The 288,358-nt window shown below is 40.9% G+C and overlaps 1 protein-coding gene across 2 annotated transcripts; it reads right to left on the bottom strand.

Moving 5' to 3' along the window:
* Positions 1-4,698: 4,698 nt before the first annotated feature.
* On the bottom strand, positions 4,699-162,177 carry LRFN2 (leucine rich repeat and fibronectin type III domain containing 2). 2 transcript variants are annotated; one of them, XM_075749029.1, is made up of 4 exons: positions 161,935-162,177; positions 161,239-161,445; positions 43,727-45,119; positions 4,699-7,485 (listed from the first exon to the last, which is right to left on the bottom strand). In XM_075749029.1, the coding sequence occupies exons 3-4, from the start codon at positions 45,097-45,099 to the stop codon at positions 6,567-6,569; spliced, it is 2,292 nt and encodes a 763-aa protein (XP_075605144.1). In that variant the 5' UTR covers positions 45,100-45,119; positions 161,239-161,445; positions 161,935-162,177; the 3' UTR covers positions 4,699-6,566. The 2 variants fall into 2 exon arrangements, with proteins under 2 accessions (XP_075605144.1, XP_075605145.1); XM_075749030.1 differs by lacking the exons at positions 4,699-7,485; positions 161,935-162,177 and adding an exon at positions 35,411-35,872 and having other exon boundaries at positions 161,239-161,693.
* Between the last annotated feature and the right edge of the window lie 126,181 nt (positions 162,178-288,358).

Here is a 288,358-nt window from a genome sequence, read left to right on the forward strand (position 1 = left end):
AGGTACTTTCTCTGAAGTAACTAGTGTTGAACACTATCACAGGATACTAGGATAGGAACGATCTATTGGACCAGCCAGGTCTAACACGTTGCATGCCATGCAACAATACATTGCCATGCCTCCTGTCCATGCTGGGACTTGTGCAGCGATCCCATCCTGGGGATCCTGCTTCGCTGGGCCCAGCCTTTGTGTGTGACACCAGTTCCACCAGTGACCAGCACACAACTCTCTGCTGCAGTAACACTTGGATCACATCAGTCCGACGAGTGACATTTTTCTGTCTATGCTACACCAAATTTATGAGCCTAATTATTTGAAGTTTCACATCTCCGAGTCATGTTCACAAGAAGGAAGATTAACACATCCCCTCTCTGGATTTCTATTTAAGCCTCATTACCACAGGGTAAAAAGTAGATATTTCACTGCATGCAGCCCTGCCTATGCCTTCTCGGATCCTACATTTCATACCAATGTAGAATAACATTGGCAAAGAGGATCAACTTCCCTGAAATTACAGAGGCTCTTTTCTCCTGTGCAGACACCCGTCTTGTGATTTGACTCATAAATAGTACAGGTGGTAATTAACTGCTCAGTATTAAAATATTCCTGCATTGTTCATTGCAAGGAAGAGGATAGGAGTATTAATACTTTTAAAATAAACTAGTCCCACAGAAGGAACTTGAAAAGTGTCACAAAAGACATCCGTTCAATTTCTCATTGCATGAAAAATATTATGAGCAACCATTGCTGAGCAACTTTAACAATAGGTTGATGTCCACCTCTGTAACTGTACAGGTAACTAATGGAGCATTCTCCTCTCCTATTTCCAAACTAAGACTTACGGATTTTAGAGTCAGGATTTACTTTCTCCTAGTACAGGCCATTGATTTTCAATGTTTCTGTTTCCCACCAGTTTCTCTAGCCCTATGGTCAGGCTCCTCATATGGCTGAGGATAACATGTGATGTCCCTCTCTCCCAAAAACCAAACTGACAAGAAACTAAAACACAATACTGTGAGCACATTTAAGAGCACAAACAGGGGCAATGAATGCAGAACAGTAGCTTCCTATGGCTACTTGCCTCCCTGCAAAACATGAGTCCTGAGTGACAGGAGACCTATCTGCAGCATGTGATGGGAGAGTCAGGTGAATAAATGCCCTAATGTAGGAGTTGAGCCTTCGCTGTGGTCATATGAAACGAATGAATCCTCTCACCTCCAGTTAAGTTCATTTGAAACATTGAACTCTCCCAGATGGAATGAGATGCAGATTATCACGTAATCTGCTTCCTAGAAAGAGGAGGTCTCTGTTCTCTCTCTCTTTCTCCTATTAATATTTCATTAATATTTCATTAAAAATGTTCCTTTATTACCAAACTAGGAAATCTGTACATCACAAACCATACAGTTAAAGAGCACAACATGTACATGTGTGCATGTGTTCACTTGAACATGTATGCATGAATAAAAATGCATGCACTTGCTGATATATCTATATCTGGATATATATTTATACCTCTGGCATTTGCCATCTGTTGGGAGTGTAATACCGGGAATAAGCATCTGGCACTGTTTCGTATAGTAGGGCCTTTTGACAGCTGATGCTAGGGAATGCTGTACCTTTGGGGATTAAGGCGTAATTAATTAGGACAAGGAAAACATACTGCAGAACATAAAATTCCTATATTAAAAGCAAGAGTTACAAGGTACTCTTTGATTTAGTTTTCATCTGGCCTGCAGCCTAAAACAAAACCTAATTTAATGTTTTTGGAGGGATCCCCTCATCATGTTTAGGGGAATTTAAAGGTGAAGCATGTAAGATGTTAATAATGTCACTTGTTAATTCCACATCCAGAATAGTATTACATATCCAGAATTGCCCAAGCATTGAATTACAAATACTGAACGCAGAGGGGAGAGTCACTGGGAAAAGGTTCCAGAGAAATAGGCTGCAAGGGGTGGAAGGAGGTGCGGCATGCACCATATGGTGTGCTGTGGATTACCCACGGGTTAATGGGTACAAAGCATTGCAAACAGATGTGACATTCAGGCTATTCAGAGACTAAAACGTTTTCTTGGTTATCAGGTGGAATTATTCATTGGCCTCCAGGTTACAAAGTGCTTAAATCATTGCTGCATTTATTGCACTCGCTCAGACACCTCTAAGGACTCTCTTTGGTCATCCATCTTTGCAATCCTTTTCTGGGTGAACAGTGAGAATGAAACAAGCAGAGTCTTTTGGAATGTTATCTTCCTCTGTTTCCAGAGCAAATCCATCCCATGGTGTGGGATATAAACAGGCTTAGCAAAGGAAAAGCTACCACCTTTTCAGTCTTGCATCGTGCAGGGCAGAGGTACCTTTCATTGCTTTATTCTTATGCATTGCTTTGCAAGTGAATTAATACAAATTGTAACCAGCTACTGGGTGTAGTTTGGAGACGTACAAAAGTTATCTTCCTCTAAGGATGAGGGGAAAGCAAATTGTTTGCTGTCCATTAGAGCTGGCAAACTCAGAAAAGACATTTGAAACCAGAAATACATTCCGAATCATGACATCTGTGAGGAGGATATAAATTGTAAGAAAATAGTCTGGTCTGCTTTGCTACGCAGACATACACATGCACACACTTTTTTTTTTTTTTTTCATTTCGTACAACCATTTGGTTCCTAGCAGACATCAAATGAGATCCACATCATCACTAATTTCAGCATTTTGATTTCACCGTCTTGTTTAATCATCTCCAGGATGATATTTTGGGGACTTGGATTGGTTTTTTTAGAAGGACTAACTGTGTGCAGCATTTCACAGTGGAATCATATCCTGATTTTTCAAGTAAATGGCATATATTTCTACACAAAAAGCTTACTCGACTACTATAAAACATGTAAAAAAATTAACTTACAAGGGTTACATATGCTTTTGCAGTTGTCTTTAATTATTTCCACAAGCTTCACTTTAAATTCTGTAGCACCTTCAATTTCCCAGGCTTCTATTTCAGAAGGCTCTTGTTGATCTCTGTTTTCTTCCTTACTATCTGCTCTACCTGACACTTGCATCTAGAGCACAGTTGGTGCAGCTGCACGTCACACTACCACACGTTAATTTATGAGACAGTACTGTTACTTGAGGCCTGTAAAAATTTATCAACAAAGGGTTGTGAGACCAGGGGACTAGGCCATTGGAGCTAGCTGAACTCCTCAATGATGTATGAAAATATTTATTATACCCAGGTAAGTAGATATCTATATATTATTTCACCAGCCACTGACGTGTAGAAGTAGAGCAAGAAACAATCCCTACCGTGCAGCGGCACTACAGAAAAATAATCAAATCTGGAGATGCTGAGTGAGGTGCACACATGAAAATCGAGGCAAAACAAAGGCAAGGTAGAGGTTGGTCAGGTTTCGTGTGGAGGACCCTGGGGTCACACTTCTGCATTAGCAATTAGGGCACGGATTCAGGATGTAACCTGAAAGACAAGAGCTGTCTTCAGCAGCTCTCAAAGTGGTAAAGGGGAAGCCACAGGGTAATTGCAGAGGTCTGCTTGGCCGGCTGTGTGAGCAGGGCAGTGGCTGGTGGCACCTGAAGGATGATCACAACCCAAGAGGTGCCCAGGCATAGGGCTGGCTCCATCCCTCTCTCGGGGCTGGCCACTTGCTGGCTTGCCGTGGGGCTCCCTGCCTCACCTACGAGTCCCTGAGTCCTCCCAAATGCTGTGAGCACCACAGGGAACTGCTGGGTGCTTGTCTCATTTTGCTCAGTATTTGCAAATTGGCTAATGAGGATTGAGCGTCATTCACTAAAGCTAAATGAATTAAAATCATGCTTAACAGTAATAAATGCAGCTGTTAGATTGTGGACTTTATTACTTGGGTTCTTTGGCAACTATCCTTTATTTTAAAATAGCATCTGTTAGCTTACTTCCTCTAATCTTGCATGAGAAAATGAAAGAGATGTTTTCCTTTTTCAAAGAAAATAGTATAGGATATTGCTTTTGAAAATTCATGGGTGCATATGCTACTAATATTGATGATGAACTCAACAGCTAAATTAAAAACAACCCAGATGTCATGTTCAAAGCAAAGCAGCAACATAATAAAGAAGTCCAACCGCACCACCCTGTAACAAGGAAAAGAAATAATTACATGAACATCTTTAAGAGTCTTCAGTGCAACATAAATGTAAATGTCATTAATGGTTAATATGAAGGTGCCATCTGGACAGTTGGATGATGTAGATTCTGGCACTAGAGGTGTCATTTCTCTTGGAAAGCATGAGAAAACCAGAGACTTTGAAAGAAGTTGCAAACAAAGTTTGACTGGATTTCTTTTGAACATATTAATATCAGTGGTGAGCAATAATCTCTGAGCAAAAATCTACAAAGTCAGGTCCCAAGCCTAAAAAGTCTTCCTCTTATTTCTGCAGATTTGGATCAGAGTTTAAAATACATTAGTGATATAGATCTGTATAAATGTAACCACAGAAAAAGAAGTGAAATGCCTTTTTACAGGATCTTTTCTCATGCATTACAAAAAGGTCTGTATTTCTTGATTCCTACTTTATACCTAAAATCCTGATAGCTTGAGGGAACGGGAAAGCGAACATCTAAATTTTCAAGATAATTTACAAAGTAATTACTGCTCCTTACTTAAGTTTCAAAGCAGACCACAGAACAGCAAATAAATGAAAGGCAGGTACTTTTCTTTTCCCCAGGAATGTTTTTTACTGTACATTTTGTAGCAAAAAAAAAAAAAAGAAAATAAAGGAAAAAAATATTCTGATCACAGGGATGTCATTTTCTAAAACTCCAAGTAGGAAACGTGACAAATACAAGATCAAGTACACAGCCATGTCACAATATATCTCTGCACCTTTAAAAAAAATATACATAGAGTTTTTTCATGTGTTATTTTCACTGTGCCTTGCACCCTTTCTCCACATGTGTTTTACAAAATCATAGTAACAATGTGCAATTTCAGAATGGTTCCCAGCAGCTGATCATTGGGAGCCAACAAATCAATAAACAAATAAAAGGACAGTTGCACTAGCCACCAGAATGCTGGAAATCACAGTAAAGTCGTCAAGGACAATGAAGTCAGCAGTGTGAGCCATGTGCATTTCCACAACCACAGCAATGCCCCCCAAAAACAAATCTGAGAATCAGTTTACAAGCTCTGAAGAGCTCCTGTTCTTAGTTAGCAAGTACCTTAGTGAGGGTGAGAGACTGGCGGGGGGGCAGGAGTACGCCGGGGACTGGGGAAGGGCAATCTGTAATGCAGGGGACACATGGGAGACCCCCTGCTCTGAGACACCCAAATTTAACTTGGTTTCTGTGGCTAATCGGGAACATACCCAATCCCCTGAAATACACAAAAACTTACATGCTACTGATACAGTCAAGCCCTATCATGGCGACTGTACAGACAAAGAGCTTTTGTCACAATAGGGTGAAAGTCTGTATTTTCTTTGACAGTTGAACAGAGTGACAGTGTGACCTTTGCCAGAAGCAATTGGTATTCATAATGTGGAGAGTTCACGGGCGCCACTTTTGTTTTCCCTTTATTTATCCTTTAATAGGAAATCTTGATTACTATTTTTCCCATCTTTGATAGCAACACCCCTACAGATATCAATGGCTGCTGCAATCTGCCTTGAGCATTGACAAGCAGAGACTATGAAGAAGATGGAAGAAAGAGGATGATTTTTAAAAAATTTATTAGCCCCTCGATTTAATTTTTCCTAGGACATAAAGGGGTGGCATTGGAGGTGGGTTATACAGTACATCAAAAATTTGACCTTTGTACATATCCTCCTTTCATCTGGGGGATTTGATGAGACTGAAAACAAAACCAAAAAGTGCATGGAAACATACTTTTTGCTGTGGGGAAAAAAAAACAACTCAAAATCAGTAACAAGGCAAAACAGAACAGAAATCATTAAATCCCAACCAAAAGCCCACTCAACAACAAGTGTTGTTTTCCCAGTTGTCACAGTTAACACCATGAGATTATGCTGAACAATTTGCTCTGATCTGTCCCTGTGGATGCCCTGCCTGTACTTTTGAGAAAGTCACTTGCAATGACAACCAGATATATCCTAGCACCAGTCTTAGATCCACAGAAGTGTATTTCTGTGGTTAAAAGAAAAGAAAGAGGTGCCCTTTAAAGAAAAAAGAAAAAAGAAAAAAACAGTAAAAAAAAAGAAACCCTGTAAAATTAAATTTGTGCTGTTAAACCTCTTTTCATCCTCCTTGTTTAATCTTGTGTGATGGTTCACCAAGAGTCTGAGTAACTTTTGGAAAGCAATGCTAAATACAACTAGTAAATTCCTTGAAACATTCACGCATGGTTTAGTTGGGGCCAGACAAGAATGGTGCCATACGTGCCTATTCACATTTCATGACCTTCTTTCTCTTTTAGTATCCCTGTTACTTATCTATTTACCTATCTTTTTGGCCAGTACAACTGAAAATATTTCCTCCCCTCTCTTTCCAAATGCATGGCTCTGCAGCAAACCACGCTTTATAACACATGAGGGGAGAAGAGGAGGGGGGGAGACACTGATATTTACACTGTGCTTTCCATCACCCACTCTGAGCTCCCGAAAGTCCCTTTTGCCCCTGTTAGGTCATTGTCATCATACTGCAAAAGCATGCCGTTCACCGAGAGGCTCCTCTTTGTCCAAATGTTTGTTATCTTTTTTGGGTAGGTGCAACACTGAGATGTGGCGAAGTCCCCCATGTCAAAAGAATGGCTACGTTTAGTTTTGCCCTCCAGAGGCAACATGAGGAGGCTGCGAAATTTGGACTCCGGCTGGCCCAGCAGTGGCTCTTTGTCCGAGTGGCGGGCCACTGTGGAAGTTCTGGAGTCTGTCATCTCCTCCTTTTTCTGACATTTCAGTTCCAGGGAGGCAAAAGCTCCCATTAGCCGGTCAATATTGTGTTTTGACCTGGAAGGGGGCCTCCACTTACTGGACAATGTGCCCTGTTCACTTTGGAGGCTGTAGTCATCACAGTCACGGCTATTCGCAGAGCTGGAGGAAGAGGAGATGCTGCTCCGTGCAGATTGACAGTTAAACTCCATAAGTTCATTTCTCACCACCACTTTGGGGTTGACCTGGGGCAAGACTCCATTTTGAACTGGTTGTGCTCCATTTGTCTGTGAGTAGACGTTGCTGACGTTAGACATCTTCCCCTGGGAATTGTTGCAGACCTTATAGCGGACCATGAGTATTACAATGAATACCAACAGAGTTGCCACAATGATGCCTCCAATGATCAGAATCATGGTCCCACCCAGGAACTGGCTGTGCATCGACTGACACTGAGGGTAGTCTTCTTTGGTGAAGAACTGGGCGCATCCCACAATATTGGTGGCAGTAAGGGTCGTAGCCGTGTCATCCCACATTGCCAGGACACAGAGGTCATAGCCTGTTCCAGAAACAAGGTTGTTTACAACAAAGGCTTTGTTTGTAGCTGGAATCATCCTTTAAAAAAAAAAAAGAAGAAGAAAAAGAGAGAGAAAAAAATTGGTTACTCTTGACACTAATGGAAAAGAGAGAACAGACATAAGAACAGTGTGATGTTTACTGTGCTGGTACTGGCAGAGAGTAGTCAGAGCCATAAAATTCAAACAAGCGTTCAGGCTTCCCAGCTCCTGTGAGTCCAACATCCCGGCATTCAGTAATGCACAAGTTTTGAGGGCCATCTCTCAGATGTGCAATAAAGGGAATAAGAAAAATCAGACCAAACTAGTCCAGGGTTTTTTTCTCCTCACTTGCTTCTGTCCTAGTCTTAAATATATTCAAACCTGAACAAATAACTCAGAATAAAAATAGGTGCCTACAGAGAGCAGTTCTTTCTGAGTGTGCAAATGACCCTTGCACTTTCTAAGTCTGAACCTGGCAGTTGTCACATTGCTTCATGAGTGCCTGACCATTTACTGTGTAACGTCAGAAGCTTGCTTACCTTGTGAAGACAAGGGGCTACATTTAGTTTTCTCATTCCCTGAGAATGCAAGGCAGGCTGCCACTTCTCTCTCTTTCTTCACTCACCCACCTACTTTCCCCATCCTCCTACTCCCTACTGTGGAAAATATCTCCTAGAAATCTAGCTATCATCTTCTTTGCCAGAAATTTCTCCCTGCAACCACCTTCCTCTGTGTGAGTGAAAAAGAAATACTGGCATTAGAAGTATGGGCTGTGGAAGTGTGAGGAGAGGCTGGAAAATGCAGGGATGCAAACAGGAAGGTTTATTTAAAATATAAAAATTCTACTCAATACAAATCCATTTTCGAAAACTAAATAGCTAAGCCCAAGCTTTGCTCCAAGTTTTGTCATTTATAGATATTACTCTTTGCTGCCACAAAACTTCAGCAGTCATTTGAACTCATGCAATATTAGAGCATTGCTAGTATTCAAAATTAGCAGATGGGAATGAACATGGTCTACCCCCACTTCAAACTGGTGAAAATTGCAGCACATTAGTGGAATACAGTGCTATACTCCACTTCCACCATCACTCCCAGTCACGTGCTTAAAAAATTCTGCAGTGCATAAGTCCTTCAGAAATTATTTCACTGTGAAATCTCATTAGAAGCAAGTAGCACTGTTAGCAGAAAGAATAGTCAGCCCTATAAATTAGGTCTTGGACTTGGGTCATAACTCTTGAAAAACAGAGGTGTAGCACCATGTTTTAGAATGTTTCCTTTTGCTTTGCACTCTCTGAAACACAGAGACACCTCTGTATTCTCTCCAAGCCAACAGCAAACACCTAGGTTTACATATTATATAGCTTTGCACATATCTTACACACATAGAAGTACAGTCTTTCAGCACAACACACTATGCCAATTTATCTAGAGTGAACACTGAAAACTTCAATCATTTACAACTTGTTTTCTTCAAATACGATTACACAAAAGCTTCCAAGGAAATGTAACTGCCTGGAATATTTCAAGGACTGACAGGTAGTGATTGTGGCATGAAATGTAAAGCCAGTCCATTTTTAAATGTACAGCAGTGAGGCCACCACCAGTCCTAAAGCTTGGCCAGATTAACTCTATTGAAACTTGCCATACAAGCTCATCTTAGCCTTTAAAAGAAACTGAGTCATTTCTAAACTCAATCAGTCCTGGAAGCTACAGCTGTGATAATATTGGGACTAATAATAGCTTTATAAAAGATCACAGTTGCAATCCCAATTATGGAAAAAGCAATCAACTCTCCATATACATCTAAAATGAAGAATTTTGGATGTTTCCATAAATAAACTTTGAATGTTCTTGTAAAATATTCAAATTAATATTATTGTAAAGAACAGCTGAGCATAGGAATAAGCACCAAGTTCAAGAGTTCTGCGAGTCAAGTAATTAATCTCAGACTCAGTTTTCTAGCTCACAGGGAAGACGATCTTGTTTTCATGAAGTTGCCAAATTGTGAGATTATTTTGGCATTCTTCCATGCTTTAGCCCACCCTCCCCACACATGCTGCCAGTCAGCTATGATAGATGACATCTCTTAACGTTCTGCACACCCAAAATCGATGCAGACACATTTTCACTCTGGGATATTGATGACTCTTTGATTGTCCCCAACACAGGTAGCTGCAAGATGCCACTTCAATCTTTGCTTTGCTGCCTAACAGGGGGAGTCTTTTCATGGCTGCTCTGTACATCTAGCACCATTAATCACGGACCACCGTGCCTTGCCATTGGGACTCAATAGCTAGGAGCTGCTGCAGAACTAAAAGGGGTCATTAAAACCATGTCTAGGCAGAGGTTTCAAAGCTGCAAGGCTTTGTTCAGTCAGCTCATCAGCTAAACACAGAAAGTTGGTTTCAGGTAGCAAGAATCTATAGCCTGGTTCATTGGTGATCAAAAACAGCTTTTAAAAGTTAGCTTTTGAAACAGAAGATCCTCATGCTCACTTGTTAGCCCTCAGACAGCAAACATACTTAATTGCAGCAGTATCTTGACGCAAGGAGCCTGATATTGTCCACTTGCTCTTCAGGGCAGTGCAATCTTGCAGAGATGCTTCTTATCACAGAAGAGGAACAGAGATCTAAATTTAATACTCACCGTTTTTTAGGGAAAAAAGAGAATAACAGTTGACTAACTGCAAGAGGAGATCAACTAGCAAAACACTTGCTTATTTTTGAACTAATGATAGATTATGATAGGTTTTGATGTGTACAGTTTAAGAAGCCCAGGAACGGTGAGGAATGGGAAAGCAAACGAATACTCAAATACGTTAACAGTGTAAGTGTAAATGTAGTCCTAGCTAAGACAAGAAGAAATTTTAAAATCTCCTTATGGAAATTTCACTGTCCAGACACATAAGACACAGTAATTTCTATCTTTCTCCTCTGGTTTATTTTCCCTGGGGTAGGAGAAGCAGGCAAATCTCCTCTACATTGGTACCAGGATTTTGTTACCTGATTCTTATGCTAGTTTCTGACTCCTATCTGAAGATCAAAATACCTCAAGGAAAACTATTCATATAAGAACATGGTTCTGACCTCTCTGAAAATCTTGCCTCTAAGGAATGAAATGAGCATAGGGGGTCTTACAACTGACTTTCTTAATTTACAAAAAAGCTCTCTTCTCTCACCTTTTGGCACAATAGCATCACTTATTGGAAGAGGAGTAGTCCTATGGCCAGGACTAGGGCATGGCATAAGTGTCTGAAATAGAACGGCAGTAGACAGATGCTTCTGTGAGAGTTTATGTGTGATGAAGAGCCATGAACCTGAGATGAAAGTCTGCAGGACTTTCGCAAACAATACATTCCCTTCAATCCACACAGATTTATGTCATATTTTGTGAAAGCATCAAAATGACACCATGAGGCCCATTTTAGAAAAAGGAAGGATAGTGCCAGCACCCTTCTTTGAAGTCAATCTTAGTTTCTACCACCACCACTAAAAAGTCCTTGTTATGTCCTTGTAGACACAACATTTGGAAAGCAAGCAATTTTGTAATTACTCACTTCAGTGTGTGGTGATATTAAGAAAATTAGAAAATAAATCACTTAGAAATGCAGGAGAAAAAGATTTGCTGTGGACTTTGCTCATAATCCCAGATGCAAGTGAGCACTGAAGCTTGCAAGGAGTGAACTGTGCTGAGAATTTAGGAGACCTGAGTTTTATTCTCTACTTCATCAGCTACACTCATATCAGGCTCTACTTTATCAGTAACTCTCAGTTCCTGAGAAATCATTTTGCTGTACTGTAAGTCTCCTCATTTATAAAATGGGGATAATGCCAGCAATCTCCTTTCAAAAGAGGCCTGTAGTGTATGGGAGGAAATTAGTAGATGTTATGATTACACTGTAATATACAAATGGGTTCTTTTCTTCTTTGTAGCACTGGGGATTAGCAAGAGTGAACTGCTGGTTAATACTGTGGTTATGCAAAACAGACAAATTAGAGAAAAGACAGATTAGGCTAATTGGCTAGGCAATTCTGTTCCTTTTCTCCATCAAAAGAGGGGTATGATACCATCTAGTTTTAGCCTGAAACTGCTTTAATCACAGAATTTGCAGGGAGCCCTCAAGGCAATTCCTTTGGGAAGGCACTTGCAACTCCCAAGACTCAGTTTTATACTGTCCTGCTAGACTATGTTGCTTTTCTTGTGGTCTTTTTTAGTATTATCCAGGGCTATATACTATCTATATTGCAATACAATTTCTTCTTTTGAAGTGAGCGCTAGGAGTTTAAAATTGAAAGTCATGCTAATTTATTAAATGCTTGTATCTGGGGATAAAAAAAAAAAAAAAAAAAGGCCTAATTGCTTTGTTGTGCCTAAGCTGCTCACCCCAAACTCTTCCTGTAAGATTCTGTCTACATGCTGTGTCCCACTACAAACACCTCACAACAAACAGTCCGTGTCTTTGCCGGTAAATTCTCTTGTCTTCCAGAGTGACTTCGGAAAACTGTATATCAAAAATAGCCCTTGGAATATTAACTCCTGAACCGTGCTGGAAAAAGTATGCAAAGAACTGTACCAAGACATTAACAGTACAGATGATAGGGTTCTGGTGCATAGGGATGTTTCTGGGCCCTCATTAATTTACCAGCGCAGCTGTAGCCTATACATTAATTATGAAGTAACTGTTAATCAGTAGTGCTAAATTTTGTCACTATGCACTATAGCTTGTAATGAAGAGGGGAAAAGGAAGAGGAGTGCCAGGGTGAAATAGACAGTGTTCTGTAAAATCGTCTTCCAGTTTGTTAGCACGCTAACTTTCCTGTAGAGTAATGCCTTAGTGTAAAAATATCAATTTCACTGTACATTCTTATTCTTAAACTTCCATCTTACACAAAGTTGAATCCACATAAGTGCAAAATATTACCCTGATTGCTCTCAGAACTAGAAATCGATCCAGAAAAGGTTAACACTGGAATCTGACCAATTTTCATTTTTCAGTGAAAATCTCAAGCCAAAAATATTCATTTATTTCATCAATAAGTTTTCCCCTATTTTAAAATCTTTGGGGTTTTTCCTTTGTTCCAGTTTCACAGGTAATTCTGAAAAAACGATGATTCTAGCTAATCTTCCTTTAAAGTATTATAGAAGGGTCTGATAGAGTCCTACTTTTCAGGTGGAGCGTTCACCTTCAGTCCCAGTGAGATTAAAGTAGGATGGTAAAGGGAAGAGGGAAAGTATCAGTGGTGGCATACTGGAGAAAATTTGGCTAAAGAGCGTGTAACAAGAGTGAGTAATCAGAGGATGAGTTCATTGCCTGAAGAAGGCGCACATAAAGTAAGTTATTTCACTGAGGACAGGTAAGGAAAGAAGAAGGAAGAGAAGGTTGAAGTGAGAGAGAATGCAAGAAGAAAAGAGGATAATGAACACTGGTCGCTCTGGCAGTGTCAGAGCAGCAGAAAATGATAGAAAGATAAACAGGTTGAAAGCAGCCATTGGCAGGGCACTATCAGGCACGTGGCGATCATCAAAATGATGGAAGAAGTTTAGGTGGCCACTGAATGGGGACCAAGATCACAAAAACAGCTCAATATATGGTTGAGTGCAATCAAACATAGGCGAAGAACTTTCAGCAAAAACCAAGACAATTAGAAAGATAGTGAAGTGAATCAAGGCAGTGGAAAGAGTTCGGATGGTGGGCAGATATTATGAAGGCTGGAGAAAAGGGCAAAAAAAAGATCAGAGGAAGACTAGAAGGATCTAAATTGCAGTGAAAATGCCACACGTGATGTATTGCCTGGGAGCAAGAACAAGTAATTGACAAATTTGGACTGCACCATTGGCATTCTTCTCTGCTGCCAACTTTTGTAATTTCCTTGAAAGTTTTATGGTGTATACTCTTGTTACTTTTTGCTGTGTTTTTGTCCCAGAAAACCCCAGTTTCTGCAGTCGTGGAATGAAAGTAGAATCTAAAATGTTATTAAAAATTAAGTAAGCTAACAATAGAGATTAATTTCTGACCCTTCAATTTTCAAAAAAACCCTTGAATATATATCTTCAGATCAGCCTAAAGCCTCAGGAATCAAAAACACAAATACAAAGTACCAAGTATATTACTGTGTGAAATCTCAGAGTTTTTTGGTACCTGATTCAAGATTTTTTAATCTAAGAATCTGAGAAAGACAGAGACCTACTGTGACCTGCATCTTGAAAAAATGACAGTTGTATTTCTGGTGTTCTGGGAAAAAAGAGAGTTGTTAGTATTAGCAACAAGGCGTAATTCCTCTGTCAGTCATGTCAACATAAGGAAATGTCAGATAATACCAGGAGGTAGCCAGACTTGATCAGTAAACACTAACTCAACTCAGCATGAATAATTTCCTGCATTTTTTATTTTATTAGTTTTTGGGGGGTTTATGACATACAATCATAATTTTGCCTTCAGATGTAACATTTATTATTAAACACAAATCCCTTCCTGCTTTTCTGAATCTTGTCTCCTCATCACTCATGCATCCAGCTGCCCTTCAGAGAATCTGTCTTGTCAAATGAAACACGTAGTACATATCACTTCACTATTATTTCCTCATTTGCTTATGCTCTTTTCTGCTCATTTGGAAAAGTGGGGTGGGAGGTGGGGAAGAGATGACAGAGCCAAAAGCAATTGATATGTCTGTCACAAGATGGTGAACCAGGGAGATACTGGTAATGAATATATCCTCTGTGCTACAGGGGAAAGGGGGGGGGGGGGGGAACAACAGAAAAAATAAACCAGAAAAAACAAACAAACAAACAAACAAAAAACCCCCACCAAATATTAAGCTACTAGCTCAGAGAATATGAATCTCTGGTGATATCTGATAGGTTGCTGAACAGAGTCCCCTGGGGATGCACTGAAGTTATTTAGCAGATGAAGAACAAAGCATAGGCTTCTAGGGGACATATTGCTGCACAAGGCTGAGAAAGGGGAACCGTGGTACAAGGTATTCTGCTCCCCTCCATTAGCCATTGCTCTAAGAGGAAATGCTCCTCTCTCTATTAGTGCCAACCAGATTCTTGCAAACGACCGGGAGCCACAGGCAGGTAGAACTGGTGAGGCACATCTGAATGAATGAAGACCACCAGAACCATCCCGTAATGCCCTGAGTTAATAAAGGTGCTCAGTGCAGCTGGCCAGGTGCAAGCTACTGCACTGGAACAACCTCATTTTGGTTAATGTTGGTATGACAACACAAAATTAGACTTTCGAGCTCCCTGATCTATGCTATCATTTCTTTCATGTGGACCTGACAGCAGCAGGCATTCAGTGCCCTGATCATTAAATGTTATCTTTAAAGGGAATGCAGACATACCCTAGAAACATTTGACAGCACAAAAGATAAATCCAGTCATACCCAAGCTATTCAGCTGCACACAGAACACCTTTCACCTCAATATATCTGAGATACTAACTGCATCAGGAAAAAAAATCTTAACACTAATTCAAATCCAACTAAAACATATTTAAGCTTATTAGCAGAGTAATTGAAAGTCCACATAATATTTCTGTTAGTAAATGTGAAGCTGCAGTATTTATGGAAACAATGCATAACCATACCAATAAAGTCACTCTGTATCTTGTTAATGTAGAGTTAGAAAGCTATCATAATTCACAGCAATGTTTCAAAAAGCCAGTCAGTAAATTTGAGATTAATAAAAAAATATCTAAAATCAGTTAAGTTATTCTACTGGTAGTCGCAACAACACAATACAACTACCTGATTTCTAAAGATAGGAAGAGATAAAAGTTATCCATGAAAGTTGTGCTGAAGTTGTCAAGCAGAGTGTGGGACCTGGGACACTCTTTTCCCAGTTTTTAATAGACAAATGGTCCATCCACTTGGCTAAAGTGTCATGCTTATTCTCTCTGACTCAAATAATTTTGAACTCTTTTATGCAGAGTTGGACAGGTACACCAGAAAAGGTCATCCTACCATATCAACAGAGGTTCCCAGAAGAGAAGCAACTTTAGAAGTAATGAGCATATTTAGGAGCTCAGAGGAAATTAATTTGCAAAAGGGATTCTGCTATTTTCCTGGCAGAGCACAGCTGTGAGACTCAGCTATACTTGCTTGAGAGGTACAAGTGGGGCTTCCCACTTCTTTCCAGGCAGTGAAATCTGTGCAAATTGTAATGACAAGATCAAAGGCAGCTGATTGGGATCCTACAGTGGCTGACAGTTGCCCATCCCCTTTTTCTGTAAGAGCTCATGTGAGCTGAGGTGAAGAGGAGGATCTTCAGTGACTTACTGGCAATTTCATTCATGCTTACTATGCAGAGCACTTATGCTAGGTTGCAACTCCTATCTCTTGCAGAAACTCTGCTCCCTACCACACAGGCTAACGTTATCTCCAGAAGGTTGTGCTGAAACGACAGAATGCGCTGGCACTGTTTGAAGTTATGTTCACCCATGTTTTGTAATTGATTGGCCAAAGCAAACTCCAGTGCGCTGTTTCAGGCTTTTCTGTCACAAAAATCTTTGTCCCCAGGTGGAAGAAGTGTGTTGCCAGCTAACAGCCGACAGGACTGTTTTAACTAGTCCAACCAAAAGAAAGAGTCTTATGACTCTTTACCAAGTGAATTGGTTGTCTCACTACACATAGAAACTCTTTATACACTGATATATCAGTCTGTATAAAAAAAAAATATGTTTCAACATCAGTTTAAGACAGAATTTATGCATTATTAAAAAGTTTTATCACATATCTTGTAAGTGTTCTCCCACCTCAGTGATTGAATTTGTCATGGATAGTCTCAAGAGATCAGGAATCGTTAGCTACCAGAATCTAGAGCATCTCTTTCATTATGAAGTTGAAAAAATGACTTTAATTACCAGTGGAGAGGAAGGGAGAACTGCATTTGCCAATTCTCCAAAAATGAGCTAAAGAAATATCAAGTCACTAAAGGTACAGCTAGAGTATACCTATATTCAGAGAAGAACATAGCCAATATTTAGAAACATGAAAAAGTGTTTATTTGAGGACCCAACCCTCTAGCCTCTCAGAAAACATTGGAAATACCTTTTACTATGTAAAATTGATACGGTAGAATTGCTTCCTTCTTGTAAATTAATAAAACTCATTGAAAAACAATAAGGGAAAGTTTGTATAACAAACTTTTAGTATTAACCATCAAGCTTTTAATTTCTGACTCAGAAGAGGGAGAATATCTTTTGCAACAAAAATCTCTGTGAAACATGCACGACAATGCATAAGGTAAAGAGGATGATTCAGGGTGGCTTTGCAATAACATTGGGGGAAAAAATGGGGTTTTTTCAATCGCAGAATGAGAACACGGGGTGTAAAAAATCACTAATAGTCAAAACCATTGTCTCCTGGGGGGGGAAAAAGCAGAAGAAAAAAAAAAAAAAGGCAAGCAGCACAGGTATGTAAGCATAAAGGCATTTCCTAAAGCAGAGGTTTGACATTTTGCCACTTTCTGGGTATTGCATATAAAGGAAAAGGAAGGCTAGAAGGACTAGATAGGCTAGAAAGACAAGGAGATGTTGAATTTCAGAAAGCTCTACAAAAGGCCAGAACACAGTTACATTCTTTCAGTTTGTGATACCAAAATTAGATAAAAGCATTTCTCAGCAACCAGAGACGCCCTGCTTCTTTCAAAGCTGAGCCTGGACCTAAACCATACTGTGTGAAGAGTGACAAATACATTACTGAAAAGGAAAGTAAAATGCATCCAGTAAGAAAACAAGTTTTAATTTACAATGACCTCATGAGGAAGAAAAGCAGAAGTCAATGATAGATTCCAATATTAGCGTGATGTTATCACCTAGAAATATGTTTCTCTGCTAAAGAACCTTAGGCAAGTGCCATAGAGTTCTAGTACATGAACAAAGTGTACTAAAAAGTAGTCTACTAGTACCTTACATGTTACGAATGAGACCCAGAAAACTGAAGGAAGCTGACATGGGTTATCTGATAGGCTAATGGCATGACGCAAAAACTGAATGTAAGCAGTCCAGAATACCAGGCTGTGCATCCCAATAGTGAACCCATTGCAAAGAGGAAAGCATGAGCCACGTTTATTGGATTTTTTTCTACCAAGTACTAGCCAAATACTTTGCAAATATGTATTTGGCCCTCCTCATGTTATTTCTTGCTCATGGAAAGTACACAGCAGGTTTGGAAGTACTTGGAAAGGAATTAAATCCTACTTCTGAGCAAGGTTACCTATTAAATAAGTTTACAAATGTAAGAATGCTCAAATTGGTTTTCTCCCTTTTATTTCAGAGAACCACAACTGATCTGTTTAGGATTGATGGTGTGACATTAAGAAGAGACTAGAATTTCTTCTCATGTTTCAACTTCTCCAATTGATTAAAATTTTACCTGGCTTCTGAGATTTACCCACTTACGGCTTAAGTTACACAGTTTTTCTGAATATGGTTTTAGGATCAAATAGACTCAGAAAATGAGCAGCTGATCAGCAAGTTAATAAACTTTCACATGAAAACCAACCACAACAAATGCTAGGTATGCTATCAGTCTCTTGATATAGCTACATCCAGATCTGCTAGGTTTGTTACTCCTTTAGCACGTTTATTACTCATCATACCTGAAGTTTTTTCACTCATGGATATTTCATGGTCCACTGGTAGAACGAAAGCTTCTAAATGTTTCAGAAATCCATATAAGGTCATTACTGATAACGGAAAACAGCTTGTGAATTATTTCATTGAAAAATTCTATAAATACTGTGGAATCATATATGTAAGAGCGCCCTGTACTGTTGAAAGTGAGATGAAAGAATGGATTTTTCTTTATCTTCACTTTAAAAACTTTCAAAGCAGTGAGTAATGAAGGAAGAAACTGGCAGATTGCTCTGCTCTGCAGAGGTTCAAGTGTAAAGCCTGCAAGACTCTCTCTTCACTCTGTAAAATCTTCTCTGAGCTTTCCTGCTGCAACTCCAGATAGCATAAGTAAGTAGGACATGCAAAAATGACCCTGAGGGCTAAAAAAGGAGAGTATGGAATAAAATGCAAATCAAATACACAATGATACTAAACCCATGAGTTTTGCCTGCTTGAAGAATACAGAATCATTTGTCACTTCTACTATCAGACAAGGGAATGCCGTCCTCATCCTGTCAAAATGAGCAGTACCAGAAATTTACCAAATGTTCATTGATGTTTAGGAACAAAAAAGATGAGCTGAACATGGATTCATAACATCAAGCAGCATCAAAACCTCCCAAAAAGACTAAGGAGTAAAAAGCCAGACTCTATCATTCCTAGAAAGGAGGGTAAACTAAACACTCTAAAAAATTCATTACATAGAAATATAAGGTTCCAGGCTTCTTGGAGAACACAGACAGCACTACATTCTAGCATATGTTAGTTCCATGACTCTGTTTTCCCAGACGTGTTTGTCATGAGTGTTATCAATAAAGGCATTCGACTCAACACTTCTAATAGCCAATGTAAACCTTAGAGGTACCTTAAGCATGTCCCTCCTTAACCACTGTATGGGCTAGGGGAGTTCCTTACACCTGCAGTCCAGAAAGAACAAAATCTGTTGCCATCAGTCAAGCATTTTCCCTTTTTCTCTCAATAAATGATCACCCCAGAATTATTGGAGTGCAGTTCAGAGTGTATGAGCAAGGGAATAAAGTAGACAAGAACTTTACTCCCTCATGAAGTCCTGCCAAGCTGTGCTCCACTAGCAGAACTGCACATTTTGGCTTCTCTGCAGTGGGATGGGTTGGGAGGAGCCTGAAACTTGCTTCTGCACCACTTGAAACACAGCTGCTGAGCTCCGAGGTCTCTAAATGATGATGGAGTTCCCTTTCTAGGTCACACCAAGACAGTGCTGTCTACCTGACGTGGAAATTGGGTAGGCACTACCATCAGTCTGTGGCAGGACTTCAGTAAGGCACAGCGTCTGTCTTTCTGCTTGAGGAGTGAATGAGGGCTAGACTTGAGCATCTTGACTGATGAGATGACCTTTCCTGCTTTCTTGCTGGGGAAGTCACCCAGCTTTGGAGAGAAGGGATTTTTAATTTATTTTTTTTTAACTTCCTTCCTTATTTCTCTGTCACACCAAAATGACAGAAGGAAGGAAAGTCACCAGCAGAAGAAATGAAGCTGCAAACCTGCTGAACAGCAACTCTGAATAAACAAGAGGGGAGGATATGGCCTGTACCCAGGTGTCTGTAAGAGGAATGCCCACATTTCACCCAAAAGAGGTAGCAAAAGAAGCAAAACAGGAATGGTTTAACAAGACTTGTCTTTTGTCCTTAAAGTCTGCTTGGGAGCTGCCTTGCCCCAGTCCCTGGAGACATCTCAAGCAGAACACAGCCCTGTTTCATTCCTTATGCCTTTCCCTGCAGATGATAAAGGTAAGAAAAATCCCGTGTCCAAGCACCTCAAGGGCTTTTTATCCACTTTAAGATTCAGGATTGCTTTCAGAAGAGACATTAGGGTGTAGTCCTTTCCTGGCCCTGTGCACACTGTCTTTGCAGGTGTGTATTTGTACCATCCCCCCCCCCCCCCCCCCTTCAGATCTTTTTCCTAGACCTGACTTGGGAAATACTGGCTCTACTATGATGGTGCCACATATCATTATTTGGTGGTTGCAAAGTGATACATTCAGGGATTAAGTGGAGATAGCTGCGGCACTGCAGAAAACTTCTATGAGCTGCTGCCTTTTACATAACTTGGAGAAGTTACTATCTAATGTGCCTTGTAGGCAGATTAAAATTAACTTATCCCAGCCAACAGAAACTACAGACAGAGCCAAATGATTCCCCACAACGCATGTGTTCCTCTCTTTCACATTAGCCTGACAAGTCAAAGATGAGTCTGGTCCTAAATTCATGTGGCTATGCACCTAATGAAGGCATAACTCTTGACTCATGGTGATTAAATTTCAGTGAAATATTGAAGAATGCTTAATTGGTTTTAACACCTCAGCAGTAGAAAAGAATTCATTCTGTCATGACTAAACTTCATAACTATGTTTCAGAAAATTAGTTGATTTTTAATGACCATGCTGGCAACTTTTTGCAGTGCCATAGAAAAGGTGAATGGACAGAAATGTTTTTGTAACCACCAGTGCAGTTTCTCGCTCCATAATGTAAATACATGGTGGCCTCCCACAGCTTTAACCTAGATCTTTTTTCTCATGCGCAGTGTGGGTTTGTCTGCAGATACTGGCCTCTCTATTCTCTGAAGTGTCCCAGAACTTTCACAGACATATTTCTGAATCCACTGTTCTGTGGATTTTTTTATTTATTTTTACCTTGCTATGGAATGAATCACCCCACCCTCCCTCCAGCACGAAGACAAATGTGATTGCTGCTCCTGAACATATGGTACAGCCTAAAAAAAGGGTTATCTTGTAGGAGTGTATCTGTATGGATCACTTATCACACATTCCTCAGCGGAGAATTTAGGAGATAGTATCTCTTTTTTTCTTTCTCAAACTGCTCATGTTCAGCATTTTTCTGTCTACTGCTTTCCAACATGTTCATGATTCCTCGAGAGAGAAAAGCCCACTCCCATTACAGCTGGCCTTTTACCTATCACTCAGCAAACTTGGATCCACTCTACTGCCAGACTGGTTGCATAAGATGCAAAAGCAAATATACAAAAGTTATCCTTCTTTCTGTGTTTATCATCCCAGATTTGTCTAGACTCACTCCCCATAAGAATGAAATTCAGATTCTGGAGTATTTGGTGACATTATACCACAATTTTTTGCCTCTGAAGAGAGCAACATGTAATCATGTGAAAAAACCCAGATTTTCAAAGTTACAAATTTCTATGCTGCTCTCAGTTTGAGAGGATGTTAGCATGATATTTTATCCCAAAGCAATCTTCTCAGATTACAAGGTTCATGTCCCTTAAGTGCCTGTAACCTAAGATCCACACGATGAAAGCAAAGGGTCATTATTTCACAGGAATTCACTACAGTTTTAGGCAAATACTTCAAGGACTTCAGAATGCTTTAACAAATATCCAAAAGTATCTAACTAGAATAGTCTTTAAAGAAACCCTTTATAAAATACAAGACAGCTACCCTGAGTTAAAGGGACACCTGGCTCTGTTCTTGGCTGTAAGACAATCCTATACAGGTAGAGTTGGCTCCTCTGATGTTTCTGTGCTTTGGTTAAAATAGATTTCAGGCTTGGTAGAGCAATGGCTGCTGCAGTTGCCCACACAAAAGTTTACTAAGTCATGACAAAGGTGGACCTAGCTTGGAAACCTGACTGAAACACCAACCCCTTACCTAAGCAGAAATTGCAAGTTTGATGATGGCTGGTGTCAGGAGTGCACGCTTTCGAGGGTGGAAGGAAGAAAAGTTTACCATGGATGCGGGACGACTGGGAGAAAGGTGAATTGGAAGTATATGGGACAGTATGGCCATAAAATATGATACAGAAAAAATGCCAATACATCAGCTGTTTTCATCTTGGTTTAAATCAGAGTAGAGTCATAGGGATGAGCACAGTGGCCCCAGGGAGCCTTTTGGTACTGAGACTGTTCACCCAGTCACCAGCACACTATGCCTTAACTCTTCCTTCGGTGAGCATCAGCAGTAGTGTTTTAGGGCTGTGCTTGTGCTCACTAATCCTGTCCAAACCTGTGCCACTGGACTGAGTCTGTGATTATTTCTTAAGAGAAACCTGACACTGCAATCTCTCAGCTGCAGCCCTGCTGGCACTGCAGTTCTTGAGACATTGACACAGGCATATCAATAACACCAGCAGAGGCAGCAAAGAGGAAGACACTGACGAATTACTCTGGTGATTACTAACCATCCCAGACAACAATACACCTAAAAAGACAGATCTAGACCAAACCTCTTCCACAATGACTAACAGCACAGAAGGCAGGCTGAAAGGCAGAGAGATGTGTCTGCAGTGCTCAAAAGAACCTTGGACACAACCGTGCAAGGTACTGGCTAGCAAAGAGCATCCCTACAGTCAAGCAAGAAAAAAGTATACATTTTAATATTTTTTCCTTCTCAGTAGCAGCCCATTGCAAAGTATCATAATACCCTCTTCTCAGTTTACTCACAAATACAAATGTTTTTTGCAAGCTACATCTTGCTGAGATAAGATCCATTGAAAAGGTTCTGGAGGAACAGGACAGGAGAGACTTAATGGATTGTACCTTAATAGCTTACCCAGGGAACAAGCAATGATAGAGACTTTGATCCTGCCATGTTTTTTCTGCACTTGTGGACATTGCTTAAGGTTTGATAGGATCTTTCCTACCAGAGTTCTAGACAAGGAGTTTCTGAAATAATCAGTACTGTTTCCATCAGCCTTACTTTCAGGACTGTAAGGGGAGGCTGGTACTTGGAGACAAGCACTGACTGAAAGCTTGGCAGCCTTCTGCCGTGTCAGTTAAAAAGGCTCTTAGTTCTCAAGGAAGGTGAGGCCATGTAATACCTATATTTGATATAGCCTAAGAAGATCCATTCGGCACACAACTGCTGTGACGTGACTGCCAGTTAAAGTAATAAGTATTCACACTCACAGAAGTTAAGGCAATTGAAATCGTAATGCATACAATTGTACCATTCGTGTACACAGAGATGTTCGGTTTTATTGAATCTGCTGACTTTACCAGAAGACTTTGATTGCCAGTTTGACTGCATTTACATTCTTGCCAGTGTACGTGGCTGGTTCCTAAATGTTAAGAGCAGTACAGATAGTCATGATCATCTAGTCTGACCTTCTGAACAGCCAAGTCCAGCATAGACTGAGGAGTTTATCCAGGGATTCTTCCACTGAACCCCAGCACAGCGGTTTACTGGACAGACAATCTTAAGGATTTCTCAGGGGATGACGAACTGGTGACTCCACCTCCTCCTACTGCTTCATACCACAAGGTTAAAATGTCACAGCTCATTTCCAATTTCAATGTATAGGTCATCACTTCAGCCTGAGAAATATAAAGAATGGTTTACACATCTGCATATACAGCCAAACAAATAAGCAAACAACAGATTTTGAGGCAGGATGGAGACAAAGTCAGCCTATCTAAAGCTATTGTGAATTATTAAAGTTGTGAATTTTGCTTTTAGAAGAGTCATAGGATGGTATGAGCTTCTATACTTGGGGGAGGAGGGCAGGGGTTGCGGAGATTTGGAATAAAAAGAATAATGCCATGGATGACGGACAGTCTGTTACTGGCCAAGATGACTGGGGAATTAGTTAATGCCTCCTCATAAAATGGCTGAGATACAGGCTTGAGAAAGCCCAGCTGGCCACAGACAATGTGCCCAAGGCCATGATAACCATGAAGACAAGTATCGAGAGTTTATTTATAGGAAAATTCCTAGGACAACTGGGTGAAATTGAAGGGGATGCAAAGACACCATGGAAAAAGGAAGACTGTAAAAAGAAAAAGAAGGTAGCCCCAGTGTCCAGAGATAGGTCATCTGTTTTGTATCCAGCCACTTCCACTTGAAACATGCCTGTGACTGTGAGGTACTTCTGTGTGTAATTATCACTATTAAAAGAGACATAGAAAAAAATCCCAAACATTTAGAAGCTTTTTCTGAAGGTCACAGGACCGCACAAACACAGAAGAATGTAAAACCAATGTCTTTTCAGCCTAGCATGTTAGTTACAGTTTCTGTAGTACTACTCAGTTCTAAGCCTCTACTATTACTTTGATAATCAGAAAGTTCTGTGGCGGAAGCCAGTATCATTCAGCCCAAGTGTTTTGTGCAGTAGATCTTTAATGCTTTCATGGCAAGCCATTTTCAAAACTTTTGTTGGGTAGATGAAATAAAGATGACCTTTATCCTTTACTTTTCTTCATTCAAGGTCAACAGCAGTTCTGTGATCTACTGACAATGGCCCATGATGCCCATGGAGGATATCCCATTGCTGCCAATGATTAATAGTTGCATTTCACTCTCCTCAGGGCTATAACTCACTCAAAGCTTCAGCATTTGAGAATGATGGAACATCCCTGGAAGAGATAAATCCATAAATTTTTCCAAGCCAACAAAAAATTGCCAGCTCTCTAGGAGTTTCTTCACAAGTCGGGCTATAGTTTTCAGATTAGTACGTGCATGTAACACAAGAGGGGGAAAACCAGATCACCAATAGGAGAAATCAGATAAGTAATTTAAGGCTGGTTATTTTCACTTTCTATGCGCTCTTCACTGTTGTTCACTTTGCAGAAGGCAGACATCACTTATTGTCCACAGTACCTGCATCTGTGGCAGTCATTTCATTTTCAGTTGTGCAGGGAAGCACATTCTGAAGCACACGACTTATCCCAAAAAGCAGCTGTATAATAACATCATGAACCAGCCTTCAAAAGGACTGCCTGTGGGGGTAGTGCATCAGTCACATCATTCGGAGATACACCTGCAGATTTTAGCCATCAAAAATTTTTATTTCCGATAGCTCTGTGGAACAAATTCATGTATCAGAGAGAGCTGGACTATCTTTAGGCTAGTGCATTGTCTACAAATGGCTCAGTCACTAAATGCTCCACCATCCTGCATGGCCAGAGCTCAAAATCTACCACTTTGGAGAGACAGACTCTGTCCCTATCCTGGCAACACGGGGTGCCAGCCCTGCTGTCCAGGGCTGCAGTGAGTCCAGCTCACGGGTCTGTCTGCGACATGAGGCCCAGGGAAAGGGAGAGCGGCTGTCACGACGCTCTGACTGGGCGCCGGAGCTGGCGAGAGGAGGAAGGACAGCCCTCCTTGAGCTGCCTCCACAATCACTGTCTAAACTAGGTACTGGAGCTTGGTGGTACAGAAACCTCTCCTGGGGAGCCGGGCAGTCTATTTGTGTAGGTTGTCAACTGTACTCAACTTTTTCATAAACAAAGCAGAAGGCACACGAGATTGCCAAAATGCTAACTGCAGGAACTCTCAGCTACACACCGTAAAGTGCTGCTCTGAAGTTTAACAGAGCTTTTCTGCACTTGTAACAGAAAAGTCTCCTGTAGTTCTCAGAAGCTGCCGTTTATTTAAACAAAAGTAAAAATATTAAAATGAAGTAGTTTTATTTGCATCTTTATTTTTAATAAGAGTGTTCACAAGTTCAGGAAAAAAAATATCCTTTTCACTTAGCATTTTTAAAAGCAGAACTTAGGAAGCTCTTTTTTACTGCTTGTTTTCCAATGAAAACTTTTAAAATGTTAATAGAATAGAATATAATTTCCTACATATTTTTCTTGTATAATTTCACTTTTCATTCTGGCGGAAAAAGATTTAAAATTTTCTGAGCTGTTCTACCTATAGATATTTAGAATTAACAATGGCCTAATTAAGAAAAGCTTGCATATTTATTTGAATAGTCAGTCTCTGCAAAGTTTTGGTGCTTATCCAAACCTGACTGAACAGCAGTGAAATTTCCATAACTTCTGAGGATGAAAAATAGGACTGGAACCCACAGAAAAGGCTGTTCTGCTTCCATTCTTGGCCTCCTCTACAGCAAAAGAAAGCACCTCATGTTATCCCTGTGCTGGAGTAGAGAAAATAGTGAATATTTAGAGAACTCTATGTGTTAACCCATCTTTGGAAATAACACTGCATTTCTTATCTCTGAGTCCTCATGGTAAGTTGCTTCCACCTCTGATTATGTCAAGCGTAGCTGCCATTATGTATATGAGAGATACATGTACCAGGAACATCCCTTGTTGACTGACAAAACCACATCCTAAGTATAAATTAATCTACCTATGCTCAGTAAAATAATGGTTATCATAAAAGGCATCTCAAAACAGTGGGATGAGAAGAGAGAGCACAAAGATAAGCAGTCAGTCAGATCATAAAACAGAGTCCCAAATGATTTATCTAACAGAAACATTAAAAAAAAAAAAAAATCTCTGCACGGAAAGGTCAAAAGCCATAGCTCTCATAATTACACCAATTAGCAAAAAGTCTCACAAAACCGCCAGCTTGATAATTCTGAGTAGAAAATAAAGCTGAAGAAATCTCAGTCTGGTCATGGGTTAAATTACAAGTGGAAAAAGAGGATCCAGTATCCAGTCCCAACAAGTAGTCTGTTGTGACTTACTATATTAGCTCTACTCAGCTCTTGATTTGTAACAAAGTCCATAGCGGAACAAAATTAAAAGAAACAGGGATTGTGTTAAGTGAAGTTACATTTAATTCATATTTGTGAAGGGAGAGGGGAGGGAAAATAAATAATTTTTTCCCAAAATTGATCCCTCTGCCTTCATGCACCTTTTTATGTGTTCACATATGTCATCCTTTTCATACTGTATCTTCCATCTTCATTCCTCTGCCTTTAGCTAAACGTTGTGTAGCTCTCTGGCTTTTTGAACTGTCATTAAAACAACATGTAAGAGACAGCACTGCAGATAAACAGCAAAGCATGTCACCTGGTAAGTTATGCTGTCACTGCGAAGGAAAAAGACAAAACATCATGCGCTGAAAATTGAGCAAAACATCTGAAAATGTGAGAGGGGCTTACTGTTTCATTGAAGTGCAAACCTTAGCGGGGAGGGTGCAGCTGGGATGGGAGAAATGTGGTTATCTACTGCTAGTGTCGGAGAACAACTGACAAACGTGATGGCTCCCAGGACACAAACCACAGCCGGAGGTTTTCAGCTCCTGCAGCTGCGGCTGCACGAGGCAGAGCTGTTCGGATTCTGTCTGGCAGAGGGATTCATTACTCAGGCCAAACCATCCCCTCCCCGAGGGACTCTGTGTAAAGTGCACAAGAATTTTGCATTAGTTGGATGTGTCTTGGACCACGTGGTCAAAGCTCTTACAGGCCCTAACACTAGATGCATCTAGCAAAACCTTGGTGGTGTGACAGCAGAGCTGGCCGGATACCTCGTGTGAAACACACTGGTAGTGTTAAAATAGGGAGTTCTGCTAGATCCATTTTTATTTTTTTTTTTTGTCTCTCATCAGGAAAATTGAAATGAAAGCTAAAGCTGTGGAGAGCCACACTGCTCTTCCTCTCCCTGGCATCTGTGAGGAGTGCTCTGCTTCCAGCCCTCGCTCTGCTCCCCCACCACATCTTCTGCTCCTTTCCTACAGACAGCCGCCCCTTCTCCTTGTACACACTGACCATGCCTTCGCCCCAGCAGGAGCTGGAAGCAGGGACAGCATCTGGGGAAGGAAGACCTCTGTGGTGATGGGAGAGAGAGCAAAGAGAATGTGATGAATTTAGGGAGCTTTGCTTCCAGGTGAAAAATAACTCACCAAGGGGCATGATGTATGGTGGGGATGGGGCCGTCACTCCCATAGACATAACATCCACAAAGAGAATAATAGCAACATTTCCACATTTCCAGATGAAATACTTTTAAAGTTTTCTTTCCATAAGCAAACAAAGCAACTGTTATGGAGAATTTTCAGCCTGATTCTTGACAGAAACAGATGTTGCAATATTGGAACTTCCCATGAGACAGATATTCCAGGGTTTGTTCCATTTTAAACAGGGCTAGAAAATAAAACTGAGTTGATATATGGTTTGCTTCTTCATAGCCATTGCAGAGGCAGGTGGTTAGAGGGTGCGCTAGACAGATGTTGCACGCTGCTGCAATGACTGTGAGACCAACTAGTGTGGATTATTTTGTTTTAATTAGTTTTTAAATCTGCTCCTTGTTCAATGTAAGGAGCAATCAATTACTTTGTGGTTCTGTCTCATTATATGGCAGATTAAGGTTTGCTTTCGGTAAATCGAGGCACTAGCTTCAAAATTTCCCCAAGATAACATCTCTTGTTTGGGAACTGACCTGATTTGAAAAGCAACCTGCAGCTCTTTTGAGTATATGCCCCCCTGTCATCAACAAGCTTAACCAGGGTTAAGCAGAAGAGAGGAAAATGGCAGAAGCCAGGAAAACACTTACGGATCATGTCCTCGGGGACTTTCTCTAAGTAGGAAGAACATCTCTGCTTCTATGGCTTTTTCTGGACTCCCTTTGCTACCCTAAAACATGGAAAGCTTCTGGACTGAAATCACGTAAAGAGGGGTAGAAAACAGGTTTTAACCTTGTGCAGACATACACAGTTTCACTAACTGATGGACATGAATCTCGGTAAGCATGATAATTCCAATCTTAACTGGGGAGATCTGGGGACCAGCAAACTGCCAGGAGGTGGGTTCCCAGGACTAGCAAAGCTGGAAACTTCTCAGCACCATGCAGCTGTAAGGTCACAACTTGGTCACCCTGAGGTAGAGCATGATCCTGACTAAGTTCATAGTAAATGCGGGTTCCCAAATGTTTCATCAAAACTAGCCTCACCCAAGGGGTGTCAAGAAAGAAGAAAATTATCTACAGCACGATCCCACATATGCACAGTGAAAGCAGTGAGACAGCAAAAAGTCTTACTGAGACTTTGCTCAATACTGCCTTCGATAGTTGAACATCTAATGACAGTAAATGGACGGCTATGGAATAGTAAGGAGTGGAGAAGTGTGATCAGCCATCGCCACTACAAGGTTATATGGATTTGGACAGGAAGTTGTAGGACTTTGCCAGAATTAGGCACCACTGGAAAAAACACACGTTACTATTCCACATTGCAGCAAAATAAATCTTACCACTATGTGTGCTAATCAGGCCAAAGAGCAGCTCTCCTTGCCTGCTTCTCTTTGGGTTTTTCAAGAAAAACTAGATATCTAAACATGGCTTTGGTTGCATTCACCTGTAACCTTTAGTTCAGCACCTTAGTGAGGACCTAAATCTTTGCCTACGGTACCGCCAGCGACAGGAACAAGATTTATATACTAACAAACTAACCTTGCTAAGGAAAAGGGAATACTTTGTTTGGAGATGCAAAGGCGAAATTCAAAAAGCCTTATACTTGCTAGATAAAATGTGTCCTTCAAAGATGTCAATATGAAGGTTAAAATAACTTTTTTTTTTTAAGTAAAGCTGTATTATTGTTGTTATTTTCTATACAAAAGGCAAAATATCAACTAAATTTTGCAGGAAGTTTTCTGTCAGTGTGCTACTCCCAGAAGCATGCCACCTCTGCCCTCCAGAGTGCTATTCCTTTCACTTCACTTGGACAACCAACATATTCATAAACCTCAAGGAAACCAGTTGTAAACACCTGTGCTGCCACAGAATGAAATACAAAGAAAATTGTAGGAGAAAACCCAAATGGAAGCTGCTTAAGAACAAATAAATAAAAGGATTTACTCTGAAAAATACTCCAGCTCTGGCATAATTAGCTAATTAAACCACAGCCAATATAATTATCTACTCTGAGAGAGCCTGGATAGGGAAAACAAAGAGAAAAGGTGAAACAAACAACAATATTATGTTTTAGTGGGGAGAAAAAATCCCAAACAGCTAAAACCTTGAATGCTTTTAATAGGCAGAGTTTGTACAGAACAAGGTCTCACCACCTGTGCTACCAATGGAGATCCCATCCCAACCTGGTGTTGTACAAAGGTGCAGTACTGAGCCCTGAAATGGGGCTGTTACTGTCCCTCAGGCTTTTGTTAACACTCTTCATGGGCGAGAATCCTGCTCCCAGCGTTTATTTCATCCTTCCCCTTGCAAACAGTCCTTCACCTCATAAGACGTTAGTGCTCCCAGAGAAAGAAAATAGAATTTAAACTACTAGCCATACATGTAGCCTTCTGTCCTCAATGTGGCTCATCTCCCTAAGCAAATCATACAAGTGCCAAGCGTCTGTCAGAGGAACTTCTGCACTGTTTTTCCAGCAGAGAGATTGCAGCTTCACTAGTGCCACTGAGGGTGCAGGAGGTTTGTCTGACACTACCCAGAGAAGATGGGGCTGTCACTGCCCTCTGCTCAGCCAGCAGCCTGTGGCTGCAGTCACCCTGGGTGGTACAAGGCCCTGGACAGGAGGAGCCAGGATCTGAAGGTGACTCCTTTCATGGTGGCCATTCCTCCTTCTGCCTGCTCAGCGAGCAAGGCGCTGCCACATTGTCGCCTCAAACAGCAACCAGGGGAGGCTTCAAGGATTAAGGGGCGGAGGAGAGAAGCAGGGGTCCTCTTGGCTCTATTGCCGGCTCAGCTTACGTGAACATCTGGGTCCCTTTTAGGGATGAAAGGGAAGAGGCAAAGGGAGACAGGACAGTTTCAAGCCAATTATCTTCATTCCTCCTCCCCTTTCTCATTGCTAAACGTTGACAGCGCTGTCAAATTCCTCCCCATGGCACCCCCAGGCCATGAACCTCTGCACGCAGCAGAGAGAAAAGAGGGCACCATGCTAGTGGCCCCAGAGTAACCAAGCTGAAATACTGCCTCTACATACTCAAATTAGCAAGACTCAAGTTCATTTAGATGCCGCCATCCCAGCTCTGCAGTATGACATGCGGGGATGCTCAGCGATCACTGCCATGTATCTTTCTCATTCTGCAGCAGCTTTCTGGAGAAGAGGCACAGGCGTCCCCCACCCTCCCAGCGCTGGCAGAAGGACTGATTCATCAAGCCTGACTCTGAGGCAATCTGCCAGACGACAGAGCTGCTGGTGGGGTGCCTTGATGCTGTCAGCTGCCCATATGTCTATCGGGCAGCTACTGCCTGTGCAATCCCCACTCTGAGAAGAATTCAGAGCATGCTTTGGATTATCTACATAAGAATCAATTCCACAATCCAAGTTGATTAAATAAACAAACAGGTAATTTTTAAAAATTAAAAAAAAAAAAAAGTTTTGGGTTGAGCAAGCAGCTCTTTTATTTGGTTTTGTTTGTTTTGTTTTTTGTTTTTTTCAAAATGAAGTAAATGATAAGGTAATAAATATATTACAAAATTTAAACCTAGGCAAATTCAAAATGAGGCAAGGGGAAAGGGAGGGAGGACAGATGGGCAAATTCAGCACAAATTCACACCTAGTGCTGGCTGTCTCAAGTTGTTCATCTCTGCAAATAAACGAATCTGTAAACCAGGAGCAGCTGAACAGAAGGGGGTTACGGCATAGCCTTACCTTGCTGTCTACAGGGGTCTTTCAGCCACCCGAAAGCATGGCTGTAGGCTCTAGTGGATGAGCCCTTTTCCATCTGAGCACGCCAGGCTGGGGATCTCTCTCTCTTGCCCAGCACCGGTGCAGCCCTCTCTGGTGCCGGGGCACACAGGTGATTTTGCTTCCGCTCTACCGTGCCCTCTGCCGAAGGCCGATTCCCTTCTCCTCTCTAGGCAGCGCCACTTTGTGGGATTCTTGTCAGATGCGCTGGGACCCAGTATGATCCCCTGTGACTATGAGACATGGGGAGGGCTGTGGCAATAGGGCAGATCAGCCTGATGGCTGGGCTGCTTTTTCTCTGCTATATGAAAATCAGAACATTTTGGTTTAGACATAGAAATTTCTCAATTGCATTGTATTTTCAAGGTTTCGTTAGTTTGCAGTACTGGTTTGTTATCCTCAGCTATGACTGGATTACCTTTGTGCTTGTTGGAGATTATTATGGATTACAGGGTACATGTCTGTACTGCCCTCATATTAGACTGTAAAACAAGACGTGTGTAGGGGAAAAGGGTAATATGACAATGAAATAACCCATATCATGTTTTCAAAGACTTCCATTACCTTGCATTTTCTTTTTTTTTACCATTGAAACTTTGAGCTACATTTCTCCTAAGCCCTTTTAAAAACAAACAAAAAAAAAGGATAAATTACTTTCTTGTTGTACAAGCCTTCATTGAAAACCTACAAGTACAACACTCAAAAAATTGCATGGAATATGAATCTGATTTCTGCCTCAAGTTTTAAGTTCCTCAGCCTGTCCGAAATCCTCCTCTTTCATCTTTCCCTAACCAGAGCATTAACATAAAGACTACTCACAATCAACATCTCGATTAAAGTCTCAAAATAGGTTTATATGAGAAACAAATGTTGCATTCACCTTGAACTGGATCACCTGAAAAGAATTATTTTTCCTCACTCTGAGTGCATATATTTTCCTCAGAAAAATCTGTCTATTATAGGCAAATCCAAAAATAACCAGGCTTGTAAGACCTAATGCTAATGAAGGCTTACTATATAATTTATTTAATCTTGTATATTGTTGGGTTTTGTTTTATTGTCCAGTGCTGTGTCTTTTTTTGTTCTATATTTTTCAAATGATGAGTCTTAAGTCATTTCTCTAAGGAAACAAGCTGTATCATGGCTATCATATGTTAGGGTTAACCAGTGCAATCATTGTACAAAAAAATGCAGTTTTTCTGAAAACAACCTGAGCATACAAGTAAAAAGCCTGGTGTGAAAGAGAGAGGGTATAATAGGAAATGCAGAACAATCAATTAAATTGGTGAGTCTGCAGCTAAGGCAGTGAAATAAGGCACTAGATTTTGACTGTGTTTGTAACTTTATTTTGCTCCTGCCATCCTCCTTGTCTTGTCTCATGCATTTGATAGATAAAATAGTCCTACATAAAAAATGAAACATAATTTCTTGCATGAACCCCAAAATAATCCCTGCTCCCAGAATTCAGCTGGTCAGCACTGGAGATACAAGGAGTATCAGGAACCTGCTGCAGTAGGAGCAGGTGCCTTCCTCCAAGTCCTTCCTACCAAAAATCCAAAACAAAGACAGCTTTGACATGAGTAAAAAGGCTTTCTGTGACTTCAGAGGGTGTCAGATGGCTGGGGAGGCAGGAGCTGTCAAGGCACCCTGTCTCACCTACCCACAGCCTGGAGCCTGCGCGTGAGCAAGTGGGAGCTAAGTTAAGCAGAATGATCTCAGACTGGCAAGGCAAATTTTAGGAACTCAGTATGTTTTAGGAATACAATATGCTTTTAAGTTTTTCTTTTGTATGTATAAGTCTCTTGCAAAACACCTGTGGATAAAGATAAATCATCCTCTCCTTCAAGCAGGTATTTTTGAGCCACTACTTTTACTATGGGGTTGCCACTCTTAAAGATTTCTTAGTAGTCTGGAGATTACCTGGATTGCTGGTGTCCCAGTTAAAGTGAAGGGTGAAGGGAAGGAGGAAGTCCTCAGATACAGATTTAGAAAGACTAGGAGTAGTTGTCACGCTCTGTGGTCACTGATAATTTTTCCACATCTCCTAAAAGGACCCAGATGTCAGTAGCTGTTACCCAAAATGAGGAAGGGATTACTGTGGATCTCTTGACACCACAACAGATCAGCACTGGAGAGACAAGGAATGTTGGGAACCTGCTGCAGGTACCACCTGAAGAAGTGAAAATTCAGACGTAGAGTGGAGCATTTGGGTGCTTAAATGTGCATTACATATACAAACTACGGAGGAAATCAAGCCTCACTGTTTTCACTATTACTTTAAGGAGACGACACACCTCTGTTGTATAGGTACATGCTTACAGTGAAGTCCTGATCTGAGTTTGATACTATTGAAGATGCCTTTCCCAAGTCAAACAGATTTATAACCTTTATTTAACAACAGTAACAACACCAAGAATGCTATGTTTTCTCCCCAAATCATTCTAAAATTATCAGAAATATGTATTTCTAGCTTTCCTCAGAGAGAAAATTTCAAATGATCGAACTTGAAATGTGAGGAAGGACTTTATTAGGAAGACATTGAGAGCTAAATGCGGACTAGTCCCAGCTGTGATTCTGCAGGCATGTTGTTTCTTCCACTGGCTTTCTGAATTACCTTGAGCAAACCATTTAACCTCCTTCCTCCATCTGCCTCTCTAGAAAATAGTGGTAATCCCTAAACCACAATATTTTCAGGCTGAGTGAAAGCCCATCAGAGTCAATGGTGGCTACTCATTTCTGAGGGCTTTGTGTCAAGCCCTCAGTCAAGCATTTGACCAGTTAACATTTGTAAATCAGACCTAACTATTACTACTTTGCATGACTATGAATGACATGGGAGGTTGTTACTGTTGAGCAGTCAGCAAATGGCAACAATTTTTTTTGCACCGAGCAGCACATGAACTGCTGTAAGTCTGCCCTAGATTTGAAATGTGAGAGATAGTGGTAACTGTGCAGCTGTGCGCCAGCTTCTTAATATTCAGGAATGATATGAAACTGAATATGTTAAAACTTTTCATTTAGACATCAGATTGTTGACTCACCTGAAGCTTAATCAAAATCTTATTTCAATAGTTCACTTTGGCATCAGATGTGTAGCTCATTATTCCAGTGACGGGTTGGGACAGCTCCCGGCATTTGTGTTCGGAGCAGCTAAGAGAGGGGCTGTGGCAGATGTTATGGGCAAGCATTAGCTCATCCTGAATTCCCTGCAAGTAAAAATGCTGTCTTTGATGAGCTAAATAAATAATTAGCAGCAGAGATAAAACGGGAGTACTGCTGTCTTATGCTGAAAACCGATTCTGATTTCCTTTCCACCCTATGCAACACCCCTGGCTTTGGTGGGGTTACTTCCCAGCAGCACAACAGGGGCTGAGATGAGAATCAGGCTCTTTGCCTTTGTATTCAGCTCCTGAGGCAGAGCTTGGAGGTAGAGCTGTAGCATGCAACCTCTCCACATACCTCACTAAATGTTGTTTGACAGTTGTTAAACTTTGAAGGAAATAGGAATGCCTCCAAGATAGCGAAAGGTGCTGGTTATCAAGCAAGGAAATATTGGTCTGGGTAGTGTTTGCATGGTCTGCCTCTGCTCATGAGGAGCTAGACTGGCTCTGACCAATGGATTTCTCCTCAGTTTCTGTACAAGCATCAGGTGGATCACAGTTTGCCACAACAATCTAGGACAACTTTAGTGACAATACTAAGATATACGTCTACTTTTCTTTAATTCTTGCTTATTTTTATACTATTATTTTTTTATTTCCTAATTTATATTACTATTGTCCACTTCATTATCTGGCAATATATGTAATTTTTGTCATTTTCACTGCATTTTCTTTTTATTTTTTTCAAAGATTTTTCATATTGCAAAGGAAAAAAAAAAAAGTAAAAATCCCCCAAAACAAAAAACAACCCTAAAATATCCTTTGTCCCTGTACTTCTCGCATTAAGAAAGACAAAATAAAAAGACTAGATGAAATTTTTTTCAGCAGAAGCAAATAAAACCCTATAGTCCCAGAATACGTGCTCTGTGAAGCATCTTCGTCATTAAGTCTGATGCCTTTCAGCAAGGCTGCACTTGCCGAGGGTCCTCGAGAAGTCAATGCACACTGCTGCTGCAAACCACTCTCCGACGACCTGAAGTACCAAATGTTCATGTCAGACTTTCTCCTGCTCTGCTTATATAAATTTTGCTTCTCTTTGGGACTGTGACTTCAGGTTTTTATTTTTATACATTTGCTGTCTCGACCTGTCAAATAAAAATGATGAATACATGATGATTAATGTCTTCATGTGATATCCTTCCTCCCAGTGGTTGTTTTATTCAGTGTTTAAATATATAAATGCTTTGACCAAATCAAGGTTTTTATCCTGGATAGAATCCAACTGGAATAGCTCAGCTCACGTGTTGAGGGTGAGGAGGGATTTTTGCACCAGCTGTGAGCCATGGAGGAAGGTCAGTGCCTAGCCAGGTTGGAGACAAGGGTGGAACTGAAAAAAGGGTAGAAGAGCGGCAGTCATTTACCCATAAGTCTTCATCTGTATGAACCCACTGTCCAAATCACGAGTAAGGATAGATGTTCGGGCCTTTCAGAATAAATTAATCCTCTGCCTTTTCTAAAATTACCAGAAATATATATTTCTAACTTTCCACAGAAAGAAAGTAATGTAGCCACACTTTACTACAGCATCAGGATATTGAGATTTTTTGCCCTAACAGCAACAGGGCAGGGCTTCCCCTGGTTTCAGTCTTTAGCTAGTACACCTCTGCACAACAGGCTTTCGCTGCAACAAGCGTTAGCAATCTAGATAGTGGCATCCTCCCTGATGCACGACGTCGTGTTCAGTGTGGCACTGCTGTTTGGGAGAATATCCTTACGTAACTCAGCTATTTCTGAAGTTTTCACCACCTTAATCATAAAGCATTTTCTTACTGACATGCAATTAACTAGAAGAGTGCATGGGTATATTTATCCCGCTATGCTGTGGGAAATTCAAACTCAGTTAATTACTTCCTATCTAGGTTAAAGTATCCAGAAGTGCAAATGCTAAAGGTATTTTTTGCTCATAAAATGGAGCTGCTCTTTCACCTGACTACCAAACTGCAGCTAATATTTAACAGAGAGGTGACAGGATAGCAGTGGTTGGTGGAGTGATCTCTGTTCAGACAGTCTGTAAAGCGCTTGCTGTAAAAGGAGCTGTGTAAATATAAATCATTATTATATTGTTGAAGTAATCAAATCCATAGTACCATTGTTTAAATAGACTGGAGATGTGGAGCTTTTTATTCACATTTCAATGCTTAGACCGCCTGCTACATAAAATATATATCGAAAAAATAAGCTTTCAGAGATATATAAAATACTTTTTTTTTCCAGTGCTGAATTTATAAGCTAGGGAGATTATAGTGCTACAGTAATTCTTAATTTGTACGGTTGTTTTTATCACTTTTAGTATGAAATACCACAAAATAAAACAGATCTAAATCTCTCATAAATCTAATGGCAGCGTCGCACTTCAGATGCACATTTTTAAGTGGCTGCATCATTGCTTTAATTCAAAACACAGCCAGCAGGCTCAGTATGACCTGGGAAGTTCTAAAAAACACTTGCAGATTTATTCATCTTTGGAAAGACTGGTGAATTTATATATTACACCAATGCCCGATGGCCAAAACTGAGATTTGGTCCCACATCATGTAGGGTGCTCTACACATAAAAAAGACACAATCTCTGTCCCCAGATGCCTAACTTGAATTCAAGTGTTGCAGTTATGTAATGCTCCATCTTAATCATTCATGACGATCCCTGTTGCTGCAGATCACACAATGACTTCAAAGCAACAGTCTCTCTATTCATATATGTGTGCTCCTGGTTCCACAATATTTTCTAATGTGTTTATCCCTATGAGGCAAGGCGGCGCTGTCACCCCAGGTTACAGATGGGAAACTGAGGCCCAAAGATACTATTTTCCAGATTTTTGTATTTCAGTTCAATCCCTTATTCAAAATGAATAAAGTATGCCAGTGCCTAATCATAAGCCTGATGCTCTTAAATGTCTAAAACACTTTTGAAAGGAGAGTCTAGACTGAGAAAAATGTACTCAACTTTTCCAGGAACAGGAAGGATTTCTACGATAGAGCAGGTCTCCTAGTGTTTGCTCCTTTAACCCTGAGTCTAAAGACAGACATTGCTTTGCAAACCTCTGGTCTTCTTCCATCCCTTTCTCTGTGGGACATTGGTTACTCTTCCTGCATGTTTTTCCTTCAAATAAGAAGTGATTTTCAGTTGTGCGTTTTGTAACAAACTTCTGGTCTTGGCTAAAAGTAATGGGTACAATACATATTTTCTGTCATTGATGTGTATTTAAGGGTGATTTATATTACAGAAAAGGATGAAAGAATGGAAAAGCTGTTGCATTAAAACCCCCATAACTATCTAAACATACCCAAATTCACTTGGCTCTCACCTTTGCAAATTGTATTATACTTTTCTAGAGGAACAGTTACAAATATCTTTTCTTCAGTGCTTAGCTTACAGTGTCAAAGGAAGTGCCCACCTGAGCGGCATTCAGGATTATAGAATCACAGAATGGTTGAGGTTATAAGGAACCTCTGGAGGTCATCTTGTCCAACCCCCCTGCTCAAGCAGGGCCATCTAGACCCAGTTGCTCAGGACCATGTCCAGATGGCTTTTGAATATCTCCAAGAATGGAGACTCCACCACCTCTCTGGGCCACCTGTGCCACTGCTCAGTCACCATCACAGTAAAAAAGTGTTTCCTGATGTTCAGATGGAACCTCCTGTGCACCTTCAGATGGTGCCTCTTGTCCTGGCACTGGGGACCACTGAGAAAAGCCTGACTGTGTCTTCTTACACAGACCTCCCTTCAGATATTTGTACACACTGATGAGTTCCCCCTTGAGCTTTCTCTTCTCCAGGCTTAACAGTCACAGGTGTCTCAGCCTTTCCTTATATGTGAGGTGCTCCAGTTCCTTAATCATCTTAGCGGCTCTTTGCTGGACTCTATTCAGCATGCCCACGTCTCTCTTGTACTGAGGAGCCAGAGCTGGACACAATACTTCAGGTGTGGCCTCACCAGTGCTGAGCAGAGGGGAAGGATCAGCTCCCCCAACCTACTGGCTATACTCCTAACGCAGCACATTAGCCTTGTCTATGGCAAGGGCACATTGCTGGCTCATGTTCAATCACATGTCCACCAGAAGCCCCAGGTCCTTTTCTGCAAAGCTGCTTTCTAGCCAGGTGGGCCCACCACATCTGGTGCATGAGGTTATTCCTCCTCAGGGACAGGACTTAGGATTTCCTCTTGTTGAATATCAAGGGGTTTCTCTCAGCCCATTTCTCCAGCCTGTTGAGGTCTCTCTGGATAACAGCATGACACTGGTCTATCAGCCACTCCTCACAGTTTTGTGTCATCAGTAAAATTGCTGAGGGTACACTCTGCACCATCATACAGGTCATTAATGAAGATATTAAATAGGAACAGATGTTAAATAGGTTGTAGACCAGTAGTGATTCTTCAGGTATACCACTAGTTACTGGTCTCCAACTGGACTTCATGCCACTGATCACAACCCTCCTGGCTCAGCCATTTGGCTAGTTTTAAATCCATCTCACTGTTCATCCAGCCCATACTTCATCAGCTTCTCTACAAGAATCTTATAAGACAGTGTTGAAAGACTTGGTGAAGTCAAAGTAAACATCTACTGCTCTCACCTCATCTATCAACCTAGTTATTTCATCATAAAAGGTTATCAGGTTTGTCACGCATGACTTTATGAATCCATGCTGATGACTCCCAATAGTCTCTTGTCCATCACATTGCTGGAAATGGTTCCCAGGATTAGTTGCTCCATCACCTTCCCAGGGATTGATGTGAGGCTGACTGGCCTGCAGTTCCCAGGGTCCTCCTTCTTGCCTGTTTTGAAGATAGGAGTGATATTTGCTTTCCTCTAGTCCTCGTGTATCTTTCCCAACTGCCATGACTGTTCAAAGTTAATGGCCTCGCCCTGACATCAAGCCAGATCCCTCATCACTTGTGGGTGCATCCCATCAGTGCCCATGTATATTCAGTTTGCTGGATTGGAGCAGCATGAACCATGGCTACATATGCCAGCCAAGGACCTTATTATGTGACAGCAGTTTAAAAAAATTACTTGCAGTTCTCACTGAAATTTTAATTTCCACTTTAAAAGGGCCTGCTCTCATAACCTGTGTATATGAACAGAAGACATAGATAGCAATCTATTATCTTCTCTCTGTGGCACCTGCTGGCCATGATGTGGCTTTCTAACGTTACCAACAATTTCCATTTTCTCCGTCCAAGGTAGCATGGGTTTGAATGGCGCAAAGGTGAATAGGACAGTTAAGGACAGTGAAGAGGAAAGAAAAGTTAGAATGAATAAGCAACATAAATCAGAAAAAGGGAAAAAATACAAAACAAGAGAAAAACCCAAGAAAAGCAAGTAAAAAAAAAAAAAAAACCAACCAAAAAGCAAAACAAACTTTCCTCTCTCTCTGCTTAGAAAGACAGGAATCCTGGTTCTGTTCCAGGTGAAACAATGTCATTATCTTGACAGCAGGATTACTAAAAACAGTGCAAGAACAAGCCAGAGAGAGAAAGAGCTAACTGGGAGCACACATAGATCAGTAAAGCAATGGTGTTCACCTGTGTGTGACACACAACTCCAGCACAGGCCCCTGTTGCAGGATCTTTTTTCAATATGAGCACAGGTCAAGGCACAAAAAGGAAGCTCTGAGATACCACTAAGAGTTAAGCACATGCCCCACTAAAGAGAGAACGTTCCCTTTTGCCAATGATGTGGAAGAGATAATACAGCAAGTCACCTCTAAGCAGCCTCAGGTTATTGATTTGGTGCCAATGTTAGGGGCAGTCCTTGTCTTTGCAAGTTGACATTGACCAAACTACTTCTTTGAGACATCTACACAAGCTATCACTCCCTTCTCTTCAGCTTCTCCTTCTCACTCTGGGAAGCCGTGTAGAACAGAGTGCTGATCCAGGACCATGCTCATTAGATCAGTATCAGAAATATGCATCCTGAATCCACTGAAAGAGATAAAAACCTGCTGGTAGCTTCAGCAATGGCCTTGAGACAGCAATACAAGGGAAAGTCAGATAGGGGAAGCAGACAAACAGTGCTCGTCCCGCTAATCCTCATCATGATGACACTGGTGTATCCAGAGCCAAACTTCAGACTCTGATACCATTTCAGCTCAGTGAAATCAAGAGGCCCAACAACAACACTTGCCACTCTCTCTCGCACCTTTGAATTTTCATGGGGCCATTGCACCCCATCAGGGTCCCCTTTGCACCATCTGCAGCTCCTGCAAGTGGAAGATCACAGCTGGGATGGAAGCAGGAATGGGAATGGTGTCCTAGGTAATGATCAGGAGAGATGTTACTGGCAATGGGGAAGGAAGAATTTCTACTTTCACTCTTTTGCTATGAATACAACCTTCATGAAAAATTCTTAGCAGAGAATGCAGCAAACTTTTGCCTTTTGTGCATACATTTCTTAGTAGTGAGGCAGGATCCCTTCAAGTTGAGCACAGCCAGCGTGCCTCAGTCCTGACGTACTGACGTATCTTAATGTATATTAAGTGCCCATCATTTCAGCAGCTAAGCAGTATCACATCCCATTTAGCACATACACAGCATTTTATAGAGCAGAGCACTGTAGAAATCCTTTTCCCTTAGGTTTTTCTACACGCTCATTGCAGTGACATGCATCTGACCAATTAAAGCAAAACAGCTTTAGTTAATTAACTCAAAGGGACTGAGTGGTTCCCTGGCTGAAAGTCATAAAAGCTGGTTTTGATATTATGAGTGCCACTGATTAACTCTCAGATGCTGGACAATTCACTTCATCTTTCTATGCTTCATTTTTCCCCAGTGCAAAATGTAGAAAAATAAAATTTGTTTTCTTCGGTGAAGTGTTTTTGAGAGCTGTGAATGAAAAAAGCTATGCATCATCAATGAATACTCACAAAGGCCTGATGGGAGATTTATGGAAATAGCATGGTCCTCACTGTGCTTCTGGAAAACTGAGCCACAACCAAGTAAAGCAACAAAGGGCCAGAACCTCATTGAAAGGCAGTGAAAGAATTTAGGGTTGCCTGACATCTTGACAGCCACTTATTCCTCCAGACCAGGCTGGCAAGATGGCAGCTTTCTCTTATTTCTGCCCACAGCACCCGATTCTCACACCTCCAGCTACTAGATTGCATGTCTTCGCTTCTACATTGTTTTAGTTACCCTGGCCATCCTCCTCTCTGGCAAATCAAAAGATCCAATCACTTCCAACACCTGACAACCTCCGCTAACATCTCTTTCTGGTTGCAGGGATATTCCTGTTCACTGGGCCAAATTCAATATACAGTGTCATATGACTACACGCATCCTTCCGAGTGTTTTTTCAGCCTTCCGCTGGGGTCAAGATCTTAAATACTGTTGAGTTTTTGCCAAAAGCTTTGCCTCAGGAAAAACTGACACTAGCATGTTTTCTTTCATTCTATTCCTATTACTCTATCATTACTTAGTTTTATCTTATCCTTTCATTCTACTTAACTCTGAATAGTTGCAAGTCCCAAAGCTAACGCACCAGTTCCACAGTACATTAGCCAGAGAAAGGCAAATAATTTGATCCTGCTAATTGATTTGATTATTTCAAAGTATTTTAATAATTGTGGAATGGAAGTGAGCAGAACTGAATTTCCTCAGATTTTTTCAGTATTTGAATAAATACCCTTTTATAACAATGTTCTTTGGACTTGCTGGTCAATATTCCAACTTTTGGAAAAGAGTGACTAAGTTTGGAGTAGCTAAATAAATCACTTTATTATTTCTGTTCTACAACTGATTGAGAGAAAAATATTTCTGACACAAAATTTTGTCCATGTCGACTAAATATTCAGTTCTGAAAAAAACCCAAAACTTTAAAATTAGATTTCATTGTAGGAGAATAATGAGTGAAAAAAGTCACATGAGTATTTGCTACCACTCATTTTGACTTTCTCAGGTTAATGAAAATTACACTATGATAAGGAAGAAAACAGCAAGGTCTGCTCTGGGATCTGTGGGCTGAGTACCATGACCTGACTGGTGCCTCAGCTCTTGCTGCAGGACACAGTAGTCTGCAGACCAGTGGATAACAACCCCAAGCCCACCGAGGAAATCAATGGCTTTGACTATGTTTTGGCCAGAGTTTGTTCTCAAATTAGATTCAAAATGCAAATCCCATTATTCCTCTACCAGATCCATTTTTTCTCCACTGGCTTCAGGATACTTGTAAAGCTATAGGAGTTTATGTGTTTGGTTCTACTTTGCCCCGAGATTCTGACTTCTGCTCGTAGCTCACATGTATCCAAAGACAAGACTTCAGCTCAATGCATCTGATACTACTGCCTCTGCAATAAAAAGGCAGGAAAGGAGGGGTTTCTAGGGATTCATCATTAGCATGAACATACTACATCAATCATTCTTCCAAGACAGAAACAAAAAGCAGTAACACTGTTTTCCTGTACTGTTAAGAAGTTCCCTACCCATTTTTTAATCCCTAACATTTATTGCTTCTTTCTTTTTCACAGTTAGGTTCACTGCAAGAGAGGGTCTTTCTTCACATCATTAAAAATCAGAGGTGTTGTAGAACTGGAGGAGCATAACGAACATTCAGGGCTTGCTTTTGAAATTATCTCTATCTGTTCTTGCATTCAATGTGATATAAAACATTAAATACTCCAAAGTTTTCAGCCATTACAGTTGTGTAAAACAGATGTTATTGAAGTAAGAAACAAGCTTTTTTCATGTAGGTGAAAAATCTCTTGCTAACAACCCCGAATCTTGAATCGCAGAATAATTAGAGCCTGTGTTATGGGTAGACAGCACAAACTTCCTCCCACATCTCTTCCTCTCTCAGTAGTATGTTTCAATCCCACCTACAGGAGGTGGAAAGGGAAACTTCTGACTTCTAGCCTGTCAAGTTTTTCTTTCTTTGTTAAGCCTAGTAAGGAAGCTACCAACTGCGGTACTATTTTTTCCTAAATTGCAAATTTTACTGAAAAAAACTGTTGTTGGAGAATGAATACTATAGAGATTGTAATGTATGACTTCTTAGAAAAGTGATGAACAGACCAACAGATAAATTGACAGGCACAACACAAATTTATCAGGCACTGCTAATGCTACCAGTGGCAGCGGCAGTGCTACCTCTGTTCAAAGTCAAATCAATGACCTAAGAGTAAAAGACTTCATATTCTGATTTCCTCCCCCTGCCATCATCAGAAGACAAAACAGCAATTGCATTTACCTGTAGATCAGGACTTCATCATCCGAGCAATTATACTGCAGCTGATACATTTTTACCCGAGGGGCCGACTTGCTCACCGTCCACTTGACCAAAGCTGAGGTAGTGGTCACATCTGACACCAGGACAGCCCTTTCTGGTGGGCCTTTTGTTTCTCCACGATTAGACTTGCTGGAGCTGGTGATGTCCGAGAGCCTGGATTTTGGTGGGGCTGCTCGGCCTGTGCCGTTGCTGAGATGGGGGAGCTGAACAATTGAGAGCTCAATCGTCGCAGTGGACTCTCCAGCAGCATTGGCTGCTATGCATGTGAATGTCCCGTAATCCTTGGAGGTGGTGATGAGGATATCTAAGGTGCCATTGTCATAGACAGCTGTCCTCGAAGAGTTCCCAATGAGACGGTCATCGGGGGCCACCCAATGAATGATGGGGGTGGGATCCCCAATGGCTTTGCATTTCAGTGTGGCAGTTTGCCCTTCTAAAACCAGCAACTTGTGAGTATGTTGTGTAATAAGAGGAGGCTCACAAACAAATTCTTCCTCCCGTACATACCAGAAGTACCTTCCCTTTAGACCTGGAGGAGAAGCACAAGTTTCCATATCATCATCTCTGTCAAGTCGCCTTAACCACAGTAGCTCACAGTTGCAATGCAGTGGGTTGCCCCCAAAGCTGAGAGACAAAGGTGGAGAAAACGGGGTAACAGCTAATGGAATTACTTGAGATCTGGCAAATATAGGGTCAGGGGGAAGCTTCTGAAGTCTGTTGGATGTTAAATCCAATCTGGCCAATTTCTGAAGATCTGCAAACGTCCCCTCTGTAATATAATCTATCAGGTTATGATCCAAACTGAGCTGATGCAAGTTTATCATCTTTCTTATAGATTCCCAGGGAATACTTCGGAGGTTGTTGTAGGAAAGGTCTAAGTCTTCCAATGTCAGCAAAAAATCCTCAAAGGCTTCATCGGAGATGCTGCTTAGCTGGTTGTTGTTTAAAATCAAATGCTGAAGGTTAATTAAGCCTCTCAAAATATCCTCTCCAATGTCAGGCAGCCTGTTGCTGTCCAGATGTAAAGACCGAAGGCTCTCCAAGTCAGTGAAAGAGTAGGGCTGTATGTAACTGATGGTGTTTCTCGACAAAGTAAGGTCAACAAGTCCAGACATATTGGCAAAATCCTGTCGGCTGATATTAATAATAAAGTTGCCTCCAAGTCGGAGTTCAACAGTCCTTCGATCTATGTCTAGTGGTACAAATAGGAGACCCTTGGAAGGACACAAAGTCCCCAGAGACTCAGACAGGTTCTGGCAGACACAATATTTGGGACAAGCATTGACCATGACAGCCATTCCAAACACCAGGATGCTGCAGAGCAATTTTTCCATGGTAAATCACGCGACAGTATCTGCAAGAAATGAAAAGAGTTACAAGGAACATCAGCAGTTATGGTATAGCTACTTTTCCTCTTATATTTTACCTAATATCTACCTCCAGAGGGACTTTGTAGTGCCTTTTCTCACTAGTCAAACCTAAAGTGATCGGCACTCTGAGATGGTAAGGTTAAGTGTTATAGCAACATGTTTCTCCACATAAAACATTTCTTTCTTAAAAAAAAAAAAAAGAAATTGGTTTTGGTTCCGTATCTGAATGGCATATGAAATGTTAGTGCTTATGCCTGGTAATAGGGTCTTTTGTGACTACCTATTTTCTAGTTACAGTTCTATAATTTTTATTGGGTAGTTGGTAGAGGACAAATCCTGCCATCAGGTTGCATGGTTTACTTAAAACCCTGAAAGATTTCATTTGGAATAGTGCCTGCTTCTTTGAGGGTAGAAGCTGTCTTATAGTAATTACATATTGCTGCATAATAATGTGGAATTAGTCTTAGGGTTGAAAGAGCTGATTTTATAGATAAAAATAACTCCATATTTACCCTTCAGTAATGTGGTTAGTAATGACCATGTAATTATCTGTCCAGTCCTGGGGCGAGTCAGTTCCCTTGCCCACCCATAATAAAATTCATGATAGGCAGCATAAGAAGCAGAAATCATTTGCATAATTGTCACCTGGATTCATCCTGCACTCAGCCAACCTATGGGAAGGATGACATCGACTAGCTCCAAAGAAAAGAGATGCAGGGGAAACCTGTGCTGTCTTAGGCTCCTAGCAAGCTGTCTGACACCCTCATGCTGCAATCCTTTCTGTTGTAGTGACAGCGGGGTTCTCGTCTGTGTCCACAGCCCTCTCTTGCATCCTGCCCATTTGTCTTTGCCAGAGGGCCAGTTGTGGCTGGGAGAAGTCACAGCCCTGCTTCAGGTTTGGGAATATCTTCTCACACAGGTTCGCTGACCTGCCTCTCCCTTGCCCGGACCCCGCTATCAAGGAGGGCTAAGGAATGGGCAGATCATTAATTTTTAACTCTCATTCTCCCACTGAGGGAATAGTTGACAAAGAGTTATATTTTTGTAAGGGATCTCTCAGGCTTTTTTGCCAAGAAGGTGTGCTCTAGTCTCCAAGCCCCTCACTTGTGGCAGTAGCTACAGCCACAATTCAGGCTCAATTTAACCTACATTACTCCACCATGTAACTTTGCATCAGTGTCTTCACTGCTTGGTATACGCCATATCTCTTCTCAATCACTTAGGTGCTCACACGCTTAGCAGTTTTCGGCACTCGTGTTTCAAGAGAAGTCATGGCACAATAAGAGATGAGACACCTTCATGCTTCATCAATTGCCCCTCCGGTGCCGAAGTAGTGGATGGCAGGCAGTCACTTGTGCCTAAGCTGGTTCTCTTACTGCTGTACACATGATGGGATAATGCCTAGGGTCTCATCATGACTCCAATAATTAGTGCTATGAGGCCACTCAAACTTCGGCAAACACGTGATGCAAGAAACACATTTCACAAAAAAAGCCACATCGCAACTATTTACACTCCATCACGCAGCTGAAATGACAGTTATGCAGATGTCTTATAATAATTAAAAGAAATTACAAAGGTTAGTTATTAATCCCACAGTAACACACACCAAACACAAAACAAAATCCATCACTTCAGTAATTTTTCTTAACTCTTTAAATAGGTCTTGCTCCACCTCCCTGTGAAAGGAACGAAAACTAGTGGCCTATGGTTGGGGCTGTACCCAAAGGTGGCCGATTCCTCTCCTGGGTAAGGCAGTTTGGTTTCTCCTCTATAGAATATGTGAGATGACTCAGAAAGAAGGAGCTGTAGAAATGCAAGATGTTGTGAGTACTGAACTATGTATAGTATGTTCTTTATAGCAAGGTTTTCTGTATGGTGTGATGTTGGTAATTATATACCATTATTACTATTTCATAGGAGAGGAAAGGACTGAAGCATCTGTGTTTGCTGAACTCTGGAAACAAGATGAAAGCAAAATACTTTTAGAAAGGATGGCTTGAGAGTAATCTTACCTTCAATAGTAAATAAAAGGCTACTGAATGTTTGGAGATTAGCAAGTATGTTATTGATGCAAATCTGTGGCATACTTAGCAAAGAGCTATAAATATCCCTTAGGTTATTATCAATTGGTAGTTTACTAACAGGCAATTGGCTTTTTGAATCTTAATTATAATTGTGTTCTGCAGCTTTAATTTAGTGTATTACCCTACCAGCTGAAATGATAAACAAAAAGCAGTTTAAAAGGGGGAAAAATAGATACAGTTAATTAGTAATAAGCCCTTTCATAGCTTCTCCCTCATCTACATTCCCACCCTCTGAATATCTATTCAAAAATGTGAATGCACACTTACGAGAGCAGTGTCTCCTTTAAGTGTCCCAATTCTCTAACCACATTTTTTCCGGATGCTGTTAAATATCACAGTGCTTTGGGGAGATGGTTGACTCTAAGCATCAGAGTGAAAAGCGTTTGTAAAAGAAATAGGGGGAGGAACAGAAGTTAATTACAGAAAATAGGGACTGCAACACAGAGAGGAGGCTGTGAAACAGGAGATCTAAATGGCAAAGTAAACCCTGATGGGGAAACCATCTGTGGATGCCTTGAAAGCTGATCATCTGCCTGTGTGTGCTTGCATGTGTGCATGGAAAAGACACAGAGAGCGCAATATGTGCTTTTACCAGCAGGAGGACAAATCAGTAACGACTCTAATAGGATGGAAATACCATGGCTGCTGTCATTCCAGTTATGGAATGCATTTGAAAGTGTTAATGTAAATATTGGTTGTCTGCAGCGGAAATTTCTAGCCTTTGTGATCTGTTGCCAGCATTGGCATTTCAAGCTTCTGAGCCTTGGGTTGCTCTACAAGGTACTCCTGAAGTGACCAGTTCACGACACAACAAATATGGCACAAACCCAAAGGTTGGAGAGAACAGAGATGGGTAGGTCTCCTTAAAGAGAACATCTGGGGTTTTCATAGGGCAGCTGGTTTTCCTTTTTCTCTCCAGACAGACAAAGTACCTGGGTCACAGATCAGGTAAGAATTCATGAGTCTGCACAACTATAATAGTATATTCTAAAATCTAGACTCTCACACAAAGTCATGGTAATTGCTAGCTACCAATGCTATGGATGTATAATAAAAATTATTTTTATTTTAGTTCTGGTAACTTTCATTTAAGACAGGAAATAAAGTGTCAAGTTTAGGGTCTGGTTTTGCTGACCAGTTTGCTCACCTTGTTCCCAAAATCTCTTGTGACCTGCAACACCAAGCATTTTATGGTCTACTAATGGTAGCCTTGTGATAAACTCACCATTCTGATTTACATTTTAAAGGTATCTATCAGCCAGATAAAGTAGATTTCTCACAGCAAGTCAGTAAATCTGGCAGAGTTCCTGTCTCAGCCCAAGATAAAAAATAGCCCCTTTAGTCCTCTTATAACATGGATTGGTATGAATTAATACGTGCAACAGTCATAAACCTTGGTGTTTTGTATTCAAATTTTCCTCATAAAGATACAACTTCTGAGATTTGGCATCTCATTTCAGGAATGTCTCTAAGGCATTTTTTAATTCTATATTCATTGAGCTTTGCATATAAATTCCAATAACCTTTGCATACCACAGCACCAAGTACAAGGTAACTGTCAGGCAAATAAGCTATAGCTGCAGCACACAGGGAAAAAAAGAAAGAAAAAAAAAAAAAAGAGGAGAGGTGGATGGATAGCAGTTCTGATTCCTCTGCCTCCAAGCGCCCTGGGACCAAACTTCCCGGGACTGTATGGGTGAGTTCATATACTTTTCTTCAGCTTTGTAGGTGCTGTGGAGGAATTGGATTATTTTTTTTACTGGATTTTTTTTTCTGGGAGCTGCCCTTTTCCTTTTTCTTAACCTTCTCTTACCTCTGTTTTCAGTGAACCTCTGTGACTGGGAAATCTATCCCCCAGCTACAAAGCTTAAAGGGCTGCAGCAATGGGTGAAGTTTCATGCATATTCTCTGAAGCAGTTTAACCTACAATGTGTAACATGGGGTGGGACTGTGTCAGGACAAAAATTACTCCTTAATCCCTTGCGTTGCCAAAAACCGTGTGGGAAAGGTAGGTCTCATGTAGTCCCTGATCCACGCAGGTAGTTTATGCCTACGTCACCAAGGGACGACCGTGGCAGTAAGGAATGTAAATGTCTCTGCATCCGAATCCATCCTTAGTACTACATACATTGAAATATGGGTTGAGTGTTAAGCCACTGCTAGCTTTGTGAGCATTTGTGAGACCATTCAGGTGTTTAGAGTCAGTTATGTACCTATGTGCTTACAGGCTCAAACTCAGGATAACTAACGCTACTTTTGTTTAGCTTTTGTCTTTTGTGTTTGCCTGGGTTGCTGCATGCCTTGGGGTAAAGTGGCTTATCATCAGGCGTGCATGTGTACAGTGCAACTTAGATTTTGGCTAGGCCTTTTTAGGAGCTAGTTTTATTGAAAAGAATAAATAGCTCTAACATGTGAAGTGCTTGTTTTCTCTAGCCACCTTATATTTTATAAATCACAGAGGGGAACAGTTACAATTGCTTCCACAGTAACAGAAAAAAAGAACTTTGGGTGAATTGTAAGAAATGTATTGCCTTTTATACAATTTTTCTTGAACACTGCAGCCATAGCAAGGTTGCAACCAAAAATATTTTACTACCCCAGTATCACCATGAGGTTCATTTATGTGGTTTGTTTCATTTAAGTGTTGTTCTCTTGTTTACACCTTTCCAAGCAGTTGGGGTTCCGTCCTACCTGCTCTGCGCTCCCAGCCCTGGAAGCAGTCCTAGTCTAGTAGCATTTAGGAAGAGCTATGCCAAAGAGGTGCATGCCTCCAAATGGAATTGACTCATAGGATGGTCTTAAATGTAGGAACATTTCTGTTATGGTTGAAGTCTTTAAAGAACTGGTTGTAACTGGATCCAGGACAGAGGTAAGGATAATCCATAAAAGATAATTGTCAAGAGGGCTCACTCTGTGAAGGCTGATTTAATCCATCCAACAGATCCTCAAGGAAATAACCCAATATTTCCCTAGGCAGGGGTATCTCACACAGGAAGATATCTGTCTCTTTCAGTCTTTCATTGGCAAAACTTATGTTTATTCGTGTGCATTTTTGGGAAGCTTTTCTTTCTTTTTCATAATTCTTTCCTGATCTTTCCATGACACTAGTCATGTTATTTCTTTTTTTAAGTACTAAACTCAATTCCTTTACCATTCCCAAGACTGAAGCACTGCATTTCTCAAAAGCCCAAATTATCAATGTAGCTAGTCAGGTACAGAGCTAGATCAGATATAATTCACTTACAACCTGAGCATCCTTGCACCACCAGGCTATGAATTGGTGGAACACACCTTACTTTACACACTGCAAACCTCTATTCACTGTGGGATTTTGGTAGGGGAAGCTCTGACCTCACAGCAGTTTTTCTGCTGAAGTACAGGGCTATAGCACTGATGATATATGGCACAGGAACCTCACAGCTTAAATGCAGATAAAAGTTTTCATCCTTTCATGTCTCCTAGTTTACTAAGGCATCTCATTTCTTCCATTAAAAGCAATACTTTCCATACACCCTAAAAGAACAAATCGATATGCTAATGTTCCAGCACAGTTAACCCCTGCAATTATTCAGCTCTTCACATATCATTTTACTTTGGCCAAAAAAAGAACCTTGGACTCCTCTATGAAGGTTTAACATCTGTAATGCTTTAAAGACAATAGTAACCCTAAATCTTACCAGAGAAATTTCAGTCAATCAAAAATATCAGCACCTTGTTTCTGTTTGACATAGTTAAACTACTAGCAGTGCTGCTTAGGTGAGCTCTTGAAATACGTGGTACAAATTCCCTTCCTAGAGTCACTTTCTTGATAGACATCACCTGGAAAGGGCATTTTGAGTTTTAATGGAAAAGTGTATGTCCTCACATATGTGTGTACATGAGGATTTTCATTTTTCACATTAGTTTTGATCGGGAGACATATAATATATTTGTAGCTTCTCTGCCAAAGATACGGACCCCTGGCTGCTGGGCAGTGTGTGTGTCTAATAGCCTTAGTGACCTTAGAGCACTTACATCCTAGGATGTGCTAACATCCTAGTTCCTATGAAATGCAGCAAGAGATCTTAAGTCAAGACGAAACCAGGTGTAAGTCTGTTAGATTCTACCTCGCTTTTACTAGCAGTTTGCTGAAATGAAGACATCATTATAAGCCATTGGGTTTTAAGAAATGTGCAAAATTAGTCAAGCTTTTGAGATTCATTTTGTGAGAAAATAAAACTTAGTGAACACATTCTGTGTACTTCTGAGCATCTGCTTGTCTGGCACTTCCCCACAATACATTTGGGACATTTTCATCACTTCAGATAAAATCTGAAGTGCAAATTACTCAGAAATATTTACTACTTACGCATTTCAAGAATATAGAGTAAGTTTCATGAAAGCAGGGGAGAGACACTTCATTAGCTTTATTAGACTTCTGCAAAGGAAACAATGCATCATGAGTCCATCTCTTGTTGGGCATCAGAGCATCCACACAGAAGAGAGATATTATTAATATCCTGTCTGCTGAAAAGGCTTTAACCTGAGTTCAGCCTTTTTAGACAAGAGGCGGTCCACTCTACTGTTAAGGCCGTCTGAGCTGTACAGGTTCTCTGGTGTCTAATAAGCAGTAAGTTCACTCTGCAGACCTAATGTAATTCAGGAGTAGGTCAGTCAGGGACACACATCCTTTGGAAGCCAGACTTTCTACTAGTTTCCACAGAAAAGTGTGTTCCAGACAGCTCAGGGATGTAAATGCCGATGAGGATGCAGACCTCGAAAACTATTCAGGGAACCTGGATGCCCCATTCCAGTTCACTTCAACAGGCCTTGAAGGTCCATGTTTCTGAGATGTTTTTTAAAGAACTGTCATAGTAACACCATTCTGTGAAAATAGCTACACTGCTGTTATAGCGGGGGCTGCTGTTTCTGCAAACACACCGTGCAAATCTGAGTATTATTTAGTGACCTAGTTAACAAAACAGGAGAGTTTCCACCCAAAGGGTACGGATGCCACTACTTCATTATAACTAATCTCTAGACCTTGTCCTATCTGGTATCATGCCACTTGAAGCTTGGACTGAAAAGCCTTCGTGCACACACAGAGAACAGAGCAAAAGAAACATGGGCTTAAAATTCCACTTAGCAATTAGCCGAAATCTCTTGTGCTGCAGAAGATGGAAATTTTTATGCTAGAATTATGTTTACCTTCAATGTCAAGGTCAGTTTCATTTGTATCTGTCTCAAACCTTATGGTTCAATTTTTAATTCCTGAATGCTGATTGTAGTAACTAAATTAATTCAGTCCTGTAGTGTGAATCCAATAGGCATGTTTGATTTACTCATTCATTAAAAATCATGCTACTTTAGGCAAATACCTACACAAAACACATCATTTCAAAATGAAAACATTACATCTCAGAAACAGTAGAAACAAATATTTTGAATGCTTCATTTAATACCTTCCCTAAAGTGGTGTCGTGAAACCTGAACAATCTTACAAATAGCTTTTGTCAACATGGACTGATATATATCAGTGGGTAAAACTTCTGGCCAAATAGAAAAAATTATCTAGCTCTAGCCACAACTTGTGAGTGTCACATCATAACCTTAACAATCATAACCAGATTTTGTCGACAAGTGTGATTTTATCTGTGAAAATAGCTGCACTTTCATTATTCTACCTTCATTGACTGGAAAGCACAGGCTTTAACTGCCTGATTTGTTGGGACAAAACACTGCTTAGCTACCTGTGTCTTTTTTGAATATGCACAAAAATTAAACATGCAGACAGTTACTTGTAAGCATATAAAAGCAAACTGAAGAGAAAGAGACCATTTAGAAAATGCAAGTGTAGACATTTGGTAAACAGACAAACTTAGGTAACGCCACTTGATATGTGCATGTGCATCTATCTATTTACTTCAGCTGCATGCAATGTCACTTCAGGGGCAAGATGTTGTCCCTGAATTGCCTGAGCCAACAGATGAGAAGCTGCAGGTGGGGGCTAAGAGAAACCCCAAAGCAACTGAGCAGTTACCTGGTGGCTCCTGCCCAGAGGTAGAAATACTCTGTTCCCAGGCATGGGGATGCGTTGCATTAACAACAGGTCTATTTGACCTGTTTCTTAGAGGTTTTCAGTGCAGCCACATCTGTGGAGGATGCTGATTTCCCAATGAGAGGGACACAGGAAATGCAGAATAGCATTTTCAACAACACTAGTTAGAAATGGCTTGGGTTGGTTTGGGTTTTTTTCCCCTAGACCACTTGCCGGTCCATTCATTTTTGTTTGTTGATTTAATGCCCCCCAACATTTACCTTTGCCTCCTATTTTAATGCTGTGTACCAGTCTTGATCAGATTTCATTTACAAACTCATGAGTCGGCTAAGCTGAGCCCCTTTGCTATTTTTAGCCATCCAGTTCATTTATTTATCTCGTTCTTTACAGCAATCCTGCATTTTGCTTTATCAGCACAATAGAGAAGTTACCAGTTACTCCATCCCTTACTCATTTTGAACACATGGAAAGCTGGACAGGTAATAAGGAGCAGTTCTCTCTGAGATATTGCCTATGGTGTGAAACATAAATGTCCATCAACAGACCCTGTTGCTTTCTGCAGATATAACTGAAGGCCTGTTTTCATCATCTGCATCCAAATTTCCTTTGGCTCTGAGCCATAACAGCAGCTCCTCAGGTAGCTCTTTATCCCTAGCTTACCCTAATTCTTATAAAAGCCTTTATATGTACTTATTTCCTTCCACATCAAAGGAATAGGAGGTTAATTAAAATTGGGATTCTCTTCTTTATCTAGGCTTGTATCTTTTTTTTTTTTTTTTTTTTTTTAATTGACCCTTCATTTAGCCCTAGAGACAAACTCTGTCTAATATCCCTTAGGAAGTATTCTTTATTTGCAATACAGACTGGTTTTCCTTTCTTGTACAACCTACACTCAAAGAGGCACTAGTAGGAAAAACAAGACATACATACAAAAAGTTCTTTCTTCTGATGTTTCTCATAAATTTAATTTGGCGCAGAAAGTCACATGCAAAGACTTGGAGTTGCTATGAAACATTGGCATGACAAACTAAAGACCGCACTAACAAAAACGCTGTTGTGGACAGCGTTTGTGTAATTACATTGAAAAGAGAGACTGTGAGCCTGCATCTCTGCGGAAGAAACCTGGCCTTAACACTAACTCCTGGATTACTTTACCACTGTCTTGATACATAGCCTTGGATAAGTTTCACTTAACTTTTTCTTTCTCCCCTGTAAGAAGACAAAAACTTATTTTTCCTGAATGTCCCAGATTAAGATTCCTAAGCGTATTAGCATGAGCATCCTGCAGCAGAGGTGCCCTGTTACAGGGAATACAGCGCCAGCGGTTTGTTGTTGTGGCTGGCTTATGGTCAGCAGAGGTCTGAGAAGGAAACGTGTGACCTCTGCTATGTTGTTGCATGACACAACACATGGTCTCCACAGCCTCCGGGCTCTTTCTTCAGCCTGGTAAACTTTTTACTGTTATTTCTTGGTTTTCAGTTAGTTTGGACAGAAATAGATTTGTCAATTAAATCTGCTCTTTCTAGTCACTCTCAATTTCCGATTCCCATGCAGGAGAATAATTCACTGTTTCTCTGGAGGACTTAACACTCCCATTATTTCTATTGTGTGAATATTGGGTTTTTAAAGTTGTAGACCATGTCACATCTGGTTATACAGTTATATATTTCCAAACTGCTGTGCCACTGGGCAGAAAAGAGAAAGGAGGCATGGACTTTTGGTAGTAATACCTGTTCTTTCATATCAGGTTCTTAATGCACCTTACAGAAGAGACTACTACTACTACTACTACTACCACCTCATCTTTACAGGTGAGTAAGAAGTGGCACAATCTGGCTCAAATATCTTGCCCAAGGTTACTCACCAAGTTCCTCCTGGAAAACCCAGCTCCCTCGACTCTCATACCTTCTCTTTGTGATGTTTCCACACATAAGATGTGTCACTGTACAATTTGTTAATACAAATGTAGTGTTGTGGACAGCGTTTGTGTAATTACATTGAAAAGAGAGACTGTGAGCCTGCATCTCTGCGGAAGAAACCTGGCCTTAACACTAACTCCTGGATTACTTTACCATTGTCTTGATACATAGCCTTGGATAAGTTTCACTTAACTTTTTCTTTCTTCCCTGTAAGATATATATACCTATTGACTTCTACTAATCAGTTGTTTGCAAGGTACCTGGAGACCGTGCGTGTGTGTAAAGACAGTTTACGGAGATGTCTGTTGTCATGGCACAGAAAGGGAGATTGCAGATAAGAGACAGCTTTGACAGCCCTTTCTCTAGCTCAGTCACTGGTTCACTATCATCCCAAGGCTGGCAGTCAACACAAGTCAGAGGCGGTGGATGTCTGTGCGCTGCTGAAATGACTCTAGTCCCAGGTGCCCTGTCTGCTGCCCCAAGTACCTGCAGCACAGAAGTCCCTGAAAGAAGCTTTGTCGTCTTTCCTGACATCGCACATTCTTCTACTTCAATGACTTAACCATAGCTCAGAGTCTCAACTTTCCCCAGTAGTAAGTTCGTACGTAGTGGAGTACGTTTCTAGCTCTCCTGGCTGTGGACAAAACTTGACTAGTACAAATGAGTACACAGGGAAACATCACCATGAAAGCAAATCAAAGGTAAACAAAAAGCACCCCAAGTCTATTACTTTGTAAATAACAATAGTACGAGTGTATCATGACGTTTCAGTCATGCTGAAGAGGCTGAAGGTTTTGAATGTGAAACCATACAAAGTACTGCTATTTTCATGTCAAACGCTGACTGGTCTGCAGAGACCTTGTCCCAGGAAAGATTGAAAGTGTTCCAGGTGAGGCTAGAGGGAGGTGAGTGAAAGGCAAGATGAGGATAGCTGCTTTTCTGCTACATTGCTATGTTTATTTATGAGGAAACAAAAGCCTTCAATCCCCAAGGCTCTCCATATAGCACCTTTCACTGGCACTAAGTCAGCAAAAAAGAACAAGTCTCTTAAAATTAAAATGAAGGGAAAACATGTGATAAAATAAAACATATAAGCCCCAAATATTTCAAATATATATTCTGCTTCACTTCGCAGTTTCTGCTTACCAACTACTCACAGAATGACAGTCTAATCAGATAAGAGTGGCTAGTTGCTATACGCTGCATTTAAATTTATATTGCAAACAACAGGCTCCATTACCCAAGGATTTTCTCGTTGCATTCCTAATATTGTCTTTCTGCATGCTTTATTGTTCCTCATTTCCTTACATGCTCTTTGCTTTCTAGTGTGTGCCAACACATCCTGGTATTTGTTTCAAACATATTTGGTGTTTTTTTTGTTTTTGGGTTTTTCTTACTTAATCTGCCTTTGACTAAATTTCCTTTTTTTCATGCCTCTAAACACTCTCCGCTTCTCAAACGCTATCTCTAAAGCTGCTGTCTCATACACTCTTTGCTGTTCCTTTTTCCCTTTCCGCTGCCCCCCCCTCTTCCTTCATCCCCTAATCATTTGATCACTGCATTTCTTTGATGTGTGAGTCTTCCAGTTCAGGCCCAATTTAATTATGTTTTTCAGAAGACTGACCTCTGCGGTCCCAATTTGTTCAAGACATTTCCTTCATTGATCCAGGGCCAGATCCCTGTACTCCCTGTTCTAAACTGGATTCCTGATATTAGAAACAGCCGTGTATTAGCTCTCAAGGTCAGTTTGCATATATCAGCAGTTAATTGCACTGATTTATTTGCAGTGGATACAATACATTCTTCCCTGCCCTTAGGTCTAGATGCATTAACACAAATCCAAGGGGAAACAATTAGAGATATTCTCATACTACAACAGACGCGCTTGCTTCACTATTCACAAGCATCCTCAAAGAACAGATTGCATTTTTCAGTAAATTGCAACACATTCCAAAGGTCTATATATTTAATTTCTGTTGGACTATTATGAAAACAACATCCAACGCTATCGGACTTTCCCTTCTTAAATTCTTGTCCTGTCATCCACCATTTAGGAAATAACCAGAATGATGTTTTAAGCTTTGAGGTGGAAAGGCAAATGTGTGGTTTCAAGAAAAAGCAAGAGTCCTGTAGAACATTTACAAAGTAAAACACGCTGTTTTGATGGGACCCAGAGTGGGTAGAAGCTAGCTCCTTTTATAAAATACCTGTCTGATATACATGAAAACTCCCCTGTATGAGCAAACAAACAGCTGCATTCTTCAGTAGAGCAGTACAAGCTTCTTATCTGCAGCAGAAAAAGCTATGGAAAACTGAAATACAATTTTTTTATCCCAGGGAGGGAAAACTGCAATATTCCAGTCAAAAAAAAGGGGAAAAAAAGTCCCTGGCAATTGCTGCTATTCGTTGCTTCCATAGCATCTTCTGTTAGTGGAGATCCAGAAGGGCGCAGAGCTCAGTGACAGCTGCACAGTAACGGCACCGTGCCGCTGAGCTGTGCGTGCTCAGTGAGCATGAGGTGTGGCAAAGGTCTCTCTGAATTAGATTGAGCTAATTAAATACAGCTCTGTGCTTGACAGGATCTACAGATGCCTCAATCCACTTTGTCCAGTTCTACCCAAGGATGATGTCAAATCTAAGTAGACCATCACGAACACGCTATCCTTGCCAAAAGCTAACAGCCTGAATAAGATCAGCACAACCGTTACGCTTGACCCTGGCTGAAAAGTGTTACGGAAACTGAGCCTCTGGATAAAACTGGAGCTGCTTCAGGACCACAGCACGCATCCCCCAAAGCAGAAGGCTAAAACTGGGATAGCATATCTGCTACAGTAAGAGAAGAGGTGCTGGCCTCCTGGATTTAATGTGAGAGGTGCTGAAATCCAGAGAGACCTTGACAGTCTCTCCTTCCTCATCATGACTATCACAAGATGTTGCCTTTCATGTTGATCGAATATTTTTTGCTTGGGTTGAGTTTTTCCTTTATGCTATCTGTATACTTATAACCACATGGTGTAAGAAGTCACAGAAATTCTTCCGAGGAGATGGATGTTCATATAAAAGAGATTAAAACAATCAGATAATCAAAATTCAGAAATAAATAAAAAATAACTCTTAGATTGTCTGTCCTACAATCTCACAGATCCCACTGATTTCCCCACGTTAAATGACCCACGAAGCACATCTCTTACCTCAACCAAGCAACTTGCAGCATAACGCCTTTCGGTCTCAGAAATATTTTATAACACCCCAGCCCAGCCTGGCTTCCTGATCAAACTTATCTGCCCAACACACACTCAAGTCATTCTCCCAATCTGAGTTCACTCACAATAAGCTCTGCACACACGTGTACATCCTTGTAACAGCTACTTGAAACGGGAAGGGGCAGAGAAGTGTCTGTCCTGCAGCGATCGGTTCCTGCTTGATATTTTCCCACTCATGCTGCCTCGTGCCTGTTGGCTCATGGAGGATGTTCTGTCTATCTGAATTATGGAAATTGAATTGTCCCCTCTTTTTTCTGGACTAAGTTCTGGAGTCTCCATTCTCAAAATTTGTGGGAGGTTTGCCCAAGTAAAATGTGAGTAAGAATTTCAAGACATGGACTTCTGATCCACAGACTCCTTGAAAAAAGCACCAAAAATGGCACACACACACACACACCCCCGTCCAATGTACATCATCATGTTAACTGGGAGCTGTGTCACAAGGATGTCCCAGTTCTCCCAGTACACAGGGACTGAGTGGTGCCTGCTGACATTAATAATAGGGATGGTTAATACAGCATCTGTGGTAGGCCCTCTGCAGGGTGTCATTGCCAGGACATCAGTGAGTATTTGACACTTATTTGCCCAAAGAATCATCACAGATCTCTGAGTTGACTGGAGACCCCTAAATGATCACAACAGTGAAACCTCCTCTGAAGGTATTTTTTATTTCATTCAGATAATCTTATTTACTTTCTCTCCTTTCAATAGCTTTCTTTTCCTTGGATCTCTGACATGCACTAGAGTATACTCATGCTCCCTTTCCTATTCATCAATAGTAAGGATGCACTGTGGGTGTGCTAGATGCCAAGGAGTCTGTCATTTCCTTGGTAACAGCAAACAGTTACTAAACTGGAGCAAATAAAAGGGAAACGTAGTGCATATACTGGGCTAAGGGTTAGGACGCTTGATCCCCTTTGCTGATAATTTAGTTTGTAACTTCTTTTTGGCTGCTATCTCTCTCTATGCTTTGTTTTCCCCAGCAACCAAAGAGGCAAATTACATTGCCCAGTATACAGTACTGCAACTCAAAAAGTAATGTTCAATGTAAGGGATTAATAACACATTGGTGATGACATATAGGGACCTAGAACAAAGACAGCACAATAGGAAGTGTTAAATACATGTCAGCGTCCACATGATTAATTCAACTGCAAGCCACGTTTTTGCTGGTGTGCGCAGTGCAGTGAACAGGAGCAGGCAGCAGACACAGCAGTTAGTGCACAGAGCGAGACCAGAAACTCTGCTGAGGGCTCTGCAATAGTGGTGACACATGGCAGGGCAGAGTCCCCAGAATCCACTGGAGCAACTGTTCTTAGTACGTCTGAGACCTCACCTCAGGCCAGGCTCCTGAGGGAGGATGCAGCTCTGCACATCTGGGACTGCAGAGGTGCCTGGGACCTCATGGAGGGACTGGGGATAAAAGGGCTCTTTGCCCACTAGTGTACACTGGTGAAGGGTCTGCATCACCAAGTAATGGAGCTGTGGCAGAAGGTCAGCAGACTGCACAGCATCAGAAGTTATGAGAAAGAGATAAACTGGATCTTCTCCAAGACTCTGAGGAACAACAATCTGAACCCCCAGCTGTGCTAATGGAGGGCCAACCATCTGGAAAGCAGCTTTGCAGAAAAGGACCTGGGAGTCCTGGTGTAAACCAAGTTGAACATGAGTCTGAAATGTGCTTTTGTGGCAAAGAACACCAACCACCTCCTGGGCTGCATTAGGCAGAGTGTTGCCAGCAGGTCAAGGGTGGCATTCCTTCCCCTCAGCACTTGTAAGACACTGCTGGAGTGCTGAGTCCAATCCTGGGCTCCCCAGAGCAGAAGACACATGGACTTACTGGAGAGTTCAGAGAAGGCACATGAAGATGATTAAGGCACCGGAGCATCGCTCCTATGAGGAAAGGGTGAGAGAACTGGGGCTGTTCAGCCTGGAGAAGTGAAGGCTCAGGAGGGGGATCTTATCAATGTGTACAAATACCTGATAAGGGGGAATAAAGAAGATGGAGCCAGAGTCTTCTCAATGGTATCCAGTGACGGGATGAGAGGAAACAAGCACAAATCAAAACACAGTAAATTTTACTTAAACATAAGAAAAAAATGGCGGTTGAACACCAGAATGGGTTTCCCAGAGAAATTGAGAAGTCTCCACCCTAGGTTATGTTCAAAACCTGCCTGGACACAGTCCTAGCCAACCTGTTCTATTTGACCCTGCTTTGAACAGGCAGGTGGACTAAATGACCTCCAAAGGTGCCTTCCAAGCTCAACTATTCTGTGGTGTAAACTGGTTGCATGTTTTTATGCTACTTATCTAAATTGCGTTCCTGATCTCAGTGCAGAGCCAGAACAGCTTCTGCCCTTGTGCTGCCTGCAACATTACCTCTCTCACACACAACTTTGAATATAATGGAGACAAGTAACTGGACCAGTGAATTCTACAATAACAAACTCTATTCATAAGGAAATTAATTTCTACTGAGGATGATTCTGTCAAACTGGCTCTTATTAGAGCAAATACCTCTCTCCAGAACACAAGCTAACAATGTCCCCCATCCATCACACTTTGTAGTCCTGGCTCAAGTACCAGGCAGAGCTGAAAAGAGTCAGCTTTCATGGATCAATATTCCAGACACAAAGGGGGGTCAGATTGCAGTGGTTGATATTTTATGGTAAAGCCATTGCTAGAAATCAATCCTTTGTTAAAATGACTGAGAATGATTGCAACAAATGATGGTCAGGCAAGCAAGGATCCTAGACTCCCTCTTTTGAGATTATTGCCCACTTTGGAAATCAACTTAAATTACACAATTTTTTTATTTTTTTTTTTTCAGTTTAGGTAAATTGTGGCAGCAAAAAAAAGTCATCATCTCAGTTTTTCCTAAACCTGCCCTAGGAGTGGGAGTGCAAGGGGGGCTGGACAGGAAGAGGAGGAAAGGACACTTGTGCTCATCACTCTAAGGAGAGAAAGTGAGAACAGTGATAAAATAGGCTTTGTTACGGCACAGAGATGAATGAAGGATAGGCAGTTCAGTCTCTCTGGCTTGTCCCGACTTCCCATCTTTCCTGGCTTGATGGTTCAGTGCATGTGGTTCATTGTAGCAATGTGCCTTGCCTGAACATGCAAATTTTCTCTAGCAAAAGGTGAAGAGTAAATATAATCTGCAACAGTGCATATTAATGTCTTTCCAGAAAAGTGCTGAATATAAAATGCCTGTGAATACAATCTAAGGAATTCCAACATTCAAAGAAAAGCTCCATCTCCAGAGATACAAATGCATGTCTGGCACAATGTAAAGAGCCACAGAATACAGGGATGGAGGGATGACACAAACATGTTCAAAAAAACAGGCTGAACCTAACCAGGTATATGGAAATATTTCCCTCAAGTATCATATCTTCCATTTGACCACAGCTCACGCTGAAGAACATGGTCAGACACTGCAATGAAAAATGGTAGAGGAGACCTGCAGAGGAAACCTGCAAACAAAAAGGCACACCCTAAATCAGCGGCGGAGCTCATAGGAATACCTGTGATTTGCTTTACTGCTCTCCAATATATCAGGCCCTGAGAACAAACAAGTTTTGTTGCCTCCTCTGGAACCGGGTACATCATCGCTGCAGTGACATACAAGCCCGAAGTATTTACAGCATGTTTCATCTCAAATACAGAAAGCTTACATCTCGGTGTCAAAGCCATCTTACAGTCAAAATAATTCCTCTGTCAAACTGTTTGTAACCTGACAACCACAGCTGTTTTATTGAAGCATGAAAGAAATCTACCTTCTCTTAGTAAAGTGTCAATTGCTTAGGAGCCTTCGGTTTCTAGGAATTTACCATCCTTAAAATCCAGTAAAAGCGTGAGTTACTTTTTTACCAGTATGAGTCAGGAAGCATCTGGAAACCGCTTCCCATATGATGCAATATGCTGAAATAATACAAGCATATCAAGGTTCAGATACACTCACACAGTGCAGCTGCTTATCAAAATGCAAGCAAACGATTAATCAAAGCACAAAGAGCTGGGAGAAAATGCAAGAGGTCCCCTCTCATTTCAGGCGCCTATTTCACTGTTTTCCAGCATTTCCAGACCACTGCCTTTGTACTGGTTCCTTGTAAGAAGTTGTCATTTCTGCAAGAGACTGCTGGCATAGGGCTGCCATAGGGAGAATATTCTTTAATGACAGCGCATTTACCAAGCTGCCCTCCACACTCTTTGTACAGAAATAAGCTGAATGAGAGGTTTGACAGAGCAAACACGGAGAAAAAAAATGGGGACTCCTTGACTTTAGTTATACCTCTATTGCAGGTGTGCTGTAACTGGAATCAGTCAGTCTTCAGCATTTAACCCCTTGTTCATCATTCTACATTTAAAATAATCAGTAAAAAAAATAAAAAAAAAATGTACTGGTTCCACCAGTTTAACAAAGTTTGGTCTTCAGAATTAAGGTCAGATGAGATTCTCTGTCTGAGTCTCCCAATCATGTGTAAAGTTTTAAACAGTTTTTCCTTCCTGTAGTGCAAAAGGAAGGTGCCCCTCTACTCTGCTCTGGTGAGACCCCACCTGGAGTACTGCGTCCAGCTCTGGGGGCCCCAGTACAGGAGAGACATGGAGCTGTTGGAGCCAGTCCAGAGGAGGGCCACAAAGCTGATCAGAGGGCTGGAGCACCTCTCCTGTGAGGACAGGCTGAGAGAGTTGGGATTGTTCAGCCTGGAGAAGAGAAGGCTTCAGGGAGATCTAATTGCAGCTTACCAGTACCTGAAGGGGCCTACAGGAAAGATGGTGAGGGACTGTTTATCAGGGAGTGTAGTGACAGGACAAGGGGTAATGGGTTTAAGCTGAAGGAGGGTAGATTTAGATTAGATGTTAGAAAGAAATTCTTTACTGTGAGTGTGGTGAGGCACTGGAACAGGTTGCCCAGAGAAGCTGTGGATGCCCCCTCCCTGGAAGTGTTCAAGGTCAGGCTGGATGGGGCTTTGGGCAACATGGTCTAGTGGAGGGTGTCCCTGCCCACAGCAGGGGGGTTGGAACTAGATGATCTTTAAGGTCCCTTCCAACCCAAACCATTCTATGATTCTATGATGAAGTTAACTATGGGGCTTTAAGAGGGTGGTTTAAAGTGGTCACAAATTGATAGAACACAGAAGAATTATACCAGACTCATTATTTTTCCTGTGAGGTTTTTTTCACCTTCTCATCTTAGTAATTGTTTACAATTATATTGCTCCAAGAATTGATTTATTTCAGGAGATTCCTCATACCTGATACTAGGAATACTGGAGTGATGAGGTATGTATTTCACCTTTCATAGCCTTGCTTTTGTGAGATTTTCATGGAAATTTCCATGGCTGGAAATTGGAAGAAAGGCAGGTGACTGAGGACTGCTGCCAGTGGCACGGCTGCGTGCCTGAAGCTTCACCTTGCCATCACGTCCCACCCTGGCTGCTGAAAAATGCAGTCAGAGCACATTTCACTAACGAGGCAGCACATCATTGGTACGTATTCTTTAAACGCTTTACAGGGTATAATTTCACAGATGGATCCAGGAATGTTTTAACAGAACTATTTTTTTTTTTTTAGGAGGACAGATTGGAATAAAAAACAAAGCAAAAATGAAATATATATAGCAATGACTAACTGTCCACAAATAGTTGAAACATCTGACTGTTAAAGATGGAAAAGAATTGTTTCACACATTGCAGAGGTATATAAATCACCAGAATTTAGTGTGTATGAAACAGCTGAAGAGGGAAGATGATCTTGTCATGCACAGGGATTTAATTTCACTGCTTTGTCACAGACAACTGGTATTTGTCCTTTGGAAAGTCTCTTAATATTCTTCCATGTGAGTTCTCTGTCCTTACAGTGAAAGTAAAGACTTTCACCCCTCATTGTTTTTCTGTCCTGTCAACACACTTGAAAGCAGCTTGGGCTGAAATTGCTTCTGTGCATTCACATAGTATGTGCAAATTATAAACCCAATTGCTTTGGGTGCCTCTCAGCACTGCCCCAATTAAATGATTATACTAGTACAAAAAGTGCCTTTAAATGTTAAATGTCATATTCTACCTATTCTAATTATATTATGTACCTAGTGTTATAATGTATAATAAATTACTGTTTAAAAAGGATAATTTGATCTGAATATCAGCAGCCTCATTAAAGGCAAAAGCTACACTTTCAAAGAATCTTAGTGGTTTAGGAACTGCAGACGTATTTCCAAAAGTGACTAAGGCACCTACGGGCTCTCCCTATCATTGAGAACCTTTGGTTATCTCATTTTTGGGGAACTAAGTAATTTCTGAAATTTGTATTTGGGTATGAAAGACAATTAAGGACTTCTGAAATTTTGATCCCAGAAGTCTTGACCATGAAATAGTCTCCCAGGAAAGCAATGGGAGTCGCATAGCTGAAAAGCGTATTTAAATAGTCTGGAAAAGCACTCAAAATTTGTCGCAAGAAAAATCTTAGAATAATGAGCAGAGATTCCATGCTAGAAGAAGGATAGACCACTATGAGCTAACAGGTCTTCTTTTGATCTCTCTTCAGTAAGTCTTTTGTAGAGCATTATTTTTTTCCTAATATCAAAACTAATAGAAGAAACCTTTCTTCAGTACAGCCTTACACTCACTCTGTTAATTCACTGGAGAATAAAGCTCCTTTATTAATATACTCTACACTCTCACACACATATCAAATAATGTGTCAAAAGATAAGAAAGGAAAGCAAAGAACTTGGGTGACATTTGTTGACATTTCCAACACAGAGGAAACAAACAAGTTAGGCTGTTGCTGAATGTTAAAAAGGCCGTGGAGAGTGAGTTTCCCCTCATCAATATGGCCCTCGGGGCATTTTTACCTCAGTCTGATACTATGTTCCCTAGCAGGAGGTATTCCTGCAACACTAGGAGACAGGGATGGCTCCTCTCAGCTCTTTGGAGACCTCAATAAAAAGGTCACCAGATCTTTTATTTTAATTTACATTTTAAAAGATCAAGGTGACTCTTAAAGAGAGCATAATCAAGATGCTCAGCCCGCACCTTTACAAAACATCAGCTCCAAACAGAAATCAGAATCAAAATACAAGTGGTTTCATTTGTGTTTAAAATTTAAAAAGAGATTGAAGGTTCTTTATTTTTCTTCTTTCCTTTTCTGAAATCATGTTAAGATCCCTTTAGAGGCTGCAACCAAGAAACATCAAAAACTTTAATGTGGCCTGAGGGTGGCTCACTACAAAGCCGTGTGCTAATAATACCTTACATTTATAGCTCTTTTCATCCAGAAGAACTGGATCCCCAGGCAGTGCAGATACTGTGTATGCAGGAATAATAACTTTGAGCCCCCTGACTGACATGTGGCTGTTCCTGTGGGGGCTCAACACCCAAAATGCCCCATATCTATAGAGCTGGGGGAGCACCCTGTGTTAAGGAAACTACACAGAGCATTTCAGTAGAGCAAAAAGCAAACCGATGAGCTGTAATTCGCTAGAAAATGGAAGCTGTGAGCCATACGCTTTCAGAAGGTGTCTTGGGCTTGCCAAAGAGCCACAGTGCTGCAGGAGGTGCCCTGGAGCCTTTCGGGGGCTCTGGCTCAGCCCTGGTGCATATGGGGGGTCCCACCTGCCACCCTGGCTGCGCCCCTCCTGGCGCGGCATCCCTCTCCCTGCAAGGCTTCCCACATGAGGAGGAGCAACTCTCTGACCAGATCTGATCAATGATCTCAAAGCCACAGCACAAAACAGATCATTCACATGGAAAATTAAAAAAAAAAAAAAAATTTAAAAAAAATTTAAAAAAGCTTTTTCATGTAACAAAGATGAATCTCGCGCTTCCATTATCTTAGCTTTACAGAGCACTAGCTCATCAGGCAGGAAAAGCTGATATGATGAAATCTAATAATAAAACACCAGGATTACTCTGAATTCATCTTTACCACCTGCTAATTTTTGAACTTATATTAACTTAATGCTTGGTATTTTACAGGTAAATATCTGTTTCATTGTACACATTTTAGAAATGGTGAGGGGAAAATGTGATATACTAACATAACTTAGGAAAAAGATAAACACGTTTTCTCTCTGCGTAGGAAGCTACCCTTATATCTTTGTCCAAATACTGAACTACTTCTTGATGATGCACATTGGCATGACCAAATTAAAAGTCAACAGAGCAGTGCTGATTTACATCTGATGTGTCTATTTCTAGAGCTTTACTACAACAGTAATAAAATAATGATTAATAAAGATCACAGCTCACATTATTTAGTGGCACTAATCGTGGAATATCTCAAAGCATTTGTAAGCTATTTGCACAGGGAATTGCACCCACAGTTATGTACACATTGAGAAGAATCACATCAGTTATTTAGACTTTCTATTGTATATCTCATAGGTCCAGGATCAAATACTGATTTAATCCTGCAGCTCTACCACCAATACTTCGATGCTGTGACTTTGCAAGTGTTTATCTATCACAACAATCCCTATATTTAAGATCATAGAAGCAATGTCCTTTTTCAGCCTTTCTGAAAATAATACTACCACCACTGGTACTACTTTTATTTCAATTCTTCCTCATTTATTATTGTACTATGGCTCATGCAAATGCTGGAATTACTCATTTTTAGGTTTAAGAAATGCTTTCTACAGCCTATAGCTTTATATTTTGGATATTGAAAAAAGGAGAATTTAAACTGCAGATAAAAAATTGTCAATCATACTTTCCTGTCATCTTCCCAAGTAAGCTGGAATGCTGGCACTCATTCTATAGCTCTAGTGTCATCTACATTTTTAATAAAAGAAGCTTATTTACTGAAGTATACCATTCCCCTCACGGTTGCTCTATGGATTATGTCTAGTTGTACGAATCCCACATGTGCCAGATTTCACAGATGCTCATTCCTTTTCTTTCTGTTCTTTTCTGTGTATGTACATAACCCAAAATTTCCAGTCCATTTGCCTCAACAGGTATAGATCCCTGCCCCCTGACTATGCACTGCATAATTCAGTCCAAAATTCAGCCTTATGCAAAGTCCAAGGAAACTTTCATTTAATGAAGGCAACCGACTCACAGTCGGGCGATGTGGAAAAAATAAGGCATGCCTGTCACTCACCATTAATGCTATTTACCACCGTCTCTATCGCTGCGCAGCAGAATACCTAGCAAAGCCTCTCTCTTAGGTGGGGTCAGCTAAGTCTGTAACTCTCTGTGAGCACCTGATGACAAAATGCACCCAAGAGACAAGGTGCTGCCAGGTTTGGTTTCTCCAGTTGCTTTGATCAGTTCTATTTGATATAGGCTTTCACGTCCATAAGCCACATAGCATGAAAGTACATCATCTCGGATGTGATTTAATAGCTTTTAAAAGAAAGGAAGACATGGTAAATACAGCGGTGTGAGCTGTAACAGTCCTCTTGAGCCTGCAGTCACTGCGACAGCATTGCTGGCTTATTTCAGAGTCTGGCAGCAGACTCTGACGTGGACAGTGCCACGTTCTAGCTGCCATTGTGAGGGCAAGGGACAGGAAAACACCCTGTCCTCTCCCCACAGATTGGACATTGTCACTGCTTATCGGTACACTAGGACCAGCATTGCTCCACGTTGTCGTTGGGTCTGACAGAAGGGGCAGACACCAGTCCCATGGCAGTGTCTCACAGTAGCTGCCATCTCTCCATAGTCTTAATCTCCAGCACATCATATACCTGCCCACAACACATCGTCTCCTCAGTTTCCCACTTTTGCAAACCATCTCTTCGTTCCTCCTGTGACAGACCTGCAGCTACATTTCCTTTTGTCCTCATGTGCTATCAGCATTGATTCTAACTCACCGATGTATTGTGACTTCTCAAAAATTAATATTTGTGTTGTGGTTTCAGATTACGGAACACCAGGCCTTTGTTATTATTATTAGTTCTTTATGAGGCCTTACCTTTGTTAAAGATTGGTCAGCTGTGTTCCGGCGGCTTCAAATAGAAAATAACTATCTGAGAGGAAGTATCGTGATACTTTTAATAAAAATAATGGTTTATCAGTGTTCAGTAGTTCAGAGAAAGTTCACAATGGTTTTCCATTACATTATATTCTGAATCCAACTGTCTCTGTGTTTTTGTTTAAATGTTTGGTTTCTCTTTTTCTCCCCACCCATCCTATTTTTCAAGTGCAGATAATGGGGAGCATTCTCTCTAATGCAGAGAGAAGCCTGGAATTCATGTTCAGAACTAAAACACTCATCTTTTTCTCAGCTCATTTACCTCAAAGTAATTGCATATCTAGAAAAAAAACAATTTGTTTTATACCTATCACCATGTGAAACTTTATTTGGCTTTAATCTATATATCTCCATCTAACTCCTGGGTCTTTTTGATGAAGTCAGGTTGAGCATACAGTAAGTGTAAGGTCACTCTCAGTGGTATGAGATGGGCTTTTCACCATACCTCACAACTGAATTATCGTCTGGAGGTGTTTTATCTCCATCCTTTGACAACGAATGTGGGCTCAAGTGACTACTATGCTCTCAGCTGCCAGAAGTTGGACAGGATGAATCCAGACCTGATTGTTTTGTCCTAGTAAAGGGAAGTAAAAGGTAAACAGGCATTTCCCCAGGATTTTTTTTTTTTAATTATTATTATAGCAGCAACACTAATATTGGCCTTCTAACTGCCTCACCTTCCATCTTAAAAAGTTGCAGGTCCATATGGCAGTTTTACTTGCATAAGTTGAAATTAATTTTAATGTGATGGGTTTCTACTATCGCCCACAACTTTACCAGGAGTGGCTTTCTGTTTCAGGGAGCTTAGTGAACAGAGAGAGCAGCTGCAGGACAGTCTTCTAATAAAAAAATGGGCTTTGTAGAGCTTTCTTGTGTAGGTCCCAGGCAGGAGGTGTGTATATTTGACTTGCGTATTAACAGATAGGAACTGGCCAGTGAATCCTTCGAGTCCGCTGAAAAGCAACAGAAATTCAACATAGAAGGAAAGCTCTGACCTTTACATTTAAATCTCTTGAAGTTACTAGGGAAAAGAACCGTGGCTCCTCTATAATGTTAGTCAACAGTACTGTCCACTTAAGATGCAAAGGGATCCTCTATCCCCTACTGGGAGATAAAACAAGTAGAAAAAGGCCAAATCTTTCATAAATGACTCTACTCTCCCTGAGAGGATAAGCAAATGTCATCCAGCTGCCCTGAAGTACAATCTTAATCCAATAAAATAAATGTTAGTACATTATCACTTAGGTCAGTATGGGATGAGGCACAGAACTTACTCCAGCAGTGAGGTTTTAATCTATGGGCTAGATTCATTCAAGTAGCTCTGGAGGTCCCAAATTACCTGTTCCACAGATCTGCAGGAAGTAATACGCCTATGAAGGGATTTAGTTCCAGGGACATTACCGACAGGAAGCACATCAAGTTTTCTGTAGTGAATATTTTGCTAGTGAAAGCTTGACAATCTGAACAGTACTTCATAAAAAAAAATTGTGAATTGTTGAATGAATACATTTCCTGATCATTTTGGGTATTATTCACTTCTAGTCACATCGCACAATTCTGAGGTTGCACATACAGGAGTAGAGATTGCAGGTAAAGTCTCTGACTCCTTCGGTTGAAATCTAGACATACAAAGGATTAACTATATTCATTCATAGTTACTTACATGGCAAAAGAGGCCAGAAGACCTGTAATGACAACACTCAACAGAGAGTGAAAGAAATTTCATTTTCTGTTTCTTCTCTCCTGACTCTACATTTCACAAGATGACTGTGCTCCTCTCCCAGCAGCATTGTAGAATCACAGTTATATATGCACCACACTGAAATAATTACATGTGAAAGGTTCATTCCCGCCGTAACCTTAAACCAAAGCTTTTTAAAACTCATGCAGAATTTTAGACAGAACCAGAATCAGTGCTTTATGTTAGCCAAAAAGCCCTCAAAAACCAAACCACCCACCTATTCTTTGCTTTGCATTCAGATCTGTCACTCTGCATGATAACAAACAACAGATTGTCTCCTGTACAAGCATTGCCACCCAGAGCTCAATTTGAGCATTAAGACCCGGTAGCTCAACATGTTGTAGGACCTTTTTAGGGACAGTCCTAAAAATTAAGTAAGTCAGGTGAACAGAACCATCATTTGCTACTTAAATTCACAGCAGTGCTATCAACAATTTCTTGAAATGATGGCTGAACAGGTGGATTTATTTTGGAGTGGCTGACAGCCAGTGCTCTTTCTATGAGACCTTTATATTAGAACTTGGCATTAAATCCTGCTTTAAAGTGCTTAAGAAAAAAGCAGAGGGGAAAATATATATGTTCACTTTTCCACCATTCTTCACTTTGTTTCCTGCCATCATAGTGGAGCTGCACCTGCAACAATCAGGTGGAAAAAGAGGGCCGTTCATCAAGCTGTGTATTAGTATGTTATTTTTCTCTGAAGTTAAGTCCTACTGTTCTTTCTAAGTGTGAGGGAAAAGAGTGAGTGCTGCAGTGTTTGCATGATAAAATTTCCCCAATGAATTTGGTGCATTGGCATGTGATGAGCTAGTTGCCTGGTAGAAACCCAAAACAACCAATCAAAAATCTGGTTAAAACAAGCTTGCTGTGTTACAGCTTTTTCTAGTTGTCTCAGCCAATATGTCACCACTTAAAGTTGCAGTACTCACTTGAGACTGAAGTACCCTCCGCCTTTCTGCAAACATATCATATATAATGTGCAGCATTACTGGTACCGTAATGCTGGCTCCTCTCCTTCACTCTCCCCTCCTGCTGCCCCAGAGAAAGCTGTGTTACTGCTGTAACCCACTGTACCCACCCGTGTTTGGGGCCTCTGCATTTAGACACAGCTCTGTGCATTGCGTTTGCCACGTGACCTCCTACCCTGGATTCCCTCCACATACTTTTCATTGGGCAGCATCAAAATTTAATATAATTTGGAGTCTGAGGAAATGTACTGTAGGTATTAGGAAGTGAAGGAAACTCATGCTACCCTTCCCACACATCCATATTTCACGTTATTATCTATAAGCCAAAATAAGTCTCAGAATCATAGAATGGTTTGGGTTGGAAGGGACCATTAAATGTCATCTAGTCCATTCCCCCCTGCAATGAGCAGGGACATCTTCAACTAGATCAGGTTGCTCAGAGCCTCATCCAGCCTGACCTTTAATGTTTCCAGGGATGGGGCATCTACCACCTCTCTGGGTAACCTGTTCCCATATGAATTTTCTAGAGTTAGCCCATAGGCACCTTACAAGTGATCCTATTAAGTAAAACAACAAAAAAAAAGACTTAACGTCTTTTGTAAATTCATTGATGCAAAAAGGAATATAACAGCTGTCTACATGGACTTGAAGAGTAAGGGTAAGAGAACCTGTAATAAGAGGTCCAACAAAGAAGTTAAGAGAATAAAATGAATAAGAAATTTCATTAAAATTCTAAAATGGAATTATGAATTATGGAAATCTCAGGAAAAGGAAAGAGATCTGTCATAAGTAACAAGGCAAAATAGGTTTTCCCTGACTAGTCAAAAATGGTTCTGCTTTAACAAAAAGTGGAGAAGATGACTTGGCGGTAACAATTTTTTCAGCTTCTGCTTCTGTGGTTCCACTGCCCAGCTACTGGATTAGATTTTGAACACAAGGGATCCCACAAAGCATGTGTTATGCTCATACTCATCTGGAGCCAAGTGGATTAAAGACTAAAACCTCTCTATAAATCAGTGTAGTAAGATTTTTGCTGATTTTTTTAAAAGTTATTTCTGTTATTAAGACTAAGCTGATGGGAGAAACAGATGAGTTTTGACCTTTAACACTGAAAGGCTTTTTCAGAAGTGCATAAACTTTGATTCTTTATTTTTGCTCTTTCATTTTATGCTCAGCCTTCCTTTGCTTTTTAGCTCATAATTCTGACCAATGGTTTCAGAACTTTTTTTATTTTAGGAAACGTCCATTCTTGGAATCCCTGGAAATCCTTTAAACTTTGATTTCTCTGAATACCTAAGCATTCACTCTCAGCAGGGTATAGAAGATCTAAGCTCCCTAACTCAAATAGAAAGGACCAATCTAAACCAAAGGAATATTAGCTGCACGGTTCCGATGCACCAAAACAACTCTTTAAATTTTAATACCAACTTTGAAGTTTGCTCTTTGTATAAAGTTAAAAGTTATTTTTAAAGTAAAAAATCCACCAAACTAACCAAAGACAAGAAGACAACCTTTTTCATGGCAGGTGAAAAGAAACAGCCAAGAAACAAATGTATTGCAATGAGTTACATGATCCCTTATCAATCAACTCATGCAGTTTAGGATTTCTAAGCAATTTTGTTCTGTTCCCTGACTAAGATGCGAGATTTACCCCCTGTGAAACAGAAGTCTCCTTCTGTCACTTGAGCAGGAATAGCTCAGACAAAGCAAACTTTTTGTACAACCTACATCAGCTTTGGCCAAGGAATGTGTCCTTATTACAAATGTTAGTGATTATATTGCACACTGGGGGTAAGAATAATGTCACCTAATTTTAATTGCCTAAAAGTAAAGCTTCTGTTTTAGAGCTGATTGTCTAAGCTATTTTTATAGGCAAAGAGCAAACAGGCATTTCCAATAGATAATTCAACTCAAGTTAGAGTAAAAAAGACAGAATGTCTGAGGCTTTGTGGTGCCTGGCTTACAGTATGGAAGAAACTGCAACAATCAGCTTACAGCAGACATTTAACATGTTGATATCTAGGCACAATAAAGTGGTTTTTTCTCTGCGACACTGCCTTCATTCGCCTAAGTATCGCTTCCAGGTCAAAAGGAGCCAATGAAGTAATAAATGCCAAAGATCTAGGTTAAGAAAAACATCAAAAATAAATAGCAAATAATTATTTAGTCTGGAAAGGAAGAATGCAAGTTATTTTGAATACATGTCTCACCTTTCTATGTGAACTACTCGGTTAAAAAAAAAATATTAAAAAGATCAGTGTCTAGTAAAGTCATACTATGGCTTCTATAAATTTGTGATTTCACTTGAAAAAGAGGGTATGTCTGGGCTTGATGGCTACACCATTATCCCCTAGGTGTCTCACATATATACAGGGAAATCACTGAAAGCAAAGAACATGCTCAGGGCACTTGGAAGCTATTAGCTACTCCCTGAAATTCCAGAAAGATCAACACTCTCAGGAATGAGCTTTTTATTTGTTGGCATTACTGGTTTAGTAGAGTCTGTTCATGGTACTTAGCTATGTAGACATGTTATGAGTTGCAGTAGTTTGAAAGAGATCAGAAGGCGTATGATGTGATCAATTGCAATTTAGAGAGGGAATCAGTCTGATGAACCTGACATGAGGCCATCAGGATGCTTAGGCTATAGGTCCTACAGGAGATGATGCTGTCAAATGGATGTTTGCCAGCTTACTGGACATAAGTTTAAGGATTCTCATCATCATTCATAGAGCTCCAGACAAATCTCTTTTATACCAATGAAGAGATGTCCATCTAGTGGGTTTTGGAACAGGTTTGAATTCAACTTACGCACTCAGTGCACACACAAAAATCACCAGTAAAATTGACTACCCTGAAGACAGTCTCAACAGCAAATAAATAAAATGAAAAAGACCGTAAGTAAGCAGTCTTATCGTTCTGGAAGTTTTCAGGGAGAGCAAGAACATATTGTTACTGTTCATACAGTACCTGCTCTTTGATAAACAAAAGGACTCAAGGGCTGCTAACCTGCTACTTTTCAGCAGCACTAAAATTTTCTTCAAGAAGCAAAAGAGCTGATGATTTCTAGTTTCATAGCTCAATTATCTTTCTTTAATGTCATATCATAAATGGCGAAAATCTGACCTGCGGCGCTGTTACTCCTCCCCCGAGGCACACCAGCTTCACTTGGCTGCCCATTCATGCTGATGCCTGTTTCCTGTCCAGAGCCATAAACTTCAATACGACATAAAATGCCAATATTACCAGCCATAAAGCTGTGAGAGGCAGTTTGCTGGGCATACCATCTGGGGAAAAGCTTCTTTACTGTTCTTCAAGACAGCCCACAGGAACCACCCACTTGCTGTTACTGACCTTGAGTTTGATCTATATGGATATTGTCAATACTTGCTAACGCATTTCTAATAGGAGGTGGAAAAGATGCTTTCTCAATCTGTTCAAGAGAGCTCTTGAATTCAGTCTGAGCATGGGGACTGAGCCTCATGACTACAGCACAGTGCACACAGACTGGCCTAAAGCCTTTGGGAGGTGTTTTGACAAAATGGCTTACCAACGGAACATGCTGGTTCATCACAGCTGAAATCCCTGGTGAAAGCACTGGGAAAAGGTTGGCAGGCAGATGTCTGAGGTTCCAGGAATCACTCACTGATCAGTTGTGAGGAAAGAAAAGGAGAAACCCAGACTGGCCTTCTGGAAGAAGATCCCACTCCACAGACCTCCTGACCTCCTGTACCATTTGGGCTTGGGTATTCAGAAAACTCATTTCAAAACACTAGAAGCTGTTTCAGAATTAAATTCTAGTTGAGATTCTTCCATTCTCTCCTCTCTTTTCCCCTGACCTTAGGGAAATAATTTAATGTCCCCTGCATTGGTTTTCCCTAAAAAAAAAGTGATGACTGTCTGTTATATTCACCTTTAAGTGACAATGTAATTTTTGGCTGATCAGTGTTTACCAAGAGAATTGAAACCTGTGAAGAAAAACGCCAGCTCCTGACAGTGTGCCAAGAAAGACAGAAGAAAAATGCCAAAGTCATAGTAGCTTTCCCTCAGTGGAAAGTTCCTGGCTTTACACAAACAAATATTTTCCTGTCAGCATTTACCACTAACTCTCTGAATCATTTGCATTGCGTTTTCACAGCTAAGCTCTTTAAAAATAAACTCAACATCTCCTTTGAACAGTATTTTCATGGGATTTCGAAGTGTCTCCTACTCTCAGCAGTGCCCAAGAACATAGTCTGGTACACTGTTTTCAGATACACACTGCTGCAGTGTGCTGAGATAAGGAAAGATAATGGAGAAATAGGGTGGTGATAGCCAAATTTTGTGCCAAATTACAAAAACAATTTTTCAAAATTTGACTGTTACAACTGCAAGGTGCTCCAAGGAGGAGCTGCTGCTTTCTACTATGATTCCTAGGAACATAGGAACAGCTACACTAGTTCATACCTGATGTCCATATAGGCATCCTTTCTACAATGCTGTTCATGAGCAGATGCTTAAGATAGCCATATATGATATTTCTCTCAAGTTTCTCCCATTGTGTTGTATCTTGTTTATTGCATATTCATAGAATCATAGAATTGTTTAGGTTGGAAAAGACCTTTAAGATCATCAAGTCCAACCATTAACCTAGCACTGCCAAGCCCACCACTAAACCACGTCCCTAAGCACCGAACACAGTACTCGAGGTGCGGCCTCACCAGTGCCGAGTACAGGGGGACGATCACTTCCCTGGTCCTGCTGGCCACACTGTTTCTGATACAAGCCAGGATGCTATTGGCCTTGAGCACCTGGGCACACTGCTGGAACACATTCCTCCCAGTAAAGGTGAAAATCTATGCTTTTCCAAAATACTCATAGCCAGGTAACTTGCATCAAACCAGCAACTATCAAAACAATACACATGCAAAAGTGGAAATCCCCTATTTCAGAATGAATGAATATGAATGACTCTGTGCAGGACACTAATCTATCACCTTCATTGTCAGTGTAAGAATTTTTGAGTACAATTATTATGTTTATTACCTTACATGAAAATATCTATTATTAGTGAGAAATACCAGACAGTGTTTGACAGCATGATTTTTTACTACTATGAATAGTGTTACAGCTCCAATGAGTTGGATTAGAGAGATCCTATTCCATAAAGAGTGGGACTTCAGGTGGGAGCCCTTTCTAAAGCTGTTAATATTCTCCAAGTTCCCTCTTCCTCCTGTCTTGCGCTTTGGATATGGCATTCCCATAGCACTGCTTGGCTCCCCAGGTTGCTAATCAAAACTGAGAGTGGATCTTAATATCGGTAGCACCTGTGAGGGTGCCTCATCAATCAGGGCTCAGGTTGGTTTTACTTAGCTGCCAGCAGATGTGCAGTACAGCAGGGGTTTATATGCTGGCTGTTCCAGAGAAGTATCAAGGAGTGAATATCTCCCTGCTTTCAAGCATCCCTGGGCAGTGTTTCTATAAGTAGATGGCAGAGCTGCAAAGGACCCCTCTACTGTGTTTACTCTGTTCTCTGCCCCCCCTTTTTTTTTTTCCCCCAATAATAGTGTGAGGTAGCTGTGTGACAGTGTGCCCACACCATACCCAAGAGTTGATAGCTGACATGTTAAACAATTTCCCAGAGAAGAATTCTGTTGAATTCTTGTTGGAATTCAAAGTTGGAAGCAAACTTTGAATATTTTATCCCATTCACTCTTTCCACATTGTCATAATTTAAAACAAAACAAAACAAACAATAAAAAAAAAAAAAAACCAACAGAAAAAAAAAAAAAAAGAAGGTTCAGATGATCAGGGCAATGGAGACTATCCAAAACAGGCATGGATAGCATTTGATTGAGATTCAATAAACTTTCAGTTTTCTTGAGTTAAGGTGCAACAGTTCCAGACATGTGGAAATGGGCTGTATTTTATCCTGGAAAGACGTAAGAGGAGAAGCTAATATTCTGCTCTTCCACAGCAGTTTTCTCAGTGTACTTCACCTGGGTAAACTCTCAAGTTCTCTATGGTTTGGAGATTCATTGTGGAAAATATGACACAGCGGTAAATGCCACCAAGCCACAAAATATGGTATGGCTGTGTGGTACACTTGACACACCGGAGGGAAGGGATGCCATCCAGAGGGACCTTGACAGGCTTAGAGAGGTGGGCCTGTGTAAACCTCATGAAGTTCAACAAGGCCAACTCCAAGGTCCTGCACAGGGTTCGGGGCAATCTCAGCCACAGATACATGGATTGAGAGCAGCCCTGAGAAGGACTTTGGGGTGTTGGTAAACGAGAAGCTCAACATGAGCCTGCAATGTGCACTTGAAGCCCAGAAAGCCAACCATATCCTGGGCTGCATCAAAAGAAGCATGACCAGCAGGTCAAGGGAGGTGATTCTGCCCCTCTACTCTGCTCTGGTGAGACCCCACCTGGAGTACTGCATCCAGCTCTGGGGTCTCCAGTAAGACAAAGACATGGACCTGTTGGAGCGAGTCCAGAGGACGGCCACAAAGATGATCAGAGGGCTGGAGCACCTCTCCTATGAGGACAGGCTGAGAGAGTTGGGGTTGTTCAGCCTGGAGAAAAGAAGGCTCCGGGGAGACCTTATAGCAGCGTTCCAGTACCTAGACTGAAAACCCTGCAGCATCAGCTCTCTTTCTGTGTGCGAACCAGAACGCAGCAACAGACCTTCAGTTGCAATTGGGAGCTCTCAGTACTGCTAAGTAGTATAGATTCGATTACACAGACCCTTATTCTAATCTCAGTTACCCACCTGTGCAGATGCAAAATAACTCAAAAGAAAACCCCCAGTGTCAGCCAGATAAAATACAACAAATACTCAAACAGCTGCTTTGGAGGGAGGTAGTTGCCAGTGCAGATGGCTCTGGGTCTAACTCTTTTCTTCCTTGCACTAGTGATTTTTTCCTTGTGAAAGAAAATGCTTCTGACATTATTTTCTTGTTTTTCTAACAAGCTTGTTTTGAAGTATCTCGGTACCAAATCCTTTTAAGCAAACTGAATACACAGAATAATCCAAGGTTTATGCAAAGGCAGCCAATGACAGCAGTAGCTAAACCTCACTCCATCAAAGGAAATATATCAAGGACATCCTCTTCTTGTGTTATTACTAAAAATTACAAGGCATAGCTAAGAAAACAAGCCACGCTACAGGAGCCTGACTTACAGCACTCTGAGGGTGGAACATTTTTCTGGCTTATCCTGCTCCTGGCTTTAAACATCTGGGACCAACACAAAGAAATTCTACCTCTTCTCCCTGCCAATTGTGAAGTAGCTGACTGATTGCTTATGACTGACAAGTGTCTGATAACAGGAAATGGCAGCACAGTGGGAGTTCGATGGGTTAAGAAGAATGAGACAGGAAAACCAATGATGTGATTCTTCATTTAAATGTGCATGCATACCAATTGAGAAACATCAGCCTTACAGTTGCTGAAAGGGCTTGGATACAGGTATTGCTGAGCACCAACACTTATTGCTATCAGCATTTGCACCTACCATGGTAGCTGTTCTGAGCCCGAGTCACAAGCCAACTTCTCAGTGGGTGAATGAAGAGGAGAGAAACAGCCCAATGAGCCCATTCCTCAGCTGCCTTAAATCACCTTTTCACATCAGTAATGCAGCTGTGCAGTTATGCTCAGGGAGCCCCAGAGCAGAGATGTTCTTCGGAAAGCCCCGTCTGCTGGACTCTGAGCCTCCACAACCAGGCACCAAGCAGGAGATGCTCTGAGGCAAGCCAATGATGAGAATGCATGCGGCTGGGGTGATCCCGTGGGTTGGTGTTTCTGGGATCCCAGGGACAGTTTATCACCTGTGGGGACTACATCAGCTCTCAGCAGCCTCAGAACTGGAGATGCACAATATGCTCCCCCCTAGTCCTTACGCTGCTGGTGATGGCATCAGAGAGATGAATCAGGGGCCAACAGCAGGCTTTTTAGAAAGGACTCCAACAGATAAGACCTCAGGTGAAAGGTTTGTTTGAAACAGGTGTCCCATGGCTGGGGTTTATTAAGAATTGGTTCAGTTTTAAGATGAAGAGCAAAGTCATGAAGAGAAGCTGATAAAAGTAACTTCTCTGGCTTTGATGCACCCATCGTTGAACTGAGAATGGAAAGTGAGATTGACTGTGAATCCAAAGTGAAGCAGAGCAGTCCACTTTCAGGCCCAGCAGACAGAAGGGCAAAAGTAAACAAGTAGCCTGAAAGGTTTCCATTACTTTAGCAATGTGAATTAGATGTTACAATATCAAATGATTTTTCATATTCCAAAATATTATTTATAGCATAGATAAAAATTTCTAATTTCCAATAAACAGTCCTGAAATGAACATTTTGTACTGAATCCTGCTTAAATTGCCCGAGCATATCATCGTATCAAAGCCATTAGGACTGTACAAATGAGTAATGGCCGCAGGAGCTGGCCTTTTATTGGCATGAGTTTGAAATGGCTGCCTTACTCAAGCATGCCAATAAAACACTCTTGCCACACTATCATGTATTCCATTTACTTCCCATTTAAGAGAGAGGGGAAAAGGTTATTTTAGAAATACTTTACAGTAATAAAATCTTTATTGCTACAATTTTTTGTATCTCTTATGCCTGTGAAGACAGTTGATTTAGTTATGTCCCCAGTTCTGGAAGTGATAGAAAGTCAGTACTTATGCATTTTGTATACCTCTAAATATTGCTTAAGCTGGAGTTTCTACAAATCAGAGGGGGTGCAGTTTTTAAGGTCATATAGCTCATAACTTTACACAAATTTAAAAAACAAAAACAAAAACAAAACAAAACCAAATAACCCAAACACATGCTGGGTATATCACAGCCTCACAGTCCCTTCTTCCAGTGGGACACAGTAGGTGTTTTTGTTTCTGGCTCTGATGACTTGCAAGGCAACAAGTCTAAACAGCCTGGGATTGAATTGAAGCTCATTACTGTAAATGAAAGATTTGAAAGATTGAGAAGGAAAATCTTCCAGGAGCGGGGAAGAACATAAACACACACAACATATAAGTTTGGGATCTTTTGAAATCTAAGTCAGGACCACAGATACTTTCTAAGCATTATTAATATATAAATATATTACTGCATATTTGGAACAGCATTTTCTTGCATTAAATTCAAAACATGCACTATTTTCCAGTTTATCTATTTACTGTACAATGAGCCAAATAAATATCTCTGCCATACCAGATGAAAACTTGCTTTTTATTCATTAAACAATACTGTGCATCATTGGGAAAAAGTACTACATTCCTTCTACCACTCCTGTCTTCCACCACTGCTCACACACAGATGACCAAAACAAACAAACAAGCCAACAAGAACAACACATCACTCTGCTATTGTTAGGAGAAGTGAGAAAAATCCTGTTTTGCTTTGTTCATCAACAAACCTGTCAGCTAAATGGTCATTGTGGTATCTCCTCTGGTAGTGGTACAAGAGAAACAGAGGAATCCTGGTGCAATTTTCTAAGTTGCAGGTTGTGATGCTGACAGTTAGAAAAATCATTGTGTGACTTATAAATGGAATAAATTTACCCAGGAAGTCACAGACAGAAAAAATATGGAACCCTACACTGCCGTTTTGACAACTGCTTTCCTTGTGTAACTGCACTTTAAAAGAGAAGCCAGCATCATTTCAAATAAGATATCTACTTTCTCAGCCAACACCAGTCTGCTGAATAGCAGAGTGACAAATATCTCTGTGGTTATTTAATTATTTAGGACATAATATGCTATTTTATTTGACAATCTGTTTGCTCTGTGGATAAACTGTAACGCTGAGTAATTTTTCCTTATGAAGGAACAAGATTATCTGCTCATTAAATAGCCTCATTGGCCCAATAGCAACATCGCACTACAAATAGAAATGATGCTATGAAAAGAATGGAGCAGAGATGCCTGGAAGTTACAGAAAATACAATAGAGACAACTCAGTCGCTGCAGTGAGTGAGAGGAAGGAAAGCTTTGGGGACTTGCAGCAGCAGTGCTGCCTGTATGGGCAGAGGAGGTCGGGCTGGCGGGGAATTACTGAGGTGAAGATCAGCTTTGCCTTTTTGGCTGGTACGGTGAGTTGGTTTGCAGACCCCTGGGTGACACTGGCTGAATTAAGCTGGTATCCCACAGGACCAAGATCAACAAGCCTTGCTATAATTTCCTGGGGCTGCTGTACCAGTTAGTTGTTTGATCCAGAACCCCAAACAGATATGGAAGGCTCATTTTCCTTAACTTGTTTCCATCTGATGTGCATCTTCAGATGGAAGTGCTCTGGAATTCATGGAGTAAGATATATAAGTGAGGACAGCAGGCATTTCATGATGCTCTGATTTTGCAGGGCCTGCATTATGCATGGTGATAGTAATAAGCTCTAAGCTATCAAACAGCGTTTTCCATTTTAATATGGCCAAATGGTTTCACAGAGATCTGTCATCATCATCATCATTTTACAGATGAAAAAGCACAGAAAAGTATTTTGCTTGGGGCGATATTAGAAACCAGTAACATGTCTGAAACTAATACGTAGCTTTCCAACCTCCTAGTCTAATGCTCTAACTACTATTTTACCCTAGAGATAAGAATATGGATAATAAGCTTTGTCATAACACAAGCAGCATAGTTTACATCACCTATATAAAAAAGCAATAATGATAAGAGACGATTTTTATAACTGACTGTTCTGGGTAGTCAGAGATTTTCTCTGAACAGTGCTATATCAAATGGCAAACTGAATACCTTTACAGCTAATGGACATATGACAGTTACACCTTGCATCCTGACTCACATGAAAGGTCCAGATGAAAGAGCCATCTCACCCATTTTCTGTCTCTAACAGTGGCCAAAAGGAAATGTTTAGGGAAGATCTGAGCACAAATTTATCAACGTTTCTCTAGAATATTCTCAAAAGCCCCAACATTTTGCAGATGAGGGACTTTGAGACAGAAGACGTGGTTTGTATTTAATAGCCCAATGGCAAAGAGTGCCACAGCTTGCCTAAAAGCTGAAGAAGAACCTCCATTAGTTTATTCTGAACACAAAACAAACAAGTGGCAATTGATGCCTCATAATATTTGTACAAGAAGAAACATGAGCAATTTCCCATTCATCTTCCCTGCAAAGAATAGACACCAGAAGTAAGTTTGGTCCACTCCGGCTGCTGCTAGTGCAGGAGAGGTCCACAGACAGTCCTGTGAAAGGAGGGACTCATTCAGTAAAATATCACAGGCTTTGTCCCCATATACCTTGGAACAGAAAAACTCGCCTCTTCTTTTACTCAGGCTTTGAAATTGCTGCTAGAATGAAGCAATGAAACTTCCGAGATTTGGAGGGAAAGGTGGACTCTAGCCTTCAACAAGAAAACTGCTCTATAGAAATACCATACTTTAAACAGAAAAGCTTGTATTAGAAAAGTATCTGGGATCAAGGTCTATTCCAGGCCATGCAACTGTTCCCCCACTGTGCAATACTGTTCAGAAACAGCCAAGCGCAGGCTCAAGAACAAGGGTAACATAGTGTTTTGCACAGGCTAATGGTCCTGGGATTATAAGCATATTTAGCCAAATAAAACACTGTGCTAGCCCAGCAGGACTGTTCCCAGCCTGTGGTCAGAGTTAGTCTGACCACCTCTGCATTTCTTGGTACGGAGCACAAGACCATCCTGCGGCCTTTGATGCGTCAATTTATCTAACACTGCCTAAGTTTTTGTCTAGATTAAAAATAAAACTTCTTTTTCCAGAGCACATACAGGTTTTCATGGCCTCAGTTTGCCTGTCTGCACTGAAGTGCCAAAATAATGCCATGTGGCATGCTTTAGCGTAGAAAGGATTTCTAAGTAGGCAATCCCATTGGTTATAATTAGGAATATAATGCCTAATGATCATTAGTCAAAAGAGGTCTTGAACTACCTGATTTTCATCCAAAACCTGTTGATTAGTAATCCCCTGTAGCTGGGCCATAACACTCTAGTGAAGAGAAACTTGGCTTGAATGTAATAATTTGATTAGCATTCATCCAAGCAAAACATCTTCTTCTGCAGAAAGCAAGCATATTTCTACCTTTTGCTACCTTTTGACAAGAGGCAGGTGTATTGAGCATAGGAAATGTATACAGTACAGAATGTTCTTCAACCAGGCACATGGAAAAATACATTCTGCCTTGACAACAGTGACACTTCCTAGTACACCAGTAAGGTATCACTGAGCTGTCGTAAGCTATGCTCTCAGATGGGAGAGAGATGATGCATACATAGAAACCCAGAAAAATAGAAGAAGAGATGAAAAACACTTAAAAAATAATTACAGATATGTTATCTAAAATTAATCACAGCATTATTGTTGCTATGATATTGCATTTTTTCTGTGATAAGCAAGCAGTTGGCAAGCTTAAATTGTGTCATTTCTTTAAGAAAACACAACAGCTACCAAAATGTTGATTTTGCTCCTGTGGCTTCTCTACTGAAACCCTGGGAACCTCTTGGAGTGCTGTGTTGGGTTTGCGTGGCAAGGTTTTGGTAGCAGGGGGGGCTACAGAGGTGGCTTCTGTGAGAAGCTGCTAGAAGCTTCCCCTGTGTCTGATAGAGCCAATGCCAGCCGGCTCCAAGACGGACCCGCCGCTGGTCAAGGCCAAGCCACTCAGCGCCTCTGTGATAACATATTTAAGAAAGAGAAAAACAGCTAGAGAGCGCTTTTGCAGCCAGAGAGAGGAGTGAGAAGATGTAAGAAACTCTGCAGACACCAAGGTCAGTGCAGAAGGAGGGGGAGGAGGTGCTCCAGGTGCTGGAGCAGAGATCCCCCTGCAGCCCCTGGAGAAGACCATGGTGAAGCAGGCTGTCCCCCTGCAGCCCATGGAGGAAGGGTGAGGGGGTGTAGAGGTTCCACCTGCAGCCCATGGAGGACCCTATGCCAGAGCAGGTGGAGACACCTGAAGGAGGCTGTGACCCCGTGGGAAGCCCGCGCTGGAGCAAGCTCCTGGCAGGACCTGTGGCCCCATGGAGAGAGGAGCCCACGCCAGAGCAGGTTTGCTGACAGGACTTGTGACCCCGTGGGGGACCCACGCTGGAGCAGTTTGCTCCTGAAGGACTGTAGCCTGTGGGAGAGACCCACGCTGGAGCAGTTCGTGAAGGACTGTCTCCCGTGAGAGGGACCCCACGCTGGAGCGGGGGAACAATGAGAGGAGTCCTCCCCCTGAGGATGAAGAAGCAGCAGAAACACCGCGTGATGAACTGACCGTAACCCCCACTCCCCGTCCCCCTGTGCCGCTGAGGGGGGTGGAGGTTGAAGCCGGAAGTGAAGTTGAGCCCGGGAAGATGGGAGGGGTGGGGGGAGGTGTTTTAAGATTTGATTTTATTTCTCATTCCTCTACTCTGTTTTGCTTAGTAATAAATTAGATGAATTCCCTCTCTAAGTTCAGTCTGTTTTGCTTGTGATGATAATTAGTGAGTGATCTCTCCCTGTCCTTATCTCGACCCGTAAGCTTTTCGTTGTACTTTTTCTCCCGTTTAATGAAGGAAGGGAGTGATAGAGTGGCTCTGGTGGGCACCTGGCCCCCAGCCAGGGTCAACCCACCACAAGTGCATTGCACCTACTCGGGCCTGCCTAAATTAGTCAGTAGCAGCTACTATCAGTAACTACTGATGCACACAAACTCCTGGAAGCTGATGCACATTTCAGAAGTTGGATCAGCACACACATATACAGGGCACTGGACAGTGAAATAATGTATGCCAAGAGTAGAGAAATTCCCTTTCAGTTTAAACACACTGAAATGCTGCTTTCTGCTCCAGATCACATTGACAGCTTCCCCTTGATGAGGCTTGCAGTGGCTGGGTTGACCTCTCTACACTTGTCTGAGTTGTACTGAACAAGATGCATCTCATTTTCTGCTTCCTTCAATAGCTCTCTTTCCTACGCAGCCTTACAGTACTTTACCTTAGCCTCTCCAGTACCTACCTTTAGCCATTCTTTTATGCCATACAACATAATATTACTATTCCTGTCTCCCAGCTGATTATTGCTTTTCACTCATGACATATCCATATATCTTCTCCCTGTGTTGGGAGTATCTGGAGAAAGTAAAAGTATAGTTGGAGATTGGGTGGAAGTTCACACCTTCTGTCACCTACCCCAGGCTCTCACAACCTTTAGATCTGTTCTTGACATCCCTTGGGCACTTCATATAAATCTCTGACTCCACGAGGCAACGCTAAAAATGTACTCGGCAACTCAACATGCAAGGAACTAGTTCCACTACAGACACTAGCTACTTCTATCTGTATAATTTTTTTTTTGTTTCTTCTGCACCTTCCTGTCTGATGGAAGGGAGGGAATTTCTTACTCTTAATCTTCTTCCCCAGTTGATGTTCATGAGGGAGCACGGCCCCTGAAGCTGCCCTGCTAGGAACAGATATGCTGTGCTGTCGCCAGATTACAGGACAGGAGGTTTCTTGTTTGGCTGTGCTAAGTGCCTTCTGGCTACCAAAGGAGGTGACAGCAATAACTAGGAAGAGAAGGAAGATTAATGGTGTGTGTAACACAGTAGAAATAAGAAATCATACTCTGCAGAAAGGAGCTTTCCAGAGGAAATGGCTCGAGAGAGGCAGATGTAGGAGCCAGTAACACCTGTAACTAGTCATTTAGCCAGTTTATGCAACTGCATGATAAACTTCATGCAGTCCCGTGATAATAGTTATCTTCTGACTTGAGTGCTGCACAAAGCAGAGGGATCATGATCAATGTCTGGCAGGCACAGTCCTTGTTACCAAGCAACACGACTTCTTTTGCAGAGCCAGATTTCTACTTTGATTCATTTCCATTTGTTTTCTACAATTTATACATTAGCAATTGAAAGGAACAGGTACAATAAATATCAATGAGGCATCTGTTAACTCTCTAATGTTCATTAACATTCAGATCAGTGCTAACTGACACAAACAGAGAAATTAATATATAATTCACCCATAAAATTAACTCTTTCACAGATAAAATCCTTTCAGAGAGAAACTTTGTTGCCTAGGCTAAGATTCAGTTCACTAGCTCCTGTGGGCTATGTGGGTGCTTTCGAGAGTTCTGATGTCCCAAGAGCATTCTGTCCTTTACTCACAGAGACATACACGTAACGTGGAGGCAGGAACATTAGAAAGGGAGGAGGGACGGCAAAGGCAAAAGAAGAAGCTACTATATGTAAAAAAATAATAACTACATTATAGACTTTGCTAACAGGAAAACAACTTTATCAATGGGACTTGCCATGATGCAATCTCCTTACCAAAGAGCTACTAATCAGTGAGTGGACAACTGCGTTATGAATTAGTTGTCTTTCCCAGTAACCTTCTGTGAAAGAACATAAGCTTCAGAAGGACTGTGGGTGGTTACTTGGTTTTAAGGAGTTAAATACTGTTCTGGACACCTGTGTCAATGAGCTCTTAGGTGATCTTCAGCAAGTTTCCTGACAAAGATTTGCATGAGTTGTCACAGTGGTTTTAACATTTTCTGATCATTCAACATGACATTTGGAGATTCAGTTTCTAGAAGTGCTGGCAACTTCTGTCTACAACTGAAAACAATGGAACTGTGCCCTGAGACAACAAATTTATATAAAATGGTAAAATGACAAACTCAAAGCAAAATATCCCAAAAGTTAAGAGATGCCTGTAACAATTTTAATTGTCATTGCCATAACTCAGGTCTTAAAGAGTTAAATGAGAATAATGGAGGATGGCAAAGTGGAATGAATTTGGGGCAAATAGTCATGCCACCTAGGGGTATCTGGGGGGTCCAGTTCAGTCCTTTTCTATACCATTCACCTCCTGTCCCTCTCTTTGGCAAAATATAGTGATGTATCAGGTAAGATGGAAGACAGTAGAGCTCCAGAAGGGAGAGAAAAGTGTGGATAAATCCACTTTTACTGTGCTATATGAAAAGCTGGTGAAGATATAGCCATGATGTTTGAGAGATCAGGAAACATACTTGGAACAGCTTTTCAGCTCTGATCACAACTGTGATGTCCAGAGTGTGAAGAGACATTCCTTAATAGCCATGAACCAAAAGAGAAAGAAAAGAAAAACGTCTTGCTTTCCTCAACCACAGAGTGAAAGTCACTTGTCAGGAAGAACAATTTCCCCAATGTGGCTTCATGGCGTCAAGAGGTCATAAAATAGAAACAGCAATCTTTGCTGAAGTTCATTAAGGTCCACAGAAATCTTTCTACAGCTGTCTCTGAATTAGATGTTAGCAGCCATGATCACTGCTGAAGGCTTGTTATTACATGCAGCAGCTGCAGTATATCTTCCTTAACAATTGACAAATGAGAGCATTTTCATATGACCATCCCTTCTTTCGGATGGTTTGGATTAATGAGTCTCCACCAATAACTGCGTCTTCCACCCAAAAGAAGGGACTTTTTCCCCTCCCTAGGCACCAAGAAACATCTGTAAATTTGATGAGAAGCAGCTATTTTTATAAATCAGCAAACAAATTCATCTTTTAAGTAGCCTTCTTGGATTATTTTTCTTTTCTGATCTTCTGCATCTCCCAGTGGCTAATCTTTGGTCCTTGTGAGCCAGCTTGTGATCCTCAGCACTATGTGAAGCAGAAATGTACCCCACCTATGCAGCTATCTACATATACAACACAGATTAATAATTTTGGGCCTTGCTTCCAGAAAACAGAGTTTGTACTGATTTGCTGTACAGGGCTGAGTCCTGTCAAGTCCTGGAACCACTTAAAAGCAGGAATGCCCTGTCTCAAGCAGGGAGAAATCTGATGATCAAAAGAGGGACAACCATGTGTCCTCAATTCCTTTGAAAACTTAGCCACTCGTGGAAGGTATTGCCTCTATAGCCGTAGGTAATTTTTGGTTTTATGCAGGAGACATTGCCTCAAGATTTCAATGGATGGAAATGGATGAGTGTTTTTTCTCTATGTGTAAATGTCATCACTAAGGTTTGAAAGACCCAAAGACCATGAAAATTCTACTGTTGATTTCAAAGAGCACAGCAGTTTTCCCCTCACTCCCAACTTTAAAAGGTCTTTGAAAACTTGAAAAAAACCCATGTAAGAATGTGAAAATGTTTGCTAAAAATGGCCACAACACAGTATATAACTTTGCACATGTATTTAGGGGAAATATGCACCTGTGTTCTTTATACTGGCTTTCAGCAAACCTTCTCAAAAATGAACTCTCAGTATAAAAAAACTATTGAGTTAAATACTTCTTATAATCTCAGCACCTCCTTCAGTTATTCTTGTTTCTGATAATATCTTTGATTGAATCCCTAGGTTAATTTTTTGGAATGACACAGCAAACCTGGCAGTCATAATCCCTGTAGTACTTCGATAAGTTTATGAGGGTTCAAGGATGTTAAATGTGGCAGTATAAATGCTAAGCTGAGTAGTAGTTCATTGGGAATTTGCTCAATATGTTTGCCATCTGCAGCCAAAGCATGCGAAACCAGACTCAGATAATTCAGCAGACAGTTTACTGTATGAACAAGATAAACTTCTCAAGCATTGATTGACACACCCTGAGATTCTGTTAGCAGACATAAGTAGATATTCACATCCACACCCATGGATAACTTACCCACTTCCAGCATAGAGGCACTGTAATACAACTGCATTTGCCAGCCAGGACAGGTATGCACAACTCCACCTCTAAGATCCTGATCCAGAACAGCCTCAGCTAGGAAAGCCAGGCTTCAGGGGGTGGAGAAGGAATCTGGGGAGCTCTGTCACAGCCATGGAAATCTTTCTGTTGATTGCTATGGGGACCGCACCACATCTGTGTGGTGGACCTACAGACACTGAAATACTCAACCTATGGCTCCATGGTGGCCTGACTTTCTGTCTGGAGGAACTATATCCCTCACTGGACCAAAAACCTGTTACCTTCTTGAAGCTATCTCATCCTTTTGAAATCAAACTTCATTTTATGTTGTCCCATTCTTCCCTTGCACTGTAGCCTGATGAATACCCATCCTGCAGCCTGAACGCTGTTGGTTGGTTTTGTGGTTTTCCCCCCCATATACATAATTCCTCTCTTTGACCCTTATCTCACTCTCCACAGCAAACCTTATCTCTGCTGATGTTACTAAACAGCCACAACCATCAATAATTCAGCAAAGCTCAGAAACAAATGACCGAAATTTCACCCAAGTCCCCATGCTAATATTTTTGTCTGACTGAGCTTATACCTTCAGACATTTCTAACCCCTAAGATGCACGGAATACAGCAATTTAGGGGGATTTAAAATCTCTGGTTACTTGTCTGATCTGATAGTCTCCAGATGCACCATACAGCCCCAATAAGATAAACGTCCTTGCCTAGACAGCAAAATAAATTTGCTTAGATCAGTTACAGTGAGGAAAAAAAATAGCCGGAAAAGGCTGAACCACCCCAGACTCCATAGCTTCCTGAGCATCTACCCCTTTCTTTCAGTAATGGAAGATGTCTCTGTCACAGTAGTGAGTTAAAGACTTTTTCTGTCTGTGCCTTAGATGCCTGCAAGGATAAACCTGAAGCAGGACTTCCTCCTCCAGCACTCCATTAGCATTCACTCAGATCCTTGCTAGCGTCCTATTAAATGCAGAGTTTGTTTAGACTTAGAAGCAATTCATGAAGCCTCGAATATTTGACTGATCAAAAGTCTCTTGCGGCTCTACTTCTGCAACAAAAAATTATGTAAGGAGAGAAAGGGGGGCAGGGGAGAAACAGAAGACCAAAACCCACAGCATGGCTCAGCATGATAAACAAGCACGTGAAGGAAGGGTGCGCTATGGGGAAAGGGAGGAGAGGAGTGATTATGTGGCAGAGAATGATCTTCCTCCTCAAAATGCCTCTGGGAAGGAGGAAGCAAGAAAACATGAGAATCCCACCAGTACGCACAATGACCCTTTAAAGCACCATGGGGAACCCACTGCTGAAGAGCTTCGCTCTAATGCCTCCAGCCAACTCGATATTTGCCAAATCCCATTTGCCTCTAATCACTCACAGACAGTTGCTTGGCCTGAATCTGCTCCCTGTTTTTCTGGTGCAAAGCCGGAGTTAGGTTGCAGAAGCTCGCTTGGTGTCTGCAAGAGCTGGCCTGTGCCTATCTTTATGGTCCACAGAGAAATAAAAATGCTGACTGACCTGCCTTAGCAGCTGGCTTGGACAAGTCCTGGAGAAGCAGGTGGGTAGCAGGGTGGGCATGTGGACCTGCATGGTATTATATAGGTTACCCTTATAGGAAGGGAGAATACACAGCTAGGATATCCCTTGTAGGTGCTCTGGAAAGAAACGGTTGATCAGAGACACAATTACTTTTCTGACAGCTCAGGAAAGAGAAACTGCTTACTGAAGGCCATATTGACATTCATCTCACTACAATTTGTTCCATTACTCTGCCCCAAAAACAGAGTTACCCTTTCTTACTCATACAGTGACTTTTGCAGGATACTACGCACAAGGTCTGACTGCCTTTTGGAGGCAACCCCAATTTTCTGAAAGATCCTTCATGGCATAGCAAAAACAAAGAGAAAAGGGAGTCCTTATTAGGTGCTAGTCACCCAGACAAAGCACCAAGGCAAATCTAACCTGGATCTTAGTAATATGTGCCATTCTCTGTAAGACCAGCAGTTCATCATGTCCACCTTTCTTCAACCCTTAAATTATGGCAATACATAAGGACAAGAAATTGCTTTCTGACACTCCTCTGCATACCTTCAGCAACAGAAGCAATCAGCTGAGATCCTGAAGCACAGCATCTGATTGCATTTCACATGCATAATGGTGGCTGTTATTATTGGTAAGAACAACAGTTGTTACAGTTCAACAAATGTGTCTTAATCATTTTCTGCTTATGTAACACACCATATACAAGTATTAATGCAATCAAGTGCACTTGAAATACTGACTGCAGAAATACTGCCTGCACTCTCTTTTACTCAATAGAGACTGTTACTGAATCTAAAGGTCTGGATAGAAAAACAGCGTGCAGAAGCTGGGTAATTTGAGGGGATTGGTCCCATGTTTAGATGTTTCATATATAAGGTGATCTTTAATAATTATGGATTTAGACCTTAGTTTAAGAAAAGTGAAACAAAATTCCTTCTATGTCTTTGATCTCTTTTGCCACTGGCCCATCAGGATTATTTGCACTGATTTCTGTCTTGTTATTATGGATTTAGATTCTCGTATGTAAGAGCAAATGATGCCTATATGCAGCAATAACCTTATCTATCCTGGAGAAAAAAAAAGAAAAAAATAAATAAAAAAGCTCTGTGTGTATGTACAGAGATGCTCTGATTTTGCCTTTCATGCTCATAAATTAATTATGCCAGTAGTCTCTTTAGCACTGAAGAGAACAGCTACAGACCGGTGTAAATCTGTACCGCTGAATTCCCTCATCCTTCCAACAGGGTAGTTTCATCCAGGCAGCCTATTGAGAGAGGCTTTTGGCCCCTGCTAACTCCTGAGTGATTGTCTGGGACAGTGCATGGGCCAAATCCCCTCCAGGGACCATTCTAGCAATGCAACAGTATGAGCAATTAGATTCGGGTGCCCAGGAACCTTTTCTGGCACTTTTTAAAATCCTGAGCTATAATAAGCTCAGCAATGCTGTACCAAATTTGCCTAAGCCGTAATGTTTTGGATTAGGGATTCCTAGCAAACTGAAAGTAAAGGTCACTTTTAAAATATATATGTATTTATATAGCCGTATACACACATCCAATTCCCAGCTGGAATTAGATTGCTTCCCAGGGAATTGTTCATCAACAGACTTAGAAGTACCACTGTAAGATACACTTTCTTTCATCAGTGAACAAGTTATTACCTCTTTCCTTAATGTAAAGGAGGGAGAAGAACAAACTCACTCAGATGGGGAGACAAACAGTTCCCAAAGTGCCCCTAAAAATTCATTTCTGACTTGGAACTATCTGGGGGGGGCTTAACAATCCTTGCTACAGTGGTTTTCATATTTACAAATTACAAGATAAACCTTGAAATGAAGATCTCATTCATGCCAAAAGCAAATATCACATTGGCTTTTTGGTACAGTACAGGCAATTTGCACAGCTCAGATAAAGTACAAAGAAGCATGCCTATTTCCTGGTGGTTCTCCTAACCAGCCTTTGGACCAGAAGAATTTTGTTTTTCTCCATTCTTGGTTCTGACTCTTCTCTGTATGAAACTATTTATGCATGGTCATTTAGTTGAATAATGAGGGATTTTTCTATGAATTCTTTGGTGACAGACTGAGAAAATGCCATCAATCCATATCTCAGGGGCACTTCAAGTGGTTTGTAACCAACGTTTTAGACTGAAAAAAATACTGAGCATGTCCCCACTGCTAGCTTGGGCACAACATACAACTTTTTAAGCTATGAGACTATTCAAGGTTAGTCTGGCTGGTTCCCTGCCACCAACAAGCAAGGCTTGCTCAGCCCCTCTAGCTCAGTTTTGAGACAATGACTGTCTTGCCAATGGTGAGCAAGTTTCTGTAGCTGCAATTTCAAAGGTAGAAAAGAATAAGCTGCCCTTCATTAAACAGTAAAATGAGCAAATGGGAGCAGAGTCAGAACTGAGACCAGCAGATTTGCCCACCTGCTTTCTCCTTGCTCAGAACAATGCTTAATGGCATAGACCACCCCAGGGGCAGATGTCAGAGATCAGCACATGTGGTCACGCCTTTTAAAATCCACTCAATATCATCTACTTTTGGACTTTGTTACTTCCCTGAGTTTGACTTATTCCTGAAAGTCTTTCGCATTGGGCCTGGTTGAAGCAAGCCATGAGAAGTTGAGCCATACATCTCCCCCCAGCTCAGGTAGGTGCTGGGACGAGAGTCCAGAGACAGATATCCATTGTGCTCTTGAAAAGCAGTTTTGTTTAATGACTATAATGAAAATCCCCAGGATTTTCAATTCTTTTTCCATGACAGAAAAGTGAACAATTTAACTTCCTTGCTGCTGGGGTCAAACAGCCAAACAGCCTGTGGAATTATCATAAATACATCTGAATAAATTATAGGAGGATAAGGGAGACATTCGATACAAAGAACATCCTCTTCTCAGAGGCACTCAGCACCAGAACAACCTTTCCATGTAAGAGTATGAAAGTTAGAAGAATTACATTACACTGATGCCCTCTCAGCTTCTAAGAATATTTTTACAACCTCTGCTGGGTTTCTCATAGCTTTCTATAAAGTCAGGTTATTGACAGATACCAGATACAATAAAATCAAAGGCATCTTCAGCTGGGGGATGTGAAGGTCCAAGAAGTGGATTATGCACAAATAGGTCTTTTTTCAGCATCTTGTGGGAGTCAGGATATGTGTGACTGGCTTTATTTCCCTAAGAGGAAATAAAAACTTGGCTTTCACAAGTTGAGGAATTATGAATCTAGAAGTTTCTACAGCAGAAAATGCAGTACAGAAAATAGCGATATCCACACGAATGCAGAGCATTTAACCGTGCATAGCAACAACACATACCAATAAAGAATACAGTACCTAGATGAAAATGCAGGGTATATTTTAGAATTTGTATGTTGAATGTATTAACAGTACAGTCTGGATCACGGCCAGGATGTTAAGTCTCACAGAAGAGAGTTACCTTGCAGTTGATAATCACAAGGATAAACAGCTTTGCGCATGGAGGATCAAAACTGGCTAGTGTCCTGATCACAACCGTTCAAAAAAATTAGCCCTTGCAAAGAGGAAAGCAGCATCTTCTGAGCTGCCAGCACCTGGATTCTCCTGTTTAATAAATTCTCTCAGACCTGTTTTGGTTACAAAATTTGCAAGGGTACAACAGATGAGTAAAGAAGAACTAAAGCGACAGCTTATCTGAATGAATGTGAACCTCTTGACTGGAGAGATGTCTGGTTTGTGAAATGGACAACTTTGCATTGTCTTCAGCTAGCAGAAGGAAAAAGAAAAAAAAAGCAGATGCAAGTACAAAAGAACAGTGGGAAGGTAGAATTAGTGTAAGTCACAGTAACTGGGTGTAACTGCTTTAACAAATTACTAGACAAATGAGCTGGGAAAAAATCCCTCATCCAAACAGTGTAAGGAATAGTGGTCCTGCATTCCCTTGCAGGAGTGGGTAGAGTGAAAGGCCAGAGCCATTTCCTCCGTAAAATCTATCATTAAGGTATGTGCTGAGGTGGTGCCTCACTATTTATTTCAGGTTGCTGATGCCAACCGAGCGTGTTGGACTGTACACAGTGCTGCAGGCTAAGAATCCCTCCGAGTGATGATCCTGATTTTTCCAGTGACTGAGTCTATAACAAACCATCTGCACATCACAGGCCTCATTTTTCCCACCTGTGAAAAATTAGCGAACTCTTTCATTTGTCAAATTGACAGTGTTAAAATTAGTCAGCAAGAGTCAGAGCACAAAACCTTACTCCCTGGATGAATAGTTTTCCACCTAGCTAATCTGTCCAATTTCTCTGGAATTGGGCATTTAATTCTTCTCTAAGACTGTAATATTTACACAGTATTTTGGAAGAAGTTTGAATAACACCACCTTGTAAGACTCAATATTGATTATCTTTTTTTTTTTTTTTTTTTTTTTTTTAAGGAAGCATGACTTTTATGAGCCAGAAGAAACACGATAGCTAACAATGGCACTAGAGGGGATTCTATATCCCTACCTTGTGGGCTGTATTCACAAGAGGACATGAAGATGGAAAAGAGTTCTGTCATCTGAGGTTTTGACTGACATGGTTTGAAAATAGAGTTTATGTCTGAGATGACAATCTGGTATGCTGGAAGTTGCTTTACAACCCAAAAAAGGCAAAGCAGCCAAAATGTTACAAGTATTTATGGAGTGAAAATTAAAGAAGTCCATAATAATTAGAAATATTGAAACTTAAAATGATGACCTTTTCTATTTAAGCAAACTTGATCATCCAGAACTGTTGATATTTTTATATCTTTAAAGGTTAATCTGAAATACCTTTTTCCAAATTACCTCAAAATTGATTTTTCCATCATGTAAGAAAGAGACAAAACACCATCTTTCGAGGTAACTTCTACAGTTCTTTTTCTACTTGACTGCAAATGGATGCTGTACATGGCTGGAGTAGCAATTCAATTAGGGATCCCCACATCACTTTTTTATATTACTTTAATTATACTTATTATGGCTTGGCCTAAAGTCTCCAGGAAGATCAAGATACCAGAGTTTTAGGGTCCATCCAAATATTTAACACACTCCCCTAAAGAAGCTTCTAATCTAAATAGGCAAAATGCTGGGAAAAGAAGAGAAAAATTATTAGCCCCTCATTTTGAATGTGACAAGCACATGACACCAAGACGAAGCGACATGCCAAGGGCTACCCAAGAACTCAGTGGCAGAGCCAGGGATCATTCTGACTCCCTGAGACCACATTGGATGTAAAACCATCCTTGGCCTCTGGAGAGTTGTTATAAGTTATTCTCTGTGATGAAAAAGTTAAAACGAAGGCTGTGTCTGTGTGCTACTCCAGATCCAGGATTAGTTTCTTACAGTAATGATATGGCTAAGTAGTTTCAGAGGATTTCACCAAGGAAATCAAGTCCAGACACTGCATCTTACAGCCTTTGGACACTGATGAACCCAAAGTCTTTGCTATTATCAATGCACATAGTTAAAGAGCAAGAAAGTAATTTGAAAAGTACCTTCTGCTTAGAGCTGCCACAATTTTTTCCTAAAGCATGCCCTGGCCAGAAGTGCAGTTCAAACAGCAGGGGTATTAAAATCCTCTCTGGTAAGAAGTTGCCAATGATGCTGGTGCGTATATGCCCTTGGAGTGCCCAGGCTGTCAGCTGCAGCAGCTGCTGCTTCATTCATTATACATGAGGAGTCACAGGCAGCGTGAAGCGCTGAAATTAATCCTGACAGAGTCATGAATAAAATGTAAATATATCTTGAGAAGGAAACATTTGCAAGGGAATTGGGAAGAAGGAAAAAAAAAAAAGGGAAAAAAGAAAAAAATTGATCAATTGTAGGAATGTAGGAGAAGAATGAAGCAGTACAGACTGCAGAGTGAACACCTGAGTCTTCTTGCTTCATTTCATGCCACTGGGAAGCAGGGTCCAGGACTGCTAGCACTGCTGCAGCTGCCTGGGAAGATAGACACAGCAGCTCAGGGAGGAAAACAAAACCAACCGAAAAAACAACCAAAATACCCCCCACAAACAACAACCAAGCAACAAAATAACCACAAACCAAGAAACACCCATGTGTGCCTAGGGCGTTTTAAACCCAGACAAATGGTGGGACTAGCCTTGAGGGCCACGGGATAAGGCTTGCTCTGTGTGTGGGTTTGGCAGAAGAGGGAAAAGCTGGTACCCACTTGCCTTTTAGCCGTGTCTTCCCGTTGACTCAGTGCCTAGTTAGAATGTGTTGGGAGCTTGATTGGAGCTTTAAAACAAGCTATCCCCTGTCTGCTTCTGGTTACTACTTCTTTCAACAAGCAGTGACCATATGAGTCCTCCTAGGCTGTTTGCCCAGTAAAACAGACCAATTAAATCACCTTTTGTAGAACCGTGTAATCCAGGCAGGAGGCCATTAGCTTCCTGAGCAGCTCAGACTATATTGCAAGCACTCATCTGACTCCATTCACACGGCCTGGTAGCCAGCAAGTTGCTTCGGTTCTCCCTGCCTCAGATCACCTGGTCTCACAGTCCATCAAATGATATTCATCTGCTTCACTGGTAGATGAGGAAGAGTTATATGATTCTGGATTCTTGATAAAAAGTTGTTCTTTAGATACAAAGACTGACTATAACACTGAATTTTCACAGCCTCTTTCATCCCCTGTGATTTGAAAACTGCAGGTCAAATATTGCTCTCAGCTACGCCCAGGCAATTCCAACCAATTTCAGTCGCAGGCAGGACAAAAATTTGCATATGCAGGGCTCAGTCTAACATCACCACAATTTGTGTATGTATGTATGTTGAGGACATGGGGGTGGCACACAGCAGCCACTCTCTGATAGCAATAGTACCTACCCACTGGGGTGCAGGAGGTGGAAACGAAGAATTATTTTCCCAGTGGAAACTACAGGGAGAATTTTAAGCAGGCAAAATGTAATTACCTGAAATGGAATCATACATTATACCCATCACACCATTCCACATAAAAATTTAAAGCACGATTTGCAACCAAGGAAGCTGAGGTGAATTTCTGAGTTTCATTAATTTAGTTCCTCCTCTTTAGCACGGTACTGACGATGAAAGACAAAATCACCTGCATGGAGCAGCACTACCACCTTCTCCATGCCCTGACCTGCCGGGAGAAGCTGGGAGGTGTGTTGTGCCTATTTCTGAGAGGACCTCAGCTACAGATATTCCATCACATTCTTTGTACGGCTTTCACCCAACACAGCTACACTATCTACACCTTACATACAGGATTCATGCATGTTACTAAACCACACAGTCCCTAGCTCCCTCTATTATATGGCACCTGGATGCCTCAAAATCCTTCCAATTAATCCCTCCTGAGACACAGCCAAACGCTTTTAATGGCAAGAACTGAGGCTCAGAAAAACTGAGAGTAGGATTCATCTCACTTAACTTTAGAAGTCTGAAATGTAGGTGTCTGCACCTAAGCTGGGAAACCAGCTTTTCCTTTAGAGGCATTAGACAAAAAGAGGTCCTTATAGGACTGAACTGCCCTAAGCGTCTGGTTTAGGAGGGAAGAGCTTGCTTTACTTCTTCGGCTGTAAAGAAAGATTAGATAATTGCCCTGTTATTTAGACCATGCTGTCTAAACAGAAATCTATAGTGGAATAGGGAATTGAAACCACATCTCCTAATTCATACACAGATTTCTTAGCTAGTGAGCCGTGACCTTATTTCTGAAACAATTATAAAAAAAATCTTCAAAAATATAGTCTTGCTAGGAAAATTGCCTTCAGCCCTTCGTAGATGTTGTGTCCGATAAATGAACGGCTAATTCTGTGTCAGCTCTCACCACATTTTCAAAGAAACAACAGGCCTTGCAATGCGTTGCTGAGGCAGAACGTTGCCTCCTAAACTTCAGTAGACAAAGGCTTCATATTAAAAACATAAAGTCTGAATCACAGAGAATTTCCATCTGACAAAACAGGGGAATGGAGCTAGATTGATGAGTGCCTATAGACTTGTGGGTCACTCTACTAGTGCTTATCATCGTATGACAGATGAGAGAGAAATTTCTTTTACATATAACACATATCTAATTATTAAATAAACAGACACAACAATAACCAAAACCTCAGTATTAGTTGACTGTTGCAGCAGTGACTAAAGAAGGAAAATTGCCTAGACACAACTTCAGGATAGAGAAGTAAAAGCTTGGGGGGGGGGAAATCTAACCTTCCAATACCTACAAGAAAGTCATTGAGAAGACAGCATCAGGCATTTTACTGAGGAGCAGGATGGAACAACAGAAAAAGATGGTCATAAATTGAATCAGGAGAGGTTCAGACCATATGCAAGAGGAAACATTTTCACAATGAGGACAGTCACAGTCGAGTATGGAAGCAGTCTCCAACCTCAGAAGTTTTCAAGATCTGACTGGATAAATCTCTGATCAAGCTGGTCTGACCTCACAGCTGACCCTGTTTTGAGGAGGTCAGTCTAGAGACCTCCTGCGTTCCCTTCCAATCTATATTATTCAGTGATTGTATGCTAAAGACATTGATTATGGACCAGTTTCCATACCCTAACAAGACATTCAGAGAGTAAACAAACGTTGTCCTTATTGAACCTGCATGTGAAGTAAACAGAAATCTACCGGAGCAGCCAGTAACCAGCCCTTCTCAGTCCTCTGTATGATGTGCGCAATAAAGACAGGGGAGAGTAGAAATTCAACATCTTGTTTTGCAGCCTCTAGCTCCTTAAACAGCCCGAAACTTTGAGCAGTCTGAGTAATGAAAACTACCTTGAGAAACCTTTGCAGCACATGAGAGACCGAAGAGGTGGCTGGTGTGATGACAAAGGTAGTGGCTGTGACATTTGTCCCTGGTGCTTCAAGGTGCAGGTGGCACAGTTTGCATCAGAGGTATCTGGCCTTAACTTTCCACAGAGAAACCTAGATATCCAGTGGGGATATCTGTGTTCTCTGTGACACCTTAATCACCTTTACAAAACTTTATTTTCCTTGTATGGAACAATGCCCTGCCTTGTAGTATATCCTAAAAAACAAAGCAAAACAAAAAAAACCCCAATGCACACACGCAAACACACCAAAAAAAAACCACACCAAAAAAAACCCCAAAACCAACCAAAAAAAACCCCAGTAGTGAATTCCCTGAACAGCCACCTTTTAAATACTTTTGGACCAACTTAGATAGTGAGTGCTCCAGAAATCACCCAAGGTTTCCTTTGGGTGTTTCTAACTCACAGTGGCTCCTGAAGGGAAGGAAATTATCTATTTTTCTTTTGTGTGTCACTTTGCTTTCATGGGAAATTACAGGAATCACTTGGCTGAAAAAGTGAAACAAGCTATGTCAGCATTTGATGTGGAGCTAGATTACTCAACCATGGTGTCACTGAGCCTGAGTCCCTGGGGTCTTTCATTCTTGCCAAGTCCAAACAGGCACAGATATACCTCTCTTGTACCTGCAAAACAGCTGCAAAAAGCATTGAATCCGTTGTGCTCTAGGGATGGCTTTGCATTCTTACTTCTTCCTGTTTCATTAAGGCTTTTTAAATTGAGGCTTAAATCATTTGGCTGGCCAGCAGGACACCTGCAGGAAATGCAGATGGCACGTTCACACCTCATGGGGATTTTTACCTGGTTTAATTGGAAAAAAGATCTACATTGTACTCTTTCTCAAGTTGTGCCCCTCAGTTTGCGAGAGGAGGAAAACTCCTCTAGCAGAGAAAACCGCAAAGCTGAAGGACAAGTCATAAAGCCATTGAAATGGAAAATTAGAAAGCATTATAAAAGGCTCTTTGGAGGAAAATAGGTCTTCCCTGCTATAGTGAGCATGAATAAACAATAAAAGATCACGTCAATAAGGAAAACGCTTGCTAGGGAAGGTCTTTCCTCTTCAATTGCCAGTCTTTCATTGGGAGGCAGTGGTGCACAGGCAGACAATTAACCTTGCTAGGCTCTTTGGATGTGTTAATCTCCTATGGGATTTATCACCACCTTTTGGGGTTTTTTTCCCCTAAAATAATGGATATGGTGTCTTGTCAATGAGGAATATTTGATCCTGACAGATGCAGTAATAGGGAAGGTGGGTTTGCTTTTCTGAGACCACATAAAGAGACTTGGAAGAGCAGGAGCTCTGTCTTGTCAACTTCTGTTAAAGATGCAGGGTGTCAACAAAGTTTGAGAACATGTCAGCTCTTCTAAACCTTGTTTCTTAGAAGCACCTTAAATTCTTAAATTATTCAACTTCAGATAAGTTATCTGCCCATTTTAGAAGAGATTTGAAAGTTCATACTCAAGAAATGCACAGTTGAAGCAGATTAGCACAAAAAAAGTTTAGTCCCTGACACATTGCTTCAGATTCGCAAATGGTACAAACTAGCAGAATTAATATGGAGTTTGTTGGTTACACATTCAATGACTGCAACATTCAGCTTTTTGGAAGAAAAATTATATCTAAAAAAATTTTTCTTCCTTTATTTTTTGTTTTCAATAATTAATATGTTTTTCACAAAAACATTGGATGGAAAAACAATCATTTCATTGTCCAACAAAGATTGTATTTTGAATCTGCTTTTTATGACAAAAGAAGAAAGAAAATTGAAACATTTTAAAAGACAGTGAATACTTTCAATACAATTTCAACCCAATTACAGTCTGGTTTTTTATTCAAATTATTATAGCCATTTTATTTTAATCTGAAATAAAGGAATATTGTGAACACATATCTCCAAAATAAAAGAAAAAACTAAAACTAAGTAAAATTTCACATAAACCCAGGCTGAGTTGTCAAGAACCTGGAAACTCTGTCTTGTGAGGAGAGACTAAGAAAAGAATGAAGAAAAAAGATTCAAGAAAGCCTATGAATGGTGATGAGATGAGCCAGCCATACAACGCCATATAAAAATCTTAATTATTTTTTTTAGAAGCTCTTTTAACACAGCCAAATGCACAGCAGTATGCTCAGAAATACAGACCACACATACAGAGGAAACAAACAACCAACCCAAAAAAACACAAACAAAAACCCCCATATCCTGGAAAACAGTGTTTTATAAATAAACCTCCAGGCTATGACTGATAAGCAACTCAGATTTGAGCTCCCAATATGGTGTATGGTGGTGAAGACTAATGGGTAGTACATTTTGATCCCCTGTTATTAAAGGAAAATGATGGAATAAAGACATTTAAAATGTCAAATGTGTTTCTCCTTGTTCAGGCTCATTTCATTGCATATTTCTGGACACTCATGCCTTTTAGATATCTTTAGCTGGATATGGCATTATGTCATTAATTTAAGATTTTAGCTACATCAATGAGTTTCATTCCTCAAAATGCCCCTGTTTCTAGTGAAGTCTAATGCTGTACTCAGGATTGATTCTATTTTACTTTCTAAAGGAGGTGTTAATACTTTTGCCACTCTTTCCCAACAGCTTCTACCTTCTCAGTAAAATACTGAGAGAATTAGATATAATGCTCTTGCCAAGTTTTAAGTTTAACAAGAAACAATTGTTGCTGATGGTTAATAAAAGATTGACATTTTCTTTTTATGCCATCTGCAAACTATGCTAGGGTAGACTCCTACTTGCTTTATCTATCCATAAAGCTTATTCTCTTCCTTTTTTTTAAATGAAAGAAATCTGTGGTTCATGTATCTGACAGCTCCACTTTAGCAATGATAGATATAGTTTACTCAATCTGAAATTTCATCAGTTGAGGGTGAAGAATGTTAATTGACTACAAATGGTGGGAGAGAAACACTTTCAGGTTCTTTAGAAGCCTTGAGTAGATGAACAACAGCCACAGGTTAGTGCCAATAAAACAGGGTTCCTCATCACTACCATTGCCGTCATTGTCTGAATTTCTTCAATAGGAAGGAAAAGCACATGGAATATAAAATATTTCTGAGGATAATAATGAAAAATACAGCTTGTGAGACAGAGCATGAGGTCAAGCTTAAGGCTGTAATAAAAAGAGGCAATTTTCTCTGCTCATTACATCTCTTTTCATGAAAGGGTCTTTATTCTCCATTTCCATTTTTGTATTTATTTTTTCTCTCCACTTAGAATGATTTCTAGTACTGAAAATGAAAATGCAAAACTTAATAATCCACAGCATTTTTTGGATCAGTGCAATGGCCTTTGACACTGATCTTTTCTGGACTGAAATAGTTTGACTTGTCTCCTAGCTATTAACTTTCGTCCCCACCTGCAAAGGCTTACTGGGGTCTCAGATCTCCACCCATCCCTCTCCACTCTGTCCTTAGAAAGAAAACTTTCCTCTGAGAACTTACTACGTTGCTATCATGCCTCATTCATCTTCTAACCTTTCAAGAGATCGGCTCAGTAGTCAGCAAAAATGAAGTACAATGCAATTAAATAAGGTTGTAACCACACTACAGCTGGAAGAGATATGGCTGTTCTCATGCAATCATATGAGCTGGGTTTAATTGAGCCAGACTGATTTATAGTTACAGAGAACAGGAAAGAGGCGTCCAATTTTCCTTTCCACCCCATGAGCACTGTCTGGAGTAGCTGGGACACTTGTCTGACTGGAAAAAGAAAGACGTGAGCTTTTATGTAGCTGCAGGTATGACAAAGCCGATGGACACCTGAAAATCCTGGACCAGCAGTGACCACATGCTCCGGCTGATCAGCCAGGTCAGCATAAAAGATGTGCAGCCCCTAAACTCTACCAGAAGTCCCATACTAGGATGGTTTCAATGGTATAGTAGCTCCATCCTGACACACTTTGAAGAACTAAATTACAAATGGGTTAGACGTTGCCTTCAGTCACAAAGCATGGGCCTCTCGCCTACATTAGCCACCGTAGGATGCGGGGTCAAGCTCACCATGGAGGTAAGAACACAACTCTTGAGTAAACTTTGGAATTTCAATGCCTTTTCTCCCACTCTAGCTGGCATCAGATACGAGAACTTGTTCACACTTAAACTCTTCTAACTTTGGTAACATACACCCATTGCTAAACACAGCAGCTTGGACCAGAAATGACATGGCAAAGAATTTGACAAGAACAGCAAATTAATGTACTTTTTTGCTTTGCAGAAGACAGTGGGAATTCAAAGGCAAAAGAATTACCTCAGTGGTTACTTTTCATTCCTTAGATTCTCTATGTAAGGAGAGAGAACTGCTTGTTAAATCTGTATATTTATTTATTAATAGAGTAACTTATGCTAGCCTGAAATTTCTTCAGAGAAGTACAACTTAGTGGATACATTATTTTCTTTGATCTGATCAGAATTTTGCGGTACGTATTTATCAGAGTCACTTTGCTGGTGCTGAATTTCAGTATCCTTCTCTCCCTTTCACTGCAACCCAGTAGATACCACAACAACTTCAGTTACCCCTGAGATACATCTAGGGCAGCATCTTTCCTGCACTAAAACGTACCTGTTACTAAATATTAGAAGAGACGGGACTGAGATGCTGGGTTGGGAGTGCTTTCTCTAATTCAGCGGGCTAGTTTCTCTCAATCTCCGCACAACCTGTCCCTTTGAAAGATCAAGCAGATGAAACTGTGGTCCTCTTGCCTTTAGGAGGGCTTGAACATGGCTGCCCTGGGGAAGAGATGTGAAGCATTATGGATGCATCTCTCTCTGCTCCAAGGCTTCAAAGTGGGAGCATTAATTAAGGGAAATTCACACCTCACAGACCTACTACGTGTGGTGGGAGCAGAGAAGTGAGGGAAGGGAGTGGGGGGGATGCTGGTAAAACACAGTCAGATCCTTGACCCAACCTGGACCGTTCTTGGCAAGGCAGCTGTCGGCGGCTCCAGCTCTCTGGTATGAGGCAGGTTACTGGCCTGGGACCTGCTGAGGGTTATCGCCCCTTCCTACCTGACTCAGGGCCTGGGATTTCTCCTGCCTTAAGTGCAGAAGAGGCTGACATAAAGGCATCCATAGCACTGACCCTGTGATATACCTAAACACGAGGGAAAATGGAGTCAGGGCAGAAAGAAATCCTGATCCCTGTTGTTTCTACCTAATTGCAGGTCTTACAGAACATTTACTTGTTGTTGCCTTGTCTCTGGGTGAATTCACGCACATTTATGAAGACAACACAGGGCTTTCTGTCTGCTTTGGGTATTAATCCTTAACTAGAGTTTATCACTAAGGAGTTCTCTATGCAGTGAGAACATGGATCAGATGCTGTCTCTAGTTACGTTGCTGCCACTTTACAAGTGTACATTTCTAACCAAGCTCAGGATGTAGCCCATCGTCTGAATTCAAAGAAAGACACATAGAGATGTTCACGTACAAATTAGTAAGTGATCCAGGCGTTCCCTGGGGAATTTAATCTAAATCTTACACATCATATAACTGAGACGGGAAGCAGATGCCTAATAATAGATCTGTATTTTAATACCATCTGCTCAGACTGAATCGCCATAACAAACTGTGTCCGCCTGCATGTCATGCATTTCTGCAGTTTCAGCCTTTCCAAGGCTCCTTCTACAGGTTGAAAGAATAAATCCCTGTCATGTTCACCCAAAGCAAAGCATTAGGCCATCGGCCATCTGTTGTTTATTTGTGAGGTTATCTTATCTCTGCTGAGCCTCAGCATCCTGGCACATGGTGTAACTCAGCCACAAACCCCTTCTCTCTCTTCTCATACCGAGACATTTAAGATGTCCTGTTAAATCAAATCAGCCCAAATATCTAAAAGAAGGTGAATCTCAAATATGCTTTTACAATACAGAGTCAACAAGACATTTTATTTCACTCAGACTAGATCAATTGATTATTTTTAAAATATCCTTACTGAGGTTTAACGACTCTGAAAGGAACTATCCCCTCAGTTTTCAAAACAGCAGACAGGCTCTTTCATTTCCTGCACAAACACACAGGACTGCAAACTGTTTAGAAGTGTGTTTTCCTTTCTCCTGCTAATGAGTCTCTCTTTCTGACAGAGGGCTTGATCTCAGCACTTAGCCCTTACCTGTTTTGGAGAGGATAAGCAGCTGTACATATCTAGGGGTTATCGAGGTCTGTAGGTATTCATAATGTACACTGGCGAGTAAATGTTATTGAGAACTGGGTCTGAACAACACACTGTATCTGACACCCACAACTGGCCAGCTAAGCTCAACCACTAACACCATCCTCTCTCTAAGGATGGTGGAGTAGATGGACCCACCTTTGAAGAAGATGATGATCGACCCTAGATATTGAAGCTGGTCCTTCTGTTAGCTGGACAAAGTAGGATGCTCCTTGGTTTCTATGGAGTCATTTAATGGCAAGAGTTTCAATAGCACTAGGTTAGCTAGCTAATCAACAACTGGGAAGCAACTGAGATTCATAAGAATCAAGTTTCTACAGATGTCTTTCACATGATGGCTGCAGGGATTCAAAACATTTATAATAGAAGGGATTTTTTTTCTGAGGGTTTTTTTTTTCCCCCACTGGTCTAAACAAGCAAGTCCCTTGTTGTATCTTTCTACTTCACATGCACTTAAATAAGCAGTACCACTCTAGTCACACTCTGTAAAGCACTAGAAAATTTTCAGTGACAAGAATTCAAAGGTGGATGCTAAGGCTTCCCCTTCACATCATTACTCCTGAGCATTTCTTTGCTGACACTGCTGACTTTGCTGACTCCGTGCTATACACAGACCAGTTGCTCCAGTCTGCCCCATAGAGTTCAGTGCAATGGGGTTGATTTATAGCACTGCCAGATTTACACCACCTCCATTTTCTCTGTCTTCACTCCTTCCCTGCCCTCCATGGCATCAAGTTTGAAAGGTGGGGACATGCAGGGTGGAAGCATGAGAGCAGCTGTGCTGGACAGCCCGTGGTAGTGACCCCTTTGACAGAGCATGGATAGTGCTGCAGTTACAGGCTAAGGAGCTAATCTGAGCAGCTCCTGCTTTGATTGCTTACGCAAAATTATCAGTACCAAAAAGAGTAAAACCACTAAAAAAGAGTAAAAACACTAACCATCCACCACGAAAATACTCTGCCTGCTCTGCACAACCCTCAGTGCAAGGTATAATTTGTCAGGCTTAGACCCGATCTCCACCAAGCTTGCACACCTGTATTTAGCCTTTCCATGACAAGGCTTTGAGGGATGGATCCCTTTCTTGTGTGCACTCCAAGCCCCCCTGAGTCCTTTGGATAAGAAGTGCAAAGCACCATTTTCAAACACTTTTGGCTCCATAGTCATTCCGCATGTGTCTGACTTAGGCTGGGATGAAGTTTTTCTTGATGATCATCAGACAATTCACAGACATCTCCTCTGTGGCCCATGGCTATCCCTCCTAACTTAAATGAGCCTGTTTTGCAGTGCTGCTCTGGTAACCCTTCCTCACACACTCTACTGATGTTAGCAGGAGAATAGGGCTGTGCTGGTGAGGTGACAGGGTGTGCGATCAGCCATGGTTGTTATGAAAAGCAAAGGCAAAGCTTTGGGACAGGGAAGGAGCTCACATCTATTCTTTACCCGAAAACACTTAATGAGTTTTGAAACCAGCAGCTCCCTCAGCTTGTAGAAGCAGGGAGGTGACGCGTGGCTGAACAAAAGTCAGCGGTTGGCCCATGAATCACAACACAGCGGTCATCATAAACCCCGGGGCTGGGTGCCTGCTGCTCAGCAGCTCATAGGGCTGTCCTCCCTGCAGCCGTCTGCTACACAGCTATCGTGCCCAGTTCACTGGGCCAAGTCTGGAATGCGAGATGCTGAAAGCAGATTTGACCCTATTATCCATCCTCAATAGCTACTATCCAAAAAGTAAACTGTGCATCATGGATGTTAAAAGCCCCAGAAAGAGCACAGCTTTGGCGCTCCTAACTAAAAGTACAAAACCCTCAGTGACACAGCTAATTTTCCTCAAAAATCTCAAGACAACCTCACCCATTCCCCCCTGCCTTTTGCCACCCTGTATTCTAATAATGCTGGATAATGAGGATTGAAGGTTTTTCTATCTGTTGCAGCAGGGGAAAAGAGAAGTTGGAAGCAGTTCTGACACCCCACCAGGAACGGCTGTGTGGCGTGCTCCTTGCTTGGGAGCACAGCGTTCACGCATTGTGTTGTGATGCCGGTGTCTTAATGTTGTGACACTGCAAATTGCTCCGCTCTCCTCACACACATTTTCATTACAAAGATTCTTTCACCTTTGCTGCCTGGAAAAAAAAATGGATGGGAATCTTTCAAATAGCTGAGAAAAGGAAGGAATAGAAAGGAAAAATGCTTCCCTGAGGCTAGAGAAAGATGAGAACGAATAACTACAACAAACCCTGACATAAAGTCAAATAGCGGTTCTGTCCAAGACTGCTGAACACTAGTATATTGACTGTACAGGGAAAGCTGATTTCAGGAGGTAACTCACGGTAAACTGAAAACAATATACAATAAGTAAAGGTTATTTTAATTTTGTGTTCAAGTGACCAAAGATTTTTGGCTTATTTGTTGTTAGATTTTATCTGAGAAAAGTTATTAATAAATCCATTAACAAAAGTGTCTTGGGAGATTTGGTAAGCAAAGCAGCAATAAATAAACGGATTTTTTTATGAGCTAATGTTATTGTTTCACATCCAAGAAAGAACAGAACAGAGAAAATATGGTTTGTGTTGAAACAATAGTAGAAACAAAAACTGTGAAAACAGAAAATCATCTGTAAACTGAATGCTTCTCATTCCACTTCTTTGGACTATGTGAAGAACAAAGCTTTTCTAATTCACAAATATCACAGCAATTTTCTTTTGTAACTGCACTGTTTTTCTTTTTTTTTTTTTTTTTTTTGAAGAAAACTATCCAACTTCTTAAGGATTGTGATACTGGATTCAAGCAACACAACAGGAATGCATCTATTTTCTTTGCAAATTTAGTTCCGTATATTATTGTTGAAGTTATGCCACTTCCTGATTTTTTTTTAAAAAAGCAAACCATGCATATAATACATACAAAGAAGATACTTTTGCTGCATATTGAATACACATGTCCTAATTCTGGGTGGTTTTTAGACCTCTCAACCATAGTGCCTCCTTAGTTATCCATATGCATACCAAACTTTTAAAGCTTTGCTAGTTTTTCAGGAATGTTAGGGTACATACCATTAATTATAGCAGTACTTGCCTAAATTAGAGTCCAAAGCTTTGATGTTAAAATGCTAGTTAACATGCTTGAAATTTTCATCATAATTAAATCATACTGACGTGAAATGCTAGTTGGTTTTGTAGGCTTTAATTCTCTGTGAATTTCAGAAACAGGTTAGCAATAATTTATATTAAGATATCAGTCCAGACCAACCTCCCAGCCGTCAGTGGAGCAATTTGAGATTTGCAGCATGTTAACTGAGGTTCAAAGATGGGTTAGCATTTGAGTTTAAAATTAAGGCAATTTTCCATTATTGCTCTGACTCCAGATGAAAAAGATGAGATAGACGATCAGGTAAGAAAATATTTTAGGATGTAAGTGGAAACTTGAAAACCTTCAGTCAAGATGCACGGTCATCTTCTGTAACAGACTCCCATTTCCTTTTAAAACCTTCAAAGAGCTGTCAATAGCCTGTACCACAGATATTTATAGAAGCATTTGTGAATGCAGTTGAAACACCCTGCCATTCATCGAGGAAAACACTGCTGACCATAAACTGTCATTTGAGTTAATAATAATGCTAATAAATCTGAACAGCTTCTTTCATTCTCAAGCCCTTTGATCTTATCAAATGCATAAAGCTTGTAAACTGTCTCAGCCTCCTGGGAATAAATGAATGAAACCCCATATTCTGCTGTAAATGGTACTACAGATGCAGCCCCAGGTCTTCAGCAACAAAGCCAATAGGCTGGAGCTAAGCGAAACATTCTGCCATCGTTCAGTTAAACACAATCGTTATGGCAGACGGTTACTAGGAATAGTCTTGACACAGATTTCTGTTAAATGTATGTTTTATCTAAACAGATGTCAAGTGTATTTACAAGGCACCTGGTCCCTAGGTGTGCACATCATCCTTTGGAAGGAGATCTGAGTAAATGTGCAGGAAGAGAACCCCTCTTCGTTCGGAGAGATTGCCTACCATCGATAACTGTAAAGCTGGACTGGGGAAGGCAGAAAGGCTTCCTCAGTGCAGGCACAGCCGCAAAAACCACAAAAGCAGCACTGTATGTTTTGGAGGGCTGATTTTCTTTCTTCTGATTGCAAGGATTTTATTTTTTTTATATATATATATTTTTTTTTTTCCTAAAATTCAACACATTGTCTGAAATGATATCTGCCTCGGGCTCCCTGTCATTTAGAGATGTATATAGATAAACAGAACGCATCTCCAAAATGTTTATGCTGTTGAATGTGCCAAGGAAAATATTTTTTCTGGATGAAAAAATGTAACCATTATGTTGATATGTAATAATCTTGCCAATAGTCTAACCATTCTTATAGCATAATTTCCATTGGGAATAGAATAAACCAGAAAGCAACAAACAAACAAAAACCCCAGATCCTCAATTCATTCACAAATACTGCAAGTCAGCTCTGTTATTTGCAGCAATTTGTTCATTGTTCACACATTTTTTTCACTCCTAATGAAAGTTTCCTCAATGTTAACAGACGCTAAGTATTTGTTAAGGCTTACCTCTCATTATCCCCCTGTTTCAAGTGATCAAAAGAAGAAATCAGGTACCATTTGCACAAATAAAGCATTACAAATACTTGAAGAGACCTTAGATAAAAGAAAAGCTGAAAGTTGTTCCTTGATATGTTTTCAGTGAACACTTCTGGGGAGCCAGCATCTTAAAACACTGTCAGGATTTTATCGTGAACATGACAATGATGACGTTTAGGCTGTGAATAGGGACACAGCAAAAGGCACTGTCTCTGTCACATTAAAACTCAAAATTCTGCAGTCCTTATGCTACTCACTTCAGAAGGCTAAATTAATTTGAAGAAAGCCTACATTTACAGCAAGTATGGCTCAGAATGTATGTATGAATAAAACGGTTGATGATAATACTATTTGGAGGAAACCTTCCATATCTTAATAACAGATTATGAATGACTTCTAATAAGCTAGCTTCGCACCTCTCTCTTCTGCACAGTTCTGTGTTCTAGCATTAAAATTCCAGAGCTATACTGTTCTGTCACAATCCTATACAGCAGAGTAGGAAGCTGTGCTCTGTATAAGCTATTTATATTAAGAGCTAATAAAGCTCCCCTTTGATTTCATACTCTGGGCTCCTGACTGGGGTGCAGGCAAACCCTAGGAAAAGGAGTTTGTACTTGCTTTATCTCAGCCTACTGTAATGCAAAGTGACACATAGTGAGCAAATGGCACAAACCCTCACAACCGGAGACCAATCTAGACCCCTGACTTCCCAAATAAGGCTGTGGAAATAATGCATTAAAACCAAGGAGACCTTATTGTGCAATGCTGTGTTCTGCAAACAGCAGATAGCAATTGTGTCAAAATCTTAGTGGACATCCAGAAGTTTTGTGAAGCCAAAGGCTGAAGAATATGAGAGAGACCACCTCAGAGCTGGGAAATGTAATTTTTGGGAACAGAACGATCTTTCTACTTTGAGAGAAAATAACAGAAATTTGAGAACAAGTGTATACACCCATCCTGGATTCCATCCATAAACACAGGCAACCTGCTTCACAACATTTACAAGTCAATGAGAAAACTCTAAAGCTTCAGCAGGCTTTAGAAAAGAGTAATCAAAATATCTAACTTATCAAAATACTTCTAGGATATTTGCATTTTCTCATAAGGAAGCTTATAATGTCAAAGTAGTGGTCAGAGCAAAAATAACATCCTCACTGACTTCCCTCTGTTAGTTTTGCACCACACCTCTTAATAGTCTTCACTGATTTCTTAGCACTATAAAGAAGCCCTTTGAGTACAAACACAACGTAAATACTTATCTATGCACAATTATGTTCTCGGCTAGGTCTTTACATGTGACAACATCACTACTGAGGCAAAAATGATAGGTATAGGTTTTAAAAGCAAATCACATATCTGTTCAACAGCAAGGTATCAAAGTCTTGTGGAATAGAATGTATTTATTCAATCAAGAGAACCCAATATGAACAAGTAGGGAAGGACAGGAGAAGAAATTAAATTAATTCATTAATAAGAAAAAACGATGCTTGGCATGGTAGATACAGTCCCATCCAGCAGTTGTTGCATATGTGTTTGTTGTGTTCTCCGCTGGGGAAGAAGAGCAATAAAGGTCAAGGGGGCTTTGGAAAGGGGCTTTTATGATGCAAAATATTAGGAATAGAGAAAAGCCTCCTCACAGATTCTTACTGTACATAGTTCCTCCCCCCACCCCATCTTGCCACTCTCTTTGCCTTCCTCAGCCTTTCTTTTGAGCTCTGAGCACATTTTCCAGCCTGTTTCTGTCAATCACCATTGTCAGAACAGCAGCTGCACGGAAGTGTCCACAGAATGATTTTACCCTGAAAAACACCAGCTTAATGTATCTGAAATCTGCAGGAACATTATCGGCAAGCAAACGTCGCCCCATTGCCTGCCTGCTATTTCGCTTCCTAAAGCAGGTGGTTTTGTGGGACACTGCAGAGCTTGCTCCTTGGCTGCCTAGGCACAGGGATAAACTGAGGCAGAAAAGTGTGTTGTAATGATCTGACGTCTGCCAATTGCATATACTAGGTGAGCTAATGGTATTGCCGGAGATACGCTTTCTCCAAACAATGCACTTGGTTAGGGAAGCTCTCCCTCTGACTACAAACCTGTGTTCCACCTTACTGGGATGCTCACTGTGAAACTGAGGTGTCCCAGAGAAACATGAGTAGAGAGGGAGAAGGAAACAGGCTGAGGTATGCCTGGTTTTAGGAGCACGCTGTCTGGAGAGTTTAATTGCAACTCCACTGAAGAGTAGGGCTAGTTAAGGAGAAGAGTCAGTGACTGCATAGGGGTTTAGATTCAGGTAGAATAAAGCATAACCTTTCCTGAATTATTTTTGACTGTAAACTCCCTCCAGCAACACTTTTCCTCATTTGTATTTTATTTTTAAAAATGTAAATGACAAACTAATTGACAAACATCTCAAACCTGGCATCTTTCGCATTGCTATTGGAGTATTCAAGAACGATGCAACAGAAAGTCTAAACTGCCCTCACTTCCCCTCCGCCCGGGATCTGCCTTCACCTCTTAGTGACTCATTATTGGGTCTGTGTGTAGGGATGGAGGTTTTCTCCCTCAGTGCTGTATCCTTAGAAAAATGTAAGCATCCCAGGCAATTCCAAGTCTTCCACCTCAGACAGTTACAGAGGAAACACCAAGCATTTCAAACAGTAATGATGAGGTTGAACATGAGCCCAAAGGTCTAATTCTTGCTGGCATACTGAAACAGATCAACTCAACTCAAAAAGGCAGTACGGGGTTTGAGAAAACTGTGCTCCAAGCTGAAATTCGGCATGTAAAGGTCTGAGCCCAGAAGAAAAATTACACTATCCACTCTTTGAAAACCAACAAGGATCAGCATTTCCTTTTCTGAATGAATAGGAAATGGGTTAATCTAAATTTAATTAGGCTTTACTTATTTGTGGGGTTTTGTTGTTGTTCATTTTTTAAATTTGATATCCATAAAAGTCATTAATGGGTTCAGTTAAGAATATAGACCTGTATGAAAAAGCATCACAAGGTATAACTGATTTCTGAAGAAAGGCCCCCATAAAACCTGCATTTAAATTTATTGTCTAGAGACTGGACAAAGCTCTCCAGTCAGTGCCAAGTCACAGGAGCAAAACCAGGGAACAATTCTCATTATACTTGGTTTCAGAGATAAAGTGGGATTTATGGACTGCCTAGACCTTGTGGGTTGGACTCTGCAAAATTCCACTGTACAAAGGAAAGAGGGGAGAATAAAACAGAGTATAAAATATGCCTACATATAGATTAAAAGTTTAAAACACAGCAGCAAGAGTAATTTTGGGGCAAAAAGGGATGATGTTACAGGGTTGGTGTGAATTCAAATGCAGTTAAATCTATAATTAACAGAAGGAAAAGTATCATAACATTGATGAATAAGAGGCGGCAGAACAGTATCTCACAGAAAAGGACGATGGCAACCGTTTTGACTTGACTCATTTGGCACTGCACTGTATGTACAGAGCTGGAGAAGACAGTTACTGGACTGACAGATAAGGCCATAAGAAATTATTATGACCAGGTACCCATGCAGAACATAGGCTGGAGTAAACCCTACCCTGCATTTCTGCTCTCAGTCCTGTAGCTTTCTGTACAAAAGACAACGTTCCTCCCAGGAAAAAACATGTCAGCTATCTCTCCTAGTATCAGAGGGTGGCAACATATCAACCACAGTGACTTTTCCCCACTTACGATTTCTCTAATGAGCAATGAAAAAAGACAAAATGATTCTGAACACTTGGTTGGGAAAGAAGAGATGTGATTTAACCTCACAAAATGACACCCCACATGTAACTACTAACCATAAGAGTGCTGATCACTGGCATTAGAATTCATGTTGCTCTTTTTCTAAATAGGCATTTACAGGCATTGTGCTAGCAGCTGAAGGGCGATCATTAGCAGCTCCTGCAACATGATTCACAGTCTTTTAAGTACGTTTCCCCTTTTTGCACTTTTTTTTTTTTTTTCTAATTCAGCCTGCTGATAACCACATGAATGCGGGAGCCAGCAGACGGAAATCTGTACAAAGAAAATGTAAGTCTTCGTCCACCTTCCCCACAGCCTGGCTCAAAGACCTGCATGCAGTGCCAGGGCCCTATCACCAGTCTTACTGATGTCAAGCTATATAGCCCAAAATAAAAGAATAATCTCCACTTCTACTGAAACATTCAAGGCACAGATTAATTTCAGAGTCTACTTTTTTGGATCCTTTAGGAAGGTCAAGCCAGAAACACTACAGACGGCGAGGTAACCCGAGAACCTTACCATCCCATTACAGCATCATACCTTTTGGCACAGATAAAAAGTCTTCACAAGCCTTGCAGAAGCCAGTACCACTAACAATGTTATTTACCTTTATTTTACCTGAATCTAAACTCCTATGCAGTCACTGGCTCTTCTCCTTAACCAGGGATATTCCTGTTACTAAATTTTTGGGACCTGATAGGACTTTTCTACAAGTCATTTATTGTTCGGAAACTTTCATGACCCAAAAGTGGATTGGTTTATAGGAAAGTTCAAGAAGGGTCAGCTGCAATGATATAACCGCTAAGGTACAATTAGTATCTCATTCAAAGGTTATTACTCTGAATTATTAATTACACAGTAACGTTGCCCAAAACCGGGGTTCTTTACCCAGTGTGCAAAGAGCTGATAACACACACAGGGGAGATACTTGTTTATTCCATGTCTGTGCAGAGATGAGTGCTAGGTGGTCACTCCACAAAGCTAGCACACCTTATACACACAGTAAGTATTTATAGATTTCAAGCTACCATTATCAGTACGTTCCCATCTACGCTTGGTTACTCTTATTTTTATTGGTCCTTACTACGTCCCGTCTCTGCTTAAAGCTGTGGCATCCCATCTTTTAACTAAGTGTGCTCAGTGAGGGGTGGGCTTAGAGGAGTAGGGGACTTTCTCCTCTAGAGGTGTGATCTTACCATGCTAATTAGGATAGTTCATTCACCAGTTCAGGTAGCTCTTTATCAGTAGTAGAATTCCTCTTGTGCTTATCTTGTTATTTCTTTTCTTTTGCTAATGGTGTCATCTTGTTTCTTTTCTCAGGGGTGTGCCTCCTTGACTTTTTACAGAGGCTAAGTAGCATCCTTTGTCTTATTTCTCCCATCTCTCAACATTAACATCCAAAATAATTACTTAATTAGACAAAACAAAGGAGTATGTAAACTGCAGTCATGACTAGATAGAAGGTGTGGAGGAGCAGAAGTCTCCTGGTGATGGACCAGAGGCAGTGGAGCACCTTCTTGGTGTAAGATGTCATTTGAAGTACATGGGCATAGACTGGGCAAAACTTGGGAAATGCGGCATAAAGAACTGCACTGGCTCTTGACTGGCACAAGATACCCTTAGATTACAAGATGTGGCTGGATAAGGTAAAATCATTCTGCTTCATGTTCTTCCATCAAGCTTACATTCATAGTATCGGACACAAATCATGGAGATCTAAGCTATCAGTTGTGTGCATCTATGAAAATCACAGTTATTGCAGTTTCTGCAGTGATTTGAGAAATTTAAACAATTACTGGCGAAGTTTAGGAACGTTAAGTTTCCAGGTAAGTTAAGGTGTAAATGTTAGGTATTTTTCCTCAAACCTTTACTTGTTCTCCCAACGAATCAGGAAAATGTGTAACAGCTTCAAATAATCAGTGTAGGTCCCTTATTTACACAGAAATCTAGCACCTTCTGACACTTCTGATACGGTTTGCAATACAGTTCTCTATGTGACACACCTGTCAATTTGATTTCTCCAGTTAAGGGACTGGAGAAGATCCTTAGAAGGATCTGACCTTTCTGATACTTATCTAAATTTAAAACTCAAAATTATCTGAGATTCACAAGCTGCTCATCCTAATCATTTGCTCCTCTGCCCAGGTGTAACCACATGAAACAGTCTGTGACCCAAAAGAAGAAAACCCACAGACACACCATAATGCTTCTATGATTTGAACAATTCTTCTTCGGTGGTTTGGCCACAGAGATCTCTTTTCCATTGCCATATATATGAGTGGAAACTGGCTGAAATGGCTTTTTAGGACATGAGCCAGGATTCCTGGTTTCCTTCCCTGGATTGAGGACCACATGACCTACAGCAAATCACAGGCATCACTTTTTCCCCAGATTTTTGGCTAGGTTTAGATGCTAACCTTGACCAATACTGGAATGTTTAAGTTCTCAAAGATGCTGAAGTTTTTCAACTCTCATTGAAATCAACAAGAACTCAGGATACCTGTAACTCAAAAATAGATATCCTTTCTATCTCTACCTGGACTACCCAAAAATAAAGCTACTGAAATTCCTTCATTTTTTTAAATAAATATACTTATGCCTTTCTGGGATCACAGCCTTTTTTGCCTCCTCAGCAATAAACAGTAAAGTCTTCCTTCCTCGCCTCACGACATGGTGTAGTTGAGCTGATACACATGCCAGAATCAGTGCATAGATGGAAGACACTAGAGGCCATGCAAGACTTTATCATTGACTTTCTTGCTTTCCCAAGAGCCGAGGGTCCATGCACAGCCCTGCTTCTTCTGGCACCACATGGTCCCTGCTGTCTGGATCCAGTAAGAAGCTGCTGAAAGCCTCTCTGCAAAGTGAGAACGCTGGTTTTATGCTGACACCGGATTAGTCCGAGGTGAACCGCTGAGCACAGCGCAGCAGAGGATAAAGCTCTTACGTCTGCAACTGTAGATTAGGCCTGGTAGGATAGTGCAAACCAGGGAAAGGAAAGGGACGTGCAACAGAAAAGATGCGCTTAGAGCTCCGCGCGTCCTGCAGAACTCTGCCTCCCCTGCAGTCAAATGCCAGGGTAGGTGACACTGCAGATGCTGCCCAGGTGAGGGAACTGACTGCATGAAAGTGCATCTTGTGTGCAGGTACAGCAGTAAAACTAGCAACAATAAGGCATTTATAAAAAGCACAACTTGTAACTCAGGGGGGAAAAAAAAAAATCAAATTCTAGTGGATGATCCCATCCAAACTTTATCGGCGGTGTGACTTTATACGTGGTACATATGGAAAGGTGCCATTGCTGCATTGGCTGGCCTGACAGGATCCTTTCCCCACTCCTGAACATGAATGAAACTATTTCATGGATTTTTAGGCTGAATGGCTGCTTAGAGATTGAATGACATCTGTTGCTGTGTCCCTTTTGCCGTTCTTTTTGATCTTAGAGACTCCAACAACTCCGTTTATTTACCTGTGAGTAATGCAATCATTCCAAACCCACGCTGACAAATCCTTACTATCCTATCTGTAGCTTAGAGAAGGCCCTGATCCACAAGGTCAACACATAGATTTATAGGATTATGGCAATCTAGTTTGATCTGCTTTATAAATTGAGTTCCTATAAGAAAAAGATATTTTCCACTTATAGGAAGAGTCTCCATTGACTTCATGACTCTATAGGTCTGAACTTATGTATTTCAGCTCAGGGATCTTTCATATATTACAGTGTCTACGTATACATGTCTGAAGACACATGTGAAAGCACATGCAGAGCCCTTCTGTAATGCTGTACTGTGTTGGGATGTGAAGGACTCTGGAAAAAGAATGGAACCAAAGAGAAAATGCAATAGAAATGAAAAGGCAACACTTCCATGTTTTGACAGCACACTGAGAGCTACCTTAGGGTGAGACCACATTACTCAGGCAAGAGTTAGGGCTCTGCAACCACATAGCATTCTACTTCCTGATGGCATTCCTCTTCTCTCACTGGCATAATGTCAGGGCTGCACTCATAAACCATCTCCCATGATTACTTTCCCATTTCTTTGATTTGTTTCAAATCTTTGGTTCTTTCCTCTCCTCCCCTTTTTCTTCAGCTCCTCTAATGTACCTTCAGAGGTACAAAGAAACAAACAACATAAACAACTATCTATCTGTGGGCATTGTGTGCATGTTTTCATTTTTGGCTCCCATCTGTTGTGCACAGCTAGAACAGAAGCAGTTGCCATATTTGCTCACAAGTGTGTAGAGAACTGATGCATATATTCCAGCATATGCAGAGGTTGGAGTGAATATCAAAACAGAAGGCCAGGGGATTTTCATAGTGACTGGTAGCTTAGGGCGTATTCGTGACTAGTATCTAAACATACATGATGAGAAATTAAAACCTGGTCTCTGAGAAGAAAGTGAGCACTCCCAAAACAAAGGCATCCAGACTCCTGATCAAGTCCAGGATTCTTGCTCCACAGGCTAATCTAAATTTTGTCAACACTTGACATAACTCAGAAACTGGCATATAATATGGTGGTTTCTTTGTTGTTGGGGGTTTTTTTTGTTGTTGTTATTGGGTGATGGGTTTTTTTGAGGGAGGAGGGAGAAAGGGGTTTGTTGAGGTTTTTTATGTTTGAGGGTTTTTTTATTTTTTCCAAAAAACCCCAACTATAGATGCCCGGCAAGCACCATGAGGCTGGTTGCGTATACATTGTTCTCTCATTCCAAGACCCTTCTAAACCAAAAGGTGCATACTTTTTCAGAGGGTGTTATCTTTGACAACGTGCTTGACTGGTTTTCCTTCTTGTACATCCAGATATTTCTCTGTCTTGTCCTCCTTTAAGGGATATATTAGTTTTAAATGATGATTTTAAACTATTTCCCCTTTGAGAATCTCATGTAAGTACCAGCATCCCCTACATGGATCCTTCTATCATTACCGAGAGTTGTGAAAGTTTAGAGCCATAGATTTTCCAGGGATAGTATCAACTCTTATGTCCATTCCTATCAACCCACCTCAGTGAACACAAGGAGGAACATTATCTTTCACTCCTTGTTCTCTGATAATGGAGAGCCACCACTGCCCAAATACATTCCGGGCAGATTTCATTCTTGTTTCCAGCTGGAGGTCTTACCTGCTGCTAAAGCCATGATACTAGCTTTGATGGGAGTACTTTTTTACCTGATCTAATGTATTACATGGTTTTAAAAATATACCTGCCTCATCTTACTAAGTTTCTTCATTTCTCTTTCCTGTTTTTATCCTAATGGTAGTATTCCACAGAATTCCCTGCATAGAGTTTAATGCCATATATGCAGTCAGTTGCCCTGTATTACTTAACTTAGTGACCTGTTTTGCAGGACGAAGCCCAATTCTGAAGTACTAATCTGGATACAAATCTTTATTTGTGCCTGATTTTTTTAATTGAGTTTTTATTTCCTTTTTGTGTAACTTTATAATTACAGTAGCTTCATAATTGGTGCTAGTTATAATTGCTTAAAAATTCTGTGTTCCTCAATTTTCTGATGAATTGCAGAAAATCCTCCATTCATAGCAATTGTAAAAGCCATGTATTAGTGTTGTCACAGGGAAATAAAACCAGAGCCTCTCAGAGAAGAATCATGTCCAGAGCTTATGTACCAGTCTACCCAAAACACAGCTGCATTGTATAAACAGCAACACATTCACACCCCTGGGAAAATCAGATCACAAATAAAACTGCCACAACAGACCAAAATCTACATCTGAATGACATACATCCCAGTGAAACAAACAATAACAATCATCATCACCATTATTATTAATAGACATTGCCTGGCAAACTCTTTGCAAACTGGGTTGAACATTTCTCTATTAGCCCACTCCTTCTACAAATGGTCCTGACGAAATCCCCTTGACAATCCTAATGTGCATAAGACGTTGATGGAAGATACTGAGTTATGAGCCTCTGCGTGCTGAACCAGCTGTCTGGAAAATGTATCTTGGGGACAGTAACAATTTGAAATGCACTGTGAGATCCTTTATCATAAATTGCCTGCCTGCAGGATCATTCCACATGTCATATAGGGACATAAAAGTGAAGTGCAACAGAACGGTCAGTAGCTGAACCAAAGAGGGGACAGCAAATCCTTTAGTATGACTGCAGAGGTCAGTGGTGAGAAGATGGTAAGCTAGCTCCTTGTGGCTGAAATGCTTTTCTGATCAAGGGTAATGGAGGTGAACAATTTTACTTTGGTACGGTAGACTTTGTCTTTAAGAGGATGTGGAAAATTGTAACATTCAGTGGGGACCACTTAGGGTAAAAACAAGGCAGACCCATGTACTTTGCAGTGGGTTGACCCTGGCTGGACACCAGGTGCCCACCAAAGCTGCTTCATCACTCCCCTCCTCAGCTGAACAGGAGAGAGAAAATATAGCAAAAGGCTTGTAGGTCGAGATAAGGACAGGGAGATCACTCAGCAATTACAGTCACAAGCCAAACAGACTTGATTTGGGAAAAATTAATTTAATTTATTACCCATCAAATCAGAGTAGGATAACGAGAAGTAAAACCAAATCTTAAAAGTTGAACCAAGTACAAACCAGGAACATGGAGAAGCCAAAAGCCATAGCAAACCACCGTGTTTAGTATAAAGCATGGTTAGTAGTCAGGAAGCAGGAGAAACCAAAGAAATTACAGTTTGAAGATAAAGATAGAAACAGGGCCAATAAGCAAGAAGCCTGGCAATCCCTGTAAGAGCGACGGAAAGAAATTTGCAGGGCTGGAGCAAGGCCAGCACATGATCCCAGAAACACAAAGCTGTGCAGGGATTTGGAGATAAGGACCGAGAGCAAGGTTGAGCAGAACAGGGGGAACATCATGAGCAGGCTCTGGACAGGCATACATATGACTATGCTATGAAAAATGGGCAACGCCAAAGCACTCAGGAGAGGGAATCAGGGCTAGAAAGTAGCAAATGAGATCAGGGTCACCGGCTGTATAGCAAAACACATCGTGTGGGATTCCCCTCCCTACTGATCACTCAGAGGCCAACCCTGCTACCTGGAGTAACCAGGGGCACAGCCTCCCAGAAGACTGATTGCAGTCAAACCATTTGTGAATGCTTGATTGCCAAGGCAGAGCTGCATGAAAATGAAGACAGTCAAATCCTGACTTTCCAAACTGTTAGAGCCTGGTAATACCATGGTGACACTCCATCACGCAAATAAAAAAAAAGGTTTGGATAATCAGAGTTCAGCCCATCTGTAATTTGATGAGATTGTGAAGAGGAACGTCTCCACTTCAAAAGGCGTGGATGCTCTATTTATGCAAGCATGCAAACCTCAGATTTTTGTCCCAAAATCTTGGGAATACAAAACGCAAATAAAAAACCTACAAAACCAGAAAAGTCTTCTTAATGTTTTTTAAATCTTTTTAAATCTCCTACCCAGGCTGTGAAATTTGCAGATACTTTGTTTTCTCCTAATACTGCGTCAGAATCCACACATGCAACTAAAGGGACAGATACTTTTTCCCCCCCCCCCTAAATCACATCAAATAAACAAAATACCTGAGTCTGGATTGAAAGTTTCTGAAGGTCAGACAGTGTTTCTGAAAGTCAGAGAGTCCCTAGTTCATATGCATCGCTACATTTCAGAGGAACTGCGTGGCAGAAGTCTGACTTGGGGAACTCTAATTGCAATGAATCTGGTGCACAACATGTTTTGAACATTACCTTTTAACATTCAAAATACTACTGTAAACATATTTCAAGGCAGAAGAGAGCAGGCTCTCTACACTGATTCCCAAACACTAAAATAAGCACTATAAAAGAGTCTAAAACCACTCTGGAATAGCATGAAATCTGAACTTCTACCCATGGCCAGAGAAGTACAGCCTTGTCTCGGCTATCTCTTCTGTCAGCACCTTGCAGCACAATTGTTTTTGTCATTGAACCATGTAAAAATCTCAGAATCAAGGGAAGCGGAAATCTGATGGGTCAAAGAGTCATCTGGATTTATACTTTGTATCTGTGTGCTCATTTCAAGCAATGCTTAACATGCTTTGCTTTTAAAACAAATGCTCCAGCAGCCTCTTGGAATGACCTCCTCAAGCTCGGTCTTTACATGTTCATCTTCATTAATGAGGTGAAAAACACTGTAAAGAAAGTGCATAGATATTCAGCTGTAAGAGGGAAATGGTCTCAGTCACTGCTCGTGACACACTACTTAACACCTAAATAGTGATTTTAATTTTTTTATTCCACTCTTCTTGACAAAAAGAAGGAAATCAGGATAATTGGTGCTTTTTCTCCTATAATCTGTTTCTTTTAAAGAAGAAAGGGAAATAGGGTCTTCAACCAAGGAAAGAGTGTGTCTGGGGGTGGGTTTTGTTTTTGTTTTTTTTTTTTTTTCTTCTTTCCCCAAAGTATCCTTTTCTGGTGAAAATTTTTGTTAAGAACAAGAACCCAATGATTTTGTAAAAAACTTATTAATGGCATATATCTCTCCTCCCCCATTTTTCACATGTAAGTACCTCCATGGCTTTTCAGGCAGTAAAAGTCCTCCCTTACAAGCTGCATGCACCACCTTGCTCCTCTGCCCTTTGGCAAGAACATCAGTGATGAGCTATAACATGTCTGCAAGATGAAGGACTGGTAGTTGGAAGGTGAGTCTCACAGAGGGTGATAGGAGCACAGAGCAGGTTGAACAACTTAAGCATCTCCAAAGAGACACAGAGGAAGAACTCTGAATTTAAATGTTTGGGTTTCAGACAAAGTTTTTTAACTGAAATTTTGCATGTTTACTTTTTGAGTTTCAAAGGATTCTATACTTTCTGAGAAAAGAAAACTCCAACTTTTTTTTCCTGACAAGATCTCATAATTACCTTTTGCTTGCTCAGGGAAAACTGAAACACAGGCAAGTGTAACGCTGTGCCTACTGGCACATCCTGATTCACTGTCAGGGTAGAAAGGGAGCTCGTGAGCCTGACTGCCAGTGAAGTGCTGCAATAAAAGCCCTAGTGCAGATATAGTCTGAATAACATAACATGATTTATGGGGGTGTAACTTATTTCTCCTGCGGAACTAGAGTAAGATATACCAACATAAGCACTTTTACATTGGTAATAACTGTATTCATGCTACAGTTGCTTGCCGGTTTAATGATACCAGCACAGTTAAAAAGCAAAACTTCTAAGTGTTGACAAGACCTGATCCACATGTGTAAGGTATCCATGTTTTCAACAGAAACTGGGAGAAAAAAAAATAATTTTGCTGAAAAATAACAGTAGTCCACTTACTCTTTCTCCTCCATTTCCCCCATTAACCTCACACCTAGACAATAAGCTCAAGTAAGGTTGCACCAAATTTTTGCTGACAATACTAAAGTTAAATCTAACGTCACAAAATTCACCTAGAATTTGGGTGCTGTTTTAAATGAAGTAAGTTATAATAATCAATGCCTGCTCTCAAAACGTGCTTGAAATTCCATTCTATTTGTCCTTTTCTTTCTTAACATGACTGTCACTCTAAAATTGAGATAGTTTGGCACCAATTTATACACATACTTAAAATTAATTTTCCATGTGGTATCATGACAATGGAGTTGTACAGTGCCACAAGATGCTGGTCACCTCTACACAAGGAGAGAACTCAGCTGGATCATCTCCAAAGCAGAGACATTTTTTCCTGTTAACAAAGCTCCTTTATTAAGATACCATTTCCCATGTGCCAGGGGACTCGTGTGAGTCCTATTATGATATCTAACACATCACAACTTGTTACTGCATCTGAGAATGAGGGGTTTCCAGGGTGTTTTGAGGACCTACGAATACTATGCTTCCAATCAACGGTGGGAGGACGTGTCACAAGACAGCTTGGACTCTGCAGCAGGTGGGCCTGAACAGCCTGAAATCCTGTAGGTTAGCAAGATGCAAGAAGACCGCGGGGTGCAATGACTGCTTTGTATATTGTCCTGATTTATTCTTACCCTGATGTAAACAGATCACAAATAGTAAATCTTCACTCTTAGATTGAAGATGTTCTAAACTCTGGCCTGTAGGATGTCATGTTTCATAAAACCACCCAGGATTAGTTTTGGGGTGGTTGATTTTTATTTTTTTTTTACCTTCTACAATAAATTTGATAAGCTGTTCACAAGTCTAACAAGATGGGAACATTACCTTTTCAATATAAAACATAACATATCTTTTCCTTACTTTATTTTAAACCCTGTATGTACTGATGGGCACAAAGACAGGAAGTTCTAGGCAAGCTGAAGTATTTCAGACTTACTGAAAGGCGGACAAAGCAGAATAGACATATGGTGTCTCCTGAGCAGTCCAGGGTCAGCAACAGAAGATCATTCCCCACAATGTACATGTTCTCATGTTTACCAAGCTTTTTATAAGACAGTCTGTCTCTCATTAGTATCAGGATGACATTGAACTGTTAGGATCTGATGTCTTGAAATACAGAGGAGACACTGATTTGCAGGGGAACTCCAGAATAGGTTTAAGAGGTATCTAAATTTATACAGCAGCATCAGACACTTGTAATAACCTGGCAAAATCTGAGCACTGAATGGCAACCACTGTGTGGAAGTACAGAACCATTGGCAGCGTTATGCTTTAGAGGCAACAGTAATTCAAAATGCATGGTGTCTGCTCTTGTGGAACCTAATGGTCCCATGGCACTACTGTATAACCACGGTGCCTTGGCCAGCATCCCTCTTGCCAATGAAGTAGCTTTTATACATCCCCAGCTGCACATGAACCACTGTAGAGTACATCAGAGAAGTTGCTTTTGCCTGCACAGTCCCTGCAGGATTCTTTCTCCTACCCTGCTTCAAAGCAAAAAGCAGTCTCAGGGAAGCTGATTGAGATACATTAGAGAAAATCTGGTATAAGCTGCAACAAGGTGAGCCCTCCTCCTCTTCTCCCCTGAGATGAGACCTGCTGATTTGAAATGGGCTTTGGGGGATCCTTTCTGCAAGAAGGATGTAGTGTAAAAAACCGAATCTGTTTCTTTCTATAATTTAGCTTATTGAATTCTTTCAAATGCCAAGGACATTCTTCATGGAACACATACTCCTTTATGTCAACTTAAACGTGGTAAAAAAATTGTAAGACTTAAGAAAGCTCAAACAGTTTAGGCTCAAAACCTCAGGTGCTGCACAGAGGATAAAACACTTTTTGTGGCGCTTGTTAACTCCTGTACATGAAGAACTAGTATCACCAATTTCAAGCTTTTCCCTTTACCAGTATTTGTTTTCCTCAAGTAAGATTTCACAGCTAGATTTCCACTCCAGAATTCTACACATTGCTATATTCATTTGACATGTTTATTGCAGTGCTAGAAATATGACTAGGTTGGTTAAAAGCAGCACAAACCAATCGGTTGATTTACCTGGCTTAACTGCCTTCTGACGTTTGGCAGGACAAGTGCAAACACAGTGGACAGCAAGGGGGAAAACAAAGCATCTGTTTAAATCAAGGAAGAGCCTTCTAGCTGAATGCTGCAGTAAACCCAAATAATTTATATTTCTAATGGCTCCCAGAGCCCTTCTCTCCTTTTGGTGGGTTGTATTTACTGGCCTCTGTTATGTAGTTTAGGTTCAAAAACATTCCACAAAGGCTTGTCTCAGCTGATAAATCTCCTTGAGAGAAGCCAAATATCTTTCACCAAGTAATTTAAAATACATTATCAGGGTTATTCACTGCTAAGGCAGGACTGTGAGCTCAGTTTAGGGTTATTTTCCCGCATTTTCTGCAACAATCAGTTTTTTGTGTAGCTTGGACACAGACATTTTCCTTCACATAATTTTCTTTAGGGAATACCAAGCATCTACTTCATATCAGAACTCACTTTTTAAGAGAAGTCCATCACATTGCAGGTATCAGCCACCTGAATTGGGAAATTATTTGGACCCTATTGTCAAGGACAGTGCTTTTTCAGTCTGATTATCACACCACAGAGGTGTAAATCTTGGATAATGCTTGGAAAACCCCTTTCCAGATGCAGTTTTAAACAAACCAAACTCCTAAATTTGAGGATTACCAACAACCAGTCTTCACCCCCCTCCTAGAAAGGATTCATTCATTGTCCTTGCAGGCAGTCTACCCATCAAACGATCTATAATAAATGTCACCACTACCATTCCTGTTTCTATCAGAGTAATCAAGGTCCCACTCTGCTACACATTGTGTAAAGGATGACACCAGCAGTGCCCCTATTGTCAGGCAAATGTTGATCTACTCTCACAGTTAAATCCCCCTAGGAGCCACACTGCTAGCTCAGCAGCACGCTATCAAGCCTGCGCACTGAAGTTTGCTGGAGGCACAGAGACTGGAGAAATCCAGAGTCATGCCTGTGTACTGAGGCAACCCTAGGCAGGCAGGACACAAGCTGACCTAAGTCAGCTCTAGCCCAATCCAACAATTTTTTTTAATTATTTTTATTTTTAAGAAATCCTAGGAATCACATGAATGAGCTGTAATAGGGATGGAAAACCCTAAGGCAGCTGACCCTCAGCTTGCTTAATGCCAGCTCTCACACTCACCCTCTCTTTGCAGTGTTAGTGTATTCAGAGAGCTTGCCGACAGCATCTGAGCAGAGAGAGACCAGAGGAGGATTTTGCACACATACAAGAAAGTGATTGTTAAATCCACAGTACTTGCCCTGTTACTGTCAAAGAAATTCTCAGATGATTCAATCTGGACATTTGAAAGAAAGATGGGCTGCTGGTTTTTTTAAAAGCTAAGTAGTTTTCTCAGTAGCATGAATGCACCTGTGGTGGGACAATCCATGTGATAAAAGGTTTAATCACAGAGGCCCGGCATTCACGGCTGGATTTCAATTAAAGTATGTGTTATTTATACCTTTTAATTCCTTGCCTCCAGCCATATGCACTGACTACTTGATCATTGATGTAATAAAATAAGGTGCACATGAAAAGGGATATGGATGAGAACAAGCTAGTTATTAACTATGGGATTATGCACTGCATAGTGTGTCACAATAGTCTCCATTAACTCAAGGTCACTCCTTCCTCCTCATCCAGTCCATTCCCCTTCATTTCTGTAAGTCACAACTTATTAACACCTCCTTTGTAAACACTGACAACCATATGGTGTTAAGACTCCACTCTGTCCAGGGAACATGCGTCTTGTTGCTGCTGTTGTTATTTGTGTGAAGTTGGCACCTGGGGCTTGCAGCCAGGGACGAGTCACTGGTTGGTGATGGTGGTTATGAGCGTGCCTCCTCCACTGCCCCCTCCAGGCACTGGGTGAGTCACCTGTGGTGGAGGGTTTTGGTCAAAGAGGGATCACGCAAGAAGGAGAAATAGGAGTTCCTGTAAATGCTGGAGAAGCCAAAATCAGTGTTCAATTTCCATCTGATTTTAGGTTATCGCAGCTTGGATCTTTATGCTTGTTCTGCTCCTGATCATCACAGGCATATCAACGCTTCCTGCCTTCAAAGAGGATTTGGGTGGTTGCAGGGTAAAATAATGTTGATCCTTAGAGGCCAGAAGAGATTTATACTTTGGGTCTATATTCCCTGCTCCGCTCAGCTCAGAACTGAGCTCAGACACAGAACTGTCATCACATTTAGTTTTGGACAAATTAAGTTAATCTCTGCTCAAACTGGTGAAACAATGCTGGGGCTACAATTTTAATGACAGGACCCCTGAATTTTTACTCAGCCAAAAACCTCCACAAGCTATTATGGAATTTTATTTCAGGAAGTCTAAAATAAGGTCCTTGTAATTCAGGGGTCTGAATGGCAACTCAAAAACAAAAAAGAAAAAAATTATAAATTAAGCCAACAGAAAGAAAGAAAATTCAAAACTGATATCATGCTGAGATGCTTTATTATTTGCTTTCTGGTTTTTGAGCTGTGGGGAAAAGGATCAAATGCCTAAGCTTCCACTTACAACTATAAAAGTTAAAAAGTTTGTGGGGTTTTTGGGTTTTTTTTTAATGGCAAATGAGATTTTAGCATAGTCTATTTTCTTCTAGGGCTGTGAGAAGAGTAAATAGTTTGATATATGTTTGTAACAGTGGAATACAGTTCAGAAATAGTTCAGTCTCTGGATGGAAGCATGTCAAACAGGTTGACTAGGTAACACTAAAAATTAAGAAATGTAGATTATGGTGGGGTTCAGCCCACCTGATTTTAGATCTGTCTTTCATCTGGAGTAAGCATTTATAAGGAATACAATACCTCTGTACAAAGCAGTGTGTGTTAAAAGGATGAAACAACAACAGGGTGACAATAATAAGCTGATAATCACAGTTTTGAAAGCAGCAACTAAGACACTGTTCTCATGCTCATCCTTTCCTGACTTATCACAACACGAGAAATAGTGGGTATGCTCAGGTCAAGAGGCTGTCCAGAGAAATACAGCATCTTAAACAGATTTCCTAGTAAATCCAATGATTTTTCAGCTAAACCCATGTCTACATAACAGGGGAGATTCCACTCACCACAGCTCAGAACCCCAAGGAAGATTTAGGCTTACATGTATAAGACCAATTACAAGGTAGTAAAGTGTCTTTAAGGTTTTCTGTGGGTAAGCATATACCTTGGTAAAACTTGTGGTCAAATTGATTTTGGAAAAAGGTAAAGTAGCAAACACTTTTCTTTCCCCCAAGCAGAAAAAGAACTTGTACACCTTTATCCATCCTCAGAGCTGAGTATTTTTCATAACAAAAAACCTTCAAAGCTACTGTGAAAACCCAAAAGGAAAATCTCAGTGGAAACTGAATATTGAATTTTACAAGGAAAAGTACCAATCTTAGTTTCATGGGGTATTTGGCTTTCAAATGAGATCAATGTCTTATTTACATTGAGGCTCCTAGCGGAAGCCAGTATAATGTGAAAAGTCTTTAGGATCAGTCTCATAGTTCCAATATTTTATATTCTGCTTAAAAGCCCTTTCCCCATGAGTTGCAATATCTGTTATATACCAGGAAAATAATATATTCTGAAACTCTTGGATAAGGAGACCATGGCACAACCCCCAAAAGTTTATTATTGACTTTGTCTGTCCAGCAAAGCATGATTGAGGAAACATGGATTTAAAACATCTCTGTCTTTCTTTCTGGTGGTCACTGACTAGCTATTTTACTATTGGTGAAACTGCTTTCATTCTCACCTCAAGGTGAAATGATCCTTGACCTTGAACAGGGTTTGTGCATCCCAGGAAGTAAGATAGCGATTAACTTTTACAATGGACTTGACAATAGCAACAAGTATCATTTTGAGAAGAACAAGCAGTAGAGCAGTATTCTTCGCTGGCATATGCCTCGGTCTACGCACCTGATAGCTGCAATGACATATAAGGGGAAGAGGGTGACAAAGGTTTGGGCATAAGACTGTTTGTTCCTTGTTTTCTTTTTGCTTGTCTTCAAGAATCTGATTGCAAAAGGACTAGAATAAATGCTTTCCCATTTGGAAAATAGGAAAGGATAGCATAGCCCAAAGGGACTCACAGCTGCCTATGGAGCTACTGTATTGGTACAAGCATAGAATATAATGTTATTTTCCTTATGAGAATACAATCTAGAGCAATATCAAGCTGTTTGCAAAGCATTATATCAGTTTACCTTTTAGTTCAGAGGGACAGGCAACATCACTCATTATTATGAATGCAGCGCACAAGATTCATGTTGATTTTTTCCACACTCTTAAGTGGCAGCAGCATGTCATTTTTGATGGACTTCGTTTTTAATAAATGTAGAATAAAACTTCTCAGTAAGAGACAGAGAAAAAAAAACATTTCAAGCTATTATAGGCATGGTCTACTACATGCTTTTTTCAGACAGTACATCCTTTATTAGGATACACACCAGTACCAGTACACCTGGTAGTAAGGGAGTCTAGAACAGCGTTTTGCATCAGCTTGGCTGTACAGGTCAGCAATTTCCCCGAACTATTTCTATTTAGGACAGATCAGGCAAGTATGGTGACATGCTAAAACCACTTTGCCTGAAAGCAGATATGATCTAAATGGATTTATGTCTCTGGTTTTCAGGAGCACACAGGCACAAAAAATTTTAATTTTGACTTCTCTGTATCAGACTCCTAGGGTTTTACTCTGAGATGGCTTCCAGGAAGAACACAACATACAGAAGTGTTTCCCAAGGATAGCAGGTCTCCCATTCTCTTCTCACCCAGTAAAAGCCAGCTGATCATTGCATTTCACCTCCTATTTCAACATCTTTATGTGCTATGCTTTTGCCAGAGGGAAGGAGGAGCTAAACTCATTCTTACTTATATTCTATTTTCCTGCAATTTTAAACTTAACCCTCTGCTCAGACTCTTTTTTCCTAATTTTCCTGATTTTTATATACTTAAAGCTGATGCGAGAACTAGCTGAGACGAAGAAAAATAACATTTCTTCACCCTGTTCTTGCATGTACAGGCATCGCCTTCAAAAAAAAAGCAGCTACCCATATTTCTCCTTGTTCAAAAATGAGCTCATTACCAACCATGCCAGCCTGACTAAGGAAACACTTGAGGTAAGGGGACACCACATGCACCATATGGTACATGTCTTGTTGCTGCAGTTTGCAAGTGTACAGTACAGATTGTACAATCGTCTTTATAGAGCTTAGCCAGAAGAGCGCATTTCTTTTTATTTAACAGCAAATGCAATTGCTGCCTAGAAGAAACTGCTTCCTTGGCTTTGAAAACTAAAAACATTCCTGAAATCATTATGAGGTGAGATGAAAACAGGATTAAAGGAAAATAAGTGGCACATACTGCCAGGAGCAATTTCCAATAAAAACTGTACCAAGTGCCCTGGGAGGGAGGAGATGGTTTGGGACAGAAATCATATTCTCCCTTTTTAAAGCCTGCCTTACACGTTGATTTAGGGACTTCTCTGAGCAAAGGCTGGGTAAAGCTAGTCAGATCTATAAAGGCAGGACAGTCAGCTAGATCTGAATGTCAGAAGGAAAAGTCTGTGGATTTATGGATCTTTTGAAAAACAGCTACACAAGAACAGCCCTGTGCAAATACAGACTCTGTGGCTCACTGACCAGCATTCAATTAATCACCCGAGGAGGGGAAAGAAATACAATTGTCCCTAACTGTTTTGTTAGGATGTTGTGCACCTGCTGCATTGCAATTTAGAGCAGTTGTTTAGGGGAGGAGCCAAACACACTGGAGTCCTTCATCGTCAAGAGGCCAAGAGTATATGATGCTTTTTGCAGCGTTAGTTGATCTACTGTCATGTTCCTCTATCAAAAAAATGCAGAGGTTATGTTGGACTGAAACCTCCAAGACTTTCTTTCCAGGTACCGAATTCCCCCAGCCACCAACACCTCTTATTTCCACTGATAGCAGCTCTAATTACCCCAAAACAGGTGAAATTCTGCCTTATGTTTCCTCTTCATGAAAGTAGAGTTTAAAAAAGAAAAAAGTTGATGTCTCTTACAGATTGATCAAACCACTAGGTCTTTATCAAGTACTCTAACTTTCATGCTAAGAGACTTCTGCTAGTAAAGTACAACTTCGTACCCTCATGAAAAATGCAGTGGCTTGGAGCTGAATGCTCAAACCGAGATGCAAACAGGTGCCCTCGCCCTCCTCCCTGAAGTAGCCCAAGATTTGCTTTTATTCTCTTTCTGCTGCTGGCTTATATTTTGCCACTTCAAAAACCCAACCATAATCTGTAGTGGAGGGCTGGATCTTAGATCACAGACATAAAAAACAGAAGAGACCATCTCTCTGACAAGGGCCCTAATAAGAGATTAGTCAGATATTAAGCCTCTCTCACCTGATGTCAGCGAAAATACCCTGGGTTAACACTTTACAAGAATGCGAGAATTTTGTAGTTGTTAATAAGTCAGCACATGCACTATTTTCACATAAAATTGGAAATTATTAGAATTTTATGAATTCAAGTCTCAGGTATAATATTTTACTCTCTTATGTTGAATATATTCTTGCTCTGACCTTCATCCCTCCACAGACCGATTATTTTTTAAAGAGATATTTACATAATGTTTTTAACCAGATCATAGTCATCTGAGCAAACAGCAAGTAGGAAGGTTATTAAATGATAAAGCTCCAATTTCTGTAGCTTTAAATTATGGAAACAAGATTATGTGAATGCTACAGGGAAAACACAGTACAACGTTTGAGGAATACTGTGTAGAAGATTTGAGCATCTCTGGGATACACATCAAGTTTCTCTAGATATTCCAGAGCCTTGACAAGCTTCTTTTACCTTAGAAACTTCAGTGGATACTCCGAGGACACTTTGCCAGGAAACAGAAGGTAGACCTCATGGGCTACTTCAGGTTTAGTTTATGGGGTACTGCCAAAATTTAGAAAACTAGTGAAAAGGAGACATGGAGAATCAGTTAGGGAAGACGATTTAGTTTCAAGAATTTGTGACCTGATAGAGAACACAAAGGTGGCTACCAAACCAGGGATGATCAAAGTGTTTCTGCAGCGTAGGCAAGGTGTGCATTACAAATGCTGGCAGGATGAGGAAAAGACAGCAGTTGGGATTATGGCTCAGGATTGAGGTACTCAGGCACAGCTGTCATTAACAGACCAAAAGAGGCACTAGAAAGACCACTGTGAAAGAAGATAAGTGTTACTGTCAGAGCACTTTGCACACCCAATCCACTCACCCATTCACACTGGGCATCTTAGGGCTTTTACCATCAGACATTCACATGTTGGAAAGCTCCTTGACAGGAGAAACCAAACCAAAGAAAATCCTCCTCAATCTATACATTAAACCTGCTAACCTCGCCCACTGACGGCCACAACAGTTTATAACGTACGTGCAAACCTCTGAAGCACTCCCTCCCAGTAGGCAGCTCTGAAGAGACTTTTTGAAGATGATCTGAAATGCTGTGTGGAGCTTGGTGAAAGCTGCTTTTCTCTTTTCCTATTGCTATGAATAAAGTGCTGTGCCTGTCAAAGGGGTTGCTCTGATATGACAGGACAAATCAGCAGAGCTCATTTGACAATGGTTTCCCCAAAAGCCTCCATATACAATTTAACCCCTGAAGCTACCAGCTTCTGGTCCCCAGACTACCCCACCCACAGGAGCACTGCAGTTCCCACTCCAGAGGACTCTTTGGAGGGCTTCAGTATCTCAGAACCACATGTTGGTCATGAAGATGACCCCAGAGACACACACAGGAACACGTCTCCAACAGCCCCTTGCCACAGCGGTGGCCAGGCTATGCCAGCCCCTAACACCAGCTGCCCCATGCAGACATCATCAGGCTCCCAAGGAACTTCTCTTACTTTGAATGGCAAGACCTCCTCTGACAAAGCTAATTTGCAGCAGAAAATCCATTAATTAGCAATAGATTTAAACCAAAACCTTACACTAAAAAGAAAACCAAGTCTATTCACAAAAACAGAGACAATTGCTTCTTTGAAAGAAAATCATCTCCAGAACAATAGCCTGGAAACTACTAGTAAGGACAGATACATAACACAATAAATGTTCTGATTTAAATCCAAGTGGCCACAGCAAGATCACTGTTTTATGTTTTTATGCAATGGAGATTTTTAAAATATTGAGAAATAAGCCTTAATGGAGCTAGCTATTGTTAATGTAAAAACCTGCTAAAAAGACTTTCGTGCTCACACTTCAATGTAATTTCTCTTCAGAGAAGTGGCACCTATCACTTATCACTGGGCAGGATGACTGGATAAATAGAGCTCCTCAATTTAAAAGGCATAAAATATGCAAAAGACACCACCTCAATCTGTTCTGTGGTATGGAGGGACCTTTCCCATACTGTGGGCACCAGCGACTCTTCCCAAGTCCCACAAAGCAAATATATAATGATATTAGCATGGGGCGGGAAAGGAAAAAAGGAAAAGAAAAAAGGCAGTCTCTCTACTTGTGTCAAGTTGATGAACACAGAATGCTTCCTGTGCTCTTCCAGCTTCTTTTGATACCTATAGGATATAAAGAAATAGTAGTCTTTTACTCAGTTTGTGTTCATTATGTCTGGATTGACAATGTCGGAAGCTGATACACTCTGTGCGCCCCAGGATCACGACGGTATAACCTCCCTGGGGCAGCAAGCCACCACACTGCCAAGTGACCCATTCTTCAACCTGGAAAAAAAAAGCCACTTCAATGGCAAGAACTGCCAGGGAGTTTAGGTACTTGGTTACAAGTGTTAGAGCACTGCTCCATACAACACCTATATGTCATAAGAAGGAACAGGACTCAACATCCAAAAGGTTCCTTCCAGTCCTAAGTCTGTATGCAAGTAAATGTTCACAGAATACTCTATGCTTATCGGCTTATCTGGACTGAACTAGCTGCATCTGTGGCCAGTCCTTGGTATTCCTCTGCTCTGCATTTCCAGGTTTCTTTTGTGACAACCTCTTGTTCCCTAACATTTCAGGGCTCCATCGTGTCTCCTTATCCCATGCCAAGGTTCCTAAATGTTTCCTTCACTGTCCTTTGTTATTCCTCTTCCCCTCCCATCGTGTTTCTCTGCCCTGGAAGAAATCATTCAATATGTAAAGGGGAAGAGGGATAAGAGCTGAGATCACAGAATTATAGAATGGTTGACGTTGGAAGGGACCTCTGGAAGTCATCTTATCCAACCTCCCTTCCCTGCTCAGTGTTTCCTGGTGGAAGCCTCCTGTGTTTCAGTCTGTGTCTATTGCCTCTTGTCCTGTCCCTAGGCACCACTGTAAAGAGCCTGGCATTGCTGTAGAGGTAGCCAGAAGCAGATACCATCAGCTTGCTGTTTAACTGATAAACAATCAAAAGCATCACTCCTGTTGAGATCATATTAAACAGATATGGAAAATTGTTCTCTGCCCCTTTCTATTTTCATGTGTTCTCAAAGTCAGGAGGGTTCTAGCAGCTGATGCCTAGTATGGCACTTATCAGGATGGGAGCATTTTCATGTTTTTTATGCAAAGAAAAACTGTACAATTGTAAATAGGACCCTTTATAACTACATCTATGGTATTGTTTGTGTGCTCCTGGACTTGAACTCAGGAATGAAATCTGAGCTAGTAAATTTATTGCTCCAGTCCACTTACGGTCTCATAGGAAAACTAACTCCAGTAATGTTTGTCATCACTGCTACATTAGATAGAGCAGCTGCTTGTACGTCTATTTATGTACACACACAGCAGCAGTAACTGTGAAAGTGAAGCATGCTATGGTGCTCTTGGGACTTGATTCTCTGAAATTCACTCAGTTTTTCTTGCCAGCAGTGGAAAAAGAAATAATAGTCCACCAACACCAATCACAGAAGCTTTAAAAAAAAAAAAAAAAAAAGAAGAAAGATGATAAAACAAATGGAGGTTGGAGACTGGAATTCCCATCAAAGGAATACCATAAAGAGACCAAATTAGTGTTGGATGCCACAAGGTTAACTTCAGAGACTGCCTAAGGAGAGCCATGCGATCTCTGACCCCCATGCTGAGCTCTCTGGAGAAATGCCAGTCTGCCAGGTGTGGTGAAAGACTGCACGATGTAGACACCTGCTCATCTGTGACTTAGCACAGCCCACTCCTTTAACAACGCTGACGATCATGCACCGTACAGCTCATTTCAGATATGCTAACAGCATTTGAAAGTGAAAGACTATTTGCCCAGACATATCCACGCGGAGGTGTTTTGAGGAGATTCCCCACAAAAGCACCACAGCAAACCCACCAGTCAGAGGTATGGCAGGATGCAGCGTTAACATCCTCCCAGACGAGAAGGAAAACCCCTCACTGAAACCCAGCCCCAGCCCCCAGGACTCAGCCTGCACGCGTGTGGCAGGCAGCCAGGCTGGCCCCGGAGCTGGTCAGCTCGGCACCTGCGGCCACGCGTTGCCTGCACGCTAACCTGATGAAAGGAGCTGCTCAGGATCCACGCTGCTTTCCTTGGCAGCGGACAGGGAACCAACAACATGACCACGTGCGTCAATTCCAGCTCTCTGCTGAGTGCCACAGCGTTAAATCCTGAAAGCTGGCCAAACTTTTCCGTGAGACTGGCCCTTCCTCTGATCGGTCCCGTGCTGCTTGGACACTGCGAAACAGCTGCTCTGCTCCAGGCTCCTGCACTGCTCCAACATCCATCTGTGCTGTGCTTTGGGTCCTGCCTGCTGTTATCACTGCCTTCACGCTGCGCTCCTGCACAGGGGGATTCATATCACAGAGTCACCTGTGCCTGTTTCTGCACTCATATTTAGCACAGTATGAAGTCCTTCCTTGTACTCTTTGGATGGAAAAGCTCCGCTGTGTGTGCAACGGGTAATGTTTGTGAAGTATGTGCAAAACCCATGACTTCCCCATACGCTGTGGAGCTTCTGTGCCGCTATTCGGAGAGGGCACAGAGAGAAGTCAGGTGAGGTAGAGCAGGGTAAAGGCACCATCAGTCTCTAGATGTTGCAGGAACATAGAAATAGGGATGCTTTTACAGGGCCTTGGTGCTGTCTGAGGGGGAAAAAAAATAAAAAAAACCTGCACTTGGTCTTCTGTGAACGGCTGTAGGAAAGCAAATTATTTGCTCTAGTGCACCCATAACTCTTGGAAACTGCATAGCCATGTAAGCAGGGTAGAGGAATCCAGATGTACAGTGACAGATGAGGCCACCTCAGGGCTTTTGAGGAATGCAGGGAGAATTTCACTTTCCTGAGGATGAAAAGTTAAACCTCTAACAGGGATACATAACTCCAGCTATGGAAAGAAACAAGATAAAGATAAGGGACAGAAATAGAGGAGAGATCTAGAGGGTCAAAGTTGCTGTTTGCCAAGGAGAAGGATGGTGGCTGTGCGTCTGTAGCAGCAACTACTGCCTCTTTTTCATAAGCCCTCTCTCAGGCTCAGCTTTCCGGGCTCCTAAACACAGGCAAAACAGCACAGAGAATCACAAGCTGCTCTCTTGCCCCTCAGTTGTCTGCCTTGCTGGCAAGCACCCACTTTGCCTGTACCTAAAGCCGGTCCTGAGAATTTTGCTGGCTAACACAACAAAACCCACAGCACAAAATACAGCACATGGGCATAAACAGGTGACGCATTTCTAAGCGAAGGAACTATATCCAGAAACCTTGGGCTGGTCTCAGTTCTTTGCAAAAAAAAAAACAACCAAAAACCCTAGCTTCTCGCTAAGCAGGTGGCAGTGACAAGTAGGAGGGACCTGTTGATGTCAGGAGGCACCCAACCATCCGGCACTCACCCTGCCTGTCCCTGGGAGGATGACAGGAGCAAGGAGCTCCTGTCTTGCTGGGACGCTGACTGTAGAAACTAGTAAGGTCACAGGGCCCAGAAAGCAATGCTATGCTTCAGTCAAGCCATAAAAAACCCCACAACAAATAAACACCAAACAAAAACCAGGCTAACTCCAGCTGTAATGTTACTGTTTGTAAGCATATTTCTACCAACAGGTAGTCCTCATTGAAACGTGACAACATATTCGCTAGCTTCGTTGTGCTCAGCCAGAAATAACGTGACGCAGATAATGAAAGCAAAACAGGACCATTAAAAACAAGCACATCCATCTGTCAAATAACAATAAAAGCCCTAGTTGCTGGAAGTTTGTGCAACATTTGCTTTAGTTAATAGCAAAATGGTTTTCCAAGACAAGAGCAGAGTGAGATACATTTTTTTCAAGTGTGGGTTTTTTTCTCCCCCCCCCGCCCCCCGCCAGAATCTAGGCAGCCAAAATTAATTATCCCCAATATGACACCTTCATTTCTTCAAACAAATATCTTCCAGCTAATTAGGGTAAGTTATTTGCTTGGGGGAAAAAAAAAAATCTAACCCATTCCCCCATCCATTTCCCTCTGCTCATCAGGGAAAAGAGGTGAGCCAGGGATTCCATAATGTCTGGTAGTGGGCTAAATAAACCCAGAGAAGCCTGGAAAAATGTTTTTGATATTAAAGAAACAGTACCCATGAAGGAGGTCTCAAAATAAATCCTTAATGTTCAGGGTGAAAAAAAGTTTATGCCACAAAAATTCCTGTTTGTTCTAAGTAGTACTGCACCACAGCAGGAAGCCAAATTGATATGGTTATGACTCCCAGATAAACATTTCTCTTCTCTAAGGACATATCATTTCAGTTCTTATCTACAGTGCTCTTCTATAGGAGAAATTTAGACTCCAGATTTGTCAAATCTGGAACTTCTGATAGCATTAGTTTCATTTTTAGTTATGGGAAGAAGAAAAGATTATAATTTCCATGCCCCTATAGCAATACTCAAACATCTACAGTGTGGCTGCATAGCTACAGCTGAACAGATAATAGGTTCCTGTGTTTGATATATTAATTTGTCCTCTGTTAGTTATTTTTTCCCCCACAGTATTTCCGTTTTTGAAAGAGATTTGAAAAGTGAAAGTGTTTGGGGTGGAGTGATCCCAACAAAAAAGAAAAAAAAAAAAGATGGAGGAGTTAGCCCTGAATATTTCATTGAACTTGATGTGAATTTTTGTTTTTGTAATTTCTGAGTTCATTTAAATGTCTTTGAAAACATGTTTGTTTGGTTTTGTTTTTTTAAAGTGGCAGGTGCCACTTCAAACAGCAAGTATTGAAACTGCTTTCTCTAACATCTCACAGGGATATACACAGCTTTCAGCTGCCTATAACATCTAGAGGAGCTAAATTTCCTCTCAATAGCTGGACCTGATGAGGGACCAGCTGGAAAGGCTGCTTGTTTCTTTTGAGAGAGGCTAGTCACAAAACAGAGAAGCAGATATTTATACTTACTCTGCTCAAAACCACAGAGAGGGCAGAAAACTTGAGCCCTTTAGCTACCCGCTAGTTCAGATTGTCATTTACCCAAGGTAAAAGACCTGGTCTCCGCTCTTCCTGACCCAGAGATGGTACTAGAAAAGCAGCTCTTGCAGCTCTTGCATCTCAGATGCCCCCATTGCCAGTCATGCTCATTCGCTTGCTCTCACCAGCCTGGACATCTGCCTGTTTTTGACAGTTCGTGTGCAGCAAAAGCAACCGAGAGCAAACGTCAGAGCAGCCAGGAGCTTATAGTATCTAGCTGGAAGGTGGGAAACAGGAGCCCACTTTCCTGGCTATGTCAAGAGGAACAGGGACTTGAATGTGAGCTGTCACATCCTAAATGAACAGCTGAGTCTGGTTATCCTGCCTTTCTGTATGGAAGCAACGGGAAGATGTCTGAAAACACAAAGCTTGCTCTGCAGGGTGAAAGTTTCTAGCCCTCTACTAGAACTGCTGCCTTTTGCCCTGGCCCTTAACTCCAAGGGCCTCCTTGAAAGTTAACACAGTTTCTTCTTTCTGACAGAAGGCAATCTTTGACCTGCAGTGAAGTCACACTGTAGAGGTTTATCTAGCAGAAACGTCCTTTCCCCTGGACTCCGACTCACTTCTGTAATCAATGTTCACAACCTCAGGGAAACCCATATATCAGAAACACCTCAGAAAACACTCACCACCTCCTTGCCTTCTGAACGCAAGATGAGGGGACAATGTATGCGTTAGCTCAAATTATCTGCTCTGGTGAGATTCAGGAATTGCTGTCAGCAGGTAGGACACCTGCTGGGACTCTGGGAAAGGAAATACTTATTCAACTATTGTTGAACCATAATTGAAGGTTTAGGTTTACTCGACTGATGTTTAAGAGGAGAGTCAGGACATTTTATCTGTCCTCTGAACCTGTGCTCCTTTTCCTGTTCATTTGTGAAACGAGACCAATCTGTTGCATGACTTACTAAGCTAAAACAACAATGTGTCATTAGCAAATTAGGAGAGAATGAATTACCTTCCTTAAAGCAGAAGCCTGTGGAACAGTTTATATTGTAGACTTCCAGTGTTAAACCTCCCAGAACAGTGCTACGTGCATGTTAAGCAAAGGTTTGCTGTACTTGCAGCAGCAGCAGTATTGAGAAGGTGTTAATGGAAAACAGTATAGTGCATTGAGAAGGACCATTCTATCCTAGAGAGTGTTTATTATTTTAAATGGTCACAGCTGTGAATTATGTCTCTGTCTTCACATTAAGTAGTTTTAGAAAAAAATATTACTGATTTTAGGTATTAGATTTTAGATAGGTTAGAATTATGTCTCTATCTCCACTGCACCCCTTCATTTCTCAAGGGGAAAAAAAAAAATCATAAATGCACTTCAGCACAAATCTCTTCCTTGCCAATTTGCCACCATTTCTCAACTCAAATGAAGGTCTTAGGTTATAGGTAAGTATTGTAAAAAGATGACATATAGTACTATTGTAACAAGACTGACTTGTTTTCCTGGTCCTTGTCACAAAACATGAATCCAGGTGACAAAAGCAGAGGCAGAATTTAACTGTCTTTGTCACAGTCATTTTTGGCTACAAATAATGAAACTCCAAACACTACATGAAGCCTTTTGTGGTACATCTTACAGAATTCAAATTCCATCTCAGTCACAAGAATAGAAGGTGCAATGTCTCTTCTGTCTTGCGCTTGTCACATAGTCACTTACAACAGATTTACTCTTCCTTTACCTTGGTATAGGCAGGGCAATATAAGACAATATAGAAGAGGACATCTGTTACAGAAAATGAAATTGCTGGAATGCAATGCAGCAAGGAAGGCTCAGCTAGCAACAAACTGAAGACCAGAAAAAGAGCAAGGCACCCATTCCAAGCAGGTCGGAAGCAAAAGGCAGCAGCATATTGCATTAGCGACCGCATCTCCCCAGGCCTCTCCTTCCCTGTGAGTCAGTGATGATGGCCATCTGTGTTCATGTTCCTGTTCAGGAGCACAGTAAGGGAGAAAGCCTGGCTGCGTGCCTACCTCGCTTCACTTCTCTCCTGTGGTGGCAGAGACTGAGGCGTCCTGCAGTGCAAGAGCTCTTGTTTTGCTGACCTTGTGCTTTGGGAGAGCCCCTGCTGCCCTGGCTCTGCACCAAGTAACCGAGATTGTGTATTCACCCGCAACACTGTCTGAACCCACGAAATTTCCCCAAATTCAACTGTCCCACAAGGAATAAGCTTTTCTTTCCACTATGAACTAACTTCTAATTACAGGTTTGTTTAACAGAAAATCAGAAATATAAAAAGTACCCATAATGTCAGGAAAACATGACTATCTGTTCCTTACACCATAGCTTGCAACAATGCTACAGATATCTCTGTAAACAAACTGCAGTTGCCTATCCATCAGGCTTTGTAGTATCATAACACAGCATTAAAAACACTAGACTTGGGTCACATTGTCCCTTTTGGAAAGGGAAAAAAAAAAAAAAAAAAACACAGACACAGAGTCAAAAGGCTGAGAAAAAAAAGTTTCACATTCCTAACTTTTCATTCCACACAGGGGAAAAAAAAAAAACTACCACCAAAAAACCCACAAACAAAAAAACCCCACACAAACCACAAAACCCCCAAGAGTTCTGATACCTTTTACTTTCTGAGATTGCCTCGTATGGTTAGAGAAGAACCTCTTGCTACCCACATCGATGTTTCCTTTTCTGGACCATCTACAAACACTTCACAGAAGCAGTGAGAAATTAGTTTTTCACATTTCCAATGGGAACAGAAACAGATTTTGCATTCTCAAAATATCTTTCTGGTCAAGTATTCCATGTTCCAGCTGGGCTGAGGAAAACTTCATCCATTTCACTTGCTTGGCTTATGAAGAACCTTTATCCCTTCCTCCAAATGGTATGGTCGCAGGTGGATTTCCCACTCTCTTATCTTGCTAACTTTGTTGAACTGAATGAGATTCACTTCTAATAGCAGTAAATACTGAGAAATATAGAGGAAGAAAACTAGGTACATCGCAGTTATGGCCACAACAAAATAAGTTGACTAAAATACCACCAGAGTACAGGGCTTCTTTCAGAAACAATAAATCAGGACTCATAAGTGAAAGCGATTACATTTGCAGTACAGCTTAGAAGATTGCTTAGCACCATAATTCGAGATTTTTTACTGCTAGTTTGGTTTACTGCTTGGCTGTAAATCCTATTTAAACAATCCCGGAAGGATTGTTACAAACCTCAGAAGCACAAGGAGTTCCAGAGCAAGCCATCTTCAAGTGCACGAAGGCTGCAAGGTTCAGTGCCGGCCACCCCTGGAAGCCTAAACCACAAGGGACATTTCAGAAAGGTTGTTTCTACGTTAACCTAGTAGTTCCCTGGAGGTTCAACCAGTGACTAAATATCAATTAATTGCCAAGGTTGGATTTATTGAATTTCAGGAGCTCTATGGCAGGTAAGTCCTGGCACATATCATTATTGAAATTCCTTTGAGGTCTAAGTTGAAATCCTAACCAAGAGAGTTTAATGCATAAAATGAAAAAAATCAATCAATCAATCTCAGTTGGATAATTTACAACAGATGCTTTACACTGATCCCTTGCTATGGGTGGCATCCTCAGCATATGTTCTAAGAAAATAGAAGGTAGAAGAGGTAGGGAAAAAAAACCACACAGATTTATATTGGCTTGTGATAAGTCAAAGAAAAATGTATTCCACTTACAATAACAAAACCAGAAAGCACTGATGTGCTAGGATCTGGTCTCTTTTGTCCTAGGTTCATCTGTTACAAGTAAAAATCTTTTCAAAAATAGAGGGGAAAAAAGCAAAGGCACCAAATATCTCCTTATGCTCATTGTCTCTAATAATAATAGTGATAACAACAACACAAAAAATTTAGAAAAAAAGCTAAGCAAAGGATTTCCTGAATTAGCATCTAGAGAATTCAAGGAACATAATCAGATAAAGAAGAGTATCATCATACCACAGATGGATACAATATGAAATACATGATGTCTTAGAGAGCGGATCAGTTAGTCACTGCTCCTTTTCTGTGTCTCTGGTACTAAAACAGTCCCAGGGACAAATTGTCTCACAATGGAAAAAAGCAAGCAATTTGAAAGGGAAGCGGCCATAGTGGAGCGTACAACTACACAGCATCTGAGCTGTAGGTAAAGATTTCAGAAGCAATTAACATTGAATTGCTTTTCCCAAGTGAAACCAGTGGGGCAAAAATACAGTAAGGATGCAAAGTTAAGATAGGGATGGAAAACATAGTGTGCAAAAGTTCTCCATCCACAATGGCAACCACGTCTAGTAGTGGCTTTGATCTCAGCTTTGAGGCCCATAATACAGACATTCACATATTAACTAGTCATCTGGTGACCTTTGCAGATGAATCAGAAGACCTAGGCTGTTCTAGGACATGATTCGTCAGGCTTACTACAGATACCTACATTAGTGCTTCATCTACTAGAACGGATCAGAACTGCACTACGAAAGCGTATTTCTCCTCACCAATCCTAAAGGATCGTGTGTAGAACACTTCTATACAGGCATCTAAACCCCAAACATCTGCTGTAGGTTTAGGAAAAAGCCACAATTAGTACACCTGTTGACAGACTAAGATGTAAGTCACTTGGTACCACACGTGCCTGGTACGCCTACAGTACAGGAGTAAAGAGTGTGGACCCGTGCAGGGGCACAGGTTTGGTCCCCTGTGAGCTCAGATGAAGTTTATTCCTAAACATAATACCTATGGATAAATGGTAAAGATGGCAAGCAGGACCAAACATCCACATCAGATAGCATCGATTTAAGCTAAAATTATTTTCACCAATTTCAATGAGAGAAGAATTTGGCTATTTGGGAGAACGCCTGAAAAAATCCCACAACCAAGGTGCTTTTTCCAAACTAAGAAAAGGTTATTAAGAACCAGCTATCATAGACCTGAAACATTTACACAGAAGCTGAATTTTCAAAGTTATGCTGTACCCAGAAGTCCTATTGTAGGATCATTTAAAACAAACAAGTAAAAAAAACCCCAAACCAACCCACAAAAAACTGAAGCACTTAGCACCCCATCTGCATTCAGTATGCTGAGCACATTTGAAAAATCTGACCTTAAATTATTATCTCTGACAGGCTCAAAATGTGTTTTTTGAAGGAAATGTGCTTGCTGTCACGTTAGTGAGAAAAGAAAGGGGGAAGAAAAGTGTAATCACAATCATTTGAAACTGGGTATCTAATTTGCCAAAATATGCCTGAATATTCTTCCCCGTTATTCACAACTTTATCTGAGGCTGTTGGCTATGCTTCTGCTGAATACAGGCAAAGTGTGATTTTTGTCTTGATAGAATATCTGTATTAGAGGGAGAACAAAATTTTTAAAAAAAAAGTTAAAATACATATGACTCATCATCCCTCATTCAGGGCTATGAAAGACCTGAGAGACTGATTCGAATTGGGGGGGGGGGGGGGGGTGGAGGGAAGAAGGGAAAAAAAAAATTGAATGTTTCAATTTGGAAACCTGGCTTCTCTACAGCAACGAAATTCTTCACGAGGCAGCAGAAACTTATGATAAGCGATGAGAGTTAAAACAATTCCCAGGAGCTTTTACAGGTTTTGAACTTTTACACAATCCAAGGGCTGGTTATTGATATTAATTCTAAAAGATAAGTGATGCACAGGTTAGAAGGAGCATGCCTAAATTTCTGTGTATTTATTTTACATCTGACTTTTGCGGTCTAGAAAATCTGTTCAGGTAGATATTTTAAACTGAGAAGAGCCCAAATTAAATAAACCTCTGTCTAAAGTTTTCTCCTATGTTCTTTAACACTAATCCTTTTGCACAGGCAAGAATAAAAGTATTTTAAATTCTTTTTCTACCTGTTATGTTGCTGGCTTTTATTTCCTTTTTCTTGTCTTGGTCAGCAGGGTTAGACAAATAAGTTTCTCTTTCTACAAGAATCCATTTCATTTCATGGTTTTCCTGAATCAGCAGGTACACTGATGTTCAAGTTTCTGAATATTTAAACAGTACTTAACAAAGAAGTATATTTGAAACACTGCGGGGGGGGGGGGGACAAAGAAAGAAAGAAACAACCTTTGCTGCTATTATATTATCTGTCTTTAACAAAAGGTTAAAAAACCAAACAAGAAACTCACAAAATCCTGTGTAGCACTATGTTAAGCAACTAGTTTAGTTTGTTTACTTTGAAATGCACAAAGAGAAAATAATATCAAATTTCCCCTAATACAGCTGCACAGGGAACACAGTGAGGACTTAGGGTAGCTTACTTCTGCATTTGCTACAAGATTCAGAAGAGGGGGTTTTGGGTTTACTTTGCCAGCTCCTGGAGTCATGTGGTTAGGGAAGTCTCTTTTTTTCAATTTATTTTTTAAAAGATGGTCCACAATCGTGCAGAAACTAAAGAAGAAGGGAGCCTAAAAGTACATAGCTCTACAAAAGGTAGATTATGCCATATAAGCTGATCTAATTCGATGCTCAGAGGTCTGAGTGATGATTTTTGAATGCTTACCATTAGCAAGACTTCCTATTTCCTACTGTTTCCTCACAACCATCTTACAACCCCCTTGCTCTACAAAACAGAGGTAGATTTATCTGAAACCTTTCCCCATGTGCGACTGTGCAAGGAGGAGCAGAGAAGCCAGACGTTTGTCTGCCCTCCCCCAAACAAAGGGGAAGCAGGGTGCACATATATATATATATATGCATTTTAGCTGTATGTATAAAATCTTTGCTGGGAAGTATCAGCACAAAGGTTGATGGCTCTTCTTTCAGTCTCCTGGTCATGCATAATGGACAGATCTGGCAAGCAACAGCCAAAAAAAAGTAGAATGGAGATGAATTAAACTATTTGGTTTCAGGTGTTACAAAACGAGGCTCTTAGCATCATCCCTCTGAAGGAAGCAGTCATCGCAAGGAGAGGCCCTTCTTGGCCGCAGACAGCATTATCTTGACAAATGGGGTGGGATGATTTTGCTTAAAGAGAAAGGGAGGGCAGATACTTTTAAAATTACAGCAGTAATTCTAAAACTGAATGGCAGTTTAAGTCTTCATTTTCCCTTGCAGCACATAATTGAGGCAATATCATTACCTCATTACCAGGGGATACTGCTGTAAGCTTTGAAAATGGCCTCTAAAGAGCCACTGACACCGCTTGAAGAGTTTTGAGAAAACATTGTATTTAGGGACAAATTTAATTATTCATCACATATTTTCTGACTCAACTGAAAGGGCCTTTGCGTTGTAAGCCAGAGGCAACAGATAGCAAGAGCAGCCTGAATGAGGATGCACAAAGTGAGGGCTACGACAGCACCATGGAAAAGCAGGACCAATTATTTTATAACACAGGACTGCTTCCCAAACAGACCCAAGATGCCGTATCGAACGTCTACGCTGCACCACTACTTATTTCCTAGCTTTGGACCTCACTTGATAATATGGATGCATATTATCTCTTCCTCATCTACAACATACTTCATGCCATTTCTTTGCTTTTTAGTCAGCTCTTGCGATTTCCAAACATCTTTGCCTGTCTCCAGTGACAGCAACAAAACTTATACAAAGTTGTAGACAAAAACCTTAGGAATCTGAGGAAAATTGCACAGCTCTTGTATTGATACTGAAAGCACATGTAAGAGTTTTATATGATTCTACCAGTACCATCCCAGAACTTTTTGTTTGTTTGTTTTATATGAACGTGCCTACAACTTGAAATTGCCTATTGAAGACAGTCTCCCCCCTTCCTCTTCTAGGTGTCTCCTGCTTCCCAAGCTGTCCATCTGGAATGCCTCCTCCTGGCCAGGTGCAGTCATAAAATGATGCTTCTCAGCCCACTTAATTGTCCTCAAGTGACAGATGGGATTTGACTATAGCTGGTAAGCCATAAGCACATGAAGCAGATGAGCAGTTAATTAGCAATGCTCATGTTTCTGTGCAAATATCTATAGAAACTAGACATAAAAAGACAGCCTTATCAAGCCAGTTAGTCTATCCTCTCTCTACTAACACTTTTCCCCCCCCCCCCCTCATGTGGTACATTTTAAAGGTTTGGGTTGGGTTTTTTCCCCCCAGAACTACTTTTAAAATCTCAAGTGACAAAGTTTCTATCAGCTCTCTTAGAAAACTATTCCACACCCTAATGAATCTTGCCATCAGGAAATCTTTTCTTTATGTTCAGCCTAAAGCTAGTTCTTGAAAAAATGAGTAGGAAAAAAAATCATATCCAATATCTTTGTAGAATAATTTCTAAAAACAAAACTGAGCGTTCATGTTTCCTAGGACACGTTAGCACTTCTGTAAATGGTTGTATTAGAAGAAGAATCAGTGCAATTTTCTCTTGGGGACAGGTTTTGCTTTATCCTACTGCATTACACAAATCTAAAGATACTGGTCATGGAGGGGGTGGGGGGAAGGAGGGAGGGAACAATAGGGTAGAAACAAAAGAGGTGATTCCAGGGAGAAAGGCAATGCAGTCAGTCAGTCTTATATTCCCAGTCAAAACACAATGGTCAATATCTATGCAAGCAGACAATCTCCCAAGTTAAATTCATTTATTTAACCAGTATTCAAAACACAGAGAAGAGGCTGGACAACCTTGGCTAAAGAACCCCCCCCCCCCCCCCCCCCCCCCGAGATTCAGCTATTTCATAAAATAACTCACAATTTCTTTTTCAGAGTAGCTCAACAACACCTGAAAAAAGGTGCTAAAAACTCAGCCTAAGGAAAATTATTCCATGAAATTACCAGAAATAAAGACATATTTTAGTATATTATTTCTACCACACTTAATACGTTTCTTTTATATACATATGCTGGTTTTCTGATGTTCATATGTGTTGAGTCTTGAGAAGTCTGTTTACAGCTCATAACTAAAGAAATTTAACAAAACAAGACGTGTCAACCTCAAGAAAGATGTGAGCTCCAGCTCCTGACAACAGTTGTCTCTTTGCCAGGCCTTTAGTCTCCCTTATCCTTTTTTCTCTTGGTTTAGAGCCTTCCCTCTATTCTTTTCTGTCAGAATAGTCTCTTCCTAGAAGGGTCCTCCACCACAACAGCAAAAACTCCCCTAGAAATGCAAGGCAGGTACCAGTGAATTATTCAGCCCATATAAAACGCAGGTCAGTCAGAAACTAAATGCACACCAAAAATCCCAAATTAAAGCAGCACAAGCTACAGAAACCGTATCTGTTCATCCGTCAGATGTCTACTTGAAACAATTTCCCTCACCTGCCATGCCTTCTAACTTGTTATGTGGATTGAGCCCTACACGCAGGAGCTCAGACTCCTGTACCATCAGAAACCGCAGCTTCCCAGGAGACCTCTCTTCTATACAGCCAGAAGTTATCATTATTAGACTCTCAGATCAACAGTTTCTCAAGAGAGAAAGCAGAATGCTCTTTCTGCTCTTTTCAGCTTAAAGAGACCTATAACACAACTTGAGCTTTTCTTCCCAAGAAGTAGGCGACAACCTACCTGCTCCAGCTGCCAGAGCTCAGCAGCAAACCTCCTGGTACTCCCACCAATGCAGCCAACCACTGCAGCTATCAAGAAGCTCAAGGTGCAGACAGAACAATTTTCACCTAACAAGGAGTGAAACACTATAAAAGCTATCTGAGTTACTCGAGCCAGAGACCGTGAATATATCAGCATCTCTTCCAAATCAGGGGTGCTAATAACTTAGTAAATTCAGCAGTGAGGCTCTGTCTCAATATCCTAATAGAAGATCACTGTTTCTGCCCACACTTGTAAGCACTGAGTAATTAGCAGCTCTTTCCACCCTGCTGAAATACAGCTGTGGGCTTAGCCAAGCACTGCATCAGGCTGTGCCATGAGGGCTATAGGAATCAGAGTATCCTGAGTCTGAACAAATCTAAACCATGTCATGCCTATAGTAAGTATATCCAGGCCAGTATCTTGTCTCTGCTAGTAGTCAACAAGGGAAACGAATAAAAAAAAAACTTGGAAGCAATAGAAGGTTTTAGAGTGTTAATGTCCCAGAACACTCTCTTTCTCAGCCTCTTAGCTGCTTGTGGTCTAGCTAACACTGTTAGCTGAAGATACTGTCTTTGCACACAAAAAACCCCTGTGTCTTTCTTTTGTTTAGTTCACCAAGTGGTCTATAAATTAATGCAAATACTTAGCAACCCCTGCATCCTTCAGGAGAGGGTTTCACAGCTTTTCACAATCCTAAGTGAAGAAATGCTTATTTTGTTTGTTCTGGACCTGTCACTTGCCAGTTTAATCTGTTGTCGTCTAAGACTAGTATTAGAAGAGACAAGGAACAAAAGTATCTTTCATAGTGTTAGATATATTTATCATATCAAGCCAGAGTAAAAACGCTGTTCAATCATTCTTTGTGCAAAAACTGCTCCATACATACATCCAGGCTGCCCTTCTCCGCAGTTTTTCCAGTTCCTTTTCCAGGACCAGAACTGTGTAACATCATTGATAGAAGCACTGAAGTCACTTAGCAGCTCAAGGTTGACCTAAATGGGCTGTTGCAGGCAACCAAGAAGTTGTACTGGGTGACCCTCTTTAGTGCACGCTTAGCACTAATGGCAATGACCAACTTACTGTCACTGGGTAATCATCTACTGTACCTACAAAGCCGTACCGGTTTGTACCATCCAGAAAAGCTCACACAGCATTTTCCAGGGATTTCCAGTCCAGTAGTTTTACAGGGACTAGACCCCTAAACTTTTATTTCCTGAGCTAGGGAGTACAGGAAGATATTTTGGCAAATAAGGAGATGTTTGTGGCATCAGCCAAAATCTCTTCCTTCTGCCATTCTATTTCATTATACAGAAAAGCAAATACAATCATGAATGAATCATCACCTGAAAAATCTCAGGAATTCACAAATCACAAGCTTACTGATGACACAGTGAGTAAACCATCTATATTTAATGACTATTACTGTTCTTACTTCTCTTATAGACCACATGTGCTAATCACAGTGATTGTGTTTGAAGATGTATTGTCATTTTTCATCTCCGGTGTAGTCACATATTAGAAGCTTTCTCATCAAGAAAAACAAGTTAACATGCTGCTGCTGACTGCACGATCAGGGGAGTTAGAGTGGGACCTTTAAAGTAACAGTTTTTCACAGGCACTGCATCTTCATTTAACTGAATGTCATGGAAGACAGAGCATGTCTGAGTAATTACGGGAATTATCAGTGCAACTAAGAGACTTGGAGGGCCGTCACCCTGTTTTGGGTAACCAAGGTTCGGACAGCGGACACTGTACTGTAGTCTACAGAATGAGAGCATAGTTGCAATTCAGCCAGATGATACCAGATGTGAAATGAGCGGTTGACAGCTGCAGTGCAGAACCTTTTTGGGTTTGATGGCATTTTTTTGTTTGTCAGTGCAGACTGAAAGGCAGTCCTGTAAAAGCGATAAGGAAAAACCTTGATCAAGGAACTTAAGAATCTTTTTGCTGGGTTGACATGAGTAATTACAAATCTTGTAGAGGATGAATTCTATTTGTTTTTCCCATATGAACCATTTATGAGCAGTTTTACTGGAGTAAAATAGTGATATCAGTAGAATTTGTCCTCGTATGAATTTCATCAGTAACTCAGTATGACAATTCACAGAAATAAGCAGAAAATACGTGAAGAAGATTGAGTTTGCCTGGACATATACTTGGAAGATTTCTAGCATCCCAAGCAAAATAGGAAGCTAAGTATAGCTATTTCTGCATTTTTTTGATAATTCTATATGCCAATATATCCATATCCTTCCCAAATGACTATTAAATAAACGCAGCAAAAATAAGCAGGAAGATAATGCATGTAATGACTATTTTCTTCAAGTCTGTTAAAACATACAAACAACTGTTCAAAAGGGTTCAGTGACTTCTACTTTAGTTAATGCTTGCTATTTGTGTACTGTTTTGGTAATAGTCTTGCTGAAATGAAAAGCCTAAATGAAGCTCTCTGGTGGGCTTACTCATTTAGGCATAGCTGACTCTGTTGCTGCTGCTGCACAGCTCTGGGATTTGCTCTGGTTCCCATTCCACCAGTTTAGCACTTCCTCACCATTGCCTAAACCTCATCACGTAGACACCCAGTTTAATGTGCGACCTGATCAACAGCTCTACTGTAGATGCTGCCTGTGATCATAGACTAGTCTAAGCCAAAATCCACACCCCATTTTTCTCGCTTATAGAATAGTAACCCGACTTTCATGGAAAGCAACAAGGGTCAATTTATTCATAGCTGCTCAAGAGTCCTGAGTGGAAGATGCACGAAAAGTATATCAAGATGTTACTGCAGTGTCAGCATACTAATATACAGTCCCCAAAAGCTCTGCACTCTAGGAAGATTTTGACTTAAATCATCGGGAACTCCTCATTCCCCTCTCTCATGACCGAAGAGATGAATCATCTGTTAAGGATAATCCCTAACACATGTAAAAGTGGAATAGTTGCGCATTTAATTTTTAAGTATGATAATACGAACCACATACCAGCCAACAGCACTTCCAGCACGAAGAGCACCGAGCTGCAGCATGCGGCTGCTCTACCACTGGGAACTTTCTATCTCATTTTTTTCAGCTGCTCCTACTTTTCAGTTCTCACAGAGGCATTAAGGGTAAAGCCTTGTGCTTAGCCTTTTTAATTCCTTGTTGATCAGCCGTGTGTGTTTCCTCACCCCCCATTGCTTCAGTACAGGTAAAATTCAGAGGTGAATTCTCTCCGGAGAGAGAACTGCGATGGCCTGCTTTGCCACGGCCAAGCCTTCCACTCCAGTACCACGTGTTCATTGCCATTTTACCTTCACATTACCTCTCCTCTGAATCTTAAAGCAAATTCAGCATTTTTACCATCTGTTTTATTTGGATAAGTCATAGGACTATCTGTTCCCTTTATGCCCAACCATACACAAAGAACGGGCCTCTAGGGCAAGAAAAAAAATTGAGAAAGGAGGAAAGAAAAATTCTACAACAAGAAGTGGTACCATCTCTGTATGGCTATCAGAAATCCTAAAATGTTAAGAAAGACTGATTTTATCCGAAATTGACAGACAAGTTTGACTTGTTTAGATTAGAGTGTCTGTTTTCTAGAAAATACAAAAGCTTATTTTCTATAAAAATAGGACAAAATACCATATTAAAGCTTTTCACATAATAAAAAGTTCAGTTTTGTTTCAAAACAAAACCCAGAAACGTGCCAGCTGAAGATATTAAAAAAACCCCCAAAAAACCACACCAAAAAAAACCCCAAAGGAAGATGTTGCCAAATAGCCTCCCACCCCCCACATATCCAGTAAACTAGTTTGGACAAAACCCATTCTCTAATGAAAAAAGTTGATTGAAAATTCTTCACCAGTTCTCATAACTTGTGTCTCTTCTGCCAACACAGAGTTACAGCCTTGAGAATATCCTTCTTCTTCACTAGTCTATAAAGACTTCATAAACATCAGTACACTTAAAGACATGTCTTATCTCCTATTACAAAAGCAGCAGTGAAAAGCAAAGTTCATACCCATGGCTAAGAATGGATCTAACCATATGCACACGCATACACGACATGTCTATATAAACATATTTGTTTAATTATTTGAAAAAAAAGGAATTAAATGGGATAGAAAGGAATTGAAAATGGGTTTTGAGCTGACTTGCAATGTTTTATTCAAACAGGAGGAAGATAACTTTAAGTTGGACTTATTTAAGCTTTCCAAAAATATTTATTGATTCTGAAGTGGAAACATAATCGTGAATTATCAGAGCATTTAATTTCAAATTACAATTTCCATTTCAGAAGTGACCTAATATATAATATAGAAAAGGGGGAAACATTCGCAAAATTAAGCAAGTTGTAATCATGAAAGTTATCCTCCCTTTTTCTTTGCAACCAAGTAGGTGTTTTTGCATAGACTGTTTCTTGCAGGTCTACTTTGACTTTAAGACCAAAGCCTTAATTACAAGGTTTTGCTTCCTCCCTGAGTTTTTTTCTGGGTTTTTCCTACAATAAATGAATATACAGGAGCTGGTTCTGCCATACCTTTCCCTTGTGGAATGCCAAGATTTACTGGATATCAGTGTTGAAATGCACTTACTGCTATACAGTCTATGTTTTATTTTTAATGGTGGTTAGAAGTATCGATTTAAAAAATATTTGTTATTATTTAATCCTTACTTTATTTTTTTTATTTTATCCCAATTGTTTCATATATATTTGGCAAACAAATGCCTCATATTCTAGCTGTACATGATTTATCAGCTACTAATATTCATGATCTGCTTTATCACTGTTCCTGTTGTGGTCAGAGTGTTGGTCATCCTAATCACATGTGATACAGATGCTGCTGCTTCTCTGAATGACTAAAATGCTTGAAAACATGGACATTTGAATCTCACACTAGTCAAATCTCAGAAAAATTAATGGGAGTCACTAGAACCCAAGTGACCAATATCTCTTAATGTTACCTAAAGCTTAGCATCTATCAACAGAATTGTGAGGAACCATCTTCCTCCTGGGTATCAATTTCCCAATGCCTACTGGTAAGCTCATATGTCCTTTTCTTATCCGAGATCAGTATGATTTTACTACCTGATGCCCTATAAGCATTCAGCAATATTTGTTACTCTATTACAAGATGATCAAAAAAGAACTGTGTGTTGGGAAGGTAAATGGTTTTATCTTATTCCTGGTAAGACTACAGAAATAAACGACAACAAAAAAATTAAAAAGGATCCCAAGATATGTTATAAAATAAATGTATAGCTACAGGAGAGATTGTTTTGAAACAAAGTGGACATTATTCTAAGGACGAAACTCTGCTATCCCATATTAATTCTTTCTAAACAGCTCTCAGATAATGCTTTGTTCAAATGTCAGAAAGGCTCTGAAAATTCAATCAGGAATGGAAGGAAGGGAAACAAAGGTCCAAAATTGTGTTCTTTTGTTCTTAAATGTCTTTCCCACCTATGACTAAAGACTCTGCAAACGCTGCATAATCAGCCTGGGGCATGAACACAGCCCGACTTTCCATCTTGAAATACTGTGACTGAAGAAACAGTCTTCTGAAAACAGACTTGATTTGATGGGACTAAGATTTGCTGCACAAATGAAGTCTCAAGTTGCAATTTGCCTTTTACCTAAGCCAGAAAGACAAGACATATTTAGGAAGAACATCTGGCTGCAGAATTCATTTTTGTTCTTTATGTACTTGTCAATATGAAGAAAAAAAAGAGTGAATTATTGTGAGAGCTTGTGAGTGCAACTACATCACACACTAAACTTGGGAGGCTTTTTATTTAGGTTTTCCTAAAAGATCTTTGATTTCCATAATAGAAGGACTTTTGTGGAAAATTGCACTTTTAATGTATACATTAGGCTCATCACAGTTCCATGATAAAACAACACAGGCTATCAAAACAGAAATTGAAAGCAATTCCTTAAAACGAACATGATTAGCATAATATAAGTAAAAAAAACCTCTGTAAGTAATAGAAAGAGACAATACAGCCTAACAAAGACCTAATTCTCCGGTCCTTCTCCATTGTCTGGCAAGGTGGTGGTGGAAGGGCCCAAATATCTGATGACCTGTGCGTGTAATGTCTACCCCAACTAGGTCTCCGTTTCAGTTAGGTAGCTATGTGAGCTGTCTATGATTTAACACTAACTACAGCAACATGGGAGTAGCAGGATGTGTCAAATGAGAGGACAAGATCAATGAGCCATGCTGGAAAGCACTGCAGCAGCTGTTCCTTGGCCTGAGGGCATTATTTATTTTTAAATGTAAATCCTATAGTTGAGATAAGATGTAGTGTAATCTTTGATTTTTCCATTCTGTGGTAGGACACTGACATAGGGTAGAAGTCACCAATGCACAGAAATTCACCATGTCCTATCTCAGCCTTCTTGCAGGAGGATGGATTTCTTCCTTTTCTTGGCACAATCTCAAATACAGTGAAGTTTCCTGAGCCACAAACGCACAGGGTCGTCGCCGACCTTTGTTATGCCGTTCACAGAATTAGGCAGGCGAAAAATTTGTCAAAGAGGAAAACAAAACACTAAGATGGGCATGAAGTGCAGCCATTTGACATCCAGCACAGAAAAGACAGATCTCAGCCCATCAATTGCACACTCTCTGGAAAAGATACCATAACAAGACAGACATGTCACATTTTAGAGGGTCTCTCACATTAATTTGAAAGCTTGTTGCTAGGTTCTATGAAGAATTGAAGGGAGGGGTTATAATTATTAACAAGTGACTTATCTGCTCACTGGTGATAAAAAACTCTTTGTGTTCAGTGCCAAGGAAAAATAAATAAATAGCATCCTCATTCCACTCACCGATTAGGGAGGTGAAAAACATGGAGAAAACAGAAACAAATGCACAAAGGGCTTGAATAATTTTTTCCGTGTTCACCAAAAGGCTAAAACAGGTTAGATGTGACAAATAAAGCACTCCAAGTGGCTCAAGGAGGGATCAGCCTAGTTTAGCTTAGCCTGGCACTCCAGCTCAGCAGCAAGAAGAGTTGTACAAATATCTAAAGAGACAGACATCTTAACCATGCTACTGCTGATGCTTCTTTCTCTCTTCCCTCTCATCCTGCCAAAATTTTTCCAGTCTCTCAAACGTGACCCTTTTGGTCCTCAGTGCATTTGCTCCCATAAATATCCATCGGGCTGTTCAACTCCTCTGCTCTGACCCTCTGGCAGTGAGGCCAGTTCTCCCCAGTTCACATGAAACCGCTGTCACCCACCCCTGGATCTGAAAGAAAATGTCATTTACTGAGGCACCTGAAACTTCTCCTCCCACCAGCTGGAGGACCATCAGATCCAGTCAGGGTAGGGTGCTGGAACACCATGGACAAGGGAAAGCTCACCCTCTGTGAGACTCCTGGCCACACTGTGTAATTGTGAAGCCTCCTGATAACCTTCCCTGTCACCTCAAGAAGATATCACTGTCAAAGTGCATTCGGGGAGCTGTGAACAGAAGAGGTAGCTGTGGTGATAGGGAAAGGTCACACTGTCCTTGCAAAGTGGGTGTCAGCTGAAGCACTCATGGCTTGGTCTCCTAGTTGGTCATGTGAAGAGGGATTAAAAAATACATACATACTTCACAGTGGTATTTGTCAAGCAAATCGAGATTTTCCAGGGATAACTGCAAGATATTTTTATTATAGGCAGCCTGCAAAGAAACCCTTGATCCTCTCCTCCATGAGAGTTTCTGGGACCTAACACATTTTTCTACTAAACATTTCCAGAGGAGATAACTTATCTGACCTGACTACAGGGAGAAAGTGCAGTCAATAATTTGGAGAGCAAGGAATCAATGTTGTACCCTTATTTAAAAACCAATATACAGTAAATATCTGCCAGCAGCAGTGATAACATTCACTTGTACTGGAGATAACTCATACAAAATGCCAACTAGCCATCAGTTTAGGAAACCAACAAAATGGCCTCATTCCAGATGTTATGTTCTATCAATACAGTTTGGCCTTCTATTTTAGTTTGGTACCCTTGTTTCACATACAAACCATGCAGAGCTTTCTGAGTATCACATGCATTTACCTAGTCGCAGGAATATTCACAAAGGGAAGGAGATCAAATGACTACTGAAGTGATTGGGAAAGTTTTGATTTTTAGCTCTGAGGAGACAGACATTTGTTGTTGGCTGCTTTCAAGCCAGACAGGGACTGCTGAGCAAGCTATGACAGGCATTTTTTTTTTCCTCTTAACTTTTCCTTTTGCCATTTGACTGCTCATTGTTTTCATTCTCATTTAACTGCTCATTGTTTTCATTCTGTACTGAAAGGGCAGATACATTTTTTTAAGGCTGTTAACGGAGAGATCTGATATAAATTCTGGTACAGTCAGTTTTTCCTTTCTAGCACATATACAGGTGCTACCCTTTCCTTGATATCACAACCCACCCATCCTGCCACTGCAACCGAGGATGCGGTGTGTTTAAGACATCCTTTTTTTCTTTCCCATTCTTAGTTTTATCTTTATGGTGTAACAAAAAAAGGATTACTCATTCTGACATGTATACTGAAGCTTTTCTGAGGAGCTTAGACATGACAAGAGAATGGCTAAGGACTCTTTGCACCTGGTGCCATTTTGAACTCCCTTGCTTCTCAGTCTGCCAAAGCAAATTGCAACTCTAAAGGCAAGAGAGGAAAAATTCCTTACTTCCTCACCAGTGTGTATATTTCCTCCAATATCACACATCTGATCCCCACAATCCATGTGGCTTAATCATACTGAGGTCTTCCAAAGTCTGTCCTTCTCCCAACTAAGTCAACTCAGACTCCATAGTCTTAACTGGACAATCGCAGTAGTTTGTCCCAGTCCTGCACATAAAGACTTATGCTCAGTCCTGACTTACCTCCTCTGGCTGCAGAGAAAGAGTCACACTGATAATTTTCTACACCCATGCCACACACATGTTTTCTAGGGATTTTTCAGTGCAACATTAGCTCTATTAAAATAGACAAGGTGCTTTCAGCCATCATGTACTTTCTGTCGATTTTATCCTTAATCCAGCTTTCTGTTCTGCTCAGAACCTATGTTGGCATGCACTGGGATGCACCAGCCCTACCTGTCACCTTCTAACCAACCAGGGTCCGGGACCCTGGATTTACTGCTATTCCAGGGCCCTCTCCTTATGTCACCCCTTTCCCTAACACCACTGTCATAGCAGATCTGCCAGAGGATTACAGACCAGTTGCTTCCTGAGGAGCAATTAGCAGAAGCCTCCTAAATGCTCCATTGTACTGCTCGTACTATGGCTGCAGCCATCCTCTCATGTCTTCTCTTATTTAGCTGGCATACCCTCTCAGCAGATAAGTTTTCCATAGCTGGAAGAGTGATTTCAAGAGCAGACAGTCAGAGGCCTTGATATCTCACAACACTTGCTGGCAAGATGCTCCTGGAACAATCCCACTTAACCAAGAAAATTGACTTCCAGGTAGGGCTTGGCAGACAAAAGTTTTCCAGTCCCATGAATTGAAATGAAAGTGCTTGCAATTTCCTTGGCCCAAACTGAGATAGCAAGTATGCAAGCCTTCTAATGACCTAGAAATGTTTAGTTCCAGTTCAACTGACAGATTTGCTTGTCATTTAGCAAAATGGGATTTGAGCACGTTCCCTTTTGCAATCAAGTTTCATATGAAATATTGTCAGTTTTCATACAAAATGCACAAACTGGAAAGAAATAATAAAATTTATCTTCCAGAAAAAAGATGGGGTGTTCTGGCAATTTTGTCCCTACATTTTTTTCAGTCAGGAAATTCGTAAAACTGACCATTTCCCAATCATGTTTCATCCTGATAAATCTATATTTTCCTGAGAAAAACAAGAACATTTATCACTGAAAAAATCCCACTAAATTCTGCCTTCTATGTAGGCCAACAGGGATTCTGCATAGGACCAGACCCTGACAGCATTTCTCTTCTTTTTCTCCCATGTTTTCAAATCAGCATTTGTTTTACTGAAAAGATGTTTTCTGACTTTTGCTGCCGCTGCTCATTTCGTATGCTGAAGTTGGCATTCTGGTTTTGTCACAAATGTTTTCCCATGAAGATAAGGATGTCATCAGAGACTTGGATCATGGGCTAGACAGAGCAAATGATAGGAAGAGAGAAAAATTGGAAACACTGTCATGCAAATATTCTGAGGTATGGAGACAACCGCTGCTCCTATGGAAGCAGAAATCTTTCTAGATGACATGCCCTTTTCCCAGTTTTCCATGCAGCGTCACTTTTAATGACATGTTTACATCTGTTAATTTCATGCCAAGGTTTGGCAGTCGCCCACACAGAAGGTAATCTGAGTTCCTAGAAGCAGAAGTACCACTTATGAGCTTCCCTCCCTCCTGTGCATCCTGGGTGGAGGTGGGCTGGGCAGAGAGGGACAGCTGGCCCTTCACTGAAGTGCTGCATCACACTGGGTGATTTGGGGATTTTGTTATTATTCCAGTGCACTTGGATGAAACCTTTTCTTTTGTCACAGGTTTCAGTTGATGACTGGGAGCTGTTCAGCACCCTGCGAGCACACGCGACCTCTGGACATTGACAGAGTAAATCCCAGCAGCCTGGGGAGATCCTTAGTCACAATAATCAAAGGCTATGTGGTTAAGGCAAAGAGGAAACATAAGCGATACAGCAATGGCCCATTTGGTGTTGGGCAATGGATTCCACAGTCATCAGAACTAGCTTGAAGGATGTCTTCCTTCTGCCTTTCATAGGTAGTGTTGCTGCTTTTCAGTCCAGCACCTAGAGGACAGTTACTCTCTCCACAAAACCAAACACGTGACAACACACTACGACAAACCCAGAGAAAATAAGGCTGAGTGCTCAGGCCGGAAAGAAGAGTGAGTATACACTTGGAACAAACTACCCCTTTTCTCCCACAGGTGATCTTTTTAGATCAAGGCTGAAATGCATTAGCAATGCAAAAAAGGGTTTGGGGGTGAACAGGCACTGTCATCACCCCCTCCTTCCTCTCTATGCGGGTGAAGAGAATATGCAGCCTTGAGGGTTGTCGGTCCACAACTCCTTGACAGAGAGTTAGAGTCACTTTAAGTCACCTGAAGTATATTCCCACCTACTACCAGTTAAACCTTGATAATTTTGAATCAGCTTCCCATTTTGGTTTTTTGCCCACAAGAACAAGAAAAAAAAAATTATAAAAGGGGATCGGCTGGGTCTAACAACATTACATTGCAAGGTTCAGTCAGTGGCCAGAGTCCTCTGCAAAGAGAGGGAGCAGGAGCACTTTGACAGGGATTGCCAGGGAGTTGTCAGCTCGGGTCCACCTGCACGGCAGGCAGAGCAGAGGCTGCGAGGCAAGGCTACGTGCGACATTCGTACTTCCCGTGGGGAAAATTGATCACTTATGTTCCAGATGTAAACATAAACAAGAAGCGGTAATGCTGAGAAGAGTGGTGTGGGGCAGAGAGAGCAGCAGAAACGGAGGATCTGAGGATGGGTCACGTTTCTCACCCCACACGGTGCAGCCGGGGCTGCCAGCCCGCCCGTGCCCTGCACAGCCAGATACCGGGAGACACCGGGTCCAGAGTTGCCCTAAAGAAAATGGAGCTGTGCGGGGAGAGCAGAACAGGCACTGTCTCTGATCCCAGAGGTGATACAGATCTTTGCTGGGATTCATAGCTTAAAATGGCTTGGTTAAGCATAAAGACTTTTTTCTTACTGCCTCCTAGCATTGCTGGTTATTTTTTATTGCATCCCCTCGCTCCCTGAGGATTAGTATTGGTTTCAGGGAAGGTCTGAAGCTCTGCTTTGCGCTGCTGCGACAAGGCAGCTATGAGCAGAGCGCGCACAAAAAGCGCTCTGTTGTTCTCAAGTGGCGATCTGTAGGCAATGCAAACTAACCACCAACCCAGGGCAAGCTGTAAACAAGGAAACTGTAACCAGCCTGAAACACGGCAAGAGTGAAAGTAATTATCTGTCTCTCTTCTCACCACAAGCTCAAATTTGCCTTAGTACAGCATCTCTATGCAGAAAAGTCCAACAGAAAAATGATACCCTGCACGGCAATATTTCCTCTTTCCCAAGGAGCAGAAAGTACCAGTGACAATTGTGTGGCATCTGCTGGACTTCTCCCTGGTGAGCATTGTATAATAAAGTTAAGAACTGCCAGTTTAATTAACTGTGACTTTATAAACTTAAGCGATGCTTACTGTCTACCTTTCAAAGCCTGTCTCTTCTTGTCAGAAGAGTTATTCTGTCCTATTAATCCCACAGATGGGGTAGGTGAAATAAATCTTACTCTTCTTAATATCTCCATGGCACTGCCCCAGAAAGACTAGACCAGCCCGGCAAAACAGGATTCTTGCTTTAAATCAATGCTGTTTGTCTCCTTTGGGGAGGTCGGAGTTACCCAGTTTAAGAACCCTTCTTTGCATACATTACCACAACTGACCACTTTACATTTCCAGTTTACTAATGCATCATAATGGGACTTGTTGACTTAATCACTGAATTCTGCTCTCCCCTTTAGTTTCTTTCTTCTTTTATTCAGTCATGCATTTGTTTTGTGATGCAAAAGTGTACATGTGTCCATGCAAGTCAGGAAGAGACTCAGTTTCCATTTTGTTACATCTCGTCCTGTGCTGCCATTTAGATGCTTCCCCCCCACCCCCAAATTCTCAGTGCACTTAGTCTTGCAGAGAGCACATATATGTCTAATGACATCAGACAGACATGACATAGCATATACCTGTTTGCGTACCCCACTCCCTGCATGCCCACCTTGCCAATTCTGGATGTCCATCATCAGTGGCACCACCTTACAGAGAACACCAGCGCCCGTAACAGCAGACACTGAAGTGGGTGCCCACTGCCCCTCCACTCCCTTCCCTTCTCTAGCTGTTCCTATGCCTTCCATTTCTTCACATGACATTTGCCAAGGTCCCCACTCTTTTACTATTGTATTTTTATACACAGCAGAGTTGATCTGTCCAGCAAAGTTCTTCCTTAGCATTGCAGGATTTACTAATTCCTCCAGAAAGCTGAAATCACTTTCACAGCCTTACTCTGTTGCTCATTTTTTCCTGTATTAGAAGTCAAATTATTATACTTCCTTTCAAACCTCTTTCCATCACTGTTTCAAAACTGCCATGAAAAAAAATCCCTACTGACATTTAAAAAAATAAATATTCTTTTTGAACTGCCATTTCATGCCGAGAGAAGCAGAAACTGAGATTCATTTCTCTACATGAACAATCTTATCTAGGCTAGCATGAAAAGGAAGATAAAGTTATACATTTCTCCAATGCTTTTAAAATGCATGACAACAGATTTTTTTGCCATCAGAGGTAACCGTATGTAAATGATTTGTGTGCATGTCTATATATATAGTTTATACTATAGCTATATAGTTTATATATACATATGAGAAAAACCTAACACTTACCTTTGAGAAGTAACATTTATCCCAGGTTCGGTAAAATAGTCTCAGACAGGCACTTAGACCTTCTTTCTATGCCATGCATCCTTTTTTCAAAAGAAGATATAATCAGAAAAATCCTGGTTGATCTCTAGCAAACCAAAATGCAGACTAGATTGTTTGTCATATGCAGCCCGATTCAGTAAAGTCCAAGTGTGTGAATCCCTGAGACTCCTTTTTCAGTAATATCCAAAGCACAAAAAAAGGGAAAGGGGAAAAAAAAAAAAAAAGAAAGAAGAAAAAAGTGAATAACTTGTTCTTTTCTTGTTTGGTTTAAAAAAGCCAGTCTTGGAGGACTAAGCAGCCTGCAGGCTTTTCAAGCATTCTGATCCTAGTGCATCCCAAGGTAACGCATGCATTTTGGTACTGCAAGTCTTCAAGTTCATACTAGCAAGCCCAGCTTCTGTGTATGTGTGTTGGGGAGGGGGGTCGAGCTGTATCATGGGGGGGGGGAAGAGAGACAGGGAGATATACACACACACACACTCACGCAGAGATGGAAAAAGGAAAAACAGCAAACTGGAGTGATCTCACAAAGTGCTCTAGATGGCAGAGCCTGCACGGCTTGTAAGACAAGCAATGTGCACACACCAAAAAAAAAAAAAAAAAAAAGAGAGAAAAACCCGAGAGAACTAGCAGGCAGCTTCAGGAATTTCTTCTTACCTCTTCTGACGATGCAACATACAGCAAGTGCTTTGTGCTGCATAGGAATCCGTGCGGGCACAACTCAGTCAGACCCCTCACTTCTGAAATAAACAAATGTGTAGCATAGGAAAGGAAAGAAAATCAGAAACCAGAGGAAAGAAGAGTAAGCAAAGAAGCTATTAAACAAGTAAGAGTCTCAGGGAGGAGGCTTGACTGGGTGGGAGGTGGATAGTTGGTACTGAAAGAGGCATCCAAACTCCTGGTCCTAAGGCAGCTTGGCTCTGTAATTATGTGGCAAAGCACTGCCTTCTAAGCCATTGCGTAATAATAGAAACCTAAGCTGTGTAGACATAGCCTGACATGCTAAATCCTCAGGAGCCACACTCAACGTTTGTCAGTGGAAAGCGTGTCAGTTCCCTAGGGGCGGGGGAAGCTGAGGAAAAAGGGAAGGGGAGAGAAATTTTACTGCAAAATGCACGAGCTGCAGCTGCAAAGAGCTCTCAGGTGGTGCCAATGCCTGAAATGGTATAGTGGAAGTCGTGCATAACAGTATCTATATAGGGAGAGACAGATAAATACAGTAACACTGTCAGCTCCACTCATGCTATTCAATACTAGAAGAATTTTCCTTTGCTATATTTTAGTAACTCAAATGACAAAAAGAATAGCACGTACAAAGGTTTTCTGTGTTAAATACTATTATTTCTAATGCTAGTGGCAAGAAGTAGTTTTCCCTTTGTACAGAACAGTATTGGAAGGTCTAAATAACACCTGACTTAAAAGCACTCAGGCAGATTGATCAGCCTTTCCCATTTACTGGCGGGTTCCCCTCTCCAGCCCTCCAGACACAGACACACATTCTCTTCTGCCTCCCTTGGTTGAAGAGGGTCCTAGACAGAGCCAGGGAAAGCCAGGGAAAAGATGAGCACTGACTAAATAAAAGTAGGCAAAACCCCAACTCATTCAAATTACCACGCATCAGTATCTGCACACCAACAGACAGAACAATTTATAACGCACATGGAAGAAATAAAAAAAAAAAAAACACCAAGAAAGAAGTATAATTTTGCAGTGGGAATTTACCTGGAAATTGTGGCCCTGGCTCACGCCTATGGTCCATCTAGTCCAGTATCCTGCCTCTGGACAGTGATCAGTGCTACGCGCTTCTGAGGAATCTGAATGAATTTGTGCAGCCTGGGCGAGACAGCCAGGGCTAACCTGTTCATGGGCAAAGCTTCGCCTTAATCCCTGTTCTTTAAAGATTAGTTAATGCACTGAAGCATGAGCAGAGGAACAGTCTGCCTCTGCACATCCAGATTAAACACGTAAGGTCTGATTCTGAGGTCCTTTGTAGTTGGCGTAAAGTACACCTCTTTTTAGGCACCCTAGATCTAAAGAGTAAAATCTTCTGATGCTTTGTAAACATCCCAGTGTGAAAAAAAGGGGCACGAGTTCAGAAAGAGCTGTAGTATTTCAGTCTGGAGAGTGAGAAATATATCTTTATAGCCTCATCTAGACTACTTACTCTCCTCATTTACTCCTTGCGCCTGGTGGAAACATCCAACATATTTCAAGAAGCCATCCAGTACAGGTGGGAGAACCACGTCACTCAGCTAATATGTAGGTATCAAATTTGGCCTCTGGAAAGTCAAACAAGACTAAACTGAATACTTTGAAGATATTTTTGAGAATGATTGCATAGAGCAACGCATACTTTTTTGGGAGGGGTTCGTGAAAAGGTTCTGCTCTAAACTTCAGATCCCTTACAGTTACCAGTCTCACTCCTTTGATCTATGCCTGCTGCGTTCCCAGGTGACTCTCTGTACCCCCAAGGTGAAGAATAGAGATGACGCACATTAAGGAGTCACACTGTGGTAGAACAGAGGAGGAAGGACTGTGGACAGAGGAATTGCACATTCTGCAGCACATCCATCTTTCCTTGGCTTTACATGGGACGGTGCTGGGGGCTCTTCTTGGGAGGAAGGCCAAGAGTTACAACAGTTACAGCTGCAGCCTTACTGGGCCCTGAAATAAATGGCCAAGAAAGAGATGAAGAAGCTGGTAACTGCTGAACTAAGCATTAAGAATATTAAAAAATTACTTCATTTACTAGATGACTAAACCATGAATTTAAGAAGCTAACTTTAAACATAGCTCCTGGGAATCCTGGGCCAAGCAAGTTGGCTAGAAGATCAAATCGAAGTTCTAATCACGTCAGTGCCTTATAAAATAAATGTCAGTGCATTACAGACAGAGAAGACATCTCTTAATGACATCAGGAATTAATAATAGACTCTGAGACTAGTATTTCAGAGTCTGATTTGCAAGAAAAGTATTGCTTGCCATGGCAGAAATCAATGAACTCCATAAATGCACTCCAAAAGTCTTCCAAAAATCATTCACCAGCTACAGTTGTGACACTGCCGATTCCCAAGGAAAAAATCACAGATGATACAACCCTGGCAAAAAGTTGCCCAAAAAGGATTTTCCTGAAGCTCTGGTGTGGTGGATTCCCACTGTGCTTTCTAGCTTTCCTTGATGCCCTTTAGGCTTAAATCAGAGTTCTCTAGCGTTCGCCCCATAGCTGCTTCTCTCCACTAACCATCCCCAATGTATATTGCTTATCTCCCGAGTAAGGAGCTTCTCAGTGAATCAACCTCTTTCTTTCTTGGTTATTTTAGCAGGGAGAGAGCTATCACTTCCATCCCTCTCTTTTGCTTAGGCATCCCCTCTCTCCAGTCCTGTCTGTTTACACATGTATAAGCCAATAAAAAAATATCCTTCGTGATGAGTTCACAGTCAGGCAACGTGGTTGCTTTAGCTACATCTGCTTTCATTTCCACCTCCAGGGAAATCCCATTACCACCCAAAGAGACACAGGAGAAATCTTGCTCTTCCTAGGTAGTGATCATCTTACAGGCCCTGGAAAGAAAGATCCTGTTCCTGACTTAAATCTAGAAAATACATGAGATATTGTGACTACAGATGACTAAGCCCATGCTCAGTGAAGCTTTAAAACTGCTGCATTGCTGAGCAGCTGAATCCTTCAGTGATGCAGCAATTCCAGTGTCCCAACAGAGTGCATAATTTCTATATGAAGAAATCTCATAAAGCCCTTACAACCACATTCATACAAGTTCCCTTATACAGTGGGAACAACCCAAAAGGCTTGGCACAGAAATTTTGTAGTGGGGATGCTCTCCTTTGACATACAATACTCAAACCCTATAAATGTTTGAAGTAGGATAGCAGAGCAAGACAAAAAGAAATTGAGATGCTTTTGCAACCTCCAGGACAACTTTACCTACCACAAACATCATCCTTCTCTCCAAGTCTAGCAGACAACACGCTGAAGCCTTTGGCCATCTGACTGACAGTGCAATTTAGCACGTACATGTAGACACTGGCAATTCCCATTTCCTGCCCACCTCCTTCCTAACTGAAGTAGTCAGCACTGGTCCACATGACTGTTTAATCAATGGCTGCCAATCAATTACACTTGATTGAAGGACAGTTTAAAAAACATTTAGTCTGTGGACCTCCTGATGAAAACAGTTATCAGGAACTGAACCCACCAGCTTTCAAACACTAGAGATTTGGGGAAAAAATGTATCTTTCTTGGGTGCTGTTCAGCTCAGCTCTTTACAATCATTGAATGGCTGTTTACACATGTATATGCCAGTAAAAAAATATCCTTCTCTCATCCTCCACCCACACATCCCTCTGCTTTTAAAAGCAACTCCAGCCAACAGACAAGCTGAATATGCTTTCTTTCCATTTTCTGCATCTTATCATGGGGAAATCTTATTCTTGAATTTCTAGACCCAGAGATTCAACAGAGACCCGGTGTTGTTTCACAGTGCAGTGGAAGAAAAAGGATTCTTGAGGTTATTGGTGAGATGAAGGCAGCACAGAAGCTCCCTTTTGCAATGCACTGTTACAAAAAGCATAAACCAATATCACATAGGAAATAAGAAGATGAACTTCTTTACAGTACTTCAACAACTCCACAACAATCTTTCAGTGTCCGTCTTGTAGCTGAATGCAGAAAGGTTTCCAAACACCAGGAAATAATAGTTTCAGGTCATAGAATTACACATTCATAATCTATTCCATTCTAAGCATTCATCTCAGCTGGAATAACTAGGATACTTGTGCTAACCTTAAGAGGATCCACTGTAACTTTGTAGATGCTTTGAAAGAAGGTCAGCATAATATTTTTATCCTAGGGTTATTATTCTTTCCAGGTTCTCCCTTCACAAGCAGGGAAATCCTTGTACTTCTATTTTGCATAATCACATGTCCAGCTCAGTGAATGAAATTTAATGCCCTTTGATTGATAGGTTAAGACCAGAAGGGATCATTATGGCTATCTCATTTGACCTTCTGTATAACCTCAGTTATAGAATTCTTCTTTGCGGTTCCTGCTTCTATCGTCATACTATTGGCTGATATAGAAAATATATTTTACAAAGAAAGTCTCTTGATTTAAAGATTTCAAGTGATGGAGCGTTCATTCCCCACACTCTATATAACTAAGTCCAATCTTTAATTGCTGTCATTGTGAAAAAAAAGTCTGCATCTCCTTTTGCTAGTCAGAAGATTCTGGTATGTTATCAAAACCCTAAAGTGATAATTATGAATTAAAGCTGGGTATCTCCTGATCAGAAAACTCAAAATGAGGAATAGCAGAAGTTTTTCTCAGATAAGTGGATTTGTTCCACTGGGGGCTAAAGAATGCTATTTGAGACCAGTGGAATCTATTTACTCAACAAACAAAAAACCCAAACAAACTTCTTGTTTAATGGCCATCTGTTTCAGCACAGCATTTATCAGAATAAAGAGACTGCCTTGGCAATGCTTTCCCAATTCTTGTAATTTGATGGAAAGTACAGAATTAGCTTCCAGAGTACATCTGGAGGCAGCAGTACTCTGCTGCCTGCCTGTCAGGAAGCAGGACCTCATCCCTGTGGGTTTGCAACCTCTGGCTTTGATTCTTTCTGTGTGCAGAGCACTCCCAGCCACCGCAGAAATCCGGGGGGGCAGCAGATGCCCTGCGTGCCGTCAGTGCAATAAAGACACGGCACAAGAGGAGTGTGGATAAGAGTCTTCATTTTATATTTTGACCCTTGCCACACAGAAGAAGGGATACTAACGTTTTTCACTATGTAAGAGGGTATGTGGCCTTGTCATGTGGCAGGGGGTCCCTGTTTGGAAAGGATGCTGTTAGGCTGCGATCCTCTGTTGCTATTCCACAGGCAACAGGAGCAATGTCAGGGAGGTCAGGCTCTCCACTGCCCTGGCTGGGGCTTGCTGCAGTGACTCCCCTACCAATCCCACATTTGCAGCAGCTGAACCATTTGTTTGGATGCACTGTTCCATGATACAGATCTTGGTTTGCTTTCTAATTGTCACTTAAAAACCTGGAGGGCAAGAAGGTTGTTTGAGGGTTTTTAACCTCTAAGGACAGAGGAATCATGAGAGATTGGGGACAGGTAACCCTTACACAGGATTTGTCAACCAGGGATAACGCTGTAAAACCAGTCTTAGGCTAATCATGTAAGAAGACAGGTACTCGAGCATACAATGGACAAGACCCCATATCTAGGACAAGGTCAACTGCTTAAGCTGTTTACAAACGTGACACTGTCACGTTTTTATGTCTCAGACATAGAAAGGAATAGTTACAATTTTGTATGTAAATGAATAAAAGTACATGGGGGAGGCGAGAATCTTTTGGCCAGACCATTGTTTTGTATCAAAACTACAGCCATCACCATAAATAAAGTCAGTATTTGCTAACAGTTTCCACATTATAGTGTGAAGGTGGCAAACAAATTAATCCATCAATAATCTGCATTGTAAATGGTGGGAAGAAAGGACCATTCTGCCTAGTCACAAAGCACTTAGAAAGTTTCTGTGGTCACAATTATCTGCAAGCTATTAGGCTTGCCATGCCTAGGGCAGGCACTTAGTAGGAAGAATCCCAGACCTCTGAAAGGCGTTAAGATTGTATCACAGGTTTTACAGTACGCAGAGCAAAAGAAACAATACAAAGTGATATTTTTCTTAGTGAAGCTTAAGCATGATACAAAAAGTGGTTTTTGTCTTCCTAAAGCAAATTTTACATGACTTTAACAAACTATTTTGGGTGGCAAAGGAGAAGAGAGAGCAATAATCCATGTAGAAAACCCACAGACTAGGCAGCATGAATTTGGGATCTGATTTGGAACCTGAGGGATATGAGAAAGTTTGATGCAGAAAGGAATGGGAAACAGAAAGGGGTGTGACAGCAGGGGTTCCTGCTCCCTCTTCCTCACGCCAATAAAGTGGACGGATGTAGGAAGGAGGGCTCAATATTTCCTTCCTGGCCCTCACCTGAGACCTTTGAAGCCCCCACAGAGAGTGCAAGAGTGAGGTTCTTGCTCCCATTCATAACCCAGGTGTGCACACCCAAAGAAAGGAGAAGGAGGAAATTTCGAGGTGCTGCACAGAGTAGCAGTGTCAGGATAAGAAGTGATTTGGATTCCTCTCTCTGCCTCTATTCCTATTTGGCTCTATCAGAGAAAAAGAAAGGAGAAAATTAGTCCATGTCTTCTTACTTTGTATCTTTTCTTTCTTACTCCATATCTTCTTACTTATTTACTTCTTAATGTTAAGACAAATCAAAGAGAAAATGGCAGCTATCTTAAAAATCATCCGTGAACGCAAGACCCAAGCCAAAGAACCTAAATTTAAGCTGTGATCAGAAAGAGGCACAGCAAGAACTACTTGGCTGTGAGGAGCAACAGGCAACACAGAGCAATTTCTGAAGTTTTGGGTTATCTCAAGCTTGGATAACCTGTGAAGATAAGTTAGCATTTTAAGAATGACCCCAATACAGAATACATTGAGGTGAAGAATACTTCCAAAGGGAAGTGGGATCTGTGGTTCCTCAGTGGAATATGGGGTGTCTGGGGCAACTTAACATGTCTTAGCTATGTTGCTATTCTGCTCAGAGACACTGGAGAAGACAGACCACGTAAGCAATAAGTATACACAGAGCTAAACTTCTCATGTATTAAAAACTAAAGCATCTATTGCAAGGCATGTGCGATTCAGCTCAATATTATACCACCCAATGTAAAAACTTTAGGAATTCAATTTTTACAGTAAGTTTGCTCTATAGAGGTTGGACAATCTTTGCGTGAGCTGCTGCTTCTCTTCCCCAGCGTCCTCAATCTCTCATGTTCACAGAGACAACGCAGGGAAGACAGTTTGTACTTCCTAGAGCATCAGAGTGAGTAAGGCTGATCACATTTCTGTATTTCCTTACAAAATGTTAAATATTCATAGCTATGTCGAATTAAATGAGTTTCTTGTGCTGCTATTCTTTTCAGCTCATTGGGTCCTCCTCAGATGATACCTGTCCTGCTACTATGTGATCTACCTCCGGAGACTTCACCTTTATCTAATGTTGTTCAAAGCAAGCTCAGTTTCAAATCAGAATAAAGGAAAAATACAATTTTCAGAAGGACTTGATTACTGATCAACTGCTGTGTTTTCATCGCAGTTGTATTACAGGAGAGATGGAAAAGGCCTTTGTGGTTACAGGCATAAGACAGACATACAATCAGGCTTGGAAGTTGGTGCACTACAGAGCAAATAAATACTCTCTAGAAGTTAAAAGGAAATTATTCTGAAAGAGCTACAGAAATCTCTAAGAAACCAGGCACATAAATGTACAAACTAGAATGAGCAATTCTTGCTTTCTATTTGACAGCTGCCCCTTTTTCTGTACATAGGATTGAACATGAGGCCACCAGAGCAGAAGCCTGAAATATTTCCATGTTTCTCTTGTAACTGGAAATCACATTGTCTCTGTAATTGGGCATAAAATGGGATATTTAGAACACATTGACAATTACTGTACACCTGGACGAAAAACTGCAGAGAATAATTGTTTTCACAAGAATTAGGCAGCTGAAAGTATTAAAGGTAAAGGATACTGGGAGAACAGGTGTAGCTGGGCATTATAGGATGAAATTTAGTCAAGTAAAAAAGCTTCGATAAATGTAAGAAAACGTGACATTATACATGTACATACATACACAGACACGCACAGAAAGTCTGTGATAACTGAAGAGCTCCCTCAGACACTTTGGAATCCTTCAAAGGCTACAATACGGGTGACTGACTACATTCAAAACGGAGCCTTCCACACCTAAAGGGCTTATAAACTAGATGGGATGTTAGAAGAATTAATGCGTGCTGCTGAAGAGAATTGGGCCCTTTGACCATAGTTTTGGTCTGAGTGATCTCCCTGGCAGCAGAGAGCCTGCAGAGCTGGGGGATGGTTGATGACCCAAGACCTCATGGGGGGGGGAGCCTACTCCAGCCATCCCTGGACTGCCCATTAAATTAACAGGTGCTGGATCAGACCTCTAGTTAAGAGCACTTCAAACAGACCGTATCTTTAGACTGCGTCTCTATCACTACACTTTGTACTGCTTTAACTTAAATGGAAGTTGCTTTTCCTGCTCAGGAGCTGTCTACAGAGAAGCACTTACACCTGCTGCAAATAGATGCCATCAAGCTGACACCATCCTGCTTTACAAAGGGAGGAGGACAAGGGCTGAATGTGCCCCAAAGCACCCCTGTCTCTAGATCTCACATCTGCTCCCATGCTGCAGCAGTGCAGGAGGAGATAGTGTTGGAGGAAGGCAAGGGTACAAGTGCCCCGATGTCTTTACTCCTTCCGTGCTGCAGAACTGCTTTGTAAGAGTGTAAGTCCTGGTTTGCAGTAGAGGAAAAGGGAGAAACAGAGGTATCGTCAGATCTCCCAGGGTTCCTGGGAAAAGATGGGGACTCCGTCTGTCACAGCAGAGAACAAATAAAAGGGGCAGCCGTAGAACCAAACTAACCAAATGTGGAAAGAGAACAGGGACCAAATGGATATGGGTGAAACAGGAAAGTGGAGCATGAGCAGGAACATCACAAAGGGTTTTGAGACTTACATGTGTATAAGAACAGAGAATCTGAGTGAAGAAAGGGGAGTCCAGAGCAGAGGAGAAAGTAAAAGTAAGAAAAGATGTGGGAACTCAAAGCCAAATGGGGCAGAAAGCATGTATGATCATCATCTCCCTTTCTGTTCTGGGCAGCAACTTAAATATGGGCTGATGGCTTTAGCATCACCAGGCAAGACAAACTATTTTGTGGGGCATCAGTGAAGCGTGCAAATATTTTTGAAAACTTTCCCACCGTCTTGTACTAGTGTATTAACATGATTGCCTTGAACCTGAGGTGGGTGCTCCTAAACAAATAAACATGACAAGAACTCCCTGCTTCACAGCAGCTAACTAGAGGTACTCCGCAATTGTAAAAGCTGTGAAACTGAAATGTTAATTTCTTTCATGCCAAAGGTTTCAAAACAAACAGTCTCTTTAGTTAGAAGATTGTATTTTATAGAATCCAGAACAATTTCCCCTACAAAAATAATAAAAGTGAAAGCCTTCCCTTGGTAATAAAACCATAATGTTTCCTGAATGTCTGATGAGAATGCATTTTGGGAAGCCTGATGTGCAATCAGACAGCAAATTATTTCTGTTTTCACGTGATATGCGTAAGTGCTTTTCTCTTATGTATGCAGGCAGAAGAGAGGGACTTTTATTTATATATATATATATATGTTTCAACTGTGGCAGCGCATTCCTTTTGATCAAACACACCATTGCTTAGAGCACAAAAGAGTGAAAATAGAGGCAGATGTTAAAGATTGGAGAGGCAGCGCTCGGCACTGGAATCCAGGGCACAGCCCTCCCCGCTCCAGCACTGGGTGTGGGGGCTCAGTGGTGGCTCCAGGACCAGTTCCCATCACTGGCTGCACAATAGTCTGGTGTGACATGCAGGCAGACACTGAAAAGCAGCTGTCTCACTCTCAGTAAACTCTCTGGCTGGGAACAAGGTCTGCTCATTTACACAAGGACCATGGCTCAGCCAAAAAAAGGCATCGGCCAGATAGCAAACAGTAAGAGGTACACCATGACTTGGCACAAAATATGGTCACAGAACATGAAACTCACTCTCAGTTTTACATGATTAAGACTTCCACTCAATTCTTGGACTATCCAGTTACTCGTAATTGGAAATTCAGTTGTTGGTGCAGGCATTTACCCTCATCCACATCGCACTTGGAGGCTTGCCAAGACAGGCCAAGAGTGCAATCGTTTGACAGAACACTGAACACCCTTCTTCTTGGATAAAGGGGACACCCATGCAAAGATGATGAATTACATACCTAACTGCCACTGCTGCCAGTAACGGCTCCATGCCAAACCTGCTAAGGCCAGGCAAAAGAGCCTGCTGAGCACTCATCTGCATCGTCAGGCATGCAAATGTCCATGGAAATTTGATCGGAGTTGTTAAGCCATTGACATTTCGTGGGCCAAAGCCTTTCAAATCACACAGAAATGTACTGCACCTTCCTTAGTGGATTTTGGAACAGACCTTACTGAACACATAAGGCTGGCCATATACTTTGATAAATTTCCTTCTCTTTGAGGTGTGTCTTTTAATAATTTAGCCAAATAGGCACAGGCACTGCTGAGCACGTTCTTTTTATGCAGGACAGCACTCCTGGTGCTGGGAACCAACCCGTTCAGGGAATCAACCCATGTGCCGTGAATCTCATTTATCTACCCTCACACAGAACATAGCTTTCCTCAGGTGTGGTACAAGGGCTGAGACAGTTAAGTACAAAGTTAACCTACCTAGAGACGTAAGAAGCTTTCCAGAAAAAGAAACAGCTGCTCTCCCCACCTCTATCCAAGTTACTTATTTAAAATGAGTTGGTATCTTTTTCCTTCTGGTTTCCAGCCCAAAAGAGAGATAGTCCTAATTTAAAATTCAAACCTAAGCCTTAACTCATTCACCTCTTTTTAACTCTGATGTGAAATCAGTGGTTTTGTCAGATTAGGTTTTTAAAACTATGCAAGTAAGACCAAGCTCTGAGGCAAGCAGGAATGAACTTAACTTGCAGAGTCCCTTGGAGAATAATTTTCTTTACATCCACCCAGAGAGGATAAACTGATCAGGGGGGAAAATAACTTCAGAGGCCTGGGCTCTTCTCAAGCATACTTAGGCTGTCTGAACCTGAAATTTTACTGAAAATTCAAAATAGCCTTGTTTTTCTCCTAGAGAGAGTTTCATATTAAAAATAAACCTCCTTTAAAAATATTGCTTCTACTGATTTTCATATGAAAGTTACCTGTTTGGTATATGTTTCCAACCACACTACTGTTTTCTCAAGATGGATTAAGTCACAAGGTGTATAAAAGCAAAACTGTGAAAATTAAATTGACTAAATTCAATTTCATTGAACCGTTCAATTGCCAATTCTAGTTCAGTGCTATATCTAAAGGCTAAATCAAGCCTCAAACTAGCACTGAAAACAAAGTCAGGCTCCCAAGTGTATTGAAGTTCATCTCAAATACATGGCAGCTGTGCCATGTTTCCTGCTGAGTACTTCCCTTTGCAGACACACAAACTACTATCCACAATGGCAGGAAAGAAACTTAATTGTGCAAATTATCTAAGAAAACCAGAAGTGCATGTGTTTATTAACCAGGTTCAGAGCATGAATGAGGGAAGTTCCTTTGGTGGGAAGTAATTAAACTGAAATTGAGGTCAAAGACAACCTGTACAAACAGTATTTTGTTAGGCATTGTCAAGCAAATGGGATGAAAAAACTTCAAAAAAGCCAATAACCACATAATGATTAAGATTCAAGCTCATCCCTTCTGCTGTTAACTCCAGTGACAGCCTCAGTTCCTGATGGGGAACATCACCAGTGCAAGGCTATGACTGCATGTAAAACTTGCCACCTTTTTCATGCTCTCTAGAGTCTGACTGAGGTTTCAGTGAAGATCTATGACAGGAGGCAATTTGAGAAGGCTTCATTTTTACAGAAAAAAAGGTATAATACCCATACAACCTTTAAAACCCTTTAGCAAGGCCTCCCCTGTGTTACTCTTGACCAGCTCCATGCATATCACAACTTCTGCACTAATGGCACTATTTCATAAAACCATTGTCAAAGGTATCTTAAAGAAAAGCAGGCAATTTGGAGGCATATAAGATTGAGTCTGACCTTACTGTTTATATTAGAGAAGATGGTCCTAAAGCAAAGATATATTCAGCTGAAGGTTGGAAGTCCAGACTGCAGAGTGAAGTTGTCAGATTCAGGAGGCTGCTGCAAGACAAAATTTCCTGAAGAACCCAACATAAGGTCTTTATCCAAGGCTGTAAAGGTGACATTGTTTAGCTCACATTCCCCCTTTGAAACCTGACATTGCTTATCACTTCAGCTGTTTGGCGGCTGCACGTCGATGCCGTAGATGCGTAAAACCTGACAGGGTAAATATACGTGAAGTATGCACGTAGCTTCTGTGCAGTGCCCTCTATGCAGTCTCCTGAAGGGAAACAATTTCAGCTCTAGCACTGTAGTCATTTGGAGCTCCCCTGGATGATGCCCTGATAAATACCCCGCAGGGAAACCCTGCATCGAATATAAGGAGCTAGCAGGCTCTCTCTACCTCCAGCCTCTAGTTACAGTCAAATAAGAAAGAGTAAGTTCAAAATGGCTAAAATTTGGACTCTTAAACTGATAAAGCAGCAGACACAGCAGAACTGATATAATTCTACTACTGAAGCCCCATGCAGAGATTAGTTCAGGAAGCATGAAACAGCCTGAGAGCACCTACATAAATGTCTCAGCCCTAAAAAAGATGCAAAAAGCAGTAGCAAAAGTTTCGTGGTCTGTGCCATATGTTTTCTTGCCTTTATCAAGAAGTGAGCTACAGACCCCAGCAAAGCCACTGTGGTAGTGAAGGTTTTGTGAAACAACTTTGCAGGTGTTTACCATGTGGTGTGACTTCTTGCTGCTGTTCATTTTGAGATGAACAGCACGCATACTTGGGTGGGGAAGGATGGGGAGGCCAGTTCAAATGTACATCCTCCGCCTGTGGAGATCATTATAAGCAGGCTAATAAATGAGGATTTTGTTCACAGGCCTGCCCACCTATATCTGTAGAGCGCTGCACTGTATCTCAGGTCAGGGTTATAAAAAGAATAGCCATCCATTCCCTAAAGATCCAATTCACCTCTGTGCAGAGAATCAGCACGCTGACTCTGTCTTACTTCTGCCTATTCTTTGATGGCTTAGCAAATCAGTGACCCCGTGCTAACTGTTTGCAAAGGGATACACATCACCCTTGAAAGGTACATCTCACAGGGAATTTACCAACATGCAATTGTCTGTTGAACAGATCTGGCCAATTTTATAAAGTGAATTAGAATTATTTTTACATATTTTATATGTGGAGGGTCTAGAATTTATTTGAAAAGTATTTTCCCCTCAGGAAAACAAAACAACAGACACACACACACACCCCCCCCCCCCCCCCCCCCCAAAATTTAACTACTCCTCCTTGTTTAAGAAGCAAAGAATGGCATAGTTAAAGCCTGCCTTCATGACATTTCTGAACATTTAGAGTTTAGTAGGATCTAGGGAATACATTTTGTTAGACTTTATATTCAATTTTTGTTGTCATTCCCAATATACCTCTATTACATTGATAGAAAAATATATCCTCTCTTTCTCTATTGCCCAGCATTGTGCAGAAGATAAAGTGCCTATTCTATATGTAGAAGTAACTAAGAGTGCTAAACAGAAAGCTTGCTTTTACCACCAGCCTAACTTCAGGTGAGAGCAAGAAAAAAAAGATTTACAGCAAGACTTCAGCCCACCTTTTCCCTCCTTTGAAGAGCAGATGTGCTGTAATGAACCACAGCTTAAACCTTAATTAACTGAATGTTGTGAAGGGGCACAGGCACACTTTATAACTTAGGCCAGGGCACGTTCTGGGGTGTTGGCTGTGGCTTTTCTCACTTTATTTGCTTTGCCTTCATGGGTGGGAAAGCAGGGTCCCTCTTGCAGACAGCGCAGCGCTGCACGGTGCCGCACACCCAGAAACGCCGCTGTGGCACAAAGCCCAGGCTGGGCTGCAGAGGGGTCGGGACTGCCCGCTCCACATGGAAAAGTCACTAATAACCCTTTATTCTACCACTGCCAATTTCATTGGAAAGAATATATGCAAACCTCTCTCCAGAGCTGCCAAAAGGAGAGGTGCCAGCAGGGCTCACTGACCCATGTCACTGTGCTGGTATTAGCAGCGCGGGAGCTCGTAACGCCAGCCAGGACGGAGCTGGGAGCCCTCTGCCCAAGGGTGTCCGTGCCAGGGATACAAGGCACCAGGATGCTCCCGGGAACATACGCTTCCAAGAGGGAGCCTAAGCTGCACCCAGGCGCAAAAGTGACATCCACACCTTCCCCTTCTTCCCCAAGCCTGGCATTACCTGGAGCTGGGACGAGTCATGGTGGATTAAATCCCCCCCGCGAGACAGGTGATTCAGGACCTGGCTCTCCATGGGAGGGGAAGAGGGGACACAGGATCCTTTTCCAAAATGCGCTGGTACCATGCAGCAATATAGCGCACAAGAGTCCACAGAACAAGTACCTGACAATTTCAGTTTTAATGCATTTTAGCAGTGACAAGGCTGCCTAAGATGAGAGATCAAAAGCTTAGTAAAATTAGGTTGTGCGAGTGTCTCAAGGCATCTGGCTAGTTTTAAATAGCTGTTTAGGACTGTGACTGCCACTGAAAAAGTCCCGAGCTGAATTAAGATCAAGTTCAAGCTTGCTTCCAAGAGCAGCCAAACCCCTGCCTCCAGAAATTGACTTTCCACTATAAAGTGACAAGCAGTGCCAGAGGTGCTCTGCCCTGCGCTATATTCCTTCCAGCTTGAAAAGACTGGGCTTTGCAGTACACAGCTTGATGTTTCAAAAAGCAGGGGAAAATAAATAAAAATAAAAATAACCCAACCCCTTACAGAGAAAACCAGCAATACAACACAGTGACCTCATGTGCCTCTGCTGATATTTCCTCAAATTATAAAAGTCCTATATTGGTAGACCAGAAAATCTAAAGAGGAAATAAATGTGCAATCTGAATTACAAAAAGAAAAAAAATAACTTAAGGGGAAAGAACTATCATAGGGAAGGGGAGCTTACAGATAATGGTCTTATCTTTCCATCCTACCTTTCCCTGTTCTCCCCCAGATAACTTAGCCAATTGGTGAATTAAATCCAACAGGCAGAGGCCTTAGATGTACAAAGAAACTACAAATACCACAAGAGACAGCAGCCAGGAGGAAGAGACATTATTTTTGTCCTTGATGAGAGCAAGCTCTGCCGTGCTACCTCACTAACTAAACTTTATAAACGCTCCATCACAGCAAAGACTTTAACTGGAAGTCACTCCTCTCCAGGCACTCACGTCAACCATTCCCCACGTGTGGCACCACCATATATGAGGATTTGGTGTGCACATTACTTAGGGAGCAAGCTATTTTTTTCTGCTTTCAGGAATATGCCTGTGTATTATGAAAAGCTTCTCAGCAGGAAAAATAAATCTATGTATTGCAAAGATGAATAGATAAGCAGATGAAAACCATCTGTTCAAGATGCAGGACCCTAGGCAGAATTAGAAATTTGACCTGAATCACCAAAATTCTGCTTCAGTTTGTGTGATGGCACATCAGGTGTGCTGAAACTTCTACATGAGCCATGGGACTGCTGAGAGATTAAAGTGAATAGTGTATAAAATATGATTTGATAACCCTAGCAAGGAAGTGCTGCAGAAATTAAACAATTACGAATTTGTAATGTGTTTTTAACTAACAGATCCATGTTTTCTTTAAACGTTTAACTAGAATGAGTGCTAGGTGAAAGTTCTGAGAAAAACAGTGCATGCTATGAGGACTGACATTCTGAAAATAAGTATTTCTCTGTTTCTTCTCAACAGTCACAATGTTTGCCTAAATATCGTGCTTTGCTTCTGTCATCTGAGTAGCCACTCTCACCTCAAAAGCATTTCAGTACTCAGAAGCAGCGAGGTGTCTGTGCCCCATCTGCAGGAGGAGTAGGGTTTTCCTTGGAAAAGCAGAGCTGGTACCACTTCACAGGAGTCACTGCAGACACCGGTGTGAATCACAGGGTATCCCTCTTCTTCCTTTCCTGTTATTTATGAAGCATACATGAGAACTGTTGGCCTGGTTAGATTTCAGCATCAAGAATAGATTTCATGTGCAAGTCTTTAAGAAGAATCATAGCCTTAAAAGTTGAACAAAATGAATGGGCTTTAATATTCAAAAGGTTATCATGGAAGTTGATCTCTGCTGTCCCTCATCCCTCTCTTCCACAGGGCACTTAGATGAGTGATTGCCCTTTAAAGCAGTCTGCAGCCTTTGTACTACAGAAGACACCAACCCATCAGCATTAGACTCTACACTTCAAAGTCTGTCAAGGCCAAACAAACAAACAAGCCATTTCCTTCATCAAAGAAAATTATAGTTATGGCCCAAGACATGAATCAATATGCATTGATGTGAATCGGGACAATATTGTAGGCTATTTTCTGTTCTTGGATGTGGCAATGCTCTTCTCCCCACAAGCCCAGGATTTACTAAAGCTCTGATGATACTTCATGTAATGACAGTCTAATGGGGAATCAGGTCCCACAGACACAGACTGAGATGGTGGAGGGTCTGGTACTACCACATCCACGGGGCACTTGAGCAGTACAGCGTTGCTCAGTTCAGCAGCAAACTGTCATAACCAGTAAATTACACAAAGTCATGAGGCTTGAACAACAAGATAATTAAGAAAAATGATTGATGCAGACAGGAAAAGAGCAACACCTTATTTTGATTACTTGTCTTCACACATACATGTATCAGAGGATCTATCTATGGGTAGAGGAGCTATTTACAGAGGCTGGTGAGGGCCCTATTTCGTGCTCCTTCTCGCTGCCACGTGCAAAGGAACTTTACCATGTACACCGCATTTTCTGCTGCAGAGCCTGATATATAAATCTCATTCTTATTTTTGGCAAGTAACCTGCACTCTCTTAAGCAAATTTGATTGTTTAGCCTACAATTGAGAAGATTTCTGTGTAAAAACTGTTTTCTCTTTAGCTTTTATGCAGTGGCTTTAGTCACAATTTATGTCTTTCTGTCAACAGTCATTAATTTCTTGCAGTTACAGTCAATATCTGATGTCATTCTGCCCCCTTTATGTTAGTGTCTGACCTTCCCTTATTTTATCCATAATAAAGTTGGCTTTTATGCTACCTGCACAGCAGTCAATTTAGAGGAACATTAAATCAAGAAAAATATTAAAACATAAAATAACAAGACTTTAAAACATAAACATGAAAATAAAAGTGAGACAGAATTCTTTCATAAAATCCAAAGAGGAGGAAAAAAAATGAGCAGGTGCCTGAAAACAAGGACGTCTCTGTGAAGGTCTTGCAGTTGCCCAGCTGGCAGGTGAAGCTTCCCCTGAATTCACTGGAGTTTCATTGTCTTAGAATAATGAAAAGTTAGGTCATTAACAACTGATTAACCATAATATTTTATTGCATTTCTACCATCTTTACAAATCTTTTCCTATGTGGATCTTCACATGGGAGCATTATCCATTCAAGGAAATGTGTAGCTATTTCAGTTTTTCTAAGCCATTTGTTTAGTGGAAGGGCAGGCATTTTTCTCAAACTGATGATGCAGAAACCACAAAGCACTGGAAGAAAGATTTCCCCACTTTTCAGATCAATGGTCAGTCCAGTAAGTTCACAAAGTAGTGAGAAATCTTTGAAAGGATTCATTTACAGAGAATGGTTAAGATAATTAATATGCAACTTGATTAAAAAAATAATAATCTCTTGTCATTCAGCTCCAGCCACTCTGAATAACTTCTCCAAACACAAAATCTCATAATGGATATTCAAAAACCTTCAGCATTGCCTGTAGTGAGAAAGGTGAACTTTTAAAAAAATTTTGAAATAATCTTCCTCACTAAGGAAACGGTGCTGGGTAAGGAAAAGTTTTGGTGTATGTTGCGGTTTAAGCAAGCCAGCAACTAAGAACCACACAGCTGCTCCCTCACCCCTCTCCCCCCACGAGGGGATAGGAAGGAGAATAGAAAAAAAACCTCATGGGCTGAAGTACAGACAGACCAATAGGATAACAAAAGAAGATAACAACAACAACAACGCAAGTAATGCAGAAATGCAAATGCTCACCCTATGCATAAGAAAAAACCCAACAATTCAATGCCCAGTTTGTTTCTGAGCAGTAATTCTGTGATCCTGCCTCCCAGCTAGCTTCCCCAGTTCTGTCTGGAGCATGATGTTACATGGCAGGGAATGTCCCTTTGGCCAGCCTGGGTCAGCTGTCCTGGCTGTGCTCTCCCAGCTTCTGGTGCACCTGGCAGGGCATGAAAAGCTGAAAAGCCCTTGACTTAGTGTAGACACTGCAACTACCTAGCAACAACTAAAAACATGAGTGTGTCATCAACATTATTCTCATACTGAATCCAAAACATGGTTACTTTTCTTTCTAGTAGCTGGTATAGCACTATCTCAGCCAAAACTGGGACAGTGTAATTAACCAGAGTGAGGTACGTACTACAGGGCTATTTTGGGAAAGCTCAGATGAAAGTGAAGTGAACCCAGAGAAAACAGAATGCTGAAAGTGACATGAGGTAGCAAAATCTTCAATATCTGAGAAGTATATGTAAAGGGACTCAAGAAGCTTGGAATGGGTAAATAGGACATAATTGTCCACTAAGAAAGAAAACAATATGTCAAGTGATGAAACTGGAAAGAAAATCAATCGGCTGGCAGAACACTTTGGATTTCAAAATGAACTATGATGGGATTTCTAAAGGAAAAGAAAGTTTTGGCATTCAAGGCTTACCATTAAACATGCAGCTACTGTTCAAAACTCAAACACTTCTAGCCTGCAACTTTTGCATATTAATCTTTGTTACAAAGCTGTGCAGCCTTGAATTGTGTTCTGTGGCATAACTCATTGCTTGGCTAAGGCACCCATTAAATAAATATGGAATTGTCACAAGTAATAGGTTAGCATTGTCTGCGTTCTCACTTCTAACATCCACGTTTGACAATAGCTTTTAGATATTAATTCAACAGAGAATACCTATAAAGTTTCCTAAATAACTTTTTTTGTCGTTTCTAGGCAAAACATTTCTAAGTAATAGTAAAATGAACAATTGTTTTCAATTCCTGTGATATTAGATAGTTTCAGTTCTCTGCAAGTTCTTTCTAGAATATAATTCACAACAGAATTACTTGAAAGGCTAAATGAAATAATAAAAAATGGTACTGTCATCCAGAATGATCCCTATAAAGTTTCTCCTTTTTCACTAGAATAATTTTTACATTTCACCATTACTATCAGACAGCCATCTCTGAGGAGCAAAAGTTACATTACATTTTGTTTATTGAAGCAAACCTGTGCACAAGGATACACATGGATTTAGTTGAGAAAGCACTAGGTATCTGCTATCAGTTCAAGCTAGAATTAAGGCAATTAAAAAAATGATGTTTACCCCTTTTGATTCTTTGCTACACCTCCATCTACTCCACTTAACAAGTCCTTTATAAAGAAGCTTTATAAAAGTAGTATCTGGAGCATCAGTAAAATTTGTATTTCTGATTTCTGTCTGCCTGATATGAGACTACACAGAGAAATAAGCACTAAAGAGACAAAAATTACATGTTTCCATCAGTACTGGATTTAAAGCAAACTTCTTCAACATTGAGACTGTTTGAAAGTGTATTTATTTCTTCATAGTTTAATCCTACCTTTATTTAGAAGTGACTGTACTATGGCTGAATAGGGATGGACAAGCTGCAAGATAACCTGAATCTGGGGATATGTTTGAATGCCAGCATGTTTAATACTCTGCTGAAATTTCCATTCTCCACTCACTCCTTCCTTTCCTGGTTTCTTCCAGGATCATGCTGGAGGCAGCAGAGAACAAGGAACATGCCAAGGGATCCAGGAAAATCACTCAAAGGGGAGGGATGGTTGCAGGAGGGAGAAAAGAGTTCTCCAAAGAGTGAGATGTCTTGGAGATTTCGACAGACAGGGTGGGGTGTAGATGTCCAGGGAAATACAGGGAACAGATGGAAGGAGGAGAAGATGCTCAAATACTGTAGGACATTTAGTAAGCTGTGGGGGGAGAACAAAAAAGCTTCTCTCTGCTCACTGGCTAGACATTGTGACAACAGCTGTCCAATGGCATTCCATGAAACTTGCAGCATTTTCCAACCAACCAACATTTCAAACTAAAGTACTGAAAAATACTGAAGTAATTTCCTGATGAGATGGAGTTTTGAACCATTTTTCCCCCCAACTGTTCTATTTAAGGACTAAGTAATATTTGCAGAGATATGAGGGGATAGAGTGGCTACAATGTCTTGCTACAGGAGGTTTAGACAGTCTCCAGACTTGTGCTGATGATCTCTGACACAGCAGAGAAACAGGATCTGGTCCTTCAGGCTGGATGTAGAGAGGTACAGATAGCTTTGTTTCAGACTAAGTCGTTTGGCAGTTTACAAACAAGATATGTCCTTGGCCATTGGATTATGTGTGACATGGAGGAACAGGATGAAAACTGAATGTCTCAATTGTGTTTATAGATTAACTCAATAAGGCTGTTTACACTTTTCCATACTGTTCTCCAGACTTAAAAAAATCCGCAACCAACCAAACAACAAAACGAATCGAAAAACCAAACAAAACCCAAAAACCACCAAAAAACCCCCCAACAAAACCCTTGAAAATTTGACTTTTTGTCCCAACAAAAGGGAAAACAAATGTTAATGCTAGAATTTCTCCAGGGATGAGAAGTGCAGTCCTCCTCCACAGACCTTTCTACATGCTATTTGTTCCCATCAAATATGGCCATGGTAGTATCTTCTGCAACAAGAGGTCTCTAGCTGCACTGTGCCAGGACAGCTTGTAAGTGACATCCAGGGAAGCGGGAAGGACGGTTGGTAGAGTCGCTAGAGAGAGCACACAGGGAAAGAGCAGGAGCTGCTTCTCTCCCGGATGGCACTCACCTCCATCATGATGGATTGGGCAGCACAAAGCAGATGATCAGAAGGCTGCTAAGTGACAATGAAAGATTCACAAAGGATGAAAGCCAATGAGATTAATAAGCAATGCAATCTTAGAGGAGTCACAAGGTCAGCCTGTGAGACTTCATGCGCACAATAATTAGCAGGAGGGCATATGAATATTTCTTAGTCTTTTTTCTTTCTTTTCACTCTGTTACCTTGGCTCTGCTACCATTTTGGGTTTCACCCAACATCCACAGTAACAATCCAAATTTACTACATATATTGCAAAAAGAAGTAATAAAGCAGAAACAAATTATACATATGATGAGACATCTATTCTTCTAGGACTATAGAAGCTATAATGCTGTATTGACTGTGTGTGAACTTCTTCCAACTCTACAGCAGTGGATACATCCACAGGGACAATTAGGTGTCCTAGTGCTTGGCATTATAGTGACTAACTCCTACATGTCTTTTGTTCCTTCTATTCACCTGCCAAATTATACTCCAAAATCCTAAATTAGGCTCTACAGAAAGGGATTTACAAGAGTCAGCGTGGCAATGGAAACCCTGTTGTGAGTGAGGCCCTGGTGAAACATGGGAGGTAGTTGCCTAATTACTAAGCAGGGGGAGGTTTCTAAATCCAATGAGAAACTCAACTTTGAAGCCTTACTCAGTAAGCTAGGTTCCCAAGTCATCTCTTTCAGAAACAGGGCACGGGTCCCAGCACATTTTTTAAAGCACTACATTATTTTAAAGTGTCTTCTCAAGAGAAGGGAGCAGTACTCCTCTTTATTGAATACCCTTGTCAAACCATGTTGCATTAGAAATTTCTCCAGAGCAAGAGGGAGATGACAATGTCCTAACCATGCAACTATGGGCTAATCTGGTAGGGACATTAAGACCTTCCTACTAAATTATTCTATTTTGCTTTAGAAAATTGGGCGCACTGAAATAAAGAGTGGCAGAATAGAACTACCAGTTAATCCAGTTCCCAGGGGAGTCCTGGGATCCTGTCTGTGCTGTACAGCACTGTATATATCTAATAAGTGTCTTGAAAAAAACACAAAAGACGACCTCAGAGTTGGAGGTAGTGTTGAAATCATCTTTCTTATCTCACCATTACATAGAGAAAGAAGAGCAACTCTCCCTCCAGTAAGGTCTGGTCCTGCAGATGTGCAGGAAGACAACTTGGGAAACTGAACATATCTAGGGTCAGCTGGAGAAGAAAAGCTACAGTAAGTTTTGCTGTGTGTGAAATCTATCAAGTTATTCAGGACAGGCAAGAATAAAGAGACCTAAGCTGACAGAAGAATGTTAGGGGAACGTGGCAAAGATGCATCCTTTTACAAACACTAGATACTTATGAAATTATATATAGGTAAACATCCAACTTAAAATCATTGGTATTTAAGGTTGAATTCTCAGTAATACTATACCTGAACAACTGTGTTGTTGTAGCTGTAAATGTGGTGGTGTGAACCACCACTGCTTTATCTCCCAGAGCAGGGTGAACAGAAGGCCCAAGAGATATTTGCAAGGTGAAAAAGGCAGGGCACATCCCAGTTCTCTGCTGGTAGGCAATTCACTGAAGACAGTCTCAAAGGCACAGTTTGGAATAACCTAATTGTTATTTCAAGTATATCAGGCCTAAATCATGTCAAGAGTTGAGGCCATGGTTTGCTCCCCATTGGCACCCTGCTCCCTCCCCAGCCTTGCAGCAACCAGAACTATGGCACCAGGGAAAGACTGGTACTAAGTCCTACAGGTGTAGGACAAACAAATTGGGAAGGTTTATGTATAGACATCAGCATCAAACAACAGCTCCCACACGTACGCCTCTCCAGAACGAGCGACTTAAAACTTGGAAAGTGGTCAGTGGGGACATCCTCAAATAGGAAAAAATAAGGGCACTGCTTTTATAAAGCAACCACAGCAGTTTCAACAAACAGTACACAGAGCAGCACTAAAGGGCTTGATGCCAGGTCTGTGGTGGACAGACAGCAGAAAACCAAAACCACACTGGGAGAGACTGAGGGGTCGCATAAAGTCAGATTTCTAGGTAAAATCTGTAGGATTCCTCAGTGACAGGAGGAAATGAGGAATTTGAAAGCAAAATAATTTTGGTCCAGATCTACTTTTTCTGGAGGGTAATACTGGGCACGAAAATTACTGAATGTGTGGGGAGGATCTTTGTTGTATGGAAAGAAGAAATGGGATGATAAACTGTTCAGGATCTAGATGAGTAAAGACATGACCCATCATTTTCCCTATCTTGATTTGCAGATAAAAACTGCCCAGTATTTATTTTGCCTCCTCTATTTAATAATGAAGGTAAAGAAAAAGCAGTATTAAAGACTAAACAAGTGAAAACAAACAGTTTAGTTTTGTAAGCCTATTAGAGCTCTAAAGAAAAAAAAAGGCTGATGGAAAACACACAGGACAACACTAAAAGTTAAAAGCCCATGCTGGTTCAAGAACAAATGACTATAAGCCAGCCGTAAGTTTATTTCAAAAGAAATTTAGAAGTTTTGTAACCAACGGAGATGTGATGATCTGGGACAGTCTTCTAGTAAAAACAACAGTAAGAATATTGTATTTTAAGATGGACCCCAGGGGGTTTCTGAAAGAATCAAAATATTGTGATTGCTGCAGCAAAACTGTTTTGATTGCCCAAGAAATCAGGTGGTTCCCCTCCAATATTTTTACTGCCAAACCTGCATCCAGTGTTAAACAGAGAGGTGTCAAGCACTTCAAGAGCTGCAGCAGGACGACAGGGGCACACATGCCACACGAGGAGCCACACCTCTCCTACATTTCACTATTTCACACATCTGGTGCCCCAAAACCCTAAGTCATCCCCCTGCCTGTTGTTTAAGGAGAGCGTTGGTACAGAGTTGGTCAGTGCACCAAACCAATCCCTTCTGAAACGGGGAAGGAGCAGGCACGTAGGATCTCTCTTTCAAGTTCATCTTATTCAGAGTTTGAGGAAAGAAGAAAAAACAAACACCACCAAAACATAGTCCCCATCTCCCTTCCATTTTGTGATTTCTTGTTCCTGTTTTTCCTGTCTGACTGTAAAACAATGCCAGAAAGAGGGTCTGTTTTACTAGTGAAGGATTTAATTTCTAATTACATTTTTCATGTTTAAAATTAGGAAACAGTGTTGTATGTTCTGGGAATTAAAGAAAGCAGAATGGCTGGCATTTATATGCCAGTCTTTTGCACTACTGTAGCGCAGCAGTAACTGTAAAGAAGCCGCACATACAGTGACAAACTGGAACTATCTCTGGGGGTGTTCATCTGTCAAATAAGTTGATTCACATCTCATCTGCTTTCTGAATGAGATATGAAAATGAGTCTGCTACATTACTTCTGCTGTCAAAGGAGAAGATGGATTCAATCCCCTTTAAAGTGACAGTGAACTTTTTACTGTCTTTGTCTGAAGATCAAGTACATAGGGTTTGACTTTATCTGCAGGGAATTAACCTTATCTCGTGTGTAGAGAACAAGGAGATATGTCCAAATGACTTTCAGATTTGGTCCTTTGGGCCTAAAGCAAAAATTCATTTAACTTTCAGCTCATGTCTGCTTTCTTGAAGTTTTCTGATTCAATTGATTGTGAAAGGTGTCTGAATGACAGCACTGTTTGGGAAGAGGCAAGGTCCCAGCACTCCTTGAGCACTCATTTTAACCAGGAAATTAGAATTCAGCAGCTTGCACAGGGAAGGAGGACAGAGGTGCCAATGTGCTCAGGGAGGAGGAAGAGTTAGGAACCAGCTGTGAGAAAGACCTGCCCATTTCATTGACAGAAGTGACTACAAAGCCATCACTATCCAGCATGAGACTGAACTGATGAACTGAAAATGAGGTAAACTCCATTTCCTTACCATCTGTCAGACCTTCACTCAGTTTTTAGTTTTAACTTATTTTTTGTAATTATTTAGCTATTATTTATCACCCCCCCCCAAAAAAAAAAAAAATCTCTAATGTCATCCAGAAGCAATGAAGTATCCAGATCAGTTCAACACAAACATGCACCTACCACAGTCCCCCATTTCCACTGCCCTGCATCTGACATACCCCCTTTTCCTGTCCCTTGCGTCTTTCCATCTCTTACATTTTGTGTATTCATCTGCTCATTCTTCAGAATGGGACATGGTCAGGGCAGGGATCTACCTGTCTTCCTAAAGTGTGATGTTCATACATACAGCAGACCAAATACGCAGAAAATGGTTCCCCAGCAGTGAATTCACAGTGATAACTGAAGGTGCCTGTTGGGTACAGATCTAAACTCTGACGATATCAGAGGTAAAGACAATTCTGCTCTGTCTGAACATTCATAAACCTTTGTGGTTGGGCAGCAGTCAGAGGCAACAAACCAGAGAGCAGCACAGAGGTTCCTGAGCTAAAAGAGCCAGAAAACAGTAAATATACAGCCCAGTATTGATGAAGCAGCTTGAGGCAGAATCTGTTAATTAAATGCATTTGTTTGCTAATGAACCCTGTGAAAACACTTTCTGCATCCCTCCTGTTGTAGCTGTGCAATTAGAAGAAAGCAACAGAGAGCATGAGCACTGTGCTCAGTGAGGACGGTATTCATTTGGGAGACAGTTGTCTGGGTAACAGCTTTGTTCCCTGAACTATTTTTGCATTTTTAGCCATTGTTCAGTACACTATAGGGACGAGGACCACAGTTCAGGACTCCTCTTCCTCAGGAGATCCTCTTTTATCTCCACAGCCCACTGTCCACATTCCCATTTTTGCTATAAATGTTATATTCTTCATCAGCTCAGACCTCCATATCCTTGCTCAATGAGTGAAAGCAGTTGTGACTACTGCGATTTGTGCAACGTGCAGCATGGTGAAGGTGCTTTAGGTATGGCAGACCAGGTTCTTCAGGGACACAGAGGAACATTTAAGTTTCAAGATCTCAAATGGCTTCAGCAGGAGACACGTGCTGAAAGATTCAGCTCTGTCAAAACAGATGGAGATCTGAACATGTGAAAGAACAGAGCCTTAGAAACCTTAGTCCTACAGACAGCTAGACATTAAACAGGAGTTTTCTGGGTCACACTGCTGATTATGCCTAAGTCTTTTTCTTAATCTGAGTCAATGATGTTTTCAGAGGTATTTAGGCACTTGTGCTATGGAGCACATTAGGAGGTGTGTTCTGAAGTTATGAAAATTGCTTTGAAAAAATATTATTTTGAAAAACATACTACAAGTACAACTATTACATTGACCTCTCACCCTCCTCCCAATTCCCCAGCCTTTCAAATGCCTAGGCAGATATACAATCTTTGCAATGCACCTGAAGGACATCTCTTCTTTTCAAGTATGCTACAGTAATCTAATATTAATGCAACACATCAAGACTGAAAGAACAAAGTTGGGATCCATGGCAATGTTCACATTAAAAAAAAAAGAAAAAAATCCCAAAGAGATGAAGCAAGACTTTCTTAGGTCCTGCTGCTGCATGGATTTGCTGGTGAATAATAGTGTACCACAACATCCCAACGGAGGACAGACATCCTCAATTAGGATGGTTAGAATCCTCAGTACTTGCTTCTTCAAAAAGAAAGCCAGCAGTAGCACCCCCCTTAGTACCCGTGGGGTCAGGATCAAACCTATTGCCATCATGATGGCTCTCGTATTATTTCCTTCTTTTCATTTTTGCTCCAAATGTAAAGAAAGATAGCTCAGGTCTCCCAAATCAATTCTACATTTCAAACATTTCCATGTTTGCCAGGACATCTGGTCTGCCCAGTGGTCCATCTATTTGAACATCAACTGCAAATTTGTGTCCTGGATCCATCTGTCAGAGTCCCTCAAAGACCGTAGCCAGGTAAACTCCAGCCAAGAAGAATTGTTTGTGAGTAGTATCCACTATCATAGGAATCTGCCTCTCATCATATCAAGACATTGATATAAGCCTGGAAGATTTCCCGAAATCAATGAAATTACAGTAGTGACACTCAGCAGGGTGAAGATTAGAAACTGAAGTAAACTTTCATCACCCCATAATGCTGTCATCTACTTTATTGTTTCTGGGTTAAAAGATTTAATTCATAGTAAGACACGTCCTTAAGACATGCCATTTCAGAAACGTACATTAGCCAACTTTAAAGTTTGTTTTCCTAAAAATCCAAGTGACAGCTCTAATTTCTTCATCTTGTTTTACAAACTGAGAAAAGTTTCTGTTACAAACTGGGCAAAAAAATGGAAATAAAGCTCACAACCACATCAAAGAGACAAATCAATAGTCCCCAGACCAAAACTCTTACTACGGTCATAATGACAGCTTTGCCTGAGAAAAGAGCTCTGGTTTGTCCTGCATGCACACACAAGGACAAGCTCGCTTGCTCCTTAGGAAGAGATCTCACTTGCAAGATTTTCCCTTCTGACACAGACAACAACGCACACAGAAGTTACAGGGAGAATGCGAGGTGACATTTTCAAAGAGGCTTATTAGTGTTTTGAGTTTGCGTTCACTGAAAGTACAATTTTATGGTTGATTTCAGTGGGAGGAGAACCATACCCACATCAAGCCCTTAAAAAGTTCTTCCCTATGCTAATGCTCAGATTTGGACATTTATTTACAGAAGAACTTCACTGATTGTCAGCATAACAAGTGCTGCAGACATTGATTTAATATTTCCCCAGAAAGAGCTTTTCCTAAGAATGAGACACAACGGGAGTTTTGCTGCAGCTTTGCTTCCCCTTGGACAGGAGCAGAGGCACCGCTCGTTCACCAAGGTCCTCCAGCACACCCACAAACCCTTGGACGGAGGTCCTTCCTTCAAATACAGACTTCGAGTAACATTTTATCATGTGTTTATGTAGTACATTATGGACCACTGACAAGCCTTTGTCTAGAGGAACTTGTAGTTTCCAAGACACAGCCAAATGCTAATTAAACTGAAATGCACCACTTGCCACTACAAGTCTCCTCCGCAGTAGATCTTTTCATGTGCCCATTATGGCTGTACAAAAGACACAGAAACACCCTGGTGATCAAAGCACTAATCAATTAAAAACCAGAGATTAAAATGCCAATGTTATTACAGAAAATTAAGGAACCACAGACATTTAGGTCCTTGGGCTTCAAAATGTTTAATTTAAAAATCCAAGATGACTATCTCTGCAATAATGTTATATTATCATGTTTATTACCTTCTCTGTCTCTCCAGTAACAACTTTCCCTATAACCATAGATCTCAAACTACTCACATTGCTATGATGATATAATTTGTAATGTTTAGCCATAGGGTAAGCACACTTTCCTTTATGAATTGCATACTTATGTTCATACAGTAAATTCTTTCTTTGAAAGCCTTGTTTAGATTTTATCAATATACCTGCAGTTCATGGACATTCTGAAAAGATATACCAAGTTGTCTATCTTAAATAAGTAAGTCTTATTTAAAGTCTGTTCTGTAAATGGAAATAATGATACCTAATGAATATGTAATAATGGCTATGGAGACTTTAGGTGAAAAAAAACAAACATACTTGGAAGTGTGAGCATGCATCCTGGAAGCATTGTATTCACTGAGTAATCCTTCCCCTGCTTTGATAATATAAGATTTTATTTAAGATATATTATCATGGTCTTATTACATTAAGATATAATATCATGTTTGATAATATAAGATTTTATTTAAAAGCATTTACTCTTCAAATAGCATTTGTTTATTTGTTTAAAGACAAGAATCCTAATGCTGGGAACAAGCTAAAATTAGCCTAGTGCCATCCAAATGACCAAATACAACTGAGAATAACAGAATAGCATAGTGCCTTAGGAGCTATTTGTTATAAGGGTCTTCTGACAATGAAACCTATAGAAAACATTTAACTATCCCCACTGTTCCTGATCTGAAAAAACACTTAAGCATCAAGAGAAATAATTCTACCCTATAGGTATCTCAAAATGCCAAGCTCCACCTCGATGTCCCATTCTCTGCATTCAATCCTACGTATCAAAAAATCTGAGTTTTATTCACTTAACTACAGTGTATAACTGATATTTATGGTGAGAACTAAATACGGAAACTGTAGACATGGTTTCAAGCCAGCATGAAAATAAACACAGAATTTAGAATACTGAACATATAGCTCATTTTTGTGATGATCATTTATGGAAGTCTTCTCTGTAAAACCAAGTAACCCACAAAAACTGTAGTCTGCCATAACAAGATGTCAAAATTTCAGGCATAGATTTAAAATATAATGTGACATGGAAAACAGGGACTGCAGCAAATAGATTCGATGTACAGGTTGCCATAGGGGCTTATCTGTGCTTTAGAAAGTTCAGTATCAAGAGCAGATAGGAAAAACAGGACTTGTTTCCTTTCCAGAGGATGAGCTCAGGGACAGAGCCTGGAGCAAAACCTGAACTCGCCCAGAGTGGCTCCCACCCAAGTGCTCCCGCTCTGCTCATGCTGAACCCCTAGGTTGCCAGGTACAGACCCTGGGGTTGATGGAGGGTGGGTACAGCAGAGGTGATGACAGAAGAGCTCTTCTTGCATTTACCGCCCGGCTGACAGCACTGCACTTTAGGAAAGCATCTACAGTGTTCCTTAGGTAGGAAATTGCTATACAGGTCAATACCAAGCTAAACAAAAATAAAGAGCTGAGACATGTCTCTAATATAAAACTTAAGTGATTTGTTAACTATTTTTTATCAAGCACAGCAATATATGGTTCTGCATGAACACATTTCTAATTCAGACTATTGACAGCAGAGCAGTAAAGGAGTTCTACCAAAAATAACATTTAGCAAGGCATGCCATATGACTTAGAAAGCAAATATTGTCACTAGGGCTATGACTTGACTTTTTCATGTGCAATTCATATTAATGAGGAACAATGGGCTGAAACTTGTGTTAAAAGAACAGTTCAAAGAATAGAAAATTTTTGTTTCAAGGTAATGACAGGTTCAGATTCTTACACATATCAACATGGAGAAGTATTACATCTTACAATTAAGGTCAAATGCATGTGCAGCTTTACTCATGCTACTTGATTTCTGAGGATAAATACATGTGTTCAGAAGGGGAAACCAATCACTACAACATTACCTGTATTTCGGTTGGAACTAGAACTTGCAAAATATGGCTTCTATCCCACATATCTTTTAATTTCCACATAAAAATATAATATTTGAAATATATTTTATATATAACTGAGTACAATAGTATTTAATTCCATGAATAAAGATCTAATTATGCTGACCACACTATTCCAAGCAATGAAAATCATATGACAGCATTGCTGTTGGAAGAGGATGCAATCCAAATAGCTACACCAAGAAGAAAAACTAGGACACAGAAACATAAGATTAAGAATGAAGGCAGACAGCGATTTCAGTAATACTCAAGGCCTGCAATATAAACCAGGGATAAAACTTTTGCTTTTGAACTCTTACCTGCCAGAGTTGACGGGAACAAATTATAGTCTGTTTACCAGATAGAAAATCTGACAAACATCATACAGGTACATAGCCATAAATTCATGTAGGCCCATGGTCATGTAAAGGATTTTAACCAATGGTCACAAGAAACGAAGGGTTGGATCTTTTACTTTTTTTCTTTTTTTTTTTCTTTTTCCCCCTGAAGGTGAACACATTTTCATAATGATGTATCTATTTTTGAATACTTAGTTTTGAGAATATAACACAAAATCCCTCTTTCTGCTCAGGCTTTAGACCAGACTTCTGAAGGAATTTGTTTGTAGAGAGAAAAATCAGGTGCTGAAAAGATTAACATAATTTAGCAACCTTTGAGCAGATAACATCCTCACCTCAATCAATGATTAGCACTCTCCCTGCAAATTTAACTGAAAAAACCCTTGACGTGACCACTAGTGAACTTCCATGACGCCAATGAACACTTCCAAATCAAACTTCATTAACCATGGGACAGGAACACACAGTTTCCAAAAAAAAATAAATAGCATGCAGTAGATGATTGTGCTGGTTTTGGCTGGGACAGAGTTAATTTTCTTCACAGTAGCTGGTACAGGACTGTGTTTTGGATTTGTGCTGGAAACAGCGCTGATAACACAGGGATGTTTTCGTTACTGCTGAGCAGCGCTCACACAGAGCCAAGGGCTTTGCTGCCTCTCACCCCACCCCACCAGCGGGATGGCTGGGGGTGCACAAGGAGTTGGGAGGGGACACAGCCGGGACAGCTGACCCCAACTGACCAAGAGGATATCCCATACCATATGGCATCTTGCTCAGCATATAAAGCTGGGGGAAGAGGGAAGGGGGAGGATGTTCAGAGTGATGGCATTTGTCTTCCCAAGTAACCATTACATGTGACAGACCCCTGCTTTCCTGGGGATGGCCGAACACCTGCCTGCCTACAGGAAGCAGTGAATAAATTCCTTGCTTTGCTTGCACATGCAGCAATTTTTACTCCTCTATTCTCTCACCCATCCCACTGAGAGGGAAATGAGCAAGTGGCTGTGTGGGGCTTAGTTGCTGGCTGGTGTTAAACCATGACAATGATAAATAGTAATTGATGGTTTGTTTCCATCATACTGCCAACTTGTAAATGTGAAACTCAGTAATGTAGTTGTTTGCTATTTTCAATATGGCTGCCTACAATTATATATCACAAGGTAAAGTTGCTTTTGCTATGTACAGCAACACTGCTTCTGATTTTCAGTTTCATGAATGGGTCTACTGATATACTGGAACATATAATAAGTTTCAGAGGGGGTTAATCCAACCTGTAACAATATCTAAAAGTAATTTTACTTGGCTGTGGAAGTACCACTTCAGAAACTGTTCTTCACTGTGATTCAGCTGTTCTTTCTTCCCCTCTCAATCCCCAAAAGCAGAAAAGGTTAATGATGGCAACTTTGGTAGATGATCATTTTCCTTTTTTAAATGTAGTGTCTGTGAACATTATTCAGCTGCAATTACTGTCTCTGTTCTAAGCCCTGTGTGCAGAATAGTTTCTAGATTTTATCTCACAAAAAGTCAGCATAAAATAAGTAGTTTGTGCAGCAGGGACTGGACCAGAACTCAAGCTTCCCCTGCTGCCCACTAGTCTACAGTTATTAGACTTAATGCACTATCATAGTCAATGAAGCATAATGAGTGAGGAAAGTGGAATGAGGGCAGTGGTCAGCAGACTCAGGGGAGATAGGAAGCATGTGTTACGACTATCTCTAGCCAAACAAAAAACTAAGAAACAAACAAAAACTCTCCTGCTTCCTGGGGCAAAAAGCCTCACCAGTGAGTGATAATACATAAGATGGCTGGCCCCTCAGCTGTTGTTTGTGTTTTTAAAGATAGGAACAATTTAATGCTCTGAAATAACTTGTCCAGGCTTTTCATGCTGGAAACAAAAGGACAGAAGTGCCTTGCTTCCAGATTAACAAGGGAGAACAAGAGGACCTCTCTCTCCTCAGCAGAGGTGACCAGCCCCCACCCAGGACCTTCCTCCATGCAATGGCCTTTCCAGAGCTCACTCAACCCCCTCTCCTTCCACATCAGGTAGGTCTCCTACAGGACACATTGTTACTCATTGCAGAGTTCAGCTTTTAGGCACTGAAGTCTGTCACTGGTTCCACTTCTCACAGCTCCCTGGCAAAACCCAGCTCCCAGGCTGCACTGACAATGAGAATTCAATTACCTTCATGATAACAGGTTCTCAAAGAGAACCTCTTCATGCTCACCTGGGAAAGATGGGCACTATTTGCTCCAGTATTACCACAGACTGGATGTTACAGAGATACAGTAATAGCCACATAAAAGGTGAAAGAGTTTATTAGCATTGAGGTCCACATGGCAGAAGAGCAGAATCATCTTTTGACCTGTGATATTCTAGTAATGCTTTATGATCTAAAATATTTTTTTTATTTCTACAAGTTTATACTGTGGCCTTACATTGTATTTTATGCTCAGACCAGTCAGGGTGGTTTGGGGTTTTTTTCTTTTTTTGCTTTGGGTCTTCTCTGCACTTGCAGCAAAAAAAATAGGACGGGGAACAAACAAAAAATAAACCCACAGACCTTCAAAGTTATTGGGTCTATAAATGCACTGATGACACAGGTGCCAAACAAGATTGTATGTGACCTACCACACATTCATGTTTTGTCCTGGTGGTTGAAACTTTCTTCAGGCAAATCCAGTGTAGCTGAAATGTATCAATTTAAAGAAATAGGGACTTTCAGCTGTCTCTAGGAGCTACCATATGACTAGCCACAGCATGAATCTCTTCCATGCTGCCTATTCTTACTTGCCAACAAGATAAGCATACAAACAGGGGGCGGGGGGGGATAGTTGGGGATTGATAAGACCCACAGGAGCAGAATCTCAGTAAGTCTGTACTGCTCCTTTCAAACTGAAGAAAGTTTTAAGCTCATTTTGATGAAAAGTACTAATGAAATACAAAATTACCTTGAATTTTTCTGGGTTTGGAATGTGCTCTTAAAAAACACAGCCATTGTTCTGCTGATGGCTGTTCTGCCTGAATAGGTTTTTCCTTTGGCCTCAGACACAGAGACAAGGAAGAGAGACACCAAATTGCCTTTCCATCTAACAGCTCCTAAAGAGGTGTTGAAACAGAAAACCACATAAATAAGGAAATGAGCTGCAGCTTTTCTGTGCCTCTATTAGGCATAAGATTTCGATGAACTCAGGCCTGACAGGGAATATAAGTCTATTGCACCTCAGATAGAAAGTCTGGTCTCTGTCTAAAAACTGAAGAATCTCCAGATGAGGTCAGCTCCCTGACAGTATAGAAGTACTTACCACACTGGAAAGAAAAATAACAGAAGAAACAAAGAACACCACACAGGGGATTGCTATGAGATACCTTCCTCAAGATATTGTTCTGTAAGCACATTATAACTAGAAAGAAAAAAAGGGGTAGACAGTGAGATAAATGCCATGAGACTTAGTTCTGAGACGTACCAAGTGCATTAATCAGTTGTGTAGTAATCTCCCACTTTGTTTGTCATATGGTATCCTCCAAAAGGATCTAATGAAAATCTATTGTTATTATAGAATATCTAGTCCAAAGGAAGAATCTGCCCTAATTAGTGACCAAATTCTGCATGAAAGAAATGCAGAACAGTCTTAAGTACAACTGCTGTACTGAGAGATGTGTGTTTCCATTTCTTAAAACATCATGACCTTCCAGGTTGGTGCTCACAAGAGCATGGCAAACTTGTTTTAAGTCTTCTACCTGGTCATTTTGACTGATTTCCCCTGCTTCAGCTGTGAGTATGGAACATTTACTCATTTCTATTTTCCCCTGTCACTTATGATTTTGTAGGCCTATATCCCAGTTGTTTCTTTTACAACCTAAATCATCCTTTTCCAACCTGAATAATGATATACAGTATTCAAAATGTGGGAAGAGAGCTAAAGAATAATAGAGTAATAGAATGTATCATGGAATAATGATGCATTCTGTTTTGTTCTCTATTCCCTTCCCATCATTCCCAAGTTTCTAGTTGCCTTTTCAACTGGTGTTGAGTATTAAAATATTTTATATTAAACATTTTGCAAAAGCTCCTATATTTCTTTCCTAATTTTGTATAGCTGTATATACGGAGTTACCTTCATCCTCAGTCTCCTCACATTTTCATTTGCAAATACCAGCACTGAACTTAGCCTGATGATTTCTCACCCACTTAACATCAGTCTGTTCTTCTGTAGCTCTTCTAATCCATCTTTAATTTTTTATTTTAAAAAAATCTGAAAAATTCTATATCATCAGCAAATATTATCATACCACTGTGCACTCCTTTGCAGAGATAGCTTATGAATTTGTCAAGCAGTGCTGGTCCTAGCACAGATCCTAGTGGAAGGCACTGGAAACTTCTCTCACCTGTAGAACCTGACTATGATTCAGCCCACAAGTCATGGCTGAGCAGATCACCTGCATCTTTGACTCCTTGTGAGAACTCAAATACACAACTGTAAGATGTGGCCTCCATATACAAAACACATGGCAATTCTTTCCCAATATATCATGTTCATTCATATATGTGCTGCTAGAATAGCAGTTATGACCATACATAAGGCAAATAACCATCAATTTAGATCAGAATCACAGCACTTTTTCAAAAATGATGTTGTTACATGCCCAGTCCTCCGACAATAGAACAAATTTAAATTATAAACTATATATGGCCACTAATTGTTCACATTCTTGAATAGGGTATTCTTAAAAAGCAAGCCCAGAAAAAAATCTTAGACATACCTATAGCTTTTTTTTTTCCTTATTTTTTGTGATAGTAAATGGCAGGTATGGTCAATGTAAGACTTCCATTAAATTACTCATGGAATAAAGCACTCTATCCTGAATAAGAGAATCAAAACCTTGTCTTTAATAGGGTTCATGTCTATCCAACACCAGGCATATTTATGCTCTTGACTCTTTAATATCAGGAACTCCAAGCACTTTCTGTAGTCTTGTGAGCTCTGTCTTTGACCTTATTTATTGCCTGGACTTTTTTTTAGAAAAAGTTAACAAACTGGAGCTTTCTGTTTGATGCTCAAAGTCAACAGTACTTGCTTGCTCATACTGGCAAGAAGAGAGATTAGAGGAATCCAAAAAGACCCAAAATGAAAATTGGAAATTTAACAGGGGGTTCAAGCTGTCAGCTTGTTTTTATCAGACCTCAACTTTATTGCAGGTCTAATCAGCCGTGGCAGATTGATTAGGGTAGTAAGTTACATCTTTGTTATATAAGACAGGCTTAGCATTTCCCCAGTTAACCTTTTGTGCTTTGCAAGCCTCTTTCTGTGGAAAATAAAGCCACTCACTGCAGCAACAGGAAAGTGAGAACACTGAGCATGAGTTTGGGTGCTGTTACAGCAAGGGCAAGCATGGGGATCTGATTGCATGAAGCAGCAGGAGGTGCATGAGCAAAAGGAAGATCGCAAGATAGCTACCTCAATTCCCCATTCCTGTCAATATCTGTTTTGTGAAGGATGGTGAGCAGCAGCATGAGTGAAGACACTAATGTCTATTACCATCTGATGAGGTAGGAAACTAATTTATTCAGTAATGTGAATTAGCTGTACCTGTTAGCAACCAGAGCTGCTGAAGAGTGTCTTTAACTGAAGCTCATGCAGGGTCCAGTACATTTACATATGGAAAGAAAATAACATGGTGGTACTGTTTATCACTGAAACTCTTTGTGGGTAGAGAGCAATACCACAGAGGTAAATTTATAGTACCCAACAATTAAGATAAGAACTTAAGAAGATCTCTTATCCCTGCCTCCACAATTTCGCACAGCACTTGCTTTGCTTCAGAGAAGTTACCTCACAGGCACTGAGCAGCACCAAATGTTCTCCACAGTCAAAGATATACTTTAAAGATATAAAGGTTGATTAGACAACTGTTTCCCATAGAAAGTGAATGAGATTTGGTACTCTATTTCCTTGTGCACTTTTAAAATATCACATTGAATTTCTGCCCATGAAAAGAGAGAAATCAACTAAGCCTTTGATTTACCTCTTTCATAGGGCTGAAATTCAATGAAATAAAATGTCTTTCAGCAAAAGCCTCATATCAAAACTCAGAAACCTTGTCAGCTTTATGAAAAACAGTGTTTTGCCAGCATATATTCTATTCAGTCTATTGTATACAGAGTCACAGAATTGTAGGGGTTAGAAGGGACCTCTGGAGATCATCTAGTCCAATCCCTCTGCTAAAGCAGCTTCACATAGAAATACTTGTGTTTTATGATTGAGCCACAGTTCTTTCCAACTTTCTTAATATGGAAGTACCTTTCCTTGAATTGTCTGTGTCCTTAACTCAAGAGAAAGGGTAGTTTTGTTGCATTGAAATCAGAAAATAGGAGGTCTCCATATGCAGTCAAAAAAAAATCTCATAAGGTTTGTCCTTGAATACTTTTTCCATGTGCTGACCAGCTTCCCCATCTCTATAGCTCTGTATTCATTGACCATTTCAGTTGTATGAGTGATCTAATCCTTGTGTTCTCAAACCACAAGCACTAGACTTCCAAGCATTTCTTTCACAGAGCTAATTTCTTAGAAGTCATAAAATGCCATTTAACTCAAGGCAGTATTTGCCATTTTATACTGAACCACCCAAACAGCCTGCAGAATAAAACAAGCACCATTTCCAAGCTCCAGTTTGCAAAGCAGGTAACAGAGCCTGAAACAATTAGTTCTTTACTGTATCATTAGCTTATATAGAAACTTGTCCTTTAAAAAATAAAACAAAACACTCTGTTCGCTCTATAGTTTCTCAGTAACCGTGGAGCCATGTGGGGAAGAAACCCACCCAATCCCAACACTTCTTCGGGATTGGGTGCTGTGTGTGGTCTTTTGTATGACAACTACTTTTATGACTTCACTAACACATCTCAGTATTATCTTAACATGCTAAAGAAAAGCTCCTTTTCATTGCCATTGTATGTCCATCCCCTTTTATATTGTGTTACATTTTTCTCACCCTCTGTAGGTTTGCTGTTCCAGAGTCAAGCCATTTATGCCAGAAACTGCACAGAAGCAATAACAAAAAATGTCACCATTTACCATCTCACAAAAGTATTTCAGCCAGCAGGACTTTTTAGTAACATATAGTACAGACTAGATACTAAGCACTTAAATATCTTTACAATATTTATAGTTAGGATGTTTACATTACCTGCTTGACAGACATTTCCTTCTGTACTTTATCAGGTGAATGGTTAATTTTCAAGTACACATTATAGGTGCAATTGACTGTATCAGTCAATAGTCTACCATCAATACAAGTACAGGCCATATGATAAAAATTACTGAGTGATTCCCTGGTGTAATAGCTTGTCTTCCAAGATTTGAAATAACCCAGCCATTCCCAGGGAACAAGGAAAGGAACAAAGCAGCAAAACAAAAGATTTTACTCCATTATGATTCTATTAATTCAGTTGTGTTAACGTCTCATTTGCTTACTCTTCTGAAATTTTAAAGGACATTCAGCATCCCTTCAATAGTATTTCCTAAACCATTTCAGTCTTCATTGGAGCAAAATTTCACCCCATCAAAACTGATCAAAATTCCCATGCATTGTAATGCTAGCAATTCACTCACAGCGCAGAGGGCATTTACACAAGGATGAGAATAGCTTGAATGTCAGTCAATTACTTCTAAAAAATTAATCGCTCTCCTTTGTCAAGCATTTCTGTTTAGCTGCTATTGACCCTCCAGAGATGGCAACAATTATAATTACCCCTGATCTGTTAGGCAAGTTCTGCATCTGTGTGTGTTTAGCTGCAACTTACGAATCAAGCTAAGTATGAGAGAGGCATAGAGGCAGGTATGCATTGAAGGGCAGATGAAAATATAAGAAACCTGTGAAAGTAATCAACAACTGTCATCTCAATATTGATGCCCTTCTATAGTTCCCCCTCCAAAGTAATTTGCCCACTATGACACACACATATGCAGTATGCAACCAGCACAAACTGTCTAATAACATATGCCTTTGGCAGCTCACCACGTGGCCATGCAGTAAGGTCATTTTGTCATATATGCAGCCCCATCTCACACAACAGGCACTGGGAGGTACATGCATGAAGCTACATTCGGCAAAATCCACAGGGAAAACAGGATTTTTCTTAGAGGAAAGCAACCGTATTTATCTTCTATTCTTTTATTTATCAGGTTACTGGCATCTGACTCATGCCAGTAAAAACTACACTTTAGGTTAACAGTAGAAGTTTGTGTGTAATCAAAGTCTTTCTTTTCAGAACCACCTCCTGGGCCTCTTGTATTTTTGTTTGCCATTGACAGCATTAACATCTTGAATAGAAATACTGCATGCTCCCATGACAGTCTTTATCTGATGTCTAGCTCCTTGAGTACAGACCTTTATTCTACTCTCAGTTGCATTAATTCCATGATACAGTACCCAGGTATGGTATTACTCCTGTGCAATGAAGTCAGGACTTTTTTTTTGCAAAAGGACACAATACTCCCGAGAAGGGCAGACAACTTACAAATGTGTCTGACATCTACAAGATCAGAAGTTCTTCAAAATCAACTGGGGTCCTCTTCATATTTCTGAAATTCAAGCTTGGTTGACATGTTTGTTGGGGGTTTTTTGGTTGTTGTTTTTTTTTTTTTAATCAAAATCAGCACTTTCCCCTTTGAAGTCTACATATAAACAAACATCTTAATTGTGAATTTGTCCCTGTGGAAACATAAGGAACTGTTAGTGATGGTGCAGACAAATCTATTCTTTTTTGTGTGATCTATGTTGGCTTGTAAAAATTTGAGTAGCATCTTCTATATTGTAGCCTCCAGGTTAGGATAATTTTTCAGTCCTGCTGAAATGCAGCTGCTGTCAGAAAATGGAATAAAAGGAATTAGCCTTTTGCCAAGGAGATTAGATAATACCCGAGTTTGGTCAAACATGCCCATAGTAAGCATCATATACCTGTGAACTCATGATAAATAGCTCTCCTACAGATAACATCCTTACTGTAATGCCCTGATTTCTTGTTTTATTACCATCTGTACAAGGATATAGTAAAAGAAAAGAAAATACGATGTCTACAGTCTTGTAGGCCACTCAGGACATGACACCCTGATTTGCTTTGCCAGGAAAGGTCTCCAGTGTCCACAAAACTACCTGCCCCAGGATTTGAACATGGGATGTTTTAAGAAACCAAGTTTAGGTATGGAAAAACAACTAACTATTCTAGAGATTCCTTAGGAATGGTGATTTCTGCAGCTGAGGTTGAAAATCCAAATAGCATTCAATATGAGACCAAACTGAGCAGTTCACTGGTAGCAGTGAAGTGAGCAGTACTTTATTTTTTTTAAAAAGTAGTGGAGACATATGTCTGTTAGATCTTTATGATGACATGAGAGCCATCAAGTCAGGGCTGAACTGCTAGAGCTGTGTGACAGATGGGGAGACAGCAAGAGTAGAGGGGATGTTGCAAGTTGCATCAGCAGATCAGTTGTGGACCAAGAATCAACATTGCAAAGGTTGCTGTGTGCTCACAGCACTGTGTTGACAGTTCACAGTGTATCTGAAGGGGACTGCTGCTCAGATCTGAAGTGTGACAAAGCAGCAGATGCAGATAGATTACTGTTAGCTACATCTTAGGACTGAGGTTAATTAACAAAACCTTCATGACACCTGCCCACATGATACCTGGCTCTAATGCTGCTATTAACCACTCAGAGGTAGAAGCAATAAGTTTCCTGAACAGAAGAAACAGAAATCCATTATGAAATGTTGACTTCTGCCTCTAGCAATTGTTGAGGTTGCAACTGTTTTCAAGCAAAGCCTAGCCTAGCACAGTGGATCCTTTGTTTTGAGAGAAACATCACTGCAGTAGAAGCAACTTTCTCTTGCCTTGATGCAAGAGTTTCTCAGTTCAATCCCAAAGTTCCATGGCACTCAAGCAAACATAAGTGGCAAGTCATTTTCTGTAGTAAAGCAGATACTAAGAGATAAGAATGAAACATGAACAAAAAAATAGTGTGTTGATAAGAAGTATTCAAAATGATCTGTGTGTATCTGTGCCATCTTAGAAGAGACACTTCAAGCCTACACTGCTGATGCTTATCAGTTAGTACAATGCTTTGTACTGACATGTCATGCTGAAAGTCACCTTAGGTTTATGCTCACCATCTCAAGTTTCCCCTGTAGTTTCATCTAGAGAAGTTATTTTTACTTACTCATCTGAAAGAGGGTACAGCTTTTGCTTTTAAACTGCAATACAGAAGTTTGAGTGGCAGAAGGTCCAGCTGATAGCTGTTGAGGGACTAATTGTATATCATCCATAGGATCCCACTACAATAGAACAGATAGAAGAGAGGAAAAAAGTTCTGCAGGTACAGAACTGCCTGGCAGACATAGCTGTGCACCTAAATGTAGAAGCTCAAGAATCATTTTTCTTTATTCTGTTGTTTCACTTAGTTCCTTCATGTGCTCTAGTCCTCTCTAAAATGGGAATTATCGAGTTACTACAAGAAGAGGCAATTTGACTGTTGTCTTGCCAGGCTGGCAAGACCATAATCTGCCAACTCTTGAGCTGATCCACAGACACCTTATACAATTTATTACCATGGTGCTACATGAAGAAGGATTACAGAATGCCAACTGTCATGACTCATTATGCAGCATCTAACTCAGCATATAAAGGCTTCCTGCAATGTTCCTGAAAGCCAGGGGAGATAACAGTAACTTAATAAAGCACAGCTCAGAGATGTTGTTGTTTACTTAATACACAACTGTCAGTCACGTACATGCCACTCCAGGCATCCAGTCCCTAAGGAACTAAAACTGCTGTAGCTTTTCAGAAAACATTGACAAGAAGGTCCCACTTTCCCCGTGGGCTCAGGACTCATCATCAATTGGCAGTCAAGATATCTAGTGTCTGTGATCAGCACAAGAGTTTCTAGAAGGGATCATTTAATCCATTGCTTAGGACTTCTAAAATAAAAAAGTGGCCAGAATGGTATCTCAAAAGGACCTGCCAAATTTCCTGCTTTAGGACTTAAAATAATTAGATAATTTTAATATAAAACCCCTGGAAATCTGGTCTTATCCTCTTAAAAATCAAGTATTGGCACACCCCAAGTCACTCTTGAGCAGGAGAAATTGCTGGATAAAGCATCAGGTCAGTCTGATAGCATAGCTTTAAATAAAGCAATTAAACACTTTAAGTGATAAGTGGCAGTCGAGTCCCATGTTGGGTGCTGGGTAAGAACTTACCTGGAACACTATATGTAGTAATCTTCCTCTTTTACAGAAAGCACCTCTCTGGACAGCCATCCCTTGAAAATGTAACTGTTACCCTTTTAAATTTCTCATGTCTGAAATTCTATCCATAACAGGTACTTCCCTCAACTGGAATTAAAGCAGCAAAACCTTGCATTGAAGATCATGGCTACTTTTAATCTCCAGAGGCTGAGAACTTGTTTGCTATGGTCTTGGACCCTGAGCTTCAGTTTATTTTATTCCAACTGAGTATTATGTGGTTCCTTGGGATACCTGTTTACTACAGATATAGTGCCTAGCAACTTGCTTACTGACCAAAAGCATACTGAGGTAGTCACTGCAACATCACAGCAGAAACTGGTTTTAGGCATATAGTACATCTATGGGTAAGGAACAGATCATGCTCATTTGCATTAGTTTGAGCCCATATTTTCTGCATTTCCTTGACTGAAGTAATTCAGATTAATAATGACAGTGTAGCAGGGAACAGAACTGGTTTTGGAGCTACTGGAATGTACATTTATTTCCTGTTGAAGAGACAGTTCTCTGAAGCTACTGTGGCCTTTGTCTGACAGCATGAACTAGGATCATTCAAGCAGTTATTGCTGAAAGAAGTGTAAATATACAACAGATGTACCCGCCAACGGTCACTGCACTGCTCATGTAGCAGTGTTTTCCAGGATTTGTCTGCTGACAGAAAGAAACAGGCACTTAACAGTAGTGTTTTTGTGGTTCTGATGGTATCAAAATCAAGGTTTGTAGCCAGTTTTATTTGTTTGTTTGTTTTTTCTAGCTAGAGCTTCTGGTTTAACAGAAATAAACAACATTTCAGAGACAAAAGCCATTCTTTAAGTAGAATACCTTTTAACCATCCCATCTATCTATACCCATTTGCACCCAGACTGTTTTGGAAGATTGGGTCAGATATTCACCATCACACTGTTAGTGGTTTAACCCAGAAAGCAGCTGAAACAACCACAGCCATTCACTCACTCCCCCATGCCCCCACAGTGGCATGAGGGAGAGAATCAGAAAAAGAAAGCTAAAACTCATGGGTTGAGGTAAATACAATTTAATAGGACAGAAAGGAAGAGAATAATAAGGAATATACAAAACAAGTGATGCACACAACAGTTTCTTACCACCCATAGACCACCAATGCCCAGCTAGTTCCCCAACAGCTGTCCAGCCCCCAGCCAGTTTCCCCCAAGTTATATACTGAGCATGACATCATACAGTATGGAATATCCCTTTGGCCAGTTTGGGTCAGCTGTCCTGGCTGTGTCTCCTCCCGACTTCTTGTGCACCCCCAGCCTCCTTGCTTGCAGGGCAGTATGAGACACTAACAAGCCCTTGACTTGGTGTAAACATTGCCCAGCAACAACCAAAACATCAGTGTGTTATCAACATTATTCTCATACTAAATCCAAAACACATCATATCACCAGCTACTAGAAAGAAAATTAGCTCTGTTTCAGCCAAAAGCAGGACAACAGTTCAGCTGGCTCTGTGCTCTGTTTCTTATCTTTACTGTTATTGTTTTCCTCAAGGCAGATTCTGATCTTACTTGCCAGACCACTTCACACTGCTTCCTTCACTGCTACACAGTCTCTATGGGAAATTGTTCTGTTGACTTGTGTGTGACTGGTGGCCCTGGCCAACCCCTATTTGCCCTGGTCTTTCCAGACACTCCAACCTCCCCATACCCTCCCAGTTTAATTTTTCTTTTTTCAGCATGAATTTTAAGTGAATTCAGCCAAGCAGCAAGTGATATACATTGCTGGAGACCAAAGCTGTCTAGCTACCTGTCTGACAAGTGCTGTGCAGCTGGGGCAGTGGCAGCACGCTGCAGTCCCTCCTGGCAGAGCGAACTCACCTCCAGTCAGACCAGGTTCACATATGCCTCATTCAACCTCTGTTTCTCTCCAGAGCTTGTCAACACAGGGCCACTAGAAGTCCTGGACCAACCATGGTAAGTTCCAGCTAGCCATCATTCAAAGAGAAGGTCACTTGCCTCTGACTCAGTAATTCTCCATGCTCCACTACCCAGCAGTAATGCACAGAAGCAAGCACCATTTAGGTAATGGAGAGAGACAAAATTCCCCTGGTATTTCTACTCCTTTAAGACTTAGATTTATTTTTGTAAAATGACTCATCTTAAGTTTATCTATATTTTTAATTATTATTTTTGGCAAGAAGTAATTTTTTCTATGAAACTTTTTTGAAAGAACAATTTAACATAAAATTATTGAATAGTTAAGATTTTTATAGGGACTATTATTGGAAACTTTTTAACAAACATTTCTGTCCACTAACCCTATCATATTCTGAATGCTTCTACCAGAAAGCCACAAATACTCATGAAGAAAATAAAAATTATTACTTTCATAGCAACTTAAATCATTCTCCATTTTTGTTTTTACCAGTGACAAAGCAATCTTGAAAGATAACTTAAATAAATCACTTTATAATCTATAACAAGGCCACCGTATTCTGCTATTCTCACCATTTTCAGGCCATTCCCTTTTCTTACTTGTGCACACATACATTATTTTTAAGCTTGGTCTCCCTATACATCAAGTACAAAAAAATGCAGAATGTCCATATATATCCATGTATTCTGAGAAGATAATGAAAATAGAAACTGCAGTTTCCTCCAGCCCAGTTGAAAGTAACTGCATAAAGAAACAAAAATAGAGACATGAGCTTTTAACTTTTGTCATGGATATTTATCACACAGTATACTCCCTGCTTATGCATCTTTAAAACATACAATACTTCCTGGTGAAATACTGCTGGCACTGATCACTTTTTTCCTCATGTTTTTCAGGCAACATACTGTTTATCCCTTGTACTTGCTTCACCACAACAAGTGGGCATGACAGAGCCCAGTTGCGTTTGGCTCCTGATCTACAGCAGAGCCCAGATCCCTCCCTCCCACTGAGCTGCTTCCTGGCCAGTGCCCCCTTCTCACCCTGCTGGTTTTTTAAAAAATATATTTTGAAGTTTCATGGTTTGGTTGCTTTTCCCCCCCAAAGCCATTTCACCTGCACACACAACCCCATTACTTCTGTAAAATCTGCTTCCCCAAGAACTTTAGCCCCATTTTTTTATTAATTCTTTCTCAGCAGAATTAGAGTTTTCTAATTCTAGCTATTTTGACAGGAGGTCACAGGTCTCAGTCTGCCTCCTGCACTCCTCAGCATCCCCTTCCTTTCCCTTAAAGGGCTATGCATTCACCAGTGACGTCAAACCCTTCAGCTTCCCCCATCACCTAGCTTTCCTGAGCATAACCACATTCCCATGGGGACTAAGGGAGGTTCACACTCTGCTGCTTCTCTCCTGGGTGCTGGCAACTCAGAGGGCTTGCTAATTGCAGCCAGCTGCACACATCTCCCCTCACCCTCCTACCTGTGACAGTGTGCTGTCACATCTCTTCTCACACACTGCCTGATCCACTGAGAGCATCTGACAGTCACCATCTCCCTGCCTGCAGAGGGTTTAGAACTGGCAGGTGGACACTTAGCTGGTACGCAACCCTGCAAAGCTCCCAGACCTTCCTGCTCCGCACAGAGCTTCCAATAGCTTCTCTTAATCTGCTTACCAAACATTGTCTGCAAAGTGCTTTTGGGAACCGAGAGCTGCCTGAGAGTAGTAGGAGTATTTTAAAGGGATCATCAAGATAAAAAGCTATTGGTTTGCAAAAGATAAGCCCTGTGCTGCTCAGCTCCATCTTGCTATCTCCCTTGACTGCTCTGCAGGAAAGCTATTTAAACTCCACTTAACAGGTAATACAGTCACACTTATTTTGTAGCAAACATTTACCATGCACTGTAGTATTAAACCTAACACAAGCCATAATTTCCTCAAGTGAACACCATAGGAGAACTTTGGAGCTCTCCTCTGACTGAATTCATTGTTCCTACTGAAAAGGACCATATACCTTCAGCCAGTAAACTTTGTGCTTCCCTCTCTCACTAGTTCCTAATTCAGCACCTAAGCCTGCAGAAAAAATGTTCTTGTCAAGGCATATATTGGCCAGCACAACCTAAACAACCTAATCTTTTTTCCTCCCTGCAACAGATGTGGCTTTGAAATGTATCCCATGGAAAAGCAACTCTTTGCTGAAGCACTACACCATTGAAGGGAACTGCTTTGGGAATGGCCTTATGGACATCTCATGTGTGCAATAAAGGTGCTCAATGAACAAAACTGGAAGACCAGACTGGATAGGATAAAAACGCATGCTGTGGTCTTTGGTTGCTCCTAGAAGATAATTGTGTTGTCTAGAGACAAGGGTGTTATTGTATCCCCAGGACAAAAATAGATTGATGCACTTTACCCAGAAGAATATGTATTAAAGTCAACAGGGCATCAGTTTGAAAGGCACAGGAGCAGGTGGAAGACAATCCAATGAGGTGGATTATTTTGTTCTGGCTGAGAAAATAAGACTTGGATAAGCTGCTGCAGGGAAGATGGAAAAAGGAACATTACAGTAAGGATTTATCTAGATCACTGGGAAACAAAAGAGACCTGAACAGGTTTATTTTTCCCCCCCCACAGGAGAGGGTAGGAGGGAAGAGGGGTGCAGAGACAGGGAATTTGAAGTTCAAAACCAGAATTATATTGACAAAGTCTGTATTAATCTCAAGAGAAGTGTAAAATATCAAGATAACTTGTGTAAAGTCAACACAGCAGAAAGACTGGATGACACCCAGTTACGGTGCAGGAAGGACACCAAATCATATCAGAAAGTGGAATATTCAGACCTAAAACAATGCTTTTTGCCACACTATTTAGAAGATGGAATCCTCTACTTCAAGATGTCATGAAGGCCTTGCACTTGGCAAGTTTCTGGAAAGGAGTAGGGTCCCATGTACAAGGAACTCCCCACAAAGCTCCATTCAGATATAGAGTTCTACATATCTATATAAGAGTTATATTCGGATGTAAAGATCCATAACTTCATAAATATTTTTTACATATATATTTAACAGGAATTCTGGAAAGGATCTGATGTTTCATCCCTCAGGAAGTCAGCTAACCACTCATTTAGGGGAAAGTATAATTTCTGCTTCAACTACTTTTTTCCTCCCAGTAAAATGTATTAAGGTGTATTTTTAATATGTAGAGTTTTCATTCAATAACTGAAAGAATTGCAAGACTGAAAGGTATCTAAATTTTAGGTATGTGAGGGCAGGGGAGTGGAGAAGTCTGAATTTATCTTTAAAAGATGTTCTACGCAAGTTCTTCACTTAGTTATAAAGTTACTTCTCAATGAGTAAAAAGATATGTTTTTTGATCAGAGTAATTGAAAGTCCTCAAGGTCCAGCTAAGCTTTCTGATATAGAAATGTGAAATTACACCATTATCACAGAATAATAAAAACATTTAAAGAAAAGAATGTTATAAAACAAGTCAACTTAACAGTGAAGAACAACCTCTACCTTTACCTGACCCCTCATTTATCATCATATTGGTAAGGCAAAGGCACATGAGCTGTGAAAATACAAAATCCCCAGCAGTCCAACTGAGGAAGCCTATTCCAAATAACTGAGAATCAGTTCTAAACAAATCCTATGGAAATCCTGTAACAAAACACTGGTAATGTTTTTATAACCTTTCTGATCCATTTTGTAATATTTAGTAGAAACAAGTTTTTGTTTAGACTGCCATTAAACTGAGGAAGAAAAATCAATACAGAGAGTATGAAGAGGTAGACACTTATAAGTTTTGTGTTTCCTCTAAGAGATATTGCAACTAAGCCACAGATATTTTTAACATAATTAATTTCAATCATCTTTGATCCCATTTAAGTTAAACCCACATAATATGCACTAAACATGTACACCAAGCAATTTCCAAGTCCTAGGAACAAATATTTAGACAGAGGTGTTTACTTAGAACCAAATGTCAAGCATCAAGTAGTCCATCTGTGATTAACTGGTACAAGTCCATAGGAGAAAGGTTAAAAGTGTTGTTCAGTATCGCATGAGGTAAAGTATTACATTCATTTGGCCCACCATCTTCTACACAGGCACACTACAGCAGTGTCAGCTGGTTTTGCCTGTACCTTACCGGTTCTGTATAAAAAAAATGGACTTTTGCCCTATCACATCATCAGATTCCCTTACCACCAAAACCACCCTACAGTGCTTGTCGTCAAAGTTTCAAGTTCCTCCCCAAAATAATATAAGTAGAATGCTTTCAAGTCTCTTTAAATCAGTTACTTTGTTCATTTGAAAAGGAACAATCTTGTAATGGAATAATCAGGGGCTGTATTTTGCATAACAATGGCCTCTCTCAATATGCAAAACACACACAAAAGATTAGTTGCTGGAAGCACCAGTACCTGCTGTACTACTGTGTACACACAAACTACTTTTGCCCTCCAGCTGCCAATGCAGCCCTCATCCTGACACACTTAGTCAAACACTAAAACAGTAAATTACATAGTATTCATAATACCTGGCAGAGACTGATGTGTCAGTGGCAACTGACAAAATGCATGAGACACCAGTAATGTGTAATTTGTCATTAATGGACCCAGCTTGATAGCATTCATGGCCAGTTTAAGAAACTTAACTCAGAGCAAATTAATTCATACAAACGTGAAAAGTAAGTCAATTTCTCCCATGCTAAATAAAGACTAAAAAATATTTAAATATTAATTCCTATGAGAATATAGGTTTAGCATAAAGTGCTCAGCTCTGGAGAATAAAAACCTGTTTATCCATTGAAAAGTATCACACCAGGAGAGGCAGTTTTTCCAAAACTGCATTTGACATGCTCCTACAGGGAACTGGAGAAAATATTTCCAGAACGAAGAAGCTCATTACTTTTACCCTAAAAATTTTATTTAAAAAAATGCAGTTACCAACTCTTGTCATGATAATTGGTATCTTAGGTCCCCCCATCCTTAAGAATAATAGCATAATAATACATACCATACAGGATTATAAACAGAAATACCTCAAATCTGAGGATGCGTTTAGTTATTACCACAATGAGGTACCTGAAACAAACACTTGTTTCTGAATTTCACACTTTGGGACACATTCATAACTCCAACAAGCCTCTAAATCACCACCACTGTTAGACCTACTCCCACAGAGAAAGAGTATTTTTTCCATGAGGTATTTCAGATTAAGACCATATGGTATCAGCAAGCTACCCAGCACTGCTACATTTCTTCCTTTAGAAGTATTAATATGTTTTTGCTGACATACGTATATTTTCCCTCCAAACACCACTACTCTTTTGGGATGATTCAGAGATTGAGAACAGTTATTCCTAATGTATTTTGTCACTTTTATACATCAATAAATTACAAAAGAGTTGTCTGATTAGTGAAAAAGCCACCAAGTTACATAAACCCATTCCTGGGTCTTCTTCCTGGTAGCAAACCATATCTTATAGGTTGCGTGCAATAGACAGTGGTAACATTGAAAATAAAAACACATTTGCAGAGTCCAGGATGTTAATTTTATGCAGGAGAATGGCAAAGGAGACATGTAGTAGAGCTCAGGAAATTTGCCCAGAAGTTAAAAAATACCCCCACATCTGACTATACTGTCAAAATCCACGCATCTATTCTAGAGGCACCAGTCACCCATCTGCCTTAGATCAAAGACACGAGGCAGCAAAGTGACAGTAGGTCATCTGCAAATAGCAGTTCCTAATTACTAAGTTACATGGTTGCAGGTTGATGCTGAGTAACGAAGACAAACCTAATTTACACTTCCATGGCTAGCAGATGCAGATGTTGGCCGCATGGATGCCTAAATGCATTCTTGAAGAAACATCAGGAAAGAGCAGAAGTGAGAAGGAGATGAGAAACAGTCTTCAGTTTAAACAGTAAAAAATGCAAAGCTTCAAACATGAAAGTTGAGATTATTTTTTTCTTTTTAAATAAATAGGTGACGTTGTTAATGCCAAGCACAATAAAGCTGAGTATACAGTGAATGCACAAATTTTTATTGCATGAGATCTTATAAGGTACTGATTTATAAGTATCCCAATATCTATGAAAAAGTTTGTTCATTCCCTTGCCTCATGAATTCTCAACTCAACTCTTGATTCATCTGCAAATTCCTACCTGCAATTCACAGTTTACTTTTCACTTCAATCTCTTGTTAATCGCTCAGGGAACAGAGCTACCAAATATCCAACAAGTGAAGTGAAATATCTAACAGGCAAAAAGAGTCCACAATATTCATCCAAAGACTTCTGTAGATAAGCATCTAGGAGTATGTTATTCTGTCAATATATTGACATAGAGTCAGTGGCAGATTGGGAACTTTGACTAAGTAACAACAGGAGTTCACCTGCAGCGAATACGATTTAAAGCTAATAGTTCAGTGAATTTTGCTCCACAGGGCAGTGGCAGATGTACTAAATTACTAATCCTGTCTCCTCATTTAATCATGCTAAGCCATTTTCCTCAATTTCTTATGGTCATCAGTTCCAAAGGCGACAGTGAACATGCTTTCCCATATTGAAAACTGAACAGTTTGACCTGCTTGAAAATGTTTATATAACATGTATGAAATGCTATTCTTTAAGGATTACATTGTAATTCTGTGTCTACTTATGTAAAACGGGAATCACTCAAAACTTCTCTTGACTGGCAGTTACCCTCAGGCTTACATTTCAGGGTCTTACTCTGAAGGTTGTAAGAGACCAGGAAGCAGGATTTCTAGGTTCTATTCCCAATTATTAACATTTTATTCCATAACCTTGTGCAATTTCCTTAGCCTTTGCAACCTGAAAATTAGTACAATGGGAGGAAAAAAGAAAAGATAAATTTAGTGATGCTTGGAAACCACTTTGAGGTCCTCCAGTGTAAAAGGTTCTACTGCAAATTTGTACACAAAAAAATGCAGTGCAGCTAGTCCAAAACATTCCAAATCACACAATGATTCAGTAAAAAAGAAGAGAAAGATCTCTTAGCCTGAAGAAATAAGGTATTGCCAGGTATGAAGTAAGGGGCATTGAGGAAACAGTGGGCATGTTTAGACCATGCCCTTCACCACAGCTTCCACTTCTGGAGTCCAGCTTCAGCCTAGAGCTAGCAGAGCCAGCTCACATCTTACTAACAAGGATATAGACTTGCCAGGAGCTAACACTTCTCCAAGTTATCTTTAGCCACGCCTTAAAAGGTCTCTTCAGCTGAATCAACACTACAAGTTTCATAATTACAGAGCTGAACTCTGTTTCCACTGAGAACAAAACCACAGAAGTATTTTTACCTTTGCAACAAAAATACTGGGTACTCAACCCCTTGGAAACAAAAAAACCAAAAATGAACCCAGTTAAACTGTTTACTTGGGAGGAGCAGCTGGAACCAGATTGAATCTTCTGAGCCCAAATCATTTTGATGTTGATTACGTAAACTTGCAGAAAGTGCTCAAAAGATTGGGTGCAGGACAGGAGTTCAGGGAACATCCTGATGCAAAAGAATGGCTAGAGAAGGTGTTTCTGTGCAATGAAAAATGGATCCGTACCAAGCAATAAGTTGGAGAGGAGAGTTTGGCACTAAGAACAGGAAGCATTAAGGAGGGTAATAAATTCTGTTATTTTACTTTGTCCTTGATTAAGTCTGAGGTTTAATGCATAAAAAAATGAAGCAGCAATTTCTTTCCCTTTTAACCTCTTTTATTCCTTAATCCATTCATATTCTATCTGCCTAAATACTCTGTGAACAATTAATTAGTATATTACAACACCTGAAGAAATAATTTTAGTTTTCAGAGAGATTTAGGAAAAATATTGCCACCAGAAGACTTGTAAGCCGTTTTGGTAGCAGCAGCCATTGAGAATGCAGTAGAAAATGTGGCATGAGACTCCTTTCCCCCTCCAAGCTTGTGTAACCTAAAAGGAGAAAAGAAAATCCCAACACAGTTTTACTCCAACACCTCTTAGCCAGTGAGGCAGTGTTACAGCACAAAGCCTGTGTGCAAGTACTACATATGTAGTGGCTTTACCACATTTTGCCTTCTACCGTCTTCTGTCTTCCTTACATTATTCTAATATCCAAGCTTTTAATTTTTAGGAATAATACTTGCATATTTTCTCAGAACAAGAAAAATAGCATTACCTTTACAAATATTCCTGTGCTTAAGATCACATACATTTTCTGGCAACACTGAAAATTCCAGTTTCAACTTTTAACAACCCTTGCTGGTTTACCATGTCCTTCCATGCACACTACAGCTTTTGGACTGAAATTGTAAGGGGAAGACTACAGCATAAATTAGTCTCATCTATAAGGCAAATGCTTTGTTCTTACTTACATGAAAAGTGACAGCAATAAGAATATGGACATCCTGAAAGTAACCACAATTCCTCAGCAGGGGATATATTTTTCAAAGAGGACAAGAAAAAAGTGAAGGGGAGGCAAAAGCAAATTACTGTCAATACTTCAGAGCCAGAGGTGAAAAGTAGGCGTTCTGGTATTGCTGGATCCCAGCAGGGTCAGCTCACCACCTCCCCCCATCCCCTCCCTGAGTTTTAGGGCTTTAATTGAAAATTTAGCAGAGAATAAAAATATTTTTGAGTAATGTTTGAGCTTCCATCTGTGATATTTTGTATTTCATACCATTTCCATCTTACCATTTCCTTTGCAATATCCTATTTCTGGAGGTTTAGCAGTTCCAATTGGGAGGTTCTTCATGCTCCTTCTAGATAATTTTATTCAATGACAAAAACAAAGCATCTCCAGATCTGAACATTAGCTTCTCTTAACCACTTCACTTGCACATGCATAGTGACACAAAGGCTCAGAAAGAAGATATTTCCTCACAGGAGGCTGGGCACAGGTACTCAGGAGGTCTCTAATCCTCCGGCACCACTTAGAAACTGGGGGGACTGGTACAACACAGGAACTGCAGGCAGTGTAAGGGGTAAGAACACACGAAAAAAAGCAAATGGATGGTCCTTCTAGTGCAGCAAGTTGTCTTCCCTGCAAGAGCAAAGGAGACAGAGGTGGCTTTAGGTCACCTTTTCAATTCCTCAGTCTTTGACTGAGCATAGGAATGGGCAGTTTTCCAAAGCAGATTAAAGGAGCTGTACATAACTCTGCTAAATTTTTGCTTGGGTTCAGCAGTCATGGAAGTAACTGCTGACTACACTCCAAACATGAGCCAAAACCTCTGATCTGGGTCCAAGTTTCCCTGAAGCTTAAAGGTGCTTAGATCCAGCTTTCTGGGTCACATCCAATTCTAAACTCCTTTGTTTATCTTCTATAGTCTATTAAATCTCTGTTAGACAAGGAATTTAGAACAGCAAGTAACAGCACAGCTTTCCCTGGAGTACTGTGTGTGATGACCATGCCATCCCAATAAGACATCTCTTAACTAGAAGAGACTCAGAATAGTGATAAAAACGAGCAATTGCTTAAAAAAAGCTATCATCCAATAAAAAAATAGAAGAGACCTGGACTGGGAAAGAAACTAGTGAAAAGAGGAAAGAATTTATAGAACAGTGCACAGCCTGAAGAAAAAGGACTTGGAGCATCCAGCCTCCCTATCTCACAGGGTGAGAACAAAGGAAGCTGAAAGGTGGAAAAAGAAAGGAACATCACTCATGTAGTGTGAAATCAGGCTGGGGAACTCATTGCCAACATGCCAAGATTCAGACTGGATTCAAAGGGGGAAGCTATGTATAGCAAAAATATCCAGAATTGTAACAGCTGCTTTTTAAAGGAGGTCTGTAGAAGGGAGAAGGGAAAGAAAATTACAAAGGACAAATTCTGTCGCTTTCAGGCTTAAGTTGGTTTTCTGAAAGTTCCCAAGAGTTTAGGAAGTGCAAGATTATCTCACATTTCCATGGTTTCTGGAAACTTTCCCAAAATTCCCAGTGATGCCCAGTGTCAGAGAGGATACACTGGAACACCTGGACACCAAACTCCACTTACTGAAATGCTGCAACTGAGCAGAAAGACCAGGGAAGAAAACAAATATCTTTGAACATGAGTTTAGAAGCTTGCGGAGTCTTCCAGTATAAGCAATATTTTATTAAACTATAGGGTCTGTCCTCACTTGCTTGCACCTTAATGTTATTTTCCTTTACACTGATAGTTGCCCATATGGAACAGTTTATACAGCCATGGAAACTGGCAGCTTAGCATGCCTGCAAAGCCCTGCACACAGCTGCCCATGACTGACCAGTAATTAGAAACTGTGAGTGAAATGGAAGCAGAGCCCTTCCAGCCAGCGCTCCCCAGCCAAAGGCGCAGACCCCCTGAAAGGGAAAGCCCTCTGCAACCAGAGGTGTCCTGAGGAGCACGCAGCGCCAGACCCCAGCCAACAGCTACGGCCTGCTATGAACTGCTTCGAGACACACGCAACTTGCGATAAATATGGACTTCAATTTCAAAACAAATCTCAAAGCCAACAAGTTCCTGAGTTTTACAAGTACTACCTGCATTGGGCCTGGGACTGCATTTGCTGAACAATTACTAAGACACCAGCCCCTACTATATCTGCCCTGAAGTATAAATGGCAGGATTTTACTAGTGGCAGGGTTTTTTTTTTACTTTTCCAGTCAGCTGCTCTGCTTCCTCTGCCCCATAGGTAACACTCTGCATGTCCCCCTCATCCTTCCTGGTTGTTTATACAAAGGAAAGGCAGTGCAGGGAGAGAGATCAAGCAGCAGTCTACATGCAAAGGGGGAAAAAAAATAGCTCTGAGGTCTTGTGTGCAGGAGAGAGTAGCTCAGCAAGATTAAACTCTGGAGCTTCAGACAAAACACACAGTAGGAGACTGTCAGGCTCAAATCCTTGATAAGGTCTGCTGAATTCTCCAGTGCTCCCCATCACTCCACTTACTCTAATATTTTCTCCAAAATTTAGGATTTAGTTAGTGGTGACAGATGCTCATGAAAGATCATGTCCTTACAGAAGTAGCTCCCTGAGACTAAGCATAACGCAGATAAATATCAGGAAAAGACCAGCCCTTCAGCATATCCTCTCTGCTGGTGTCCTTTACATATGATGTGCGTCATCTCTTTCCACATAGCTCCTCACAGCACATGGCTGCTTCTCAGTCCCAACACAAAAGTACCCCCAGCCTCTGTCCCAAAGCTCTGCAAAAGTACTCCAGAGGCAGGGGGCACTTCTAGCTCCAGCTCCGAGACCCCACATTGTCCAGCCAACAAGATCCAGCGTGACACAAACCAGCCCTCACTGTCACAAACGTAAGCATGGTTAAACGGAAAGTGATGGCTATACTATGATGTTCCTATTACATGTCATGCAGTGGTGTTAAGGACAGGGCCTCTAAACTTGGTATTTACCTGACCTATGCAGACACAAATTTACAACGGCACGATAGACTTTGGCCCCAGACAGCCACCTCTGAGTTGCTCAGGCAGAATTTACATTTACCTTGCTGACCTCAAGTCTCTTCAACTCATCTCTATGTTCTACCAGTCCACTGTTGGCTATAGGATTGTTCTACCTTTACTGCAATGTTACTGAGATCCCAAACTGAACAAGACAGGCATTTAAGACCTAACTTAGCAGGTCAAGACTAATTTGTAATTTCATTGTTTGGGTGTTTGAATGGTGGGGGTTTTTTTGTTGGTGTTTGGTTGTTTTGTTTTTTTTTTTTTTTTTTTTTTTTACACATTTGCATTTAAGTTTTTCTAAAATAATTAGCAATGTTTTCTTTTTATTTTTCATTTAAAAATACTTGTATGAAAAATTAGCTAATTCTTTAAAAAACCCTCAGTAACCATGCTTCTCATCTCAAAATGCTTCTCTCCATTTTCTTTTCAAGTTAATGTTTTTGATCTCTTCCAGATAAGAGATGGTAACACATGGCAGATACTAGCAAAAGATTTGCATAGCAGCAAACCCACAAATTTCTCCCACACAATGACCCTGAAACTTTTCCTAAAAATAACTTGAACAAATGAGATCAAATGCATTTCTGGAGCAGCTTCCCCAGATTCACTGTGACTCCCCTTAGGCTGATTCTGCCCGATTTGCCTCTGGAAGCTTGTCCCCTAGGCATTTCATCAAAACTGTGCCTATGTCAAAAATTCCCAAGGAATGAATGTATGATGAGGCTTACAGATGCCCAAGACACTGTCATTTGACTCATTTCAGTTATATACTACTCAACACAATACCTTTTTGGTCACACTAATGCAGTTTAGTTCTTTTCTCCTTTGAAAATTCTCTGGATTATTTCAATTCCTTTGCCTAAACATTTCAATATTGAGGCACCATGTAGAAAAGATTATTAATAAGCTTTTGATCAAGAAGCTATTTTTCACCAACAGCACTGATTTAAAAAAATCCACTAACAACTCAGCAGTAAAGCACTATAAAGACAGATACCAGAGATAAAGTGTCCTCTAGATAGCTCTTGGATTCCCAATCACAGTTCATTTGCTGCTGAGCATTCAGAGATCATAGTTACAAGACTTCCCAGAAATAAAGGTTAGAATAACCACTGTGCTGCTGGACTCCAGGATACATGGGGGGCATTAGTCCAGACAATCCTAAGAGTATTTATTAGAAATGATGATTGAGGAACTGCCAGAATATAGCATTCTTTTCAACTACATCCGCCAAATGTATTGGTGTCTAAACATCAGTGACATCAAGTGAACCCAGATATAACAGAGAAGCCTGTTGCTCCGTCTTCTGTATTTTGTTTCCAGTAGCAAGGGGACTGCCCAACCCTTCCAGCAGTATGTACTGCAACTCATTGGCAAACTGGACAGGTTGAAATAAGGGCAATGTAACACCAAAAAAGTGGCACGTGCAGAATATCCGTTTCACCTAACATCTCTGGCAGAAAGGGGTGATGGTCCGTATTTATTCAGCCAGAGATGAAGGCAAAGAGAGTCACAAGACTAAGACCTTTAATGAAGATATTTTCTCTCCCCTTTTTTTTTAAAGGCAATTCTCCTGCAGAAGGCAAAAAGGTCCTCAGTCTTCCTACATCCTTTGTAAAGTGCAAGAGATTGTTTCTCTCCCTTTTCCCTTCTGCAGTGCCAGCTTTTGCTCCAGCCAAACATTTCCCCTTCCAGCCCACAGAGTCTGCTCCAGCACTGTACCTTCCAGATAAATGAGCTCTTCCTTCACATTAATCATCCCTAATGAGGCAGATATTCTTTCCATAAATTCACTCCCTCAGCTCTTTTTGGATTCCAATATGGAGGTCTTTCATTGCAACCCTGTAGTTAGAGGGAGGCAGTTAGGTCAGATCATGAATTTTATTTGATACTTTGCTTAATGTGACTCAGACAGCAAAAAGGACAAGAAAGATGTGGTAGTGGCCAGGGGAGAGTAAAGGATTACACCTTGTGCTTTCAGGATTATAGCACCAAGCCACATCTATCCTTACTTTAGTATAGGTGCAATGAACTGAGTGTTGTTACCTATCATCCCCTTCACTGTTCATAGTTGAAAGAGCAACAACACCTTTCACACAAGGTTTACCTTTTACAAACATAGAAGTCCATCTTCAGTTGTTTAGTACTGTATACTTAACCTCATGAGAGTAAAGGAGGGTGGCAGCTTTCAAGAGTGGTACTCCAGTGGGTACTCTACATGGGAACACCAATACGCCTGCACCTGCTCAGGCAGGGCAGTAGGGAAATGCAAATCATGTACATATATACGCGTATGTGAATGGCCACTTATGGACATACATCACGTCATCATCTGTCTCAACCAAATTCATGAGATGAGTTTTATCCTTGACCATCCTATGCTGCCAACTGTCCCTGACGTCAAACAAACCTACCCAGCCAACATCCCACCCAGATGTGTTTAGCTTTCAATAATTCTATATTAACAATTGTTCTAAGTTGTCAGGTAGCTATTTCCTAATGGTGTTTGCTAACACTTTTTGTTTTTTCTTCTAAAGACCTCTGGGATACAGATATTACTTCCAGACAACTGCAGAAGAAAATTGACCTGAACAAAAATCTTAAGGCATATTGCGAATGTGGTTAAGGAAATCTAGCCAATAGGAAACTGTATACAGAAAAAAAAAGAACAAAAAACCTTCAACAGCTTATATCCAGAGTAAGACTACAGAGACATAGCTAGGAAACCCTTCATCATCTAAAGTTATTGAAAAGGTAGGAATTGAGGGGTTTGTTCAAACTGTATTGTTGTGTGCTTTTTCCAATATTTAAGTGTTTTGTTTATGTAGGAAAGACAGAATTGATTCCTTCATAGGGAAGCATTTTGGTCTCTCCTTTGTAAGAGACCAAATTTGTAAAATTTTTTTCTCCATGATTTGAATGCAACTAGAACATTCTCACTATAATGAAAGTGAAGGAAAAAGATTACACTGTTAAGACCCAAAAGTCTGACGGTCCTATAATCTTTACGCATCCAGGCCATTCAATACTGTTTTCAGTAACTTGCAACTTTTCTTTGTCTTCATTTAGTGATTTATTTTCTTTCCTCTTTCCTTCTTGACTAGCTGAATAAAAAGATCAAGGAAAGAACTGTTATGGGGTTTTATTTTGTTCTTTTAGTAGCCTCTTTGGGATGCTGGACATTTCAAAAGCCTTTATAGGAAAGAATAAACCATTTCAAATGGATGGTGGATTTCTGAATTTTGGAGTGTTTTTAAGAAAAAGCAGTAATATATACTTAAGACTATCTTCATGTTATTGAAGAAGATATCTTCATACAGGTAATGTGATGCTTTCAGACTCTTGAGTCTGGCTCTGTAGGGCTTTAGGGAACAAGATCTTTATTAAAGGTAGGTTGTCTAGTGTTTACTAGAACAGAATCAGGAATCTTAGATCCACCTGGGGACTACACCACTGGCTTCAACAGTAAATCTGTCCCAGGTCCTCAGAAAGTAGCTTTCCAGTTTTATCTTATAGCTACTTTTTGGGGGGGGAGGGGACTGAAGTTACATATACAAATTGTTTATTTTTCCCCAGTCTCAAACCAATACACACATCCACCTTCAATAATTTAACCATTTTGTTTTTACTTCTCTAAGTAGCATATCTAAACCAAGGAAAAAAAAGTCCAGAAGAGACTCCTAATGTTTTTGGAAGATTTCAGAACATGAGAAAGTAGCCCTTGGAGACCACAACATTAAAGGGAGAAAAAATTGAATGCTTTGACCAGCTTCGCAGAGATCCTGATATATCAGCATGTACAGATTGCCTGAAATCTTCACAGTACTCCAGATGGAAAATTTATTTCCCTTTTCCACAGAGAGGCATTCTCATTCCCTGGATTCTGCTAACCTCACTGACTTCAGTGGCAAAGAAGTCTAAGGTTTGCAAGAAACAATCACACTAAAGAAACTCAATCAAAGAAAATTCAGTTCACGAATGGTAGACAGCTAGTTGCATGTAACCAACTTTTTAAATACTTTTCACACAGTCCTGTGGCACCAATACTTCATCTTTCACAACCTACCTTTAACAGAAAATAGTTTACTATATGCTCAGCCTGTGTAAGTTGGCAGTATTATCTGATACTTAGGCAGCCGTCAATGGAAGTGAGTGTTTAGGGTTTAGTTTGAATTTTCTGTGTGAAAATGGCTAGAGAACCTACATAACTTCCAAGTTATGCTACATATTGGAAATGTGAAGTCAGATATATAAAAAGCTCTGTAGTAATTCCTTACTCCATGAGCTATAACCTCACTTGTAATAAAAGAGGTCTTCTGATCAAGTTTAGGCTTATAATACACTTAAAACTACAGCAAAAGTAACAGCAGATAAGCTACCAGAGGAGGGAGATCTTCCTCCTGTGCTCCGGGTCTGTCTACAGAAGAGGCCACACTCTTTATCCTTGCACAGTGGAAATAATTCCCAAGCAGCACAGATCTAGGTCTTGCTTTCCTTCCTTACACAGTTTTTACCATAGTATGTAATTCTGATTTCAGCTGATTTAGGTGGGTGTATGTGAGAAGATAACCAGGCCTCTATTGTCTCTAAACATAATGTCACTGCTACATTAATTTAACTAGCAGTGCTTCCTGGCAAATGGCTCACGCTTCTGCAGGGACATTTAGGAATGACTTTCCTCTAAAAAAATATTGGGTTAATTAGACATCTGCTCTTCCCCCTGTTTATGCTGCTTTGTTGATCTGCTTTCTCATTCTTTCTCAAAGTGTTGGCACATACAAATGATTTAACTTTCCTATGTTCTGCAATAACTTCCTTCTAGTTTCAGCCCCAGTTTGCTCATAGCCCAGTGCTCCTCTGCTCCTCCTTAATCTTTCTGCTTCATTTCTCTCCTTCCTTTTCATCAGTAATGGCTCATCATCCATATATTTCTCTCATCTCTGCTCACCCAGGTAAAAAGCATGTCAGCAGTGTAGAGCACTGTGTAAATGTTACAGTGCTATATAAATGTTTTGAGATAACTCTTTTGAGGGAAAAGAGGGAAATTTTCCTCCAGCTGAATTTAATAAAATGATCTTGCAAACACTATGAGATGAATTTGTTTGAAATTATATCTTAATATTATATCCTAAATTTATTCCCAGCACTCTCATTCTTACAAAGGAGTACAATAACAGTGGATCACCATGATTTTACTTTTTTGACAGAAGAATCATTCATTTCTGTTCTGCCCATTCCAGCAGACCTGAGTACAACCACAGGTTCACTTAAGCTTTGTCATGGTAAGATGTAAGCACCAGAAAACAGTGCTGCAAGGTAAGAGTGTTTCAAAAACAAAGATGAGGGGCTGCCCTACCCTCATGCTGAGCTTACAAACAAGCCTCAGATTTAAAAGAAATCCTGGAATAACAAACTTTTTTAATAATCTGGAATAATAATCTACTAAAATAATAAACTTAATATGATAGGTATGTTTCAGATACTTAGGAAGTCTCTGTGAGGGTCACTAATGAGAGAAGAGAAAGCTTTGCACTGAGGCATCCATATTCCTCCCCATTAATTAATCCACCTTGCACACCTTCCTGAGCACATGCAGTTCTGTGGATCAGCCAGCTTCACCAGGAACCACAGAGCTAGAATGAGGGAGAAAAAGTCCAATCACCTGTTCAGCATACACAGTATCTGACCAGCACCCAAAGCCTGAAGCAACAGCATTCGGTACAGTGAAGATGGTAGCTATGACAGGAAGAACTGAGGGCTCCAGAACCCTTTTCAGAAATGAAGCATGGGATGGAGGCAGGTCACATGCTTGAATTAAAAGACACTATCACACATAAAACTAATGCTAATGTGGGGAAAATTTGACAATTGTGTGATAAGATGGGGTTTAAATTTCTGGGGAGGAAAGCATAGAAATTTTCTACCTGACAATTTACACAACAGCCTATGTGCACTGAGGGGAAAACACTAGTTATTCTATATCACCTTTGGAGCTCTGTGATAAAACAGATCAGTAATACTGCTTTGAATAGATCCAGTTAACATTCATATCAGCTGAACATGATGACAGATGTGTTAAAGTTCAAATCTCTGTAGAGTGATAACACTTGGGAACAAAGAAATACAAGCCTGGAAACAGTCAACCATTCTGGGTTCATTTCACTTTTTCCAGACTGGGGAGAAGTGAGATTTAGGAGTGTTGTATTCACTGCTAGTGCAGCAAATGCCAAACTGTTTGAACAAGAAGAGTGCCAAAGGCTTCCTGGCATGTTCTCAGAGTTCAGTGGCTGGGATGTTATTCCTTGTGGGAATATGTGACAACAGACATTAGTCACTGCCGCAGATATTAACACAGCAAGCAAACCCAGAACTGCATGCACTGATTCTTCCTTTGCTTTCAGTGCAAACCCCTGTCAATAAGCAAGCCTAAACAAAGGCTAGAAGCACAGCACTTCCCTTGGGATAAAATTGTGCTTTGTACTCAGGTTCTCTTTGGGAAGAATGCACTTAGAGGTGAAAGCAGCATCAGTTTTGCACAGTGCATTTTGGTTTATCAAAGGAGTTTAGCAGGACATAAGTGTGCATGATCCTTTCACTTCTTAAAGACATGGACCACCTCATAGCTATTATAACACCCAAATCAGTGTCTCTGGATTTTCTGCTTTTCAAGTATCACTCAGCTCTTCCATTTCTGACTTTGTTAATGGCAAACTCAGCAGGACTCCAGAGGTGAGAATACATGGCTGCAGAGCAAAATTAATCTGTTAGGAGGATCCGTCATGATGTACAGCCCACTGACAATTTAAGATTTATACAAGGCAAGAATTCAGACAAGCAAATCCAAAAATTCTGCAAGTCTTAAATTACTTTTTTGGGGAATGACACATTAGTGGTCTTACAGGGTTAGAAAAACAAAAGCAGCTCACCAGAGCTAACACTGTGCACAATCACTCAGGTCCGCCTCTTATCTTTTTCCACTTAAACTAATACAAATTAAAGGACATCTCCAAAGTTTAGATTATTGATATCCATCACTAGAGAACTGGGCAAACTGAGGAAAGATTGTGATAGAAGTATATGCTCGTGGCTGAAATACTGAAGCAACTGCCTAAGTAGAAGGAATAGTGGATTTCCCTAATCAGAAAGGCAATATAGTTTAGCATAGACTGGAATAGTGAACTATCACAGCATTACCTGTTTTTATAAACTTCTGAAACACACACAATATCTCCATACACCACCAGATAAATGTTTGGCTTGGGTTTTCATATATAGTTGTATAGTCTAGTAAGCTGCTAATAAATATTCTGGTGTATTAAGATATAACAATGATTTAGCCTGTCTTTTGATCCCAAAATCAATCCACTGAATTCTCAACTTCACTTAAAAGCTGTTCTCATGAACCAGATTTCACATAGAGATTCCTGTGAGGTTGCAAGGAGATTCTATACTAGTACAGCTCTTAATAGGCATCAAAATAAGACATGGATTGTGCTGCAAAGCACCTTCATGTGTAAAACCAGAAGTGTTCAGCAAGGAACCAAATAACATCTATGACATAATGCTGTTTTGGGTGAAACTGGGACTAACTGCAGAGCTGGGTGCAAATGTTTGCTGTTCATAAGAAAGTCTGAAATTCTGTTTTAGAAAGCCAGATTCTCATGTTTGAATTGTGAAATCAAAAATCTCCTCCCGAGCACATTACTGGAGAGAATTCTTGCTGCAACTGTACTGAGCATACTGGACATGCATTCTCAATATCATTGTCTGTCCTGCCACGAGTCATATAAACTTTGGGTTCCCCTCTAATGAAGATGCACATGAACAGACAGCCCAGCCACTGGAACCTAGCTCAGATATCCAAACCGGCCAGAAAGGACAACTTTCTTGTTCTATTGCTGTGCTTTTTATATTACACTGAGAAGGTGAGTGTTTGCAAGAGAGGTGCCTTATGCAGGAAACTTCACAAGCAGACCAACCTAATTTGTTGCGATATCCATTTATACCACCCTGACCAGGCACAACTGACAGAAAAACCCAGAATATTTGTTTCCATGATGAAGGGACCATGGGATACTGTTAACCTTGTAGCCCATAAAGTGAGGAGAGGAGTGATACTGAGGCTCAGAGGACACAAGGGAAAGGAACTGAGAATTCTCTTTAAAAAGTTTTCACTATGCACAAATTCTAGTGTTAGAGAGCATACAAAGACTTGGAGAAGTCTAGTCATTAGCTACAGAAGTGTTTCACTGGCCTGAGATACTTGGTGGAGGGTCTAGCCTCCCACCTATACTACTACTGCAAAGGGAAAGAAAGGGGAAGGATTTTTAAACTGCTTCATGAAAATTGTCACTTTTGCTTAAAGAAATTAGTGAGTTCCAGAAAGACTAGGAATAAGGTTAGATTTCTTTCACTTAATCAGACACCTTGTAATTCATGATAAAGAGTCAAAAACCTTTCCATGTCACTCTCAATATTCTGTGATCTTCTAATTCACTGTTTTTCCTCAAAGGCAGCAAAGTTGTTTGCTATGCCTGCGGTCATGCTCACTAGGGTTGAAAAGGAAAAGGGTATACAGACCAGATCATCCTTTTGCAGGAATTCCAGAACACATTATTTGTTGTGCATACATACATACAACAGTAAGCAAGTCTGCTGATCCACCGTCAGCCTGGCTGGAATGCTCACAGGGCTGCTAGACAAAGAGATACATTAGAGGTTTCCTCCAGTTCCCAGTATGCCTTGTCTGGAGCTTGATTTAGTGAGACGTGCATTGCTACTTACAGTTAAACTGGCAGTGTTGTAGGAATTGGCTACAAGAGCTGGAACATCCAAGAAGATTATTTTGCATTAATTATGATTTTGGCCACCTTCAACTCCTTGCCCTAGATGCTGCCTCCAGGATGAATATTTTGTACTTGGCAGTCATCTGCCTTTCCAACTATGGCCAAGCCCAATTTATCAAGTGCAAACTGAGAAGTGGAAGATTTATGAGCATTGTATAACCCCTTAATCAGTGCAATAGTGTTTTCTCAAAAGAGGTATTACATGATAGATGAAATATATGGAAAGAGGAGAGATTAGACCTTGGCATTTCACCATGGCTAATGGTGCACAGTGAATTTGATAGAAAACAATCTTGCCCGAAACAAACACCAAGCATAGGCCAGTGATGAGAGATGCCAGGTCCAAGCCACTCAGAATATGGAGTGGGCAGAATTGAGACTGGATATCACAGCAGAAGCAAAAGCCAAGGAGGACCCAGTCCATGGCCAGTCCTTGCAAAACAAGTGCTTCAAACCTCAAGGTGCAATATACAGAATGCAAAACAATGTAATAAACTCACTGTGAGAGCAGGCAAAAAAAACATTTTCAAAAAACTTTCACATCCAGTGATTACCATGGACTGGCAGCACTGGGTAAGTTTAGATTATTTACTGAGCTTTTTACTTTGAGTATGAGTGAGGAAAAGACATGTCAGGGTTCCTGGAGACAATAATATTGTATTTCTTAATGGTAGTATTTTGAAGAGATTTAACCCCTATCCCTTCATATGCTAGTACAAGTGAAGTTACATGGTGAAGCCTTCCCTCTGGACTCCTTGTTATGTGGAAGGATTGTCTTGTCTAAGACAATGAATTTTAAGGCAAGTCCCACTGAGCTCCTTGATAGTCTTATGTCTCAGAAAATTTACTTTCTGGAACATCTTGCTCAATTTTTGCTACTGAAGTCAGAAAACTAAATAAAAGAGCCAGGCTCTTTTCAGTGGTGCCAAGGGACAGGACAAGAGGCAATGGGCACAGACTGAAACACAGGAGGCTCCATCTGAACATCAGGAAACACTGTCATTATGAGAGTGACTGAGCACTAGTACAGGTTGCCTAGAAAACTTGTGGAGTCTCCATCCCTGGAGATGTTCAAAAGCCATCTGGACATGGCCTTAGGCAGCCTGCTGTAGGTGGTCCTGCTTGAGCAGGGCTAGACCAGATTACCTCTAGAAGTCCCTTTGAACCTCAATCACTCTGTGAAATACCAACACGTAGCAAAATGCTGGGTGAGAAAGTGCTGGTTTCACAACCATATTCCAAAGTAGAGTCATACTTTAGCTCCTTAACCTTCAGCTTTCCCTTTTGGCCTCGCTATCAACTCCTACTTGGGACGCTGCATACAGTTGCAGTCAGAGCAAGTAACTCCAGACCCAATTTGCTTCCCTCCTACAAGTTACACTTACCTGCAATGCCAGATATTGGCATTCATCCTGATCAGTATTAGCCCACAGAGGATATCCTCACCCATTACTCTGGTTTGCTGCAAGAATAACCCCTGTTCACAACTGCTCTTAAAACATTTGTCTTTATACATGCACAGATCATCCTGTCTCCTCTTGACTGGAATGAGAAATTACCTCATTTCAAATATACAGCATACTTCTTCCACCTTTCTTCCTTTACTGTTGCTACTCTGCTTCAACATAGCAGGGGAGGAAAACTGGTGACCAGAAACACTATAGCAGAACTGGGCAAGTGGAGAAAGTGAGCAGATTATTCCCTGGTAGCTGGAATAAGATGTGACTGAAATCGCTTACAATTATATCCTGCAAGGTGTTTGGGCAAGGAGGAGGGAGAAAAGACTGACGAACTCTGTTGTAACCCAACACTTTGAAAGACACTTTATTTTGAAATCACTTTTTCATATAACAAATGGTCACAACTGCAAGCTATCCACTGAAGATTTGCTGCAAGCCTTAGCAGCCTGGTGGGGAAGGTATAAAGAAACTGCACTTGGATGTAGGAAAGGGAGTGACAGGAATTGAGTAACTGATTACTCAGATAACCTCCTAGATGAAAGCACGTTTTTCTATTCCTCTACTTCTTCCTCAAAGGCATTAACTTCCCACCCTTTTTTATAACATAGAGAAAGGGTCAACCTCCAAAGGTGTATCTATTTTAAGAATAATTTGGACTCTGGCTAGCCTACTTTTGGAAGAGGATTAGGGAAAACTGCTTGTTTGACTGGCAAAGGAGAGGCAAGTGAGCTAACTGCTGCCCTCCTCCCTGCATTCATCTTTATTAGGCAAACCTAAAGCTCTAAGAAAATGCCAAAATAGAAAGTTTCAGTACGAGCTGACCTGAAAAAAATGTCTGCCTCTCAGAAAACCCAAAGTTATTCCAGTTCAGTTTCCAACAATTCTGCACTCACTGAACAGGCACATAAGTCATCCCAGGAGCCCAGGGCAAACAGGAGCTGGGCTCTTTCAGACTGCTGTCCTGCACAGGATTCTGGTGTGCGGGGTACCAGCTCCGTTGGGAGTTTTGCCCACACTCTGCACATGTGTTTATATGTGTGACACACTATGGGAATCAGCAGCATCAGTGAGGTCCCTTCCAGCTGGCTTTTGGAGCTGAGAAAACTCAATGTTTTTTTTTATTTTAAAATCACTTTAGGGCCTTGAGCCTACTCCCCACCACACTTAGTCACCATTCCCTGGTGAGTTTTAAGTCACATAAGGGAACTGAGCTCACATTTAGTAGAAGTACATTGAGTCTTGTTTCCTTAAAAAGGCAAAACTTGCAATTTACAAGTCAGCATCACATGTTCAACTGTGAAGGCTAATGCTCTTCACCTCCTGTTAGTAAGTCAATTAATCTACCTGATAATTTTTCTACAAATTCCTAGAGAATACACTAGTGTTCCCCCCGCCTTGCTGGCAGCCTGTAGCACTTCTCTAGCTAAACACAGCACCTAGGTATAAACATACAATGCCAACCACTTCATGACCCCCTGCCACATGTCCTCAGCCATACCTATAACACAATACAAACACAGAAACACCACTACACCCCTTCTGACCAGTTGACCAACCAGAAAAATTGTTATTAAAAGCACTACTTACTGACAGTCTGCTTTCCCTTGGCACCACCTGATTGCCACACTCCCAGGCTCAGCAGTCAGAGGCATCCCTAAGCGGAGGGTTCACTATATTCCCTGGCTCCAGTTCCCATTGGCTGCTGCTGCTACAACTCAGCTGGTTTCAGTAAAGCTGCTCAACTCACTCTCGCATGGAACTTAGCCTAATAAATTCCTGGAAAAGTGTCATTGCCCCAGAACTTTATCCAAGTCTGAATGTAGCTCTTATCCAATACTCCCAACAGCTGCAATTGATCTTTCCTTGTTTATTATCTGGTTGACCCACTATATACTGCAATAAAGCAGGCTGTAAGTGCATTGGGTTGTTTTATAGCTTCTCTGGAGAATGTCTTAATTAGTATGCCTAATATTCTTCTAACACAAGTGATAAAAATATTGGCGGTATTATGTCTTTTGCAGTATGATAATTCATGTTCTCATGTAGTTCCAAGAAGCATTTTATAACTAAGAGGAGAAAGGAGGAACCACCTGTGGCAAAAAGTTCCCTGATCCTGTATAATGAAGCTGATGAAAGGTCTGAAAATCTTCCACCTGTTGTTGTGAATTCCTTTGGGCATCTTTCAATATTGTCTTGTGTGTCCAACAAAAGCAACAACAAATATATCTCAACAAGACAATGAATTCACTCTTCTGTTTTAGACTGATACTTCTGTCATAACATGCCTGCTACATGAGTTCCTGCTATGGGCAAACCATCTCTTTTTTCTGGTCAGGAGTAAAGGTTTCCAGCCAGTGATAATGGTGCTGCCTCCATCACCTTTATCTCAGTAATTCCTTCCATGGTGGCTTGACAGTGCCGTTAATATTGACAGTTTTCTGGTTTACCAGAGGGTGGAAGTTCAATGCAGACTTATTCAACTTTTCAAAAGAATATGCAAATGGTTCCACACATGCCCTGTCTTACTTTAATTACTGACTCTGTTTAGTATCACACGTCAGAAAAGAATAATAATGTCTCTACATAACACAGCATTGTCTAGGACTGTCCATCCTAGATTAGTTTAGACAGCAATAATTTCTAATGAACTGTACATAATATCATGTCCATTTTTCCTCAGTAATACACTACGGCTTAAAATGTAGCACACAAAAACTATTGAGCATCTTCTTAATGAATTTTGTCTTTGTCACAGAAAGCCCATCTCCAAAATGGCAACCTTTTCTCCTCTATGATCAGTATGCACATCACTGTCAGCTACCAGGTAAAACAGACCTTCATGTCCTGGGACTATGTTCCACCACAGGGAAGTGAGGTTTGCAAGCGTGTTTGGACAGCAAGAACACCTGGGCTGTGAGAATACCTGGTTAGTGGCTGTGCAGGTGTAACCTTGGAGAGAGTCAACCAGAACTTTGTAGCTGGTAAGAAGAAGGGAAACAAAATCATCAGGGATCACAAGGGAAAGACAAAACTTATTATGGATATTTGAGGGGTTTTTGGGATTGTGCAAAGCTTAGTCTGGGATGCTTAGGGCAGGAACAAAGACTGGAAAGGGAAGCATCAAAGTGAGCTGGGGAAGAACAAGTGTGGGGAAAAGGAGAAGGGGGACAAAAGTGACGTGACATGTGTAAACGAGATGCCAGTCAGTGCGTTTGCTTGATCATAGCAGTCTGTCCTGTTGTCTCCTTAAATCCTACTTCTATTTTCTTGACTTTGCTCTCTGTTCTGGATATGCATAGGGCAGTATGTATGTGATTTGCTACCAAACTTCAAGTTGGATTAGCCAGTGATTTGGAAACCAGAAACTGAAAAACCCAAGGCTGGAGCTGGGATAAACAGGTGGGATTGTGGATGGACTTAATGTCAGGTCGAGAGTTAGTGTGCGTTTAAATCAAGAGAGTGGGGGTGTCTGCATGCCCATTTGGAAAGTGCAGTCCTGGTGAGCTGTCGAGGAGGAGGATCAGGTGCCTGTGCTGCTGGTGTTGATGTGCACGCTGTGTGTGCTTGTGTCAGTGCTGATAAAGGCACCTACTCTCTGTCCGCATTGGTGGGTGTGGTTGGCAGTGCATGTATTGCGTTGTGGCTTTTTTCATGTTTGGAGTTTACACTGAGCCGCTCTACTGGCTGTATCTGCCAAGGGGAACAGCAGCAAACAGGACCGGGGAGGACAAATCCCCCAGATTTTAAGTCCACCAGTTCAGTTTCATTTAACAAGGTCCTGCCGCACCTGCCTCTGTCACGCCAGATTAATAAATACTATGTGACCCACTGCAGTGTGATTTGAAAATACCTGTGCACAGTTATTTGCAGTCCTGCAGAACTTTCTAGCTCTGCCTTTATGCTTTCCCTTCCAGATTTAAGCAGCTCTCCTGGAGCTGACTCATTTCTGCATCTCAACTCCCAACGCTTCCCATTCTGGAAGAGTTTGTGTCAACCACCCCGCGCTCCTGGCATTTATGCAACACTGCACCTGTTATGCCCTTCCAAACAGAGGAGCTCTGAAGAATGGAGGGTATAGCCCTTCATGCAACATCTATACTGCCAAATACAATATCCTGGGATTGTTCTTGGGAACTGAGGCCAAATGACACAGTAATGCTGGCCTCCATAGAGCACACATCATCCCAAACACAGGGTGATCCACTCCAAAATGCCTGTTAGAAATGTTTACTCATCCGTAATAACTCCTACATTGTAATATGCATTATGTGGGAAAGTCTTCATTGGCCTGGATGCATCAAGAAGCATGCCAACGGTTGTACAGCAGAGGTGACCATACATATGCCTGTGACCTTCCCCATGTAGCTTACAACCATAGACGAAGCCTTGGGGAGTTTGTGTGACATCAAGCCAAGGCAAGACATCAACTGGTGTTAGTAAGCCTTGCTGTAGATGCTGAGTCTGCAAGGGACCAGCTTGGGTCCAGCAGGGAAACCTGCACAAACTGATGCAAAGAACGAGCATTTGGACATAAGATAACCCCAGAATAATTCAGCTTTATTCCTTCTCCGTTCTGCCTGAGCATGAAGCCTGCTCAAGTTGAGCTGGCTCTGCATATAGCCATCACAGGTATCTTTGTATCTGTGGTATAATTAATCTACAACCTAAAAATCCACCCATCGGAAGAAAATTACCCAGACTCTATTGTCAGTGGCTATAAATAATTCCCTTTGAGCTCAAGCGGTGCTGGTCAGCGCTTTGTCAGGAGGACAGTCCAAGTCTTGCCTTTGCCCTTGCAATTAACTCCTGGAAGCTGCTGTTGTGCAGCTTCTTGCAACCATGAAACTTGCGGAGTTCACACTTTCCTCAGAGAATATATAAGCTCTGCAAAATCATTAGTTAATTACAGACATCAGTTTCAAAATTACATGTATAAATCCTTACTTGAGTTAACACCCTCGATCATTAAACCTGAAATAGGATTTTAAAAGTCTAATTTATTTTTTAGCTTTTCTTCTGTCATCTCTTTTCCTCCAGCTGTCTTCTCAAGCAATGAAAGGAGGCCAAGAATCTTGACTGTCTGCTTTTCCTGCTCCAGCATGGTTTTGCCTTATTGGGATTGTGACATTTAAATCCTAACAAGCCATCTTCAAAATAGAGCATGGAAACCTTTGCAATTAATATTGGCAAAACATTACTTGGACTGCAAGCACTTTGGGTACAGGCTGGCCTGTTGTTTCATTGGGGGTTTTAGGTGATATTACAATAAAAATAACAAAATATTTTTATAGCCAAATTTAAAGTTTTCTTTAAACTTCTTGACTACTTTCCATCTTTGACAGAGGTGAATGATGAGGGCTGCAAAAACTGGCAATTTTTCCTATGTTTGTTATTTCATGCTACTTCCCAGCATAAGGCTTCTGTGCTGAATTGTTGCTTTTGTTGCTTTGCTTAGGACAGTTTGTATTATTTAGATATCTGGCCTTGGTTTTCTTCACTGTGTCACTTTTCTGTGAAGGTATATGAATATTTCATTGTTACACTTTAATGCGAAAACTGACTCTTGTCAATAAACACTGCAGATTTAAAGCATTTAATATATTTAAAAGAGCGCTGACAAAAATCTATATATTAAAGTCCTTGAAGTGATCTTATGTTTAGCTCACCACTTATGGTGTCACGCTGGTATCAGTGGAACTGCTCATGAGTGTTAAGCATATGCCAGTCCTACAAATGGTTCTTTTCATTGCAAGTGTTTCAGCAATGATATCCCTATTTTACAAATGGCAAATCTTGCATCCAACAGGAAGCTGGCAGCAGAACTACAAAAAAATGGCAGGAGACCTGGGTTTCGCTCCCAGACACTGTCCAATTACATGCAATTTTTTCATTCCATCTCTTTCTCTTTCCCATTAGCTCTTCTAGTGTATTGCCTCAGTAAAGGACACGAGCACACATTTTTAGGAAACAAGTGCTGGCATGCTGATAATAAGCCTCCTTTTACGTTAAACTTCTAATTTGACAAAAGTATTATTAAATGACTTCACTTCAACACTGAAAAATGAGCAATTATTAGGATAAGACTCTGATTTGAGGTACTGCAAACTATAAACAGTTATAAATGCTTATACTATTAGGGACCTCAATTTATACCTACTGAAAAAATAAGTTGTACAGCCAGTTAATCATAGAAATATATGTAGTGTATCCATTATTTTAATTCATTACTTATGTTAAAGTGTTATATTCTTTTAATTTATTAAGAGTTAGGTCTCCATTCTCTTATCTACACAATTGCAGCATTGGACTGGACTGCTAGGTTGCCTTTCCTATTTCTTTCATGCTTGAAATAATTTCTTGGCATATTATATTCGTATAAATGAGAAATGTAATGAGACAGTGATACTTCCCTTTGATACTTTTAATTACCTGCTCTGAAAGTGAAGGGGGGGAAGGGCACATGGAAATCTTCTACCTATCAGACAGCGGACCAGGTAGAGTAGTTTCTATGCTGCTCGCTGGGGTAAATTCCCCGCGTACTGAATTATCATCAACGAGCCCTGGATGCAATGCCCAGAGATGCAAAGCCATTCATTTGCACCCAGTGAAATCTCAGCCAGAGAAACAGGTCTCCACTGGCAGTGAACAAACATGATTACATGTGAGGATGAAACATTGCTTCTCCCTCAGCGGTAACTACCACACTGCACGCCGGGAAAGGTGCAAAGCCAAAGCTCACAATGGTTGCAGGGAATTGTCTCTATTTTGGGCAGCAGAGGTCCCCACCAGCCACAGTGCTCAGGCTGCTGGCCCTTGCCTCTGAGCCAAGGTGTCCCCCTTCCCCTGCGGCTCAGGTGAGTGAAGGATACCGGTAGGTCTGTCCTCACACTGTAAGGAGAGTTGTGCTCGGTTTGTGGCCAAGACAGCGCGCCTTGCAGCGGCCTCCTTTGGGCGCCCAGGGCCCCGGCAGGAGACATACCCCATGGTGCTGAGCTGCCTCAGGCTTTGCCCTCGATCTGGGACTTGTCAGGTGTAAGAAAGGGGACTATGAGATAGGAGCAGTGGAAGGGGATTTGTTAGGACTGATGGAAATACATGGCACTGGCCATCATAGGACAGAGTATTAAGTGTTGGCACCCTCCTACCCTGCATGGGAGTGTCAGTTTTCCTCTATGACTGATGGAAAGAAAATGAGACCAGAAAACGATGGAAAGAAAACACTCGTCTTGCTTCCTTTCCTTGTATTGGCTGCTTGTAAGGAGTACTGTAGTATACTCTCAGAGCTAGAACCTCCTATTTAATATTTAAACTCTAGAGACACAGAGACAAACTCCACCTGCATTAATTTACAGGCTTACGAGACCAAGAATCCATAAACACTGTCTCGTGTGGGGAATGTCTCTCTTGCCTTTCACTCCTGTTTTGTTGGTAACTTATCTACCATTATATTGCAAGCCACTCAGTCTTGCTCAGCAGCCTTACGAAGGTGAATGACTGAGTAATAAAATGACTGGTGGAATTCAGTGCAGACAAAAGTCATCACCCACATCCAGGGAAGAATACTCTGGACTTAAGTGTTACAACAGAGTTACAACAGATACTTCTCTGAAAACCCCAGCTCAGGGTATTCTAGCAGTCAAAAAGCAGATAAAATTCTAGGAAAACATTAGGGAGCAAAATAGAGCACCTTGTTTTGCCACAATATGAACCCATGGTTTAACCACAAGTTGAGTATCATTTGCAATTCGAGTTATTTTGTCTCATAGCACTGTAGTGATATCATCAAAGGCATTGGACAGCTTCCTCATGAGAAATACCTGACTATGCTGGGACATTTTACTCTGGAGAAGAGACATTGAAAGGGGGATACCTAGTGATCTATCAGGAGTGGCACAGAGAGTGGTAAAAGGAATGACTGCTTGCTATCTCCACTAAAGCAAAAGCTAGAGGCACCCATTGGTGCTAATGTCAGATTCAAAACGAGCAAAAGGTTTCATATAACACATAGTGGACTTCTGGCACTTTTTGCCAGAGGATGGTCATGTGGCCTCAAGGGAAAACTGGAAAGTGTTTAGAAAAGAAACCTACTGAGGCTTAATAAATATGCAGAAACCACATTTGTCTTTGGTCAGGAAGTCCCTGACCTGAAAAAGTTTGAGGAGAGAGGCAGAGTTTTACATACTTCCTTATTCCTGTTCTTATTCTTCCTCAGGCTTCTACTTTTGGCCAACGCTGGAGCATGGATACAGTGCTAGGCTGATTTTTGCCCTGACCTGGTTATGTCTACTCTTATATTCTTAATTGTTCTTACAGATGCCAAATTACTAAAATCCTCATATTGCTTCTAGCAGCACATTTTGCAATCGTAAACGAAGAGCTGCTGCCTCTCCAGCTTTGGGGCTCTGCACAGCAAGCGTGGGATGTCTACCTGACCTTTAGACCTCGATATAGACTGGCTTTTGAGGCTTTTAATGGAGCTCTTAAAGGTCTTAACTTGAGGACTCGAGCTACCCATGCTTTCCCGCAACCAGTTCAGCTCCACATTGGACACACACGTGGCAAGTTTTGAGCAGTGACTCAATGTAAGCAGGCTGGGATCTTAGACAGTGAGGTAAAATCGGAAACAAATTTCTGTGCATGGAGAGCTCTGAACAGAATCTGTGTGCATGTAGCCTCTGGGATAAAAGGTGAGAAGCTGCCACAACCAAGGAGCTTCTCGTGTCTGAGTAGGAGTGTGGCCTCCCTCAGGGTTATTTCCAGCCAGTCCTTGGCAGCTCCCATGGATGTACATGTACATAAGCACTATGTCAGTTACCTGTGCTGCTGCTTCTGTTCAGGTGCACGGAAAGAGGATGAATCCGCCTCTCTCTAAATCTCTCGTTCTATTCTCTGCAGGTTTTGGCATTCATCACAGCCAGCTAAAGTGGGCTGCTGGAAAGGGCTATGCTGCTGGTTTTTTTACCTTCTTAAACGACAGAGAGATTCATCATTAGGCACATCCTGTCATTTTCACATTCTAAATTTTGACAGAAAGCATTGGTATGCAAGACTAAGGACTCTCAGCCTTCATCCTCCCCTTGGCATTAATTCTCCACACACTTTCTAAAGCTGCTTCTACCTGGCAGTGGGATCTGACCCTGGTGATAGCTAAATGCCTCCTGATGATGAGCAGAGATAGAGGCAAAGAAGAAAGAACTTTTTCCACAGGTCTGCCACTTCTACATCCAATTCCCAGTCCACTGCTATTATTATTTCTAAGTGGTCCAATTTTTTCTCTTGCTTTCCAAAGCTCTCAGCTGAAAATATATTTGAAAACTCCATTATGATTACCTTAAATCAGCCCTGTAATTTGACTTCTGGTATTTCATTTTACTCCTCAGATGGTGCTTTTAACTCATTTCTGTTTATTCCTGTGGCTTTCCACAACACTGCTTCCTACAGGATTATTTACATTTATTTATTCATTTATTCATTTATTTGGGACATAACCAGGAAGATGATTTAGCTATGGCTAAATGCAGCTGTTTTCTTGTAGTTCTCCACACCTCAGCCTGTGATTTTTTTGTCAGCACTCTTAAAGTTATCTGGATGGATGCTCATTTAAGAGAAATCTGAAAGCACTGGGGGTGGTAGTTTTGGGGATTCAGTGGGTGGTAGTCCTCCCTTTGAATTAGTACCAAACCACTGTTTCAGAGCAACATCGTAAGTGCCATGCTGCTAAAGGTGCTGTCTTTTAAAAAAAAAAAAAAAAAAAAAAAGGATGAAGTTGTAACCCCTTAAGATGTCATGTAAGGCAAAGCTCTTTGTTAGACTGTAGACAATAGTCTTGCTTTAATGCTGAGAAGTCCCCATATTAAAAGAGTCAGCTTCTTTATTGATTATTTTTTTGAAGTGGATCTTCTTTATTTGCACAATGTAGACTAGGAAAAAAACTTGTTCACAGATGCTGAACAAAAAGGTTTTATTGGGGTGTTGTCTATTAGTACTAGCACAGTAACACTCATAAAATTATTACAGACTTTAATTGCATTTCAAGTAATATTAAGATAGCATAACGAATCACTTCAAAATCATGAAAGGTCAGAATTAATCTTGCACCTTTTGTCTTCACTCAGTTTATATGCGAGTTCAACACGGTATCATGCTTCCCCAGCTCGGGCTGAAATTGCCACAGGAAGCTCTAACCAGGCTGCCTGGAACAAGTTCAGAGATGATCCAGTTATATACACCTGGAAAACTGGTAGGAAAAGAAATGATGGATGTCAAGTCCTTTCCTGTCCCTATTAGTGTTAGCGTGGTAAAGTGTGTCCACCAACACTGCATCGTCTCAGAAGGCCAGGACTCAGGAGTACTCCTTGGGTCCTGATAAGTTTGTTGGTTTTTAGGGCCGCAGTACTACAAGCAAGCCACACCAGCTAGGACTCAGCTAGGGCTGCAGCCAGGACCGCAGCATCCTCCGCCAGACGCAGAGGTGACCTTTGGCGGGGAAGGGGGGGGATGGACACCGACTCTTGTGCTCTGATTGATTTGCCCCTCGGTGTGACAAATATCCAGCATGTGAGCAGCCAGCGTTTGTCAGGAGCGACAAAGAGAAACCCTCTTGGCTGACAGAGAGCAAACAGCCCGCTGGCGCCCGAGTCCATCTCTGCAGAAGCTAAGCTGATTTAGGCTGCTCAGCAGCTTGGATGAGGGACCGCTGTGAATAGCTGGTAGTCTCTGTGTTGTTGCTGCTCTGCGCTTGCGTTTAATGATTTCACCTAAAGAGCCGCTTCTTTCACACAATAGGTACCCCTGCTGCTCGGAGATGAAAAGGTCCCCAGGTCAATTCTTTGCTGGACTTGCAAGCCTCATTTAATGCTTTCCCACTTGGTTGCTTTCCTGTACTCTCTACCGCTCATATTTGCCTTGTCGTCTTGATGTACCCTTACCAGGCAGCATGCTGCTTTGGGAAAACTGTCCAGTTTTGTGGCTAGAACAGGAACTGGGAATAAAAAGACACAGGTACTAATCTAGCTCTGACAAGATCTTGTTCTACCACCTCGGGTGTATCATGAAGTGCCCTTGTGCCATTGTTTCCCTTTCTAATATTAAGAGAGAACAAATTTCTAACATACCTGTTAGAGGTATTGTGAGGCTTATTATTCCAAAGATTTAAGTGCTCTAATATTGGGAAGTGGGAAAAACATATTTAAGAGCTAATTAGTGGCACCAATTTTGCTGTTGATTTTGTTCATAGTAGTTTTGCTGTTTTAGTTAATAATTAGCACCTGTACAAATTCATTGAGATATGTCAACTCCATTTACTATCATTAAAGAACGTAAGATATGTAATGCAAGAAGGAATTTCCCACAATAAAAAATTCCTTTCCCACCTAAGCAGTATATTATTCATGAAGGCAAACTTCTATCCACTCCATAAAGAGCTGGGGTGTTACTCTGTCTCTCTGTAAGAGCCTCACAGAGAATTACCAGATTTTATATACAGGTTAATACTAGGTTGGACTAAGAACCCTTCATGTAAAGGAATTATGCTATTCACATAGCTTTATCATCAATAAAGCATATAGGATTATTTGTGTAAATCACTATTAACTACCATCAGTCTGCATCTGTTTGGTTGGTTTTGTTTTGGTTGTTTTGATTTGTTTTATTTTGGTTTGGTTTGGTTTTTTTCCCCAAAAAAATGTATATGATAGCAGAACTGGCTAAACTTCTTCAACATAAATACATTTTCAAAAAATCTGATTATATGTATACTAATCTTTGATTGAATCTATTATACTAAATTCTTTATTTAGGGATGGGGAGAGGAAGAAATTCATACAGAGGGAAAAATATTATAAATCCGACATTTTCTGAAGAATTTTAATTTAGGTATCCTCATTAAAAATAACTTTCTGGTTTATATTTTTCCTAATTTTTATTTAAATGTGTTTATACATGCTTGAGATTTGAACGGATGTTTCATTTGACGCCAAAGAAATACTTTTAAATTCTCTTTTGGAATTGATAGTAAACCAGGTTGTGCAGCTTTATGACAAAAAATATTACAGCTGAGATTACAAAGCCTTTCCCATTATAACTGCAGAATGGTACATTTGTAACTTTCTAAAGAATAGTACTGATGAGCTGCTTTGAGTTTCCAGCAAGATCCGTCCTGCCATTTCAAAAGCCTCCACAGGAGTCTCTGCGAAATGGGAGAGACAATTGAAAACCATACTCTACCCATATTTTTACACACAGGGTTGACATTAGATGCTTGAAAAAATGTGCTAATGAACAGCACTTAGCGAGGAGTAGTGCCTTCCTGCTTTTTGGAAAGAGAGCTGATAAGAGAGCCTCCTACTACAGTGAGGGCCAGAGCAGAACATCCATAGATAAGCAACCTAGTCCTTGAAAGGTAATTCACTGCTGTGCATAGCACAAGCATGAGATTTACAAATCATTCAAATATTCAGTTAAGCCTTATGTTTGATACTATAAATAATCCAAAGACTTTGAGCTGATAGTCTAAAGAGGGGTGAATTTCACCCAGAGTGAATGAAGAGATCAGAATCAGCAGATGTCATGTATATCTGACTAGCAATACCAAATTGAGTTTATCCTCTCCCAAGGCACTCCTGAGTCCACCTATCCATTATCTCACTGCCAGCTTTACATGGCATTAGCTCTTTCAAAATAAGGAGACAGAGCAAGCTATTGGTTTATCTTATTGCCTAAGTAAGTGTCCTCAGGTTTCAGATCAGCATGATGAACATATTGACATAATTTTTAATCTGGCATGATCATGAATTACAAATCCCTTTGGTTCCCTTAGTTGTAAGATGAGACATGCACATGCATCCCTTCGAGGTAGGATTTCCTTGAATTGATTTATGTATTAAGCATTGCATAGTCTAGGGAATTTCCCCACTAAAATAAATATCTTTTAAAGAGGGTGTCTTCCTTAATCTGTACAGTGGCATGCAGTGGGAATCTTCGTCCCAAGCCTGCACAATAGAGACAGGTTGATTTTACTGACGTTAGCTTGTGATAGCCAGTCACATCCACGATGGCCACCTAAACTCTGTGCGTGATTGGGAAGGTTTTGCACCAAGAGGTGGTTCTGGACTGCCCCTGGACAGCTCTGGGCTTTGAACACTAGTGTCTGCTGAGGAGGGATGGACTTCCCACACAGCTGCCTACAATGTCCATGCAAGCATCAACAAAGAGTTCACCATGATTATTGTTGCTATTATGAGTGTAAAGAAAGGACAATTAATTTAACAATTTTTACAAAGTGCTGCCCAATTTCTATAGACTGTATGAATGCAGATAATAGAAGCATCTGCTCATACGTTGTCTCCACTCAACACTAAGCATTAACTGAGTAGATGCATATTTACTCTTTGCTGACATTATGCAGCACAATGGTGATTTTGTTTTATACCAGGAGGAAGCATCAACTTTTCTAGTACTTCTAGAGGAAAATGTGGCTGGACGTGAAAGGCAGACACCTGTGTGGTGTAAACCAGCCTCTCCGTCTTGTCTCCACGGAAGCCACACAAGGGATTTAATCCCTGGTGTCCTGTCCAGCATACAGAGGCTGGCATTTCATTAGTAAATGAAAGCAGGCTGGGTCCAGACTCTTGAATTTAGTAGTTTTGGGTTTTTTTCCTTTCTGCCTTTGTAGATATCCGTTAGTGATATTCTGTACTTGTAAGGCTGAATTCAGTTTCTGGAAAGTCTGCATCCCAGGCACGATCTGATCCAAGGTCTCAGTTTAACCTGTGGCTATTTCAAACTGTAGATCAAAAGTCATGTCTCAGTGGAGATTTTTGATGATTACTGATTCCAATAGCAAACATCTGACTTGAACTTTTGTCTTATTTAGATGCTCTTGGTAAAGTAGGTATCTCAGTGGACAGGGTGAGTACAGGGATAATACTAGACAAGGCAAAAAAAACCCCAACAAACCAGTTATTTTTTCTTCTTTCATATCTCAAATTATAATTTGTAATCCTTTGACCTGCTGTCATGGGGATGTGCTTCATTCGTTTCGTAGAGAAGCCCAGATCAAGGAATATGACTTTGTCAGCATCCTCTGGTAGGCTGGTGCCCCATCAAAGAGCAGAGATAAACAAGAGGGACTACCGGGGAACCTGAGACGGGTATCTGGACTAGATTTGGATGCGAACTAAGTGAATGGATTGGGAGAAGCTGGGGTGAGCTACCCAGCTTCGTAGCAGTGCAAAAATACAGCCTCCAACCCAAACTATGAAACAGAGCAGGAAGTCATCAGAGATGACTGGTTTCATTATTGCCCTTAAACCTCTCCACACCATCCCTAGATCTGCCATAGATCAGTTGATTTTTTTTTCCTTGGGGAAGACATTTTCTCTCTTTGCAACAATAACAATGGAAATAGAAAAATAACAAGAATAACAAGTGAATGTAAAATAAATTTCCAGGCCAAACCCAGTTATGGAAAGAGCAGAGCTATTTGAATCACATAACTTTATACACTTTCACAAAATATCAGGATTTTTCCAGCAGTAGAAACTCCAGTAGGAAATATTTGGCATTTGATCTCTGATGTGTGTGTGTGCATGCACATGTGTGCGTGTGTGTGGTGCAGAAAGAATGGAGGAAAAATAATTCAATAAAACATTTACTTTTCAGGAATGCATGTTTTTCTCTCCTTTAAAGAAGAGTACCCGTCTCTGTAAGCTCTGCTAAAAAGAGGTGTCAGCAGAACTGGCATGAGGTGCATATTCCTCACTCCAGCAGCTGTCACTGGCACCTCTCACAACCACCTGCAGGCTGTTCAGCACCCTTCACCCCACAGCAGTACCAGCTTTCTCATCCTCCTTCGAAGGTCACAGAGAGGCAGGTGCAAGCTAGCCTCCAGGCTCCATCAAGCGATGAAGAAACACACACTATCTGCTGGATGGAAATCCAAAACCTGTCTTTTTCTGAAATAAATTAGTGCATTTCTACTGTTGCTTCTTAAGAAGTTCAAAACCCTTTTGAGGCAACTTAAATCACTTCCTCAGGCGTATTTGTTCTCTTGGCCTGACTGTCAAGCTTTCGTGTTATCCATGTCTTGATTTTATCCCCAAAATGTCTCTAATGCACTGCCAGAAGTGAATGTCAGCTAGTTCTCAGTTTCACCCAAGGAGCTTGGCATTTTTTTTTATCAAGTCTTACATCAAAGATAGGACTCAGCTGATAGAAACCCCATATTTTTTGTTGTTGCTGCTTCTTTTTCTCTAAGTGAATTCAGTGGCCGTGCAATGATCCAGACTGCCATCCTGGAAAGCAAAGCATCTTCTGCAGCTGGACCACCACCAGCAGGACTTTCCTCCCAAAGCCTCCCTGCTGCTCTGCACTGACAGGTGAAATCTGGAAAGCCGGGAGCTTCCAGAGCACCATGAGCTGAATGACGGGTAGCACTGACCGATCCTCTGTCCCCCCCAAGCATCTCTTTACCACTGCAAAGCATAGCTTCTGTGGCTGGGGTCTGGGAGGGAAGCAACTAACGAGAAAAATTCTTACACTCACAAAACTTCTCTTTTTTGTGCACCCACTTGCCTTGGTTTGTTGTTCTCTGTTTTCGTTAAACCAAAGAGCATGGTCATTCCGATATAAAATTTTGCCTGTATTTAGCCTCCAGTGGATTTCATAGGGATGCTTGTGGCTATACTCCCTAACCAGCTTTAAAAAAACTCATCCTATGGACCAGTAGGATGTCAAAGTTTGACATGGCTGTGAGAAACAAGCAAATAATTTTAGAATTCCCCCCTCCCAAAATGGCAGTGAGTGGGAGTGAGGAGTGAATAAAAACAACAGGCTGTTTTTTAAATTAATAGCATTTTATCAGTGCAAATCACAGCTCTTCCACTCACAGTATTTGGTGGCCTATGACTTTTTCTCCTAAACAAGACTGAGGTCCTTCAAGTGGGAAAAAAAAAAAAAAAAAAGACAGAAACATTGTTTTAGAGGTTGGCACAGAATATAGAAATTGGATCCCTTCCCTGGATATTGCTTCAGCTAGTACTGGTGAAAATAGCTATAGCTTCAGGTAAGCAAAGGGAATTATGTACCATTCAAACTCCAGCTCTTACTAACCTATGTACCAAGGGTCACCATCTGCATGATACTCTTCATCATGCAGACAGGAATAAATGGGGATTTTGTTAGAGAGAAGAAATCCCTTATCACCACCCATCTTGTCCTCACTGAGGCTAACGATAAGTTATGACTATTGATTTTTAATAGCTTGATCACTGCAGCAATACAATGCTGCCCATGCTTTGCAATCAGCTCATCCATCTTCATCTTTGGGCAGCCCCTTGCTCAACAAAGCCTCAGTCCCTTCTGGGGACCAGCACAATCAGCAGCAGGAAGAACTGACAGAAAGGAAAGGGGTAGTGGGCTCTGTGCTTGGTTGTCTGGGTCTAGTGTTTTGGTTCAAACAGTTCCCAGCAATGAGAGACATGATCAAAATGACATTACTTGTAGGAAACGTTGCTTTGTGGCTGACACTCCCCATACTGCCTGCTGCCACACAAATGCATACTGTCATTACAGACATGAACTTAGGAGCAAGAGTAGGGGGAAGGCATTTGGAATCTCCTGGCTTTTGTCAGTTTGCATCAAATCTTTTATTATTTCACCGGCAATGTTTAAATGAAATGTAGATTTACCTATTTTTGCACTGACTTTCTTGCTGGTTCCTAAAGCAAAATCAAACCATCCATGGAAGGTTATGAAACATGCAATGTTTTCCCAGGCGATAGCCCATTCTCTCTAGGAATATCTTGTTTTGGCTCCTAAAATGCATATTTTAGATCCACTTATACATGTATTTATGCATTTTCTAAAATCATCCTTTTTGGTCCATTAAACATATTTTCTGGGTTAGGCTGTGTCTTTGTAGCCCCACTCTGCACCAATCAGGTAAGATCTCAAGTAGCATTTTATTCCTATATCCGCGTCTCCTAGCAAACTGCGATATCAAATGTTCAGCTTTGAGAAGTCACAGCAGGATTGAGTCAACATTTGTTTAAAGCCACTGGAAGTAGTTCTGACAATTAGTAGAAACAGCAAAAGAAATTCACTCAGGCACATACAGAGCCAGAAAGCAGGAAGCATACAATAAATTTGTCATGCAAGCATGGTGAACTTTAAAGCATTTCCCACTGCGAAAGATCTGTCTTCTTTAGTTAGATTAGAGAGAATCAGCTTGACACTTTGATTAATATGAAAAAAGAAAGGGCTTTAAAATAATTAGCAACTCTGCACTTCAGTCCACCTCTTGCATTCAAGGTTCTCTGAGAGCTTCACAAACAGTCACTCATGTCTAGTAGTGATGCTGCTACCAGTTCGTCCTCACTTTGGAGGTAGGAGAGTAGAGACACAATGGATGTGATGTGACCAAGGTTGCAGGAGAACAGGAGAGCTGCTAAGGGACTCGGGGATTTGTTGCTAATTGGTTATTGCTCTTCAGACTCATTGCAATGAAATACTTTTTTTTTTTTTTTCTTTTCCCAATATCATTTGTGAATAGGACCATTCACTTTAGGGACCAGAATAATCCTCCTTCTATCACTATTTGTCCAGACAGTGTCAGGGAACTGCCCTGACTCTTTGTCCATTTCCTTTCATCTATTGAATGAGAATAAAGTCACCTGGCCTTCCTTGAAAATTGCCTGTTGTTATCTCTGAAAAATTAGAGTTCATCACTCCAGCAGGATTCCATTTTTGCTTTTCCGCATCATAAAGACATCCTAGAATTTATTAAAAATGAGTGTTATGGTATTCCTCTGTATGGCAAAGGGCTCACATAGTGTGCCCTCACAAATGGAGCTGAGGAGGGGGAGTGATGATATTACACTGCCACAATGTATTCTTCTCTTCAGCACTTCAGGGGGCCACAGAACCTTTTGTACTTTCTTTCGTGATACTTTCAGAGCACGGGGTGCCACTGCTGTATTTACATAATGCCTGAGCAAGAGCTTTAATTGTCCTTCAGAAAGGAAGAGGCAGAGGAAGAGGCAGAGGAGCGGTAGATGTGAAAGACCACAGTTCTTGCTATCAGGAAAGCAAACCTAGTGTCCTCCCTCCATGCTGCCCTGAGACCGTAACTCTCATAGCCTCTTCCAGCTTCTAGCCCAGCACAGAGCAAAGACACTCTTTTTCTTAATTTTCCAGCGGTACCACTGACAGCCAGGCATGGGAAACACGGTGGGACCCGCAGCAGAGGCGGTAGCACCTCAGCATGGACAGCCACCGACCTTTATGAACAAGAGGACTAGTGCACGCTGGACGGCCAGCCCTCGAGGGGACTCGGGGAGGTTGTGAAGGCACAAATGATGGGCTTCACTGCTGCGATGTCTGGCTCATAGGGCTGGTTTTTTTGCTTTGTATTGTACCCTGAGATCACTGAAGTAGCTGCTGGCAGCCATTTCCTCCTCTGTACCTCACAGAGAAGACACGCTGCTCTTTTGTGGTGACTTGGCTTTTATTTGTTCTTGGCTTTTGTGCTCTCCAAATGAAAAGTAAAAGCCTATCTTATTCATAAATAACTGCCTTATTCTTTCCTTATTGAGGATCTTATTACAGGCAGAGGAAATTCTTCAGGAATTGGTTAAAAGCATCCAGGCAGTGAAATACAGCTTTGTTTTGCTTAGCTTTCTTCAGACAAAGTGTTTGCAGTTTTGTGCGTTACACTTGCAGATATAAATAAAGATAGAGACCATCCTGTAAAATTAAGCCAGGGATTTGAAGTTTCATACTACTCACGAGTATCGGAATCCCTCAGGATGATGTCTGAAGAAGAGAAAATAAGTAAACAGAGAAGGGAAACACATGGTTACAATACAGATTAACATCCTACATCCGCAAGTAATCTCACTGAAATTGCAACAAGGTACTACTCAGTAGGAGTAAGGGTAGGGAAATCTGCCTTGAATGAGTGGTAGAAGGGTGCAGGGAGACAAGACACAGAGTCATCTGGAGTTGATCAATGGGCAGGAGCTTTGGAACGGACCCTTGGAAAGAAAAGGTATTGTTGGACTTCTTGTCACGATAAGTGATTTTAGTCTAAACGCTGTCTTCCTATACTTGTGAATGAGTGGTCAGTATTGGTGGTCAAAGCTTTCATTTTCAGATATAGCTCCTGTCTGCTGTGTCAAGAAAAAGACTACCTGGTCACGCAGCGACTACCTTGTTATCATTTTCCCATGATGTTAAATTTACCTTGTGGCAGTGTTTTGGTAGCCTTGGGATCATGTCTGCTCTGCCTCAGGAAGAGACACGATGACAGATAACACAAGCATGTAGTACAGAGCTCACCAATCTCTGTGTGATCAGAAGGGAATACGTATCTCAGGAGAATACCAATCAAACCTGAAACCTGTATCTCCTGAGACCCCCTGCCCACTGCCTCTTTCAAAGATGAGCTGAAAGCTGCAGCCTGACATGCAGGTGCAAGGACAGTGCTGTTTGCACTCCTTGCTCTCCCTTGCCACTTCATCAGACGGAATCAGCGATGACCTTTTCCACTGTGGTACTGCCCAAAGTGACCACCTTCTCCTATCTCCTCCTGCCTTAGTGGTAGGCTCAGAAAAAAAAGTTTTATGAGGCCTTATCCTCCTCGCTGTCTGTAGGCTAATGTGGATAACCTGACACGCACATGGAGCTCAGCAGGGTTATTCATCGGGATGCTCACAGGCAGATGATGTGGGAGACTTCTATACAGTGCTGTCCTGCAGTCTCCAGTGTAGGCCCATTTTGTTGTTTCTCTTTAGGATAAAGAAACATACTCTCCGTGATTTCCCATCCTCTCTCTCCCCATCCATTCAATTCATCAGCATGTGCATTAGAAGTAAATCTAGAAATGCTCTGCTCTTGTGTCAGTTCGAGTCATGCTGCTTATGCTTGTCCAGCCTTTCCCCAGGAGGTGGATTTTTAGTGTAGCACAGGATGGGGAGCAGCTCTGTGAAAAAGGACTTAGGGGTCCTGGTGGGCAACAAGCTCAGTATGAGTGAACAGTGTGCTGCTGCGGAAAAGAAAGCCAACAGAATCCTTGGTTACATCAGCAATGGCATCACTAGCAGGGATGAAGTCATTATCCCACTCTACTCAGTGCTTGTCAGGCCAGACCCAGAATATTGTGTCCAGTTTTGGTTCCCACTATGCAAAAAAGATGTGGACACACTGGGGAGGGTCCAGAGAAGGGCCACAAAGGTGATGAAAGGACTGGGAAGCCTGCCATATGAGGAAAAGCTGAGAGAATTGGGGTTGTTCAGCCTTGAGAAAAGAAGGCTTAGGGGAGACCCTATCACCATGGTCCAGTATTTAAAGAGTGGCTACAAAGAAGATGGAGATTCCCTTGTTACAAGGATACACATGGAAAAGATGAGGGGTAATGAGTACAAGTTACTGTTGGGGAGATTCCAGTTGGACACAAGAGGAAAATTTTTCACAATGAGAATAATCAGCCATTGGAATAATCTCCCTAGGGAAGTGATGGATTCCCCTACAGTGGACACTTATAAGATTTGGCTGGACAGGGTGCTGGGCCATCTTGTCTGGACTGCCCTTTTACCAAGAACGGTTGGACCAGATGATCCTTGAAGTGCCATCCAACCTGATATTCTATGATTCTATGATTCTAGTGTATGAGTGACAGTTGCCATATTTGCCAATGCCACAGGATTTACATATTCAATGACAGCATATGTCCTGGAGCTGAACCAGCTGGCCCACACCATAACCTGAGAGGTCCCAGGATTAAAGACAGGCTCCAGAGCTCCATGGCTTTTCACAGGACAACTCTGCTGGGGCTGGGGTGCTGGCTTTAGCATCTGTGTATTTTTCAGTACCTAGAATCCCTATCAGGCAGAGTGGCCTCGAATTCTGGCTTCATTTACTTTTTTCAATAAAGCATTTTAAATGCTACTGTAACAGACCTTTCCTGCATTTATTTAATTCCTTTTAAGGGAAATAGCCTCAGTGCTCACCTCCCCTTGGCACTGAATAGAGTCCAGAGTTGTTACAAGTGCCTGAAAGGCATTTTCCCATGTAAATAATTCAACACAGATCTTGTGCATGTTGTGTCTAGATGGCTCACAGAGAGGGGATCTTATGTTTGTCATCTGTAGGACTTTTCATGCTTTTTCAAAACATATGCCTATAGATTTGTTCTAAAATCACTGGCATGGTGCCTAAATATTTCCAGATGAGAGGACCAAAATGAGAGGGTGGTACTAGTTTCCTCAGGAGACCAGAGAAGAAATGCTGATCTGTTGTTTATCTCATGTGCTGCCTGAGCTTCAAGCAGCCTGTCCCCCGTACCTTGGCTATCCAGAAACCAATATGAAATGAAGTGGAGGTTTGCAGGACTGCTTCTAGTGAGGCCAAGTGCTGCCATGCTGCAAAAGCCATCCTCAGGTCTGACCCCTCCAGCTGGCAGCTTCAAGCATGACCTGTGAACCGTGGAGACCATATGCTTTTTTCTCACTACGATGGTTTTTTCCTAGCATCACGCTCAAGTTCACCAGAGAAAGTCAGTGCAGGGTTAGCTTGTCTGCATCCACCTGGAAAGCAGCTGCCCATCTGCAAAGCCTTTCAATTATCAGTTTATGTATCAAGCTCAAGTGCCAGTTCATGCATAAAGTTTGTTGACTTATTTTCAGAGCAGTATATTGTCCAGAATCTCTGCCTGGCAATCCTTACTAGACCTTTCATTTCTTTATGTCTTTCAGCCTGATTCTTCCCCCCCCCCCCGCTTAAATCCTGTGATTTTGCAATTCCTTAAGGATACTTTTCCTATGCTATTGGTTCCTTTAGCAGCTTTTATCTGAGAAGCATCTGATTTTTTTTTTTAACATCCTTCTTGAGTTCTTTTCTCTCACCAAAACATAAGCAACCTTCTAGTGGAAGGTCAAATATGATGGCGATGTTCAGTGGCACAAAAAAGAAAGAAATTTTTGAAAGGAAAAGAGTAAGCAAAATAGAACCTTTCCATAAGAAATACATGTCTCTTAAAACACACTATAGTATTGCTGTACTCTGACTAGACAGCAAAGAAGAGGGAACCTTAGTCCTTCCTTCAAAGGAAATCATTCCTTTCTCGTGACAAAATTACATTTCCTCCTAATCGTATGGGTTTGTTTTAAGCAGAAATAGAAGTAACAGTAAGCATCTATCAAAAACAGTTTAATTAAAATGTTAAATACCCTTCCATAGAAAAATCTTCTTTCCCAGCAATAAAACCTCACTACAGAGTTAATTATTTAAAGTAATGTATTTGCTTCTCTATGTCTGTATATAAGAGATTAACATATTAATGGGAATGTAATTATGTTATAAAACTCATTTTTATTTGCATTGTGTTTCAAGATGCAATGTTTCAATGACATCTGATATTTTTTCCTCCTTTTCAACCTCAAGCGTACAGGGTACATTTTTTAATGATGATTACTATTATCATGGTAAAATAGGAATTTTGAATGTCACAAAAAGACGATTTTCCTATTCCTTCATTTTCTCTAAAGGTCTTAAGTTAATCTTTTTGAATTCTTACAGTATTTTTTCTTGTGGGTCTTGGTCCATAAATATTTGTTTACTGGCAAACTGGCTGAATAAGAGCTCATGCGGCTTTTTCCTTTCCCGTTATAGGTGTGAAGCTCATTCCCCGCTTTAGTCATAAGAAGCTGCCAGGAGGTGTCGTATGAGTTTTGTGATCTCAGTTCATACCACCCAAAACATGTGTCCACACCACCAAAACCAACCCACACAGCAGAAGCCTTAGCATTCACGTTACAGCCTCAGAAAAATTGGTTCCTGTTGACGTAATGACCTGGTACTCAATAATGACAGTATCCCTGCAGCACACTGAAAAGGTTAGTGCGTAGCTTTCACTGCTGCTGCACCCCTGCCATGGTCAGAGAGTCGGTGGTTCACATCACCCACACGTTCAGACTGGCTATACAGTTCTGGGCTTTGGGCTCATGCAGAAGCCACAGACCACTGATCAGCCAACCGATGGTATAGTGCCTCTGTGGAGAAACTGCTGCTGGCTGTCTGATGGCACGAACTGCTGGCTTGCCCAGAGGCAAGAAAGTGATAACTAGAAGTATCTCTTCTGTGTGTGGAAGTACTTGATTCCAGTTTCTGCTGAGTTCTGGGCTCAGCCGGATCGGGTATCTGGGCTGTCTCTGGCAAAGATACGTTATTTTGTGTCCAAAAGAGGCAGTGGTTCCCATTCCTGCATGTTGTGCAGGACCTGCAAAAATCCAATGGAGACTCTTGACCAGTCACCATGCCAGGCCTCTGGAGATGACAGCAGCAGATCTGCTCATTTGGTAGCCCATGGTTCCAACAATCCCAGGCTACAAGTCTGCAGCATTTGACCACATCCACAAGAAGTTGTCTATGTCTATGGATGGCCTGTGGTAGGAAGAGTCTTACATTTATCTTTCCCAGAGCATCTTACATTTTATTGGATTTCTGATGGCTAGGTGAAGAGAACAGAAGACTATTACCAAGAACATTATTTGATAGTTATAATGATAGTAAATTTGTCTGTTAAAAAAAAATCGTATTTTCAGCTATCAACTGTTATTTTGCTGAGCTGTCTAACAGCATCCTCACTCAGAAAAAGCAGAAATGAAAGTTCAAAAGGAATTGTTAGGCTTCAGTGGTAATGTAAGAACACAGGTACCTCTCTAACATATGTCTGAATATTTTGGAGGACAGATTCCTCTTCACTCTTATTGAACTTTTAGGTGAAGTCTCTTTCTAATAAGGTTCTGATCTCTTTCTCCTTCCCTTCCTGCTCTCTTCCCTCTCTAAAGCTTCCACTCTTCTCTCTAGATCTGCAGCAATATGTTCTCCTGTAAAGGTCCTGACTCTACTTGTACACCCTTCTTTTCAGGCCTGGCAAACCCCATAGACTGTGCTATTCCTGCAAAGAAAGAAGAATTGAACAAGAACACTGTATTCTTCTTCAGTGAAGGTATGAAAGGGACTTTGTTTCTCTGCTCTGTGGAGGTGAAGGCAGATTTTCCTTTTTCTTACTTTAAGAAAATTTTCAGAGCCTAAGTGCTTCAGGTGGGGAGGGTCAAATCCATTGGAACGAAATGTGGGATGCCATCACTGCTGTGTGCAACATTTCTCTCTTCTACCCATCTTGCTGGTCCTTCCAGTCCAGGTTTTATCCACTCATCCTATTCATTCAGAGATTATATCTCTGTAATCATCCAACACTTTCCAGGAATTTCAGTAGTCATTTTCCTCAGTGATCTTACATTACTTCTGCATGCCTTCTGTTTCCCATTTTAGAAGGAGCTCTCTCTCATCTGTTTAAAATATTTTCCTATGAAAACTCAATTTTTATTTTTTTTTTCTCTCAGGAGTCCCAGGGCAGCCCATTCATCTCTCTCCAGATGAATTGAACTCCCAAGTGAAGAAAGAGCATGCTGGATGGATTCAGCTGCAGGAGGAGCCTGGGAAACACTTGCACGCCACACGAGCAGGTCTGCATCCCGGGGGGGGGGGGGGGGGGGGGGGGGGGGGGGGGGGGGGGGGGGGGGGGGGGGGGGGCAATACTGAATCAGCAGGACCGAGTGGTGAGTGTAAGGCTACAGCCCTTGGCACAATAAAGCTGAGCTTTCTTGACAGACATATTTTAAACACAAATCCTTGTAAGTTGTGGGAAATCCTGTCAAAGTGTCTAAAATTGGTTTTACATAGAATGAGAGCAGCAGTTTAAATACCTAGAAGAAAGGGATCAGGAGGATGAGCAAGTAAGTGCATAACACATTGGTACGTCACATGGAACAAGCCATGGATTTGGGCAAAAGGCAAGCAGGAGGAAAATGTGAGAAGCATATGCACTCCCTCAGTCAAAACTTCATCTCAGTCAATAGGAAAAACAGTTCCTCTGATGCAAGACAGCTTTGGAGCTGGTCCAAGCCCCCTGAAATGTAAGTTTAGCAGGGCAAAGAAAAGGTGGAAAATAGAAGACAGACAAGTGTAAGTGACTGAAAGGAAACAGGGTGTGCCATGCAAACGATTTCCTCTGTCCTCTCTCTCTGTATCCATGGTGGGGGAGAAGATTTAGAGGCAAACACTGAGTTTCCACTGTCCCATAATTCAGATCTTTTCTCACAATTGTATCTTCAAAGAAATTGGTTTCTTTAAGCACCCTGCTGGGTGCCATAACATTTCATATCTCCCCCTTGGAAGCAGGAGCACTGAAGTGTCCCACCGGAACACTGACAGATAAGGGCTGCAGCAATCAGCCTTCCCCAGATGACCATCACTTCTCATATTTGGCCTCTCTTTTTTTCACAGAGCATGTGAATGGCTAAACACATCTCTCATCCTGCAGGGACCCTGGTTCCATCTCTCTCTTGCAGTTCTTTTAGGCCTTGCTTGCCCTACCTGAGAAATTTCCCAGCATTGCTACCTTTGCTTCAGTGGAGGAGGAGCTGGTGCTGAAACAGAGGTGCTGGACAACGGGGAGCCCCTATAATTTGCTTCATCTTCAGCACTGCATTGCCCAGGCTCTTCAACAATTCGAGAGGTGCCCAAAGTACTATCAATCACTGGAGCCCAGTGGCTAACTTTGGCTCAGAGGGGAATTCATCAAGAGTGGAGAGAGCACAGCTACAAAGTCCTAGGAAGGAGGGAGGCAGTCATGCAACTGGGAACTAAATTCAAGTATCAGGTGGCTTTGGTGTCATGCAAAAGCAGTGTATTAGACCTGTCAGTCAGTAATGTACCTGAATGTTTAGGAGATACAGGGAGCCATTGGCAGCTCAGGAGAAGCCTTGCATTTCACAATTAACTCTCTTCAGGAAAAATGGTTGCTCTAAGTTCCCTATTGGGTGCAATAATTTCTCATTTCTCTCTCTTAGAAACAGTCATACTAATGTGAATCATTATGGAATCGAGCATTCAAAATTCCTCACTGAATTATCACTTCTTTAAGCTGCTTTATTAGTTTAATGTTGATTTTTTTAATTAAAAAAATTTTTAAGGCTGTACACACAGCCTTCATATAATTAAACTAATTTTTACTGTGTATTTCTTTTTAAATATTTTTGGTTTTGGGAAGGGTGTTCTGTTTATTTGTATTTTTTGGCTATAATCCAATGTGGTACAAACACATTTTTTCTTTTGTGGCATCTCCTTGAACTAACAGACTCTCTCTGCAGCTTTCCTCCAGGCACCAAAGACCAGCTGGTCCTTAAAGCCATGTCAGATGACAGCTGCCTCTTAGATCTTAAGGGTATGCTATCTGCGGGGAGACAACCAGGCTCCTCTGAGACGCAGGGCTCACGGGCCATGTCTGCTCCCTCTGCCTTTCATGAGGAGTTTGGGGAACGTGTGTCAGATGGTGTCCTTGAGGGCCAGTTACAACCCTCATCAAGGCTGGCTTTCCTTCTACCTCCAACTTCAAATCACCCACCCTGCTAAAGCCTTTCCACACAAACAGTTCTGGGGAGCAGAGGGGGTGTCATATGGGAAAGCTGCCCCTTCTGCTCCGAGAGATTTTGTTCCCTTCCCTTTGGTGCTACAGTCAAAAACATACCCTTCTGCATCTGCAAAAGTTCTTCTGGTGACAAACGCAGCAATGACAATAAATAGTTGCAGGCCCTACAGTGAACAATTAGTATTCCAAACATGAAATTAATTTGTCCTGTGAATATAGGAACCTTGTAATTTGGTTCACTTTTATTTTATTGTCAGATACGATTCATTTTCTACATGATTTTATGGTTGGATAGGATTCATTAGAAATTTTCCCCAAACTACCTCTATTAAATGAAAGAGTGGGGGCAAGATCCTTTCTATTCTTTTCACTGCAAATATTGTGCTGGCTTTTCTCCTGCAAATGAGCCTTAACTCTAATCTATCCACACACAATGCTCGACTCTGTAGCCTTAGATATTTTTCTTAACTTTCATTTTAATTTTCACTGCCAAAGAAGATATTTCTCTAAAGATATTAAAATAAAGACCTTTTTTTAAAAAAAAAAAAAAAAAAAGAGAGACTAGCAAAGGCTGCTCAACTATAGGGGGAATAGACAGGCTCTCTTTTTTTTATGCCAGATTTTCAGAACTTGCCTTGAAGTTAGTTTTTTTCAATTCTTTGCTTTGTCCTTGTCTAAATATGTGACAGTCCTTTAAAATAAAGTGTTTGCATAGAAACTTCTTCACTTTTTGGAGTAGCTACATAAGCAAGCAGGTACCAACAATGAGACATCCCCTCGAATGCTCAGCCGTGACTTAGCTGAGTTAACTTCCCTCCATACTGACATGGACAGTAAGAGGACAACACTCCTTTCTACAGGAAGGATGAGAAGTGCTGTGGAAGACATTTTTCCAGCCCCTTCTGCAGGCAAGGTATCTCAGTGACATGTCTTTATCATCACCCCTCTTTAGCTATCTTTTCCTCTTAGAACAAAGATCATCTCTTCATCCGCATATTTCCTATGTCACTTTCATGCACTGTTTTGATTTTTGGGGTGGGGGTTTTTGTTTGTTTCTTTTAACTATCAAAAAAGTCTCCTATTAATAATATACTACTAATTTACCATGCAATCTCTTGCCAGAAAAAGTAGAAAAGAAAAAAAATCCATATACACAGGACACTATGCCCAAAAAATACATAAATAAATGAAAAATGACCGGGTCTACCAGTTCTGAAAGTCAATGTGCCTTAAAAGCACTTGCAATTCTTTATTTCTCCTCTGCCTGAGCCAGCCAGCCTGAAGAGCAGCCCTGGCAGGGGCATTCGCAAAACCAAGGCTCAAGGGGCAGGAGCAGAGGGGTGCCAGTTCAGTGGTGGGGACAGGGGCAGGGCGGGCTATGGAGGGGGTGCTGCAGAGCCGTGCTCCCCCAGGGACCTGCGCTGCTGGGCAGAAGGGGGTACTGGGGATCCCTGTTTAACAAGGAAGGATGACCCTGTGGTTAAAGCAAAATGAGCTTTCTGCTCTGCGATGCAAGTCCTCTGTGACTTTGAGAAAGTCGTGTCAGCCTGCAACCATAAATATTTATAGATGTCTCAGATGTATCAGGAGACTTAATGAATTGCAGTTGGGGTGGGAGTGGCAGTGAAGGAGGCTACAAGCTGCAAACCTCTGGTCTGTGTAGTAGGATTTCCTGACGACACAGTAGGGCAGGTACGGCCACCTCCACTCCCATTGCAGCTGCCCAGCTCACTTCAGAGTCAGTGTCGGGTAAATGTCAAAATACCTTGAGGGACCTGGGCTTAGTCTGCCTTCCTTTTCAATCCCACATGATGGCAACTGGATCTGTGTAAGTGTCACAGCAATGCTGACCTCTCCCGTACAGCCAGTCTGCAACATGGCTGATGACATGAAAACAGCCAGCACCAGCATCACCTGAGACTTGCCGGGAAGGGCTGTGATCAATCTGAAATCCCTGGATCTGATATTTATGTTGGAGTGAATTTTTAGCATATGAGGAGGAAAAAAATAAAATTTGCAGATATCAATAGGTGTAAGTGTACACTTCTGGCTATGACCTGCTTAGTTCACGTTTTCTGTATGTGTGTCCCTGGCAAGAAATAAGAGCAGCGCATAATGCGTGCTGAACTTCTTTCCTCCACTGACTCATTGAACTTCAATGTCTTTCTCCAAAGTAAATGTTCACCTGTTTACAATCAAACATAAAACAAAGCTGTAGCTGGCGAGTAAAATATTATTCTGCCTCACTTAGAAACTTCCTATTCCAGAGAAAGTGAATGACTTCAGTTATAGGTCGCATGATAAGTAGCAAAACAAAAGAGTATGAGTCCTCTTCTCAGGAGGAGAAGGCAAAAAGGACAATGTTACCGCTGAGGATTCTAATGAATCTATCTTATCCACAGCCAAATGTTGGCACGCTCTGTTCCTTTGCCTGTTCTTGAAATTTGCTACAGATTTGGCACAATCTAAATCAATGACTATCAACCCCATAGCCGAACAACTGCTTTCTTGGCCAACATCAACGGGGCTGAAACAAAAATCCTGAGAATTGAATGGCATAAAAACTTATCCTAGGAGGTGGTGAATTTTCTTGCTGTGTGTTCTCAGCCACTAACCTCAAAAAAATTCTCTCAAAAGAGAGAATTCACTGAAAAATAAATAAAAATAAACAATAAGTAAATAAAAAATATATATTGTTATGGGTTTTTTTCTTGTTCTGTCATCTTTGATGCTTTTTGCAAACCTGAACAATTTTCCCAGCATTTTCTGACAGACAAAGAACCCTGTAGTCCTCGTAGGTATATGACTGGACTGTTGCAATCATACATTGTCATGTCTTCAGTACTGGAGTAATATTCGTATTTGAAGAGGATGAGGAGGTTAAAAGCTCACAGATGCTCTCCTAGATTTTTTTTTTTTTCTTTTCCTAGAGTTTGTTCATTCAGTCAGCCTTGTTTTTGGAAAACTCAATCAATAATCACTGATCAGTGGACCAAATCTGTGCTACATATCTGGCGTGACTAGAAATGACAGCAGAGTATTGAGATGTCCTCTGGTTCTTACCCAGATGTAAGGGAAGGCCTCATCTGGAGCTGCACTGCTGAAAGCTTTACGTAATAATCCTTTTCACTCTGTAATGACACATCTATAGCTTCCGCAGTCTGAAAGCTCATCTGCTCACTGCTATCAATAGCTAACCAGCTCTGTGGTGCTAATTCAATCGCTGGCAGCAGTTGCAAAAAAAAAAAAAAAAAAAAAAATCCTGTGTACAGAAATGCGCGGTCTTATTGAGCCAGAAGACCAGATAATGTATAAAATTTTATTTATGGGTAGGTACGGTTACACCTCCCAAGTATATTGGATGGGGCCATAAGTGTAACTTGAGTACTGCTAATTTGTCCTCTGTGCAAAACCCTGAAGTTTACCAAGTGAGCAGGGTTTCAGCTTATTACAATGATGCCAGACTTATCTTCTTTTTCACCTATGGTAATCTAATTTCATGGTCTTTATAAATGAAAATGGCATCACTATTTCTTCAGTCCATCTGCAATGCTTAGCTCACCTGTTTCTTTCCCTCTTTTAGCAGACTATTTTGACAGCACCCTGTAGGAACAGAGTGTGATATTAGTACACTGAAGTGGCTGCATAGAGGGAATACAATGGCCCAGAAAATTACGGGGAGGAAAATCAGAGGAAGCTGCTGAAGTTGAATGCTGATGGGAAATACCTGCCCCTCGTGCTGGTCACTAATTGTTTTATGCAGCTTCAGCATATGGGTGCGAGGAACGGAGAAAGACTCTTCCTGGACAGCTGGAGAAAATATTTAAGGAAATACATCACATGCACCAAGGCATAAGCTCAATGATGTGCTGAGGTATTATTTAAGGGGTTTGGGGCTTTTTTTTTAAAGTATATTGGTGATTTTAAGCAGGATTACTGAGTTTTCTGCGCTTATGCTCAGGCATACACACAAGATGACTTTATTTTGGTTTATGTTTGGATTTTAGTATACCTGTATGTATTTTGACATTTGTATGCTTTGATTTTATTACCATACAGGAGAAAATGGACTAAGAGAGGCCATTTCCATGAGCCATTTAATAAATCAGTGCAGTAAAGGTGGACATTTTGATGACCTATTCGAGATGCTGAACCATGAACGTAAACACATTAGCTGTGTCTCATTATACATAAAACAAACACACCAAGTTAAACGCCGCAAGTGGTAAATATATACATTCATATATTATTAACCAACAGTGTGCAAATTCAAAGCTCTTTGCAAAGCTCAGGAAAAGGAATGAGGTGGAACACTCAGGCAAGCTTTGTGTTGGGAAGGTCACAGGCTTGCAGAGGACCGGGGTGGAGGGAAGGAGACAGGGATGCCCACTGGGGAGAGGAGCGCTCAGCGCTCGAGGTGTTGCACCACGGAGGTGCAGGCAATGGTAGGGTACGAGGTACGAGGTAGGTACGAGGTCGGCAGGGGCTGCAGAGCCGCAGGCGTAAGGGGACCAAGCAGAGTCCGTGATGCGGTCTCCAAGCCAGGAGTCGTTGGCTGTTTTTCTCTGGGTTTTAATATTCCATTACAGTGGTCAGGCCACCGCGTTCACGCCTCCTACCCTCCCACGGATCAGGGAGCATTTGGAGTATGTGACAGAAATGTGTAATTATCCCCAGCTGCGCTACCTAAAGAAGGACATCAAATTAGTTTTTCCATTAGACACAAAAGCCTGTATTGTCCCCCAGAATGCTTCTTCCATGTTGTGATGGACATAACACCACGTCGGATCAGAACTTACTTCCAAAGCTCAGAAAACACTCTGCTTGATGAATAATTTTTTAACAGATATTGCGAAGTCCAGCATGTTTAATAGTTTTCTTCACCATTTTTATGAAATAAATATCTACAGGTGCAAATAAATAAGCAAGCCTTTGTATTTTCTCCTGCTGCATGTTTATTCTGGTTTTGTTTTAGTTGATGTTTTACTGCTTATGCAAGTGGCAGTTATGTCAATTAGAATAACTTGAATTTTATCCTAACATATATGAAGGATGGATCATTCCTGTCTCCAGCTATGCTTTTCTTTGCAGGTCAGTATATATAGAGTAGAATTGATTAAGATCTAGATGTTCAACTTCATTTAAAATACTGCAATACACTTTTTTTATGTTATGAAAAATAGCTTAATTTTTTGAAAGATATTTAATACAAAGGTTTCAGGAATGTTCTTTTTTGGATTACTTTCCTAAATTAACAAAACAGGAACAGATTTCAGTTTATGAATTTTATTTCAAATACTCATTTTGAAGAAAAAACCCTCAAAAGATTCAATTATTGTCACTACCCACACTGCCATCACCCACCTCTGAAACACTTCATGTCACAGGTGTGGAGATTTTCAAGAACAAAATTTCAGAATAGTTGTAGTTTTTTCAAAATGTTCCAACAAAAAACTGTGTGTTTTTAGCACAAAAAGAGAAAGATGTTGTGACTGACTTCAGTAAGCTTTAAAATAAATTCTTCAAATAAAGAATCAAATTTTGAGGAGAGGTCCACATATCTGGAAGGCTTGGGTTTTTCTTTCTTCATCCATGACAGCTATAAAAGAAAGATGTTGCAGGAATAAATCAGCAGGAGCCTATAGAAAAGGTGCTGATGTAAAAATCTGGACAATGCTAATTTTTATTCTGAATGACAGGTTGCAATGTTATATGTAGTTATAGCGTGGAGGGGTTCAGGGTGCTCTGGGTTTACCAGTTAGCCTTCTCCTAGCATTTCTGTCTCAGGACTTGAGGTGAAATCACATCTCAGGTTAACAATGAAAGTAAGGTAGCTGTATTTGCAAACACTTGTTTATTTTACAGGAGAGGTTGAATTTTCGTGGTGTAAAAACACTAATAACTCAGATGGAGAATTTTCAAAAGGTTCATTTTAAAACTATTTCTTCTTGCTTACAGAAGATTTAGGTAAAGAAGTAGCTTTTATATATCTGTTTGCCTGAGCATCTGTGTATCCTATATAAAAGATATCATTCTTGCTTGAGAGTTGCATGTAAATGCAGGTAGTAAGGACTGTGCTTTTAATATTGGGAACCAGGCTGTAAGATATATAAAAAAACCAAGACAGGGCAAAGTTAAGGTGCCTTGTGAGGACTGGAAAACAAGGATTATTGAAAGCACGTGGGAGGTGAAGTGCTTCAGTAGAACAGAGAGCGAGGCGGGGACTTTCACAGAAGCTTTTGTCTGTTGCCCAGAACAAGGCAGCCATGAGACAGACTAATGTGAACAACGACACTCTTTCACCTGCTCAGACCAACGAACAAACAAGCCATCTATCATCCCTCTCCCTCAGCTCTGGAGCCCTTACGTGTCTTTCAGGCATCTGACCCAGCAAAGATGTCTCCTCACCCCCAGCAGCCAGGCCAGCACCCTCACTTCTCCCTCTTCCCTCCCCAGCTCCAAGGCAGTGCCTACGGGACACCCCCCCACCATTGCTCCTCTGATCCCCTCTCATTTTTCCACGGGTCAGCAGTAATGTCCCTGTGAAATATGAAAGCAGCGCAATGATTTCATAATGGCTGTTGATAAAAACTAATGAACCATTGCAGGTAGTCAGCCACTATAGGTGTGGGATATCAATGAGCTGTTTAATGCAATCGAATTGCTAGCCACTTAAAATGCATCTTTTTGCATTCTGGCCCACACTTAGCCTGCCTAAACTAATTTCACTACCTACAGTTGTTACGCAGCCAGACATCATGTGAACGTTTTTGTATATTAGCCCTGTGTTTGTTTTTGATCAGCTTACATGGCAAAGAAAACCAAGACAGGATGTTTTGAGTCTGTTTACCCAGTTTTCATCTACTGCCAGTGGTACACTGAACTGATTGAAATTTGAACAAAGAGATTATGCAAAGAAAGCAGGGTGGCATATGTTTGTGCTATGATTTTCCCTTTCATAGCATATCTGAGACGATTTCTCACCCCCCTCCCACAAACAATACCATGAAGAGTGAAGATGAGCCCTGGGCTTGGGACGCAACACCTGGGTCTTGTGGGGAAGAGAAGAAGTTTTGTGGAAGACCAGGGCAAATCATGGACTTCAGGGGGAAAACAGACATGGGCATCTCAAAGGATCAACATGACCACTGGGGATGTTTATTATTCATTGTCAGTCCCAGGGTGCAGAGTTTTGCATCCATCATTGTGGTATTGGAGCGGCCTCTGTGGAAAGTGAACAGCAATGGCAAAGCCACAAACAGACTAACTGGAGACTCTTTTTAGGACCCAAGTAGAGTTTAAGGTTGAGTTTCCAAAGCTGCTATTGGAAAGAAAGCCAATTAGATTTGAGACTGGAAATACTATTTCTATTGGGGCAAACCCAAATCTCATACGGAACTTCCTATTTCATTTAAAAAAAAAAATGCTTCAGCCAAGGGACATTTATTTTGTAAAGTGAACAATTATTTTGTTTCAAAATATTTCTGACAAATATAAAAATAAAAGAGTCTAGAAAACGTCACTTGGTTTTCATCCTTCCCATTCTCTTAGTGAAGACAGTAAAAGAAATAGTTGAAGTTATTTTCTCTCCTTCCTTAATTTAATTGAAACCTTTCATTACGTTTTTTTTTCCTGCGGACAAAATGAAAAACGAGATAATCTGAGGAGAAAGTTTGCAAATTAGATTTATTTCCAGAGGCCAATGTGATCTTCAGAGCATAGCTTGAACAAAGTCACTACACTCCGATCTGTGTCTGCTTCTGGACCTGTACATTGGAGCTAGCACTGTTTTCCTGAGGGAGGTGGCTGGTAGATGAAGGGGGGCTTGCGTCATACCTCCAGGATGCTAAGTGCTAAACTGTCATTTTTAATATATGTCTTTCAAATGGTGTCTTTCCCCCCCCCCCCCAACTCTGTTCAGTGGCAATCAGTCTGGGAAGAATGGTGTCTGTGGGTAAGACAGAGAGGGATTGCTGTACTCTGCTGGCAGAAATTGGATTTTTTTCAGGATATGTCGCTGTCATTCACAAGTCCCGACTGCTAGCAAGGGTCTTCCTCCCATTGAGGAGGGAGGAGCCTGGGCCAGGGCACAGGCATCTAGGAGACCTGGACCTTCTTCACTGCTGGTGTAATGATAGCTCCCAAAGCCTTGCCTGGCAAGAGATCTATTATACACTGCGTAGCTCCAGGACATATTTCTATTCTGGGCTCTTATTCCATGCTTGTCACCCTTTTGCAAACTGCCCCTATCCCTTTTAAGCCATTGCCATCGTAGGATTAGGTCTTTGGAAGCCCATTCCACCATGCGCAATTCATCTCCATCAGCTCCATCCTTGCCCATTCTTGCAATTCCTGCAAACCTTGTTCAGGCCTCCTCGAACCCAAGAAAAATCAGTCCCTGAATGGCAGAGAGCTTTCAGGGGGATATTATTTGATGAATTTGGAAAAATATTGAGGCTTGCATCATCTTGGTGGCCTTTGAGCAGCCATCAGTCTCCCACCCTACACACGACATAATAATTTCCCCATGTGAAATGCTTAGCCCACTGTTTGAGAGGCTTTGATCAATTGAAGGTGAAACATTCACACTGATTTTAAAAAAAATGAATGAAGAGTAAAAGGAGGCATGCAGCTGAGCAGCAGCAGCTGATAAGAGGGATCACTGCCTTCCACAGTGGTTGTAGTGTTCAAACACCTTTGCATTTATACTTGTTGGTCACTTAAAATTAGGAAATAGACACAAGCTGCTTAGGCAGCAGTCTTATTACTCTTTAGAGGTCTAGGTCTTGAAGGACTTACTGGAATTTTATTAAATGAAAAAAGCACCCCACTTATTCAACGCCAAGTAACTACTCGGGGCTCCGCTTTGCACAGGAAAGGATAGAGAGGGGCTGTGCTGGTTTTGGCTGGGACAGAGTTAATTTTCTTCATAGTAGCTGGTATGGGGCTGTGTTTTGGATTTGTGCTGAAATTTGTGTTGATAATATAGAGATGTTTTTGTTATTGCTGAGCAGTGCTCACACAGAGCCAAGGCCTTTTCTGCCTCTCATCCCACCCCACCAGTGAGTAGGCTGGGGGTCCACAAGGATTTGGGAGAGGACACAGCCAGGACAGCTGACCCCAGCCAACCAAAGGGATATCCCATACCATATGATGTCATGTTCAGCATATAAAGCTGGGGGAAGAAGGAAGGCGGGGGGATGTTCAGAGTGATGGCATTTGTCTTCCCAAGTAACTGTTACGTGTGACGGAGCCCTGCTTTCCCAGAGATGGCTGAACACCTGCCTGCCCATGGGAAGTGGTGAAGGAATACCTTGCTTTGCTTTGCTTGCGTGTGTGGCTTTTGCTTTATTTATTAAACTGTCTTTATCTCAACCCACGAGTTTTCTCACTTTTACTCTTCCAATTCTCTCCCCCATCCCATTGGGGAGGAACGAGCAAGCAGCTGTGTGGTGCTTAGCTGCTGGCTGGGGTTCAACCATGACAGGGGCCAAGCACCCCAAAAGGCTGCACTCCTCCATGGCAGTGCAGCTCTAGTGGCCTCTGCATGGTTCTGGGTGAGTCCTGTTTTAACTCCTGCTCATGTGTCTTCCTCACCTTCTTCAGGAGCAAATGCGAACTCCTGCAAGTCTCATGGTAGAAGGACTTTCAGAGGGGTGACATTATCACTCAACATAATTAATATCATGTGGAAAACAGAAGCTCGTGATGAACTTCTCAGTCATTTGGAGAAAATCATTAGAAGAGCCAGTGACTGTAAAGGATCAAATGTGGCTCTGAAACAGGAAAAAATTTCCAACAGCAAAGTTAGTTAAACACTGGAGGATTATACAAGATAAAGGGAAAACTCATTGTCACTTGGAGTCTTTAGGAAGACAGTAGGTATCTTTCAGTAAAATGGGCTTGACTTCAGCGTCCTGGGAAAAACCCAGTCAGGCAGAATTATCTGGCTTGTGTAGACCTGGAAAAAATTACAATCCCAGTAGTACTTCTGGCTTAAAGTTACTTTAAGCTTTAATTCACAAACCGGACTGGGTCAGTCTGGGCTGACTGGAAAGGCTCTCGCCTCCTCTGCCTGCGCCCACAGCCCCTGTGCAGCTCTCTGCGCTGCCCAGAGAGTGAGTGGAAAACCTCATCAGTTTTGGCTTATCTCAATAAGAGAGACTGTTGTCTACTCTTTTCTTTTCCCCTCACCCCTGAGTCACAACCCTAAAATTGCTTTTGGAGAACATATAACCCAGAACCTGGAAGCAGATTGCTGCTGACAGGTTGTACGTGCTGTTGGGGAGGGGTACTTGAACAGAACAGGGCACAAAGAATAAAATAGTAAATTAAGCATAAATTCAATGAAAATAAAAAAGATCATAAAAAATTCAGTTTGGTTGCCATCAATTTTGAAAAATGCCAAAATATTTCTTTTTAGAATTTGTGAAGAGAAATTTCTCAACTTTTCATTTCAGAGGGCTATTTTAAAAAATAGCAGAACACTCTAAGAAAGAATAAAAGATTCAATAAAAGGGCTAAATAGCTCTAAAAGGGAAAAATCCCAGCATAATATATTTTTTAAAATCATATTGAGGTAAAGAAAACAACCCAAACCATGTTTTTATTTTACCTAGACTATGTCTTCCTCCTTTATTTTTTTCCCAGTCCAAACATCAAAGGAAAAAATACCCACAAGCACCATACTCCCTGCCTTGTTCTGGGTAGGGACTCTCTTCCTGTTTATTATTTGTCCTTGGATCTGTTCTTCCCACCATCATCAAGATTCTCTGCATCTTGTTTATCCAAGCCTCTCAAAACACTTTCTTTATCTAATCTATTTTAAACATGTTGAAGAACCCTTCATGGTAGCATCTCAGCACTGAAATCTAATCTAATCCATCAGCCAAGAGTCTAGTTGCTTTATAAACACTAATGGCCAGACGCTGTTACCCTTTCCTCAGACTGAAATCGATTGCACTACTCAGTTCTGAATAAAGGTGTCAGAATCTGTCCCTCAACTCATAATATCTAATTCTTATCATCATTTCACAGCTGGGGAAACTGAGATACTGTGAAGTAAAGCTGCCTGGGGTCACACAACAGTTCATCCAAAAGTAAGAAACCAGAAGTCCAAGCTCCCAGCCCCCAGTTCTCACCAGTGACTACGAGCAGTCAAATCGCTGCTCAAGGAATTGGCTTCTGTTTAATGCATGCAATGCATTCAGACTTGTGCCTTCGGTAATAAAGGCTTAACTGTGAAATAAAAGTCCACAACCATCATGTTTACTTGTACTTGACTGTCGGCCGCTAGCTGAATAGAAATTGCTTTCTTGAGATTGCCAAAAATAATAATAAAAAAAATTACAGTTGATCAGGTTTGTCCTCGCCCTCCAGTTACAAGGAGAGTGAGGTTATAAACCAGATTGCAGGCTGCACTGGGCTCTCCGGATACTCTGCGCTACATCTCCTGTCCTAGATGGCCACAGGACAAGGTGCCGCTCTAGGAAAATAATTGTGGTTCATTTAAAAAGAAATAGTAATGATGAAAGTAATTGATGCTCTACACAGTCCTTGAACAACTTTGATATGAAGGAATTTTGATGGTATACATCATATTTTCTAGGATTTTCTTGTCAATTCAAATACAACATGCATATATGAAAGTTTAATATTCCTAGGGACATTTGCATGCAATCCAAATTCTTCTTCTTAAATTGCCTGCTTCTCCCCTTACTCCCAACCTGCTGTTGCAACCTTATGTCTGCAAGTTATAGAGGGAAACAGAGGAAATACACGGCAGTTTTGAACTTCAGATATTGCAGTTACATGACACAACACATTTAAGGAAGTAAAAAAACCAAACCACCAACCATAACAAAAGCAAATTAATTTTATTATCCCAGTTTTTAGAGATTGGGGAAAATGGGATTCAAATAGCAGGAAAAACTTGATTTTGTCCATTAGTCACAAAATACTCCCCTGACTCTGTATAGTTTCGTACCCTTCCTCCTCACAAGAAGACAAGTTTGCAGTTGATGGTTGGAGATGTTCTCTAAACAGAAAGTGCACCCTGGGGAACAGGACGGGTGGATGGGACAATCGAACCACAGTTCCCATGAGGCATAATTGTGGTAGCGTTTCAGAACAGAAATACCAGAGAGTAAAAAGCAAAACAACATCCATTCAGAACAGCAATACTTGTGAAATCTAAGACCAAATAAAATGAAGGAGGCAACCTTAAACGCAGAAGCAAAAAATCCTGATGAGCCAAAGATGAAAAATATTGCCATAATCATGTTAATGAGCATAATGTCTGGAGTGTTACCAAGAGCACAGCTACACAACTGATTGCAAGTAGAGTAATCATCCTTTTCCCACGTTTTGAATATGCTGGGTGTCAGCCAGTTGCAGCCAAAGGCTGTAAAACCTATATTAGGATATTTCCTGAATTTCACCTACTGTGCCCTGTTGAACAGTTGGCCTTGCAAGCTCAAGGTCAAGCATCACATCTGCATGACTGTTGGTTTTATTCATGGTACCTGGCTTCCGCATGACCTGCTCAGGGCACCAGCAGAGCTCATTCACCCTCCCCTTGCACATCCTCTAAAGTGTACGCTCTAAGGCAAGAATTGACAGGAGCTCTCAGCCTCATACCTTGGGGTACGAGTCTAGAGAACATTGGAAAGCTGGTTTGTTGGGATGAAACGGCACGGATATTTTATTTTGATCTGCATCATTGAGATATTTAAAAATAGTCCGTAGTAAGAATTTGCTGGTGTCAGCATTGACTTTTTTTTTTTTCTGATATGAGGCTGTTCACCTGGAAGAACCCAGCTGTGTCAGGTCTGAGCATGGTATTCCTAAATGGCATTCAGAAAAAGCAGAGAGAAAAAGTGGGAGTGGTGGAGCACTGCAGAATACCTAGTACAGAGCCCACTGTAACTCAGGGGTACCCTTCCAATGGCTTCAACTTTTTTAATTACAAATTGTTGCATTTAAAGGCAGGAAGATAGAATTTGACCTTCTTGTCTGACTTCTGACAGCTAGATCATTTCACCTAGAAAAACTTGCACCAAATCTCTTTCAGAGAGAGTTTTCCGACTGTCTCTTTGGAGAAAGTCTTTACTCACATGAGCAGATCTTGTGAAGTCTGTTCTTACCTGTATTCTCTGCCACTACCCAAACGAGTCTGGGCAAAATAGTCTGTTGTGAGCGTTTATCACCATCAATAAGCTCAGGTTGTTATGGGAGACAGAGCTATATAAAAGGATATTCTTAAAATACATTTAATACAAGGAATGCCATCTTCTAGTATAAAATGTGCCATTGTTCATACATTCATAGATTCAGTAATGCTGTAATTGTTATGCACTGCAAATAAGTTTCTTGAATTCAGTTCATAGCACAGCTGAACTGATGCTGGGGACAATTTTTCTGCAAGCATAGACTACACCACACCATTAGGAATCACAGTTAAAATCTGTTTGGGGTAATACAGAAAAACTAGAAGGAAAAAGAGGAGAGAGAAATAAGATATGGATCTGTAATTACAACTGGCAGAAGAACACAGTTTAATTCATTGGACAGCAATAACACCAGAGATCTACAAAGCTCCTTGTCTGTAAACATTGTTTGAATTAATCACAAGGAGAGACAGCATAATAATTGTATTTTATTAAAGCTGTACAAAAGACTAAGATATTGTTGTGAATAAATGAGCTAACTGTAATATGACCCACTTCCCTGAAACCTCAGCCACAGCCACAGTGTCTGATAAATTGTGCTGGAGGAAGAGGCAGAGGAAAGGGTAAAACCTGTGGAACCACCACATAACCTGCTTAGGGAAATGGCTCCTGAGTAGGAACAATCCTTAAGCCAGCAGCCCTCGTCCACCTCTTTCATTTTCACTTTCTTTTAGAGTAGTCATTGAACAAATATTTGGGTTTTTGCTTCAGGAGACAGCATCTTTTCTTTTCAGATTACCTTTAAGAAATAAAGAGTCCTGTCATGTCCATATCTTGTTATGAAGAGAAGTAAAATACGGCAAGAATTTGAGGAACCATTTTAATAAATAATCAGAACGGAACAGGTGCTCCTATCTTTTGAATCAATGAGTTTAAAGCATGGGAAATGCTGTATGTGTGAATAAATAAAGCATAAGACTGACAGATTTCCAAGATATTTCATTCCTTTTTAGAGACATCGTGAGAAAGTAGAGTATTAACTCAGAGGATGATTAAATGGCAGATATATGACAGAGGTAGCTGTCTATATACATACAAATATAGGCAGAGATATCAATATTCTGTGTGGATGAGTTTATATGTGTGTGTGGTACACAGGCATTTACTGAGTTTTTGTTTGAAACCAGTTCAAAAGCTGGTCTGTCTTGCTGAAGCAAATGTTTCTCTACCCTGTTGCTCTGTATCACCCAGGTTATTCAAGCTCTGCATCTCCACACATTTCTACTAAAAACAGTCCTCAGGAACAGCAGCCACTGGCATTACAGTCTTAGTTTTCAGGCATATTGCTTCTCAAGGTCTGTAACCCTTTCCTTATACAACACTTGCTTTTTGAACCCTTTTAAGGACCGTAGAGCATTAGATTTAACATCTTATTTCTTCAGCAACACTTTACCTTTTGAAACTCTTAGCAGGCCAAAGCTGTCAAAGTACAGCTTGCTCTGACTCTCATAAAAGGCTGCGCCAAGCAGAAACTGAAGCCCATTAGGGAGAAAACACATTCGCTGTCATGTGTACAGGTAGTTTGGGTTGTAATCTATGCTGCAGAGCTCTGATGCAAGAGCTCTTGCTTTTTTTTTCAGTAAGATCTAAAAAAGAAGCAGCAATCTGCTCTCATACTGCAGACAGGACACTGATGCCTTTCGACCACGAGCACTTAGGGGTCTGTTTCTGTTTGGCATGTTGTTTACTGCTGCTGTGTAAGTGCTGGGCTGTCCACTGTATACATTTGATAATAAATAATCAACTGCTCTGATTTCATCCAATTGACTGCTGCATTTGTCTTTTTTCTCTTTTAAACAATTGTGTAAAGTGGCTTGTATCAACGGACTACACAGACTATATACTTTAATTAACACGGTGTGTCAATCCACCATACAGCATTCCAGAGACACATCAGGTTTACAAATGCCATGAGATCCATCTCAAGAAGCAGGCTATATGGATGCCAAGTCTTTCTAATAACATGCCCTCCTGATTCAGCCTTCCTTCTGTTATAGCTCCAGCAGTAAGAAAGATCCTGTCTTTCTGTGAAAGTGAGACTGGTAAGTGTAGTGGTCAGCATAAACAAATATAAGGAACAATATTAAGGGTCTGATTCACTTTCGGTGACATTGGGCTAAATGAGAAATAAATAGGCTGATATTTATAGAATTGCCTGAGGGAATAAAGTCTTATGCAGTGGGAATAGGTTGCATGTGTTCACTGACTCTTGTCTGAAGTTTTGTCTGAAATATTGTCCCATTATATTTAATTTGCATGTGGTGTTGTCTAGGCTGGTAAAGAGGGAGACAGAAAATACTGCAGGGTGATCATGATGACTTTCAGGATACAGACTGTAAATGAATTAGAATATAAACAGTATAAAGAAAAAAAAAACAACCATGCAAATATGCTCATAGCAATTTCAGTAGATTTGACTTGTGCAAGTAGCCAAAGCTCCTTGCCCCAGGTCCGTTCCCCCACACCCTTTCTTCAAGTGTCTCTTTGACAATGATCCAGTGATCTGTTGCAGGGTGGTGCTCACACTGCTTTGCACGGAACACGTGCAGGCTGATGATGACTTCTGTCACCTCTAGCCAGCCATCACTGTAGTAAATTAAAGACCCAAGCCATGCTGTTGAAATAGATTTGTTCTGCTTCTTACTGCAGAGAGATTGCACAAGAACATGTTGGGAGGAGAAAGACATGCTGTACATGCTATAGCTCAGAAAATTTCCAGGGGTGCTTGCCAGTATCACTCTATATGCTAAATTTGTACAAACACAGCAGTTAAGAAGTTGTACTCCAGTTAAAGTGTCGTTTGACAAGATGAACGTATGCTGCTGTCTCCTCTTATCTTGTGAATACTTTATCTCTGGAGGAGAAGAGCAGATATTCTCTGTCTTTCAGATCCAGCCCTTGTATTAGAGTTAACACTCAGAGTACGTCAGAACCGAGGAGAAAATGTGAGTCCCCTTCCTCTGAGGACTTCAGAGAAGACAAGAACCCTTCAATCTCCAGAGTTTAGGGCAGTTAAAAATTAATGTGTGACAAATACTTTTTTGGTCTTATATATATTCCTAGTATCACCTAAGAGCAATGGAAATACGACCCAGACCTTACCAACACTTTCCTGTTCACACATGGCTTTTTCTGCATTTTTTTTTTTTATTCAGTGCTTCAATATGCGGCAGAACAACATAGCAGCTCTGAGAATTCAACCCTCGCCTTTTCCCAAAAACAGCAATGGGGCTTTTTAAAGTTCAGGAACTAAATGAAGGAAATGCAAAGTGTTTAACATCATTTACATCCTGGAAAATAAATGTCACCGAAAGTGTGGAATCTCAGCAGGAACATCTGATGGTTACATAGTTTCAGATGTTTTGTCTTCTGAGTAATTGGATTATTTTACTTGTCTAATATTTTGATTACATCCACCCTTCTATTTCTCCCTCTCCTTTCATGTCTCTCAAAAAATATCCATCATGGATCTTCGTGTTTTGACTTTCTTGGGACTGATATGAAGTCAAGTGAGACATTAAAGAAATCTGTCGCTCTGTCAGTGACAGAAACTTCATTAATAACTTTGCTGTAACGACCCAAACGACGGCTATAGTTATAATCCTCTTCATCTTCCTGCAGCAACTCTGCTTAAGTTTAGGGTGTCTGAAAACATTGATCACTGCTGTGAAGTGCTTGCTTTCTAAAGCCTGAATTTTTAAAAAAGTACCTAATCCAAATTGAAGTTAGTGCTAAATCCTTCTGGGCATCTGGACCTGAATGCCTAGGAAAAGTCAGTGGTTGTTCACTGATCCTGAACAAGTATTCCACTCCTTCCTTTATTTTTCTTTCTCCTTGAATTGATATATTGGAAAATAATGTGAGGCTTTGGTAATACTGTCGCTAAGCAGCTCCTGAACAACAGTTGTTAACATTTTGAGGTACAAGAAGGGTGCATGGCACCTAAGGGGAAGTAGTGCAGAAACAGCAGTGCCTGTGTTTGACATGCCTGCACAGGAAGGAGACAGAAATTTTGCTAACAGGCTGCCAGACATGCATGCTCAGTACTAGCAAAAACACTTATTGCAAGTGAGGGCAACCTTTGCAATTCCCAAGACCTTTAACCTACACATTGCAAAGAGAGCACATGCCAAGGGTGGGATATGGGGCAGGGAATCCAAGGGAGTCCAAACTTTAACCTGACTAAGAAAAACTATTGCAATTTGCAGCTCCTTCCAGCTGCTAGCACTCCTTGGCACCCTCCAGACATCATGCACTGCTTAACTAGCTACTGGTTTAGAGAGTTTAGAGTAAGGGTAAATTAGTGATGGTGGAAAGGTGCCAGACTGGCAGCTTCCACCTGAGAATCTTTGTCTGTGTCATCTCCTTGCTCATTCCCTTGCATGGTTGTACCAATTCCTCTCCACAGGCCTTACTCAAGATGCCGACCTGGCAGACCATTGCAAATGTTTAGAAAAGAGATCTCAGCCCAAAGAGAAAGGATAAAACACATTCAGTTGAGCAGTCCCTCCAAACTGATAAAGGCTGCTCTCTGGGCCCCACAGATGAAGTGATCTTTTTAAAATGACCTTCACTTACACAACTGGAGCCATCAAGGAGCACCACGGTCCCAAAAGTTGGTCGTTAAGCATGCACTTTTTGTAAGATGGACTCAGGGAGCAACCTCTGTATAGTTTTGTGTTTGTTACTCTGGGGCACCTGACTGAAAGTCTTTTTGTTGCCATATTCTGATTTTTCAATCTCACATTTTTCTAGTTGGGTTTCTTCAAGTGGATAATTGGTTCTGCCATTGACAATCTTATGTAGAGATTCTGCTAATTTGAGGTAAGAAGTTCACTTTCTTTGTGCATGTGCTAGAGAAGGATGAAGACAGACCATGAAAGACCTGTGACTTGTCCCCAAGGGATCAGATATCCTCCCATATGGATGCAAGGATGTTTTCAAGGATGTTTAACACAGGGTCACTGAAAAATAATTTTGGCTACTGAGTTTCTGAATACTTACTGTCCCTCTTCAACGTCACAGGAGGTTTGGTTTGGGGGTTGTGACACACACATCTCATACACTCACATAGCAACACGGGTATGACATTTTGAGTGAGGGGCACATCAGAGGATAGGAACAACCACGTACTGTGGCAGAAGACTGAGGAATAGAGTTTCCTGGAAAGAATTGTGAAGCACAGCACAGAAGAAGCTGTGTACATCTTGCCTCTGGCATCGACATTTGGGAAGCAATGCCCTGGATACATTCCCTGTGCACAGGGAGATGGGAACTGAAATTGCCATGATCTGTGGCAATTGTGGTCAGTCATGGCAGTACCAATAACACTCACCTGAAACCAAGCTTGTCCAAGTTGTGCTGAGATCATCTCAGTTGGCAGGATCTCTTTGCATACCTTGTATCTCTGCTGTAGGGGAGCAGAAAACACCAGTACATCAACTGCTACTGCTGATTTGTTGAGTTTCATTTCTAGTCCCACTCTTTGATTTTGAAAAGCCGGTCATGAGAGAAGCAGATACATATCAATTGACTGCACCATCCTTCCCACAAGTGGCTAAGTGCAAAAATGTTTTTTTGAGCCACAGATTAACATTTTATTTCAAGTCTCTATGGTCAGAAAAATTATACCCATATGTGTGGCCTTTGCATTTGACTTCTCTGCTCATTTGTTCCCTAAAAGATGCACCCAGTATCTGGGATTATCAAGGATGGGGATGAGGAGGAGCACTACAGATCTTTGCTCACTTACACACTGTATATCAAGGAAACAATCAGTGATGTTACATTTGCATGAAACCCAAGGCCCGTGAAAAGTAAGCCCACTACGTACATCCAGGCCTACATTTTCATGACAAATAACATTTTAATTCAGAAATGACCTATTGATTTCAGGGGAATTAATGGCAAAGTAAGGTATTGATTTTGGTTTAAATCAATGGAAGACCTCCTTTTCCCTTTGATGAAATGGAAGGCCAATTCCATTTAAAAAAGCAACTAGAAAACACCAGACATAATTCCCAGGTGAAATGGTATAGATACACTCTCATGACAGGAGAGAGGATTAAATCACTTTTTACTTTGAAAAATTAATTCATTTTTCAGCTGCAAAGGAAAGTTGGAGTAAAACATCTCCACTGATTTCAGCAGCCCTTGCACTGACTCTAAATTATCAGGTATTATATATACCTTTTTTCATAAGCAGGACTACAATTAAAGCAGTAGCCTACAGTAAGTCATTCCTGAGTACCCATGTGCCTCCACTTGGTATTGCAAAATGATATTTTATTTTCTCACGTGCAATCTGCGTACGTGATATCACATGACATAAACTACTTCTGGCAGCTGTGCTCAGGTTGAGAAGAAACAGGATTAAATTGCAGGAAGGACAAGTTAAGTCTCAATATTAGGAAGAAATCTGAAATGTAAAATCTAAACCTCAACAAACTGCATAAGGAGATAGCAGTGTCTGTACCATCAAACATTTTAGGAATAGCCTAAACAAACACCTATCAGGAACAGTTTAAGTAGATATTAATCCATCCTCAGGAAAGCAGGACAGACTAGAGGACCTTTTGTTATCTTTTCCAGCTTTACTTTTTATAGCTCTATAAATTTCCTTCTAACATGACAGAATTAGCAGTTTTAGTTGGCTTAATGCATCCCCAAATGTTGGGGAAAGTTGCATTCACAAGTAGAATTGGTGGATTGTGCCTCACTGAAGTAATTTTTTATTTTCATCTTCTATGGGGGCCACAGAAGAAGAGAATGCTTATGTGGTATGACGAGTTAAGTCAGTGTCATAGCCTAAAGCAGAGCTTGGATCATGCAGCTCTGACCAGACCTTGCTTGCCGTTGCAAGCATTCTGCCCTGAGTTCGTACTTTACTCCTTCTCTCTCACTGGGATTAAATGAGCTGTTTAATTCACATGGTACCAAATCAATTGTAAGAGCTTTGGAATAAAAAAAATCTGAATTAATACAGGAACCTCAAACCACCTTTCTCCAGTCCACATCTTGTAATAAACCCACAGCCAATAATTTCTCACTTGCTGCTAGCCATTTAAGAAAAAAGGCAGATAAGTGACAAAGGATCGCTGCAAAAGAGATGTCATTCCTTATTCTCACTTATCAAACTCTATTATCTTTTTCTTAAGCAATATTATATTGGATTTTTTTCATCAGCTAAGACCATAGCTCAATGCCACATGAAAAACAAAAAGAAACTAGTATGTGTATACAGTAGTAAGTTAATTCCAACACCAGCAGCACCTCTGGCAGACAGTTGTACTGTCGAAAAGCAATCTATAGCTCTTTCAGTAGGATGGATTTAGTTTGATACTAGGCAGTTCAGGTAATAACTGAAGAGGAGAAAGATGTTTTGAGGGCAACAGTATGAATTCTGCGTATAAATGTCACAAACCTATTGAGCCATCTCAGGAATGGTCCAAGTCATCCACCTGAGGAGTCTGTATGAGTCAAAGACAGCTCTGAATTTACCAGTCAGCAATCTGTTACATATAACTGCAAGTAGATGGAATGATATTCCAGGTTTTTGCTGAGCTATGAGGCTGTTCACACGTTTTCTCTTTTTAGTCTGAGGTGGGTTAGGGTTGTTTTTCAGCAGACAGTATTAGGCTTAAAGTACTCAGCCCAAGCTGAGATATTCTTACAGCCTGAGCATCTTCACTCCAGGTACATTCGTTTGAACATCCAGTCCTACTGCTTCTCTCATCTTTCCTTGGCCAACAGGAAAAATTATCTTGTGCACTCACAAGTCCTATTCCAACACACACACACATATTTTAGACCAAGAGGAACACCTGTGCCGGTTTAGATTTATAAATATATATATAATATAAACATAAAAATATATAATTATATAATATAACATAATATATATAATTATATAATGTATACAATTATATAATATAATTCCTGCAGTGAAGGGAACTAGCCTTCCTCACTGCAGAAATGTATGATGTTGAACTCATTTATTTGCATTGCAATGGTGTTTAGAGACTCCAGAAAAAAGTCAGAGCTTTATTGTGCTAGTTACTGTACACTTATTTAATAAAAGACAGCCCCTAAGGCAAACAGCTCACAATCAATAGAGACAAGAGAGGTAAAAGATGGGAGAAAATACACTTTTATCAAATTCCAGCTTCCAAATGCAATATCCGTTTGGAATCACCACCTGAATGAAATTTAAGATCTGAAAGGCTACCTTTATTACTTGTATCCATAAATATTTATGGCAATTTAACCTCAAAATTCCCATGTGCTCAGGGCCTTAAATATGCATTCAGCATAAAGGGAATTCAGCATGCATATCTGGGGGCATAATGGTTTGAGTAATCAATTCGGTGCTCCCCTCGAAGAGCTAGAGCACTACTGAACTGAATCCTCTGCTTTGTAGCAGAGTACTAGTAATGCGTACCGGGACGTATAGCCAGCACACCTTGCTAGAGGCTGGCCATACCTGTTTTAAACATGCCCGTTGTAGCCTCTGCTTTCTTCCAGGCTCTAAAATACCACCTGCCACTCCAGACTCATGACAGCTGTGAGAGTCTTGATGGAATTTTAAAAATAATATTGCATATTATTTTGAAATGCATGAAATGCTATATATTAGGATGTAAATAAAATATGTTTGAGTCTTTCATTTCACCTTCTGCTGCTTGGCATATTACAGTTTATAGTCTCCAACTTCTCTATTCCCCAAACTCAGGGACTAGAAGTTTTCTCTCTATCCATGACGGCTGTGAAGTTTGTGTAATCCCATGAATCCAGGAACCGAGACTTTCAAGGGCAAATGTAAATTATCAAGAAACTTAAAAGAAAATTGTCCTAACTGTATCATCCAGCAAGTTGCATCTGAAGGGCTTCTTTGCAGCTAGCAGTACAGTTATCATTTCACAGTTTCGTTTTAAATTTTCAAGACAGTTATTAATAACTGATCTTTCTTCTGAGTTTGTTCTGTAATTCAGATATCTTCAAAGAAAGACCAGCTTGGACTAGTGAACCCTTTTAAACCTTTAATGGAAACGTAAACTCCCACTCACCAATGTATGTCATTAACTGTGCCAAAGCTGCTATGTGTAATTGGCTGGGGCCGGATAGCTTATAAAACTACTGTTCCTTGTTAGTGTCTTGTTAACAAAACCTTGCTTAAATGTAGCCCTGGTTAATACTCTGAGGGTTCTGGTAAGTTGCAGGAACACAGCATGTTGCCATATACCTTGTATTCCCATTTCAGATAAAAAGGGAAAACAATTATTTTCTTTATGTAGCAATAGGTTAATGCCAGTAGAATAAAGAAAATAAATTTCTCTATTCCTGATAGATCACTCTTTTGCTCTAGATACTATTTTGTACAGTTAGACACAATTGTGGACAAAAATACAGTGCACTTATCATGGGTAACTATTAGGTGTTAGTCAGAAGGGGGTTAGCTGTGTTTTATCTTATAGTATTAGTAGTTGTATATGACTGGTGGGATCCAGGAGCAGTATCTCTATCACTGAAGCCAGTCAGATTCAGTAAGTGAGAAAGGAAGCAAGCAAAGGAAGATTTTTCAATACATTGATATCCTCCATACATGAAATCAGTGGGAGTGTTGTTTAAATGCTGACTGTGTTATATGGTTTAGAAATACAGAGTTAAAACCATATATATGAGAAACACAAGAAAGATAGCTGTTTTAAAAACAGAATTCATAAACTAGAAAATTCCTACACTTAGATTTTTTTTTCTGGAGTAGACACTGAAGAGGTGAAATGCTAGACTTTCACATAGACTAGAATAGTCCTTAAGGCTTCTATTTGAAACATTTTCCTCTAAAATTGTCAACTGAAACAGGATCATTCAAAATTTTCAAATGGCAAAATGAATTTTTCCAATTCAAATGTATTGTTCAGAAATCCACAATTTTCCTTAAAAAGGAGAAAACTCTTGAATAAAAGTTTGATATGTTGTAACAAACTCTTTTTTAGATCACCAGAATACGTGGTCTTAAATTCTATTTAACTGTAGAGTAAACAATTCATTATTTGGGAACACTGAGATTCAGGAGCACTTGGGGATATCGTAATTGCTTGCTGTGCCTGTAGTGAGCTGGGGGAACTTTTTTTAAAGAACCTAAATAAAATAGTCTATGCTGCTTGGAAAATGAGCTTTACTATCACAAATCACTTCATTGTCTTTGACAGTGTGACCACTGGGTTTTCTGTGAATTATCAAGTCTCCCACACATCCTCATTTCTCAGGGACTGGGACTTCACTCGAGCTGTGCCAGAGGCAACACCTGAATGTCTATGGCAAAGATTAAATATCTAGTGAGTGCCAGAAGAAAGCACATACACAGAACCACCAACTCATCATTCAATAAATCTGCTCTTGTTCTATACTAGTTTGTTTTTGCTGAGTTCTGTGGATTTTATTTCTAAAGAAATACAGCAACAGCTGTAATGGGAAAACATACCTGTTCCTTCCATAGGGGCAAAAAAAAGTAAAGGAGACAGGAAAGGCAGGAAGAATGAATAGATGGACAGACAGACCTACCATCATCTTTTATTCACTTTCTCTTAGTCTCTGATCCCCAGGACTGAAGAGTTTGTTTGACTAATATCAATTGCCTTACTAGCTGCTGGGTATTTTTTAATAATAATAATCTAATTACAGATGGAGTGTGAATTGTCTGCAAGATACCAAGCACCTGGGGCATGAAAATAAAATAAAGCTTCTGGCTTAAGTACAAAGGGGAGCTCAGGACAGAATGAAAAAAAAAAAAAATAAAATAAAAGGACTGTTTTATTGGTGGCTGTTTGAAATACACAGTACAACAGAAAAGGACGGATTGTCACATGCAATCTGCGTTACTGATGTAAATTATTGACCATCATAGCTGTCTACTGATCAAAGACTTTATTCCTCTTTGGGGAGGTAGAGGCATGGACTTGTTTAGAAGTGGAGCCTGGGCTGTTTTGCAAAACCCTGGTAAGATGTTACTGGGAAAGCTATTTGACTTCTGACATCACCTTTTTTTCCTTCACCTACTTTGTGTTTGCTTTGACTTTGTAGACTGTGAGCTGTTTGTAGCAGGAACAGCCTATTTCTGTTTGTATTTACAGTTTACAACAAAGGGAATCCCTGATTTTGATTGGGACACTTCAGGCTCTGCAGAGACATAAATACAAGTTTTTAAAAGACAACGTTTTTGCTTCTGTAAATGCATGCAACAGTATTATTTTATTCCATGAGACACCCACCCCCCCCCCTCCAGTGGCCCCACATCCGTTTGCTGCATCTTATTACACCTTGAAATGCTGGCATAAACTCTTCAAAGCAGGGACAACTTATTAGCTGTTTGTCTGCACAACACTGAAGACATTACAAGTCCAGTCTTTGATTTGTGTGACTGCATGCAGCTGAGCAGATATAAACCAAGAACACATAGAGTACAGAAAAGCACTGCTCATTTCTTCCAGTGGAAGCCAAAGAGGAGGAACATGATGAGATGTCACATACCCAAATCCTTTCCCCTCTCAGCTCCATGGAGGATTATCTTCCTCAGAAAGCTCTGCAGCAAGATTAATGAGAGGGGCAGAGTGCAAGCATAGAGGACAATATAGTTTTCTCACAAAAAATGGGAACTTTAACAGCCCTGCTGGGCCACCACAATCAGGTCTTTTCAGGAAGGAATGTGATTTATAATAAATGATGTCCATAAACCCAATGAATTTGCTAATTCAGATGTTCCCACTGATTTACATTTGGAACCTCAGTGGTAGCTAGCGAGCCTGGCAGGTTAACAAAGCAGAGTATTTCGTGAAGAGCAGCAGTCATACTCACAGTGCCTATGGGAAGCATAGCTGTCATGGCAATAAAATGATTAGTATACAGAGGAACAGAAGGGCACTCACTAGCCTGTTTTTAATCTTTTAAGTAATTCCATCTTGTGAAGGTTAAAGGGATTGGCAGCGTGAGAAACTAGAGCTTTGTAGACATCCAGTTCCCCTTCTTTCTCTGATTTTTATTCTTTGCTCTCACGATAAGATCTTGGCAAAGGGCAGTGAGAAACAGGTTCACTGTGATGTCAGTAGGTCTGGTCATTTAGGGAGGCTACCACTCATTACAAAGGGAAATGATAAGGCAAGACAGAGATTCTGGCCAAGGAGAGCTAGTAACAAATTAATACATCCATTTGTACGCTGTGCCCAACTCATTGCTGACCCAAGGCCTGTGAGTATCATGAAGATCAATTTACTGTGTTTGATAGTGTAAAAAAAGTCCTTTTCCTTAGGTAAAATTAGGAAATGGTCACAAAGTGGATTAATTTACAGCCTTAAAGGTGGGTGGGGTGAGGAAGGTGCCATGTGGTTAATGAGTTATAAGCTTCATCTGCATTTTTTACTGAGGTTTATCCTTTTAAAATGGATTTCCTTTCAAAGAAAATACATTTTCATTGCAGATATAAACCTTTCCAGAAGTGTCCCAATGTACAGAGAATTAATATATTTCATAAAGTCCAGGCCAGTCTCCAGATGAGAACATTACTGAACACCATTTGGTATAGAAGAGCTCAGGCCCACAGTTCTGGTCAGCTTATGTATCTTTCAGCAGTGGGTTTGCATTATTCTTGTATCTAGGACTGAAAATAAATCCAGAGCTGGATTCATCTGGATTTTTACATCTTAGCTGCTGACTCTAGGGTGCCATTATGGCAAAAGGAGAGAAGTGGGCAACTCTAGGACACAATTTATCTTGCTCTAAATAGAAATCTAAAATACATCAGATAAATCACACCTGTTGCTTTTTCCCATGGTTTCTAAAGGGATCTTGAGATGAATACCAAAAAACAGACAATGTCATCATGAAATCATTAGTATTCACATTCTCAAATTTAGAATGGGACCTGTGCTCAAAACAAGGAGAGCAGTTTGGTGAAGGTACACATACTTGGAAAACAGGAGACTCAGGTTCAAGTCTTTGTTTCAGATCCAGTGTAATTTCAGGTTTAAGTTTCCCAAAGACAAAGGACATCATAGATCTTTGGCTAATTCAGGGTGGGTAGGTTACTTCCCATTACCTCTTCCACATTTTCAAAAATAACCTAAAAGCTCCAACTTTTGTCCTATAGTATTGACCAGAATGCCAAAGTTTGCAGTGGAGTTGAATTATTGTTGACACTGAAAGTGCTTTTTGATGAAATTCACAAAAGATTCATAGAGGTGGGTAGGTTTTATCCACCACTCTCATGAGAGGAACCTGACAACTGTTTAACAATCCTCAGCAACACTCAGGAATAATGCAGGACAAGTCCTAACAAAGTGAATGTTTCAGTGGCCTAAATTTAAATCCCTGTATGTGATTCTCCAGGTTCTTAGATTTCTACCTCAGTTCTTATGAAGAAACCCAAAAGTCTTTAGTTATAATAAGTAATCAGTTGACTTCCAGTTCCACCACATCTCTTAACAGTCTTCAGAGGCCTCGCCTTTTTTCGGTCCTGACTCAGAGAGAAGAAGCATATATAAAATACGTAGATGTGATTCAAGTAAGGCTCTTTTGCTTCAGCAAACTTGGGAATGTATTTGGGAGCACAGCTTATGGTCTCAAATTCTGATAACTGGCTCATCAAGCTTCTGCCTCAGCCAGCATTTCAAACAGCAACGTTCAAATAACTAATGTCAACAAATCACATTCATAAATAATTATCAGAGGATCAAGATCATAAGGTTTGATTATTTAACAAGGATTTTATCCAACATGAACCAGCCAGAAACAATATTTATAAGCGCCTTTGCTCTTTCTCATCTCCAGCTTCCTTTTTCTTTCACCAGCTGTGAATTGGTCTAGCAAGGAAAGACCTACATAGACATATAAACACGGAAGAAGGTTAATTTGCTATGGATCAGGCTTTACTTGAACTAAACATGGTGGTGAGGTTCAAACTCCCTGGTCATATAATGCCTCAACAAAATGCACTTTAAAGGCAAAAGAAAACAGCAAAGACAGTGGGACTGTCCTTCTTTCTCTCTTAGGCATGGATAAGGTCTCTGTCAATTTGTGTTACCTCATCTGAGAAAACCTGCGGGCTGGGGGAGAGTTCACAGGGGTGCAGTAAGTACGATTAGAGGCCTAGCGATCATGGCCGATGGGAAACACTGAATGAGCGAAACCCTGTCAAACCAGAGATGAGCAGACTGAGGGGACACATGCTAAAAGTCTGGCACAGAGAGGAAACCAATAATCCTTTTTTCAGTCACGGATAGAAGACAAGTAAAGATCTCAGGCTGCAACAAGGGAGAGCCAAATTAAACATTTTAAAAGTAAAGATAATGAACTGCTGAAATAAATAGATTGTCTGAGGAGGTTGTGGAGCGTCCATTGGTCCTTGAAGAATAGGCCGGATAAACATCTGTCAGGAATCATTTAAGCAGAGCTTGTCCTGCCCATGGGGACATATAATATTTCTGAATGGCAACTTTCTACTTTCAGCCATAAAAGAAGAACACTTTCTAGTTTCATATGGCTGTCTTAAATTTTTTTCTTACACCAGATGTCTGGGAAGAGTGGGGCTTGCTATGAGAATCAGCAGCTTAGATGGACAGAGTGTGGCTACTCAAAGAAACTCAATTCTTCCAGAGACTTCTTCAGTCAGTTCTGTTTTAATGACCCTTGTCCTCAGCCTATCTTGGCCATGGCAATGAGGAGCCCCCACGGAGCCAGACCGTGGAGGTCCTGGAACCTCAGGCCCTGTTCACACACCCATGCGCAGGCGCACGGTCAATCTACCAGAACAGATTTAATTGAAAAGGGGCTTTATTGCCATCTTCCTCTGATTAATTTGGAAAAGTGAAACTAAACATATGGATGTTAGGCCTGATTTTCATTTACACTAATAGTTTTGATACTGCTTTCTTCCTAAAAGGAAGCCTTAAAAAGTGGGTAAAGAGAATTTGCTGTCTTTTTACATTGACAAAGTGGGGGAAATTGGCCATAATGCAAATAGGAATTGAGACTATTGAGTACTTCAGCTGGGTTCTTATTTTCACATTAATGCCTTTCTACTGCTTTGGTGCTATAAGGGACTTTAAGGTGAGTATTAATGAAGTGTAATTGCACTTTGTAACACTCTGCCCACACAAAGAGGCCTTAAAGGAATCTCAGCATAAATGAGAATCTTGCCAATTATAGCTAAACTGTGTTGGCTTAATTGTAATGTGGTTATTCAGAAACATTTTAATCTTTTCAAAAATGCAGAGGAATTTATAGCTAAAATAGGATTTTAAACTGTTCTTAGCAGTAGGGTAGAAACTGTGTTGAATGAAGAGTCCCTACACTGGAAGCCTCCATTTCCTGGGATTTGCAGCCCACCAGTGAGCATCTATTTCTGAATCTTTTCCCTCCCCCGTGTTTAGCCTTTCGGGAGGAAAAACAGCTCTAGCATTAGCTACTAAGCTTTGACTGAAATTGCTGCAACCTGTTCCTTGAGGCCTCCAGTTTGATCCCAGACCATTCTGGTAGCTCTCATACATCTTGTGCTTGAAATCCCTCACCGAGAGGCCAAGTTGGAAAATTATTAATATGATTCTTGTTTAAAGAAAAGGCTCACCTGCTCTGCCCGGACTGGGGAACTGTGCATGCAAGGGAGAAGCAGCCTCCCTATCAAGGCTGCAGAAAAGCACTGAATCCTAAGGAATGAGAGAAATGGTGGTTTGTGTCATTGTAGATAACCTGAAATTGGTTGTTCTCTCTGACTCTGCAAGCCAATGCACTGCTACTCTCGTATTTCTATATCCCCATGATAAAAGTTTCTTATCCAGACTTTGGACTGAGCCCAAAATTTGAATTATACAGCGCTAGTAGAATTTCTGGGAATTCACTTCCAAAAGAGAAATCATTCTTGTCCATCTATTTTCCTGAAGAACTGAATATCTCTGGATTCAAAGAGAGCTTCTCCGGTTGCTTGGTCTGTCTGCAAAATAACCTCCCTCTGACAGATCTAGAGCTATGACAGAAAAACATGGGACACAAAGTGGCTTTGGTATCTGCTGGAAGTGGATGAGGGGAATGAAACGAACTTAAAAGAAAACAACTGAAATGTAAATAGGCTGAAGTCTGAGATCTGATATTTTCAGTAATTTCTTCTCTATATAGGAGACTTTCACTAACATTTCTAGCATTATTAGTTAGTGGAGGACATTTGCTAGCATGGGTATGCAACAACAATTATGAACAGACACTGCTCTTTCTATCCTAAAATGGTGAAATATACAAAGTGTACTGCATGGAAAGGGAGATAAATCATGCACCAGCATCCACACAGATGAACAGCTCTTTGCTTCAAATCTAAAAATCCTAATAAAGTTTGACTTTTTTCTTATGTGGGTATATATCCACTAACTCAGCTGACTTCTGGATTTGGCTCCAAAAAAGAAAGGTAACAAAAACAGAGCAAAGCATTTATTGGATAGCCCTAGAGAAAGCTCATACCGAGAAGTCAAAAGAAACTCTAATTGTGCATCTGATTCTCGGTTATTCTTGAAAGTGTTTTACAATCTAAAAAGCATGGGGGACATGTTCAAAGGCATAAACACCAATCAGGCACCCAGCTGCCATTAAGAGTCCATCAGGAGTCAGATATCTGGCTACCATTTGTGCCTTTGAAAATCTCTTCCTGCATCAATTACACTTACTCTCACTTCAGAGCTGCAGCACATAGCCAGAGTGGCATAAAATATCCTAAAGGAAATGAGCACCAGCCTGAGTAGGGAAAAGGAGAGCAAGCAGTGATCTATGGAGCTCACACAGCCAGAAAGTGCCTAGCTAACTAGGGTGCAGTCTGGGAACCAGCAGTAGATAAATGGGCAGGAGGAAGCAGCGTGCAGAAATGGAATGAAGGTAATGAAGAGATACCTGAACCAGAAAGCCTTTTGAGCTAGAAATGAGTGTAAGTACCTAATGAGTGACAGTGAGGAAGAGAAAATAGGTGCTGGCAGTGGGCAGAATGGATGGATCATTCCAAATGGCTGCAAACATGGCAGGGAGAATCACAAAGCTCTTGCTGGAGAAGAGGCGCAGCAGGAAGGACTTGGTTGTGGACACACACCATGAAACCCATGTGTTGAACCCAAGCCCTGGAAACAAGACCAGAGGCCATAACCCTGATGTCCCCACCCTGCTACCCCTCCCAGCAAGGGAACAAGGAGAGCTCCTCATGTATCTGTGAGCTCCAGCTGCTAAAGACAGAGCACGGTGCTGGGCGAGGAAATGCTCCTCCATGTGAAGGATCCTTTCTGCTGAGCAAGGAGGTGCTGCTCCATGTAAAGCATCCTTTTCAAGTTCAGCCCCCCAACACTGTACTTTATATCTTGACACCCAAATCATACCTTTATTTTTCTTTATTTTTCATTTATTTTAATGTCTTCTTTTTTTATTGTGCTGCAACAGCTGCACTGAAGACGCAGTAATTGGGTGTCTTTTGTTCTACAAAGAACTTGACAAGTCTTCCCATGATGCCAGAGCTATTCTGTTAAGTGTGAAGGCCCCAGAGATCTGATGCTTTATCCAACTGTTAGAATGTTTACCTTAAAAATAAAATTATATGTAGGAAGAAAGAGATGAAAAAAGTCGGAGTTCAGCTGAAGAGAGAAAGGAGGATGAAAAAGAGGAAGACTGGCAAGAGAAGAACAGAGAGAGAGAGGCTGATCTCATCACTGTGAATTCCCAGAGTCTGGTGTTTTACCTGCAACTCCATGCACACAGCATTTTAATCACCTGCTCTTATTTGGCTATTCCAAAACTATTTTAGGCTTACTGAATTCTGAGAGAAAAAAAGGCATTTTCCAGAGATTCCAATCGCAGGGATTCTATAGAAAGTCAAAAAGGGCATTTCCTCAAAATGCTGAGGCTGCAAGAAGCAAATCAAACCAAGGTTTATTGCAAAGGAGGAGCACATAATGTGGATCTTTTATAAGCAGAGGATTTGTATCATTGAAAAAGAATCTTTCCAAAGGAAAAGCCTGATATATCAGTGGCCTTTTAACCTAGGAATCCATATGCAGAGTGCAGCCCCCAAAGAAATTTTTTTTTCCATAACACTAATGTAAAACTGGAATGATTCAGATAATCAAATTAAAACAGCAAATCTCTCTGAACTAAAGGCTGGCAAAATAATCATGACATATTTCCCTTCTGGTGATACTTTCTCTTTCCTAATTGTGTAGTAATACTTATTTTATCACAATAACACATACCTGTGGTAGCATTCCAGCTGTGATCAGAGTCCAGTACAGAGAATGAGGCAGCCTCTGTATTTAGGCGAAGTCTGACTACATGAAAGTAGAGGAAAGATAATCTCCCATTCTGTGTGTATAATCTTTCCCTATATGTATTTTTGCCTACACACACAGAACTTTTACGACTTCACATTCTTTGTATTTCTCCCATGAGCACTGCATCTCAACCACATTATGGGATAATCATATGTAACAGAGGAAGTGGGTCTAAATCGAGGCAGAACAGCAATACATTTTCAGCTGAGATTTGGGGAAAAAAGAAATCTGAGCGATGGCATTTGATACTTTTGTTACAAGATTCAGACATGTATTGTTGAGGTGACACATAAGGGCTGCTGAGTAACAGGAAGGCTATGTCAAAAGAGAGGCAGCACTCGTGCTATTGGTGCTCAGATTGTGAGAAGAGAGGAGTGAGATGAGCAGTGACCAACTAACAACTTGTTATAGACACGGTAGAACAACTGGTTCTGTGAGCAAGATGTCGGACTGAAGCCACCACTCTGAAGTCCATCTACAATTATTTTGCAAGCAAGACAAACAAATGTAGAAATTAAGGTATAACCAGGTAAGTAATTCCTATACTGCAGTGGAATAAAGTCTTCAGTGAACTTTTTCTGCATCCTTTTGGAGAAATAGTTGAATTCAACTCAGAGTAAGTTCTCTTTTCTTTCACAAGAGAAGGGATTTATGAGACACTAGAGAGTACAATAATATAGGCTGGATAAAGAAAGGATGAGGGCCGCATCCTGTCCAGTAAAATATCTGGAATGAATTGCTGAACTACCAGTCACAAGAGGCATCTAAAAGGACTTTCCAAGTCTTATGAGCGTTTAGTGGTGATAATGCAGCTGGTTACTGGAGTAGGACCCTGCATCTCTCCCCTAAAATTAGAACCAATAGAGTACATGATTAAAAAATCTTAAAATATTGTAAATGAAGTGTTCAAAACTGTAATACTTCATGTTCTGTGTAACAAGGGCTGCCTGTCTAACTGAAATGTAGCAGTATGCCTCTGCAATATTTTCAGAAAAGCTTTCACTCATTGTCAAGCCACCTATTTGCTCAGATACTCTAAAATGCCCTTCTATTTTCTTCTAGTGCTGAGCAAACCTTAGCTCATGTCTCACCACTTAACAACAAACCAACAGGACACTATGGATTTTCTGGGGGTCTTATATCTAAAGTGCTTGAAGCCACCCATTTCACACCTTTTTTTTACACAAAGCCATATATAATTTCCTTTTCAACTTAAAATCATGTCTCAGATCTAATCAAAGCTTGCAACAACAGATGGCTAAACCAAGTGAACTACTCAAACCATAGGCACTGTGCTAGACAGAATAAAATGTCCTTTCATCCTTGTAGGTACTGTTGAAATCTTTAAATAAATAATTAGGATGGATTCTCCTCTCTCTTTCTCACTGTATGTTGAAGATTTCAGGAAAGTGTATGCATTTTTCTCATAGTTTCTAAATGGACATTTGCACATAGTTATTACGGATTTGCAGCAACTGTTTATGCAAGACAGAGGTCCAGCAATATTTTAGAAGTAGTAGTCACAAATTAAACCCACTGCAATACAACAGTGCAACCTTCTGAGGTTATGGTTCCAAGCATAAAAGCATTTTGGAAAATAGCATTACATTATAAATCATTTCTATGGGTACTTCTAATAATATGAAGACTGGAAATGAAGAAAGAGGGACATATTTCAGAAAGATTCTAATCTGGTTTTACATTAGAGGTACAAGAATAGAAAGCAAATAACCATCTATATCAAACCCAGAAAAGGTAGCACATTGTTTACTATGCTAGGAGATGTAAGCCTGACATGAACTTTGTTGTTAAAAGGCTCACTTTGTTTATTCATTCATTCATTCATTTATTAATTTATTCATATTATTTATTCATATTTTTATATTATTTTATATTTATAGTAATAAAGTTAATAGATGCTGTTAAGTAAAGTTACAGCTGAAAAGGTCTGAGAATCACTGTTTAAGACACATGTCATACAATACAGGCTCTTGATATACTTAACTAAGATCTCTTTTTCACTCCCCCACCTGTCCCAACATTTTTTTGGTACCAATTAAACCATGTAATTTGCTGGAAATTAGCTGCATTCCCTCAGGTTCCTCAGAAGTTGCTCATAGGCAGCATTTAAGTACCCCAGAAATAAGAGTGACACAGTGACCGGTGGGTTTTCAAATGTATACAAACAGCTGTTTCCCCAGAGTGGCTATGCTGGCTGATATAGCTTCTCCATCACACAAAGTGAACTGGTCAGGGCTGGAAGGGATCCTACTTCTTTCATTTCAGCTGGCAGCCCTCACTGAAATCAGCCTTGACATAAGCCCCTCACATCTCTTGGAAAGAGAGCGGCACCAGCTGAGGGTACACACAGAAAGGTTCCTTCATGCATGTAAATACCGGTCCCAGAATTCACCTACACCAGTCTGATACCTTCTTAAGGAGGACTCATTTTGCCCACTGTTAAGTTTCTCCCTCCCCTTCCAGACAGGCTTCAAAAGTCTGAGATGCTACGACAAGCCTAATCTTCCAATAAAACTTGATGTTTTAAAAAGGCAGACTCAGGGAGAATCCATCCTCTATGCAAATTCCATCTTGACTGCTTGCCCAGCCAGCTTATTCTAATTATCTGGGGGTATGGAAACAATAGATTGTCTCCACCACTAAATCAGTTTGATCAGCAAAGGCTTCTCTTACCAGTGAGTAACTGCAGTTATCTCTGCTTTGGGGAATCATCATATGAGAAATATTTCATATGCCAACATGATAGCAACCCCATAAGCTGATGAGACCTGTCAGCACACCAGCACTCATGGAAGGTGGAATATGGTGCACTTTTGCAGCAAACAGAGGAATAATTTTGAGGGGCTGGGTGGACATTGCCATCCCATGGAGAAAACAGCTGGCTCAGAATAGCTGTCTCATCTAAAAGCTTTTATAAGTAAATCTCAAATATCCACTCTATCAACTCAG

Source organism: Balearica regulorum, chromosome 3 (genome assembly GCF_011004875.1).
Source record: "Balearica regulorum gibbericeps isolate bBalReg1 chromosome 3, bBalReg1.pri, whole genome shotgun sequence".
NCBI classification, from domain to species: domain Eukaryota; kingdom Metazoa; phylum Chordata; class Aves; order Gruiformes; family Gruidae; genus Balearica; species Balearica regulorum.

Bases quoted from the DNA above. Each gene is read 5' to 3' on its own strand.
- LRFN2 (XM_075749029.1), bottom strand. From the start codon at position 45,099: ATGGAAAAATTGCTCTGCAGCATCCTGGTGTTTGGAATGGCTGTCATG. The intron at 7,486-43,726 runs GTAAATGCAATT...TTTTTTTTAAAG, and splicing joins GATGAAGTCCTGATCTACAG to GATGATTCCAGCTACAAACA.